The sequence below is a fragment of the Capra hircus genome, chromosome 7, assembly GCF_001704415.2.
Source record: "Capra hircus breed San Clemente chromosome 7, ASM170441v1, whole genome shotgun sequence".
Taxonomy (NCBI): Eukaryota; Metazoa; Chordata; class Mammalia; order Artiodactyla; family Bovidae; genus Capra; species Capra hircus.
Window position 1 is genome coordinate 94,510,582 of NC_030814.1, and position 248,051 is coordinate 94,758,632.

At 51.9% G+C, this 248,051-nt stretch overlaps 15 protein-coding genes across 30 annotated transcripts; 7 read left to right on the forward strand and 8 right to left on the reverse strand.

Moving 5' to 3' along the window:
• On the forward strand, positions 4,002-33,773 carry LOC102179374 (complement C3). Of its 2 annotated transcripts, none has more exons than XR_001918349.1 (41): positions 4,002-4,137; positions 4,250-4,457; positions 6,065-6,239; positions 6,386-6,456; positions 6,545-6,633; positions 6,715-6,797; positions 7,048-7,135; positions 8,167-8,269; positions 8,409-8,529; positions 8,786-8,901; positions 9,576-9,716; positions 9,808-10,017; positions 10,220-10,426; positions 10,726-10,887; positions 11,154-11,283; positions 12,459-12,539; positions 14,570-14,767; positions 14,924-15,035; positions 15,782-15,867; positions 15,981-16,120; positions 16,587-16,793; positions 17,774-17,825; positions 17,999-18,085; positions 18,215-18,418; positions 20,414-20,489; positions 20,724-20,892; positions 23,279-23,374; positions 23,524-23,677; positions 24,657-24,838; positions 25,038-25,196; positions 26,399-26,458; positions 27,594-27,684; positions 29,744-29,789; positions 30,836-30,923; positions 31,209-31,295; positions 31,515-31,592; positions 32,255-32,344; positions 32,618-32,704; positions 32,793-32,882; positions 32,993-33,128; positions 33,548-33,773. XR_001918349.1 is itself a non-coding variant. In XM_005682347.3 (41 exons), the coding sequence occupies exons 1-41, from the start codon at positions 4,067-4,069 to the stop codon at positions 33,678-33,680; spliced, it is 4,992 nt and encodes a 1,663-aa protein (XP_005682404.2). In that variant the 5' UTR covers positions 4,003-4,066; the 3' UTR covers positions 33,681-33,773. The 2 variants fall into 2 exon arrangements, 1 of the variants encoding a protein (XP_005682404.2); XM_005682347.3 differs by having other exon boundaries at positions 4,003-4,137; positions 31,515-31,620.
• On the forward strand, positions 44,866-49,398 carry C7H19orf66 (chromosome 7 C19orf66 homolog). The gene is made up of 8 exons (XM_018051015.1): positions 44,866-45,191; positions 45,651-45,774; positions 45,966-46,015; positions 47,383-47,421; positions 47,564-47,713; positions 48,148-48,251; positions 48,393-48,547; positions 49,095-49,398. Exons 1-8 carry the CDS (start codon positions 45,171-45,173, stop codon positions 49,322-49,324), a joined length of 873 nt encoding a protein of 290 aa, XP_017906504.1. The 5' UTR covers positions 44,866-45,170; the 3' UTR covers positions 49,325-49,398.
• Positions 49,498-58,339, reverse strand: ANGPTL6 (angiopoietin like 6). Of its 3 annotated transcripts, XM_018051012.1 has the most exons (8): positions 57,715-58,339; positions 53,704-53,774; positions 53,467-53,608; positions 52,692-53,274; positions 51,397-51,574; positions 50,658-50,845; positions 50,309-50,579; positions 49,498-49,809 (listed from the first exon to the last, which is right to left on the reverse strand). In XM_018051012.1, exons 4-8 carry the CDS (start codon positions 53,265-53,267, stop codon positions 49,619-49,621), a joined length of 1,404 nt encoding a protein of 467 aa, XP_017906501.1. In that variant the 5' UTR covers positions 53,268-53,274; positions 53,467-53,608; positions 53,704-53,774; positions 57,715-58,339; the 3' UTR covers positions 49,498-49,618. The 3 variants fall into 3 exon arrangements, with proteins under 3 accessions (XP_017906501.1, XP_017906502.1, XP_017906503.1); XM_018051013.1 differs by lacking the exon at positions 53,704-53,774; XM_018051014.1 differs by lacking the exons at positions 53,704-53,774; positions 57,715-58,339 and adding an exon at positions 56,475-57,664.
• LOC102186858 (suppressor of SWI4 1 homolog) lies at positions 58,900-65,760 on the forward strand. 2 transcript variants are annotated; one of them, XM_018051016.1, is made up of 13 exons: positions 58,900-59,005; positions 59,094-59,264; positions 59,782-59,883; positions 60,079-60,129; positions 60,436-60,606; positions 61,199-61,275; positions 61,473-61,580; positions 61,695-61,818; positions 61,907-61,985; positions 62,090-62,219; positions 62,293-62,459; positions 62,550-62,636; positions 64,493-65,760. In XM_018051016.1, exons 1-13 carry the CDS (start codon positions 58,988-58,990, stop codon positions 65,587-65,589), a joined length of 2,382 nt encoding a protein of 793 aa, XP_017906505.1. In that variant the 5' UTR covers positions 58,900-58,987; the 3' UTR covers positions 65,590-65,760. The 2 variants fall into 2 exon arrangements, with proteins under 2 accessions (XP_017906505.1, XP_005682406.3); XM_005682349.3 differs by lacking the exons at positions 58,900-59,005; positions 59,094-59,264; positions 59,782-59,883; ... (7 more) ...; positions 62,293-62,459; positions 62,550-62,636 and adding an exon at positions 63,125-63,313.
• Positions 65,869-70,503, reverse strand: EIF3G (eukaryotic translation initiation factor 3 subunit G). 2 transcript variants are annotated; one of them, XM_005682350.2, is made up of 11 exons: positions 70,418-70,503; positions 70,223-70,269; positions 69,555-69,638; positions 69,358-69,446; positions 69,155-69,214; positions 67,900-68,004; positions 67,606-67,795; positions 66,735-66,842; positions 66,480-66,616; positions 66,286-66,392; positions 65,869-65,993 (listed from the first exon to the last, which is right to left on the reverse strand). In XM_005682350.2, exons 1-11 carry the CDS (start codon positions 70,435-70,437, stop codon positions 65,978-65,980), a joined length of 963 nt encoding a protein of 320 aa, XP_005682407.1. In that variant the 5' UTR covers positions 70,438-70,503; the 3' UTR covers positions 65,869-65,977. The 2 variants fall into 2 exon arrangements, with proteins under 2 accessions (XP_005682407.1, XP_013820603.1); XM_013965149.1 differs by having other exon boundaries at positions 69,358-69,638.
• Positions 82,391-126,708, reverse strand: DNMT1 (DNA methyltransferase 1). Of its 5 annotated transcripts, none has more exons than XM_018051018.1 (41): positions 126,559-126,708; positions 118,397-118,433; positions 117,629-117,736; positions 117,215-117,434; positions 116,351-116,426; positions 114,978-115,053; positions 112,067-112,101; positions 111,587-111,668; positions 110,113-110,147; positions 108,704-108,791; positions 106,990-107,024; positions 106,419-106,500; positions 105,189-105,227; positions 104,393-104,427; positions 104,022-104,067; positions 103,845-103,925; positions 103,661-103,770; positions 100,352-100,470; positions 99,926-100,018; positions 99,349-99,500; positions 98,865-99,052; positions 98,574-98,757; positions 97,267-97,364; positions 96,772-96,919; positions 95,658-95,773; positions 95,044-95,248; positions 94,831-94,964; positions 93,695-93,868; positions 91,793-92,014; positions 90,739-90,931; positions 89,741-89,825; positions 89,417-89,545; positions 88,977-89,259; positions 88,516-88,657; positions 86,181-86,347; positions 85,618-85,795; positions 84,723-84,918; positions 84,256-84,419; positions 84,012-84,128; positions 83,152-83,242; positions 82,391-82,748 (listed from the first exon to the last, which is right to left on the reverse strand). In XM_018051018.1, the coding sequence occupies exons 1-41, from the start codon at positions 126,636-126,638 to the stop codon at positions 82,717-82,719; spliced, it is 4,875 nt and encodes a 1,624-aa protein (XP_017906507.1). In that variant the 5' UTR covers positions 126,639-126,708; the 3' UTR covers positions 82,391-82,716. The 5 variants fall into 5 exon arrangements, with proteins under 5 accessions (XP_017906507.1, XP_017906509.1, XP_017906508.1 ...); XM_018051020.1 differs by lacking the exon at positions 126,559-126,708 and adding an exon at positions 126,005-126,022; XM_018051019.1 differs by lacking the exon at positions 105,189-105,227.
• S1PR2 (sphingosine-1-phosphate receptor 2) lies at positions 144,709-152,502 on the reverse strand. The gene is made up of 2 exons (XM_005682351.3): positions 152,324-152,502; positions 144,709-147,262 (listed from the first exon to the last, which is right to left on the reverse strand). Exon 2 carries the CDS (start codon positions 147,218-147,220, stop codon positions 146,162-146,164), a length of 1,059 nt encoding a protein of 352 aa, XP_005682408.1. The 5' UTR covers positions 147,221-147,262; positions 152,324-152,502; the 3' UTR covers positions 144,709-146,161.
• Positions 167,515-176,664, forward strand: MRPL4 (mitochondrial ribosomal protein L4). Its single transcript, XM_018051023.1, has 9 exons — positions 167,515-167,848; positions 167,935-168,001; positions 168,080-168,230; positions 171,340-171,391; positions 173,275-173,392; positions 174,295-174,401; positions 174,543-174,652; positions 174,733-174,809; positions 175,871-176,664. The coding sequence occupies exons 1-9, from the start codon at positions 167,792-167,794 to the stop codon at positions 176,014-176,016; spliced, it is 885 nt and encodes a 294-aa protein (XP_017906512.1). The 5' UTR covers positions 167,515-167,791; the 3' UTR covers positions 176,017-176,664.
• On the forward strand, positions 186,985-197,710 carry ICAM1 (intercellular adhesion molecule 1). Its single transcript, XM_005682354.3, has 7 exons — positions 186,985-187,106; positions 189,071-189,331; positions 194,394-194,702; positions 195,070-195,351; positions 195,432-195,686; positions 195,819-196,067; positions 196,150-197,710. The coding sequence occupies exons 1-7, from the start codon at positions 187,040-187,042 to the stop codon at positions 196,323-196,325; spliced, it is 1,599 nt and encodes a 532-aa protein (XP_005682411.2). The 5' UTR covers positions 186,985-187,039; the 3' UTR covers positions 196,326-197,710.
• Positions 197,931-199,079, forward strand: ICAM4 (intercellular adhesion molecule 4 (Landsteiner-Wiener blood group)). The gene is made up of 3 exons (XM_018051025.1): positions 197,931-198,306; positions 198,424-198,729; positions 198,869-199,079. The coding sequence occupies exons 1-3, from the start codon at positions 197,931-197,933 to the stop codon at positions 198,985-198,987; spliced, it is 801 nt and encodes a 266-aa protein (XP_017906514.1). The 3' UTR covers positions 198,988-199,079.
• Positions 200,213-207,387, forward strand: ICAM5 (intercellular adhesion molecule 5). Of its 2 annotated transcripts, none has more exons than XM_018051026.1 (11): positions 200,213-200,715; positions 201,663-201,932; positions 202,128-202,448; positions 202,671-202,958; positions 203,410-203,664; positions 203,794-204,042; positions 204,508-204,750; positions 204,831-205,109; positions 205,214-205,453; positions 205,838-206,104; positions 206,967-207,387. In XM_018051026.1, the coding sequence occupies exons 1-11, from the start codon at positions 200,634-200,636 to the stop codon at positions 207,239-207,241; spliced, it is 2,769 nt and encodes a 922-aa protein (XP_017906515.1). In that variant the 5' UTR covers positions 200,213-200,633; the 3' UTR covers positions 207,242-207,387. The 2 variants fall into 2 exon arrangements, with proteins under 2 accessions (XP_017906515.1, XP_017906516.1); XM_018051027.1 differs by having other exon boundaries at positions 200,215-200,715; positions 206,830-207,057.
• On the reverse strand, positions 211,344-214,123 carry ZGLP1 (zinc finger, GATA-like protein 1). Its single transcript, XM_018051673.1, has 5 exons — positions 213,987-214,123; positions 213,378-213,785; positions 212,099-212,187; positions 211,640-211,733; positions 211,344-211,473 (listed from the first exon to the last, which is right to left on the reverse strand). The coding sequence occupies exons 1-5, from the start codon at positions 214,121-214,123 to the stop codon at positions 211,344-211,346; spliced, it is 858 nt and encodes a 285-aa protein (XP_017907162.1).
• FDX1L (ferredoxin 1 like) lies at positions 214,616-220,330 on the reverse strand. Of its 2 annotated transcripts, none has more exons than XM_018051034.1 (5): positions 218,730-220,330; positions 218,588-218,642; positions 218,334-218,376; positions 215,238-215,325; positions 214,616-215,046 (listed from the first exon to the last, which is right to left on the reverse strand). In XM_018051034.1, exons 1-5 carry the CDS (start codon positions 219,128-219,130, stop codon positions 214,890-214,892), a joined length of 744 nt encoding a protein of 247 aa, XP_017906523.1. In that variant the 5' UTR covers positions 219,131-220,330; the 3' UTR covers positions 214,616-214,889. The 2 variants fall into 2 exon arrangements, with proteins under 2 accessions (XP_017906523.1, XP_017906524.1); XM_018051035.1 differs by having other exon boundaries at positions 214,618-215,046; positions 218,270-218,376; positions 218,730-219,004.
• RAVER1 (ribonucleoprotein, PTB binding 1) lies at positions 219,116-233,007 on the reverse strand. 4 transcript variants are annotated; one of them, XM_018051031.1, is made up of 14 exons: positions 232,539-233,007; positions 230,952-231,018; positions 228,887-229,356; positions 225,145-225,336; positions 224,916-225,045; positions 224,493-224,587; positions 223,451-223,538; positions 222,927-223,138; positions 222,736-222,829; positions 222,524-222,660; positions 221,697-221,771; positions 221,087-221,227; positions 220,593-220,676; positions 219,116-220,503 (listed from the first exon to the last, which is right to left on the reverse strand). In XM_018051031.1, exons 1-14 carry the CDS (start codon positions 232,806-232,808, stop codon positions 220,357-220,359), a joined length of 2,202 nt encoding a protein of 733 aa, XP_017906520.1. In that variant the 5' UTR covers positions 232,809-233,007; the 3' UTR covers positions 219,116-220,356. The 4 variants fall into 4 exon arrangements, with proteins under 4 accessions (XP_017906520.1, XP_017906519.1, XP_017906518.1 ...); XM_018051030.1 differs by having other exon boundaries at positions 220,593-220,718; XM_018051029.1 differs by having other exon boundaries at positions 222,524-222,829.
• On the reverse strand, positions 233,008-241,347 carry ICAM3 (intercellular adhesion molecule 3). 2 transcript variants are annotated; one of them, XM_018051033.1, is made up of 8 exons: positions 240,784-241,347; positions 240,539-240,684; positions 239,441-239,707; positions 235,153-235,461; positions 234,548-234,829; positions 233,723-233,977; positions 233,366-233,614; positions 233,008-233,277 (listed from the first exon to the last, which is right to left on the reverse strand). In XM_018051033.1, the coding sequence occupies exons 1-8, from the start codon at positions 240,978-240,980 to the stop codon at positions 233,117-233,119; spliced, it is 1,866 nt and encodes a 621-aa protein (XP_017906522.1). In that variant the 5' UTR covers positions 240,981-241,347; the 3' UTR covers positions 233,008-233,116. The 2 variants fall into 2 exon arrangements, with proteins under 2 accessions (XP_017906522.1, XP_013820610.2); XM_013965156.2 differs by having other exon boundaries at positions 240,539-241,347.

Here is a 248,051-nt window from a genome sequence, read left to right on the forward strand (position 1 = left end):
GCCCCGGCCTCCTTTCTGCAAGCCCGGCGTCCCAGGGAGGGAGGGGGAAGGAGGGCGGAATCAGCAGCGGCAGCAGCAGCTGCTCCGGGCTGGCCGCCAAAGTTCCCTCCCTCCGCCGCTGACATTCCTGAGGGAGGAGGCCGAGCGCTACTCAGCGTCTGGCCGGAGGTTCGCGGGCGCCCTCTCGTGGCCAAGTTCAAGAGGTTGGACTTGATCACTGGTGGCTGCCGAAGACGTGGGTGGAACCCAGGCTACTCTCCCCAGTTCCTACCCTTCTTGGGCTCTCTTTTTGTTTCGTTTTTTAATCGAAGTAGAGTTGATTTACAATGTTGTGTTAGTTTCTGGTGTATAGCAAGGTGATTGAGCCATAGGCTTCTCTGGTGGCTCAGATGGTAGAGAAGCTGCCTGTAATGCTGGAGACCCGGCTTCCATCCCTCGGTCGGGAAGATCCCCTGGGGGAGGAAATGACAACCCCCTCCAGTATTCTTGCCGGGAGAATCCCATGGACAGAGGAGCCTGGCGGGCTACAGTCCACGGGGTCGCCAAGAGTCGGGCACCACTGAGAGACTAACACTTTCACTTTCATATATATAAAAGTATATTCTTTCTCATATTCTTTTTCACTATTTCTAAGCCTTTATTGAATATGTTACAATATTGCTTTCTGTTTTGTTGGATTTTGGCCCCCAGGCATGTGAGATCTTAGCTCCTCGACCAGGAAAGTGAAAGAAAATTAAAGTCACTCAGTAGTGTCCGACTCTGTGCCACTCCATGGACTGGCCAGAATACTGGAGTGGGTAAGCCTTTCCCTTCTCCTCGACCAGGAACGGAACCCAAACCCCCTGAACTGGAAAGCACAGTCTTAAGAATGGACCAACAGGGAAGCCCTCTCCATTATGATTTATCACAGTATATTGACTGCAGTTCCCTATGCTATACATCAGGACCTCATTGTTTATCCATTTTATTGATATATTGATATATATATATAGTTGTTTGCATCTGCTGATTTGGGCTCCCTCTTAAGTCCAGATTTCGAGATGCAGTTCCATCTCTTAACTTGCTGTGTGACCCTGAGTGAGTCACTTAACCTCTCTGTGCTTCAGTTTCCTAGCAGTACAGTTTAGGGCAGGAGACTTCACTCTGAGTTTTTTTCATGTGCAAAATGGGCCAATGATGGATCTTTAGATTGCTGAGAGGATTCCAAGAGTCCAGGTGAATGTGACTCTGGGAAATATCCACTCCAGGAGGGCAGTGGTTTCCATTCTGTTCACTGCTGTGTCCCCAGCACCTACAGCAAGGCTGCACATGCAGTAGATGTTCAAATTTATTTCAATTACTGAGCAAACACTTACCATTTTTCTTTTGGGGGACCTGGATTGGGGTGGGATGGAGGGGTCAGGCGGATGAGATATGAACTCTTGTTATCACTCATTCAGTCAGCACCCATTCTTACCCCCCCCCCCATCCATTAGTTCATTGGATGGCGAGGTTATATCTCAAAGGATCCCCACCCAAGTAGTCTAAGTGCTTCCTGCCTCCTCTGCTGCTCACTGGCACCCTAAGGCAGTTTTTCTTTCCTGGACCCACTTCCAAATCAAAATACTGATAGAAACTCAAGAGACTGCTGCAGGCCTGAGTGTGCTGAAGAGAGGCTTGGAGGCACCCACCTGGCAAAGATTCCCACTCAGGAGGCAGATGCATTGGCATGGAGGAAGGAGCCCAGACTGGAGAGAAAGATGAGATTACACAAGTCTCTGCAGCTGCTCACCATTGGGTATCCCCCATCCTGGACATGTGGGGGCCCCTGGGATGGGTGGGGGGGATGTGAACACCTGGTGTAAGGATGAAGGTGTGAAGTGGGAGAGCTCACTCCAGCCAAGAGGGAGCTGAACAAGACCAACAGAGGTTCCCTGAAATCCTGGGACAGCGGTAGAACATGCCACCCCAAATGGACACCAGTGTTCTAGAACTTTCTAAATTAGGTCTCACCTGCATCCCTAATCCAGGCCGTAATTCCATTCTGTTGATTCTTTGTTTCATAAGACTGTTTACCATAGACTTAAGGTAAGGGCATTAACCAACCCGCAGCGCTCACGGGCCTGATGTGGGGGAAGTTGCCCACCATCTCTGGGCCTCAGTTTCCTCATCCATACAATGGGTGGTAATTCTTACTTCCGCATGACTCTGAGACTTCAGCGAGTGTACATCTGGCACATAGTAGGTGCGCAATAAGTGCCTGAGGAATAAATGACTACCTTCTTTGTGTCTGACAGCTCTCTACAAAGGTAGAATCCACAAAGTGGGTACACAGCGAACCAAGGTCATGGGAAGCCATGAAATCTAAGGAGAAAATAAGTTCTCAGAAAAATATCCACTCCATGAAAGCAGAGACTTTGTCTATTATGGTCACTGCTGTGTCCCCAGCATGTTAAGTAGGGCCAAGCTTGTAGTAAATATTTCGTGAATCTTTGTAGCATAAATGTATATTATCATTGTTTGGGGAGGTCTGGGTCCCTCCTAGGCAAGACTCCCCAAGCTAGCAGTGTTGCCCTCATCGAAGAAGGAGACCTCTTTTTGTTTCTCTTCAGCTGCATTGGGTCTTCACTGCTGCAGGCGGGCTTTCTCTAGTTGCAGCGTGTGGGGACTGCTCTTCAGGTGTGGTGCACGGGCTTCTCATTGCAATAATGTCTCTTGTTGCAGAGCACAGGCTCTAGGGTGTGCGGGCTTCAGTACTTGAGGATCCCAGGCTCAGGAGTTGTGGCTCGCAGGCTTTGTTGCTCTGTGACATGGAGAATCTTCCAGGACCAGGGTTCAAACCTGCGTCCCCTGTATTTGCAGGTGATTCTTACTTATCCACTGTTCCACCAGGGAAGTCCAAATAGAGCATATTAGACAGCCAGTGAGAATGATTTCAGGTCAGAGAAAGCCTTCTTCCAAGAATGCTTCAGTCAGGATGTGTTTCCCTCCATGGTTTAATGGCACCCCAGTCCAGTATTCTTGCCTGGAGAATTTCATGGACAGAAGAACCTGGTGGGCTACAGTCCAAGGGTCACAAAGAGTCAGACACGACTGAGGGACCAACACTTTCACTTTCACTATAATAGCGTATAATTTACCGTCTGGAAAAAAAACCCAGAGAGACTGGTGTAATTTTGGAATAATGGACAGTGGGCGATTTACCAAGTGTAACTGTCTCCTGCTTCCCCGATAGCTCAGATGGTAAAGAATCTGCCTGCAGTACTTGAGACCTGGGTTTAATCCTTGGGTCAGGAAGATCCCCTGGAGAAGGGAATGGCAACCCACTCCAGTATTCTTGCCTGGAGAATCCCATGAATGGAGGACACTGGTGGGCTACAGTCCATGGGGGTCACACATAGTCGGACACGACTCAGAGACTAACACACACAATCGTCTCCTGCAAGGAAGGAGAAAAGCCATGAGGTTCATGCTGAGTGAAAGTTGCTCAGTCGCTCAGAAGCCCAGTAAGAGGATTTGACCTGTGCATTTTCCAGAACCTTCCACTACAGTGGGTCCCAGGGCCAGATAGCTAAATGCCTCATACGGTTGATCACACCTGCGATTGGGAAATAAAAACATAATGCCTGCATTGCCCTTGTTAAAGCAGCTACCCCAGAAATTCTTGCCAATTTCACAAGGGCAGAGGTGGGGACATCCTGTCTCCTCCTACCCCTACCTCCCAATCCCAACTATGTCCCGAGTGTGTGCTGTGCCCAGTGGTCACCTGGCCTGGGAGCTGACCTCCTCCCTGCTGTGGGAGGAGAGGGCTTCAGGATGAGACCCAGTGGCTGATGGGAAAGCCAGCCCTCCGCACACTCTGGCCCCCAAGGTGGGGGTGGGGCTGGAGTAGTCCCGGTGCAACTTTCCCCACCCCTGACCCTGCAGAGCGCTGGTTGAGAAGGGCGGAGCAGCCCCCTCATCTTTCACTGGATTTATGGGAAGTTACTCCCCTTGTTCGTTTAGACATTAACTCAACCAGGACAAGCCAAGGCAAACAGACCAGCGCTAAGGTGGACAAGAGGACAAGCATCTTCCACCCACCGCCATGGATGTGCCCTGGGGCCTGGGGTTGCTTCTTCTCCTCCTGGGGATCCCCGTCGCCCAGGCTGAGCCGCTGTGAGTCAGAACTGAGGGGACCCTGCCGCTGGCATGCTTCCTTGCATTTGACCCCAGTCCGTCGCTTCCCCCGCTTGAGTCCCCCCATGCCCCTGGGCATGTCCACTGGCAGGTACATCCTGGTGACCCCCCGGGTCCTGCGGATCGGCAGCCCAGAGACCATCCATGTGGAGGCTCATTCTGACTCCAGTGAGCCCCTCAGCCATCCCCTTGAGGTGAATCTCAACGTGTGGGATTTCCCCATGAAGAATACTCTGGTGGCCAGGAGAAAGCTCGTTCTCTCACAGGAAAACCACTTTATGGACCAGGCATCTGTGACGGTGGGTGACAGGCCAAGATGAGTGGGCTGGATATATTTGCTGCTCCTCTTATGTCCTATTTTTTAACTTATTGAAGTATAATTGATTCACAATGTTAATTACTGCTGTACAGCAATAGTCTTCCCTGGTGGCTCAATGGTAAAGTACCCAGCAGCAGTGCAGGAGACTGGGATTCTACCCCTGGGTCGGGAAGATCCCCTGGAGAAGGGAATGGCTACCCACTCCAGTATCCTTGCCTGGAGAATTCCATGCATAGAGGAGCCTGGCAGGCTATAGTCCATAGGGTCGCAAACAGTCCCACACAACTGAGCGACTAACACTTCTTCTTCTTCTTTTTTTCCAGAAAATCTCAGAGTAATCAAGTGAAAGGTTAAAGGTGGGAAGGTGAAGATGGCTTTGTTTCAGGGTGAACAGTCTGAGCAAAGACCTGGAAGGGAGATGCAGCATGGTGGTTTGGGAAGCAGAAAAAGATTTTAAGATCTTTCTTACTAGGCCTCAGCTCAGTTGGTAACGAATCAGCCTGCAATGCAGGCTTTGATTCCTTTCCCCGGTTTGATTCCTGGGTCGGAAAGATCCACTGGAGAAGCGATAGTCTATCCACTCCAGTATTCTTGGGTTTCCCTGGTGGCTCAGATGGTAAAGAATCCACCTGCAAGGCAGGAGTCCTGGGTTTGATCCCTGGGTTGGGAAGATCCCCTGGAGAAGGGAATGGCTGCCTGAAGAATTCCATGGACAGAGGAGGCTGGCAGGCTACAGTTCATGGGGCCACAAAGAGTCAGACACAACTGAGTGACTTTCACTTTCGTACACTCTTTTTCGTATTCTATTCTATTATGGTTTATCTCAGGATTTGCAATAGAGTTCCCCGTGCTCTACAGGAGGGCCTTGTTGTTTATCCATTCTATAGATACCGGGTGGCATGCTTTATCCATTTAGAAATTCAAAGTCCCCTAAGTCTGGGCTCCAAGAAAGGCCTTGTTAGCCCACATGACACCTCTGTGTAAATCTGAAAAGAAATAATACCAATCAACTTACAAAACAGAAAGAGACTCACAGTATTAAAGAACGAACTTATTCTTGCCAGGGGGGAAGGATGTGGGGGAGGGATAGTTAGGGAGTTTGGGATGGACATGTACACACTGCTGTATTTAAAACGGGTAACCAACAAGGACCTGGGAACTCTGTTCAATGTCATGTGGCAGACTGCATGGGACGGGAGTTTATGGGAGAGGAGTTTGAGGGAGAATGGATACATGTACATGTATGTCTGAGCCCCTTCACCGTTCACCTGAAACTATCACAACATTGTTAATAGGCTATACCCCAACACAAAATAAAAAGTTAAAACTAAAATAAAATAAATCGTAGCTTGAGATTTGAAAGAATAAAAGGCGCCCTCTGCTGGTGGGAAACAGCCTAAACGGGATTGCATCCGGGCTGAATGCCCTAGCTCGGCAACAACCTGGGCGGTGCACGCGGGAACCTTGCCCCCAACGGCAGAGCCCGAGAGCTCCCATTCAATTGCTTCTCCAACACCTGGTCCAGGGCTTTGCCCGCAAGGATGGAGACCCCAGCAGAACCTAAGGAGTGTGGGCATCTCTCCCCAGATTCCCGAGGACCTGGTCTACCCCCCAAAACCCGGGACACAGTATGTCATCATCAAGGCAACCTGGGCGCCTACCTCAGTCTCCTCATCCATGGAGAAGCTGGTGTTGGTGGCTCCCCACGCTGGATACATCTTCATCCAGACGGACAAGACCATCTACACTCCCGAGCAATCAGGTACAGCCCCCCTGGGCCCCAAGTTCCACCTCCCAAGGGGTCCTTCTGTCCAAGGCCCCCCTCCCTCACCGCCCAGGATCCTCATGACGAAACCCAGCCCCTCTCCAAACGCTAGCCCACGCTCAGAGTCTTCCCTCCTTCTCCAGTTCAATACCGGGTGTACACCGTGAACCACAGGATGGATCCTGTACCAAGGACTTTCACTCTGGACATCAAGGTGACCTCTCCTGAGGGGAGAGTGGATCCCAGGTTCTATCATATGCTGGAAGGCTGGGGAGTGAACCACCTGCTCTCTATTCCTGCAGAACCCGGAGGGGATTGCTGTGATCAGCAAGGATCTCCTGCCCGATAACGGTGTCTACATAAATTCCTTCACCCTCCCAGAGCGTATCAGGTACCCTGCCAGGAGCTCTAGAGATGGAGTGGGGGCAGGTCTTCCTTCTCAGGCTCCAACTCTCCTAACTTTGTGCCTCAGCATTGGGACCTGGACCATTGAAGCCAGTTACCAAACTGCTCCCAAGCAGAAGTTCAAGACAGGCTTTGAAGTGAAGGAGTACGGTGAGAAGGGCGTGCCGGGGAGGACAGGGTGGGTCCCCGCAAGGAGTGGAGCTGGAAATGCAAGGAAGGTCTCGTGGTGCATGTTCCATGTGCCAGGGCCTGAGCTGGGGGCTGGTGAGCAGGACCGTGTGTCCAGCCCACCAGAGCTGCCAGAATCATCGAGGAAGGAGCAAGTGGGGCAGGGAAGGGACGGGAGTAAGGCAGGCACAGTGAAATGCTGAGGGTAAGTAACTCTCTTTACTCCACCCAGTGCTCCCATCTTTTGAGGTCCAGCTGACACCCAACAAGACTTTCTTCTACCTCAGGGATGAGGTTCTGGGTGTGGATATCCAGGCCCGGTGAGTTCCTTTACCCCTAGCCTGGCCAGAATACCAGGGTGGCCAAGAAGCTGAATGGGCAGAGAAATGAGCCCTTCTGTAGCTCTTAGGGTATAAGAGAGACACTCTCTGCCACCCATGAGACATTCTTGTCCTGTGAGTTCGTGCACATCATCCCCTAGGTCTCCAGGGTTGCACAAGCCACCTTGTCTTCATAACGAAGTTACACCGTATCTCACAGTTCGGACCATCTCTAAAGATCCATGAGGTCGCATAGGCAACTTTGCCATCTCCTGAGATTGTCCAGGTCATCTCTGGAGCTCAACGAAGCTGCAAATGCCATTCACTGCCTTTTGGAATTTTACAGGCCAGCTCCACAGCTCTATAAGGCTGTACAGGCCATGTTGTCTGCACAGGGTTGAAGTGGCCGTGTCTGTCACTTCTTGACATTATACAGACCACTTCTTCAACTCTATCATCCCACACAGGTCACATAGACTGCCTGATGAGGCTTCACAGACTGCCTTTGCCGCCCCAGGGGTGTTCAGACTTCCCTGTGGCTCCATATGGCTGTACAGCCTACCTCTGCCATCCTGGGAGGTTGCATAGGCCACATCTGCAACCCAACAAGGCTTCATGGGATTCTTTTGTCACCTCCCAGGCTTGTGTTGGTCAGTAATGGAATCATCTTAGTCACCAGGGGCCCCCTCTGCCCTTCCCAAGTGTTACAGCCTTTCCTCCAGCTCCATGAGGTCCTACAGGCTGTGTCTGCAGACATGTGAGGTCATGTCTGCAGGCAGACACGTGAGGTCATGTCTGCAGGCAGACACGTGAGGTCATGTCTGCAGGCAGACACGTGAGGTCATGTCTGCAGGCAGACACGTGAGGTCATGTCTGCAGGCAGACACGTGAGGTCATGTCTGCAGGCAGACACGTGAGGTCGTGCCGGCAGACACGTGAGGTCGTGCCGGCAGACACGTGAGGTCGTGTCTGCAGACACATGAGGTTGTGAGGGTGCTTCAGAGCTAGTGAGATGGCTATCCATCCTCCAGGTATATATTCAACAAGCCAGTGGATGGACATGCTCTGGCCATCTTCGGGGTGAAGCAGGACTCCCGTCGGATCCCCATCCAAAGCTCCCTGCAGAGGGTGGAGGTGACTGAGGCTTACCCCTCTGCTGTCTCTCCTCCCCCGCCTCCTCTCCCCTCTTTCCCCCTCTCCCACCTCCCTTCCTTCGACCATCCCGCACTTCCCAAGAAACCGTTTCCTCTCCTCTCTCCTACCCTGAGAGCAGATCACTCAAGGCCATGGCCACATCTCCCTCCAGAAGGACGCACTGATGGCTGCCTTCCAAGGCTCAGAAGAGGACTTCACTGGGGCCTCAATCTTCGTCAACGTCACTGTCTTCTCCTCAGGTGCCATCCTCACCTGGGCCCCTGGCTAAGCTCACGACCCTGTGTCCTTTCCCAGCCCAGGCACTCCACCCATGTGACCTCAGGCCAGCTCCTTAGCAGAGAAATTGGGAAATGCCAGAAGGACTGGGAGGAGTCAAAATTGTGTTACCATCTTATCTTGCCTTCACCAAGTGGTGCCTTCCGTACCAGCAGCCCTGCTTCTTCCCCAAGAAACTTAACATCTGCTGCAGATTTCATGGTCCCCTTGCCTCTCCAGGGGGTGAGATGGTCCAGGCCGAGATCTGTGGGGTGAAGATTGTTCGGAGCCCGTACAACATCAAGTTCATCAAGACACCCCAGTATTTCAAGCCGGGGATGCCATTCCGCTTTAGGGTCAGAGTCTGGGTTTACTCCACTGAGGGACTCAGGGCCCCCCTCCCTGAAACAGACCTTCCCAGGAGACAAAATCTCACACTAGATTCAACTGCCTCCCAGAATTCATCTGTCTGAGAGTTGGGTCCATCACGTCTCCAGACCTATTCCAGGGTTCCCTCAAGTCGCAACTCAAATCCCATCAAAGCACAGAGATGGCTCCAGAATTTCTCCAAAGATGGAGGGGGGATGGTTACAGACCACAGTCAGCCTGGAAGGTGGTGCTTAGACGTTTATCTTGAGACTGCATTTGCACAGAAAGTGTGCTATTTTTGTATACGTTCTTTAGGGATGATTTTGAGATGTCTGGTGGGCATTATACAAGCCGGTGACAACCCTACTCCAAGTTTTCCCCAAGCCCTGCATGTCTCCTCCTATGCTTTTCTCCCTCAATTCCCCCCACCCCTACCCACCTGGCACACCAAACCCCAGGGCTGCCACATCTGGCTTTACTCTGCAAAACTCTAAGCGGCGCCATTCACTGGCACTGAATGAGCGGTGCTCCTGGTGTTGTTCAGTGCACAACTTGTACAGCTGTGCAGAGCAGTCTTATCCAGACTGCCTTCACAGTTCCCACCTCTTACCTAAGGCCACTCTCAGGCCTGTCCTTGATCTCACACCAGATTCCACTCCAGGTCTTCGTCTCAAATCCCGATGGGTCCCCAGCCTCCAAAGTCCTCGTCAGCTGCAGGGATGAGAAAGCACAAACCACACTAAGCGGTGAGGCTACTCTGGTCATCAACACAGATGCCAATCTGAAGGAGCTCACTATCCGGGTACCACACTTACGGGGCAGGGATGGTGGGGCTGGGGTTTTGTAAGCTGGAGGCGTTATTGGGGGGTTTACTTGCCCATCACTCTCCTGAGGTGAAAACTGAAGCACCAATCCAGCCAGAGGAGCAGGCTTCAGCCAGTATGACAGCGCGGCCTTACTCAACTCAAGATGAGTCAGGGAACTTCCTGCACATTGAAGTGAAGACATTGAGCACAGAAGTTGGCAGCAACCTCCAGCTGAGCCTCAACACGAATCTTCGAGATTCTTCTGTCAATAAAAAGATCACTCGCTTTACCATCCTGGTGAGGGGCAGGGACCAGGACTTGCACTGAGGAATTCTTTCTCTGGTACAATCCTGGCAAGCTGAGTTGGTGGGAACCATGTGGGATGGACCATCCCACATGGGCTGAAGCAAAGGGACTATGGGCCTCCTTTGTGGGCTGGGATAACCTTGGGGAAGGGCTGGTCCTGTCCTTCTCATCCTTACTCTCCCTTATCTCCAAGGTCTTGAGTAAGGGTCAGATTGTGCACGCCAAAGAAGTAAAAACTCATGGGAGTGTCTTAGCATCCACCATTATTGATGTGACTTCCAAGATGCTGCCCTCCTTCCGCATTCTGGCCTTTTATTTACTGCCCAAGGGGACAGGACAGGACCCTGAACTGGTGGCTGATTCCATTTTGATTGATGTGAATGACAAATGCCAGGAGAAGGTGAGCCTAACTCCTTACAGTTGTACACCGCCATCATAATTCTTGGGAGATAGTCTGTACAAAGTCAAGGGCTCTCAGTCTGGGGCCAAGGGAGAGGAAGAGGAAGTGATGTGGCTTTAAAAACTCAACCTCAGAGGTGAAGAAGATGCAAGTAAGTGTGCAGAGTTGAGACTGGCCTGGTGGGGCTCCCAGATGCACCATCAGAGCTGAAGGGAACATAGGCTTGAAAGTGGACTTCAGGAAGCCCCTTGGTGACCTATGAGCCTCTTTTCCTCACATCTCTCTTTTTCCTTGCTTAGCTGAAGATTGGCTTGAAGCATGAAGCATACGTCCAGCCTATACAACCCAGCAGCCGGGTGGCATTGAAGATTACAGGTGATGCAGAGGCCACAGTGGGGCTAGTAGCTGTAGACAAGGCTGTCCACATCCTGAACAGCAAGCACAAGTTCACACAGAAGAAGGTAAGAGCATGTGGGCTTCGAGCCAAAAGATCTCCTGGAGATTCTAGCTGGAGCCTCAGTTTCTTCACCTATTAAATGGGTAATATTGGTGATTGCAAAGATTCAAGGAGCCTGTGGACAGCAGAGAAGTTGGCAGGTGGTAAGAGCTCAATAAATTGATGATGGTGTGAAAATTATTATTTGAACCAGCAATTACAGTGTACCATCGCACCTTCCCCGGAGGGGTAATACAAGCTCCAAATCCAGGGTCCTCTCTTGACCCTCAGATCTGGGATACGGTAGAGGAACATGACGTTGGCTGCACAGCAGGCAGTGGGAAAGACAGACTTGCCGTGTTCAAGGATGCTGGATTGGACATGAAGATGAGCACAGGGATGGACACTTTGGCGAGCACAGGTACAGATCGGGGACAGGAGGAGGGCAGAGGCAGGGAAAGTGCTGTCCAGTGGTTAGGCACGTGGGCAGATGAGCTAAAATCCAGGACGCTGCTGCTTACCGTAGGTCAGTCATATTTCCTCTCTGATTCTCAATTTATCTGACCATGAAATATACATAGTAATAGAAGTAACTCACTGTGTGCTAATTTAGATGGAACTTTAGCCATGTTTGTTAGAGATACAAATTAACATCATCTTAAACAAGGGAGACATTTATTTCTTGCTCAGTAACAGGCCAGAGTGGAGAAGGCAATGGCACCCCACTCCAGTACTCTTGCCTGGAAACTCCCAGGGATGGAGGAGCCTGGTGGGCTGCAGTCCATGGGGTTGCTAAGAGTCGGACACGACTGAGCGACTTCACTTTCACTTTTCACTTTCATGCCTTGGAGAAGGAAATGGCAACCCACTCCAGTGTTCTTGCCTGGAGAATCCCAGGGACAGGGGAGCCTGGTGGGCTGCCGTCTCTGGGGTCGCACAGAGTCGGACATGACTGAAGCGACTTAGCAGCAGCAGCAGCAGCAACAGGCCAGAGATTATTCTGGGACTCAGGCTCCTTCAAGCTTATTGCTCTGTTGTATCCCAAGATGAAGGCTAATCAGGACCTCCTTCCAGGCACCAGGACAAAGGGACTTGAGTAGAAGACACTTCTCTCTCATCTTATTGGCCAAAATTCAGTCACACGGCCCATCTAGACGCAAGGGAGGCTGGGAAATGTAGTATTCATTTCTGAGTGATACGTTAAAGATGGAGGCTTAATTGCCACAAACCACAGGGGAGAATGGATACATGGGGGACAACTAGGCATATCTTCTTTCAGCTACAAATAGTAAAAACAATAATGATTTCTATTTACTGCAAGATGGAGCCTGCACTAAGTACTTTTTATGCACGATCTCACAGATAGAACTGTGATTATTCCATTTTACGCAGCTGAAGAAATTAAAACCCAGAGAGGTTAAGTGACTTGCTGAAGATTGCACAGCTTTTAAGTGTCAAAACTTGAATATGAAGAGGCCATGAGATAAAATGAGGTGATGCATATAAAGCACTGGGTAGGCAGTAAGCACCAAGGAAGTATCAAGAATGTGGATAATGATCTTGACTTGTCCTTTCATTCTTCCCTCTGACTCCCAGACTGGCACTGCCCCCCAAGCCCCTCTCCCAGCCATCGCCGCCGCCGCTCCTTGAAGAGGTTGGAGACCAAGAGGAAAGCAGGTTAGTACTAAAGCTTGGTTCCCTGCTGCTGCTGCTGCTGCTGCTGCTGCTAATTTGCTCCAGTCGTGTCCGACTCCTTGCGACCCCATAGATGGCAGCCTACCAGGCTCCTCTGTCCCTGAGATTCTTCAGGCAAGAATACTGGATTGGGTTGCCATTTCCTTCTCCAGTGCATGAAAGTGAAAAGTGAAAGTGAAGTCGCTCAGTTGTGTCAGACTCTTCGCACCCCATGGGCTGCAGCCTACCAGGCTCCTCCATCCATGGGAGTTTCCAGGCAAGAGTACTGGAATGGGGTGCCATTGCCCTACCAGGGCTTAGAACAGAAAATTGAAACCACTCTAGATACTCCAGTGAGGAGAGGAGTGAGTTAATGATGGAAGTTTAGTGCTTTGAAATTCATTAGCTGAGCTTTGGGAATGGAAGTGGGAGGGGTGTTTGCTGGGACTCAGTGTCACGCCACTGGAGATCTTGCAATGCACAAAATCTCAGGAAATTGCTGTCAATATCCCTTGGGAAGCTGATGGGTCAATAATGAAACACAGAATTATGCCTGCTACAGAAACAGATGTTAGCCCACCTATCAACTACCAGTGATGGTAGGGAAAATGGTCTCCACCTCTCTTCCACTTTCCAAATCCTATACAAGAGCGTCTGAAAAGTAAAAATGAAATGGAATTCTCCAAGCAAGAATACTGGAGTGAGTAGCCATTACCTTCTCCAGGGGATCTTCCCGACTCAGAGATCAAATCTGGTTCTCTGGCATTGCAGGCAGATCTTTTACCATCCGAACCACCAGGAAAGCCCCCACAAGAGTTTCTAGGTGGCAGAATCTAGTTCCATCCAGAACCCTAGCAGCAAGGGAGTTAGGAAATATAGTTTTTAGATGTCTAGAGTCTGTGATACTGAAAGGGGAGAAGGATAACATGTAGACGAAGACCAGGGTGTGGACAGGATCGAGAAGTCCAGAGCTGAAGGAAGATGGGAGGTAAAACTGGGTGTTTTTAGAAGATGGATTCTATGAATATTAGACTTTTCAGTCTCTTTGAGCAGTGCTAATTACTTTGTGGGTCTAAATAAGGGGGAAATAAGTGAACTCTAGTAAAAATTTAGGTAAACCCTATCGAATTTCAATATCAAAAATTCTGCTAACCTTCATGGAAAAGTACATATTAGAAACTGTTGTTATATTTATGATAACAATCCGTCATATTACTTAACTATAGATATTCTATCGTGTTATATGGTAGGTGGCAAGAGTTTTAAACTGCTGTAATATTTTAATCGTTGAGTGCATTCCTTCAGCTGGATAATTTAGAAGCCTTTCAACTTGGCATCATGCCCTACAGCAAGTTTTGTGTTTTCATTTTTTAAAAATACACAATAGAACCAAGTGTCAAAATTGCATCTTTTTAAGGCTTATTTATTTATTTTTGATTGTGCCGGGTCTTCGTTACTGCAGGCAGCTTTCTCTCGTTGCAGAGAGCAGGGGCCATGCTCTAGTTGCCGTGCGCAGGCTTCTCACTGAGGTGGCTTCTCTTGTTGCGGAGCACAAGCTCCAGGGCACAGGCCGAGTAGTTGTGGTGCCTGGTCGTAGTTGTGGTGCCTGGTCTTAGTTGCCCTGTGGCGTGTGAAATCTTCCCAGATCAGGGATCAAACCTGTGTCCCCTGCGTTGACGGGCAGATCCCTCGTCACTGCACCACCAGGGGAGTCCCACAATAGCATCTTTAATAAATAAACATAGCATTGCCAATCCCCGTCCAAAAGGAAGGAGGAAGAGGAGTGCTTCTGAGCTGTGTGACCCTGGGCCAGTGAACTGATCTCTCTGTGCTCAATTTCCTCATTAGAACACATCACAAGGGAAGGGTTCAATGTGAAGCTTCAGGGGAAAGATAGAGGCAAAGCTCTAGGGACAGCATTGCCAGAGATGCGGCTAAACAGAGGTCGAGTGTCATGGTGCTTAGGTGGATGGGTCCCTGCTTCTTCAGGTCCCTCCCAGCCCCCTCTCTGTCCCTCTAACTCTGGCCTGCAGTGAACAAGTTCAAGACAGAGCTGGAGCAGAAGTGCTGTGAGGCTGGGCTCCGGGAGAACCCAGTGGGACTGTCGTGTGAGGAGAGGATCCCGCATGTCCGCTATGGACCAGTGTGCATCGCTGCCTTCCTGAGCTGCTGCCAGCTGTCTGAGACCCTGACTCGGGAGGCCCGAGAGGAACAGCTGCTTCTGGGGACAAGTGAGGGGGCCATGGCAGGAGGCACAGGGTTGGGAGGGCTCCACTGAAGGGGTGTGGAGTGCGATGGAGGGTTGGAGTGGGAGGACCCCACTGAGAGGTCTGGTGGGTCATGGGAGACGTGCAGAGGAGACCCTCCCCTGCATCTGCCCCCTGCAGCGGATGAAGACGATGACTTAGATGACCTCTTCCTGGAGGACGAGCCTGTCCGGAGCTTGTTCCCTGAAAGTTGGTTCTGGAAGACCATTACTCTGCCAAAAACCACAGCGGGGTAGGATTATGACTCTCATGTCAGCCTCTGGTCCCTGGCCCTTCCATGCATTATCAGGAGATGTGGAATCTTCCCAGACCAGGGATCGAACCTGTGTCCCCTGCTTAGGCAGGCAGATTCCTAACCACTGCACTACCAGGGAAGTCCTAAGATTGCGTCTTTAATAAGTAAACATGGCATTGCCCATCCCTCTCCAAAAGAAAAGAGGAAGAGAAACAGCAGCAGCAGCAGCAGCAGCATAAATCCCACTCCCAGCTCTGCCGCTCGTGAGCTGTGTGACCCTGGGCCAGTGTATTGACCTCTCTGTAGCTCAACTTCTCTGCAAGTTGAATGCTTCTAAATTAGCTAACTGAAGGGATGCACTTAAAGATTTTAAAATATAACAATTTAACCATCTTATTGTCTACCACATAACACGATTAGAACAGCTATAGGTCGGTAATATAACTTGATTGTTGCCGTAAATAAAACAACTGTTCATATTATGTACTTTTTTCAGGGCCAGGGCTCCCGGGGTGATACTGAGCTCTCAGAATCGTCTCATGCTTTCCTGGGTGGAGATAAAGATCCCAGTTGGTTCCCATCCCAAATGATGGCCCTCTAAGGATAATGTCTCTAATTGGGTGACTCACTGACCCCTCCATAGTGATGTTAAGCCCAAGACAGTGACCTTCAAATCAGAGGCTCTGTCTAGGCAGCACAGACTCATCATGTCCCCTCCATCCACCCCCTGGGGCTTCCTGCAGCATCTCCCAGTACACCACGGATGTGACCGTGCCTGATTCCATCACCACATGGCAGTTCGTGGCTGTCAGCATCAAGACTGGAAAAGGTGACCCCACAAGCCCAGTGCTGAGGAAACAGGAGAATGGCCCTGAGCAGCCCCCACCCCCACACCCAGGACAGTTGGCCTTTGCTTGACGGCGAGTGCTCTCCTGGTTCTAGGTCTTTGCGTCTCAGATCCCTTTGAGCTGACAGTTATGAAACCCTTCTTTGTGGATCTTAAGTTGCCCTTCTCCGTGATCAGGAATGAGCAAGTCCAGATCCAAGCTGTGCTGTACAATTTCTTGCAGCAGTCAATCAAGGTGAAGCCCCCAGCCTTCCCCCTGTCCCTTCAAACGTATCTGTTGGTGTGTTTTATGAAAAGGGATGGAGTGTGTCCGTTCACCGAAGGGGCCACTGAAGTGGCAGCCTTTTTGTGAAAGCTTCTAAGACATTTTCTCATTTAAGCCTCACAATAACCCCAGGAGATGGATGCTCTGACCATTCTCAGTTGAGAGATCATTGCTTCCTGAGGTTACACCGCACCCAAGTGACAGAAGCCTGGAATGCTGCAGTCCCTGGGGTCACAGAGTCAAACACTTAGTGACTGCACGTCAACAACAAGTGACAGAAGGGGTTTGAACCCAGGCAGGGTCTTTACTCTCAACCACTATGCGACATTGTCACATACTCAGTATTCTCAGGACGGAGGCAGGGAGGAGACTGTGACTTTAGGGTCCTGGGCCTCCTTAGGCAATCAAGATGCCCTAACCGTGCCCTCTGCCCCAGGTCCGAGTAGAGTTCCCTCACAAGGAGTCATTATGCAGCGCAGCAAAGCCAGATGCCCCTTCCCGCCGGATAGTGGCTGTGCCCCCCTTCTCCTCCAAGGTGGTGCCCTTCGTGCTCCTTCCACTTGAAATAGGCAAAGTAGATGTGGAGGTCAAGGCCAGAGGCTCCATGGTCCAGGACCACGTGCGGAAGACACTCCTGGTCCAGGTAATGGGCACTCCCCAGCCCTTGCTGCCCATGTAGACAGTGGGATGTCTACATTTGGGGCTCCAGGCTATGTGATCAGGGGAGGGGCTGGTGGTTCCAAGATCAACAAACAGGCAGGAGTGAGGGGCATGCCAATGATTTAAAAGTTCAATCACAAAGCCCCCCACTTTGGGACTTTGGATTCTGGCTTGGGTTCAAACCTTGTGTCTGCTGTGTGATCTTGGGCAACTTACTTAACTTCTCTGAGCCTCATTTGCAGGATGAGAATAATCCTCACAGCCATGAGTGATCAGAGAGCTGTGAACATTACACACAACCAGTGCCTGACCCATCAGTAATCATGTTTTATTTACTTGACAAACACGTGTTTAACACTTAGGATATAGCACTTTGAAAATATTAACTCATTGAGCCCTCAGAACAACTCTGTGAGGTAGGAGTTATTATCCGCTCCCTTTTATGGATGGGAAAACTGAGGCACAGGGGGATGAAGTGTTTTGTCCAAAGTCGTGCAGCTAGAAAGCAAAAGAGCTGGGATTTGAACCTGGTTATCTGGGCTCCAGAGTCTCTGGTCTTTTTTTTTTTTTTTTTTTTTTACTTTTTTGTTAGTTTGTTTTTGGCTGTGCTGGATCTTTGTTGCTGCTTGTCAGCATTCTCTAGTTGCAGCAAGTAGAGTTACTCTCTATTTGTGGCGCATGGCCTTCTCTTTGTGGTGGCGTCTCTTGTTGCAGAGCACTGGCTCTAGGGTGCAGTGAGCTCAGTAGTTGTGGTCCATAGACTTAGTTGCTCAAAGCATGTGGAATTGCCCCGGACCAGGGATTGAACCCGTGTCCCCTGCATTAGCAAGAGGAGTCTTAACCATTGGACCACCAGGAAAGACTGAGTCTGCTCTTTATAGCTAAGCAAGACTTCCTCTTACTGTCATCATGAATGTCATTATGACTATTGTTTTTAACCTGCTTCTTCATTGCATCCTACAGGCAGGGGGTCAGACTGAGCAAATATCTCAAAGCTTCCTCCTGAGCCCCCAAGGTTTGTGGGGTTTTCATGGGGCTTGTGGGATCCTGGGGCCATGCTCTGGTGTAGGGAAGGTCTGAAATGAGGGGGTCCGGCTAAGTGGGCAGTCTGAGCTTCTCCCAAAGTCTACACACCCTGACCTCCCCAGTCCCAGAGCCCACTCATCACACAAGGCTGTGCCTGCTCAGGTCAGACCCAGATGCAGCGGGTGCCAAAACAAGAATTCTTGAACAAGATGCCCAACACAGAGGCGGACGTGTTTGTCAGCGTCCAAGGTACCTAGGAAACCGAGCTGGCTCCTGTGGGGGCTGGGGTGGGGGTAGGGTGTGCTGGCTCCTCAAGAGCCCACCTGGGCACAGAGTGATGGGGGAGACCTGGTGGCTTAGACTCTGCCCACCTGACAGGTGACATCCTTGGCGAGACCATCCTGGGGACCCTGACACCCAGTGAAACATGGCGGCTGCTGAGAATCCCGTCTGGCTGCCCCGAGCAGACGCTGAGCTCCCTGACACCCGTGGTCATCCTGACACGTTACCTGGATACCACGGGCCAGTGGAACAAGGTTGGGGTGGAGCTCAGGGAGAAGGTGATGAAGAACCTTGCCAGAGGTGAGAGCGGGTCACCTCCTGGGACCTTGATGAGGATGTCTGAATCTCTCAGGCAGAGTGTTGAGGCACCCTTGGGGCTGAAGGAGGCCCCCCCCCAGCCTCTCCCAGACAATAGCACCCGAATTCTGACTCCCAGGGGGCTTCCCTGGTGAACGAGTCGTTAAGACTCCACACTTGCCCTGCAGGGGATGGGTTGGCTCCTTGATTGCAAGTGTGCGTCTGGTGTGCAAGCTCAGTCGTTCAGTCGTGTCCGACTCTTTGCAACCCTATGGACTATCGTCTGCCAGGCTCCTCTGTCCACGGGATTCTCCAGACGAGAATACCGGAGTGGGTTGCCACGGCCTCCTCCAGGGGGTCTTCCCAACCCGGGGTTCAAAACTGCATCTCTTGCGTCTCCTGCCCTGGCAGGCAGATTCTTTACCACTGAGCCACCTGGGAAGCCCTGGATCCCTGGATAGGGAACTAAGATTCTGCATGCCCTGTGGCACAGCCAAAAAAAAACAATTCTCAAACTCTGACTTCTCTCCCAGTTGACAGCCTAAGACCAAGTTCCCCAGGTGATCTCCAACTATGACTGACCCCTAGGTTATTCCTTCACCCTGACCCCTCTCCCAGGCTACACGTCTCATAACAGACACCCTGGTTTACCCTAAAGCAGCAACTTCCCAGGTTATGTTATGTTTAGACACTGTCCCAGGCTTTAGCCAGTCAGTTCCATGCCCTGGGCTACATTCCCAGGGAACCCCCAGGTAGAAAACTCCAGAATAATCCCAGGTGGTGTCTTCCTGGTTACACCTGAATGACAACACTCTCCCAGGTTACATCCAAACCCCCCAGGTAACAACCAGAGATACACACCCTGCTTACACCCAGACGGAGACCCTCAAGCATGTCAGGATGGCCAAGTGGTCTAAGGTACCGGATTCAAGGTTCTACTTTCCCAGACAGAAACCCTCAAGTTAGTTTGGACACTCACCCCTCCTCTCCCTGGTTACACTCAGACAGCAACCCTCCATCCGCATGCTCTGGATGGTGCTCCATCTGGCTAACACCCAGACACTATCATCCCGTGTTAAGCCCTAACAGTAAACCTGAACTTCCCTGCAGGCCCAGTGGCTAAGACTCTACGCTCCCGATGCAGGGGCCTGGGTTCCATCCCCGGTCAGGGAACTAGATTCTTCATGCCACGATGAAAGATCCTGCTTGCCTACAATGAAGACTGAAGATCCCACGTGCTGAGGCTAAGACCCAGTGCAGCCAAGTAAATAATTTAAAAAAAAAAAACCTCCAGATAACCTTCAGATAATACCCAAGTAGCAATGCTCAGAATCCGACAGAGAGGTGCCCCCTTCAGACTGCACCCAGGAGTAACCCCTTCTGACTACTACTGATACCTTTAGATTATAGCCGAGAAACAGCCCCCAAGAAAACACCTAGGTCATGGCCCCTCAGGGTTTCCTGGTGGCTCAGTGGTAAAGAATCTGCCTGCAACGCAGGATATGCTGGTTCATCCCTGGGTTGGGAAGATCCCCTGGGGAAGGGAATGGCAACCCACTCCAGTATTTTTGCCTGGAGAATCCCATGGACGAGGAGCCTGGCAGGCTGCAGTCCATGGGGTCCCAGAAGAGTCAGACATGACCCCTCAGAATATGCCCTTTCCTGAGTTTTACCTTCCACGACCCTTGGTAGCAGTAATTCCCCATCACACCCTTCCCCGGAGGACCCAACAGCACTTTCCAGTTTATTCCCATATACAACTGTCCCCTGGATCCCACGGTCACACTTGGCCATGACCATCGTTTACACCTGGCCCCTGCAGGCCCCTCCATTCTGCACCTGGACAAGTCACCACCTCCAGGTTCCATCAATATGCAAAGCACCCCTAAGTCTCACCCACACCCTGCTCCCCAGATTCTGCCTGGTAACTGACCCCTCCCTTGACCACACCCAAACACCAACTCTCCCTGTAAATTTCCCATCCACCTATTTCCCCAGGGTACAGCCAGATGTTGACCCACCGGAGTGAAGATGGCAGCTACCACACCAGCAAGGGAAACCCAGGAAGCACCTGGTAAAGATGAGGACACTGGTGGGAGGGGCCAGTCTGGGGCTCAGGGACCCCAGGAGCACCCCCACTGTGGGATCTTGGGGCAGGCAGGCTGAGGGGGCAGGCAGACTGTGGGGCCAGTGGTGTTCCAAGTTGCTATGGTGTCTGGCATAGACCTCTCCACAGAGTAGAAGCCCCTGTCCTAGAATGCCTTGGTTAATGTTGCCAGCCATCACCCACCCATCTCCCTCCCAACAGGCTCACGAGCTACGTATTCAGGGTCTATGCCTTGGCCTACCGTACCATGACGATCAGGGCGCTCAGTCTTGATTCCGTCTGCAACATCGCCAACTGGATCATCACCCACAGACAGCAGACACGTGGGAACTTTATGGAGGAGAGCCCTGTGGTCATGTGGTCTATGCAGGTACCCACCATCTGCCTGGCTGAGCCATTCAAATAAAACCCCAGGGCTCTGCATGTGGGGAGGGGAAATCAGCCCCCTGGCATGTTCACAGGTAGAATGAGAACAGGAAAGGGCTGAGGCCCAGCACCCAGCATCACATCCCCCTGCTCTGGACCATCCTGGACTCTATTACAATGTGGGGGTAAATCCAGGACCCAACCCTACTTCAACGAGTTGCCAGTCCCGGCCCACCTTTCTCTGGGTCTGAGTCCTCCCTGTTCCCCCAGTCAATACACCCATCCCTACCAAGTACTCCTCCACACCAGCCTCCAGAAACAACTTTTAAAGTGGGAGGTGTGAGATTCTGGAAGGCTTCATGAGGGGATGATGGGCTTCCCAGGTGGCTCAGTGATAGAGAATTCACCTGCCAATGCAGCGGACATAAGAAGTGTGGATTTGATCCCTGGTTTGGGAAGATCCCCTGGAGGAGGAAATGGCAACCCACTCCAGTATTCTTGCCTGGAGAATCCCGTGGACAGAAGAGCCTGATGGGCTACAGCGTATGGGGTTGCAAAGAGTCGGACATGGCTGAGTGACCAAGTGCACGCACTCTGATATTTATACAGACCTGGGGAGGAGAGGGAACGAGTCCCAGTGGATAACTAAGGCCAGAGTGTTCCTTGCAGGGGAAGCAGCATGTGCAAAGGTCCTGAGGCTGGAATGTGTCCAACATGTTTGAGAAGCAGTGAGGAGGCCAGTGTGCCTGGAACAGAGTGAGCAAGGGGAGAGGGGGAGAAGGTGAGAGGAGGGAGGTGGTGGAACAGATTGCGCAGGGCCTTCTGGGCCAAAGGGAGGACTTGAGCTTTTCCCCTGAGTCAAGGTGGGAGCCACTGAAGATTCTGAGCAGAGGATGGATGCAAACTGATCCAAGAGTTCACAGGCTTCCCTGGCCACTCCAGGAAGAAGGAGCTGTGGGCTATGTATTAGCTTCCTAAGGCGGCCAGAACAAAGCAGCCCAACTAGGTGACTTAAAGCAACAGAAACATATTTACTTTGTCACAGTTTTGGAGACTTAAAGTCCAAGATTAAAGTTTTGGCAGGGCCATGCTCCTTTGGAAGGCTCTGGAGGGTGGGAATGGGGAGGGGAGAATCTTGCTTTGTCTCTTCAAGCTTAGATGTTCCTGGCAGTCCTTGGCATCCTTTGGTTTGTAGCCACATCACTCCAATCTCTGCATCCAACATCACATGCCTTTCTTCCTTCTGTGTGTGCTTTCTTATATGCACACCAGTTATTGGATATTGGACCCACCCTAACCCAGTAGAACCTGTACTAGTTGCTGAGTCATGTCTGACTCTTTGTGACCCCATGGACCACCAGGCTCCTCTGCCATGAAATTCTCCAGGCAAGAATTCTGGAGTGGGTTGCCACTTCCTCCTCCAGGGGATCTTCCCAACCCAGAAATTGAACCCAAGTCTCTCTCATTGCAGGCAGATTCTTTACCATCTGAGCCACCAAGGAAGCAGTGGAACCTGTTCTTTTCTAAATTTTTTTTAAGTTTTAGATTTTATTTATTTATTTGTGGCTGCACTGGGTCTCCACTGCTGCACATGGACTTTCTCTAGTTGTGGCGAGTGGGGGCTACTCTCTAGTTGCAATGAGTAGACTTCTCATTGCCGTGGCTTCTCCTGTTGCAAAGCACAGGCCCTAGAGCTCTCAGGCTTCCATAATTGCAGCACATGGGTCTGGTAGTTGTGGTTCCTGAACTCTAGAGCACAAGCTCAGTAATTGTGGCACAGGGGCTTAGTTGCTCCACAGCATGTGGGATCTTTCCAGACCAGGGATCGAACACTTGTCTCCTGCATTAGCAAGCAGATTCCTCACCACTGAGTTACCAGGGAAGTCCCAGTATAACCTGTTCTTCACTTAGCGAGTTACATCTACAAAGACCCTATTTCCTAATAAGATCACATTCCAAGGTTCTGGGTGGACAAGAATTGGGGGAGGCAGGGGTGGACATTATTCAACCCAGCACAGGGATTGAGGGTGGAACCCCGGAGACTAGAGAAGAGTTTGAACCTTAAGTGGGTCATTTACTATCAATGGAGACACGTCTCCAACCCTAAGGTTCATTGCCAAGAAAATGGAGCTGCTGCAGGAATGTTTTGAGCTAGCTGAGAGAGTTTAGCACAGCATCCTCCATGGCTGCCAGCTTTTGTTAGTAAGACAGACCCTGCACAGGCAAGTCTCAAGATAGCTCCTCCTCCTCTCCCTGTCTCCACGTCCTGCTTTCAACATCATCCAGCCTAGAGCTGAGCACCCAGGAGCTGTTCAAGGTCAGAGAGGAGAGACTGGGGAAGGTGCCTCCAAGATGGTAAAGGGATCATGGGTCTGGTTCTGCATTTGCAGGGTGGCTACCAAGGCTCTGAGGCAGACATTTCACTCACAGCTCTTGTCCTGATCGCCCTGAATGAGGGGAAGGAGTTGTGCAGCCAGAAGATACCGGTAGGACTCAAAGAGGAGGGCAGGGTCTGCAAGGTGCTGTAACCCCCGCACACAGGATGCTCCCTTGCCATCATGTCCTTCTCAGTCTTCTAACTCCCAGACCCCTTCCCCCCATCACCTCCCTCTAGCCTCCTCTCTTGACTTTCTAGAGTTTGGCTGATAGCATGAAGCGTGCCGGTGACTTCCTGGAGAAAAAGCTCCCCCACATTCGGACAGCTTTTGCCATGGCCATAACCTCCTATGCTCTGGCCCTCATCAGGAGCCCCCGAGCCAATGACCACCTGGACAGCTTTGCCAGCAAGGGTGGGTGTGGGCCACTTTTTAACCAATTATGTGTTCACCATAGCCGCGGAAGCAGAATGAGGGAGATTGCATGATCTCAAATCCAGCAAGGTGTGATTCATCATTTATTGTGCCAACCCTTGAGCTCAAGCCCTGAGAAACCAAAGTGAACAAGACTGATGTGGCCCCTCCCCTCAAAACTACCACTGTCTTTAGGGGAGGCTGGCAGAAGACAAACAGGTCAATAGAGAATTACAAATTGAGACTGGTGCTGAGATAGTAACATACAAGGTGGGTGGGAGCGATGATGATGAGGGGAGGGAAGTATAGACTGGACAGCTGGGAAGGGCCTCTGTGGAAAGGCGACCCTCTCAGCTTAAATGAAAGACGAGAAGGCTCACCTTCATGAAAAGGTTATTCCAAGCAGAGGGGCTGGCTCATACAATTGCCCTGAAGTGAAGCGCTTGGTATGTTTGAGGCTAGAAAGGTCATTAGACACAGGTGATTGAGAGGGGTCTGCTTCCCATGGTCTTGCCCTATCCCATCCCTGAGGGTCTTTATCTCATCCTCTCCAGCCCCCAAGTCAAGAGGAGTGGAGTTAGAGAAACTCACTTGTGGTGGGTCTGGGAAGGATGTGGAGGAGCTCCTTTGAACCTCAGTTTCCTCAACTCTAAATAGTGTCCCTGTCCCCTAGAGTGGTTCTGAAAAGTTCAGGGTCCATATGTCTCCTCAGCAAAGGTTTTCACATAAAGTAGGTGCTCAATAAAGTAGCTATGAGAGAGGATGAGATGGTGGGATGACATCACTGATTCAATGGACATGAACTTGGGCAAACTCCAGGAGATGGTGGGGGACAGGAAAGCCTGGCGTGCTGCAGTCTATGGGGTCGCAAACCGCCAGACATGACTTGGCAGCTGAACCACAACAATGACACAAGGAGAGGACAGGTTTGGGGAGGTGGTTCCAGATCTACATGACCAGGGGGACGCCTATCTTCTAGACAAAACCCATTGGCCAGTGGGTTTGGATGACCTGGACCTAGATGACTCCCTGTACACCATTGAGGCCACGGCCTATGCACTGATGCAGAAATTGGAGCTGGGTCGGCGCAATGAAACGCATGCCATCGCCAACTGGCTATTGAAGAAACGCCAGCTGGGAGGAGGCTTCCGGTCCACCCAGGTGACCAAACGGAAACTAGGGGTGGAGGGGTCGAGGGTGGAGGGTTGGGTTGCTAGCCGAAGTGCTGACACGACTGGCCCTTCGGGGCAGAGCTGTCCATGGTGCTGGTACCCGTGGAGGGTGGGGAGTGGGTCCCAATGTGCTGTCCCTGGTGCTGATCCAACACACACCCATGCACCCACCCTGTCCCAACGCCCAGACCACAGTCGTGGCCATCGAAGCCCTCACCCGCTTTCGCGAGGCTGTCCCCTTCGATGGTGTCCAGGATCTCCACATCCAGATCAAAAGTTTCAAGAAAGCCTTGCATGTGGAATGGGACATTGATGAAAACAATGCCTACCAGCTACGGTCTGCAAAGGTATGGAGCTCAGGGGCAGACAGGAAGTCCACATGGAAGTGGCACTGGAGATGAGGCCAAGAGTCATGTCCCTGACAGTCTCCCTCACCAATAGTATCTAGCCACCATGGGCTATACTGTCAAGGTATTGGTTCATCTATTCTTCCTGAGCACCTACTGTGTGCCAAACATTCTCCTGGGGTACATTATGAAGCATCTGTGGTCCCTGCTCTCAAGGAACTGACAGTCTAGAAAGAAACTAAGACAATAAATTTAATTCTATATTCTGTTTTAAGCTTTCTGAACACAGGGAAAGGAAATGAGTATATAAAGGAAAAAATAACCTGGGTATGGTGGAAAAGGTAATCTCCATGACCTTACCTCATGGAGGAGGTGATACTTACCTTCAATCCCTCAGTTATCTTTCCTGGGCACTTACTGTGTGCCCCGCCCTGTTCTAGGTTCTGGGAATACGGCCATAAATGAGACAGGAAAAAAAAATCCTTGTCCCTGTAGAATTTTATATTTTGGTGAGAACAGACAATAAAGAGATGTGAATAAGTAAGATGTGTAATGTGTTAAGTGATGACAAGTGCTATGGGAAAGAATGAAACAGGGAGAGAGGTAGGAACATCAAGCAGTTGTCATTTTAAGTAGGTTGGGCAGGGAAGGTCTCACCAAGAAGGTTACATTTGAGCAACGATCTTAAGGAAAGGGAGGTGTGATCCTTCTGGAGATCTAGGCAGAAGAAACAGCAAGTGCAAAGGCCCTGAGGCCAGAGTGTTGTAAGAATACCAGTGGGATTTAAGCAGGGGTGGTGTGATCGGATGTGAATGCGTAAGATTTTGCTCAAGCAGATGAGGGAAGACTGTATGAAGGGAACAAGAATAGGTGCAGAGAAGCCAAAGAAAGGAGTCTTGGGGGGGGCTTCACACATTTGGAACTTCAGAGACACTGCAAAGTTAACAGTGCAGACAGATCTACATCAGGACTGAGCCAGCAGCTGTAGTTGGTCTGTGACAGTGTAGACACCACAAATGCTCAGTCAAGAAGGAAAAGTCAAGCCATCTTCATGGAGAGGGACAGGAGAGTCACTAGACCCCCAGTTAGGGAACTAACTGAGTTCCCAGTGCCCATGGACGCTTCCCTCTTCATCCTCACTGCGTGTGGGCCACGTTTTGCTGCTTCCTCTGCCCTCAGATCCTCCTCCCCCTTCATTTCAGTTCTCTGCTGAGGAAGAGCTAGAGATCAGAGCCAGCGGCACTGGAAGAGGCACCATCTCGGTAGGTCTTGCATTCCTTAGCGAGAGCCCAGGGCTCTCCTGTTGATGCGAAGAGAGGCAAATAGAGACTCCAAAACAAGGCTGATATCACCAATAAGCTTAGCTATTATTTAGAGCACAAATATGGGAATCAAGCTAAGGACACCTCAAAAAAAAAAAACCTAAAAATATGGGCTCCATTTGACAGGTGGAGAAATGAGGTTTTCACTTGCAGTAAGAGCTGGGGTAAAAGCCAGAGATACTTGGGGTTTTGGTTTGTTTTGTTTTGTTTAGGCCACACCATGCAGCATGTATGATCTTAGTTCCCCCACCAGGGATGGAACCCACAGCCCTGCAGTGGAAGCACAGAGTCCTAACCACTGGACCCCCAGGGCGGTCTCAAGGCCAAAGATTTTTGGGTATTGAGTCCTTCCTATGTTGAGTCCCTGAAAAGATGTTTCTTTCCTTGCCCCGCCAAAGGAAGATTCTCCCTCCAGGGTGCCTCCCAAGGCCCAGAGAACAACTCCATCCTTCCCCCAATATCTGGGGGCTCCATTACATCATCTGGCCCTATGCCCTGTGATCCCAGGAGGACAGCCCTCTTGGTCACTGAATTCAAGGTAGCCTGCTATCATGTGTCAGGTGATTGAGTCACAGTTGAATCCCTGCCTTTGCTGTGTGACCTCAGGCAAGTCACACTCTGCCTTCCAGCTTCAGTCCATTTTAAAATAAATAAAACAAAAAAATTCAGTTCCTCAGTGGAACTGGCCACATTTCAAGTGCTCGGTTAGCCACACGTGCAGACTTCCCTGGAAATCCAGTGGTTAAGACTCTGCACTTCCACTACAAAGGGCATGGGTTCAATCCCTGGTCAGGGACTAAGATTCTGTATAGCACAACGAAAAATAGCCACATGCGTCCAGTGGCTGCCACATGGAAAGCACAGATAGAGGCCACTTTGCCATCAGTGCGGGAAGTTCTACTGCACAGAGGGGGCGTAGACTCCATAGGCTGTTCTGGCCACTGAGCCCACTGGATTGAGGAGGAAAGACCTCACTGTGAATTCCCTATGGAGCAGAGAGCTGGGCAGGCAAGAATTGAAGCAAGGAGGAAAGGAGTAGGTGTGAATGAGCTCTGGCCTCTCCCCTGCCCAACAGATCCTGACCGTGTACCACAGGTCCCCAGAGTTCCTGGAGGACACATGCAAGCAGTACCACCTGAATGTGACTCTAAACGAGGCCCAGGAAGGTGAGCCTGGACCCAGAGATGCTCTTCTTCTCTTTTTGAATATAATTGTGCTCATTGATTTATCTTTGGCTGTGCTGGGTCTTCACTGCTGTGCCATGGGCTTGCTCTATTTGCAGCAAGCAGGTTGCCGTGCCCGGACTTCTCATTGCAGGGGCTTCTCTTGTTGCAGAGCGCAGGCTCTAGAGCTCAGACTTCAGCAGCTGAAGCTCATGGGTTTAGTTGCTCTGCAACATGTGGAATCTTCCCAGACCAGCGATCGAACTCGCGTCCCCTGCATTGGCAGGCAAATTTTTATCCACTGTCATCACCAGGGAAGTCCCTGTCTCTTCTTGTTTCTTATTTTATTTTAGCTGCCATTCAGTAATCACATCTATTGCTTTATTCAGCCGTTCAGCAAAGAATCTGTGAGCATTTACCACGTGCTTCACTCTGTTTCTTGGCCCTGAGAACACAGGCATGAACAAGAAAAACAGCCCTTCTTCTCTGGGAAATCACACTCTAGCAGAGGGACACAAACAGTATGACAAAAACAGTACGGCATACTTTCACTGTTGTCCATTTATAACCTAAGTGAATCCGCATTGTAAAATGTAATGCGTAGCAGAGCAGCAGGTGATGACTAAGTATCACATAAAATAAAGTGGGAAGAAGTGCTACAGACTAGAAGGAGGTCCAGGGGAAGCTCTCCCCAGCCTGCTGTCAACTGAGATACGGAAGAAGTGAGAGAGTGGGCCGTGGAGGATCTGAGGGAAGAGCACTCCAGGCAGGCAAAACAGCCGGTGCAAAGGCCCTGAGGCAAGAATGAGGTCACCTGGCTTGAGTAAACAGCAGGGAGGCCAGTGCGGCTACAGAGGAGCAAAGGTGAAGGTTGTTCAGTTGTATCCAGCTCTTTGTGACTCCGTGGACTGAAGCCTGCCAGGCTCCTCTGTCCATGGGGTTCTCCAGGCAAGAATACTGGAGTGGGTAGCCATTCCCTTCTCCAGGGGATCTTCCTGACCTAGGGATCAACCCCAGCTCTCTTGCATTACCGGCAGATTCTTAACTGTCTGCACCACCAGAGAAGCCCCCAGAGAAGGAAGGGGTAGTTTTAGGAGGAAGAGTCGGAGAGATGATGAGGCAGGGACGTGCGGACCATGGTGAGGACTTTGGGTTTGGCTTGGAGGGAAGTAGGAGCCAGAGAGGGTTCTGAGCAGAGGAGGGACATGGTCTAGAACAAGCTTGCACAGGCTCCTTCTGGGGGGAACAGACTATAGAGGGCACAGGCGGGAGCTGGGACAACAAGGAGGCGGCAACTGCACTGTTCCTGCAGGAGATGATGGACTGGACCAGGGAAGGGATGTTGGAGATGATCAGAAGTGGACTTGCCTGGTGGTCCAGTGGTTAAGACTCTGCACTTTCAATGCAGGGGGTGTGGGTTCAATCCCTGGTCAGGAAACTAAGATCCCACATGTCATATGGTGTGGCCAAAAAATAAAATTTTTAGAAGAGGAAGAAATGGATTCTAGAATTTCCAGTCCTGAGTACCAAGAAGGAAGAGCCAAGGCACTGCCACTGGGAGCTCACTGTCAGAGTAGTGGGGGAAAACAAGCCTCACCAGTCCCAAGACTTTTGGGGACTAAAAGTGACCAAGAGGGGACTTCCCTGGTGGTCCAGTGGTTAAGACTCCATGCCCAAATGCACAGAGCACTTGTTCAATCCCTGGTCAGGGGACTAAGATCCCACACACTGTGCAGTCAACAAATAAATAAATGAAAATAAAAGTGACCAGGACTTTGGTTGGGGTCATATTTCTCAATAGTAGTAGTAATATGATAGTAATAACTGGCCATTAGAAAGCCCTGATCCAGCACTATATTAAATGTTTCACTTGTATTTACTCACTTAAAAGTAACCAGCTTGGTTGGGAATATCATGATCTCCTTTTCCAGATTAAGAAACCAAAGCACAGAGAGGTTAAACAACTTGCTCAAAGTCACACAGCAGAGCCAGGATTTGAGCCCAGGAAGCCAGCTCCAGAGACTGTGTTACCAGCCTCTAAATTCCCACTTTCTTTCTGCAGAGAATAAAAAGGGGGAAGCAACATTTCAGCTCCGGATGGAGACAAGGTCAGGGCACAGGATCTTCGCCTAGGCAGGAGGAAGGATGCACCTCCTGGAGTCCAGAGTCCTTAGCAGCTCTCCCTGCGTACTGAGTGGAGGCTGGGAACCAGCCAAACCCGCCTCTCCATGCCTGCTCCATCATCGCTACCTCTCATCCTGCCCTCCCCTGCTTGTCTACCATCCCACTGCCCCAATCCTGTCCTTCATCCTGCCATGTCCCAGAATGGCAGGCTCCTGAATGGTGGACAGGCACCATGACCCAGATGCCCAGAGCCTGCTCCAAGCGTGGTGGCTTTCCCCTGGCTTCATCTTCTCCAGACATTCCAGCTCCCATTCTGGTCTGGCTCTGTCTCCCAAATACCCCTGCCCAGGTCTAGATAACAAAACATGTACTGAGTGCCTCCTGGGTGTCAGGCTGTGTTCTAGGAGCTACGGAGACAGTTGTGAGCAAGACAGCTCCTCCCTGCCTGCTGAAGCCCACAGGCTCTCAGGAGAGACAAACAATAACTGAATAGTCACCCAGAATCAATGCAAAATGACCACTGTGATTAAATGTGGTGAAGGAGAGGTCCACAGAGCTGCGGGATGGCAAAATAGAGAATTATCAGTTGTGAGGGCTGAGGAAGGCTTCTGGGCGGGGGTGAGGGGCATGGTTGGTGAAGGGATGCATCAGGTGAGATTGCAAAGATGAAAGGATTTTTCAGGGCAAAGAGGGAGGAAGGAGAATTCTAGGCTGAGAGAACAGCATGTGCCAAGGTCCAGTGGCAGGAGAGAGACCAACACTTCAGAGCAGTCAATTGGAGGCTGGAGTGGGAGGAAGTGAACTGGAAGGATAAGACCAGGAGTTTTGCAAAACAAGGAGGGTAAACCAGGAGGCGATGTATCAGATTTCTTTCTGTTTGCTAAAGCTGTATGCTGTTTGGGGGCAGAAGAGTGACAGGGAGTCACAGGAGGGGGTTACTGCCTTTGTCCAGGTGAGAGGTGACAGCAGTGGGAGTGTGGGGGAGGGGCAAGAGGACAGTGGGAAGAGACTCGCCCTGTGAAATCCCCAGGTTCCGGGGTCGTCGAGATGCCACAATGACCATCATGGAGGTCTCCCTGCTCACTGGCTTCTACCCCAACCAGGATGACCTCAAACAGGTAAAGAGCAGGGCGGGGATGTCCTGGAAACCTCCCACACCCCCCGAGTGGGTGCAGAGCGCCTGTCTGTGGGTCAAGGCCCCCAGGTTAATGCCCCCACGGTCCGTGCCCCAAGGTCAGTGGCCATGGTCAACTTTAGCTTAACCTCTGCCCTGATTGTGCCTCAGTTTCCCCAACACTGGAGCTGATTGGACAAAGGTTGGGAGCTCTAAGAGTGGAGCTCTTAGGGCTGGGTGCCTCTGTGGATCTCTGCTGCCAAGTGGCAGGTCTCATTTTCTGCCCCAGCTCACGAACGAGGTGGAGAGGTACGCCTTCCAATACGAGACCAAGATGAACTCCAGCGACAGCACCGTTGTCCTCTACCTGGAGAAGGTAAGGCAAGCCAGATGTCCTCTGCCAGGGCTGTGCGGGCCGCAGGGTCGGCCAAGAAACGACGCTCAGCACCCTGGTCAGTGATGCTGGTGAGTCACGCCCTGAGCTCGACCCTTCTGTATCCAAGACCACGTGGTCAGTGGTCATGACCAAGGCCCGTGGTCGGTATCCCCATGCTCAGTGGCCCTGCGCGCCTCAGACTGTACGCCCCTCCTCCAGCTCTCCCACAAAGAAGACACGGTGCTCGGCTTCCGGGTCCACAGGATGCTGAAGGCTGAGTTCCTGCAGGCTGCCCAGGTCACAGTCTACGACTACTACGAGCCTTGTGAGCAAGGCCTGGGAACGGAGGGGATCCTCAGAGCGTACAAGGCCTGAGAGGGATGGGGTCAGAAAACAAAACGGAGGGGTGAGGCGCGCGGAGCCAAAAAAGAGAAATGGGGCGTGGCAGAGAGGGTCTTCTTTGGCTCCGTGGGAGGGGTGGCCAGAGGGAAGGGACTTAAGGGGCGTGGTGCTGAGGGGCGTGTCCTTCCCTGGTGGTTAAAGTGGCGGGGAGGTGGGGCGGTAGGTTGCCTGGAAGGGGGCGTGGCCTGCTGGGTCAGGGTGGGCGAAAAGCGGGCAGGGTCTTCAAAGAGGAGGGCCTTGTTAAGGGAGTGGCCGCCAGTGGTAAAGAACCCTCCTGCCACTTCAGGAGACGTTAAGAGGCGCGGGTTCGATCCCTGGGTCGGGAAGATTCCCAACCCACTCCAGTATTCTCACCTGGAGAGTCCCATGGACAGAGGAGACTGGTGGGCTACAGCCCAAGGGGTCGCAAAACGTCGGACAGGGCTGAAGCGTGAAGAATGTTAAAATGATGGGCAGGGCCAGTGGGGCGGGGCCTTCTGGGGGCGGGGCCAGATCGGCACCCAGCCGTCCAGGAGCAGAGGCCCAAGCCAACCCTACTTACTTACCCCCTCCCGCAGCCCGAAGGTGCACTTCCTTCTACAACCTGCCCACAGAGCACGCTTCCCTGCGGAAAATCTGCGACAAAGACGTGTGCAGATGCGCGGAGGGTGAGGCCATGGAGACAGAGGGCTGGCGTTGCCAGGCTAGGGAGTCAAGAGCTTTTTATCACCTCTTGGGTGCCTTCTGGGCTGAGTTTAGACCGCAAGAGGGAGAGAGAGAGAGACAAAAAGAGACAGAGGAGGAGAGAGTACGCTACAGACCAGAAAGGCCAGACCCGTTCCGCCCCCGGGGTTGACCCTGGGGCCGGATGGAGGTCAGAGTGGAGGAAGGCCCCACTCCCAGCGCAGCCAGAGCACCCTCCCCCTCCCCCAACCTTGCAGAGCAGTGCCCATCCCCAAAGAAGGACAGTAACCACCTGAGTCAGGAGGAGCTCCAGACAGCAGCCTGTGAGGCTGGAGTGGACTTTGGTGAGTGTGGGGCTTGGCAGGGGGGTAGGGGGGGCAGACACCTGCAGACTGGACACCAACACGACACACCCCTGGCCCCCTTCCCCAGTGTACAAGACCAGTCTGGAGTCTGTGGAGACCTCTGACTCCAACCCCTACATCTACTACAACATGAAGCTCCAAGCCATCATCAAGAGTGGTATGTCCAGGGAGGCAGAGGAGATGGTGTGGGGGCCTACACCCGGGGTCCTAACATGGGGCAGGCCAGGCCCATGCAAGCGAACACACGCTGGCTCTCATCTCCTCCAGGCACGGACTCTGCCAGACCCCTCACCGTAAAGAAATTCGTCACTCACACCACCTGCCGAGGCTCCCTGGGGCTGCAGGAACGTGAGACATACCTCATAATGGGCCAGATTTCAGACCTGTGGAGAGTCAAATCTGAGTGCGTGGCTGGGGGGCTCCTGCTACCCTGGGGACTCAGGCCTGGGCCCCTTTCCCTACCCCACGCCAGTCCTTTGTGTCAAAATTTCTACTGCACCTGTCAACAGGAGTCTCGAGTTTCAGGGCTACCCTGGATGAAGGCGTAGGCTGTGTACTCCACAGCTCCTGGCACCACTGTTCATTAGAGGATGGTGGTTTTCCAACAGAGGGCAGGAAAGGGTCAGAGAAAAGAGAAACATTTCTAATCTCCAGTAGTATGGGCTGGGGTGGGTCGGGGGACAGCGAGACAGCCCTGTGGAGGATATTATAGGTTGTGGTTCTGGGACTCCATCAAGCAGGTCAGAGGGGCAAATCAGAAAGGTCTCCACACTTCCAAAGCAGCAGGCTCTCCTTACTGTCCTTGCCTCCTCTCGCCCACAGATACATTCATGTCCTGGGCAAGGAGACGTTTCTCATGCACTGGCCAGCGAATGGGACGGTGGGCAAGAAGGAATTGCTGGACCAACTGGCAGGGTTTTCAGACTATATGCACACCCACGGCTGCGAGTCCTGAGACCCTAAGGGTTTCTGCTGCTCACAGGAGAGTGTCTCCAAGCGCGACTGAACCCCTGGGCTTAACCTCAAATAAAAAGCATTGAATATTGTACCCAAACTCCAGACATGTGTTCCTGACCCGGAGAATTAAGCAGGGACCCTGCAGAACCCGCTCTGACATGAACCTGCCTCCTCTTTCTCACTCCTGCTCCATTCCAGTCACACTGGCCTTCTTTGTGACTTTGCAACACCCAAGCTGATTCCCACCACAGGGCCTTTGCACAGGGCCCTGTCCCCTCTGTCAGGTGCACCCTTCCTCCAGATTTCCTTATGGGTTGAACACTTACCTTATTTGCAGTCTGGGGGAGGAAGTTGTTTGCTTTGGTTGTTTCATTTAATTAGTTAATTTATGGCTGTGCTGGGTCTTCATTGCTTCATGCAGGCTGTCTCTAGCTGCAGACAGCAGGGGCTACTCATTGCTGTGGCTTCTGTTGTTGCAGAGCACGGGCTCGTGGGCTTCAATATTTGCGGTGCATGGGTTTAGTTGCTCCATGGCACCTGGGATCTTCCTGGACCTGGGGTTGAACCTGTGTCCCCTGCATTGACAGGCAGATTCTTAACCACTGGACCACCAGGAACATCTCTAGACTCTGTTTTAATGTCACGTCCTCAAAGATATGTGTTTTAATAACATATCTAAAATAGTCCCCCTCCCTTGAGACTTACTTCCCTGGTGGTCCAGTGGTTAAGAATCTGTCTCCCAATTCAGGAGATGTAAGTTCAATCCCTGGTCAGGGAACTAAGAACCCACACGAGAGAGAGTGAGAGTGTTAGTCGCTAAGCCATGTCTGACTCTTTGTGACCCCATGGACTGTAGCTTGTCAGGCTCTGTTGTCCGTGAAATTCTCCAGGCAAGGATACCGGAGTGGGTTGCCATTTCCTCCTCCAGGGGATCTTCCTGACCCAGGGATTGAACTTAGGTCTCCTGCATTGCAGGCAGCTTTCTTACCATCTTGGCCGCCAGTGATCCCACATGCTGCAGAGCAACTAAGCCCACAAGCCACAAGAGACCCCTTGTGCCGTAACTAAGACCCCCATGCAGCCAAAAATAAATAAACAAATATATTTTAATAAACAAGTAAAATAGGCCTCCTCCCATCACTCTCAATAACACTTAAAATACATAGTATGTGACATTGATTGATTTGATTGTTAGCTAATCAGGTATTTCTCCTGCCCCACAGTATCAGCTCCTTGACACCACATGTCTGTCTGGTTCATCATGGAATTCCCAGCTCCAGTAGCAGGAGCTGGTATACAGAAGATGCTCAGGAAATGACTGTTGAATGAATGAGTGAATTTAGCATACACTCTGCACTTGGTCTTGATGGAAGCTTTGACCAGGAATCCTAGGAAACTGGAGAATTGAGAAACATGTCTGTCTGGTTCATCATGGAATTCCCAGCTCCAGTAGCAGGGGCTGGTATACAGAAGATGCTCAGGAAATGACTGTTGAATGAATGAGTGAATTTAGCATACACTCTGCACTTGGTCTTGATGGAAGCTTTGACCAGAAATCCTAGGAAACTGGAGAACTGGACAGGGTAGGATGACTGAGTTTCATCCGTGTGGCCTGGAATGGGAGTAGGGGACTGGCAAGCCAAGGCAGTAGCCCATGGGGGTCAAGGGACCCCCGCCTCAAGGAGTTCTGGAGGCATTGCAAGTCATCCAGGATGGCTTGAACTCAGAGTGTCAAGGAGGGGCTGCAAGTGAGGGAGAAAAAGAAAGATGGAGTTTTGAACACCAGGCTAAAGGGCTTGGTCGTTATGAAGGGCAGTGGGGAGCCACGGAAGGTGTTTGAGCAGGAAGAGGAATTGACCAGCTCTGAGGTGGAATGGCCCAGTTGACTGACGGGCAGAAACTGAGTTGATGGCAAGCAAGCGGAAGAGGAGGCTGGGGTTGTGGGCCCACTGGATGGCATGGCAGCAGCTACCTGAATGCTGTCTAGCTGCACCCCCTCTCCATAGCTGTGTGTGACCTTAACAGTTATTCACCTCTTTGTGCCTTGGTTTCCTCATCTCTAACCTGATTCCCATCAGAGAGTTACTGTGAGTGTCCAGCGTTCTAAGTATTCAATAAACCTTCATCGGCCTTATTATCAGTGAGCCAGATAAGAGGCCTTGGGGAGGGAGTAAAACGGCTGGAATTCACACAGTCAAAGAAAATCAGATCACAGCAACCCCTGCCCAACCCCGCCTACCCAGGTGAGACTTCCCTGGTGGTCCAGTGGCTAAGACTTCACGCTCCCAATTCAGAAGACCCAGGTTTGATCCCTGGTCAGGGAATTAGATACTGAATGCTGCAACTAAAAACTAGCACAGCCAAATAAATACTTTTTTTTTAATTTAATGGGACTTATCCTGGGACCAGGGCAATGAGGAGTTACCCCACCGCTTCTTGTATTCTTCTCCTTCCTCCTCTTGTTATTTTTAATCATACATGAGGACCTTCTAGCAAAAAAGATTCCCCAAAAGGCAGACATAAAGGGAAAAAATGTGAGGGCCCCTGTTCCCTCCCCAAAGGAACCAGCAGTTTGCTTGCATACCCTGACTTCTATTTCCTGCTGTTTGTGGACACTCTGATGACCACAGGCAAAACTATAACTTAAGGTTTTATTTTCCTATGTATATAAAGACCTCCTCTTTCTAAATCAAACATTTCTTAATGTTTAACTGTTTTTTCTTGTTAAGAACAAACACAATTCTTGCAATTAGAAAAAAAAAAGGCAGAGTCTTTGTTTTTTTCAAGGGGGCTTTCCACAGATTTGAAATTTCAAACTGTGACATAGAAAGAGACGAACTCATCTGGCCACCCGAGCTCCCAGAGTTGAGTTACCTCACGCACTTTCCTGAAACTCTTCCTGTGAGATTTCCGGAATGTGGGATCAATGATTAACTGTGAATGCTTCTGCTGCCAGGAGCAGACACAAGGCTACCAGGCCCAGGGCTGGAGCACAGAACTGTTTTCCCACAGTGGACACCTTTAGGAAAAACGATAGAAACCAAGGTGCTTGCATGCTCGGTTGCTCGGTTCTGTCCGACTCTGCAACCCCATGGACTGTAGCCTGCCAGGCTCCTCTGTCCATGGGATTCTCCAGGCAAGAATACTGGAGTGGGGTGCCATTTCCTCCTCCAGGAGATCTTCCTGAACCAGGGACAAACCTGTGCCTCCTGCATGGGCAGGTGCATTCTTTACTGCTGAACCACCCGGGAAGCCCGTAAGCCAAGGTAGTATGATCATAGAAATAGCTACATGGTCCTTGAAGGATTACTATGCTTTGTATCCTCTAAATCAACACAATCCCATAAGAACATAATGAAAGTCACATGTAATTTTTTGTAAAATTTAAAAATTTTTTTGGCTGCACTGTGTCTTCACTGCCGTTGACAGGCTTTCTCTAGGTGTGGCAAGAGGGGGGCTACTCTTTGTTGCATTGCACAGGCTTCTCATTGAGGTGGCTTCTCATCACAGAGTACGGGCTCTAGGCTGCAGGCTTCAGTAGTTGTGGCACACAGGCTTAGTTGCCCCTCTGCATGTGGGCTCTTCCCTGAGCAGGAATCGAATCTGTGTCCCCTGCATTGGCAGGTGGATTCTTAACCACTGGATCACCAGAGGAGCCCCCATACTTATAATTTTAAATATTCTAGTCATTGCATTAAAAAGACAAAACAAAACTAGTGAAATTAATTATAACAATTTTATTTAGCCCAATATATCTAAAATATTATCATTTCAAAATGTAATCAGTACAAAAAGTTTAAAATGTGTTATTTCACATAAATCTTCAAAATCCAACGTGCAGTTGGACACTGATAACACGTCTGAATAAGGAGCTACATATTTCAAGGGCTTAAATGCTACATGTGACCAGTGGCTATCCTATCAGACAGCCCAGTTCTTAATGGTTTATCTATATTAACTCACAGAGTCTTTACAAGAACTCTATTCCCATTTCATAGATGTGGAAATTTAGGCTCCGAAATTTAACAGAAGAAACTGCTCAGAGAGCTAGCAATAGACTCAAACTCAGACTGTCTGCTTCCAAGGTGTACCCCCTTGGCTTCTATACTCATCCTTAATTCCATCTGGAAGGAGCGATGCACTCAGCTGTCCTGGGTCCAAGTCCTGACTGTGCCACTTACAAGCCAGATCACTGCATGATTTGCTTAATCCCTCTGAAATTTCATATTCTTCATCTGAAAAAGGGGCAGTAGTACCTAAGCCAGAAGGTTGAGGGCTCACTGGCTAGTCTAAAGACTGGAGGACACTCCACAGAGAGCTCGGCACCCTGCTGACCCCTGGGTACATTCGGGCTCTTTCCAGCACTTCGATTTCTCCATTCACTGAATTCATTTGGGCCGCCCAACTTTGCACATAACACATTCTTGAAAACGTATCTGAAGCCGATCTTGCACAAGTCGAACAACAGATTGCTGTGCTGTCAAGGGCACTGCATTTACAAAGGACTGCACAAATTATGCAATTCCAAATTACTTCTCACCTCTTAGGTGTCATTGTCAAAGACAGATTCCCAGGGTCTCGTACATGTTATTTTAAAAAGTAATTGGATTTGTCTTATTGCGTATTTTCTCGATTCTCATTACAAAAGTGATGGATGCTTATTGCAAATTAAAAAAAAATTTGATACTTTGAGAAATATGTCATATTGAGAGTAAAGGTAGTGTGGGGATCCACATGCAGAAATGCACACAGATGGGGTGTGTGTGCCAAGGGAGTGTCAGCGAGGCCTCACCTGTCAAAGCATCAGAATACAGAGGTTGCCAAGAGACAATTAAAATAACACACAGTATTCTGAAATTTCACACATACATACACACAAACATATAATGAACTATGTGGATGAAACTTTTTTCTGAGCTACAAATAATAAAAAACAAATACTCATCAATCATGCTAGAGAAAAAATAAATTATCTTTGCAGTCAATCTGAAGAAAATATTACAAATCATTGTCACATGAAGAGTCGGTTAAAGAGTTTGTTGTTGTTTAGCCACTACGTCATGACTGATTCTTTGTGACCCCATGGACTATAGCCTGCCAGGCTCCTCTGTCCATGAGATTTCCCAGGTAAGAATACTGGAGTGGGTAGCCATTTCCTTCTCCAGGGGATCTTCCTGGCCCAGGGATCAAACCTGAGTTCCCTGAATTGCAGGCAGATTCTTTACCACTAAACCACCTGGGAAGTGAAGTGAAGTGAAGTCGCTCAGTCGTGTCCAACTCTTTGCGACCCCAGGGACTGTAGCCTACCAGGCTCCTCCCTCCATGGGATTCTCCAGGCAAGAGTACTGGAGTGGGTTGCCATTTCCTTCTCCAGGGGATCTTCCTGACCCAGGGATCGAACCCAGGTCTCCAGCATTCCAGGCAGATGCTTTAACCTCTGAGCCACCAGGGAAGCCCACACCACCTGGGAAACCCTGGTTAAAGAGGATATACCCATAAAATGTAGGGGGATGTTTGGAGAGGCATGCTTGACAGTTAATTAATAAAAACACTTTATTTAAAAAAAAATAGCACATCACGCTTTAATAGGTGTTGCCGAGTTGCTCTCTCCAATGATTCTACCAAAGGACACTCTTTCCAACCAACAATATGGAGATTTCCCATACCCCAACATCCCCAGTTCTAGGCATTCCCAAATTTCTTCATTTGGTTAAACTGAGGGAGGGACTTAAACCAGCAGTTAAGACTCTGTGTTTCCACTGCAAGGGCACAGGTTCAACCCCTGGTCAGGGAACTAAGATGTTGCATGCTGCTCATCGTGGTCTAATTAATGAAGCTGAGGGAGAAATTGACTAGGTTTTGAAAAGCACACACATCCTCCAATCATGTCCATTTCCTCCACAACTAAGCATACTTTTCACCCAGCATATGCCCCTGAAGGTCCAACTGAAGGTCAAGATTTGGGTGTGAGCTTCCCCTCCGTTCACTCTCCACCCTGCTCACTAAACCCCAGCTGAGGTCTCCTATAGATTCCTGCAATATACCCAGCCCCCTCCCACCTCAGGACCTTTGCACATGCTTCTCTCTCTACCTGCACCTCGTCACCTTCTTGTTGTTATTCAGTAGCTCAGTCGTGTCTGATTCCTTGTGACCCCATGGGCTGCAGCACCCCAGGCCTCCCTGTCCTTCACCATCTCCCACAGTTTGCTCAAACTAATGTCCATTGACTCAGTGATGCCATCCAGCCATCCCCTGTTGCCCCCTTCTCCTCCTGCCTTCAATCTTTCCCAACATCAGGGTCTTTTCCAGTGAATTGGCTTTTCACATCAGGTGGCCAAAGTATTGAAGCTTCAGCTTCAGCGTCAGTCCTTCCAGTGAGTATTCAGGGTTGATTTCCTTTAGGATTGACTGGTTTGGTCTCCTTTCTGCCCAAGGGACTCTCAAGAGTCTTCTCCAGCACCACAGTTCAAAAGCATCAATTCTTCAGCACTCAGCTTTCTTTATTGTCCAACTCTCACATCCATACATGACCACTGGAAAAGGCATAGCTTTGACTGGACAGACCTTTGTCAGCAAAGTGATATCTCTGCTTTTTAATATACTGTCTAGCTTTCTCACAGCTTTTCTTCCAAACAGCGAATTTTAATTTCATGGCTGCAGTCACCATCTTCAGTGATTTTGGAGCCCAAGAAGTAAGGTTTGCCACTGTTTCCATGTTTTCCCTAGGTAGTTCCTATTCCCTATTTATCCTTTGGAGAGACCTCTCCACCCCTGGGAGGTTCTTGTTTTCCCTTTTGTAATAATATTACCCCCTTTATATGATTTCTATCTGGATCAAATGAGATACACAGTTCAAAACCCTTGACACAGTGTTTCAGAAAATGTCAAGACTTCAGTTCAGTGGGGCTTCCCTGGCCTCCAGCGGTTAGGACTCATAGCTTTCACTGTCACGGCCCCAGGTTCCATCCCTGTAAAGGAACTAAGATCCCACAAGCCACAAATGCGGCAAAAAAATAAAAACTTCAGTTCGAGAGACATCTCATCCATGAAGCCCTCCCTGACCACCCTACCCACGTCTGGTTCCCATGTGTTATCCTTTCTTATGGATCTCTCAATTTCTCTTTATGGTACATACCATAAATATAATTAAATAATTCCTTCTGCTATCATCTGCTTCTTGTTTCTCTTTCAGATTAAGACCATGACTCCGGAAGGATAGAAATGGTGCCCAGCACCATACCTGCCAGATAGGAGGTGTTTGATCCATGTCTGCCCAATTAATGAATGGATAGGTCAAATGGGTTCCGTCTTTGACTCAATTACTAAAATGTCAAAGGTTACACTTCTATCACTGTTATCACCACATCCATCCCCCCCTTCACACCTTTCCATAAAGACAAAGAATAAAATGCATTTGTGTTCACATCATGGGACAAGAAAGCTATCTATATGTGTCCAGACAGACCAAGATGGTTACAGAGCTCAAACTAAACTTTAAGGTAGGCAGCGCCTCCATGCGATCGCTGGGAATCTTTGTTTTTCCGTTCATCGTGTTTAGTCGCTAAGTCGTGTCAGAGACTTTTGCGACCCCACGGACAGTGGCCCGCCAGGCTCCTCTGCCCATGGGATTTCCCAGGCACGAATATTGGAGTGGGGTGCCATTCGCTTCTCCAGGGCATCTTTCCAGCTTGGGCACCAAACTGCGTCTTCTGCACTGGCAGACGGAAATTGCCAAGCCACCAGGGAAGCCCTCTGTTCACCTATAAATGCCCAAATTCAATACTCACAGGCTGTATCTCTGCCCCTCCAGAGTGACTCTCACCCTCTCCTCCTGCTCTGTGCCCTGGCAGGCTGACTGCCTGACCGGCTCCCTCTCCTTCCTTGCCTTCTGGCGCTGGAAGCGAGAGACTCCAGCAGGAGATGGGGAGGAAGGAGGGGAGAGAGGGCAGGGTCTTTATCCTCCTCTTCCTAAACACAGGCTGGATCTGGCAACTCAATTTTACCACCCAGGATGTGGCGGCTGAAGTGATGCTCTGGGACTTTCAAGGCTAGGTCACGAAACGCTACAACTTCCACCTGGCTTTCCTTCACTTGTGTTGCCGGCCCTGGCGCGGCCAGCTGCCAGGTTGGGCATATCAAACTCAAGTCAACCTAGGTAGTGCGGAACTGAGGCATCCCGCCAACAACCAGCACTCACCTGCCAGTCACGTGTGAGTGAGCCTCCTTGGAAGCCAGAGCCTTCAGCCCCAGTCAAACCTCCAGAGGAACGCAGCCCCAGTCAACATGTGGACTACAACCTTATGGAGACCCTGAGCCAGAAAGCCTACTAAAGCCGCCCTTGGGTTCCTGACCCACAAAAATTGTGTGAGCTAATAAGTGTTTCTTGTTTTAAGTCGCTACGTGTGTGCATACTAAGTCACTTCAGTCATGTCCAACTCTGTCACCCCACATCACCCCATGTCAGTCCATGAGGATTCTCCAGGCAGGAATACTGGAGTGGGTTGCCATGCCCTCTTCCAGGGGATCTTCCCAACCCAGGGATCGAACCCACATCTCCTGCACTGGCAGGCAGGTTCTTTACCACTAGCGCCACCTGGGAAGCCCTTAAGCCATTACATCTGGGGAGATAATTTGTTACACAGCAACAGAGAACTACAACACCTGGTAAGAAGAGTCCCCAGTTACCATTCTTCCTGGAACCCTCTTCCTCTGCATCCTTCAGGTTTCCACTCAGATGTTACTTCTCACAGCCTTCCCTAAACTCTCTTTACCCATCCCCCTGTCGTAGTTTATTTTTCATCCTGGCACATATTATCTCCTGAAAGTTGTAAGAGTGTTAGTCACTCAGTTGTGTCTGACTACAACTCCACGGAGTGTAGCCCACCAGGCTCCTCTGTCCATGGGATTCTCCAGGCCAGAATACTGGAGTGGTAGCCATTCCCTTCTCCAGGGGATCTTCCTGACCCAGGGATCGAACCCAGGTCTCCCACATTGCGGGCAGATTCTTTACTGTCTGAGCCACCAGGGAAGCTGCCTACCCATCACATATTTGTTTCTTCTATCTCCCCCACTAGAATGCTAGCTCTGTAGGGCAGGGATCTTTGTTTTCTGTGATGCTGTGTCCATGGTGCATGAAACAGTGCCTGGCACAGAGCAAGCTCTCACTATGGTGATCATTAGGATGAGAAGCTAACAGACGTGAGTTGTGTTGGGGCTTGATCAGATTCCCACCTGTTTCCTGCGTGTTCTGTGCTCACCGTGACCAGGGATGGGACATAGCTGTGACCTCCCCCTCCACTGGGTAAGTAGTAGTTGGGAACTATAAGGAGAGAGCCCCTCCATGCCTCCCCGCTTCTCTGGGATAAAATCCCAGGTCCTCTCAGCAGTCTTCAACCTTTTCTGCACCAGAGACCATTTTCCTGGAAGACAATTTTTCCACAGACGGCGTGGGGGGTGGGGGGATGGTTTCGGGATGATTCGAGTGTATTACATTTAGTGTGCAATCTATTTCGATTATTATTGCATCAGCTCCACCTCAAATCATCAGGCATCAGATCCCAGAGGTTAGGGACCACTGCTCTGTGACGCCTACAGCCCCTCATTCCTACCTGAAACCCCACCACTCAGCCACAAAGAACCATGAACTGTTTACACTCGTTAATAGAGTAGGCTCCAGGGAGGAATGCCTAGACCCCACAAACAAAACTTTGGAGTTCGAGTAGAAAACATTAGAACATTTATATTTTTAATCATTGGGGATCTTCCCCACCCAGGAATTGAACCCCGGTCTCTGGAGTCTCCTGCATTGGCAGGCGGATTCTTTACTACTAGCGCCACCTGGGAAGCCCAAGGAATATCATTATGTAATAAATACATTATTATAAAATGATCTACAGAATCTGATCTTTCTCTAGTAGCTCAGTTGGGAAAGAATCTGCCCGCAGTGCAGGAGACCTGGGTTCGATTCCTGGGTCGGGAAGATCCCATGGAGAAGGAAATGGCAACCCACTCCAGTATTCTTGCCTGGAAAATCTCATGGACAGAGGAGCCTGGCAGTCCATGGGGTCGCAAGAGTCGGACACGAATTAGCGACTAAACCACCACCACAGAATCTGAGTATAACTGTATTTGTATATAATTCATAAACAAACACTCTTCGAGGAATTGAGCTTCCACATTTTTACTGATGGAGGTTAAACAATTTGAGGGGTGTCATTTATCCTAACACAATTTTGCCACCTCCAGGGAACATTTGGCAACGTCTGGAGACATTTTCAGTTACCACGACTGGGGCAAGAGTGCCACAGGCATCTAGTGGATTGAAGCCAGGGATGCTGCTAAATATCCTACAAAGCACAGGGCAGGCCCCCAGAATCACCCAGCCCTAAATGCCAATAGTGTTGAGGTTGAGAAGCCCTGGCTTAAAGCGCTAGTCACTTTTTTCTGGGGTCTTTGCACCCAAAGCTGTTCCATCCCGCACTCCGATCTTCTGACTACTGAGACCTCGCTCTTCCGGACTCCTCCAAGAAGCCATTTTTTTCCTTTTTTAAAGAAACCATTTCTGATGCCGCCAGGCAGGGCTCTTCCAGCCCCCTCGCCCACCCCCCATGCTGGGTTAAAATCGTCCTGATCCCTCGGGGTTCTCAATCTTCCGTTTTTCAGCGCAAATTCCCTGGAACCCCTAGACAGACCGATTCTGCAAGACTGCGAGGAACCAGGAATCCGTATTTTTAAGGAGCACCTTCTCCCCACCACAACTGCCTGCTTCTTAATATCTTGCACATAGTAGGTGGCCCAGTGACTAGTTGAATGTCTACAGCATGCCAGGCGCTACTAAATACTCGACCTGGGGATCTCGAATCCTGCACCTGCGCGCGCGCGCACACAGGCAAGAGCGCGCGCGAGCACACACACCCGTCCCCAGGATGTAGCCACTATCATCATCCCCACTTTACAGCGAAGTAAACTGAGGTTCAGAGAGAAGACATAGCCGGGTAAGACACTCAGAGCGAGACAGGGGTCTAGATTCTCATTAGCGCCTGATTCCCGGTGGAGGGAGGGGACCGAGCGATGAACAGGGGAGCGCGAACAGGCGGGGGCACGGAGACTCGCCGCGGCCTTCAGATGCGGCCCCGCCCCCACGAGGGACGTGAAGACGCGGACCCCGCGCAGCGTGGGGACATGTGACCGACTGCAGAGGCCGCGCCGCTCCCCCCGCCCGAGTTCTGCGCGCTCCGCCGCAGGGTGCAGATCCGGGGCGCCCGCCTGGGTTTGGGGCGCAAGAGCAGAGGCGGAGCCAGGGCGGAGCCAGCGCTCCCCGTCCACCCCCCCGTTCCCAAACGAAAGCGAAACGGAGCGCAGGAAAGGAAGGGCGGAGCCGGCCTGGAGGCCCCGCCCCCTGCCCTGCGCGGCCGGACCGACGGGCGCGCCCAGGTAGGGGGCCGCTGAGCGAGCAGTGCGGACCCTCGCGGGGACCTACGCCGCCACCATGTCTCAAGAAGGTGTGGAGGTAGGAGATGGCTACAACTGGGCCGGTGGCCCGCGAGAGATGCTGAGGAGGAGCTAGGGGCACGGAGCGGGCTTCGCAGTTGCTGGGGACTCCATCCAAGCCCAGACCTTACCCCCAAGGCTGGCACTCGTCTCCCTCGGAAAGGAGAGTGACCGCCACATGCCCCGGAGCAAAATGCGGCCTCCTCGAGGAAAAGCGGGGGCTGCTGGGTCAAGGGTCAGAGGCCAGGGGTCATCTGGCCGGCCTCATCCCTTAGCCTGGGACGCTCGCCCTAGTCCGCTCCCTCCCCCAGTACCCTGTGGGGACTTTGGCTTTTTCCAGGAAATGCAGTAGAGGGATGGGGGGGGGGCGGTGCGGAGGCCAAAACCCGGGGTCAAGTTCGGGCCGTGAAAAAAGGAAGCCTAGGGATGGAGGAAGGGCAATTGCGCTTCTCCTTCCCCCACCGATCCCCTACCCCAGCTGGAGAAAAGCGTCCGGCGCCTCCGGGAGAAGTTTCATGGAAAGGTATCCTCCAAGAAGGCAGGGACTCTGATGAGGAAATTTGGCAGCGACCACACTGGAGTGGGGCGCTCCATCGTGTATGGTGAGCAGGTGGGGGTCCTGCCTGGTGAGAGTTAAGCTGGGGAGCAGGGAGGGGGTGTGGTCTGTGCTGGGAGCTGGAAGAGGCGATGAGATCATCTCTTTGGGGGGCGGTCTGGATCGGGGTTCTAGGGGCCGTGAAATTCCCACAAAACCCTTCAAGGGGCCTTCACTTACACTTACTCTCCCCACCAGGGGTAAAGCAGAAGGATGGACAGGAACTGAGTAATGATCTGGATACCCAGGTAAACTGCCCCCCTCCCCTCAAAACACGTGGTAAGGGGAGGAAGAAGGGAAGGGTCAGGCTCATCCTGGCAGAGCTCCTTCTGTGCACTGTCCATCCACAACTCATGGTCTAGCCTCATTCACTTACCTCTCAGTTGTGGATCTGACCAAGGAGCCTGCAAACCATAGGTGCTCATTACATGCTGATTGTATGAAATGGAGGAGAGAGACAAGAAACTAGGCAGTGAAAAGAATCCGGATTATCATCATTACAGAGGAGCCAAAGAGGTCAGGGAAGGCTTCCTGGAGGAGGTGGTACCACATTCTTCAAGCCTAGGGAGGAGTGATCCCTGGGAAGGGGAGGGGTTGGAGATCTTCCTGGAAGAGAGGGTGACCTGAGCAGAGGAACTTGCAGACAGGCTGGGACGAGTAAGAGATAGGGGAGGAAAGAGGGGCAGGGAAGCCCATGTAAATGAATGACTAAAGCAATGAATGAATGAAAGCCTTTGTATGGCCACTTTGCCCCTTAGATGGCCTTGGTAGCTGGTGCACTGGTTTGCCTGTCTGAAAGGGCCCAGCACAGAGTTGTTAAAGAGTATAATAAAGTATGTTTTATACTTGTAACATTTATATATTTACAGTTATAATGAGTATAATAAAACTAGCAAAGAGTATCATTGACTGAGCACTTTCCCTGCAACAGGGCTCCAGGAATTCTGTTGACTTATTGCCACAGGTCCTGTGAGACAAGTCCTATTATTTATCATATCCACTTGACAGATGAGGAAACTGAGACACAGGGTGATGAAGTCACTCACCAGATTCATGCCGAATGCAGGTGGTGACTGGGATTTGAACCCAGGTCACCTAGAGTCAGAACCTGGATTCCTAGATGTCCTTCATTAGGGAGAGTGGCTTGGCCACGACCCCACAGCTGGAAGTGATGAGGCCAGGATTCCAACCTGTGGCTCTCTGAATCCAGAGCTCAAGCACTTAGCCTAAAGCAGCATAGCCTCAAACAGGTGACCTGTCACAATGCCAGCAAGTGTGTGGCATTTGCCAGCATGAAGGGAGCATGGGGCCCAGGCCTGTTGCCCTCACTCACTCAGGGTAATCTCAGGCAAGCCCTCTCAGAGCTCTGGGCCTCAGTTTCCCCATCTGAGCAATGAGGATCACAGGTGTGCCCACCTCTCAGGGTTGCTATGAGGACAACTGAGGTCACACACCCTTGCCCTCAGGAAGTGGAAGCTGCTCAATTAACTCCTCTTGAGTTGGGGACACCTTACTTATATGGGGCCAGAACCCTGCCTCCCCATCCAGAAGCCCTGCCCCCAGAAAAGAGGCATGAGCCACCTCCCCAGTTTCTACCCCTGATGTTTCCACCCAGGACCCCCCAGAGGACATGAAGCAGGACCAGGACATCCAGGTGAGTCCAGGGTGTGGGATGGGGAGGTGGAGCGGTGTGCACACCCCTGGGGGTATCCATACGTGAGAAGGAGGGACACGTTAGGGGTCTGGAAGAGAAGAGGACTGACCACCCTCTTGGCCCCACCCACCCCATTCTGCAGGCGGTGGCGACATCCCTCCTGCCACTGACAGAAGACAACCTACGCATGTTCCAGCGTGCCCAGGAAGACCTCATCCCTGCCGTGGACCGGCAGTTCGCCTGCTCCTCCTGTGACCATGTCTGGTGGCGCCGCGTGCCCCAGCGGAAAGAGGTGATAACCCAATCCCTGACCTTGGTTCTGTCCCGGCTCTGCTCCCAACCCCCATTCTGTGTCCAAACCAACTGACCTAAGAACATCAGCCTCTGAGACCCCAACCCCGGACACCTGCAGCCTCAGAGATCAACCCCAATCTCAGCCCCAACTCTGACCTACTGAGCTGGACTTTCAACATTCAACTGGAGAAGCTCAACTTACCCCTGAACTCTGGACTATGGAGTTTGACCACTACCACAGAAATCAAGCCTGAACCCCAAATCTGGCTTCTGAACCCCCTGACCAGTGGTGTGCTTCTGGTAAACACCTACCAAACAGCCCTTGTAGGAAGTGCTCCCAGATTTACAGTGTTCGCCAATTTCGATGGTGTAAATCCCAACGTGACCACCATCAGGCTATCGGTGCCCATCTGCTCCGCTCTGTACCCCCAGGTGTCCAGATGCAGGAAATGCCGGAAGCGCTATGATCCTGTGCCCAGTGACAAGATGTGGGGCGTGGCTGAATTCCACTGCCCGAAATGTCGACACAACTTCCGGTGAGGGCACAACTTCCCGAGAGGGTGCTGACCCCACCCCCTCACCCTCGGCCCCGCCCCAGCCCCGCCCCGCCCCTCCTTGCCCTGGCCCCATCCTGGCCAAGCTGGCCCTTGGACCCTCACGGCCCTGCCCGCCCCCAGGGGCTGGGCACAGATGGGGTCCCGGTCCCCCTGCTACGGGTGCGGCTTCCCTGTGTATCCGACACGGATCCTCCCTCCGCGCTGGGATCGCGACCCGGATCGCCGCAGTACCCACACCCACTCCTGCTCCGCTGAGGACTGCTACAATCGGAGAGGTGAGCGCCTGCTGCGTCCGCATGGCCTCCCCCGTTCCAGTCTATGTGGCCTGGACTCCTGGGATTTCCACCTCTGGGGCTTTACGTACCAAGGTGTCTGCTTGCTTCTTCCACCTAACTCCTAAGGTTCTCCTAGTTCCTAGAGGCCATTTCATCTCTTACCACATCGGCCCCTCCTTCCACATCTTCCACCGTCCTCCACCTCCTTGCCTCCAGGTCTCTCCTGGAGGGGGGGGTCCCTTCTCACACTCACCTCCCGTGGCATCAGCCACCCTCCATGTTCTCACCCATGAGGCTTTGTGGTTTCACCCTGACAACCCACATCCCAGGGTCCTGTGGACTCAGCCCCTGCAGTCTCTCTGTGTTCTTGGCTCCTGTTTGGTCCTCTGTAGTCTCAGGTGATGCCCATGACCATGGGTCTCCTGTGGCTTCAACGTCTGTGACTTCCACTTCTGCCCTAGAGCCTGTGGCCGCAGCCCCTCCCCTCCCCCAAAGCACCCCGTGGCCTCCAGCCCCAGGAGAGGGCTCAGAACCTGTCCCTCCCCAGAGCCCCATGTGCCTGGGACGTCCTGTGCGCACCCCAAGAGCCGAAAGCAGAACCACCTGCCCAAAGTCCTGCACCCCAGCAACCTCCACATCAGCAGTGGCTCCACTGTGGCTACCTGCCTGAGCCAGGGGGGCCTCCTGGAAGACCTGGACAACCTCATTCTGGAGGACCTGAAGGAGGAGGAGGAAGAGGAGGAGGAGGACGAGGAGGAGGGCGGGCACGGGGAGTGACCCCTGCCAGATGCAGATGAAAACCAGACACGGTCTGTGGCTATTTTGTGTTGTTATAAAATATGAGCTCAAACTGAGATCTCAATGCCCTTGGGGAGCCGTCTGGGTCCAGGATATTGGCAGGGGGATTCCTGGGCACTGTCTGCAAAGCCCTGGGGAAGCCCTGCAGATCCACAACGGGAGGAGGTCTGTGGGGCGTGGTCTGCATGGAGCCACAAAGGAGGGGTGGCCAGGACAACTTGGGCTCCTGCTGACAAACATCCCCTGGGACCTGAGGGACAGATGGACAGAGGGTCACAGCCTCAGGGGCCTGATCAGCATGGCAGCCTTCTTGAGAGAGTAAGCCCCACCACGAAACTCGGCCCAGTAGACCCCGTCCTGGTAGCGGCTACGGTAGTGGCCACCACGATGCCACACACCATTGAGGTTGGAGTGGGCACAGGCATGGTACCACCAGCCTCCCCGCTGGTACAGGGCACAGTTACCTGAGGGGAGAAGGGGAAAAAAAGCCTTATTTTATTCTTCTCACCAGAATAAAAGCCTCTACCAGCACCTCACTAACACAAGGCTTTTGCCAGGCATACTCTGTCCCCCTACTTCAAAGTAATAGCCTTAGTTTCTTCCTTATCCCCTTACCAAAGTACAAGTCACATTTTCCTCCGTCCTTTCTGCAAACAAGGAGCTTTTCCTCTCATTCCTTTACCAGAAAAAACAACCTTCTCTACTTTCTTTCTACAATAGTTAAAAGTCCTAGCTCTCACAGCTCCCCCTTTCCCCCACCTCCTTTCACAAAGGCTGAGGCCCTGACTTATTAACTCATTAGAGAATGAACGTAGACTCCCTCACCAGAATAAAAGTCCTGTCCTCCATTCTCTTGTTTGCCCTGATCCCTACCAGAGGAAAGTCTTACCCCACCCTCTTTCATTTCCTCACTAAGAGTCTTCTATCCTGCCCCCACACACCACCAAAATAAGAGCCCTTTACCAGAATAGGAGTCTCGGTCTCTATCCACGGTGCTGAAAGGCTTGTCATTGTGCCAGGAAAGAGAGTCTCCAGCATCTCCATGGTACTGGCCAAGCCGCAGGCGGTAGTGGTCACTCTCAGGCTCCAGGGAAAAACCATCATAGTGGGCGCGTGCCCCACGGCCTCCCCAGTCTTCAAGGAGCACCAGTAGCTCGTGGTCCCCACGGCTGGTGAGCTGATGCACAGGTTCAAGGCCCAGCCAGTATTCCCCATCAGGCTCCCCGAAGCCCGCCTGGCAGGGCAAGAAAGTCAGAAAGGCAGGCGCTGGGCCCCTTCCCCGCCCAGCCCTGCCCCACCCACCTGTGCCCACCTTGTAGTGCTGCCAGGTAGTGAAGAAGTTGACCGAGCCATCTTGCCGCCTCTGAATCACAGTCCAGCCTCCGCCCTCCAGCTGTTGCTCACACCATGCTGACACCACGTGCCGGCCCACTCGTAACTCATACACTCCACTCTGTCCATGGCCTGCCTGGCGGGCCTCTGCACAATCCCGCCATGGGCCTATGGGCACAGGGATATGGGAGAGGCACAAGCTACACCAGTCAACCCCTTACTGGAGTAAGAGTCTTGATTCTCACTGGTCCCCTCACCAGAACAGAAGTACTGCTTCTCTTATTCCCTCTCCAGGATAAAAGCCCCAAAACCCTTTTTCTTACCTAAATTAGACTCTAAGTCACTCTTCTCTCAGTAGAGCAAATGTGGAGGCTGGGATTCTTAAATCCTCCTTCTATGGTTTCACCAGAAGAGAGGTCCTGAACATGGCTCTCTGAACTTCCTCAAATTCTCACCAAAGTAGCATTCTTAAATCTGCTGCCCTCTCATCAAAATAAGAGTACCTCTCCTAGTTTCACACCATAGTAAGAATTTTGTTGCTTAAGAGCCATATCTCCCTGTTCCATCAACAGAATAAAAATGCATCATTTCCCCCCCCCCAGTCCCCTCACCATAAAAGGAATCTCACATTAAGGTCCTGACTCCTATGTCCCTCTATTCATGCTGCACTGGGAATCCCCTGGCTCCTCACACCCCCAACAGCCATGCCCTTGACTTACCTGCTGGCTTAGGAGGAACAGCAGGGTGCCCTGAGGGCAGAGGAGAGGCCAGGGGTCCTGGCTGTCTCAGGGTCTGATCTCTCTGGGGTTCTGCGGCTGAGTTTAGCCTCCTGCCGCTGTCGTCAGTGCCACCCACCAAACTGACGGGAACCACAGGTACCAGGGGTGGGGGCAGGACCTGGGGTAACCAAGAAAGTCAGATACGTTAGCCCTGGAGGCTCTGGGCTCTTACCTCGCCCAGCACCCAGATGGGAAGGCGGTCAAGCAGGAGCATGGCTTGATCTTCCCCAGCCTAGCTCCAGCAGTCAAGAAGAGACAGAGCTGGACTTCCTGGTGGTGCAGCAGTTGGGACTCTGCTTCTACTGCAAGGGGAGGGGTTCAGTCCCTGGTCGGGGAACTAAGATCCCCCATGCCTCAAGGTGTTGCCAAAAAATTTTAGAAGAGACAGAGCTGGGCTTAAACTCTTGCTCTGGTGTCCAGAGCTTAACCAATCTGTGCCTCCAAACTTTTCTGTAAAGCAGGGATAATATGAGGCAATCCAGCACTTGAGTATTAACTTACTGAAGCCTCCCAAAGCTGTAAGGTAGCTACTGTCAGAGCAACAATCTCTTATTCAAAACCCAAGGCCAGACATAGTCCAGAATTCTGAATAATAGAGCAGGAGTTAGAAACAATTACTGGAGAAGGAAATGGCAACCCACTCCAATATTCTTGCCTGGGAATCCACATGGACAGAGGAGCCTGGCAGGCTACAGTCCATGGGGCTGCAGAGAGTCAGACACGACTTAGACTAAAGGACAACAAGAAACAGTAACACAGGGTCTACATATATTCCCTAGCATCCCCAATGAGGTCTTCATGCACATATTAGTAATATACCTGATTACAGGAATCTGCCTGCAATGCAGGAGAGCTGGGTTCAATTCCTGGGTCAGGAAGAAACCCTGAAGAAGGAAATGGCAACCCACTCCAGTATTCTTGCCTGGAGAATCCCATGGACAGAGGAGCCTGGCAGGCTACAGTCCGTGGGGGTCGCAAGAATCAGACACGACTTAGCGACTAAAGCACCACCACTGAGTATTCATATCAGGTAGATAAGTAAAGACTTTAAGTAGCTACCAGTAGCGTTTTGACCCAAATGAGTTGTTGGTGGAGAGGTAGGGATCCGGTTTATGGAGCTTTTTGTACTTCAGAACTGCGGATAAGAGATCCTGGGGTTTCAAGAGGCCACACCTTACTGACAACGCCCACAAGAAGTGGCTGAGATTTGGGGAGGGTGATAGTTTCGGAGTTACCTGCTGCTGCCCTCCCGCACTCCCCGGGCACAAGCGCTCCAGGCGGGCGATGAGGCCACTCTGCTGGCTGACTAGCTGTGCCAGCTCGCGGAACTTGACGTCCAGCTGGTGGAAGCGGGCGGCAGCGCGCTGAGCCTCGGCCGAGGCGTTCAGCACGCGATCCCCGAGCAGCGCCAGCGCGGAGGCGGGCTCCGCCCCCGGGCTAGGCCCCGCCCCTGGGCCCGCCTCGTGCTGCAGCTGCGCGCGCAGCTGGCCCAGGCGCGCGCTCAAACCACGGCTCTCCTTGCGCAGCGCACGCACTTCGCCAGCTACGGCGCCGTCGGCCGTTGCCAGCCGCTGAAGTTCGCGCAGCAATTCCTCGTGGCGGCTCACGCGCACGCGCAGCGCCGCCACTTCGCTGGCGTTCACGGCCTCCGGCGTCGGGCGCGCGGCCGCTGGCCCGCTCCAGCACACGGCGCCTGTGAACTTCTGCGGGGGCAGCACGAAGGTGTAGGTGCAGCGCGGAGCGGCTGCGCGCGCCCACCACGCGCCCTGCAGGAGCAGCAGCTGCAACGTGAGCAGCTGGGGTGCCGACATGGCGGACCTGCGGGCAGAGAATGAACGGGAAGGAGGGGGGCTGGACCCCCGACTGTCAAGTCGGACCAAACCCTGTCCTCTCCCACACGGGAACGCACATGTCTACACCTGCGTGTATCAGGGGCCGCACACGCCGGATACATCCCCTTCCCAGCCCCAAGGTTGGAGATGCCGCAGTAGAACCCATCCCTGGCCTCACCCCTGAGTTCCAGGCGCCCTGCAGGTCAATATGCCTCGTGCATTCACTCTGCAAGGCTTCACTGAGCTGAGTGTTTCCTGGCCTCAGTTCTAGGCGCTTGGGAATACAGTCGGGGGCAGCACACACACAAAATATCCCTGCCCTGGTGAGCAAGAAACAAAATTAAGTTAGAATTCATAGAGTATTAGACGGCCCTAGTTTGTATTAAAGATAACAGTGAAAGACAGAGGGGAATACCCTGGCCGTCAGTGGTTTAACTGCGCTTTCGCTGCTCGGGACTTGGATTCCGTCCCTGGTCGGTCCAGGAGCTAAGATCCCACAAGTGGCCAAAAGAAAAAAAAAAAAGACACCAGTAAAAAGATGGGGATTTGAGAGGAGGGAAGACCTGGAGGAGGTGACATTTTTATAGAAAAACCTGAGGGAGGAAACCATGGGGTTTCTAGGAGAGAAGAGGTCCCTGGCAGGGGGAACTGAAACTTGAAAAGCCCTGAGGGTGGATCATGCCTGATGTATTAAAGGACCTGGAGGAGGCTGAAGCAGAAGCCCATGGGAAAATGGGGGGAGAGGGGATGAGGGAAAAGTCCCCCTAACTCAGTCTAGTAGCGGACACCACATTTCCCATATACCCAGCCCAAAACCCCACGGTTGTCTGCGTTTCTTTCTCCATGGCAGATGGAACTCATCAGCCAGGCCTGTCAGCTCTGGTGTTTAGACCCTGAATTCCTGCACATCACCCCCCACCACCCCATGCTAACCCCATCCCATGATCCAAGCTCAAGACACCATCTGGCTTTCCTGACAGCAGCTACCTCCCAGTCTCCAGGCTTCTGTCCTCAGGTTCTGTTCTATTTTTCCAACAGCAGCCAGAGAATGCCTGTGAACACCCAAGTCAGGTCATGTCCTCACTTAGAGGAAAAACCCAAGTCCTCCTGCAGTGCAGAAAGTTCTACAAGCTCTGTCCAGTCCCCTCCCTTCCTCACCTCCTCCTGTTCACCCTACTCACTCTGCTCCAGCCACCCTGGCTTCCTGGCTGTTCCTCAAACACACAAGGCATCCTTCACCCTTAAGGCATTTGCACTTGCTGTTTTCTCAGCCTAGAATATGCTTCTCTGAATTTATCATGCCTCCCTCTCCTTATTCAGGTCTCAGCTGTCTCCTTAGAAGCCCTCCTTGACAACCCCATTTAAAGTCGCCCCTCCTGGACACACCCTATACGGACTTTTTCTTTCTTCTTTTCTTTTCTTTTTTTTTTTTTAATATTTATTTATTTGGCTGCACTGGTCTTACTTGCAGCATGTGGGATCTAGTTTCCTGACCAGGGATTTAACCAGGCCCCCTGCACTGAGAGCGTAGAATCTCAGCCAGTGAACCACCTGGGAAGTTCCCGTGGCCTTTGTCATTTTAGCATTTGTCACTCTGCATTTGCCTCATTGATTTGCCATTGTTTATGCTCTGAATTCCTCCACCAAAATAGCAGCTCCCAGAGGCTGAGTCTGGGTTTTGTTCACTGCTCTGTCCTCAGCTCCTAAAACAGTGCTTGGTGCCACACAGGCCCCGCAACACCCACATGCTCCCCCACAGGTGTTCCCTGACTCCCACAGGTGAGCTCATATAGGTGTCTTCGCTCAAGGACGTATACTTGTGGCCACTAACCTGCCCTGCAGGATCCACACCCAGGCCCCCACTGTCTTCATTCCTGGGGCTCACACACTTGCAGCCTCTCAGATGAGGAGACACGTTCCTCCCATGTACATTTGCCCACATTCAGAAAATGGTCTACATGTCAGCCCTGTCTGCACCAACATCCACTTTGTCTAAACTCACACATCCTAGTGGCCACACAAGCGTGTGTCCTGTGGGCTTCATCATCACACACATTACCTCATTCACACACTCAACAAGCATTCCTTGAGTGCCTATTGTGTGCCAGGAGATGGGGACCCAGCTGTGACCAACACAAACAAAACCCCTGGGCTCACAGAGCAGATTGGAAAAAAACGGTAGGTAGGTCTTAGAGTGATAAGTCTTAAGAGAAAAAATATGGAAGGATGTGAGAGACCTGGGCTGGGGGGCACTTTAAATAAAGGAGTCAGAATTTGCTTTCACTACCAGGGGCCTAGGTTCTATCCCTGGTCAGGGAACTAAGATCCCATAAGCCATGTGGCGAGGCCAAAAAAAAATAAATAAATGAATAAGTAAATAAGTAGAGGAGTCAGAGCTCACTGAGAAAATGACACTTGAGTGAAGACCTGAAGGAAGAGCAATAAAGGGAAAATCATTCAGGCAGAGGTAGCAGCAAGTACAAAGGCCCTGAGGTGGAACCTAACTTGATATGCCCAGGGAATAACAGGGAGGCCTGTGAGGCTGGAACAGAATGAGAAAGGGGGAGAGCAGGAGGCACCGAGGACAAGGAGGTGATGGAGGCACAGTGTGCAGGGACCAGAGGAGGGTCTGGAGTTTTACTCCGAGTCCTGTGGGAGCAGTGGAGGGTTCTGAGCTGCAGAAAGGCATATTCACAACGGTACTCAAACACCAAGCACTAGCTCCCCAGGGCAGAGCAGGGTCCTCTCCTTGCCCCCAACCCTGGAAGACCTCAGGCCCTACATAATAGGGATGGACCAAACCCCTTGGAGGCTTTCCCAGGTGGCGCAGTGGCAAGGAATCTGACTGCCAATGCGGGAGACATGGCAGACGCGGTTCAATCCCGGGTCTCAAGATCCCCTGGAGGAGGAAATGGCAACCCATGCCAGTATTCTCGCCTGGGAAATCCTATGGACAGAGGAGCCCGGCGGGCTACAGTCCATGAGGCCGCAAAAGACTTGGACACAACTGAGCATGCACACACACAAACCCCTTGGAACTAGAGTGTGTGTAACATCTGCTGCCTTTTGGAATCTCAGCCTGTGGTAAAGAGGAGGCCTGGGGAGCCCCTCAGCCAAACCGAGGCCCAGGTTTCCCAACAGACAGATTCAGCCTTCACCGACCCTCCCACCCTCCTGTGCTCTCACCTCTCACGACCAAGACCCTGAGTTCCACAAGGCCCAGAGCAGACACAAGAAGTCCAAGAAGGAGCCGAGGGTCCAGCAGGGCCTCTGAACTGGAGAAGGGGAGAGGCTAGTGGGAGAGCAAGGAGGAAGGAGGCGTGGTAACCACCCCCAGCCACCCAGAGCCTGGAACTGGAGCTGTGAAATGCTAAGCCAGGGAGCTCCAATTGTAAATATTTAGCATTTCCCACGTGAGAACAGAGGCAGAATTGCCAGACCCTCCTGCTCAGGCCACCAGAGCCTGATAACGCAGTTCAGTGCCCTGAATGTCCCCCCAACAGCAGAGCACAGAGCGTGGGAGGCTGCAGGCCCAGGAGGCTGGGGTGAATCCCAGCCTCGGACACAGACACAGACACACATCACAGAGAACCACAACGGCGAGTTTCAGCAGCACCTGCTGCCTGACGGGGGTGACTCCAAACTCAACATTTTGTATCTCATTTAATCCTGGCCACCTGAGCTGGTCTCCGTAAGTAGCCACATTTTACAGCAGAGAACTGAGCCTCAGAGAGGGTGAGCAACTGGCCTGTGGGTCACAGCCAAAGAAAAAAGCAGCAGTGGGATTCAGCCAGGTAACATGGCTCCAGAACTTGCACACAGAACCACGACAGTCACACACTCCTGTGTAACAGTGCAGCACAAAGACACATAGAGATACCCCAATAAGATATGCAAACCATTGCACAAAGCAGCAAAGATAGATGGAATCTGTGTGTATGTGTGTGTGTGTCCATGGATTTGCCCGGCACACCCAATTATAAAGACACAACTGGAGGGAATTCCCTGGTGGCCCAATGGGTAGGATTCTGCTCAGGGAACTAGGATCCCACAAGCCTTGTGGAGTGGCAAAAAAAGAAAAAGACAGCTGGAAACACAGCACAGATTTGGGCAGTGACTTTTCAAAGCGTGGTCACATACACACATACATCACGACAAGAGAAAATATCCTGTGGGCTGAGCGTGTCCATATCTGCACGTCAGGCACATACACACCCAAGTATACTCAGTCACACAGCGGCAAGGGCAGAGACACAAACCAACTGGAAAGCATGGAGACAAGCCCCTGATACCCGTCTGCCACCCAGTGCAAGTTTCCATTTATCTCTCACACACTCTCACATCCTCACACAGGGCAAGTCCTGCAAGGACGGAAACAGGCAGCAGTAACCACACACTCATCCCTCAGAGGCACAAAGCGACTCACGTAGAGACCCCACTGGACTAGGGTCTCCTTGTAAGAAGGCCTCCCGGACCAGCAGACACACTCTCCCAGTTGCTACTGTCCTGAGCTCGTAACCCGAGTGGCCTCCGGGGCTGAAGGAGGAAATGGTCGTCCCAGATCTGAGAGAAAAGCTGCCAGGCTGGGCTCTGGGCCTGGGCTGGGGCCCCTCCGCCCCCCACTGGTAGTCTCCTCCGGCTCCCCCTTTTGGCTGCAGAGAAAGAAACCTCAGAAGTCAAGGAAGGAGAGGGGCTAGTAGAAGGGAGTGTCTGGGAGACAGAGGAGAGACGTAGGGAAGGTGGGGAGAAAGGTGGGTGATGAAGAGAGAGATGAGAAGAGAGAAATGGGAAAAGGGGCAGAGAGAGGAGAAAGACGGAAACTTGTAGATGATGAACGAGACGATGGCAGGAGCAAGGCTGGGGAGAGGGAGGCAGACAGGGAGAAGGCAGGGATGGGGAGGGGGAGACAGAAGTGGGGAGAGGAGAAAAAATTAAGAGTGCGGAGACAGGAGAGGGGAAGCAAGTGGTGGGGAGACAAATGAGGGAGGGGAGTAAAGTGGGGAGTGGAGACACGGGAAGGAAACAGATGGAACAGGGAGAGAGATGTTGGGGGAAATCTCTTCCCCCACCCGAAGGTTCTGGGGAAGAAGCCAGAGGCCTGAGGCCAAGACTGGGGCTTTGAGCGGAAACTGGGAGGGGGGGAATTATTGACCAAGCGCCCGCCTGCCTTGCCCTGAATTTCCAGAAGGTGATGTGGAGTTTCCATCCCCCAGCCAGTCCACAGACAGGGCCTCTGCGAGGGACAGCTGATCCTCAGGAGCTGGGCGCCCAAGCGAGTAATTGCCAAGGCGCCACCCTCCTCTCAGGCTCCCAAGTGCCTGGCGCCAGGGTGCCAAGTATTGTGTACACATCATCTCTCTTAATTCGCAGGTCAGAGAGAAAATGATGATCATTTAGGATATTTTAGGAGCCTCAGAGTGGAGAATCTGGCTCTCAGAATCGCACAGCTCGTGGAAATGGCCGAGGCGGGATTCGAACCAGCGGCTCATTTCGAACCATGGCCCCGCCCTGGTTTTCGTAGAAACAGGCCCTCGATGTCTCCATAGCAACCCCTCCGAAGTTTTTCTCGCCACCTGGTGCGCATGCACTGTTGGTGATGTCATCGCGGCGCCGCCCATAGTCGCCTCGCCGGAGCCGGAAGTGAGCTGAGCGGTGCCGGAAGCAGCCGGCAGACGAGGCCTCGTGGAAAGGACGGCGGCATGGGGCAGTCGGGGAGGGTGAGTCGCGGCGGCCAGGACAGCGGGCAGCGCGGGCGGGGTTCTGCCAGCGGCCGCGGGGCTCACCTCTTGCCTCTTGTCCCCGCAGTCCCGGCACCAGAAGCGCGCGCGCGCCCAGGCCCATCTCCGGAACCTCGAAGCCTATGCCGCGCAGCCGCACTCGTTCGTGTTTGCTCGGGGCCGCGTGGGTCGCAGCGTCCAGCAGCTCAGTATGGACTTGAGGCGGGTCATGGAGCCGCTCACCGCCACCCGCCTGCAGGTCTGCATTACCCAGCCCACCTTCACCCACCCTGGGCCTCGTCTTTTTAGCTGCGGGGGTGGCTTCATCCTCGAAATCGCTGGGGGCCTCAGTTTCCCAGGCTGGAGAAAGGGACCTTTATGGGGACCATCATCGTGCCTGCCTCTCAGGTCTTTGAGGGGCAGCAGCGAGGGCGAGCAGATGAACGCACCCAACATGGAGCTTGGCTGAGTGCCTAAGGCTGATGGTTAAGAGGGGAGTCGAGTTAGCAAAGCTGGCTTCTCTCAAAGGCCCGAGCCAAGTTACTTAACCTCGCTGAGCCTCAGATGGGCCCTCTGAAAAATGTGGTGATGCAGTGTCAAGAGACAGAAGCTTCAGTTAAAGTCTGATTGACTCTAGAGGCCAAGAGCATTCCATTCCTCTCTCCCCCTAGTTCTCTAAAGGGTTGTGTAAGAAATGACATAACAGGTTAGGCTTAAAGGCTTTACTTAATAAGAGGTTATCTGTGATTGTCCATTTTTCTTTTTATCGTTTCCAGATACGGAAGAAAAACTCTCTGAAAGATTGTGTAGCAGTGGCTGGGCCCCTTGGGGTCACACATTTCCTGATTGTGAGCAAAACAGAGACCAACGTCTACTTTGTGAGTGGATGCTCTTACTCCCCATACCCTCCTCCACTGCCAGCTCTCATGATGACCCTTGTGCCTCTGAGCTGCCATGATTCTGGCTTCAAAGTAAACGCTCTGAAGAGATAGGCGGTGGTCTCCATTTCCCACCCCCTCCAACCCCGCTCCTGAATTAGACACCTCAACCCTCACAGATCTTTCCTTCTGCAGAAACTGATGCGTCTCCCAGGAGGCCCCACCCTGACCTTCAGGATCAACAAGGTAAGGACTCAAGGTGACATGGGGCTCAGCTGGTAAAGAATCGGCCTGCAAACCCAGGAGACCTAGGTTTGATCCCTGGGTTGGGAAGATCCCCTGGGGAAGGGAACCCACTGCAATGTTTTGGCCTGGAGAATTCCATGGACTGTGTGTATAGTCTATGGGCTCACAAAGAGTCAGACGCGACTGAGTGACTTTGACAACGCAGGAGGTGACGTGAGGCCTCCGAGGGGCAGGAGCTGGGTTTGGGGATTGCACCAGCTGCGTGTGCTGGACGGGTGGTCACCCATTCCTCGCCTCCCCCTGCAGTACACGTTGGTGCGTGATGTGGTCTCCTCCCTACGCCGGCACCGCATGCATGAGCAGCAGTTTGCCCACCCGCCCCTCCTGGTGCTCAACAGCTTTGGCCCTCATGGCATGCATGTGAAGCTCATGGCCACCATGTTCCAGAACCTGTTCCCCTCCATCAACGTGCACAAGGTAAGCCAGGCCGTGCGTGACGGAGGTGAGTGCAGGTGAAGCAGGCAGCAAGGACCACACTCAGGCTCAGTCTTCACCTCCTAGCCCGAAAGCTGAGAGTTCTGGGTCCTGAGTTCTAAACCCATTCGTGCTCTCCCATCTGGCAGGTCATGGTATTTTATTTTTTAAGCGTGTTTTCACTGAATGCTGATCTAAGCTAGGTAGCGTGTTCCATTTTACAGAGAGGGAAACGGAGGCTGCCAGAGGTGAAGACACTAGTCTGAGGTTGGATACGAAGGACAAGAAGGCAGGACTGGATTCTTTAAATCGGTCTGGCTCCTGATCCCTGGCATTAGTGGGTCTCAAATTAGGCTTATTAGATGCCAGTCATCCGGGAGTCCAGTGTGGGTAACCTCAACAGGCCTCGGAAGCTGGATTTCTAACCCCTGGTAGCCCGTGGACTCCAGTTGCAGCCCCATCTATCCCTGCAGTGCTGGCAGCACCCAGGCCGCCCTTCTGGAGTGTGGCCATAGCCAGGGCTCGGCAGGGGCTCTGGCACATAGGGAGGCCCAGGGAACACTCAGCAGGTGCTGTGCCCGCTTTTCTCTCCCAGGTGAACCTGAACACCATCAAGCGCTGCCTTCTCATCAACTACAACCCTGACGCCCAGGAGCTGGATTTCCGTCACTAGTGAGTTCTCAGTGGGGAATTGGCGGGGGTTGCCTGGCCCCATGTGCGGCTGATGACAACACAGCTGCTGAGACTCTGTGATTGCTCAATCTCAAAGTAAACGCACTGACGCACTGTGGAAAGGGCTGGCAGGGTAGAGCTGACCTGTGACCCCATGGCTCCTGACCCCCATCCCCACCTCCCTCTGACCCCTACAGCAGCATCAAGGTGGTCCCTGTGGGTGCCAGTCGTGGGATGAAGAAGCTTCTCCAGGAGAAGTTCCCCAACATGAGTCGCCTGCAGGACATCAGTGAACTGCTGGCCACGTGAGGAGGGCTGGGGCTGGAGGTGGGGGGTTAGGGGCACCACACTCCAGGGGACCCCAAAGCTGTCCTTGGTGCCAGGGAGCCCCTGCTGAGCCCTTTGTGTCCCCCACGCAGGGGCGCAGGGCTGTCGGAGAGTGAGGCAGAGCCAGACGGCGAGCACAACATCACAGAACTGCCGCAGGCTGTGGCAGGGCGTGGTAACATGCGGGCCCAGCAGAGTGCCGTGCGGCTCACAGAGGTGAGGCCCAGTGCAGGGTAGGCCTGGTGGCTCCCCCCATCCCCGAGGAGGCACTGACACCCCATCCTGTCCTCTGCTGTCCCTCCAGATTGGGCCTCGGATGACGCTGGAGCTCATCAAGATCCAAGAGGGGGTCGGAGAGGGCAACGTGCTGTTCCACAGGCTCGGTGAGGGTGGGGCCGGGAGCACAGTGGGGCCTGCGGCCTGGTCATGGGCGGGTTCCCCTGTGTCTTGGGGATGAAGAGCTCAGTGGCCGCCTCTTCCTGCTCAGTGCACAAAACAGAGGAGGAGCTCCAGGCCATCCTGGCTGCCAAGGAGGAGAAGCTGCGGCTCAAGGCCCAGAGACAGGACCAGCAGGCCCAGAATGTTCGGCGCAAGCGGGAGCAGCGAGAGGCTCACAAGTGTGTGGTCACCAGGCAGGTGGGGCGGGGTCCCCGGTGCAGGCTGCCATGTTGACCGATGTCCCTCCTCCAGGAAGAAGAGCCTGGCGGGCATGAAGCGGGCGCAGGCAGAGGCCGATGGGGACAGCGATGCAGAGGACCCCGGGGCCCCGCCAGAGGCAGAGGGGACCAGCCAGCAAGAGGAAGAAGAGGATGAGGCTGAGTATTTCCGCCAGGCTGTGGGCGAGGAGCCTGATGAAGGTGTGTGGCAGACAGGGCTCAGGGCACCTGGGTACCGTGCGCCTGTCTGTCCCTGCGCCCTGGTGGCCCTGACACTGTTTCTTCCTGCAGACATGTTTCCAAAGGCAGCCAAGAGGAGGCGGCCCACTGGGCCCCCAGGCAAGAAGCAGCGGCTGAAGGAACAGAAGCTGGACCGAGGCAGTGATCGGAGGCCTCAAAAGGCCAAGGGCAGGGGCCCAGGCGCCCAGGCCAAGATGGGACACAGGGGGGCTGCCAGGAACCGTGGGCAAGGCCGACCTCGGCCACCCAAGAAAGCAGCCTGAGGCCAAGCCTGGGTGGCAGATAGAATGCCCCAGATTGGGGCCCGAGAGATGCTGTGCTGGGCTCCCCTCCTGGGCCTCCAGGCACAGCCCTCGGTTTCCTTTCATAAAGGAGAGCTGCTGTCCCACTTTCCACTCTAATAAATTCATTTCTCATGAGGCTGAGTCTGCATTTGAAATGGTGGGCCTGCTTTCTGCTCCGTACCTGGGCCTCTGTCTGTGCCTGGGCAGTGGATGTGCAAGGTCTTATTTCATATGCCAGGGTGACACAGGTGTGACCCTTCTGTGGTGCCCTGGGGCCCTGGACCCCTCCCCAGCCTACCCAGTGCCCCCACAGCAGATGAAGGAGCTCTGGAGGTTAGGTGCTGTCAGAAGGAGGGAAGCGGGAAGTAGAAGTGAGGCATGTGTCCAGACTGCTTCGCGGGCTGAAAGTGGTGCTGCCAGGAAGGGGAGGGGCCAGCGGCTTGTGTCTCAGAAGGGAGCACGCTACACGGGGCACAGTGCGGCTGCAGACCCAGAGGCAGGCCATGCGAGCCTCAGCCAGCAACATCTCAGGTGAGGAGCCAGCGAGACCGGGCTAGTGAAACCAGGCACATCCAGGGCCTTGGGGGTGGAGGTGGCCAGCTCCTAGACGGTGGTGGGGAGATGGGTAAAGAATCACTGCTGGACCCACTTCCTCCCAGACTAGCGGGGTGGGATAGGAAGGCAGAAGTGAAAGTGGAGGAGCCATCTGAGTCATGGAAGGGGTATGTGCACAGAGCTAATGGCCCGCCTGCTGGACCAGCCAGGAGTCCAGGCCATTCCTAAGAAAGCTGAGGCTGAGTGGGGTGTATGAAGCATAGGTTACAGAGCTCAGCTCAGCTCCCCTACACTGCCGCATCCCAAGTGCTGGCATGCAGAGGCCAGGAGCAGGGCACTTCTACCCTCGGGAGGGAAAGTTCTGGGGATTTTCTTTACAGTGGTCACATGGATGGGGATAGAGCTGTGGAGGAAAAGTAAGCACGGTAGGGGACCACGGGGAGCAGTTGCCAGGTTAGGGTCACCTTAGGACCCGAGACCAGGAGGAGGAGAGGGGGACTGCCTCCAGGGAAGCCTGGTGCATCAGCCAATGCAAAGGCCCTGAGGTAGGTTTTGCCTTAAAGAACAGCCAGGACACCATGGTTGGTGAGAGTCACAAATGAGTGTGTGGTGGGGGAGCGGTAGCTCCCTCAGGGCACTGTGGGAAGAGATGAGTACTGTTTTTTCTTCCAGGTAGGTAGGGAGAGAGTCTGGGAGTGTATGGCTGTGACCTGACTCAGGTGCCCTTTGGAGGCTGTGAGGACAGATGGATGATGAGGGTGGGAGCAGGGACAGGGAGGTGGACCAGACTCCTGATTCAGGTAGATGGTGACACTTGGGGGTACAGACTCTGACATGTGGGTCTTAGAGTTGTAGAGGGGGGTGGGGGGCTCTTGCTTCACCCCAGGCCCTGGTGGCGCTGGTGGTCGATGCCAGGTTATGTGCCTCCCTGGTTCTTGCCCCAGGACACAGCCTAATGGACCCTGGGCTTCTAACCTCCCTTGGTCTCTGAGTCTCTCTGTACAAAGGTGCTGTGGCTGGCACCCCCCATCCTGGGTGTGGAAAAGCACTCTGGAAACATGCCCACAAGGGGCTCCTGGGACACAATAGGTAAGGGTGCCACAGCGGGAGCCACAGTGAGGGGCAGGGTTGATGTGCCACACCCTCTGCTCACAGGTGCCATGCAGTGCCCAGTCAACTTCTCGGAGGCTGCAGATCGCCTCCTCAGTGGCCTCCAAGAGGGCTTTCTGTGGCCCATGCTGGCAGCCGAGTTCCTGGTGGCCTTGGCCGGCAACAGCCTGGCCCTGTACCGGTTCTGCAGCCGGGAGCAGCACCCTTGGCCCCCAGCTGTGATCTTCTCGGCCCAGCTGGCGGTCAGCGACCTGCTCTACGCCCTGACGCTGCCCCCTCTTGCTGCCTACTTCTACCCGCCCAAGCACTGGCGCTACGGCGAGGCTGCCTGCCGCCTCGAGCGCTTCCTCTTCACCTGCAACCTGCTGGGTAGCGTCATCTTCATCACCTGCATCAGCCTCAACCGCTACATGGGCATCGTCCACCCCTTCTTCACCCACAGCCAACTGCGGCCCAAGCACGCCTGGGCTGTCAGCGCCGCTGGCTGGGCGCTGGCGGTCCTGCTCGCTGCCCCCACGCTCAGCTTCTCTCACCTGAGCAGGTCCCAGGGCCAAGGCCAGTGCTCTGTGACCAGCCCAGGGGCCTGTACCAAGTGCCTGGGGACAGCGGGTGACAGCCAGCTTGAGGCTTACCGGGTCTACAGCCTGGCGCTGGCGGCCCTGGGCTGCGGCCTGCCGCTGCTGCTCACCCTGGCAGCCTATGGTGCCCTGGGGCGGGCCGTGCAGCACAGCCACGGCATGACAGCAGCCCACAAGCTGCAGGTGATGGTGCTGGTGGCCAGCGGCGTGGCCCTCTATGCCAGTTCCTACGTGCCCTACTATATCACGGCAGTGCTCAACGTGTATGCCCGGCTGCGCTGGCAAGCCCTCTGCCCAGGTTTTGCGAATGAGGCCGCGGCTGAGAAGGCACTGGCCCAAAGGACATACTTGGCCCACCAGGTGACACGGGGCCTTGTACCCCTAGCCATCTGCATCCACCCGCTACTCTACATGGCTGTGGTGCCCAGCCTGGACTGCTGCCGCCAACGCTGCGGGCAGGGACAGACCCCAAAGGACACTCCGTGCTCCAGCCAAGCCCTGCCCCTCAACGTCACAGCCACCCCCCAAACCTCAGGGCTCCAGTCCCCCGAGCTGAGCCCGTGACCCGGCCCATCTTCAGCCCCCTCCTCATCACAAGATGCTGGAACCCAGCAGCAGAATGGAGGCAGAGAGCAGGCCCCCAGGAGCCACTTCCTCCCCACAGAAAGGCTGCCAGAGCTGCAGGAGCTTCCACTCATAGCACTAACCCTGGGCAGGGCCACAGAGCAAACCCAAGATGGGGGGGGTGGGGGGTGGGGGTGGGGGGTGGAGGGTTGGCCCCGGCCCCAGCCCCACACACAACAGTGTGATTGACATCAGGGAATAAATGGTATGGCACAAGGCTAGAGACTAGAGACTTTTTATTGCCCTGAAGCCCTCTGCTCCAGGAGGCTGCCTTCTGTCACTGAAGGGTCCCAGGGCCAGGGGCTGAGCAGCAACAGCAGCAGCTGGCTTAATTGGTTGATGGCCTAGAAAGGGAAGCAGGAGGTGGGTGAGGATGGCAAGTGAGGGGGCTCTAGATCCTTTAGGGAGTCCTAGGACCACCACCCATCTTACATACACAACACGAAATCAACGGGGAGGAAGGGGGACAGGGCACGGAGCACACCTGGGGCCAGACAGGCCTAGGGGCGTGGGGCCCTCCATGAGAAGCAAAGGACAGCCAAAGACCCACACCCCGGGACATCCCTGGAGAGGCCCACAGTCAGCCCAAGCATCAGCTACGATGCCATGAGGGGCGGCGGAGGGCAGAGGTCTTACTTGGCCCACTCGACGTTGAGGATGAGGTGGTCGTAGCCAAAGCCGGATACCCCGGCAATGGCACGCGCAGCGTCCTCGCGGCGGTGGAAGCTGATGAAGGCAAAGCCCTGGGGGAGGGAGTGGGGGTCAGGGACAATGCTCAGGGCACCGCTGGGACTCAGGACCCCGCCCCGCCCCCACGGCCACTGGCCCACCTTGGACTGGCCGGTGGTCTTGTCCTTTGCCAGGTAGATGCGGGAGATGGAGCCAAAGGGCCGGAAGAGCTCCTGAAGGTCGGTCTCACGAGTGTCCTCAGACAGGTTGGTGACACGGATGGTGGCATTGTCATCAGCTGGGCAGGCAAGGAGAGGCATCGCTGAGGGGCCGGCCCCACCCACAGGATAATCACAGGGTACAAGGGGTGCCCGCCCGCGCACCAGCCCAGCACTGGGGTGCCCTCCCTGCCTCACCTCTGCGGTTGGGCTGCATGGACTCCCCGCGGCGGCTGGCCCCGTCGCGCAGGCTCGGAGGCACGTACTTCCCAGTCTTGTTTTGAGTGGCCTGCACAGGCTCCAGCTCTGGGGACCAAAAGCAAGGTTAGGTCCAGCTTCCCCTGGCACAGGCCTGGCCCAGGACGCTAGCCGCTCCGGCCATGATCCAGCCCCAAGCACCGTCTCTCTCAAACCACAGGCCATCTGGGGGATTCTTCAAGGGCTAAAGGTCTTAAAAGGACTAAAAGGACTTAAAGGTCACACCCAGGCTGATCCACCCACAAGCCCGGCCTGCCAGCAGCACAGGAAAAGCGAGAGAACCCACGGTGAGAAAACGCCCAGCCTCACACACACACCAGGACGGTGCACAGGGTAGCAACAGCCCCCAGGGTCCCATCCCGGGGACAGGTGACAAGTGGCTGTGCACACGAGTCACAAGTATAGAACTCCAGTGTATGTGTGTGTGTCTGTGTGTGTGCATGCATATGTGTGCAAACACAGCAAGCTCCTGTCAGGACAGACACACTGAGAGAACAGCCATCTTCCCTCACTACGCGCAATGTCCTTACACCTGCAGCCGTGCTCACTACAGGCTCTCACCAGCCCCAACAGGAAGAGACAGCTAACGTCACCAGAAGAGCACCCACCTGCAGCCTTGCACACAAACCAACGTGGGCTGTGGCCACAGCCTTACTGCTGTGTGGGAGGTAATAACCACCAACACTGCTGGTCCTGTCCAGACCCCAGGTGAGGACCCACGACTCCCAGAGATGCACGCAATTCCTGTGTTCCACTCCCACTCCTCACCCCAACCCCCAAGCCTGCCAGCAATATCCCAAGGTCCTGGCACCTCCGGGGAGCTTCTCCTTCTCGCCAGTGGACAGGCCCAGCTGTTCGGCCAGCTCCTTCTGCATGGGCCCCAACGTGTCCTTGTAGGGGCAGCGGGTGGTCCAGTGGTCACCCTTGCAGATTCGGCAGGACACTATCTTCTGGCCCTTGAGCTTGTTCATTGGGTCCTCCTCTTCCTGGCAGTTCAGATCCTGGCAGGGCAGGTGGTGGGAGTTCAGACGGTAGTTCAGCTGCTCCCCTGCTGCCTCCAGTAACACCCTGGCCACTGGCTCCCCCTGCCAGCCACCGCACTTACCTCTTTGCTGGTGATGAATGTCATGGATACATCATCGCTGACTGTGGTGGTGGCTACGTTGGGCCCCGGTGGGTCAAATTCTGAGTTCCCAAACTTCTTCCAGTTCTGAGCTCAAGGCAGGATGGGGGACAGGTCAGGGCAAGGACAAGTGGGACCCCCTCCATTTGCACCCTAGACTTAACAAGAGCCACCTTGAGGGTGAGTGAGTCTTGAACCCTATTCACCGCCCTCAAATGCTCCTTGGAGAAGCGATGATGACAGTTGCTATTCCTTGAGGGCATGCCAGGCCCCAGCTCCATGCTAGCTCCAAGAGTAGGGGCAGCTCTCAGCCTCATGTTACAGATGAGAAAACTGAGGCTCAGGGGTAAACAGGTCCAGAGCCAACAACCCCTGGCAGGGGCTGACCAGCTTCCACCGAGTGATACTCAGGGGTGTGCAGGATCACCCAGATTTCCAGGGGCCTTGAGCTCCTTAAACAACCTGCACCTTGGCATCCTCCCCTATAAGGGACCACAATGCTCCCCACACCTCCCTGGAATGCTAGGGGAATGAATGAGAAAATACTTCCCACGAAGCACCTGGGTCTAACACAGAGTATGTAGGTAACTGTGCAAAACGTATTTACTGCCATCACTTCTGCTGCTACGACCACCTCACAGGAGGGCTTGGCTCTGTTCCTCCCAGGCGACAAGCCAAGAGAAGTAAGAACCAACCCCTCTGCTCCCACTCCTGCACCTGCTGGACTTTTCAGGGCCCCCACGGACTGCACACAGGCCTCAGTTCTGCTCCAACAAAAGAGGTACACCCAGGGGACTTCCCCGGTGGCCCAGTGGTTAAGACTCCGCACTCTCAATGCACAAGGCGTGGTTTCAAGCCTTGCTCGGGGAACTAAGATCCCACATGCTGTGTGGTGCAACCAAAAAATTAGAAAAAAAACAAAAAAGCATTAGTCTCTCAATCATGTCTAACTTTTTGCGACCCTATGGACTATAGCCCACCAGGCTCCTCTGTCCATGGAATTCTCCAGGCAAGAACACTGGAGTGGGTAATCATCCCCTTCTCCAGGGTACCGTCCTGACCCAGGGATGAACCAGCAGATTCTTTACCACTGAGCCACCAGGGAAGCCACCAGGAAACTGTTTAACAAACAGTTAAACACCACTTCTAAAAATGAAGGCAATAGAGAAAAGAACTCCTATTTTTTCTTTGAGTCAGCCCTGGAGGAGCCCCCAAGAAAGGGGGAGAAAGGTCTTACCTTCCTCCTTGCCACAGCCTTTGAGGCCTTCCGGGTCTCAATTCTGAAGGTGCGGACGATCTGTGGATAGGAGGGGAAACGTTTGGGCCTTCTGCTCCTCAAGGTTCCTAGCAGATCTTCCTCATCAAGACATCCAACACACTACTCTCTCCTAGTCCAAGTGCCCCTCAAGCAAAGGGCTCCCACCTCTTCCCCAGCCTCACCTTGAACTTCTTGCCATCCTCATCTATCTTATACTCCGTCACTGTTTTGATGTTTCCATTGATGACCTCCTTGGGAGGTGGCAGTGGAGCTGGGAGAGAGGAAGAGACAAAGGAACTGAGCCCTGGGTAATAGGGACCAGAAGGAAGGAGGCTGGGGAGAGAGACGGCCCAGGGCTGGAGAGAAGTCGGGCACTCACCTCCTGGCAATAGCTCAGGCTCTGGACTGGTATCCCCAGTGGCCAGGGGGATCCCCTTGAGGAGCTCGCTGGTGACACATTTGTCTGTGACAGGGAGTGGAGGGAGCAGGGGTCAGCTGGGGGGTGGGGTGGGGTGGGCAGGGACAGGAACTCCCAAGCTGAAATCAAGGGACCTTTGCGATGATGCCTGCACCAGGAGCTGAGAAAGGTGGGACCAAGGGCAGAGGACTGGCCAGGAAGTGTCTTGGGATAGCCATTCAGGGACACGGAGCTGGCCGGTAGTAACTTCCAGCAGTGAGGAGGGGAAGGGGATCCTTGGCCTGAGGGCCTGAGGGCAGGGGAGGGCTATAGGCATCCGGGCAATAGTATTAATACAAAGGCAGGAGTGTGGCTGTTAAACAATTTCCTGCCAGGAGTAGGGAAGCAGAAGTGCTGGCATCAAGGACTTGGGCGGTGGCACGGCAGAAGATGGGCTGGCTGGTGAACATATGGAGTTGGAGATAGGCTGGCCCAGATGAGAGTGGCGCGGGGCAGGGGCTGGCTGTGAGGGGAGATGCAGGGTCTGACGGCGGTGCCAGGGTGGAGGATCAGAGCAGGCAGCAGTGACGGCCTGGGGGCGGCGGGGGGAGGCCGGGCTGCGGTGATCCGAGGCGACAAGGTAGACTCACCGTCCTCTCCTTCCTCTTCCACCTGGTCCGCCCAACTGGGCTTCGAACTGCGGGGACAAGTTTGTCAAAAGGAGGGATGAGTGAGGCGAGGCCCGGCTCCCGCGGCCTCAACGCACCCAGGCTCCATATTAACTCCTAGGACCGCCCCCCATCCCCGGTCCGCTTCCCAAACCCCCTCCACGACCCCTGACTCACTCAAAGTCTCCGGTCGGCATCGCAAAATCTCCACGCAGCCCAAGCCTGGGCCAAAGACCGGAAGTAAGAGGTGAAAGAGACTTCCGGCTCCGCTGCCTAGAGCAGCCGTAGCACTCCACAGCGCCCCCTACGGACGGAGGTAGAAGCGCCGGCTATGTCAGACGCTGGGCCCTGGTATCTTACTATTAATCGTTGAATAGAGGCTCGGCTCATTTACCTGAAAATCTTATTTATTTATTTATTTATTTATTTATTTATTTGGCTGCGGCAAATATATATAAATTTATTTGGGTCTTAGTTGCGGCATGTGGGATCTAGTTCCTGGACCAGGAGGGCCTGCATTGGGATCACTGAATCTTAACCACCGGACCTTTCCTTTTACTTTTTTTAAAAATTAAAAATAATGACAATAAAGCTCAATTATATAGCTCTGACTGTTTGCAGGAACTGTGAGGAGGAAATTATCGTTTCCATTTTTCAGCTGAAGAAACCAAAACTGGTCTTCCTTGTCTGGAAAGAACTTTCCTGATTCAAATGATCAAGATATCAAGTCACCCCCTAACTATTCTCCCTCCTTGAGTAACTTTTTTCTCCATACCGCCCCCCACCCTCCACCCCCCGCAGGGTGAGGCTTGCAGGATCTTAATTCCCTAACCAGGTATCAGACCTGGGCGCTGCAGTGGAAGTGCAGAGTCTTAACCACTGGACCACCGGGGAATTCCTAGTAACATTCTTGGCTCCCTGATATAATCTTTTCCATTTTCTTTAATTTATTGCTTATTGTCCAGCGTTCCCTCTACTGTATGCATTCTCAGTGGGAGTGATATGACTCCTAAGGGGACCAAAATTAATTGTTCTGTGGCAAAAAAGAAACAAAAAAAAAAAACCAACTTGGAGATGACAATGACTTGTGGCCTCCAAAGCCAACCCTCCCAGACAAAATCTTATTCCTAAACATTTAATTTCTATTGTTAGGGAGAAATTAAATGTAATTAGATTAACACTGATTTAAATGGAAGATAATTCCATTTTTCTCCTTTAGAGGGATGATAATGAAAAAAATGGTAAAAACTGCTGCAGACTTCTGCAGAAACACATTTGCCTGCTTTGTTCACTTCTGGGTCCCCAGCACCCTCAGGGTGTCTACACTTGATAAGTGCTCAATTCGTGGGTATTTGGAACGGATAGGAACCAGATTATAAAGGACTTTAAAAACTAGACTAAAGATCATAGTCTCTTATATATATACATGTATACATATATATATATGTATATGTATATACATATATATATAATATATATAACGTTTTTTTAAATATTTATTTTTATTTATTTGGCTGCATAGAGTCTTAGTTGTGGCACGTGGGAACTAGTTCCCTGACCAAGGATCATACCCAGCCACCCTGTATCTTGAGCACAGAGTTTTAGCCACTCGACCACCAGGGAATTCCCAGCATAGGCTCTTTATCCTGCAGGCTGTGGGGTGTGAGTGAGGCACTGACATGTTCTGAATGGTGACCCAATGTGACCAGATTTTCTTGTGAGAAAGATTATTCTGGAAGCCTATAGAGGATAGGGTGGAAAGGAATAAATTAGCAGGAGACCAGGAAGGAGGCTGGGAAAATAAGTAAATAAAGAGGGTGGTTGGGAATTCCTGGTGGTCCAGAGGGCACCAGAGGATGAGATGGTTAGATAGCATCACTGACTCAGTAGACGTGAATCTGAGCAAACTCTGAGAGATAGTGCAGGACAGGGAAGCTTGGCATGCTGCAGTCCATGGGGTTACAAAGAGTCAGACAAGACAGTAACAATCAGTGGTTAGGACTTCAAACTTCTATCGTAGAGGTCATGGGTTCACTTCCTGGTCAGGAAACTAGGACTGCAAGCTGTGAGGCACTGCCAAAAAAAAAAGAAAGAGGGCAGTCTGGCAACAGATGAAACTATTATAAAGTTTGTACAAAGAATCAATAAATATTTGTGCAAACTCACTCAAGTTTACTTCAAGAAATGCAAAATCCAAACACTGAATGTTGCAGTTGGGCAAAACTGTAAAAATTCAATATTAGTCAATGGTAGAAAAGATACAGAGAAAAAGACACTCCCGTACTTTGTTAGTGAGATTATGCGAACTCTTCAGATGGCATATTGATGATATCTACTAAAACTTAAATACACTTACGTGTTTTCCTTTGAGCCAGTTGACAATTCAACCTGTGAGAAAAACCTGAGAATGTATGTAAAGATGTGAGAACAAGCTATCCGAGCAGTACTGTTCATGATAGCAAAAACTGGAAATTCCTATCTGCCCATTAACAGCGGCTGGTTAAGTAGATTAAGACGTGTTATGCTGCTGGGACTTCCCTGGTGGTCCAGTGGCTAAGACGCAGAGCTCCTGATGCAGGGGGCCTGGGTTTGATCCCTGGTCAGGGAAGATCTGGCATGCTGCAACTAAGACCTGGTGTAGCCAAATAAATAAATATTAAAAGAAAAAAAGGCATGCTATGCTGTAATCTATTAAATGCTATTCAGTCCTTAAGGAAGTAGATCTACTTGAGGTCATGTTAAAAATACATCTAAGAAAAGGAGATGAAGCAAGGTATAAAATGGCATATGCTATAGGAACCAATTTTTGTACATCTTTAATAATAGTAGATAGATATGTAGATACATTCAAGCTATTTTAGGATCAGAATTATCAAACTGTTGCTGAGAGAATGCTTTGAGAGGAAGCCATCAGGAAAGAGCAGCTTATTTCTAAACTTCTGTTTTACTTAAAATTTTTACCATCTGATTTTTTTGGTTTAAATATAAACATATACATAAACTATAGTTATATTTTTTGTATTAATATATAGCACACATCCTATGTTATATATGTAAGATATAATGTATGTATATATATTTTAATATATTTTTTAAATCTCTTCTCTTTTTGTGTTTACTTACTTGGCTGCACTGTGTCTTAGTCGCATGTGGGATCTTTAGTTGCACCATGTGGGGTCTAGTTGCCTGACCAGGGATTGAACCGGGCCCCTTCCCCCACCCCCTGCATTGGTAACTTGAAGTCTTGGTCATGGACCACCAGGAAAGGCCTTTTAACATGTTTTTCATATTCACAAATTTGCATGTCCTCTTCTAGAAGGGACCTAAGGAAATATACATCCAAGTGCACTGAACTGGCTATAAGAAGGCGTCCAGTGCAATGTGGTTTAAAGGGCTGGAACTGAAAACAGCACAACGGTCATGACTAAGGGATTAGCTAAATATTGCCCAACGAGCTTCACCCCTGTTAGAGAAAACTGTGCCCATTTCTGGCTACTCAAAAGGACCTTAACCACTAAACACCGATGCTTCTGGGTGTTTCGACTTGGCCTCATCTTTACAGGCATACTTTGTTTCATTGCACTTTATAGATTTCCTACCAATTGAAGGTTTATGGGAACCCTGCATGGTCAGATGATGTTTATTTAGCATTTTTAGCAGTAAAGTATTATTAAATTAGAAGGTTTTTTTTTTCCTAGACATAATACTATTGTGCCCTTTAAATAGACTACATAGGGCTTCCCAGGTGGCGCTTGTGGTAAAGAATCCAGCTGCCAATGCAGGAGATGTAAGAGATGTGGGTTTGATCCCTGAGTCGGGAAGATTCCCTGGAGAAGAAGAAGAAAACGGCAACCCACTCCAGTATTCTTGCCTACAGAATGCCATGGACAGAGGAGCCTAATGGGCTACAGTCCACAAGGTCACAAAGAGTTGGACGCCACTGAGCACATACACACGTATGTACATAGTGTAAACATGACTTAAAAAAATTATTTTATTTATTTTGGGCTGGGCTGGGTCTTCATTACTGTGAGGGCTTTCTCTAGTTGCAGCCACAGGGGTTTCTCCTGTGGTGGCTTCTGCTGTTGCACAGCAGGATCTTTAGAGCACAGGCTCAGTAGTTGTGGCTCACAGGCTTAGTTGCCCCACAGCATGTGGAATCTTCTTGGACCAGGGATTGAACCCCTGTTCTCTGCACTGGCGGTCTTCCCTTGTGGCTCAGCTGGTGAAGAATCCGTCTGCAATGTGGGAGACCTGGGTTCAGTCACTGGGTTGGGAAGATCCCCTGGAGAAGGGAAAGGCTATCCAGTCCAGTATTCTGGCCTGGAGAATTCCATGGACTGTATTGGAGTCTCAAAGAGCCAGACATGAGTGAGTGACTTTCACTTCACTTTCCTGCACTGGCAGGAAATCACTGGACTTAACCACTGGACTGCCAGGGAAGTCCAAACATGACTCTTATTTGTTTTTAAAATGTATTTATTTTTGACTGTGTTGGGTCTTTGTTGCTGCTTGGGCTCTTCTCTGGTTGTGGGGAGCAGGGATTACTCCCTTGTTGCAGTGCCCAAGCCTCTTATTGCCGTAGCTTCTCCTGTTGCGGAGTACAAGCCCTAGGGCTCCATGGCTTCAGGAGTTGTGGCCCCCAGGCTCTAGGGCACAAACTTAATTGCTGTGGCGCATAGGCTTAGTTGCTCTGCAGCATGTGGGATCTTCCTGGATCAGGGATTGAATCGTGTCTCCTGCATTGGCAGGCAGACTCTTTACCACTAAGCCATCAAGGAATCCCCCAAACCTGAGTTTTACATGCCCTAGAAAGCAAAAAAAAAAAAAAAAAAAGTGACTCATTATATTTTCTTTATCGATTAATTTCAATATTTGCTTTACTGCGGTGGTTTACACGGAGAAGGCGCTGGCACCCCACTCCCGTACTCTTGCCTGGAAAATCCCATGGACGGAGGAACCTGGTAGGCTGCAGTCCATGGGGTCGCTAAGAGTCAGGCACGACTGAGCGACTTCCCTTTCACTTTTCACTTTCGTGCATTGGAGGAGGAAATGGCAACCCGCTCCAGTGTTCTTGCCTAGAGAATCCCAGGGACGGCGGAACCTGGTGGGCTGCTGTCTATGGGGTCACAAAGAGTCGGACACGACTGAAGCGACTTAGCAGCAGCAGCAGCAGCAGCAGTGGTTTACAACTAAACCTGCAACCTCTCTGAGGTTTGCTTGTACTTCCACTGCAGTATTCTTTCTGTATGGAATACAATTTTCTTTTTAGTTCTCTATTTATTTATTTATGTGGTGGCTACCCCACACATCATGTGCAACTTTAGTTCCCTGATTAAGAACTGAACTTGCACCCACTTCTGTGGAAGCACAGAGTTTTAACCACTGGACTGCCAGGGAAGTCCCTGGAAAACTTTTTCTTAAACATTGAACATGTATTTTTGTTTTCAAATCAGGTATTTTCTAAGGGATAATAAAAGGGAGCCAAGGGCAGCATAGGACAGTGGGGAGAAGCCTGAGTTCAAGGTTGGATGGAAAAGAAGTCCCTGAGCCATTCTTTTGGTCCTTTATCACCACACCAACATCCTTTCCACATCCAGAGACTCCACAGGACAGCAGCCAAGATAACAGCAGGACTTCCCTAGTGGTCCAGTGGGAAAGAATCTGCCCAGCAATGCAGGGGACAGGGGTTTGATCCCTGGTCTGGGAAGATCCCACGTGCCGTGGAACACTAAACTCCTGTGCTACTACTGAGCCTGCGCACTTGGAGCTCGGGAGCCGCAACTGCTGAAGCCCTCACATGCCTGGAACCTGTGCACCACGAGAGAAGCCGCTGCGACGGGAGCCCCCTGCTCACAATTAGAGAAAAGCCCGAACGCAGCAGTGAAGACCCAGTGCAGCCCAAAATAAAAATAATTAAAAAAAAAAAAAACAGACAAGACCAGAAGGAACTCTACAGAGGGCGTCAGGAGGGGAGCGTGGACACTCGGGGTGTGGCACGGGTCGGAAACGTGGCAGCAGTTTCAAAGGACTCACTGGTGCTCACAGGTGGAATTCCACTTCTTGGTATTCTTCAAAAACACCAGAAACACACATCCACAAAAGGGCACATATTAGGACATGCACATGAACTTTCCTAGCAGATTTATTCACAATGGCCTAAATTGGGAATCATTTGAATTTGTTTCTGCCATAACAAAATACCACAGACTGAACAGCTTATAAACAATGAAAATTTATTTTCTCACAGTTCTGGAGGCTGGGAGTGTGCGACCAAAATGTCCTTCTGAGTCCTATCTCCCTGGCTTGGCTGTCTTCTCCCTGCCTCTTCACATGGTCCTTATAAGGACACCAGGCCTGTTGGCTTAGGGCCCACCCTAATGACCTTGTTTCATTTATCTTTAAAAAATTTTTTTAAAGATTCTACCCTTAAATATACACTTGTACTTCCACTGCAGTAGTACTTGGGGTTATTCAACATATGAATTTTGTGGGAGACACAATGCAGGCCATAACAGAATTCAAAAATCCATCAGCAGAGGCTTGGACCAACAAACTGTCCCATCTCTACAATGGAGTACCATGTAGACATAAAGGGAAGCACGTGACTGATACAGTGACATGGATGCGTGTCTCAGACACAAACGAATAGACACCATAGGATTCCACTGGTGTGAAATTCTCTAACAGGCGAAACTAATCCATAGTAACAAGTCATCTGTGATCATCTCTTAATGGAGATGGAACCAGCTTGCAGTGCCAGGCAGGTGAAGGGAATTTTCTGCATCTTGATCTGGGCAGTTGATGACATAGGCAAATATACAAGTATAAAGTCCAGCTATCCTTGGGAAAAAAAAAAAAAAGAAGAGCCAGATCTTTAGAAAAACGTCCAGCTGCACATACAACATGTGTGCATTTTAATAATGAAATCTGGAAAGGAACAAATTAAGAATCAGAGTCAGACCATCCCAATTCATTGTTTTTTTAAAAAAATTATGTATTTGGCCAAGTGGAATTTTCTGTCTTTGTTGTGGCATGTGGGATCTTGAGTTGCAGCATGCAAACTCTTAGTTGCAGCATGCAGGAACCAGCTCCCTGACCAGGGATCAAACCCGAGCTCCCTGTATTGGGAGTGTGGAGTCTTAGGTACTGGAGCGCCAGAGAAATCCCCAAGTTCTCTGCTTTATTTTGATTGTAGTATTTCTTGCTCTTTAAAATCCCCTCATTCTTTGTGGAGTTTGTCTGCCTGCCTTGTTCTTGAGACAGTTGGGGATGATGCTGGTCTGTGTGATTGCTGCATGCATGCCCGGCCCTGGAACCAGTGCTGGAACAGTCAGTGGTAGATCAGTGGTTGTGTGACTGTTTGCGTCAGTTTTCAATCAGTAGTTGCAAATGATTGCACGTCAGTGTGGACACATTACATACGCGCGTGATCGTGGTCATTGTGGCAATGATGGGGTGTTAGAAAAGCTTCCTTGTGACACAAAAATGGGAAACAAGTACTGACCATTCGTTTTGGCCATTGTGGGATTCAGTGTCGTCTTTTTTTCTATAGCTTACTTTTGTTTGAAAATTGCAAACGTGCTTGAGAAAAAAAGGTTGCCGATAGATACGTGCAGTAGAATAGATGAACCTAATGTTTTCTGAAGATGCAGAGAATAACTGAGTTTAGGAAAATGTGGTGACGATGGAAAACCCTAGACAGGAAGAAAACGCAGCAACACTTTCATCATGGCTGCGTCTGAGCAACACAGACGCAGAAGGGGAAGACAGCAGGTGGGGAAGACAGAGTGTCCTCTGTGCTTTGAATACTTACTTCATTAAAAACAAAACAATCTGGACTTCCCCAGCGGTCCGGTGGTTAAGACTCCATCTTTCAATGCAGGGGATGTGGGTTCAACCCCTGATCAGGGAATTAGGATCCCACATGCCATGGGGTGAAGTCAAAAAATTAAAAAACAAAAACACAACTTAGCTGCTGTGGAAAACAGCATGATGGGCCCTCAAAAATGTAGAAACAGAATGACTACGGAATAGAACTATGACCCAGCAATCCTGCTCCTGGGCATATACAGAAAGGAGTTGAAAGTGTGGCCTTGAACAGATGTTTGTGCATCCACGTGCACAGCAGCATGATCCACACCAGCCTGAAGGTGGAAGCGACCCTAGTGTCCACCGATGGATGAATGAGTGAACAAAATGTGGTACATCCATACAGTGGAATACTACTCAGTTTTAAAAAGGAAGGAGCTTCTGGGAATTCCCCGGTGGTCCAGTGGTTAGGACTCTGGGCTCTCACTGCCGAGGGCCCAGGTTTATTCAGTACCTGGTCAGGAAACTAAAATTCTGCAAGCTGTCCCAGGCATACACCCAGAGAGAACCGGAACTCAAAAAGATACATGCACCCTAATGTTCAATGCAACACTATTTACAGTAGCCAGGACATGGAAGAAACCTGAATGTCCAACAACAGAGGACTAGATAAAGATATGGTCCATATATGCAGTGGAATGTTACTCAGCCACAAAAAGGAATGAAATAGTGCTATTTGCAGAGACGTGGATGGACCTAGAGGCTGTCATACAGGGGGAAGTAAGTCAAAAAGAGAAAAATAAATATTGTACATAATGCTTCTTTGTGGAATCTGGAAAAATGGTACAGAGAATTTATTTGCTGAGCAGAAACAGAGATACAGATATAGAGGATAACTTACGGATAGCAAGGGAAGAGGGTGGGATGAGATGAGAGGCTGGAATTGCCATATGTACATTACTGTATATAACAGATAACTGAGAGCCTACTGTATAGCACAGGGAACTCTAGTCAGTCTTCTGTGGTGACCTAAGGGCCTCCCAGGTGGTGCTACTGGTAAAGAGCCCGTCTGCCAATGCAGGAGACGTAAGAGACGGGGGTTCAATCCCTGGGTTGGGACGATCTCCTGGAGAAGGGATAGGCTACCTACCCACTTGAGTTTTCTTGGGCTTCTCTGGTGGCTCAGATGGTAAAGAATCTGCCTGCAATGCAGGAGACCTGGGTTCAATCCCTGGTTTGGGAAGATCCCATGGAGAAAGGAACTCACTCCACTATTCTGGCCTGGAGAATCCCATGGACAGAGGGGCCTGGCAGGCTAGAGTCCACGGGGTCGCAAAGAGTCGGACACGACTAAGCAACTTTCACAATACTACAATAAAAATTAAAATTTAAGAAAAGGTTCTGCAAGCCACAGGGCATGGCCAAAAAACCAAAACAAAAAAAAAAAAAGAGGCAAGTACTGCATGATTTCACGCAGCGCTGATTCCATGACTCCAACTCCTATGAGGTCCCTAGAGGAGGCAATCCATAGAGACAGAAGGTAGACGGGGGCTGGGGACAGGTGGGGAGGGATGGGGAGTTAGGGTGTTTTTAAAGTGAAGTGTAGTGGATTTACAGTATTATTAACTTCTGTTGTACAGCAAACTGAGGCAACTATACATGTATATATTCTTTTCCACATTTTTTTCCACTGTGGTTTATCACAGGCTTTTGAATATAGTTCCCTGTGCTACATAGTAGAACCGTGTTTATCCATCCTATATATAACCATTTGCATCTCTGACCCCAGACTCCCAATCCATCCTTCCCCCAGCCTTCAGAATTGGTGTTTAATGGGGACAGAGTTTCAGTTTCACAAGATGAAGAGAGTTCTAGAGATGGATGGTACTGATGTAATTGCAGTGTGAAATTACTTAGTGCCGTTGAACTGCACACTTAAAAATGGTTAAGATGGAAAATTACATCATATGTATTTCACAATTTAAAAAAAATAAAATGAACATGCACGCACACACACACCAGAAACCTGAAACCAGTAAAAAACACAGCGACACTATTTATGAAACAGAAAGTAACACAAGTGTGGGCAAAGATGTAGAGAGATTTGAACATCTGTGTGTTGCTACCACAAATGTAAAATGGTACAGTTGTTTTTTCTGCTGGTTCCTCAAAAAGTTAATAGAAGTACCCTGTGATCCAACAATTCTGTTCCAAGGTATATACTCCAGAAACTTGGAAGCGGGAACTCAGAGAGATACTTGTACATCAGTGTTTACTCCAGCATTACTCACAATAGCCAGAAGGTGGAAGCAATGCAAATATCCACTGACAGACTGAAGGACAAAATGTGTAGACATACAAGGGAATATTATTCATCCTTAAAAAGGAAGTTCCAACCAGTGCTACATGGATGAACCTAGATAGCGTTCTGCCGAGTGAAAGAAGTCAGACGCAGAAGGCTAACTATGATCCCATTTATATGAGATACCTAGACTGGGGAAACTCAGGAAGTATAGGGTAGAGGTTACCAGGGGCTGGGGGGGTAGGTGGGGAATGAGGGGTTATTATTTAGTGGCTATAAAGTTTGTTTGGGATGATAAAAATGTTCTGGAAATACACAGAGTGATTGTATTGAATGCCACTGAATTGTACACAAACACACAAAAAGGCTTAAAACCCCTCAAATCTCAGTCATGATTTTTGACAGAATAAATTAGATTATCAATCGTTACTGTGACCCCATGGATTGCAGCATGCCAGGCTTCCCTGTCCTTCACTGTCTCCTGGAGCTTGCTCAAACACATCCATTGAGTCAGTGATGCCATCCAACCATCTCATCCTCTGTCGTTCCCTTTTCCTCCTGCCCCATCAAGGTCTTTTCTAATGAGTTGGGCTCTTCACATCAAGTGGCCGAAGTATTGGAGCTTCAGCTTCAGCGTCAATCTCTCCAATACATATTCAGGGTTAATTTCCTTTAGGATTGACTGGTTTGATCTCCTTGCAGTCCCAGGGGCTCTCAAGTCTCCAGAACGATAGTTCGAAAGCATCAATTCTTTTGCACTCAGCCTTCTTTATGGTCCAACTCTCACAGCTATATGACTACTGGAAAAAACCATAGCTTTGACTAGACAGACCTTTGGACACAATGGAAGAGTCCATCCAAGGATGCTCAGCATGGTGCTGTTTACAACAGCAGGAACTTGAAACATTTACTTACTTACTATGTGGTAGATTAGTTGCTAAGTCATGAAGTCATGTCTGACTCTTGCAACCCCATGGACTGTAGTCTACCAGGCTCTTCTGTCCTTGGGGATTCTCCATGCAAGAACACCAGAGTGGGTTGCTATTTCCTTCTTGAGGGCATCTTCCTCACCCAGGGATCAAAGCTGAGCCTCCTGCATTGGCAGGCAGATTCTTTACTGACTGAGCCACCAGGGAAGCCAGATTACTTATGAAGGAGCTGAATGGATTTTACATTTGAACACTCTCTAGTCCTTTAGTCTTGGGATTAAGGCACCTGTAACTTGCATGTCATGTTCCAGTGGAGGTGCCACCGAGTGTCCTCCTGAACACACAGAGCTAGGGCAGGTGCTACTTGGCTGACTGGGCATGTCAGCCAAGGCCACATCTTAACAGTGGCCCTCTGGGGCGTTTGTGCTGGTGAGTGACACTTCTTGGTCTGCTTCTGCTTCACTGTCATTTTATACAGGTCTTTCCCAAAGATGAACCAAAGAACAGGTTTGTTCCTCCTAGAATTCAGTACCACTGAGTCAGGCTGAAAACGAGGAAAGTCCACCTAACAGATTCTTAAGCAAATAAAGCGTCTGTCTAGGGGTGGCAGGCCAGGGCTCCAAGTGATGCTTCTCTTCTCGTGCCACCATCCGTTGTGTGGGGCTTCTGGACTCGTGGTCACAAGACAGCTGCTACACTGCCAGGCATCACAGCCCACTCCAGACCAAAGAGATACAAGGCCACAAGGAAGGCCAACTGAGACTTCCTGGGGACTTCCCTAGTGGTCTAGTGGTTAAGACGCCATGCTCCCAATGCAGGTGGCATGGGTTCGATCCCTGGTTGGCGAATTAAGATCCTGCATGCTTCACAGTGTAGCCAAAAAATAATCAAAATAAAAGGCTTTCCTGGAAACACCACCAGCAAGTTCTACTTGCATGTTATTGGCCAGCACTGAGTCACAATCTCTACCCCAAACACACATGGAATGATCTAACTTCAGATGAACACCTCTGTGGGGTCACACTCGGCACTAAGGACCCCACTCGCATCGGCCTCAGTGGAGAGGCACCCAGAAGTTCCTCGTAAATTGTGAGTCGCCACCCAGGGTGATTTATAGGAGAGATTTATTTGAAGAAATATTACAACATATAAAAACTACATAAAGTCTTAATTTCCACTTCATACAGTGGTAAATTTGATATAATGCGTAATAAAAAACTTTTAAAATCCAGAATGGACAAAGTACTGCACAGTTTGATCACTAAGTCAAATTAGCCGATAGGCAAATCTCACTGAAGAGCTTCATGTCAGCCAAGGCCACAAACACCGCATACGACACACCTGAACTGACTGATTGACATGTGAAAATACAACAATATCAGTGCACGCTGGGGATCTCTGGTGGCAGAAACATGGGTGATAGGAGGAGAGAACTAGTCCTTGGCAGCCTCCTCCTTGATTTTAGCTGAAGGGAAATAAAAGGGAGAGTCACTGCAGGGAACGTATGTTACAGTAAGCAACAGACAAGTAAGACAGGTACATTAATCAGGAGCTATGTTAATACCCAGGTGTCGATATTAAAGGATGACCAGGTAAGAACCTGTGGCAGCTCTGTATCAACATTCAGAGACTGAGCCCTGCTCAGGTGTCCCCTAAAGGCTTCTAGATGGCCTGGGTTAGCGTCCACAGTGGGCCCAGACGAGCCAGACTCTGCCACAGGACAGAACCGGGCTCCAGTGCCTGTCCACTTACCCACCCACCTGCCTGCTCAGTCTCAGCAACCCTGAGAGAGACGTGAGGCCACTGGGTGAGCTGCCCCAGTCCCAGAGCCTAATGTCACACCGTTGCCGAGTCCGCCCCCACCATACCTGAGGTGCTCTCGCGCGCTTTGGCCAACATGCAGCGCTTGATCTCCAAGCCGATGGCTTTGGCCAGTGGCGGCGGCACAGCATTACCCACCTGCAGGAGGGAAGGAGGGCGACACCTGGTTTGGCACGGCCGGAGTCAGCACCAGCCTCCACTCAGACCCGGGCACTGGGTCCCTGGCCTCAGGCTCACAGGGGCTTCCAAAGCCCTTCCACTGGACCCTCCTCCCACCCCAAACACTGATGGGTCAAGAATCAGCCAGAGGAAGGGGATTTAAAGCGCTTTAGAAAATCTTAGAATCCAGATACAGAAGCCATCAGGTCTCACTTCTGGCTGAAAGCTGATACTCCGGGAGAACAGCATGTTGGGGGAGGTGAGGGTGGTGTGAAATGGGAAGGTCTCACTGTAACCTCAGCCATGCACCTGCGTTACTTGGATGTACCTTAATTAAGAGCCAAACCTAGTACTCTGAGAAACAGGAGGAAATATTGGTTCATTTCAACGCTTAGTGACAAGACAGTGAATGTGTACCACCACACACTCAGCCTGCTCTGTGTGATGTGCTGGAAGTTTCCTTTGGGCTAAATCTTCTTCCGCTGTCAATAGCAACCACACACTTAGTGATTCCACCTGACCCATGAGGACCCGAGGCCCCAGGGATGGCTGGTTACCCCTTTCTTACCACCACCCTCCTGGGAATACTGAGGCCAGCGAGTTAATCAGCTGTGGGAGTTCAGGGTCCCCTCAGAAGTGACCGTGTGAGCTGAGCTCCCCACAGACCCACCCCACCCTCGTCTCCCTCTTGCCGGGCCTGCTTCGTGGGAGCTGCCAGCCGGCCCTGCCTCAGTGTCCATCCACTGACCTGCCGGTGCTTGTCCAGGATGTTGCCGAACAGCCGATAGGTGTCAGGGAAGCCCTGGGAGCGGGCACACTCCCGCACGCTCACCACTCGGTGCTGCTCGGGGTGGAGCACGCGGCCCTGGGGGCGAGAAGCATGGTGGGGGAGGGTGTGAGAGGCAACCACCTACGACCGTGCCACAGGAAGCCCACGCTGGCCCTGGCCAGTGAGTCCGTCCCCACCAGGCCCGAGGGGCCCGCAGACCTACCTGCTTACCCATGGGCTCAGGGTTGGTGACAGTTGTGCTGAAGAAGCCGTCCCACTCGAGACGCCCGTAGAGGCCAGCCCAGTGGTTGTGCCTGTTCCCAGTGTGGGGCAGGCACCAAGGGATAAGGGTGTTGAACTGTCGGGCCGCAGGCTCACAGGGCTTGCCTGCAGGGAGATAGGGCTGTGATGGGGCCGTGGTGGAGGACAGTCCACCAGGCGGAGCCTCCCCATAAGCCCTGCTTTCAGCAGCCTTTATTTAGAGCAGGGACACCCAGGTCCGGTGGGTCTGCACCCAGCTCAGGGCCACTGGCCTCCTGAGCCCCTGCACCTCCTGCTGAGAAAGCCTGAGACCGTGCCCCTTCCCTTGAGCCCCCCACATGGTTGCAGATCCTAACGGGGCTGGAAGCTTCACACCAAGCAGGAGGAAGCCATACCCAGAGGCCAGGGCACGGGGAGGGGTTGCCCCACCTTCCACACAGGAGCAGACCCCGCGGAGGGCGCCGGCGCTGCTGCAGCCGTTCTTCTTGTCGTGGTAGTTGTACCGCAGCTTCCGGGCCAGGGTGCCGTCAGAGAGCCGCACCTCAATGTTGGGCAGGTCACGCCAGTCCGAGCCCGGGGCCAGGGGGATGTGCCGCATGCGGGCAGCCACCAAGGCGCTCATGTCCTGGAGGAGCACAGAAGGCCCGGCTGTCGCCCAGCTGGGGGAGCACCCAAGCAGGTGCCATGGGGGCTGGGTGCTGTCATGGTGGGCACTGGGCACGCTGGCGGCGACCAGGAGCCCCCAGGCACTTGTATCCCACTGGGGGAGACTGACAGTAACCCCAGTGCACAGCCTGGAGTCATACACGGGCATTGACAACTCCAGAGCGGGGATGTGGGATAAGGGGGGACGGGTGAAGGGGCGGCTTCGGGCAAGTGCAGGCAGGGTTTGGGAGGAGCTGGCGTGGCACAGGTGGAGCCAGAGGTGGGGAGTCCTGGGGTCTCCCAGAGAACAGGGGTGGTGAGAGACGCGGTGGGAAACAGTGGCCATTCCAGAACTATTTAGGAGGAATGTAAACTCTTCTAGGGTATAAGGTCTTCCTAGACCTATTACTTTGGAGTAATAAGCTCTGATGAACACCCCACGACCAAGTACTGCGGTGGGGGAGGGTGGTGGTAGAGAGAGGGTGGCTAAGAGGAGAAGCAGGAGGCGGTGAGGTGGTGAGGCTGGGGGCCGGCTGAGAGAACGCTGGGCTAGGGGTGAGCAATCAAGAGCAGAAGGGGTGGAAGGGGAGGGGCGGACATCAGCTCCTCCAGCCCAGGCTGGGCTCCACCCGCAGCTCTGTCCCCAACAGGCAGCTGCAGGGAGGCCTGCTCTGGTCACCTTGCAAATATGATCCCTGAGGATGGGCTGGTACTGCGAGCCCCGGAGCTGCCTCTGGAACCAGGACTGGGGCTCCCCGTTGTATGAGATCTCCAGTGCCGAGGCCCCGTTCCGGACCTCGGGGAGGTCGGACATGGTGTCCCGCACGGTGATGGTTCGGAAGGGACCTGAGCTCAACCTGCAGCAAAGCATGGAGGGTTGGCACCTCTGGGACACACAGCTACTGTTACCTGAGTCACAGCTGCTATCCCCGACGGCTGGCACTGTCTTCTCCAGAAAAGGGGACCTCGACTCTGGGTCAAAGGGCTACCCGAGGTCACCGGGGCAGCACTCTCCTCAGACTCTGTGTAGAGCGTGGGCTCTGGCTGTGGCCCTGTACTCAGGGTGCTCGGGCAGGATGAGCCCAGAGAGGCAGAGGGTTCTGGGGGCAGGCTGGACCCCACACCACTGCTCCTCGCTAACACTTTCTCCGGGCCCGGGGCCTTGTCATTGAGGTCCCCCGGCACCACCCTGCTCCCCCAAGCCTCACCGGCACCATGACCATGGGCGGGCAGAGCTCCTACCTGGTGATGTTGCTGACAAACTTCTTGTCGTCCACCACGACGCTCAGCTGGCAGGCCCGGGGCGCGAACACATGCAACGGCTCAGGGAACAGAGGGAGTGGCTCCCCAGGGGCTGCAGCCAGGATGATGGCTCGCCTCCGAGTCTGGGCCACGCCGTACTGACCAGCCTGTGCAGGGAGGACCAGAGACTCACAGTCAGCGGGCACCCTGACTCGCTGGTCCGAGGGCTGGGGTCCATGGCATCTGACTTTGGGGAGCATCTGGCCGGTGTGAAGCTCACCCAGAGAGCCCTTAGCTAACCCACAGTGCTAGTGCTAAGTTGCTTCAGTCATGTCCGAATCTTTGCAATCCCATGGACTGCAGCCCACCAGATTCCCATCTATGGGATCCCCCAGGCAAGAATACTGGAGTAGGTTGCCATGTCGTTCTCCAGGAAGTTAACCCACAGGCTTCCACCTAACCAGAGTGAGGCCAGAGGGCAGGACAAGCGATCCCAAGAGGTGGCCAGCAACCACCAGGTGGGAGTGAGCTCAGGAGATGCTCTCAGCCAGTTCTTTGGACACATGGGGGTGCCGTGGTCTTAGCACTGGGGAGGAGAGCAGCCAGGGGAGACACCAGGAGCCGCGCCTCCCGCCTGGCAGCCCAGTCACAGAGATAGAACACGCTGCCAGCGAGGCTTGTTTGGTGAGGCTGAGACACTGTGGAGACCAACAGGGAGGGCTTGGGGCCGAGTGCCACACTCTCCCCTCCACACGCTCACTGTTTTCCAGCCATCTCTCCCTCCTGTTTCAGCACCCGTTTCAGTTTTAGTTATGCCATCAGTTACTGAACAGGCACACACAGAGCAGTCACTCTCCAGAAGAGGCCTTGTCCCCTCTGACCACCGCAAGGCCCTGTCGCTGCAGACACAGCCACTGAGAGGCCCCTGGAGTTTCACCATGCACACCCTCGAGGTGTTCATAAGCACGTCCATTCACCCAGAGACTCGGCCGTTTAGTCTATAAAACAGTGTGGTCTATGTGTGGTTCCTGACCCACCCTGTGTGGGAGTCTAACTGCTACCTGGAGTTCCACAGCTGGGCACCCCTACACCCCATCAGGGGAAACAAGCTGGAAACGACGCAGCAAAGAGGTCTCTTGCACATGGTCCCTCAGGACTTGCTGGGGTCCTGGCTCTGAGTTCCTCCAGAATCTCAATGCCAAAAGCTCCATAGTGCAGTGCAGGCCAGCATCTGCCTCCACCAGGCTATAGGTCATCACCCTACAGCCTGACCCTTTGAGTTTTGTTTTTAATTTTTGGCCACATTCAGCAGCATGTAGGATCTCAGTTCCCCACCAAGGGTAGAATCCACACACCCACCCCCCCACGTGGAAGTGCTGGGGAAGTCCCCTTTGGAGCTCTGTTTTCAGTTAGGGACAGTTTGTTGCAGCCCAGGCATGGCTGCCCCCACCTCTGGCCTCTGCGTGCGCCCGTCTGCCCCTGCCCAGGCATGGCTGCCCCCGCCTCTGGCCTCTGCGTGCACCTGTCTGCCCCTGCCCAGGCATGGCTGCCCCCGCCTCTGGCCTCTGCGTGCGCCCGTCTGCCCCCTGCCCAGGGATGGCTGCCCCCGCCTCTGGCCTCTGCGTGCGCCCGTCTGCCCCCTGCCCAGGGATGGCTGCCCCCACCTCTGGCCTCTGCGTGCGCCCGTCTGCCCCCTGCCCAGGGATGGCTGCCCCCGCCTCTGGCCTCTGCGCGCGCCCATCTGCCCCTGCCCAGGGATGGCTGCCCCCGCCTCTGGCCTCTGCGCGCGCCCGTCTGCCCCTGCCCAGGGATGGCTGCCCCCGCCCGTCTGCCCCTGCCCAGGCATGGCTGCCCCCGCCTCTGGCCTCTGCGTGCGCCCGTCTGCCCCTGCCCAGGCATGGCTGCCCCCGCCTCTGGCCTCTGCGTGCGCCCGTCTGCCCCTGCCCAGGATGGCTGCCCCCGCCTCTGGCCTCTGCGTGCACCTGTCTGCCCCTGCCCAGGCATGGCTGCCCCCGCCTCTGGCCTCTGCGTGCGCCCGTCTGCCCCTGCCCAGGGATGGCTGCCCCCGCCTCTGGCCTCTGCGTGCACCTGTCTGCCCCTGCCCAGGCATGGCTGCCCCTGCCTCTGGCCTCTGCGTGCGCCCGTCTGCCCCTGCCCAGGCAAGGCTGCCCCTGTCTCTGGCCTCTGCGTGCGCCCATCTGCCCCTGCCCAGGCATGGCTGCCCCCGCCTCTGGCCTCTGCGTGTGCCCGTGTGCCCCTGCCCAGGCAAGGCTGCCCCCGCCTCGGGCCTCTGCGTGCGCCCGTGTGCCCCCGCCTGCCCCCGACCTGGGCGCACCTGCAGCACGCCGAAGGTGCACTGGTAGCCCATGCGGACCAGGCAGCGCAGCGTCAGCTTCAGGACCATGGAGCGCTTGAAGGAGACGAAGTTTCGAACGTTCTCCAAGAGGAAGTAGCGGGGCCGGTAGTAGTCACAGTAGCTGTCGGGGACAGGAGTGACTGAGAGTCAGCCCCACGCCTGGAGAGAGCAAGGCGGCCTCCTTGGCCAGAAGTCACTCCCAACTGCTTTGACGCTTGTCAAGACAAACCTGCCGGCTCTCAGGGTCTCTCCCTAGTGGAGAGGGAGCCGTGAACTCCCTGAAGGCTGAGAGCGGCGCCTCGCTCAGCAGCGGCCTTCTGTAGAAGCGAAGGCTAAAGCGGTGACTGCTTGGCCCTGGCACCAGGCGCTGCAGCACGAGGGCAGGCCATCTAGTTGCCCTTGGGTGGCACTGAACGCAGCGGGGCTTTTGCTCTGTTTACCTGAGGAAGGAGACCACCAGGGAGTTCTTGAACTTGGAGTAGGTTCGAGAGTTGAAGCGGTTCATGCCACTGAAGCCCTGGCAGGGTGGCCCACCGCACAGCATCTCCACGTCTCCCTTCTGAGGCAGCTTCTGGCCGCGGGAGTTGGTCACCTCCCCAGCCATGACCAGCTTCAGCAGGACGTTGCAGTCCTCTGTGAACACCGTGGACCCAGGGTTGTTGAGCCGGAACGCCTGGGCTGCAGGGTCCCACATCTCGATGGCCCAAAGTGTCTCCGAGATGCCTGGGTGGGGGATACAAGGACACAGACGTGTCATGAACTCCCCAGAAAGAGACTCTCTAGTCGCAACTGTGGCCAGGGCCACAGAAGTCTTCCAGACACAGCCTGCCTGATCCAGTTTTTAACAGGTTGTGTGGAGAGACCCGACCCCGGAGCGCACCTGCTTGGTGGAAGCCTTCTGACAGTCCCCCACAGCCGGAAAACACGTCCAGGGTCCGCAGCTTCGGCAGTTTGATTTCTGTCTCCAGTTCACTCGGCTCACACGTCTGAGATTTCGTCCTGTTTTTTCCTGCAGGAGATGGACCCCAAGTCAGAGCAGGGTCCTGACGGGCTCTCCTCAGAGCCCCTGGTGACTCAGAGTCCACCTCGTTTTGAGGGAGGTAACATCAGAGGCTGCTCTTCCATACTGATTGACTCATGAGTATCCGAGCTAGAGGACACAGACTTGAAGAGGAACCTGGGGGAATGGCACCCCACGACATACCTTTCCCCTTCCCCTTCCCTTTATTCCCAGGGCTCCGGGCGTGGTTCGGAGGATCTTCAAAGCTTTTGCTCTTGGCGTTATAGGCCTGAGGGGGAAAGAACCACAGCGGTCTGGAAGAGAAACACCGGTTCCCTTCTCTAACAAATAGGATTTAAGTTAATTTAATAAGAATATACTTCATTTCTTCCTAAGTATGGTCAGAAGCCAAGAGGGCTTTCATTCTAATAGAGAAAAGGGGAAAAGTCTATTAATAAAAATGTTTTACCTGGCTGACAGAAATTCCTGCTATTTTAAATACATGGACTACTTCATTCTAAAAATAGGCAAATGTTATAATCAGGCTGTACAGACCAGAACCTGGGGGAGACACGGGTTATCTTAAGACCATACATGCCTGTCACAAAGAAGCTGTGCTCAAACAAGTTAAAAGTGATTAGCTTAAATCAACAGACTCCTGGCTCTTCTCTCTCTCAATAACCAGGCCACAAGCTCAGCTATGAGGCTGAAGGGACTGGGGGCAGGGATTCATCTCCTGGGCCTAGAGGTCCATTTCTCATAGACATAGACTCATAAGACACTGGCCAGACCAGCAGAGGCCACCTAACAGTCTACAAAAATTGTTATTTGTGTGTGTGTATGTTAGTCGCTCAGTTGTGTCTGGCTCTTTGCAATGCCATGGACTGTAGCTCGCCAGACTTCTCTGTCTATGGAATTCTCCAGGCAGGAATACTGGAGTGAGTTGCCATTCCCTTCTTCAGGGACTCTTCCCAACCTAGGGTTTGAACCCAGGTGTTCCACATTCCAGGCAAATTCTTTACCGTCTGAACCACCAGGGAGGTCTGAGTTATTGCATTAGGATGTTAAAATATTTCATTTTGCTGTTAAGTGTTAAATTCCAGATCAACCTGAGTGTCACAGCCTCGTGCTCTGGGTAAGTAAACTTCTCGGGCGCTGTGTCTGACCCAGAGGCCCTCCCTGCAGTGAGCCCAGGGCCCCACCTCGAGAAAGTAGAAGCGATCGGGGCCACCAGCAGAGAAGTCCTGGAGGCACTCAGGCAGGTCCTCTCCGTACTCCACGGTGCAGCGGCCCTGCACGGCCTTGAAGTCCACCACGGCCTCCTCATCGCTCCAGTAGAGCAGGTTGATGTCTGCGTGGTAACTGGCCGGGGTAGACTTGTGTGTGTTCTCCGGCCTGGGAGTGCAAGAGTCTTTGTTAGTTCGTTTGTCGCAAGCTGAAAATGAATTAAATGGCATATTCCTGGGGATGTGCTCACAGGATCAGAGGGTAAAGACTAGGCCCCATGCCTCACTAAGTCACCTTGATTACTGATCCCCTTAGTCGGCACTAAACACCACAAACTAAGTGGGATTTCTTACCGTGATCTCAACTAAGGGTTTGCTTGCTCTTTATGCCTCCAAGAAGACTGGGTGGGCCTGGGTTGAGCCCAGTTGCTGACCTCCTATTGAGAAGCATGTCTAGAGCTGCCTTCTTCCCCCTATGCCTGCCAGATTCCTTGTTCTCTCAGTACCTGTTACTTCAAAGACTTCAGAAAAACTTTCCTGTATGTTAGCTAAGAAGTGGAGCAACTGCAGACTTATCTGTATGGATCAGCTTCAGTTTAAGCTCCTAAATACTATTAGGATCCCAAAAACTCAGTGAAGCCAAGACCTTGGGACAGAGAGAAACCCCAGAAACGGAGAAGAGGGCCTGGAAAGGACAGGAGGACTGGCAGTAGGGAGGGGTGGAACACAAGGGCAGCTTAAACAGATATCAGGGTTTTGATGGCACCTCAGACAGAGCCCAGGATATGCCATGCCTGCCTTGGTCGCACTCTGGACCTCACTCACTGATCTCTTTTGGACAAAGCTCTGCAGCTCTAAGACAGGAATCCAGGGCTGTGTTACACAGTTGTAGTGATCCTCAGCACCCACCAGGTAGTCAGGAACACCTGGGAGGACTACCTCCTCCACCCCTTAGACCACCACTGTGTGTGCGATTCACTACCTCCCATGACTCAGGCAGAGGCCCCTGGAGGGCAGAGCCCTCACCGACCTGTAGAACTTGTTGACCTTGATCTTGATGTCTGTCTCATTGGGCCGGCCGTTGCTCTTCTTGCTGCAGAAGATCTCCTTTATGCGGCCAACACGGTAGGGCTCAGGGGCATCCAGGTTGCTGCCCTTGATGTAGTCGGAGTACTTCCGGTAGTGCTCTGGATACAGAGCTTCGTCCACAGGCTCCTTCCGGGGGCGTTTCACAGGACTGGACAGCTTGATGCTGCAGAGAAGCGACTACTCTGAGTGACTGAACGTCCAACGTTAGAAAGTGGTTCGGCGTGACTGACCAGTGATGATCACTGTTTAAATTCCAGCGCCTGAACTAACGCAGCTCAGTACCCTGAGCACAGATTTAGAGATTCAATCTCATCCACACTTTAACACAGGTATTCCCCATCTGTGCTCTGGGTCTCGCTGCTGAGGTTGTTCACATTCTCCCTGCACCTGGCCTTAGGGCAGGACTTCCTGGCAGGTGGTATGTTCAGCTCCACAGGTGTGAGTAGCTGTGATAAACAAGCCCTGCCCTGGCAGGAGAACTGCCAGTGAGCTTCCCCTTGCCTTGGACAGGCAACTTCTAGAGAAGGCAGAGGCCCTGTCAACCCCGGTCCCTGAGTGACACAACAGTCTTGAGTCCCCTGAACCACAGTGGACACACAGTCCAGGCAAGAGGTAAACTCCTGTGGTCGGAGAGTTGTGGCAGTGGCATAGCCTACATTCTGACTGAGGCACTAACCTCGGGGCACTGCGGGAGAGGCCAGGGGAGAAGATGGGCAGCCTGGGCTAGCCGAACCTGGCCCAGCCATGTACTGGTGCAATCAGGCCATCACATCAGATGCCAAGCTGCCAGGACCACAGGGCCACACTCTGAAGACAGGAAGTTGAGCAGTTCAGGAGGGCAGGCGCCGCCAGGCCCCCCGAAGTCTGTCAGGCCCCAGAGACCCTCTGAGCACCTGTGCTCTCACTTCCAGCTGGGCCAGGAATACCTGGTCAACAGCCCTACAGGCCGGCCTCCCCTTCCAGGCCAAGAACTGGTGTTTCAGGGCACCATGCACACTCACTTCGCAGGGCTGGGAGGACTGAGGCTCTGCAATTCAGTGCATGGGTTGACTGGGTTGAACTCATTCAGTTGAATGGGTTCCAATGAGGACTCGAGGAAAGTAAGTCGGGAAACTGAGCTAAGCTTGCCAAAATGCTGGTTGTAAATCCAACCACACGCTAGTTCTAAGAACCAACAAGGAAGGGATCAAGTGTGGGAAATATCTGTGGCTTTGATTTTTCCCTGAAGGGCCTCAGTCCTTTGATGTGAAGTCTTTTGATGCAGTTCCCAGTTCCCAAGCAGTAATTCACAGTCAGCCTTTACACTAAGCCAGGCACTGTGCTAATAAGCAGCTTTTTTTTTTTTTTTTAAAATTTTAGATTTTTTTTTGCCACACTGCATAGCATGTGGGATCTTAGTTCCCTGACCAGGGACTGAACCTGCTCCCCCTGCACTGGAAGGGCAGAGTCTTAACCACTCAACCACAAGGGAAGTCCCTAATAAGCACTTGTAACTCACTTAATCCTTAGAGGCCTGGCAGGCAAGACAAGATACTCCTCTCCCCATCTGATAACGGGAACTGGGGGCAGGGTCTCTGACATGACCCGCTGGGCAGGAACCCATCACTGACCCCAGCATCCTCCTTTAGCCAGCAGGCTCTGTCTGACTTCTTTCACAGACAGCTTCACTGCCACAGAAGGACAGTGGCTCCACACAGGACTGCTGGATGGCATCTGCTCAACACAGACGCCAGTGCGACGGCTCAGCAGCAGCTGGTAGTGGGCTGAGGTGGGGGGCATGTGGTGCAGCCAGCCTGCTGCTGGCCCAGAGCACCTGGCCCCACTGGCTTCAAGGGGCACTCACTTGAAGGTGAAGGCCTCGGGAGGGAGGTACACGCCATCGCCCACCCGGTACTGGACGCCGTTCTTGGTGGCAAGGCTATAGAGGACACGGCCTTCCAGGTCCTGGAGCTGCTCCATGACCCTGGGGATTTCCTTCTGCCTCATTTCGGCCAGACGTGCACAGCTCACACAGAACCTGAAGGAGCGGTGGACAGAAACCAAAGGCCCTTGAGTGGCTGGTGGTGATTTTAAGCAGCTGCCGCTGGCGTATTTCCAGAGACTCCGGTGACCAAGAGGAAGTACACATGGATGTTAGAAGGCACTGGCTCTCCTGTACTTTTATGTTCACACTTTGATTGGGAACCAAAGCCCAGAGATACGCACATCAGGAAAATGTCAAGTTGACCTCACTTTTGAGTAGCTAACATAAAAACCCAGAGACATTAGCAAATGACCTAGAATCTGGTAAGACTCCAACATGGATGATAATGCAGACCACGGTAAAGCCAGGAACTCAAACCATGTCAAAGGAGGCTCACACTACTATCTCTAAAGGCTACTGGGACTTGGTAAAATGCAACATTCCTGATTAATAAACCCTTCAGAGGAGAGTTGGAGTGCCTTAAAAACAGATCAAGCCCCAAAGCAGCCCAGGCTGACCAGAGAAGTACCAGAGGCAGCTCGGCAAACCCTCCCAGCCTTGCTCCCACACACTGCTCATGATGGAAGACTCCAGTCAACACCGTTAGTTAAAAAAAGTGAGGTATCAAGGTTAGAAAGGAAAACAGGAGCACTAAGCATTTAAGAAGCAAGCCTCTCTAAAAGCATTAGAGTTAAATGGAATCAAAGATCTCACTTATGAGGAAAGACATAGATTTGAGGGAAAGACACAGATTTGTGGGACAGGCACAGAAAGACACATCCTATCCCTGAGTGGGACAGCTTCTCATGGGGGTGACCCCAACCCCCAACCAGGCTGTCCACATACTCAGCCACTGCAACCGAGTCAGGCTGGTCTCTAGTTGGCGGGGAGGGCAATCAGAGGATCCGGGGACAGCAGACCCAGCAGAGAGAAGCAGAGAAGAAGCAGAGAACAAGCAGGGCACAGCATCCTGGAGGACCGACAGGGCAGCCTGGGAGCCCAGGCCCTGCACTCACTTGTACTTGTTGTCCTCTGTTGGCTGAGTTTTCGGAGGGGACTCAAATCTCGCGTAGTCTTGGTCGTACCACAGCTGGTAGAAGTAGGTCTTCCCGTCATCCTCCGACATCAGGGCCTCGGGGTCCACGCCTCCCTGGGGATGGGGCCACCATCAGTCATGATGACCCCGCGCAGCAAGGGGTGGGAACACGTGCAGGGCACCGGGGACTCACCTCCAAGGCCCAGTTCTCCGAGGGGGCCTTATAGATGACCTGCACCTTGCTGTGGATGTACGAGAGCTGCATATCCTCACATTCGTCGACCAGGAACAGTTCCAGGGGGTCCGAAGTGGCCCCGAGGACCGTGTCTGTCCCAGCACAGAACCAGTGGGCGTGGAACATCTGCCCATTGCTGCTGTCCTCCCACAGCGCCGTGACCCTGGAGCCGGAAGACAGGGAGGGAGAAGGTTCTCACTCAGCCGGTGGAGCTGGCGAGGCTCCTCAGGAGCACAGATAACTGTTTGTGGTGTCGCTTGCATATGTACTCAGTCGTGTCTGACTCTTTGTGACTCCATGGACTACAGTCCACCAGGCTCCTCCGTCCACGGGATTTTCCAGGCAAGAATACTGGTGTGGGTTGTCATTTCCTTCTCCAGGGGATCTTCCCAACCCAGGGATCGAACCCAGGCCTCCTACATTGGCAGAACTCTTTTACCACTGAGTTACCAGGGAAGCCCATTTCTTGGCTTTAGTCTAAGGCAAAGAGCTGCTGCTATTTTTGCAAAACAGGCACCTCCTGCTATTACTCAAAGTGTGGGCTGAAGTCAGGCAGAAGGAAGGATACAAACCTTGCTAGATACAGTGGTTTTGAAGAGTCGTCTGGAATTACAGAAACACAGTCCCCCACTTCCAGGGTTTCCGCGTCAATGCATACCTTCTTGTAGTAACTCTTCTTCCCGTCAGTCTGAAAACAAGAGCTTAGTTTCAGGAGAGGATGGATCTGAAGGTCTGTGCAAGGCTTGTCCTGCGAATTCCTGCTGCTTTACAGAAAAGCATAGCTCATGACGATTTCTCTAAACAGCTGTAAGCTCCAGCAGCCTGGCTACTTACAGCAGAGAGCAGCCCCTCCCCTGGCTGGAAGCCTGCAGCCGAGGCACTCACAGCCCTCTGTCGCCAGCTCCGCCCTCCTTTGTCAGCAAGTCAGATCCTAGCCTTCAATTAGAACAGCGCCACATCCCACTCATCACACTCCCCTCAGACTCACGGACCCCCTTCCTTCTCTCCCACAAGGAAAGCTGGTTCCCACCACACAGCCTCTGCCCTAGTTCCTCATAAGGACTTTAAGTGGCCAGCTGCTCTCCAACCCTTCGGGATGCTGTTCCAGCAAGAAGCCTCTGCGGCCCCAGCCCTCTTCCCGTGCCCCACCTGCCGGACAGCACTTGTGTCGCCCAGACCTAGAGCAGCACGCAGAAGGGGCAGGCCTCAGGCTGGCTGAGGGAACTGGCCCGTCTCCAGCTTATGGACGCCAAGGGACCAACACAGAGAACGTATTTACTCTCCAGCTGTGGCAAAGGATTTGACTCTTAGGCAGGTGAGCACAGAAACCCCGGAGGCGGTTTGCTAATGCTCCAAACACCAACTCCTAGCGAGGGGGCAGTGAGGGCTCTCCTCAAAACCAGCTTCACAGGGGAACCAGTCTCGCACACCGGGACTGTATCAAACGCCCGCTTTGGAGGGCGAGGAACATCGCGTCCTTGGGCACATAAGGAAAAACGCATTTCTGGCGCCTGGCCACAGACCCCAGCCTCTCAGCCGGCTCTGCTCTGCTTGCGGCTGTGGGATGCGTGGGCAGGTTTCTCAGCTCCAGGGCTCCGGCTACTCTCAGAACGGCTGGCAGTGAGGCACCTGGCTGCTCAGCAGCGCAGTAGCACGAGGACAGCCGAGGGCCCACTCCTGGATTACCTTGACGGCGTCGCCAACCCAAGAGATCCGATTCTTGTTCTGCTTCTTTTTCTTCCCCTGGTGCATCTTTTTGGGTGATGGCATCTCTGGAATATTGTCATCCACTTCCTCATCGTCATCTGCCTCCTTCATGGCCATGTTGGGACACCTACAAAGTCACTTGTGATAAGCAAGGTCTTCTTTAAAAAATAAGACCAACTGGGAACTGCCTGGTGGTCCAGGGGTTGGGACTCTGTGCTCTCACTGCCAAGGGCACAGGTTCAATCCCTGGTTGGGGAACCAGGATCCCACAAGCCCCCACAGCGCAGCCGGAAAAAAAAAAGTAAAACCAACTGAAGGTGTTTCACTAAGAAAACAGGGACAGGTTTGGCGACAACGCTAGACAAAGGGATCTTGCCTATTCTATACGTGTCAACCCAGCTGTCCCACACGAAGCCTATTTGCCATCAGCTGGCATTTCCCTCCATTCCAAAAACAATCATTGGCCAAACTTACCTCCTCTTTTGGCAAGCCTGCTTGCTCCGTCCACTACCACCAAATTTAACCATATCCTTACAGGCCTTACACTTTCCACACTCGGGCTGCTGACAAATCTAAAACACATTAAAAAAAATTGAATGGCGTTAGTCACAGCTAACAACCAGTTTTTGGTGAATTTTAAAATATGTAAGTTTAACTTCATTAGAACTCAGGGAAGTAAGAGTTAGGAACAAGACGCAAGGTCTGTAGAGGTTAACCCTGAGACACGGTGCTGGCACAGGTGTGGGGAAAGGAGAGCTCAGGTGGCTCAGAGGTAAGCTGGTGACACCACTCTGGAAAACTGTTCTGGACCAAAGTCAAGTATGTAACCTACACCCCAGCAATGCTGCTTCTAAGTAGTGAAGAATCACAGAAGACACATTAGAATATCGCGCTGCCCATCACCGAGGGATAGGCTGGGAGAGTCACAGTGAAATACTATGGAATAAAGTGGTAACTAGGTCTACCCATATCAACACACAGTAGTCGTGAAAGATGCCAGTTTATGTGTATTTTTTAAAAAAGAGAATTTAAAGCTTGGATACACATGTGCTAGATGAAATAAAAACCAAAACAAGAATGGTGAGGACAGGGAGTTTGCTGGTGGTCCAGTTTGCTGGTTAGGTCTCCGTGTTTCCACTGCTTGGGGGACACGGGTTCAACACACAAATCCCTGTTGAGGGCAGCCACTCAATAGGAGGCTGAGGAGACCCTCAGAATCCAGGGACTAGTGTGAATGGAGGATGGGTCTGAAGGCAGCTGCTATATTTTCACTTTCAAGCTTTCATCCAAATTAAGTCAAATAGACACCAAAACAGATCTGATTCTGGGTCAGTGACAGAATTAGGGAGATTAATTCCTCCAGGGTGAAGTAAATATATATTATACTAAAAAATTCAGAGAGAGCTGGACAAAGCCCCCACTTTCTGAGGAAAGTTACACCATGAGACAAGACAGGATCCTGGGAGGACGACCCCGCTTGGAGGAAGCAGTGCTGGCCTCTGTGGGGCAGTCACCCCTCACCCTCACACGGGGCCTGAGGACACAATGGGACATGGCCAGACTCCTTTGTGGCAGCAGCGGCACTGATGGCAAAGTGCCTGCGCGTGCCTCTTTTGACAGCTGTCCCGTAAGATGTGCAAGTCCCCTTGGATAAGTAACTCCTTCTCTGAGCTCTGTTTTTGGGGGTCACATCTACGCAGTAAGACTCTCAAGCCAAAAAGAGAAAACAGTGAGCTCCTCAGAGATCATGAGGGCAGGAGAGCCGGCTTAGGCGAGGTTACCTCACAGACGCCACAGCGCCGGCGCTTGAAGGCATTCTCCTTGTCTTCCTTGTCATCTTTCTCAATTTGCTCCGCAAAGAAAGTGTCGAAGATCTGGTAGACCAGCTTGGTGGTGGTGGCCTTGGTGGGGCCCTTGTCCTTCTCCTTGGCGGGTTGCCGGATGGTCTGCCGCCTTTCGGCTCGCCTGGGAGGGAGATTCCACGGTGTTAGCGGCCCAGGAAGCGCTCCCACAGTGCCCCACCTTCCAGACTCCATCTCAGGTCCTCAGGCTCACTCCTGCTGCACCCTCACCTTTTTCCCAGGGTGACCCCGGCCAGCTTGATGAGGTCTCTCATGCAGGGGCTCAGGAAGATGGGCTGCTCGTCACTGTCCCCAGCCCGATCATAACTCTCTACTTGCTCCACCACGAACTGGGCATGCCGCAGGAGAGAATCCTCTGTGAATCGATTCAAGTTGAGCATACAAGGAGGAACAGTGGTCTTTTGGAAAAAAAAAACAAAAACGGAAGTTTCTCTTAGGCTTAAGCAAAACTGGTTTACGTCAAACAAACATGCTTCTTAGTACATCTGTATCACATGTAAATGGGACTTCCCATGTGGCTTGGTGGTGAAGAACCTGCCTGCCAGTATCCTTTCCCAGGAAATCCCATGGACAGAGGAGCCTGGAGAGCTGCAGCCCATGGGGTCACCAAGAGTTGAACCCAAATCAGTGAATGAACAACATCACATGTAAACAATCTGTGAATCTCAGATAATGAAGGACCTAAGCCTCTTACCTCAATCTTATTGATCAGGTCTTCGTAGGTGGAGTCAGGGTTGCCCTGCAGGAACTCAACCACTATCTTACTTATGTAGATCTTCTCCTGCATCACGCTGAATAGTGGTGCGTACTCTGGGCTGGGATCCATCAAGATATACTCGGCAAATGCTGGAGTAGACAGACGCATAAGAGCAGTGTGAGCCTGACGGCAGCGGCAGTAGCCAAACGGCAGGGATGAGGCTATGAGGCTCACGGAACAGGCAGTCATTCCACACTCAAATGTCAAAACCCATGAGGTACGGTCAGGGTTAGCTCATTCAGAAGGGGCCTGTCGGAGCCAACCAGAGAAGAGACTGGCCAAGTGGCTTTCCCAGCTCGACTCTGGCTTTTGGAATTCGGTCTGGGTTTCAGCTGCAAGGTCAGTTCCAGGGTCAGTTGTAACTAGTAAGAGAGGCCATCCCAATCAAGCCTGACATGCTTCCCACACAGTCACGAGAGCCCGAGACTTTCTAGAGCCCAACCAAGCCCCATGGGAGACAGAAGCATCTTTCATTTCAGATTCCAGAACAGTCCACAGTTGGCAACATACTTACAGGTGCTGAAGCCAAGAAGAGCCTTTTCACCTCCATCAAAACCAGCAATCCACCATTCGTTTATGGGCCCAAAATTTTTGCCATTAATACCACCTAAAAGAGGAGGAAAAGGTTTCTTAAAATGAAGTGGACTAAGAAATGGCAACTCACTCCAGTCTTCTTGCCTGGAAAATCCCATGGACAGAGGAGCCTTGATGGGCTACAGTCCATGGGGTTGCAGAGTTGGACACGACTAAAAGAATATGCCTCAAAAACCCAAGCAGGTTAAGTGGCACTGAGTCCCCACCTGAGCCCACACCTCTGATCAGATGAGCAGGGCAGCCTTACTGGAGCCATCAGAGCGAGACTGCTTGTAGCTGCTCACAGCCCAGACTCTGTTCGGTTTATAAACTGACTGTCCCAGACAATCTGGAACATTCCCCTTACCTTCGGGAGATGGGTCATCCTCGTATATCGGCTTTGCTGAACCAGAAAAGAGGAGCTCAACATCTTTCTCAATGAGGCCGGTGTCAATCGGGCAAAGGTGGCCGCGTTTACAGTACACGCTAGATGGGCGACAGAGGCCGTTTACCAGGAGACCAGAGGCAGGCAGAGGCACAGAGCCAAGCTCAGACACGGGGGGAAGGGGTGTGGCTCCTAGACTCCACTACCTCCCTGGCTGCCAGAGCACTGGGTCAGCACAGTGCTCTCACCCCATAGCCTCTGATTCGCCCACCTGGGCACCCAGAGCAAGAGTATGAGAAGGGAATGTGGAGAGGCCAGCAAGACCGACAGCGGGAAGCCTCACAGGGGAGCCCCTGGCGCGTCCTCCCTTGGGGAGTGGCTTGTGGAGACGCACTGGCTGCTCCAATACATCCTACCCAGACCTGTGCCACCCACCACCCCCAGCTCCAAAACGTTCTTGCTGCTGAAAATGAAACCTCAAACCCACTGCGCTGTCACTCCTTCCCCGCTCCCCACACCACCCCGGCAATTCCTGATCTGTTTTGTTTCTCTGGATTTACTGCTTCACACTATTTTATGTTTGCGTTATGACTTTCACCTCAAAAAGATTAAAATAATGCGTATTACACAGCATCATAAGAGGCGAGGTACACTGAGGACATGAGAAGGAGGGACTTCCACCTCCCTCTGGGGCGGGGGGCGGTGAAGCCTCAAGTTCAAGAGCATCCAACGCCTAGAGATGCTCCGTGACATTTGGAGAATGTGCATCATTGAGCAGGATGCTGAATTTGAGATAACAGGATGGGATTGGGGTGGGTTCTGCTTACGGACCTGCCTGTGCTGGCCTTAAGGCCAGAAGTGCTGTGCAGGTCTGAGAGTATCCCCCGCCACATTCCCACCGCCTAGGCCCCTGGAAGGCCAAGAAATTCTCATCTTGGAATCTTACCAAATTAAGAAAAATGAACACATGAGTACTTTGAGTGGAGCTCTTCTACCAGGCATAGCAGACAGACATGGGGCACAGCACTGCCATTAGGACCTGAAGCCGTGGGAAGGAAAGACACACACCGACGGAGGGCAGGACACGGTGGATGCACAGAAGGGGAGGAGCCAGGGCCCAGCCTGACAGACTGTCCTCGTGCTCCGTCAGGAGAGGTGACATCAGGGAGAAGTGCCAAGTCCCCAGCCGGGGCAGGGCCCATTAGTATGCAGAAGGGGCTAGTTTCCACCTGCCACCTTCAGCCCAAGGACCAGAGGTAAACAGAGTCCCCAGCTAACCCAGGTGGTCTGGCTTCAACGGCCTGATGCTCAAATGCATATGCCATTCCTGGGGCATGTGTTCTTATTTCCCTACCCACAGGAAGGAGTCTGGGGCAGACCTGTTCTTGAGGAGCCACCCAGAGACCCTAAGCCCTGATACTCCTGATTGCAGTGGCTCCAGCCCCTGGTTCTCGTGAGCCTCTGCCCCAGCAGCGCCACAGGGCAGCACAAGGCTGTGAACATCAGCGATGCTAACATCACTCATGCTGTCAGGCAGAGGTTTGAGCCGGGGAGTGGCCGGGGAGTGGACAGCGTCCCAGTGTGGATCAGGCTCCTGCTTGTGGACAGGGAGAGACACACCCAACCGCGGCGAGCATACAGAGCACTGCGAAACACACCGGGGTTTCCTAGAGCACCCAGCCCACTGTGGGGCAGGAATGTCAGAAGACCATCTCGAGATGATTCCACCTGAGGCTTTATAACAGGCGATCCAGCCGCCCCTACTATTCTCTTGTCCAGGGAGAGGAAAAGCATGTGCCGAGCCCTGAAAGGAGACATGAGCTGGAGCCAAGCTATTTTACACAGAGAAGCAAAGGGAAGCACCTCCACTGAGCAGGAGAGAGCAGAACGAAGGAGGCTAGAGAGGAGGGCGACTCTGCCCAATCACAGGCTTGTCTGAACCCCAAGCGCAGTCCAAACTCCACTACCTCCAAGAAGACCCCAGCATCATTGCCTCAGCCTGAAGAGCCCCGCAGGATCCAGCCCCTGCCCTGGGTCCCTGTTCCCGGACCACTCAACCCCCCAGCCCCTCCACTCTAGCCACACAGCCTCTTACCTAGTCTTCCACAGCCCACGCGGCCCCCTCCCAGCCTCCACCTGCTGTTCCCTCCTCCTGGATGTCTTTTCCCTCACTATCTCCTTGGCTTGTTCTTAAGCTGAGGTCTTTGCTCAAGTCCCTTCCCCTCCATTCTGAACAACTTTCTCCCACCTACTCTCTCTGCTCCCAAGGCTTTTCACATCCATCACAATGTCACTACCCACAGGCACAGCTTGTTCTGCTTCCATGAAACCATCAATCTGAAGTGCTGTATCTATAATACCCACTGCACATAGCTGGCCCTCAGTGGAATGAATGAGCTTTAGGATATTTACTGACTCAAGGGCCTTCCCTGGTGGTCCAGTGGCCAAGACTCCACGCTCCCCAATGCAGGGGGCCCAGATTCAATTCTTCAGGTAACTAGATCCCACATGCCATAACCAAAGATTTGCAAGCCACAATTAAGACTTGGCACAGCCAAATAAGTGCTTTTTAAAAGGATGTTCACCTACTCAAGATCTAACAGGAATAACTTTAACAACCAAAGACCTACCAGTCATCTACCAGCTTGGTGGCCCTGAAGTGTTAGCAGCTTAAGAAACGTTGCAGATCAGGTGTTAAAAACTTTACTAAGATATTAAGGATTCAGCTGTCTTAAGAAAATGCTTTGTTACGATAAGAAGCATATTAGTTACCTGTGCTTCCTTGGTGACTTAGTGGTAAAGAATCCCCCTGCCAATGCAGGGGACACGGGTTCAATTCCTGGTCCGGGAAGACCCCACATGCCACAGAGCAACTGGGCCTGTGCACCACAACTACTGAGCCTGTGCTCTAGAGCCCGGGGGCTGCAACTACTGAAGCCCCTGCACCGCAGACCCTGTGCTCCCCAACAAGAGAAGTCCCCGAAACAAGAAGCCTGCCCACTGCCACTAGAGAGGAGCCCCTGCTCGCCACAACTAGAGAAAATCCTGTGTAGTAACAAAGACCCACTTTCATGCATTGGAGAAGGAAATGGCAACCCACTCCAGTGTTCTTGCCTGGAGAATCCCAGGGACGGGGGAGCCTGGTGGGCTGCCGTCTATGGGGTCGCACAGAGTCAGACACGACTGAAGCGACTTAGCAGCAGCAGCAACAAAGACCCAGCATAGCCAAATAAATAAAAAGACTCCAGCAGGATTTAAATAAAAGAAAAACACACAAAACCTGTCAGTTACCTGAAGCAGGTTAGTTTGTGTTGGGGCAAATCCTCATAACTCTCAAAGCCAGACTCGTTAGCATCGAAGATGGACAACCTCTCGTTGGTCAGTATCTGTATCTCTTCCACCTGAGAGACAGTGGACAGTGAGCAGGGACACGGGAGACGGCAACTGTACAGCTGAAGACAGAGCCGGGACTTACCGCATCAGGGGGGTGCTGCTCGTATCTCAGCTCGGGGTCGTCTAGGTACTGCAAGCACTCGGTGCACTTCGGAGGATCGGTCTGTGGGGACGAGAACGCAGACGGCGCTGAGAGAGCCAGCCCTAAGCCAGTCCCTTCGCGTCACACAATGGCTTCTATTCCCAGGTGTACACTTACCTTGGACACCACTGCTATTTTGGTTCGAGTCATTTTCTTCTCAGTTCTGGGAACAAAGCAGAAGGTTTGTTTTAGTCATTACACGACATGTCAGAATCTGTCAAAGTTATACCGGATCCAGACACAGATGAGCGCCAGCTGCTGCATAAGGGGCAAGTGTGTCTCTGCCACGCAGAGGGGACCTTCTGCCACGCAGAGGGGACCTGCCTCACACAGCAGAACCGGCATGTCTCAGTCCTGCGCTCACTGTCCACCACACACAAAGCTAAGGCTGCTCCAGGAGGTCGCTAAACGCCCCTTTTCCTTTCTTTCTCAGACAACTGTTTAGTATTACGATCTGCTTGGTAGAAAGACAAAAAATAAGTTCTTACAGTTCTCTGTATGTAGTTCTGCGTCTCTTCTCCTCCTAAGTAGAGAAAACAGAAGAGTGAAGGGTAAAAATGTCTTTTCCATCCGGACAATGTTGCACAGTTAAAGAATTTTATGTACATGGTTATCACAAAACCTAGCCAGAGGCAAGAAGGCAATCAGAAAACCAGTGAGACCCAAGCCACCTCCAGTGTCTAGTCTTACAAACAAAATTCTTATAACCAGACTTCCTTAAAAGACTCATGAGAGACTAGTTTTAAAAAAAAGACAAAACTTTTGTTGTTTAGTCACCAAGTCATGTCTGATTCTTTTATGACCCCATGGAACTACAGCCCACCAGGCTTCTCTGTCCATGAGATTTCCCAGGCAAGGATACCGGCGTGGGTTGCCATTTCCTCCTCTAGGGGATCTTCCCCACCCAGGTACAGAACCCACGTTAGCAGGCGGATTCTTTATCCCTGAGCCACCAGGGAAGCCTGACAAAAATTAGCTCTCCTGTATTAAGTGATACCTCAATAAGTTTATAATTGATATGGGGCGCTATGGACCGAGTTTTGTCCTTGCTCCCCAACCCAATTCTTATGTTGAAGCCCTAACCTCAAATGTGACTGTATTTAGAGATGAGGCTTTTAAGGAAGTGACTGTGGTTAAGTGAGGTCGTAAGTGGGAGAGACCTAATCCAATAGGACACCAGAGCGCTCTCCTCCCTACGTGCTTGCACAGGGAAAGGTCATGTAAGGACCCAGCAAGAAGGCATCCGTCCACACGTCAGGAAGAAAGACTTCTCCAGAAACTAACCCTGCTCGTACTTTGATATGTGAATTGTATTCTCCAGAACTGTAAGAAAAATAAACGTCTGTTGGTTAAGTCACCCAGACTGCCGTATTTGGTTATGGTACCATCCCCACCCCTGGTGACTAATAAGAGAAAACTTATTTCCAGAATTATTCTGAGTAAATGAAGGAATGACAGAACTATCACTCTGCAACTCCCAGTGAAATAATGGATTGAAACAGTGCTTGTTAAAAACAGGCGAAAAGGTGAAAAGCTGAGGGGAACTTTATAATGGATGGAGCAGGCTGAGGGCACCTGGGTTCAGCGATGAGTCCTAAGCCTTACAAAGATAACCATGCCTCTGGTGTGATGTAACGGGAAGCATACAGCACCACCTTAGAAGTCCTCTGGGAAACAAGAGACACGCCTCTGTTCCAGCCCCTGGACCTAACTAGTGGTCTACAGGGGACAGGGCTATGGGAAGATGTCAAACCTGAGAACCCACTAATGCTACGGGTAAGCCTGCTACTTACACCAACTGCAAGTAAGCGGATGGGGTGACGCTGTAGATGACACAGGGGAGACAAACAGCAACCAAGTGTATCATATACAGACTTAGCTGGGGTCCTGAATCAGACAGCAAAACATGCAATGCAGACCTCACAGATATCTGAACAGAGACTGGACTTTGATAGTATGGTGTTAGGAAAATGGTATTGTGGTGATGTTTATTTAATTTTGATATTTTTTGATGTGGATCTTTTTTACAGTCTTTATTGAATTGGTTACAACATTGCTTCTGTTCCACGTTTTGTTTTTTTTTGGCTACGAGGCGTGTGAGGTCTTAACTCCCCAACCAGGAACTGCACCTGCACCCCCTGCATTGGAGAGTAAAGTCTTAACCACTGGACCACCAGGGAAGTCCCTGTGATGATGTTTAAGAGACTCCTTTCCTTTTTAGAAGGAAGCACCTTATAGAAGCACCTCTGTTAATATTCCAGTAATATGACTGGGATCTGTTTACCAGAGTGAGGGAGGGCAAGGAGAAAAACTGAGGCTTGGGTAAACCATGCCTAGTCATGGGTTGATAACTGATGAAGGCTGATGAGAATACGAGGGTTTGCTACCCTTTTCTGCCCACTCTAGGGTGTGTTTGAAAGTTTCCATGAGGAAAGTTGTTTAAAAATCACTGTAAGATATTCCAGCCAATGCGATGTTATGAAATACAGAAGAATTGAAAAAACAAGAGCGTACCTTTTCATCTTCATCTTTCTCATCAGAGACTTGTGGTTTTACTCTTTCAGGCTCTTTCTCTTCTGGTCTCCGCTTGCTAGCTCTATTGGATAAACAAATAAGCCAAACGTCAGCTTGAAACCTGTATTGCCAATTCACATAAAAAATGACAAACTAATGCTTCCCTATAGAAAAGCAAAATATTCAGAACAGATCTGGTGAACAGACACTTTCTTCCCATCCAAAAGAAAGCCCCCTTGTCACAGTGGCTCCAAAGGTGCGTCACCAACACGTGATCCTGAAAAGAGGCCTTCAGACACCCCGTGTGACCCTGACATGGGGCCTGATGAGATACTGGAAACTAAGACACCTGACAGTGCGGTGATGGGAGTGCTACCCATGTGGCAAAGGGCGACAGGCAAGATGGGGCCCACAGTTTGATTTCTCATCCAGCCCCACCCAAACTGATCCAGTCTTCCAACAGCACCAGCAATTCCCTGTAAACATCTACACCACAGATCTCCAATAGTTATTTTGGTAATTTAAACTACACAAAGCACAGCACAAAAGCAGAAGCATTTTAACCACTTACAGATCTTTGGGTTGACTTCTGTGCCTCTTTTCATCCTGAGAGGGGAAACGTGTGGGTAGAGAAATAAAGGGGGGAAAATTAATTTGAGCAAGAGTGAGACAAAACCCCAAAGTATCAGTTAATGATTGCAGCACCGTGGGACGAGAGAACTGGAAAATCTGGGCAGGTCTACAGGCTAGAGATGAGGCTTCAAAAATTTTAAGTCAGTTCCCTAACGCCTACAAACAAGAGTTGGCAGATTTCCTGTAAAGGGCCATGAAACAGACATTTGTAGGTTTCCACCACAGACTGTGTCACAGCTACTCAACTGTGCCACTGCAGCGCGAGAATAGCCAGAAACAATGCATAAGCAAAATGGCACGGCTGTGGTGCAACAAGACTTCATGAAAACAGGCAGAGGGCCAATTCTGGCCTGTGGACCACAATTTTACACACCCCTGTCCCGGGACAGCTCAAAGCAAAAAGGACTGTTAGAGCCATTTTGCTTATGTCGGCCCAGACGTCTATAGCTCAATCTGTCATTTGGTCAGGAGTGAAGATGTCATATGAACAGGCACTGGGACAGGAGTGGGGAAAGCACGTGGCGACGCTGAACTGTGGAATCCAGTAAGGGAAAGAGTGAGAAGTAGGGATTCCCAACGCGGTCACCAACTCATTCAAGACAGCTGAGCCCACATACAAAGACTACCTTGCTGATATGCTGCTGACCTTTATAAAGAAGTATACACACAGATTAAGTCAATAATTAAAAAAAAAAAACTAGACAATGTCAAACTTGTGGTCCTTTTGTCCTTTTCTGCCATGAGACAAGAGCGCTGGCTGTGGGGTCTGAAGCTCCTGCCAGCTGCTGTCTGAGGAAAACAGATGGTCTGACACCACCGCTCAGATCTCTCTAGACCTGAAGGGATCCCAGGCAAGTGCTGACGATTAAGATCACGAGTAATCAGAAAAGATGAGACAATAAGATGTTAGACAGAACAAGCTGGAGGTGACACCAAAAGGATCACGTGGCCACAGAACAAGCAAGGGTGCGAGAACACTCCGGACCCAGGAAGTCTGACCTCAGGCTCTGCTCCCTGGATCTCACAGAAAACCAGAGACAATCTTGGGACCATCCTAGTTTGGCTTTTCTTAGAGCAAATTGCTAAGGAGCTTAATAAGATCCCTGTGCTGTGGCCCCCAGCAGATGTAGCCCAGTCCCCTGGAGTTTACAGCCCTGTGGATAACCTCACCATCTGAGACTTTTTACAGTCCCAACCCTGGGTCAGTGTACAATATTTCAGGGTTTCAATATGTTAACTAAGCGGAACTGTGGGAGCTGGCGGGGACGCAAGGAGGTAGACTCAGAACTCAGGAGACTGGCTGGTCGATAAAGCAGCACAAGCGTGATGACACGTGTATCTGGGGTGACACGTCAAGCCTTCTCAGGCCAGAGGCTATGAAGAGAAGCTGGTCCACACACATCTTAGTCCAGGCACACACAGGCCCTTGCCACCATTACCATAAACAGACAACTGAACGCTCACTACGTATCAGGCGCTAACATGCAGCGACAGCTGCCGAGCCCCACAAGGGGGGGCAGGTCACCTGCCCAAGACCACCCCAGGGCAGGTAGGGCTGGATTTCAATGCACAGCCCTAACCCATGCCATTTCTCCCAACCAACTGGGAATACAAGGATCGGGTAGGGATAAGTGACACGAGTCAGTCTTTACTTTGTCTTCTCCTTCATTCATTTCAGCCTGAGCTCCTCCAGGCCTCGCATCTCTGTCTGGCTCCTCCTTAGCTTTCTGTTTAGGTGTCCTGTCACAGAAGAAAACACACAGTCAGCTCAGGGAGCCCATCACCGTTTCAAGAAGCCACAGTGAGGGTTTACAGGGTTCCCTTCCCCAAGTTAGAGCATGGATGATTTTTCTCATCTGAAGGGCAAGTTTTCATTGCAAGAAACCCAAGAGGCAATTTGGTACTTCAGAACTTATGATCTCAGAATGCCACCAACACTTCATGTGTCACTGAGACACGCCGCAGTTTAAAAACAAGAGACAAAAGGGCTCCCCTGATCCCTGATAACCTGATGGGAGTCCCCCGGTCCCCGATAACCTGATGGGAGTCCCCCGGTCCCCGATAACCTGATGGGAGTCCCCCGGTCCCCGATAACCTGATGGGAGTCCCCCGGTCCCCGATAACCTGATGGGAGTCCCCCGGTCCCCGATAACCTGATGGGAGTCCCCCGGTCCCCGATAACCTGATGGGAGTCCCCCGGTCCCCGATAACCTGATGGGAGTCCCCCGGTCCCCGATAACCTGATGGGAGTCCCCCGGTCCCCGATAACCTGATGGGAGTCCCCCGGTCCCCGATAACCTGATGGGAGTCCCCCGGTCCCCGATAACCTGATGGGAGTCCCCCCCGATACCTGATCCCCGTCCCCGATAACCTGATGGGAGTCCCCTGGTCCCTGATAACCTGATGGGAGTCCTGCCGGTGGTGGATTCCTGTGCAGGTTTGGTAGCTGGCCTGAGGTGACATCTGCGAAGTCGTCCCCTCCTTTCAAGGGCCCAGGCACTTGGTTCAGGAGTCCTGCCCACTCCAGACTCAGGTCCAGTCAATACTTGCTTCAGTCCATTGCATGTCAGAGACTGCTTTCCACTGCCGCCCTCACACACTGCCAATGCTGACAGCGCACACCCCAGCTGGGCTAGTCCTAGGGCTAAAGCGGGTCTGCCTGGCCAAGACCAGTCAATGGCCACCAAGCCGCAAACATATAAGGTCAAAAAGTGCCTGCTGTCCTAAGCCGCTGAGCTCTAGGGCAATTTGTCACATAGCATCTTCATAGCTGCAGGCAAGAGACAAGAGCTGCTCAACGCTCTTTAAACACCACCTAACAAACTGCTTCCTGTATGAACGTCAGTAAGGACAGACCACTAAGGACAGGCCAGCAGTCAAGGTCAAGTAAATCTCAGTTGACCTCAGCCTACACTATGGTTGCCTGACCTTCCAAGAACAGAAGTTAGCCACATATTACATGTATGACCTTAATGCTCTGTCCAATCCATAATTTTTATAAGAACACTTACTTTTGGAAGTAAATTTCACAAAGTACAAAAGGCATGTTAACTGTACTTACGGTTCTTTGGTTTGACTTCTGAGTCTCTTTTCTTCCTAAGTGGATGGGACAGGGAGGGGAAAAAAAGAAAAAAAGACTAGTTAACTTCCCCCCGTTTGATTCTAATATTTCTATTAAAGAGCTTTATGGAAATAAAATACCTAAACTGATCCTATAGTCTAGCTGGTAAGAAGGATTCTCTTCTTTTCAGATACATTTCTTTTTTTTTGGTGAGGTAGGTAGGCAGGAAGTTAAAGAACTCTTAGATTCTGTTGTTTAAGATGGATTTGCAGGCAAAATTACTGTCACTTGGCAGGATTAGGTGTTGACAATCTCCTTGATAATTTTATCAAATGAGAATCTAAACAAAGGAATGAAGTAGTATATAACCAATTGGAACAAGAGCTCCAGCTCAAACATGGACAACAAATCATTTTGAGTCTGAATTTAGACAGCTAAATGCACCTCTCCAGAATTCAGCCTCAGGAACCCCTCACACTTTGTGAGGAGATCAAAGGTTGGTGACGTAAACAGAAAAAACACGTGGAGTCTGGCCATAGACAAGGGATTTCAATCACGCCCTAAATCCTTCTTTGGAGGATTTGAGCCAGTCTACTGGAACTGCTTATTCTCAAATGATTTAACATATGTCCCAACTGTAACTGCTGCTAACTTTAACTAGGATCAGGGTAGGGAAGTGATCAATTAAAGACTAGCTTCAAGTACCCAATGGTTCAAGAATTATCATGCATCTTGGTTGATTCCCTATTAGGACAAAATAACAGACACCCATTCTTTAACAGGCTCTCAAGAACACATAACACCCATGGGAGTTTCTAAGAAAATTCTAATCAGTGTGGTCATAAAACTTTTGGGGATCTGAGACTGTTCCACCACCTGGGACAGACCAATGCCAGCCTTTTACCGTATGGGGCAGTGCTGTCTTCTGGTAAAGCTCCCACTTTCAGAACCCCAATTCCTTCTTTTACCCTCCCCCAAGCTCCTGGGATGGGATTCGGTGGTACATCTGTATTTCACAGAACCTTAAGCCCACCTTGATTTTACAAGTCTGGGGAAAGAACTGGTCTGATCTCAGTTAAGAATGCAGCTTTAACCCTGGACAATGATATAGCACTTCAGCACCTTGTGTGTCTGAAAGTGAGATCTCCACCAAGACCTCATGAGCAACCAAGATGCGTAGGCGAGGGGAGAGGCTAAAGCTGCGAGACTAACTGATCAGGTAGCAGAGGTCCAGGTGACTTCTAGGCCTATCAGTGGTTTACTGTCACCAGAACCACATAAACACACCTTCCACATAGAGAAGCAGCAGAAAGAGGAGTTTGAAGAGCATTTTTGCTAAAGTCAAGGTCATTGTGATCATTAGTGAAAGTCATTCTGTTCCTACATGCTCTCCACGCCCTGATCCCTCTTCCTAGAACCAATGGGGACTCTGATTCAGGTAGAAGTGACAAACACGGAGGTGACCAGGCTTTACTTTATCATCTCTTCCTTCTTCTTCCATGTGTGTTCCTGGTCTTACTCTTCCTGGTTCTTCTGCAGGGAGCAGCCCAGCAACTCTATCAAGCAAAATAACACACCCTAAGGATGACTTTCAGAGACTCCTCCCCTGGAAGCAGCTTTCAAAAGGGCTTCCTTCCTCCCCGCACCCGACCACCAAAAGCCAATCTTCATTTCAGTAGCCCTGAAAAGTACATATTACTTTAACATTTAAGATTCAATACAACCTTTAGATCTGCTTCTGATAACTGCCAGTTGCCCCCCACCCCAATTCACTCTTTGCAAGAGAATTCAACCTGAATCACAAGGTTAATAATCTGGCTGCAAACTCAGTGTCCTTAAGCTATCTATGATCACCCTGGCAACTTGCTAGTTCTTCCTTTTAAAACATTTCAGAAAAGCAATTTCAGTAGTCAACATTACAAATTACACAGAACAAAAAGGTATAAACTCTTACCGTTCTCTGGATGTAACTCGACGTCTCTTTTCCTCCTATGTGGAGAGAAGGGACGAGAAGAACATTTATTTCAAAAGAAGATCAAAACCAAAAGCACGAGTCAAAGTGTCAATACATTTCATATGGTTAAATACAGGCTTCCCAGGTGTTGCTAGTGGTAAAGAACCTGACTGCCAATGCAGGAGACAAGAGATATGGGTTCGATCCCTGGGTCAGGAAAATCTCCTGCAGGAGGGCATGGCAACCTACTCCAGTATTCTTGCCTGGAGAATCCCATGGACAGAGGAGCCTGGAGGGCTATGGTCCAGAGGGTCACAAAGAGTCGGACACATCTGAAGCAACTTCGCATGTATGCATGCATGGTTATAAACAGGGGTTGGGGGTAATCTGGGTTTGGGGAAGATGTGAACAACTGTCACTCTGGTGTTGAGGTCCCACCAGCCTCAAAACAAAGGAGAGGCCCAGGAGTTGACCCAGCACACATCCGCACAACTAGAGGTTGTCTAGTGATGCTACGTGAAGTTAAAGATCTACCTCATGTCAGGGATTTGTTAGTGTTAGCAAAAAAAAAAAAAATCAACCCAGTAATTTGGGATTCCCATCAGGAAGGGATGATGACAACCTAAACTGGACACCAGCTCTTCTCCGATGAACGGCCGGGACACTGCTTCCCTAAGCTCACAAGACTTGCCATTTCCAGGATTTCTGATTTATGTATTTAAACAGGATTAAAACACTGTGGTGATGAAGCGGAAATCTCGTTTGAGGTGGAGATTACAAGAATCTACACACACATACATCTGACTATGCATGCAGAGTGAACAAAGTCTGCAGATTATACCAGTGTCCACTCCCTGGTTTTACTGTTGTGTTATAGTTGAGATGTTACCATTGGAGAAAGTTGGGTAAATTATACAGAACCCCTCCATAATATATTATATGGAATTAGTCTATGTGTGTGTGTATTGTATATAAAATTCTGACTCCAAGTTGCTTTCAGACTTGAGCTACAACATCAACACTTCCCTGCATCTGCAGCCTATTGGCCCATCCTGCATATTTTGGACCTGCCAGTCTGACATCATGTGAATCAGCTGCTTAAAATAAATCTCATATATACAGATATCACAGACTCTATTTCTCTGGAGAACCCTAATACAGATTATATACTAATATAATACAGTACTATGTATAGACATACTATCCAAAACAATATATTGGAGACCGAGAAATACTCGCCTCTAGCAGGAAGACAGGAGGGAGGCGCGGGAGAGGGATGGACAGAAGGGTGGGAATACCACCCCTTTGTAACCTATAGCCGTTTGTACTGTTTTACCAAGTGTAGGTAATACTTGTTTCAAAAAAAAAAATAGTAAGATTGCAAAACTTTAAACTGGGGGACTTCCCTGGTAAAGAATCTGCCTTTTAAAGCAGGGTTCAATCCTTGGTCAGGGAACTAAGATCCCACACACCGTGGAGCAACTAAGCCCACGGGCTACAACTAAGACCCAATGCAGCCAAATAAACAGATAAATAAATTTTTTTTTTTAAAAGACACTTTAAACTGGTTGAAGTATAAGGTTTTGACCTTATTTGACTTATTCGACCAATACCATCTGATATCACTGGTTTGGTGCACTAGTACTCTAGCATGTTGGAATAAACCCTGTTCCTACAGGGGTTCATCCTCAAAGTCTGCAAGGCCTCACACACACTGCCAGTGAAACAGCTTCCTACTAGGGAAAGAACACCCTGGTTAATTTCTTTAAAAGCAAAAAGAAAAGGCTATGTAAGCCCTCCAAGACGTTAGAAGGGGGGAAAAAAACAACTCAAACTGGTACATGTGTTTGTTTATTTTTTAAAGACTTATCAATATTACAAGAGCCAGCTTGCCCACGACATGTTCTCCTAGGAGGCAAGGGACTTGGCCACATGGCTTAGACGTTTCCCATCTCAGTTTCCCACCGTGAGTGGGTACTCTGACTAAGCCTAACTACAGACACCTAAATAAGGGTCATGAATGGTCGCATATAATTTCCAAGAATAAGACAGGACAATGAGTGTGTCTTATCAAGTCTACCTCAGTGATACCGGGCTCAATGCTTCTCACCCAGGGCAATTTTGCCCCTCTGAGACATCTGGAAGAGACCAAAAGTGATTTTGGTTGTCACAACTGGGAGACAGAAGGAATGTTACTGGCATCTAGTGAGTAGAGGTCAGGACCTTGCTAAACACTCTCCAATGTACAGGACTGACCCCTACAGCAAAGGTTTATTTGCCCCCAAAAGTCAAGGCCTTGGTTGAGACATCCAGCCATAGAACAAACCACAAATATTCATCTTTAGCAGGTAACAAGGCATTTACTACCCACCCGAAAGCCTACAGACTTCCCAAATTACACAGCTAATCCTGTGGCAGAACTGAAATAGACAGCATGTGGCCAGCTGGTATTACCTAGATTTGCCCCTTAAGCCACATGGGACAGCGCCAGAGGCATTGTCTTTACCAGAGGCCTTTGGCAAGCCACCAGTTTTCCAACCTAAAAAGTCTAAGCAGCATTATCACAATGCACATAATAACATGACAATTCTGCTCTTACTGAAAAATTAGATGTGGGAAAGGAGCTTATCTGATGTCAGAAGCAAATGCTTCAAACACGTCACCTCTGCTGGTTTGAACATCTCATCGTGCCAGGTGGAGAGGCAGGAGACAGGAGAGAGCAGACTCAAGCCACAGGCCTGCTAAGCCCACGGGTCTCATCACGATACACTTTGTGCTGCCCAGGGACCAGGGATATGTTCTAACACCTTCTCAGTCACTTCTGGTCCACAGACAGACCAAGAGTAAATTCACAATTACAGAAAACGCACCAAAATAAGGCAGAGTTAAGAAACTTAAACGCAAGCCCCACCTGGTCTTTTTCTTCATCAACAGAATCGTCTGACTTCACTTTTTCAGGTTCTTCCTCGGGTTTTCGTTTGGCAGGGCTGTCACACACAGTAAAGCCAACTGTTAGCTCAGCCCAACCCTAGACCTCCAGTGGGCATGAAGCAACTTACTGCTACATTCCTCCCTCTGTATGGGAAGATTCAGGGCATGGACTCCCCCTTCCCTCCAAGGAGAAGCCCTCATTGTCAGGATGTTCAAGTTTAACGTTTCTTCAAATGACAGGTTTAGAATACCACCATTTTGCAAACCTTATAAAATCATGGATCTAGACTTTGATCAACAGCTGCTAACATCACCAAAAAGACGTGACATGCTTCTGATGGACAGCCCCAGTTCGTCAATGAAGTTTCAGAAAACAAAGCTGGAATCCGAACAAGCCTCTAGACCTAGCTACCAGTTTACAGAAAACCAGAGACAACTGAACACATTAACCACCACTAATGATGAGGTCAGCTAGATCCTTTTGTTTCAGAAGCTAAAACAAAACCTAGTTTCTTTAAATAAATGGCAAGAAAATAAGGAATCTTGAAAGGATTAAGGAAGAAGTCAACCAAACTCTGTTAACACACATGGAAGTGTGAACACTGCTGTATACCTGGTAGTCAGGAGCTATTATACTTCATGAGGCACGAAATTATAGTTCTGTTTTGTCTTCTTAAAAAGACTGTTCGTTGGCTAAATGTTAGCAACTATAGCAAAATATGAAGTAAAACTTGTCGGAGGAAGACTCTGTCATCTAGAAATACAGTATTTATGGATAAGATGACATGTCTGACTTGTTTCAGAGTAACCCAATTGGGGGGATGTGGTATGTATGGAGTTGTAATTCATTTGGAATAATTCAATTGGGGCACATGGGGCTGTAGATGAGACGATCACCAGGAGCTGTTAACTGCTGTCACTGGGCCATATACAAGGGGTTCATTTTACTACTCTTGGTGATTTTGTGTATGCATATTTGAAGCTTCCCAGAAAGACTGAGGGCAGGAGTAGAAGGGGGCGAGAGAATGAGATGGTTGGAGGCATCACCAACTTGACTGTCATGAGTCTGAATAAACTCTGGGAGATAGTGAAGAACAGGGAAGCCTGCTGTGTAGCACTCCATGGGGTCGCAAAGAGTTGGACAGGACTTAGCAACTGAACAACATTAACAGTAAAAATGGATGAGGTCTTCAGAAATGCTGTTCATGAGTATCTAATAACAAAATACCAAAGTGAAAACCCAGGCAATGTGGAAGTCAGAATTACTAAATTACATCCTACTAATTCTATACGTGTTTTACCAAAAAGAGCTGGCCCCTAAAAGAGGGGCTCATCCATTCATTATATACTGACCCCTGTGCAAAATAAGACGTGATGGTGGTCTGCCTGGTAGTCTGCCTTGTAATCCTGGGGCTAGAAGAGACTTCAGCTGTTTAAAGAAAAAGAAACAAAAAAGTCACTAAGAATAAAAACGTTCACAGCAAAGTACAGTTCTTCAGAATTACCAGGCTGCTGCAGAGACCAGCTTCTAAGGGTTAAGAATCCTCCTCTTCTTATTCTCAGCAACCACCATCTTGATAAAACTCACCAAATTAGCACCTGCCAGTTTGCTGAGCCATTTTAACACAACCTCTTATATGACAGGCCCAACCCTGACCCAGACAAGGAAACAGAACCTCTACTTACATCATCAGAAGGTGAAGTGGTCAAGAGCCTGACCTGAGCTCAAGTCTCACGCTCTTATTCTTTTAAACATTTCAGAAGAGTTACTCTGACTACAAACGGGGAAGGAGTCTAAGAATAAATGTTTAGCTTAAACAGGCATATAATTTAGTTCTAAGTATCAGTAGATCCTGTTACTTTATACCTCAAATTCATCCACGTTTGGAGATCTAATGCTCTCAAACTTGGTCAAAGACAAAAATTTCTTTTCTACATCTAAGCTAGTTAGAAGTGTACACAAGGGGGAACTCCCTGGCAGTCCAGTGGTTAAGACTGGGCACTTTCACGGCCATGGGCCCAGGTATGATCCCTGGTCAGGGAACTAAGATCCCACAAGCCGAGTAGTGCAGCCAAAAATATATACATATATGGATACACAAGAAATCAGTGCTACCCAGGGGAGGGGGTGGGATGAACCTATGGCGCCAAGTCTAACTGTCCTCCTCTTTGGTGATACCACACTCCAACAAGGTCAAACGAGTCGAATGCTCTTACACTTTGTTTCTCCATCAGACTTGCTTCTCCTGGGCGTGTAAAGTCTGGAGACAGGTTTGGGGGGCTTGCCTTTCTCTGCCATTACCACTCTGCAATCCTCACCACTTGTCTGGCTCCCGTTCTCTAGACATCCATTCGCTTCCCGACTGAAAGCATGAGCTCCGTTCTCCAAGGACAAATCTTTATTTAAAAGGGATTTGACTTTAGCCAGGTAGCCCTCCTACAGCAGGAAAGGATAATTTGAGTAGCAGTGAATGCAAACAAGTGGCAATGAGAGAATAATAAGAAAACACAAGTGTTCCCTTTATATAACTAACAGGTGACATGGGGAGTTGGGCTTATTCGGCCTCCCTGGTCATAGACCAGTTACCCGGGAGGCCAAGGCTTCCACTTGCCAGGACCCTGAAGACTTACCTCAGATAATTCCTCTTTATGTAATTTGGTTTCCAAATCACATAACTGATTCTTTATTTCTGTCTGCAGAAATTCATGCAAGAGATTCAGTTTCTCCTTCACACATTCCTAAGAGAAGGATATATGTTTAGAAGTCCCCACACTCCGAAACTATGAGTTTCTAACTAATGGACTAAGGCACAGTTACACTGCCTGGCCACATAACAATGACTGAATGGCAGGCAATGCTGAGTCAAGGCATGTTCGTGATATTTCCATTAAGATCATATTACTTATTATTGTTTTTTAAGAGGGACTTCCCTAGTGGTCCAGTGGTTAAGACTCCACACTCCCAATGCAGGGACCCAGGTTTGATCCCTGGCCAGGAAACTAGATTTCATGTGCCACAACTAAGACCTGGTGCAGTCAAATAAATTTTTTTTTTTTTAAGAAAGATCATATCACACCATCTACAGGGTGGTGAAAAATGGGAAGATTAGGAAGTGAAACAGACACATAATGGTATAGTAGGACAAAACTGATTCTGAAAAAACAGTGTGACCAGGGCAAGTTATAATCTAGACCTGATGATAGGCAGCCTAGATTGGGAAACTTGATGAGTGACCAAAAGCTAACTGATAACAGCCTATTAATATAGCACATTAGACAAAAACATCCAAGTTATCCTTAAGAGCTTAAGGAAGAGAGCGCCATTTCCACTTTGAGCCACATAGTCTATCAGATAGTCACATCTGATAACAGATTTTGTTAAGGTGGAGATGACCTTACCTTTTCTGTCAAACTATCTCTTTCCAAATCTTTGAGCCTGGGGGAAGGAAAAAAGGGAAGAAAGAAAATACCTGTTAAGCAACACTGTTCATCTATAATACCACAGTTTAAAGAACTTTGGAAATAACTTCAACACGGATATTAGAAAATACAACGGTTTCCCCCCCACCCCCAAAGTGTAGAATGCCCCACTGCAGTGCCTACATACACATTAGGAGGTCATCTGCGATCTGAATGAGGTTCCCTTTCTGGGGGTGTTTTTCTGATAGTGGAAAGGGATAATACAGGCACTCTATAACAATGTTATTTTAAAGACACTGGCGGTCCAGTGGTTAAGAGCCTGCACTCCCAATGCAGGGGGCACAGGTCTGATCCCTGGTTGCGGAACAGAGATCCCGCATGTTGAACAGTGCAGTCAAAAATTAAGATTAAAAAAAAAAAAAGACACTGGGAAAGAGGAAGCATAGTTGGGGTCCTTCCCAAGTTAAGTGACCAACAGGTGGTCTTCCTCCAGTTGGACCTGACCAAGAGTCCACAGAAGGGCATACGGGGGTTAGAGAGAGTGAACCAGGGCAATAGGAGGCTGCGGGAACAGTCAGCTGACACCCCCAAAGGCCAGGATGGGGAGAGTGGAGTGGCAGCACTCCTGAGCAGGAGATGGAGTCGGGGTCACCTGGGGCAGCAAAGGGTGCCCCACACAAGGAAGAGAGAGGAAGTCAGAGAAGCTGGCTGGCGCCTCCCCCGAGAGCTCATCCTTGTGAACGTTTGCACCTAGTCATTTAGGTGTGCAGAACTGTCATGAGTTTCGCTGGAAAAATCATGGTCTGACTTGATTACTGAAGATGAGTGTCTTGCCTCTTTTCGGGGGAAGGGAGCAAAGAGAATAAAGGAACAAGAAGCAACAGACACAGAGGAAATGGAGAGAATGTTGTTCCTGGCTTGGGCAGTGTTCCTGTGGGCAGCGGGGTAAGAACAGGTCCAACCAGCTAAGCCAGCGTCCGTCAGCAGAGGGGGGTTGCCCTGGGCAGGGAAGGACTGGGCCTCCACCATGCGTGGGTCCTCCCTTTGGGCACCCAGGCAAGGCACTCGGTTACCACCAACCTAAAGGGCAGGAATAGAGCTCTCCCAGACGGACCTTCCCAGAGGGAGGGCAGATGTAAGCAGCACAGACAGGAATGTGAGTGACAGGCTCTGCTGGACTAGTGACAGACAGTGGCTACTCCGAGTGGGTGGGGATCCTGCTTCTAGCTGCAAACATCATCTGTGGGTGCCTCCTCTGCGCCAGACCCTGTTTCAGGCAACGAGCTGAGTGCTGAGATGTAGGCATTGCTAGGCAGGGGCCTCCTGGCTGGCGCTGGATGCTCAGCAGAGGTCTGCCTATAGAAGAGACTGAGCAGGGGCTTTCTGGTGGGCCAACAGCAAAGACAATCACACTTCCACTGCAGGTGGCCTGGATCTGATCCCAGGCCAAGGAACTGAGAACCCACACTGCCACGGAGCACAGCCAAAAAAAAAAAAGATAGCTTATTAACCACTTTGTCAGACTGCTGTGTATCACATGCGTTGTGTAATCTGGACCCAAGATTCAGAATCAGGCTTTTCAGAAGCATGTGGAGGCCCTTCCAGGCAAAAGTCATTCTACCCTCAAAGCAACTCAGGTCCTGGGAGAGCCTTAGTTGAGGACGATTGCAGAATAGGTTGCTCAGAGCCGGAGGCGCACACACTGCTGCCGGAGCACCACAGCCACCCACCTTCAGTCACTGCGCTCACAAAACCCTGGCAGGACACAGCTCCCACCTCGACCGGGTCACCTCGGGCGTCAAGGACAACGCTCAGATGGAAGCCCACCAGTGGGCCCTTTGCCCAACGCTGACAACACCTACATCTGGGCAGGAGACAGATCTGCGGGTGGGAATTTTTTGAATCTTTCCTATTGAAGTGGGATATTTAGCTTGGCAGGGAGAAACAGACCTTGGGGGTAACTCAAAAGTCTCGCCCTGTGAAGACTAGATTTAACCTGCTCAGCCCTGAAGTGGGAGGCGGGAGCCCAGGGCAGACACTGAGGAGCCAGAGGCAGGGCAGGAGGAAGGCTGGCCAGCGTGTCTCCCCTGATGCCCAGGCTTTCACTGGAGAGTTTATCCCCATCCCAGTAAAACTGGTAACACTACCTCCCATCTAGGTTCATAGCCAGGAGGATAAGCAGCAGATATGAAGGACCAAGTAGAGTAGTCATAGAAGATGGCAACATTATATATATAAAACCGTAGCTCCCTTCTGGTCCAAGATCCCATGATTCATTCCTAGCTGCTTCCAACAGAGCAGTTCTTGAGAGGCAAAAAAGAGATACGTCGACCACTGTGAAGGCCAATAGAGTTTAAGTCTGAGGCTTCTGAAGAAAAAGGATATAAATGGCATCAGGAAGGAGGGACACAGGGAAGGTGAGAGCTCAGTGGGAACTGGGCCGAGGAGCTGCCATAGCAGGGGCAAGAAACTCACAGGAGTCAGGCCAACACAGGGAAGAAAGGCAAATCCTGAGAGGAGTTGGGTGCCTGTCTCAAGGAGGTCAGCAATGTCAGGCTAAAAAATCACAGGTTTTCTCCATAGTTAACAAACCATTGGAAGAGTCATGAGGGAGATAAGAACCCAAGAATCAGTCATGTTTTAGTGGGGGAAAAACAAAGTCAAGGTTGCAGAAATATACAATATGTATTAGTTAAAAAGAGGTAAGATGTTAAATCACTCTAACATCCTAAATTGGGCTTCCCTGGTGGGTGGATGGTAAAGAATCTGCCTGCCAATGCAGGAGACCTGTGTTCGATCCCTGGTCAGGAAGATCCTCTGGAGGAGGGAATGACTAGCCACCCCAGTATTGTTGCCTGGAAAATCCGATGGATAGAGCCTGGCGGGCTACAATGCACGGGATCACAGTCAGACATGACTGAGTGGCTAACTCTTGACATCCTAAATCAGAAACGCTGATCTGTAATATGGCTTCACAGCAGCAGCTGAGAACATCCTGGAGAAGTTACAAAGTTCTGTTGATTGTGCCTTCTGTAACTGGCTGCATGGTGGGTGGTACAGGGTGGCCAGAGACAGTATTTGTGGAGGGAAGGGTGACGGACCCTCTCCCCCAATTCCCCAGAACCTGTGAATATGTTGTTACCTTACATGGCAAAAGGGACTTTGCAGATGTGATTAAGGGTACAGCCCTTAAGATGGAGAGGGTATTCTGGATGACTCAGGTGGGCCCTATCAAATCATTTAAATCCTAGGAGCAGAGAAAGTTCCCAGCTGCATTTCAAGTGATGTGACTACAGAATGGTCAAAAAGATGTGACGTGAGAACTGGGTTTGAGGGCTTAAAAGATGAAGGAAGGGGGCCACGAGCCAACAGATGATGTCGCCTCCAGGCGCTGGGAACCGCTCTCACCCTACAGCCATCAAAAGAGGGACCTTAGTCCTACAACCACAAGGAACTGAATTCTGCTGACAACCTGAGAGAGTAAGAAACGAGTTCTCCCCTAGGGCCTCCAGGAAGGAAGGTAGCCTGCTGACGCTTTGATTTTAATCCAGTGAGACCCACACCACATTTCTGACCTACAGAATCAGAGGATAACAAATGTGTTTCATTTAAGCTACTAAGACTGCAGCAGTTTGTTATGACAGCAGTTAAAAACTAATCCAGTACCAAAAATTCAGAACTTTTTGGTAGGGAAGAAGGGAGCAGATCATGAATTTTAGAAGTGAAAGACATTCCAGTGAATCTACATGGCTATTTAACAGCTAGAAATTAGAACTGGCTCTCCAAAGAGGCATCTCTGGCTGGTACTGTTCAACTGCCAAAAGCAGAAATCCTAAGACTGGAGGAAAATAAGGATCCAGGAATTGAAAAGAAATATGGGGGAGATCAGGGAAGAAGCTCCCAGGTAGTAAAAAGCATCACAAAAGTCAAGAATACAAAGAATTAATGAGAGAGGAAACCATCTTAACTGAGGAATGACTGGACACCTGGCGCAAAAGCTAAGCTAAGGTGGCAGCAAAAAGAACAGGTCCAGATGAGTATACAAGAAGCCAGGCAAATAGGAAGGCTGGAATGATAAGCAGGCATGGGCTGCTATATTAGTATCTGCCTTAGTATCAGGTTTGCAAGTTGGTAATTCATTAACAAGGTATGTTCCCCACCCCTCCAATAATGGAAGTGAAACATACAGCTGCCACGTGATAAGCAGGGAAGCAGGTTTCTGGGCAGGTGTTGCTCTGCCACGTTTACCTCTTTCAGCTCAGTCTTCACAGTGCCCTGGTGTGGTGGGCACCTCTGTCCCATTTTATAGATAAAGCATCAGGAGGTTAGGCTACTGGGACATATAGCTGGCAAGTGGGCAGGGTGGGCTTAGAACCTCAGGAGTCTGCACGTCTAGAATCCTACTTCAGGGGAGAACTAGAAAAGTCAGTTATGCCGTCCGTACCTACTCACGAGCCACAGACTAGTTAAGAACTTGAAGACCCAGTCTAATCCAATCAGAGTGGTTAGCAGATAGGAAAGCTGTCATAATTACAAAGGCTGAGTCAGATTTGTGTGAGGAGGTGTCTAGTATTAGTATGTCAATTCAGGCTTCACTGAAGGTGAAAGTCTAGCAAGCAAAAATCTCAGTCTACTGGATTCTAAGCTGCAGATGCAATCAATGAGGCAAATATGCTTGGACGACAAGTGATCATCAACTCCAGACTGCAGAGGCAGCATGAGGGGTACATTGACAGAATTTAACCCCTTCTCATCGCAGGGAAAAGGGGACTGTCTTTCTGAGCAGTCTTGGGACTGAATGGACAGTAGCCACCATGCAGAAGGGGTTAGGTGCAGCCCAGCCTCACACTGGTAGCTCTGCATGGTCTCAGGCCCTAAGAACCTAAAAGATAACCTGAATGGCTTGTAAGGAAAAGAAGGGTACAGGACAAGTCAGGCAAGGGGACGGCAGTCCTGGACTTCAAGTCATCACGTGGCGTATGGGGCAGAAAAACCTCCAGCTCCAATTTATATCTTAAGAGGATAAGTTTCCTTAGAGAAAAAAGACCAAATGGCAACAGAAAGACAAGTGGGAAGACTAATGCTTTTTCTACACAAAAGATGGTGACTTGGAGAGTAAGAAAAATCAAGTGGAAAAATGTGGCTTGTCCTGAAAGGCCTGATTTTTAGAAGACTTAGGACGTGTGCGTGCTAAGTTGCTTCAGTCGTGTCCGACTCTTTATGATCCTATGGACTGTAGCCTGCCAGGCTTCTCTGTCCATGGGATTCTCCAGGCAGGAACACTGGAGTGGGTTGTCATTTCCTTCTCCAGGGGACCGTCCCAATCCAGGGATTGAATCCGTGTCTCTTATGTCTCCTGCATTAGCAGGCATATTCTTTACCACGAGCACCACCTGGGAAGCCCCGAACTTAATTTTTACACTTAGTTATACTTTAAAAACTCAAACACTGGACTTGCCTGGTGGCGCAGTAGATAAGAATCTGCCTGCCAATGCAGGGACACAGGCTCCATCCTTGGTCTGGGAAGACTCTACACGCTGCAGGGCAACTAAGCCCGTGCGCCACAACCACTAAGCGTGTGCTGTGGAGCCTGAGAGCTGCAACTACTGAAGCTCACGCACCTAGAGCCTGTGCTTCAAAAGAAAAGCCACAATGAGAAGCCTGCACACAACAGCAAAGAGTAGCCCCTGCTTGCAGCAACCAGGGAAAGCCCAAGCACAGCAACAAAGACCCAGTGCAGCCATAAATAGATTTACAAATACCTAAGCATTAAAACGGACATGAGTCTGAGTGAACTCCGGGAGTTGGTGATGGACAGGGAGGCCTGGCGTGCTGCGATTCATGGGGTCGCAAAGAGTCAGACATGACTGAGCGACTGGACTGAACTGAACTGAAACATTAAGAACATTTTCTAGTATCATTATATAGCTAATGTAATGGTATGAGTCTTAAAAGAAGCTGCCATATAAACACAAGTTAGCATAAGTGACAAGAATTCCTCAGTGAGGACTAGGCCTAAATTTTGTTCCTATTCTACTAGATTTAGTATAATCCATAACATGAGGTACCTAATTTTCATGAATCAAAAAGTTACATCTCCATCTACAAGGTGGTATAAGGGAACATTTTAAAGGGAATATTGAATGCCATGTTTACATCTGTATTTTAGAAGCTAAAATTCAAAATTTAAGAAAAGCTGTTGAGAGGGTCACATAAAGTGACAATGTCAGTGGTCTGAGGCAGAAACCTAAGCCTACATTGGACTTCCCTGGTGGTTCAGGGGTTAAGATTCCATGTTCCCAATGCAGAGGGCATGGGTTTGAGCCCTGGTCAGGGATGGATCCCACATGCCGTGAGGTGTAGTCAAAAGATAACCCAAAACAAACAAACAAAAAAACCCAAAACCAGACTCTATACCTAATAGTAGGCAATTCTAGTTCAAGGTAATATGGAACCTAGGGTAAATGATGTATTGATGGATTGTAACACTCACCTAAGAACATTCAAATTCAGCTAAACAGAACGCTTGCTCTGGCCCAATAAAACCCCTCACAGAAGGGAAAGGTTTTGCCAAGCAGCAGATCTTAACAGAAATCTTTGCTTCCTTACAGTTAATTACTGGGGCAACCACTCTTGAGAACAGTTGAGGATTAAGTGAGATCATGTAAAGTGTTCTATACAATTAGCAGAACTGGAAAAAAGCAAGTTAGATTAGTCAAGAATGCTAACATGGGGGCCTTTATGTGCCAGGCATATTCTCATTTAATCCAATACCAGTTTAAAGCCCATGTTAACTGTCCAAGTCCACAGACGCGACCTGTTTATGAAACTTGCCCAAGGTCATGGAAGGCTCAGTGGAGTAGCACTCTCACCATCAAGGTAAAGAAGGCTGGGCCCAATATCCCTGTCCTGGGTCTAAAATGAAGCGAGGCACTTTCATAAATCCATTTCCACTTCAAGTCATGTTTTATCTTGGCGGAGATGTATAGGGATTCTTTAGCAAGGGACATCACCCTCTAACTGTGGCTAAGAAGTGGTCTGACACCTGAGAGGAAGATCCAAATACCCTCTATCACCTACTTTCCACCTTTCAAAAGCCCAAATCAGAACTGGTCTGGCACAACTATAGGAAACAAGCAAAGGGAAATAGGAAAATGGCAAAATCAGGTTCACAAATCTGGTTGGAAGCATTCAGGGCTGGCTCCCACATTGTTCTAAGTGAGGTTTGCAAGTTTCCAAGAGTGAAACTGATGCCCTTCACCAGCAAGAAGCCTAGGGTGCACAATGGTCTTGCCTGAAGATCCCTGTGCACAGAGTAGCTGTAGCTGCGTCCCCAATATTAGCTGCTGCCCCCCTCGCTCCCCTCCCCACACATGCACATACACACGCACACATACACAAGGAAACCAGCCAGTTCTCCCTAGCAAGGCTTCCTTGATGCCCACGGCTCAGATTTACTGGAAGAAACCACTCAGTTTTCATGCTGCCCAGCTCTAGCCCTCACTGAAGGATAAGGGGTCCTTCCAGGATGCGACTATCGTATGAGGTGATGGAGGGAGCCCCCCAAGGAAGACAGGGCTCGCAAACCTGAGCCGGCCGCGCCTGGGCCCCGACCGGCGGCGGCATCTGTCTCTGGAGGCTGCCATCGGGATGCTTGGCGTGGGACGCCGAGAGAATCCCCCCAAATACCCCCGGGGACCAGGCCAGCCCAACCCCCTCGAGTGGACCGGGCACCGGAAGTGGAGGCCGAAGTGCCCGGGCCGAGGGGTATCCCGAGGCCGCAGGCTGCCCACTTCCTGCGCGACCAGGCTGGCGGCAGGAGCTGGGCCCGAGGCTGCTCCGGGAAGGGGCTCTCCAAGGAAAACCCAAAGCTTGCTCTACTTTGAGGTCAGAAGAGACCCCAAGTTTCTAGTCACCAGGGAACGGGGAGGGGGGCATTAGCCCATTTTGGCGCCAAACGGCCAGGGGCGCGCGCGACCGGAAGTGCCACCCTGCCCGCGCCAACTGCCGCCGCGCGCCGAGCCAGCCCACGCATGCGCGCCCGTCTGTCAGCGGCGGCCACGGGCTACCCCGAGGGGAAATGACCCCCACCCCCACCGCCGTGCCACCCACCCAGGTTCCCGGTTCCCCGCGGCACCTACCGCCTGCGGACATCGTCAGGCAGTGAGAAGGCCCGGGAGGCCAGCGCAGGCACCCGCGCCGGGGCGGTACGGGCAGGCATCTTGGAAGGTGCAGCAGAGGCGGCAGCAGCACAGGCAACCCTGGCTTTTCGCGCGGAAACCGACGGGGAGGGGCCGCGAGCGGAGGCGGCGCGTACCATCCCGGCCCAGGCGTGGGGGAAGTCGGGCCGTACCACACAGAGAGAGGCTGAACCATGAGTGGGCGGAGGCAGTGGAATTGGCTCCGCACAGGGGTCGCGCATGCGCGAGGGAGGAGCGCACCCCTGCGCGGAGCAGTGGGTTTGTCCGAGCTCCTCCATTTGCTGCCAGCCTTGCCTGAGACATTCATTCATTCATTCTTTACCCGCTTGCTAGGGATAGAACGAGGAACATCCCCAGGGCATTATACCCTGTGGGCTCTAAAGTTCAAGTACCCATTTCCAATCCCACCTACACTATATTTGCTCACTATAACGACCTTGGGCAGGTCACTTGGACCCAGCCTCAGTTTCCTCATCTGTGAAAAGGAGCTAACAGAACTTATTCCAGAAAGTGTTGAGGATGCACGAAGGATCTCACAGTGTAGAGAGACCTGGGCCACTTCCACAGCCTGTGTACTTAAAGAAGCATCAGAACTCGGGCAAGGATAGTCTCTTCAACACATGGTGCTGAGAAGCCATATCTACACGCCAAGGAAGGAAGGAACGTCGCTCAGTCGTGTCCGACTCTTTGCGACCCCGTGGACTGTAGCCTACCAGGTTCCTCTGTCCATGGGATTTTCCAGGCAATAGTACTGGAGTGGATTGCCATTTCCTTCTCCAGTACACGCCAAAGATACCCAGAATGCGAATATCTACCTGCGAAAGGATGAAATTGGACCCTTACCTTACACTACATATAAAAGTTAACTCAAAAGATGGATTAAAGACCTAAACCTGAAACGGTGGCACTTCTAAAAGAAAGTGTGTGTGTGTGGTGGAGGAGGGGGCAGCTTCACAACATTGGGCTTGGTAATAATAGCTTGAAAATGACACCAAAACCACAGGTCACAAAAACTAAGACAAATGGGACTATGTTAAAGTGAACTCATGAAAATTAAAGTGAACCCATGAACAGCAAAGGAATCAAAGTGAAAAAGCAACCAATATAATGAGAGAAAAATGTAGGCAACCCACGTATCTGATAAGGTCTTAATAGGTAGAATATATAAAGAATTCCTACAACTCGAAGATAATTAGAAAACAGACAGGGGACTTGAATAGAAAGTTTCATAAAGTAGATACAGAGGGACAAATGTATATGAAAAGAGGTTCAGTATGACCAATCAGGGAAATGCAAATGAAAACCACCATGAGATCACCTCACATGCTTTAGGATGGCCAGTATCAAAACAAAAAGCATCGATTAGAACATGGAAATTAGAACCCCCCTTGCACTGTCAGTGGGGATTTAGAATACTGCAGCTGCTATAGAAAAGTGTGGAGGCTCCTCAAAAAACTAAACATAGAATTATATGAACAGCAACCCCATTTCTAGATAAATATTCAAAAGAATAGGAAATACGATCTCAGAAAAATTTGCACACCCATCTTCTTAGTAGCAGTATTCACAATAGCCAAGAGGTGGAGGCAACCCAAAGGACAGGATAGACGAATGGATAAAGAGAATGTGGCATATACATTATGGATGTATTAAATGGATTATTCAGCCTAAAAAAAAAAAAAAGGGCAATCCTGCCCTTTTACAACAGCCTGGGTGAAACTTGAGGTCATTATGCTAAGTGAAATAAACTAGTCACAAAAAGACACACTGTGTGATTCCACTTAGAGGTATCTGACTTAGTCACCTCACAGAGAAAGAACAATGGTGGTTGCCAGGGGCTGGGAGGAAGAGGAAAGTTGTTCAATAGGAATAGAGTTTCAGTTTCACAAGATGAAAGTTTGAGATCTGCTGCAGAACAATGTGCATATAGTTAGTAATGTACTATATACTTAAAAGCAATTAAGATGATAAATGCTATGGTTTTTTTATCCCAATAAAGAAATAAATCATCAATAGGATAGGACTACATTTTTTTTAAAGTACTTTATCTGCCACAACGTAAGCATCAGAATGGAGTTCCAGGTTACAGTATACATTTACATTTTTGTATTATGCACTTTACAAGTGAATGTATTTGTAAACATGCACATAAACTAAGTTCCCCCAGCAACTGGTGGAGAGCTTCCAGAAGTGGACCTCAGACCCTCTGGTTGCCATGGGTTACCCACTGCAGGTCAGGATCCAGGAGAACTGAAATATTAGGAATAAAACTAATAGCTATTAATTGAATATTTAATCAGTACTTCCTTACTTACTGTACCAGGATCTTTAGGAGTTATTTAGCCCTTAACAGGCTTCCCTGGTGGCTCAGATGGTAAGAATCCACCTGTTATGCAGGAGACCTGGGTTCGATCCCTGGGTCAGAAAGATCCCCTGGAGAAGGGAATGGCTACCCATTCCAGTATTCTTGCCTGGAGAATCCCATGGACAGAGAAGCCCAGTGGGCTGCAGTCCATGGGGTCTCAACGAGTCAGGCATGACTGACCGATTAACACACACTCAGTCCTTAACCACCACAAAGGGAGGTTTCAAGACCCCTCCCCCCTCCATTTCCCATGGCCTAGGAGATTCATCACAAAGGAGGCTGGCTTACCCAAGATTACAGGCTCAGTAAGCAGGAAGAACTATCAATCCAGGTGTCTTTAACTCCAAAGCCTGATGTGTAGACCTGTCAAAAGCCAGCATCTGGGTCCCTAACCCAGCTTAGGAAAGGGGGCGCTCATGGGATGGGGTAGGGAGGGGAAAGAGATAGATGAGCAGTCCTGCTTTCAAGGGCCTCAGCTCACAGGAGAGCAGCTGCATTTATTGGAACTTCCCTCTCAGGTAGATTCTCTTTGTAATCCCTTTGCCAAGGGATAATTCGACCCATTCTACAGATGGGCCAAGGGCTCAGGGACAAAGACTGGCCGAGGTTCCTGGTGGCTCAGATGGTAAAGAATCTGCCTGCAAGGCAAGAGAGTCGGGTTCAATCCCTGGGTTGGGAAGATCCTCTGGAGAAGGAAATGGCAACCCAATACAGTATTCTTGCCTGGAAATCCCATGGACAGAGGAACCTGGTGGGCTGCAGTCCATGGGTTGCAAAGAGCTGGAAACAACTGAGCAAATAACACTTTCACTTTCACCCAGCAAGTTGGTGTCAAAGCTGCACCTTCAGCCCAGCTGATCTGTTCATGTTGCTCAGAAGAAACCAGCCAGGCGCCATCTCTTAATTCCTCTCCTCCCCTCACCTGCTGGAGGTGAGAAATTTGTTGCTTCTTCCTCTGAAATACACACATGACTTTCTGTGTAACCCAGACTGCCATCATCTCTCACTTGTACTATAATAGCAGCCCCTTCCCCAATCTCTCAGCCCATTGCATCCAGAGGGCATTTCAAACACTTTTAATGCCCTTTTCTTTCCCACTAGAATCTTACAGAACTTTCTACTGCCCATGAAATAAAATGTAAGCATTTAACTACCTTTACAAGGCCCTGGAAAAGGAAATGGCAACCCACTCCCGTATTCTTGCCTGGGAAATCCCATGGACAGAGGAGCCTGGCGGGCTACAGTCCATGGGGTGATAAGAGTCAGACACGACTTAATGACTAAAACACCACCACCACCGCAAAGTCCTGCCATGATGCAACTCATTTCCACCCCCCTCAATGAGCCCCAGCTTCTCTGACCCACTTTTAGTCTTTCAAGCTCTCAAGTGCCAGTGCCCCAGGGCCTTTGCTTTCAATGTCAATGCTGCCTAGGCTACTCTTCTGGAAGATCTACCGCTCAAAAGTTGCTGCTACCCACAGGATCCCCCAACCTGTCCACTCATCTGGAAACAACCCCTCACCCCCGCCTCTCTGTTCTATCTTCCTGTGGCTTCGTGGCACTTAGCACTGTCACTGACTCTTATTTCTGTCTGTCATAGTCTTTCTGTTCCACTAGAGTGGAGGAAAGGTTGACAACTTTACTATGAAGAATCAGATAGTACTTTAGGTTCTGCAGGCCATATGTTCAGTCAACTCAACGCTGCCTTTCTAGCATAGAAGTAGCCATAGACATACACAAATGAATAGCTATGGCTGTACTCCAATAAAACTTTATTTACATTTTAAAAAAACTTAATTTCTAACAACTTGCTGGGCCAGATTTAGCCCATGGGCCTTAGCAAGCCAACCCCTGCAAAAATCATGAGCTCCAGGACTTCCCTTGTGGTCCAGTGGTTAAGAATCCACCTGCCAATGCAGGGGACACCATTTTGATCCCTGGTCTGGGAAGATTCCAGTGCTGTGGGAAAACTAAGCCAGGGCACCACAACTACTGAAGGCTGCATGCCCTAGAGCGCATGCTCTACAAGAGAATCCACTGCAACGAGAAGCCTGAGCAGTGCAACGAGAGAGAACTCCTGGCTTGCTGCAGCTAGAGAAGGCCGACATGCAGCAAGGAAGACCCAGAACAGCCCCAAAGAAACTGAATCAATTTTTTTTTTTTTTTAAGAAAAGACTGATCTCCAGAGGGCAAGGATTTGGTGGTCTGCCTCGTTCACAGCTGGCTCTCCAAGGGCTCGCTCAGTTGGAATCCAAATATCCTTTGAATACATAGGACATGGGGGCTACCACGTGGGAGGTGCCTGATGCAAATATTGGTAGGTATAGAGTGGTTTTCTCCCCTGCCCCCCGCCACAACACTATGATTTCCATTTCACAAACTCAGAAACTGTAGTCCAAATCAGATCAGTTGCAAACCCAGGCTCTGTCTACAGTCCCTGAAGCACCTGCTTTGCTCAACTCACCTGACCGGTGAAATGTTGGCCAAGGTCAGGGGAAAGAGCTACACATGGCTTCCAGAGTGACTGGCTGGGCCACCAGACTCCTTCCCTGCAGAAGATTTTCCCCCAGCAGTGGATAGGAATCTGCCTGCCGACGCACGGGAGGTGGGTTCAGTCCCTGCTCCAGGAAGATTCCACATGCCTCAGAGCAACCAAGCCCATGTGCCACAACTACTGAGCCCATGGGCTGCAACTGCTGAAGCCCATGTGCCTAGAGCCCGTGCTGTGCAGCAAGAGAAGCCACCGCAACGAGAAGCCCGCACTCTCTGATGAAGAGCAGTCCCCACTCTCCACACTCGAGAAAGCCCACGTGTACAAAGACCCAGTGTAACCAAAAAAATTTTTTTTAAGATTTTCCCCACCTCCCCAGTTCCTGGGCCACATTCTTGCCTCCAGCTGGAGGGCCACACTCCAGAGGCCAGGAGAGTCCTGGGGGTCAGCCCAACTGAGGTCTCGGCAGCCCAGAGCACAGGGCTGGTGGAGGGATGGCTACATGTCCTGAGCCATGATCAATCAGAAGGCCAAAGCTGAGTCACACCGCATGCTGGGGAATTAGTCACAGCCACTGAGCTCTTACTTGATGCCAGCCCAGCAAAGGCCCCGGGAGCAGCACTCAAGGCTTGCACAGGGACACTTTGCCACTCCCAGCCCCAGGCAGGTGGTCCAGCAGGAAGACCACCAGGACAGAGCCTCGAAAACTCTCTAGGCTCAAGTGACCGGAAATCGGATCTTGGGAAACCAATGGTGAATAGTGCTGGGCAGACCCGTCTGCTCCTCTGCAAGGCCTTTGAGCAGGCTGAGGGCTTTCTGTTTAGGCTTGCCACCACGCCTGGCCAGGTTTTCCTTCAAACAGCCCCTGAGTCAGTTAGCTGATTTGCCCCTCCAGGGCCAGTGCCCCGACTCAAGTCATTCCTCCCCGCTCCCCTGGACACCTGCCTGGTCTCCTTCCCGGGCTGCCCTTCAGCCCTTCTACCACCTACTCTCCACAAGGAAGTGTGAAGTTTCTAGATCTGAGGGGTTTCCCTGGTAGCTTCGTGGTGAGGAACCTGCCTGCCAATGCAGGAGACACGGGTTCGATCCCTGGTCCGGGAAGATCTCACATGCTAAGGAGCAACTAAGCCACAACTACTGAGCCTATGCTCTAGAGCCCAGGAACCACAACTATTGCGCCCATGAACCAGAATTACTGAAACCTTCATGTCCTAGAGTTCATCCTCCACAATAAGAGAAGCTGCCGCAATGCGAACTCTGTGCACCCCAACTAGAGTAGCCCCCCAGTCGCCACAACAAGAGAAAAACCCACGCAGTAATGAAGACCCAGCACAGCCAAAAATAAATAAAATTATTATTTTTAATCTAGATCTGATCTTATCATGTCCTCTCTACCCTACTGAAGACACCTGAATGGCTTCCCAGGGCTCTTAGGATAAACCCAACCTCTACAGGCCTAGCTCCAACCACATCAGCTTTTGCCACTCATCCCTTGGTTCACCCAGCTGAGCTACATCCTAAAGGCTCCCCACTCCTTCCTGTCTAAAAGCTGTGGAAGCCCACCTCCTACAGGGCCCTCCAACATTCCTTGCCTCTCAGTACTCACACCCTTCTGGAATCCTCTCCAAGAATGAACCGGGGCCAGTCTCTACGGCCAGGAGAGTGTGGTGGAAGTGAAGGTGCAGGACTTCTGAGTTGTTGTCATTTAGTCACTTAGTCCTGCCCGACTCTTTGTGGCCCCATGGACTGCAGCACACCAGGCCTCCCTGTCCTTCACTATCTCTCAGAGTTTGCCCAAGTTCATGTCCATTGAGTCAGTAATGCTTTCCAACCATCTCATCCTCTGCTGCCCCTTTCTCCTTTTGCTCTTAATCTTTCCCAGCATCAGGGTCTTTTCCAATGACTTGGCTCGTCACATCAGGTGGCCAAAGTATTGGAGCTTCAGCTTCAGCATCAGTCCTTCCAATGAGTATTCAGGATTGATTTCCTTTAGGATTGACTGATTTTATCTCCTTGCAGTCCAATGAACTCTCAAGAGTCTTCTCCAGCACCACAGTTTGAAAGCATCACTTCTTTAGCTCTCAGCCTTCTGTATGGTCCAACTCTCACATCCGTACATGACTACTGAAAGGAACACAGCTTTGACTATATGTGAGAACTGCATGAACAGTATAAAAAGGACTTCTGAGTCTAGACCACAAAAGCCACCTTGTTCTCTTGGGGGAAGCCAGCCATCATGTCATGAAGATGCTCAAGCAGCTTTGTGGGGAGGCCATGGGAAGAGGAACCAGTTTGTCAGCCAGGTGAGTGAGCCACTTTGAAAGTGGTTCCTCCAGCCGCAGTCAAGCCTTCAGATGATTGTAACCCCAGCGAATATCTGACTGTATTCTCTGAGACACCTCAAGCTGGAACCGTTCACTTTGCTGCTTTCTGATCCCCAGCCTATTGAAGCCATTGAGTAATCACACATGGCTGGTAATGTTCTAAGCCACTAGACCATGGGCTTTTTTGTTATCCAGCCATAAAAAAATATTGTAAGGTTTCAGAACTTGCTGTTGTTTTAGCCTGCTGCTCCATGTGTTCACTTCTCCTGCTTAGAGAATCATTAGTCATTCTTTCTATTTTGACTCACCCATCACTTCCTTTAAGGAGCCTTTCCTGACCTCCCCCAAGACTATCAGATGTCTTGACAGGCTTTTTTTTTTAAGTTTCATTTCTTTTCTTAAGTCTTTCTTGAATTTGTTACAATACTGCTTCTGTTTTATGTTTTAGTTTTATGGCCGCAAGTCATGTGGGATCTTAGTTCCCCAACCAGGGATCAAACCTGCACTCCCTTGCAATGAAAGGCAAAGTCTTAATCACTGGACCACCAGGGAAGTCCCAATAGGCTTTTTAAAAAATTAATTTATATTGGAGGATAATTGTTTTACAATATTGTATTGGTTTCTGCCATATATCAACATGAATTAGTCATAGGTATATATATGTATCTTTCCTCTTGAATCTCCCTTCCACCTTCCACACCACCCCAACCATCTAGGTTGTTACAGAGCACTGTGTTTGAGCTCCCTCAGACATACAGCAAATTCCCACTGGCTATCTAATTTTACATATGGTAATGTAGTCATTGCTACTCTCTCAGTGCACCCACCCCACCCCCCCCACCCCCCCACCCCCCCCACCTCCGCTATCCTTTCCCATCCTGTGTCCACAAGTCTGTTCTTTATGTCTGTGTCTCCATTAGTGAAAGTGAAGTCACTCAGTCGTGTCTGACTCTTTGCGACCCTGTGGGCTGTAGCCTACCAGGCTCCTCTGTCCATGGGATTTTCCAGGCAAGAATACTGGAGTGGGGTGCCATTGCCTTCTCCAGGGGATCTTCCCCACCCAGGGATTGAAACCGGATCTCCCTCATTGTAGGCAGACGCTTTACTGTCTGAGCCACCAGGGAAGTCCTGTGTCTCCATTTCTGCCCTGCAAATAGATTCAACAGTACCATCTTTCTAGATTAGAGCACTAGGCAGAACGCACATCGTGTCAACACCCACCACAGGCCTTGGAGTTGATAGGCTCTTTCTTTCACAGCCTATGCCTCAGCTGGTGATCACACATTTTGGGGTGATAGCTTTTTGCCATCATCTAACAAAGTGTCCAAGATGCAGTTGGCACAGAACAAAGACTCGAGGAGCCCTGCCTGAGTAAGGCATGCTGGCTCTCCCTCTATATTAAATGCTCAGTCTGCAAATATTCACCGGAACAAAGGCAGACACCCTTTTATTCAGCTATTCTACTTCCAGGAATTTCTCCTAAAATGTACTCACAAACATACACAAAATGAGAAGTGAGAGATTCGCTGGCAGCCAGTTGTTAGGACTTGGCCCTCTCAGTGCCAGTGTCCCAGGTTTGAGCTCTGATCAGAGAACTATGATCTCAAAAACCTTGAGGTGCAGAAAAAAAAAAAAAAGAAGAGAGAGAGAGAGGGAGAGAAGTGGATGCAGCCCCCCACTGAGCCTTGTCTTTAGCAATATACTGGGAAGAATCTAAGTGGGGATTAATTTAAAAGAATGGCTTCCCGTTCATACAGTGACAAACTCCACATTAACAAAAACAACAAAAAAAGGATATTTTTCTACATAATATCCTAAAGACTGTTTTCTTATCTGCAAGTGGAGAGAAAAAAAAAAAAGATATGGAGGACAGAACCCTTAGTGTGCTACCAGTTATGTAAAACAGGAACGAAGGAAGGAATTATGTATATTTACTGGTTTACATGTAAAATCTTGGGAAAGAAATAAGATATGAATAAATGTCTTGAGATAAGGGATGCTATCTCTGGAGATAAGGGATGTTAATCAGCAGAGTGGAAGCTACTGACAGAGGAATTTTTTCTGAATCTTTTAGCCCTTTTGGACTACTGGACCATGTGACTATATTATTTATGTCAAACAAAAACAACTGGCAGAGCGTCAGTGAAAGGATGGTCTTTTTAGTGAATGATGCTGGAATCCCTGGGTGACCCTATGGAAGAAAGTGAACCTTGATTCCTACCTCACACAATATACGAAACTCAGTTCCAGATGTCTTGCAGTTCTAAAGTGTTAGTTGCTCAGTTGTGTCTGACTCTTTTTGACCCCATGGACTGTAGCCTGCCAGGCTCCTCTGTCCATGGAAATCTCCAGGCAAGAATACTAGAGTGGGTTGCCATTCCCTTTTCCCAGGGATTAGATCTGGGTCTCCCACATTGTGGTAGATTCTTTACCACCTGAGCCTCCAGGGAAACCCAAATGGGAAAGCAATGTCAAGATAGACACAGAACATCTTTGTGACTTTGGAGTAGGCAAATATTTCTTTTACATGACACAAATCATAAAGGAAAATATGCTAGGCTGTATTAAGATAACTTTGTTCATCAAATTGTTGTTGTTTAGTTGCTAAGTCATGTCTGATGCTTTTGTGACCCCATGAGCTATATAGCTCACCAGGCTCCTCTGTCCATGGAACTTCGCAGGGAAGAATACTGGAGTGGGTTGCCATTTCCTTCTCCAAGGGATCTTCCCAACCCAGGAATGGAACCCGCATCTCCTGCCTGGCCAGCAGATTCTTTACCACTAAGCCAAACTAAAAGACAAAGCCACAGACATATGTCTGTTAATCAAGGACTTGTGTCTAAAATACAGTCTTCAATAATGAAGAGATTGCTTGTCTTCTTCTTAAGTAAACAAAAGAGTTGAACAGGCACTTCACAAAAGAGGATATCCAAATAGCCAGAATGGGAAGCTACTCAGTTTCATTAGTCATCAGGAAAATGCAAAATGAAACCTCAGGGTGACATCAGCTCCCACATACACCCAGGCATGCTAGGGTGGCTAAAATAGAAAAAGAAAAGCTTTTTAGTTTTAGCAAGACCAGAACTCTCCTCTGTTGCTGGGAGAGCCCCAAAGAGAACAGTCACTTTGGAAAATGATTTGGTGATATCTACTAAGGCTAAGCATATTCCTGCCCTCTGACCTAAGTAATTGCACTCCTAGAATGAGCGCTTTGATCCAGGGTATGTCTTTCCAGTTCTGTCACCCACTTAAAGCTTGGGCCTCCATCCTTTCTTCCTTCCAAGACATACAGGGTCCCATCTTGCCTCTCTCAGCCCACCCCAGCACTCCTCAACTGCTCTGGGTCCCATGGTCATCTCTCATTTGCAGTCACCAGTCCCTAAAGAAAAACAGTGCTCAGACCTCTGGGCATCACTCACCTTCTGGAGCACGAAGTGAAAACACACCACATTTGCCCCTGAGCTGCAAAGAAAATCATCCTCACCACACTGAGCAGGGATGAGAATGGAGCCTGCCCTGGCCATTAAATCACATGAAGGCCCTCCTTCCTGGAAATGACCACTAATTAGCCACAACTGCCTCTCCAAAGGCAATCACCAAGTTATTACAAATACCTGGCAAAGTGAGGCATTCCCCCACTCTCCCAGGTGAACCGGGCTGACCAGGTAGAAGGAGCTGGAGGGGCAGGCACCCTTCTTCCACCTAAGTACCACTGACAGCTGGAGCCGAATAAGCCTTTATCATGGGAGACTGTCCTGTGCATTGCAGTGTGACTAACGACATCACTGACCTCTACCCACTAAATGCCAGCTCCACCCCCAGGTGGATCAACCAAAAATGTCTCAGACATAGCCAAAGTTCCCATGGGGGTGTGGAATCACCCTGGATGAGGAGGACCAATTTAGCCCCATGGAAGTGACAAAGCAATGGTCTTGTCCTTGCCATATTTCCTCTGGGCAATATCTTGGTGCCAGCCCCAAATCAGCATTTTGAAAACTATAAGTCATGAATGGGTCACATTAGGAGGGTTCCAGCATGAAAATGCCGAGACCTGGGCCGTGGAGTTAGATCCTGCAGGCCCTGGTAGGGCCCAGCTAACTGTGCTTTTTTCACATCCTCCCTACTTGAGAAGTTTAAGAACAGCAGGTATGTGTGTGTCCTGAGTCGCTTCAGTCGTGTCTGACTCTTTTTGACCCTATGGACTGTAGCCTGCCAGGCTCCTCTGTCCGTGGGATTTTCCAGGCAAGAATACTGGGGTGGGTTTCCATGCCCTCTACCAGGAGATCTTCCCAACCCAGGGATCGAACCTGTGTCTCCTGCATTGGCAGGCAGGTTCTTTACCACTAGCACCACCTGGGAAGCCCTTAAGAAGCATTTCCCCAGTTTTATTAAAGTATAATTGACAAATAAAAATTGCATATATTTAAGGTGTACAATGCAATGATGATATATGTATCCTTTATGAAATGATTACCACAATCAGGCTGTTAATGCATTCATCACCTCACTTAGTTACCTTATTTATTTACTTTTTGGTTATACTGCATAGCATGTGGGATCTTAGTTCCTCAACCAGGGAGCCAACCCGCACCCCATGCACTGGAAGCTGAGAGTCTCATCCACTGGCCTGCCAAGGACTGCCCTAGTTACCATTCTGTGTGTGTGTGTGCTGAGAACACTACTGGCCAACTACAGGACACAGTGTCATTAACTATAATCACCACTGTGCATTAATTAGAGCCTCAGAATTTACTCATCTAATAACTTAAAGTTTGAATCCTTTGACCAACATTTCCTCATTATCCTCCAGCCCTCAGTAACCACCGTCCTACTCTCTACTTCTGCGAGTTTGAGCTTTTTTAGATTTCACATGTAAATGAAATCATACAATATTTGTCTTTCTGTGTTCGGCTTATTTCACTTAGTATGCTGTCCTACAGGCTCATCCACGTTGTTGCAAATGGCAGGATTTCCTTTGCGGCTGAATCGTATTCCCTGTGTATATATGTGTGTGTGTGTGTGTGTGTGTTTTCTTTTCTTTTTTCATTTCCTTCTTTCTTTCTTTTTGGCTACACTGTGTGGCCTGTGAGATCTTACTTCCCTGTCCAGGGATTGAACCCATGCCCCTTGCAGTGGAGACATGGACTCCCAACCACTGGATCACCAAGGAAAGCCATTTACCACGTTTTCTTTATTCATTCACCCACTGATGAATGCTTAGGTTGTTTCCACATCTCGGCTACTCTGAGTAATGCAGCAGCGAGCATGTTGGAGCAGGTATTTCTTCAAGAGACTGATTTCATTTCCTTTGGATATACCCAGAAGTGAGATTGCTGGATCATATGATAGTTCTATTTTTAATCCTTTGAGGAACCTCCATACTGTTTTCCATAAAGGAAACTTCCTAAATTGTAATATAGATTTGCATTTAGGGCCTGTCTCCCCTACTAGCATGTAAGATCTCTGAGTGTCTGTGTGCTCAGTGGTGTCCGACTTTTTACGACCTCAAGTACTGTAGCCCACCTAGCTCCTCTCTCCCTGGAATTTTCCAGGCAAGAATACTGGCATGGGTTGCCATTGCCCACTCCAGGGGATCTTCGCAACCCAGGGATCGAACCTCTGCCTCCTGCATCTCCTGCATTGGCAGGTGGACTCTTTACCATTGCGCCACCTGGGAAGCCCTAAGATCACTGAGGGTAGGAATAAAAGAGGCTTCAATGTGTATTTGAGACTTCAGAATTCTTTTTGCATAAGCTTATTGAAGTAAAATTTATAGGCCACAAAATGTTCACCCATTTTAAGCACAGGAACCACTGTTTCCTTAGTAAATTTGCCAAGTTGTGCAATCATCGTCACTAATCAGTTTTAGAACATTTCCATCACTCCAAGAAGAATCTTCATGCCCGGTTCTAGTTAACCCCCACTCCTGCCTTCAACCCCACGAAACCAGCAATCTACTTTTTGTCTCCACAGATTTGCCTCTTATGGACATTTCATACAATGGGCCATGTGCTGTGCTGTGCTTAGTTGCTCAGTCCTGACACCATGGGCTGTAGCCCACCAGGCTTCTCTGTCCATGGGAGTTTTCAAGCAAGAATACTGGAGTGGGTGCTGTCTTCTCCTCAAGGGGATCTTCCTCACCCAGGAATTGAACCTGAGTCTCTTGCATCGCCTGCATTACAGGAGAGTTCTTTATCACTGAGCTACCAGGGAAGCCCATAACGGACCATACAATTTATGGTATTTTGTGTCTGACTTCTTTCACTAAGCATAATTATTTAGGGTGCCATTGTATTATTGTGTCAGTATTTTGTTCCATTTTTATTGTTGAGTTATACTCTATCATATGGGTGAACCACATCGTGTTGATCCATTCATCAGCTGATGGACATTTGAGTTGTTTCCACTTTGGAACTATTATGAAAAATGCTGCTGTATGTACGCGCAGACAAGTCTCTGTGGACACACCTGTTCATTTCTCTTGGGTAGATACCTGGAGTGAAATTTCTAGGCTGCATGGTAAGTTTGAAAGTGAAAGTCACTCAGTCGTGTCCAGTTCTTTGTGACCCCATGGACTATATAGTCCATGGGATTCTCCAGGCCAGAATATTGGAGTGGGTAACCTTTCCCTTCTCTGGGGGATCTTCCCAACCGAGGAATCGAACCCAGGTCTCAAGCATTGCAGGCGGGTTCTTTACCAGCTGAGCCACAAGGGAAGCCCATAGTAAGTTTAGGTTTGCCTCTCTAAGAAACTGCCAAACTGTTTTCCAAAATGCCAGGGCCATCTTGGATTCAAGGTTAGGATTTTGAACTACAATTTTACAGACAATGAAACCAGCTAAGACTTGTCAGGTGATTTGCTGAAAGTCTACTTGGGTTGTCAGGTGTTGGAGTTCAGATTCAGATCTGGTTTTTCTTTTTTCTTTTTTTCACTTTAGATAGAGCATGCACTTTTAAAAGTAACACCCAAAATGCCGCCGACAATGAGTCACACCTACCCAACTTCATTTCCCTTTCATACAAATTTCACTATTCTCGGACAAGACACTTAGGGAAAAGTGGTATGTCTGAAAGTGGTACGTCTGATTCAGATGTCTGAATCTGGGGGAGTACATTTGCTTTGTAGACAAAGGAAAAAGATAGCCAGAATGTGAGAATAAGAAGATGGCTAATGAAGTGACAGGTCTAAGCAACAGTCCACAGATTATCAAACCAGTAGGGGACAGTCAAAGGAAAATTTACAAAGGCAGGATCAGGCTGATGGCATGTGAACCCTTGATAGTCCTCAGTAACGGAGAGAGCCAGACTTTATATCCCCCTGGTGAGAGTTTCCAGCACCACTTGGAAAGAATTGAATATCTTTCCATTTTTGAATTTGACTGGGGACAAAGACAAATGTTAAATGACATAATAAGGAGATGCCATCAGCCAATACCAAACTAGGGGAAACTGTAGAGCAAACAGCCTGGTTTTTTTGTTTTTTTTTGCCCCCACCTCGAAGCACGTGTGGTCTTAGATCTCTCATCAGGGATCAAACTCATGCCACTTACAGCAAAAGTATGGAATCTCAAGTTCCAACAACTGGACCACCAGGGAAATCCCAACCTAACTTCTCATGCAAATGAATTACAAAAAACAAACAAACAAACAAGAAAGAGGGAAAGGAAATCTTGTAAAACAGGGTTAAATAGGTTTCAGTTCAGTTCAGTTCAGTCACTCAGTCGTGTCCGACTCTTTGCGACTCCATGAATCACACCATGCCAGGCCTCCCTGTCCATCACCATCTCCCAGAGTTCACTCAAACTCACATCCGTGAGTCGGTGATGCCATCGAGCCATTAAATAGGTTTAACCTGGTTTAAACTTATTGTTTAACCAGGTTAGACAAACTTGCTAAGCAATATTTCAGAGATTCATTAACAAAATGCCATGTGAAGATCTCATTTAGATTGACTCAAACACATCAAAGAAAGAAAGAAGAAAAAAACCCTAACATCTGAAACTGATGCAACATTGTAACTCAATTATACTTCAATTGAAAAAAAAAAACACCTGATGGGGGAATTTTAACAGACTGATACTTCCGATAAACATGTAAGTATGATCACAATATTGTGGTTAAGTTTTTTTTTTTCCAAGTGTTGCTCTTTAAAAAAAAAAAAAGATAAAAAGGAGAATACTTACAAATGAAATGGTGTGATATCATCTAGTTTTTCTGAAGAATACCCAGTGAGTATTAATTGATTCAGACAAGAATGGATGCTAAATTAGTAAGTTTGATGAGTAATAGAATTGTTTGCAGTCTCAAAGGACCTCCCCACAAGATACTTAACTTCAAAGGAGGAAATAGTTACTTTAAGGTGGAGAAACTTTGCCCCTATCTCCAGGTGATCAGTTAACATTGTTAGTGATGGAACTAATTGAGAAAGACCTATCAATTCTTTGATATTTCTGCCAAAAAAAAAAATCCATAACCTGAATCTAATCATGAGAAAACATCAAACTTCTGCTGAAGGACATGCTTCCAGATGACTGACATATATTTTTCCAAAATGTCAGGGTTACAAAAGACACAGCTTCCGAAACTGTTCTGATTGAAGGTAACTAAAAAGACAAGTGAATACCACAAGCTGGGTTTTTCTTCTGCTATTATCAGTCAGCAGTGGGACAACTGGCAAAATGTGATCAAGGTTTGTAGATTTTCTGATTTTGACCATTCTACTGGGTTTTGTAAGAGAATGCCTTGTCCTTAGGAAAAGTGAAATATTTAGGTAGAAGTATGTATGAATCGGAGAAGGCGATGGCACCCCACTCCAGCACTCTTGCCTGGAAAATCCTATGGACGGAGGAGCCTGGTAGGCTGCAGTCCGTGGGGTCACAAAGAGTCGGACATGACTGAGTGACTTCACTTTCATTTTTCACTTTCATGCATTGGAGAAAGAAATGGCCACCCACTCCAGTGTTCTTGCCTGGAGAATCCCAGGGACGGCGGAGCCTGGTGGGCTGCTGTCTACGGGGTCGCACAGAGTTGGACACGACTGAAGCGACTTAGCAGCAGCAGCAGCAGTGTATATGAATAGATAGATACATAGACAGGAGCCTGGACTGAAGTGTAAGTGATCCTTCTTAACCAGGATCAGTTTTCTCTGAAATTCTTGTACATGAGTGAGAAATCAGTTGCTCTTAGTTACTAATGGATTTCCCTGGTGGTTCAGTGGTAAAGAATCTGCCTGCCACTGCAAGAAACGTGGGTTCGATCCCTGGGCTGGGAAAATCCCCTGCAGAAAGAAATAGCAACCCACTCCAGTATCCTTGACTGGAAAATCCCAGGTACAGAGAAGATAGGCAGGCTAACGTCTGTGAGATCCCAAAAGAGTGCAGCATGACCTAGCGACTGAATAAGACTGATGTATATTACTCTGCCAGCTGATAATGCTGGTGAGGGACTAGATAGAGGAAGAAGGTGGTCGGAGCAGGCTTCTCTGAGGAGGTGGCATTTGAGCGGAGGCTGGAAGGAGGAGGTGAAGGAAGCATGTGAGTGTTTGGGGGAAATTTATTGACTCTGGCCTGGTCTGTGCCTCTTCCTCCTCCCAACCCCAACAACCTCCTTCCAACTTCCAAACAGAGGTTGTCTCTGAACTGCTGGAGGAAGGGGAATTCCGATGGGGGCAGGTGTGTGTGTGTGTGTGCACGTGTGGCCACCATCTGTGGCTCACTCTCTGGCCACCATCTGTTCCACTCCTCTCTTCCACTGGCTTCCCTAGCTTTGTGTAGGTGTTGCTGGGCAGAGCTTTGGTTTGAGGGCCTGGGTTCCCCATCAAAACTCCAGATCTATTTTCAAAGGAGCCGCTGGGCCCTGTGCCTGTGGACAAAGAAGGGAGTGTCATCCCAGAGTCCAGTTACGGAGCCACTTTTCAGCTGCATCCCAGCTGGGCATCTCCTGGATCGAGGGGGTGGGGCAGGTGCTGGTCGGGTCTGGCTGCCCACACTCCCCACTCCTTCCATGGCAAAGAGGGGATTGAGGATCCTTTCTCTGGCCCACTGGTGGAACTGGTAGGGTTTGGAGTCAGTCCGTCTGAGTTCAAATCCAGACAGGAACATTTATTACTAAAAAAAAGAAAAAAAATCCAGCCAGGCACTGTCCCAACCAGCTGTGTGACCCTAAGCCGCTCATTTAAATTCTCTGAATCCTCTTCTCCATAAAAGGAGTTTATCAGTAACTCCTGCCTCCTGAGGATTCCGTCTTCCTGCCTGGAAAGTGCTTGCTGGGGACTTCCCTGGTGGTCCAATGGCTAAGACTCCATGTTCCCAATGCAGGGGGCCCAGGATTCTATCCCTGGTCGGGGAACTAGATCCCACATGCTACAACTAAGAGTTCACATGCTGCAACTAAAAATCTTGCATGCCACAACAAAGATAGATCTTGCGTGCCACAACTAATACCTGGCATAGCCAAATAAATAATTCAGAGGGAAAAAAAGAAAGTGAATGATGAGGCTGGCCATTCACTTAGGGAACACTGGGCTTTAGAGGGGTAACTGAGTCTGTGTCTCCCAAGACCATCTCTCCAGCTCCCTGGGAGGAATGTGCACTTGGGATGAAGACGGGGGGCACCCACCATCTGCCAGACTTTCTCTTTGAAGGATGGCACAGAGGTCCTGGGACTAATTTATCATTGGGAGGGGCCAGACAACTGCCCAGGGGTGGGGAGGACGTCAGTATTTACCAGGTTTTCTCAGAAGCCACTGAGATCCTGGCTCTGACAGGGCGAGGGGTAGGGGAACGAATGAGCCGGAAGGCTGGAAGAGGATGAGTGGTCTGGAGAGCAGCCACCCTCCCTGCCGCCACCCACCCCCAGGGTGCTAATGGGGCAACCGCTGCCTTAAGCCTCAAAAGACAACCACCACCAGAAAGAGACACTGAACCGTTTATTGGCCTGGGCCTGAGTCTCTGGCAGGAGGGGCATCCGGGGAGCTGTGTAAGGGGAGACAAGCCCCCAACTGGCTCCTTGCCCCCCCAAAGATCCCCTCCCCCAGCCTTTGCAGTCACAAGAAATCACTTTCAGGCATGAGGGTTCCTTCCCCCCACCCCCAGGTGAGCTGCACCCCAGCTCTCCAGTGGGGAGATAAGCCAGCAACGACACAGGGGTTGGTGCAGGGACCAGACCCCTCTTTGGCAGCTTCAGTACAGACGAGAGGAGACAAAATAGCATGCATCCTGGGAGACATGGCGAGGGGAGGGGACCACAGATATCTCACACACACACACACACACACACAGAGACACTGACAGACGCGCATAAATACATGTTTGTACCGCAATATCCCTTCCCTCCATCCACAGAATTTAGCAAAGTCCTTCTGGAGTGGGTTAAAAGAGGGTATCCCACCATTGTCCTTGGTACCCCCACCCCCTGTGCACCATCTGATGTAGCTGGAAAGCAGGCACAGGAGGCTCAAGGCTGTCCTGCCTTAGATTGGGTACCTTGGCTGGGTCTGGGAGTGGAGCTTGAGGGAGGGTGGTTATTTTACGGGGGGCCGGAGGTCTGGTGTCAACAGCTCCCCTAGAACTTTCTCCTATTCCACCCTGCCCTACTGGGAGAGCCCTCCTCAGGCCCCCAGACCAGTTTTCCCAGCCCTGGGTGACTCCTCTGAGCCCCCAGTAGTGCAATCTGGCCGATGAGGTCTGAGAATGGGGGTTAGTCCCCCCACCCCCCACGTGGTTTCCTGGCATCTCACTTGTAGAATGAGAAGAAAAGACAGGGAAGAAGTTGCCAGAGTGGCAGCTGGTGACATTTGGGGAAGCTGTGGATTTGAGGCAGGAACTGTTAGCCCCAGGGCCGCCCAGAAAGGTCAAAGAGGAGGTCTCCAGCCCCTCAGGACACAGTGGTTACAGGGAGTAGGCTCCGAGGTGGCCAGAAGAAGGTGGCAAGGGGGGATGGTAAATTCAGAGAGGGGAGTCAGAAACAGGGCGGAGGGTCAGGCGCTGTGAAATGCTGACATCCTTCAGACGGGGTTGGAAACGGCCTCTATGCTGTGTTCCTTTTGAGCACCTGCCTGCTGTCACTCGGGCCCTTTCCAGGTTCCCCCACCCCACCCCTGTCCCCGGTCCTCCCCACGATCCAGTTCCAAAGAAGTCACCATGCTGAGCCCCAGGACCCTGCTGCTGCTGTGCCATCTGACTGATCAAAGCCTCAGTCGACCATCCCAAGCATGAAGAATCTTCAGCATCACCCGGGTCTGTGGATTGGGGGCATCTTACTTGGCAACCCCCGCCCCCCTCGGCCCCATTTCTGTCCCGGGTCCCTGGAGCTTCTCCACGGAACTCTCTGCCAGGGTGGCCTGGCTGTCAGCCCACTTGCCCCTCACACCATTGTGTTGCCCTCCAGAAATGTGGGCGAGGTGGGCATGTGCATGCCCTTCTCCAGGGAACTGGAGCTGCGAAGGGGTAGGAGGTGGTGGCCCGGGGTTCTGTCCCGCCGCCCTTGCACCCCTGCCGCCTGCCGCCAGCACTGCAACGGCCGTAACACCTCCCGCCGCAGGTCCCGGCTGCGCCACGTGTAGATGACCGGGTTCAGCAGCGAGTTGAGGGTGGCGAAGGCAAAAAAGTAGTGGGCCTGGTAGAGCACAGGGCAGGCCCGGACTGGACAGGCATAGTCCAAGAGGAGGATGCTAAAGGCAGGCAACCAGCAGAAGATAAAGACACCCAGCACGATGGTGACCGTCTTGAGCAGGGCAAGCGTCTGTGGGGCAGCCACATCAGCCTGGCTGGAACGGACCACACAGTAGATGCGGATGTACAGAGCTACAATGGCCGACAGGATGACTGAGAAGATGGTCACCACGCAGAGCACGTAGGGCTTGGCGTAGAGCGGCAGAACGGTGGAGCAGGCCTCCAGGTCGCCCAGGCAGTTCCAGCCGAGGATGGGCAGGCCACCAAGGACCAGCGAGATGAGCCACGAGGCCGCAATGAGCAGCAGCATGCGGCAGCTCTTGTCGCTGCCGTAGAGCTTGACCTTGGCAATGGCCACGTGCCGCTCAATGGCGATGGCCAGGAGGCTGAAGACGGAGGCGGAGAGCGTGATAAAGGCAGAGCCCTCGCGGGCGAACCACTGCACAGGCGTCAGCCCCAGTGTGACCGAACCCGAGAGCAAGGTATTGGCTATGAAGGCCACGCCCGCCAGCAGGTCTGATGCCGCTAGGTTGCCCAGGAACAGATACATGGCCGAGTGGAATTTGCTGTTGCGGGCAACTGCGATGAGTACCAGCAGGTTCTCTACTACGATGGCACAACACAGGAGGATGATGAGGGCCGAGGCCACCTGACGGGAGGGCGTATCCTTCGTGTCGGGACTCTCCTTGGTGTAATTATAGTGTTCCCTGACCTTGCTGGAGCTTAGGTACTCTGAGTACACGCTGCCCATGGTGGGGCTCAGTAGCCAGCTGGGGCCATGGGGCTGTTGATGCTGCAGAGAGAAAACACAGACAGACAGGTCAGTGCTGTGGCTGCAGCCTGGGCTGACTCTGGACTAGGCTGTGGTTCACGTTCCAGCTCTGTCACATGAAGTCCGAATTATCACCATCTCTGCTTTACAAATGGGGGGCTTCCTAGGTGGCACTAGTGGTAAAGAATCTGCCTGACAATGCAGAAGAGGCAAGAGATGCAGGTTCGATCCCTGGGTGGGGAAGATCCCCTGGAGGAGGGCATAGCAACCCATTCCAGTATTCTTGTCTAGAGAATCCCATGGACAGAGGAGCCTGGCGGGCTTCAGTCCACAGGGTCACAAAGAGTCAGACACGACTGAGCGACTGAGCAAATGAGCACTGCTTTACAAATGGAAAACCCAGAGAGGTCAATTCACTTTCCCAAAGCCTCAAAACTAGTCAGTGGCAGAGCCTCAGAGGCCCACTCCAAAGCATCTAAAACCTCTAGGCTACAGCATCTTGCAAAGGAACAGAAGCTCCCCTAAAGGGCATAAGAGACGTGAAGCGGACTTCTGGAAGCCTTACCCACCCACCCAGAGAGGGAGTCTTAGCCAGAACCTGGAGGCTTGTCTCCTTTCTTGAATGCACTGGAGCCTCGGGCCCCATGCCACCTGCCAACCTGGGTCAGCGAGATGCTGGTCGCTGATAGCACCATCCCCTGCTCATTACCACCCACTGCTCTGGATTTCAGGCTGGGTCTAAGCCTAGAGGCCCTGGGTGTTCCCGAGATAAGGTTCTGGGGAGACACCGGGGCGGCCCCGAGGTTTGAGCATCACAGAGGTCACATCGTCTTCAAGGACATAGACCTTGCAGGCAATCCAGGGTTCAGCCCCACTCCCACATCTGACATGGTGTGGTATGCTGGGCCAAGTCACTCGATGCTTGGTCTCTAGGTCTCAGTGCCCTCATCTGTGCAATGGGGAGAAGAAAGCCCATTTCAGAGGGGTGATGGGAAAATCCTGTTGAATGATACATGCAGCACATTTAGCACATAGCAGGCACAAAATAAATATTAGCTAATAACACTAGCTCCCCTCTTCCTGCCATACCACAGGGAGGGACTAGGTGCCTTCCTCCCAGTCTTTTGGGAGGGGATGTTGAGTGAGCCAGCTTGGCAAGAGTCCACAACAGCCTGTTCTCATCAGCACCATCTAGCCCTGCCCTGGGACACAGGGTCTTCGCTGGGTGGGCAGGGCCCTGTGGCACCCACCCCCCTCCCCAGCCAGGATGAAATCCAGATGTGAGGGCCTTGGAACACACAGGGTGGAGTTCTTGCTCTCCAGTCACATCCGGTGTGGGGAAGGCTGGGAGGGGATGATGGGATGGGGGAGCCACAGGAGACCCATCTGGGAGGTCCTGGCTGGGAGGATGGGGCAGCTGGCCGAAGTCATGTGAGTGGTGAGGGGGCGTGCAGCCCCGCGGGGAAGAGGAGGGGACGGTATTCCCTTCCATGAAAGCCTGAGTCACCCCTCTCCCAAGGAAAACTGAGCTGTGGGGGGAGGGGGCTGGAAGCAGCGCGTAGGCAGAGAGGGTTAGAGGCCAGTACCATGGCCTTCCCCCAGCTTGGGAATTGGGGCGGGGGCCAGGAGGTGGTCTCAGAGGAACTGGTGTAGGGTCTGCCTTTCACGGGGGCCAGGAGGAAGCTCCAGACCAGTAGTTAGTTAATGGGGGGGCGAGGTGCGGGAACAGCCCTCCCCAAGTCCCTGGAAACATGCCTTGCAAGGACCACGGGCATGCCAGGAGCACCAGTTCCAGAAAAGGCTGGTTAGGCCGGTTCTCAGTGAGCCTGGGAAGGATGAGGGGCTTCCGGGGTCGCCCAGCCATCTCAGTCTCGGACACCCCCTCGGAGGGGCGCCCTGGCCCCCGGCCTGATAGAGGCAGCTGCTCCCCCTGGGCAAAAGAACATCCGTCCTAGTTTGGGAACAGAGAAAGGCTTGTGCGCATCCCCAGGGACTGTCGCTCCGCCCAGATCGCCACACAGAGGCCTCTTGTTCCCCTGCCGGACGGGGCCCAGGCGCCCCAATGCCCTCTGCCCATTGTAGCGGGCTTGGTCCAGGTCTTGGGCCTTACCAGACCGACGGACAGGCCAGAAACAGCCCCGCGCTCTGATTGGTTCATTTTCAATCCCAGAGTATTGAGCAACTCAGGCCTATTGGCCTGAGCTTTGCATCCTCGACATTTGATTGGGGGCCCAGGTGGGGGCGCTCTATTGCTTGCACTACTGAGCGGGTCCTTTCCAGGCGGTTGCAGCTCATTTCGTTTCGAGGACATTAAGACTGTGTGGATGTCCCCGGGGAGAGTCTGAACCACAGCCTGACCGCTGGGTCACCCCGACCAGTCACCCTCGGGCTGCCCTGGCCTACTGGCCCCCTCCTGGGGATCATAATTGAGAATTGACGGCCCGTGGCAGGTCTGGGAAGCACCCTTGCTGGTGGGCTAGAAGCCCAGGGTGTGCCCCCTGCACCGCCCCTCAAACCCCTCTCCTGTCTGGCGGCCCAGAGAAAGATTTATGGCCGATTCCTAGATAAATAAGAAGTGGTTTCAGTCCTCATACCCCAGGGACTGACCAAAATGTCGTCTTCTTCCTTGGGAGACTACCCTCACTTCTTATAGCCTCAGAAGGAGGGGTGGTTAGTTAGAGAAGACGAATGCGTCTTTCTTCTCCACTAGGACGATTCCCAGAAAGAGGAACCAGGGTCTGGAGGCTGGAGCTGGCACAGTCACCCTGAGGCAAATACAGGCCTGGCCTGCTTCCCCTCCCTGCATCAGGCTCCCAGGCGTGGCTAGCGCAGGGCCTGACTCCTCTTCACCTTCACCAAGGCAGTCACCTCCCAGATGCTCAGTAAGAGGTCACTAGGCTCAGCACTGGGGAATGGCCAGGCCTGAAGCAAGAGGGACAAGCGATGGGGTTTGGAGGGAAGGAAAGTGAAATACACCAAGACTGTTCAGGGGGAGATTAAGAGAGAGGAAGGCAGGAGGAAGTCTCAGTGGCTTCCAGGAGCCCCTCCCGCAAGTTCTATGGAGGCATGCCCTGTGGTTACTGTTCCTCTGGGCATTCACAGGTCCCATGCCCCTTGCCCTAGGATATCCCCCTGGGCTCAGTTTCCCTCTATTTTCCAGGTGGCTCGGTGGTAAAGAATCTGCCTGCATTTCAATCCCTGGGTCGGGAAGATCCCCTGGAGGGAGAAAAGGCAATCCACTCCAGTATTCTTGCCTAGGAAATCCCAAGGACAGAGGAAATCCCTGGCGGGCTACAGTCCATGGGATCACAGAGTCAGACACGACCAAGCTCACGTGTATGCATCCATACCCCCTATACTGCCATTCTCCAAGCAGCAGCCAGGGGGAGCTTTTAAATTTATAGCTTCAATATGTCACTCCTCACCTCCAAACTTTTCCATGGTTCCCCAGTATCCAAAGTGGCCCCCGCCCACCTCCCCTCCTCCCACTCTCCCCCAGAGCCATTCCACTGAACCACACTGGCCTCTCCTGTTTCAGCCCTATGCTCACCTCAAAGCTTTAACTCTGCTATTTCTTCACCTGGCACCGCCTTCCTATCTTTCAGGTTTCTGTTTTAGTGGCCTCTAATCACTAGGCTATCCTAGTCACCTTCCCTAGGTCCTTCCTATCACAGCATCTTTTATTATATTCACAGCACTTGCCAATTTCAGAAATTATCATTGTATTTCTTGTTTTTTGTCAGCTTCCATGGTTGAATGTGTGTCAGAGGGCAGCAACTAAATCCTTCAGTCCCTGGAAGAATGCCTGGCATACTTAGAAAGCACTCAGAAATTGTGTGGGATGGATGGATGAATGGATAGATGGACGAACTGATGAATGAATGAACAAGGGACCGAGGCCCCAGAGGGTGGAGGCTCCTAAACTCAGCCCAGGCTCAGACAACGGTAAAGGGACGCGGGAGACACCCCTGGTCCGCTGGCAGGCCACCCCCACCAGGCGAAGCCCAGAGTCTCCTTGGAGACACGGCACAGCCCGCCCCCGCCCTCGGGCCGCAGTCTCGGCCTCCTTATCTGGCGGTGGAATGCACGGTATCCACACTGGCTGCCTCTGGGGCCGCGCCTCCTTTCTTCCGCGACAGCCACACGCAGGGGACCCCCAAGTCTCCAAGTGGGGGTGGGGGACGCCTGTGCGTCCAGCCCGGTGCCCCGCCTCGATCTTCCTAGAGGACTGGGGAGACCGGGGAGAGGGTCAGCGACAGCTGCACCGCGAGTGCCGCGCCCCTGTCGCGCCACGCGGGGCACCGTGGGCTCAGCGCGTGGCGCCTGGAGTGTCTGACTAGGGAAGAGTCTGGTGAAGGGATGGAAATCCCCGGTGAGTCAACTCGTGCCAGAAGGAGTGGGTGAGGTTCCCACGTTTGTCTGGGCCCAGAACCGCGCGGGGTCCGCGCCACGCGTGCCCGCGCCCGCGCCCCATCCCCAGGCCCCAGGGGAAAGAAGAGGCGCCGAAGCCACGCAGTCTCAGGTTCACTTTCCTTCCAGAACAAAGCCACGACCCCACGGGGGGCGGGAGGGAGGACTGGAAGAGATGAACTACTCAGGGAAACTGAGGCAGAGGATCAGAAGTGCTGGAGGTGGGCATCTGTCCTCCTCGGGGGCCCCGCCCCTTGGCTTGGCTGTACTGCGACGGCCAGCACCTTTCGCCCGCGTCCAGCCGTTGTCAGCAAAGAGGGGCGTCCTCCCATCCCCCATACACAGTCCCCAAACCCCTGGTCTGGGGTGCACGCCATCCTGCCTCCCAGTCTCCGACCGAAAGCGCTTGGATTCCGCCTTCTCCTCCCGGCCAACTTCCTGCCGCTGGAGAAGGCGGCGAACTCAGTCTGGGGGTTCGCGGCCAAGGCAATGGGGCCTCCTAGGATCTTGGAGAGGGCGCACGATGACCACTCCCTGGGTGCAGCCGGAGGACGGGCAGTGCATGCGCGCCCAGGGAGCCCCCGACCCCTGGCGGGCTTTCCTAGCTCTGATCCGAGACCTCCGGGGCCTGGGGCCCGCCCTTTCTGCCTCCCCCTCGCCACGCACGCTCACCTGGCTAGGCCGACCCGGCTCCTTGCCCGGGCCGGAGGGGCTTTGGCGCCTGTGTCCCCCGGGACGGCCGCGGCAGGGGCTGGGACTGCCCGCCGGGCTCCACTGCGTCCCGGGGCTGGGGACTGGGGACTCAGGGGCACCGAGGAAAGAGCCGCCTTGGCCCCACTCGCCCCGCCCTGTCTCCGCCTCCTTTCCGGCCGGCGGCAGCAGCAATGAATTCCAGATGCGATCAGCTCAGCGGGGCGCGCGCGAGGGCGGGCGTGGGGGAGGCGCGCAGGGTCCCTTTGTCCGCACCCCCACCTCCAGCCCTGCCCTCTCCCGGCCCCTACCCGTGAGAACCGGCCAGCGCATGACGTCACGCAGCCCCGTACTGTCCAGTCGCTCCTGCCCAGGTGGCCTCAACCTGAGATAACTGTCTTGGATTGCAGATATACTCTTGGCCCCTGCCTGGGATCCTGGAATTGCAGGAGGGCAAGGAATTTCCTTACTTATTCAGCAAGGAGCCACGAAGCACCAACTAAGGTCAACACAACAAACAGCGCCCACTATGTGTTCATCCAACAAATAAGCAAGTTCCTATTATGTGCTAGGTGGTGGCGGTGGTTTAGGCGCTAGGTGGTGTCCGACTCTTGCAACCCCAAGGACTGTAGCCCCCGGGCTCCTCCTTGGGATTTTGATTTCCCAAACAAGAATACTGGAGTGGGTAGCGATTTCCTTCTCCAGGGGCTCTTCCCGACCCAGGACCCACTGACGAGTGGATGCTTTACCACTGAGCCGGGGAAGCCTACCATGTGCTAGGTCCTGCCACAAAGAATGGATTGGTTTCTGCCTTGATAAGACCCCAGAATTGAGGCCCTGGCCCCTCTGCCCTAGAAGACTGGGAGCACTCAGCAGCCTCCACTGCCTCCGTCGGTGGAGTACCCTCCTTGTGGTCGACCAGCAGGCCCAAGCTAATTCTTGCTTTTCAAGTTGGGTCCCAATCTTATTTGGCTGAGCCATGAGGGATCTTAATTCCCCAACCAGGGATCAAACCCCATCCCCCCTGCAGTGGAAGCACAGAGTTTTAACCACTGGACCTCCAGGGAAGTCCTAGCCAGTTCTTTAGTTTCCCATTTTTTTCTCATTGAGCTTTTCCTGGGCATCTCTGTGTGCCTGGCTGCAGAGATGAAGCCCACCTGCATTTACTGATGTGTGTGTGTGAAATCAGGGACTAGACGATATGTCCCTCACTCCTTTGGAAATGGCAACCCATTCCCATATTCTTGCCTGGAAAAATTCCATGGACAAGGGAGCCTGGCAGGTTATATTCCATGGGGTTGCAAAGAGTCAAACATGACTGAGTGACCAAGATCCCAAGCACAGGCATAGCAATAAACAGAAAAGGGAAAAAGTCCTTCCCTTCATGGAACTTACGTTCAGAAGGGCGCTATTTGTGGAAATGAATACATCATCTGCTTATGTGTTTACTTACCACAATACAGTAAGCACCTGCATGTGCCAGACACCATTCTAAAAGGCTGGAGATATATCAGGAAACAAAACAGATAAAACTCCCTGTCCCAAGTTGATGTTCTACTATACCTGCTCAGGGCTTCCCTACTGGCTCAGTGGTAAAGAATTTTCGTGCAACGCAGCAGCTGCTGGAGACTTGGGTTCAATCCCTGGGTCAGGAAGTTTCCTCTGGAGGAGGAAATGGCAACCCACACCAGTATTCTTGCCTGGAGAATCCCATGGACAGAGGAGCCTGGTGGGCTACAGTCCATAGGGTCACAAAGAGTTGAACACCACTGAAGCGACTTAGCATGCACACATACTTGCTCAGAATATCTAAAGTATTACAGAGAGAAGAAACTGATAAATTTCCTGGGAGAGGAACTGAAAGATAGGGGACAGGGCATGGGAGGGACATAACTTTCACTCTGTGAGTGCTTTTGTATCTTTTGACTTTTGTAACATGTACATACTTGGCCTATTTCAACAATAAGTTACGCTGAGGGAATTCAAAGGCGGTCCAGTGGTTAGGACTTGGGGCTTTCACTGTCATGGCCCAGGTTCAGTCTCTGCTCAGGAAACTAAGGCTCCAACAAGCCATGCGGTCAAAAAAATTAATTGATCAATTAAACTGGAAGTTAGACTGCTTGTACCCAGACATGTGCTTAGTCACTTCGTAGTGTCTGACTCTTTGTGGATTACTGAATACTGGAGTGGGTTGCCATGCCCTCCTCCAGGGGTTCTTCCCAACCCAAGGAGGGAACCCAGGTCTCCCACACTGCAGGTGGATTCTTTACTGTCTGAACCACCAGGGAAGCCCTGATACCCAGACAGAGTAAGAAAAAAGAGGGAGAAGATAGGTACACTCTTCTGTGTGTATTTGGTTGTGCGGTACAGCATGTGGGATCTTAGTTCCTCAACCAGGGATAGAACCCAGGCTCTTGGTAGTGAAAGTGAGGAGTCTTAACCACTGGACCACCAGGAAATTCCTCGTATGTCTAATACACTTCAGTAAAGAGTGTTGTAAAGCAAAATGACAAAAAAGGGTATCTGCACTCCCATGTGTGTTGCCGTATGATTCTCGGTAGCCAAGGTATGGAAACAACTTGTGTCTGTCAAGAGATGAATGGATAAAGATGTAAGATTCACTTATACATTCGGTTTCCCCCGGGGTAAAGAATCCACCTGCCAACGCAGGAAATGAGGGTTCAATTCGGGGGAGATCCTGGAGTAGAAATGGCAACCCACTCCAGTATCTTGCCTGGAAATCCCCATGGACAGAGGAGCCTGGCAGGCTACAATCCATGGGGTTCCAAATAGTCGAACACGACTGAGTGACTGAGAATACCCACACATATAAATATATGTATATATACGTACACATATACATAATGGAATATCGTTCACCAATGAGAAAAGAAATTCTGTCATTTTCAACAACATGGATGAAATTTGAGGGCTTTATGGTAAGTGAAATGAGCCAGACAAAAACAAATAAATACCACATGCGTGCTAAGTCACTTCAGTTGTGTTCAACTCTTTGCAACTCTATGGACTGTAGCCCGCCAGGCTCCTCTGTCCATGGGGATTCTCCAGGAAAGAATACTGGAGTGGGTTGCCATGCCCTCCTCCAGGGGATCTTCCCAACCTAGGGTCTCCTGCAGCTGCTGTATTGCACGCGAATTCTTTACCACTGAGCCACAGAGGAAGCCCCTAAATACCATATGCTATCACTTATATGTGGAATCTTAAAAAAAAAAAAAACTTATAGAAACAGAGAGTAGGAAAGGTGATTGCCAGATGGGGGGTGGGGGAAACGGGGAGAGATTAGCAAAAGGGTGCAAACTTTCAGTTATAAGATAAATAAGGCTGAGAATCTGATACAGAGCACAGTGACTACAGCTGATAATACTGTATCAAAGAATTGAAATTTGCTGAGAGTAGAACTGAACTGCTGTTACACACACACAAAAGATAAAAACGTGAGGTGAAGGATGTGTTCATTAACTGGATGAGGGGGAATCCTTTCGCAATATATATGTATGTCAAATCACCTGGGTGTACACTTTAACTTACCATTTTACACGTCAATCATGCCTCATAAAAGACGATTTTTTTTTAAATTATGGATGCTTGAATCCCACAAAATTCAACCAATTAAAGAGAGAGAAAGAGAAGTTTAGTGACGCTTCTGTATGCATACCATACGCCATAAATCAGGTTGAAAAGCAAAAGTTTGAAAAAGGAAATTAAAGTTGATCCATTTATGCCTATTAAAAAGGAAAATCGGAGTCGTCTTGATATGAAACTGTTTTCAACGTAAGATGAAAAAAAGCACAATGTAGATGAGTTTGCATTGCTCGCTTGCCTGCGTTTCTGGTTGTATTTATTTATAAGGATTGTATAAATACACACACATTTGCCTGTGGAGAAACAGGCCGTCTTGGGGAGAAGGCACAAGACCTCGTCACAGTGGTTACCCCCGGGGAGGGAGACAGGGGGACAGGTGAAAATACATAAACATTTGCCTGTGGACAACCAGGCCATCTCAGGGGGATGAGGGGGGAGGCACAAGGCCCCGTCACAGTGGTTACCCTCAGGGAGGGACACAGAGGGGCAGGGGGACAGGTGAGAGGGGACCAGACTTTTCATGGGGGAGGGAATGTTTGAAATTTTTAGCTTGTATTACAAATTCAAAAAATTTACAAAGACATGAAAAATCACATTGAAATAACAAATCACCAGGCTTTTTAGCTGTAAAATTGTTTCTATAACAATAATAATAATAACAAATGATATCAATAACATAAACTAACATAACATCATCAATAAACATACCTGTGTTATTTATTCAACATGTCACTATGAAGTGAATTTATATTAAGAATACACATATTTAAGTTATCAATAAGGAAATAAATATTAAGAGTCAATATATTAGTGTTGCATGTCTGTGGCATATATATTTATATAATGCAACAGAGAATGCTCTGAGCTAGCTATAGTGATACCTTGTTGGTTTCTGCCATCCAAAACTGAAAGTCCAATGGAAGAGACAGAGGAAACCAAACAGTTCTAACACACGAGGTAGCAGGGCTTTGATGAGAAGATTTTTAAAAGCCAGAGAGTGACTTTGCTCCTTTTCTTGACTCAGATTTCAGTGTCCATTCAACTTCGGGGCTAGATGGTGGGGTCCACTCAGAACCTCAGCAAAACCTCGCCGAATCCTCTGCCCAGATGAAGTGCAGCCATGCAAAGTCTAGAAACCAGGTGTCCAACCCACAGAGGACAAAACACACACACACACACCAAAAAAAAAAAAGAAAAAAGAAAAACCAGGTCCTCTCTACGCAAGGGAGCTATCAGAGCGGAAATCTTAGCCCTCTGTGAGGACCTGAGACTGGGGAGGAAGTGCCCCCCTCCCCAGCTCGCCTTGGCTGGCTCAGCAGTTTGCCGTCTTCTCAAGGGACCTGCAGGAGGCGGGAGTGTGTGGGTAATATCAAGGCTGCAGATACATCCGGCCGTCTGTTAGGGGTACCGTGGCGCCTAGACAAAGATGATGTCCCCAGGGACACACAGATACACCCGCAAGCAACTTCCACCTCCCCCTCCACCTCCCATTACTGGAGCCATATGAGATCTACACCGGGTCAGCTGAGGGGACAGGCTAGAGAACTGGGAACCACTTGCATAGACACCCAGATCGTCTGGGCGGCAGGGCGGGTTGTCAAGAGGAAAGCTGGAACCTCCCTGTGGCGGGGACTCAGGGAGGGGGGAATCTCTGAGTGAGAGAACAGTGGAAGAGGAAGGAAATGGGGCCCTTTTCTTACCGAGCTCCCAAGCAAGGGAAAAAGAAGAAAAGGAAGAGGCTTGGAGCAGCCTTCACTAATTACAGGGCCACCGACACTAATGGCTAACGCTCGCAGACACAGACAGACTGTGCTGGGTGCGGCTGCAGGAGTCCTCCGCGCCTAGGAGGTGGGTATTGTTGTTATCATCATAATTCCATTGTTTATGTGGACTTTCTTTTTCTTTCATTTTTTGGCTGCAGCAAGTGGCATATGGGATCTTAGTTCCCAGACCAGGGGTCCAACTTGCACCCCTTGCATTGGAAGCACTTAACCGTTGGACCACCAGGGAAGTCCCTAGACTTTAGTCTTTTAGAACAGTCTTAGGTTCACAGGAAAATTGAGCAGAAAGTACAGAGAATGGCCCATCCACCCCCTCTTACATGCATAGCTTCCCCCAGTGTCGACAGCCGCCCCCCAGAGTAGGACATTTGTTTCCACTGATGAACCTACAAACCCACATCGTCATCACCCCCCAAGTCCATGGTGTACATGAGGGTTCACTCTTAGTTTTGTACATTCTATGGGTTTGGTCAAATGTATAATGATACATGGGCTTCCCTGGTGGCTCAGTGGTAAAGAATCCACCTGGGATGCAGGTTCAATCCCTGGGTCGGAAAGATCCCCTGAAGAAGGAAATGGCAACCCACTCCAGTATTCTTGCCTGGAAAATTCCACCAACAGAGGAGCCCGGTGGGCTACAGTCCATGGAGTTGTAAAAGAGTCAGATATGACTTAGTGACTAAACAAAACGGAAAAAAATGGAAGAAAAAATAATGGCACCTATCCACCCTTATAGTATCATACAGAATAGTTTCACTGCCCTAAAAAGCCTCAGTGCTCTGGCCATTCATTCCCCTCCCTCATCCTTAATCACTGACAACCATTAGTTTTTTTCGCTGTCCCCATAGTTTTGCATTTTCCACATCACTTCACTTTAAAGATGAAGAAATTGAGGCACACAGTCATGGTGGGATTTGAACCAGAGCCCTCTCTGCTCTTCTTTTTATCCCAAGCCCCTGTCCTACTCCTGATGCAGTGAACCCCGCCCCCACCCCCACCCCCACCCTATCCCTGCCCTGGTGCCTTGGAATAGGAGGGCTGTGGTTATTGCTCAGAACCACATCACCACCTGGTGAGGTGTAGAATGTTCTTCTCCACAGTCCAGAGGTGAAGGAATCCCTCTGACCTCTGATCCCACTCTTCCCCAATTAAAAAAAAAATTTTTATCTATTTATTTGGGCTGTACGAGGTCTTAGTTGCAGCACGTGGGGTCTTTAGCAGTCACCTGCAGGATTTTTCAGTGGCAGCATGTGGGGGTCTAGTTCCCTGACCAGGGATGGAACCCAGGTCCTCTGCATTAGAAGCTTGGATTCCTAGCCATTTGACCACCAGGGAAGTCTCCACCCCCGATTTTGTGAACTCCCCTATGAGGATGAGGCTTAGAATGTCCCTTGATCCACCCTGGGCCTCCACTGTCCCCCCAACCCCACCCCCCAGCCCTCAGGTTTTGGCAGGAGGAGAATGTCTGAGACAGGTCCCAACTTTCTCATCATCACCCCAGCACGAGGGGGGGAGGGGCCCAGCTGCAGAGAGGCTTTCCAGATGCTGATCTTGGCAGGCAGTGGAGCTGCAGTGGCCTCGTTTCATCCACCCATGGGCTCGAGGCCCACTTTCAGCTTCAGGGATAGGGTAGGGAGGCTGCTGGGGGAGGCCACTCTTGCCACGTCGGCACCAGATGGAGCTGCAGCCCATTGAGCCTGGGAAGGGTCGGCTCTCTCTTCTAAATGAGGGAGACGTGCAGTGAGGGGACGGGAGCCCCCGTGGCCCACTTCAGCCCCGCTCCAGCATAGTAATAACAGCTGAAACATACACCATGCGCCAGTTTACTGTCCTAGGTCCTGTGTAAATATCAACCCATCAGAAGCTCACAGCAGCTCCTTTTACGAATGAGTAGACATGCTACAGTTTGTCTTCACATGGAAGACCACTCAGGAATACAACATCTGAAACATCAAGTTCTCAAAGGAACTAGTGGTGGGACTTCCCTGGAGGTCTGGTGGCTAAGACTCCCAGCTCCCAATGTGGGAGACCTGGATTCGATCCCTGATCAGGGAATTAGATCCCACGTGCTTCAACTAACAATTTGCCTGCCGCAGCTAAAGACCTCACATGTGGTGCCCACTTAGGCAGCACATATACTAAAATTGGAATGATACTGAGATTAGCATGGCCCCTGCGCAATGATGACAGGTAAATTCATGAAGCGTTCCATTAGGAAAAAAAAAAAATAAAAAAGCCCTCAAATCCCGCAACTAAGACGTGGTGCAGCCAAGTAAGTAAAAGAAAGCAATGGTATAGAACAACATGGATGAATCTCAGATGCATTGTGGTGAGAGAAAGAAGGCAGACACAAAAAGCCGCATACTGTACGATTCCCTTTCTGTTATTTCAAAAAAGGCCAAGCTATACGGACAATGAATGAATAATCAGGGATATATAGAGGCTGAGGGTGGAGGGAGGGATTGACAACAAAAAAGCATGGGGGAAATTTTTGGTGATGGAACCTACCTATAGTTTGATTGTGGTGGTGGTAATATGACTACATATGTTTGTGGAAATTTGCAGAACTGTGCACTATAAAAAAAGAATTTGTTTGTTTTTTTTAAATACAGGTCACATTTTAATGTACCTAAAAAAAAAACTTCCAAATATAACTATAAATGTAACCAGGAAGAAGATATGAATCTTAATTAACCATTAGTACATTACTTAAAAGAATTTTTTGAATCCTTGGCTTACTTCACTGGGTTTATAAAGGTATAAACCTACTTATTTTTCCATTTGAGTATTTTGTACTAAATGTAGTTTGTTTAGTCACTAACTTGTGTCCAACTCTCTTAACCCCATGGACTGTAGCTTGACAGGTTCTCTGTCCATGGGATTTCCCAGGCAAGAATACTGGAGTGGGTTGCCATTTCCTTCTCCATCTTTTTTTAAAAATTGTATCTTAAATAAAAATCCTTCACAACTGCATTGCATTAGTTCAGTTCAGTCGCTCAGTCGTGTCTGACTATTTGCGACCCCATGAACTGCAGCATGCCAGGCCTCCCTGTCCATCACCAACTCCTGGAGCCTACCCAAACTCATGTCCATTGAGTTGGTGATGCCATCCAACTATCTCATCCTCTGTCATCCCCTTCTCCTCCTGCCCTCAATCTTTCCCAGCATCAGGGTCTCTTCAAATGAGTCAGAGTCAATTTAGGAAAATAGAAGTATCTCAAACAGACGGTATTTAATACCAGGATTGGTTATGTTGATGAGAAATTGATAAAGAGGGAGGCTCTGTCCAGTGGGAGATGATGTGGGAAGCAAATGGGGAGAACGACTCTGGCTTGTTCCATCCTCCCACCCTCCGATCTACCCTTAGTGCCTGCCATTGACTAAATCTGGGCAAAAAACAGTGGGCAAAAGAGGGGCTATCCTATGCAGGGGTCAGACCTTAACCATGGGGCAGGGACAGAACGGGGAGTGGGTGATCTGAGGATACACAGGCTCAAGGCTGACACAAACCAAATGAGGAAAGGGCGACTATGCTCCCATTCTACAGAAGGGAAAACTGAGGCTGAGAGAACCCATGTGCCCTGCGGGGGCCTGACTCTCTGCCAAAACCTGGGAGGCTGGTTTTGAGCCTTTTTTCTACTCCAAACACCCACTTGAACTGAAGAGAATGGAAACATCTATGCAAATCATGCCCATCCCTAGGGGTTGAGGGGAGTGGAGAAAACCTCCATGGGGACTCCTCCTCCTCACCTGCTTGGCCGTTACCCACAAACTGAGCTGCAAAACAGCAGCTGTGTTGGCAGATGATGGGGGTATACTTTAAACAGCACCCCCCAAGAGGTCAGAGCCCCCAGGCAAGCCTGCACCCATGGTCTTCATCTTCTATCTGAAAGTTGCCCCCCAATATCCCAGTCTTGACCTCCTGCCCTTGTGAAAACCCTGGCACAACGATGGGAGGCTAGAAATGACTAGACCTTGGGGGACCTTCCAGTTTCCAGTATATGCTCCCTAAATTGCCCTGATGCTGGGAAAAATTGAAGCAAATGTAGAAGAGGGCAGCAGAGGATGAGATGGTGAGATGGCATCACTGACTCAATGGACATGAATTTGAGCAGACTCTGGGAGATAGTGGAGGACAGAGGAGACTGGTATGCTGAAGTCCATGAGGTCGCAAGGAGCTGGACAAAACTTTAGTGACTGAACAACAACAATGAAATTGCTATCGTGCCTGGTGCCAGCAGAGACCCTCTCTGGTCTGCAAGGATTGATGCTGGCCCACTGGGGTCAGAGGTCACTACAATTGAGTCTTTGAGCCACGGGGGAGGGCTGGACACCTTGACCTTCAACCTCTACTCAGGCTTGGACCAAAATGGGCAAACTTTGAGCCTATCGGTGTACAGGTCTGAAGGTCATTACCCCCTTTCATTAAGGCTTGCAATCAATATGCCAGTGGGAGAGCCATATGCAAACTGCTTCCTCTACTTCCTATTTGTTCAATGACTATGTACTGAAACCTTCTGGGTGCCTGGCACCCTTCTCCTTCTTAGCAAAGGGATCCAACAGTGAAAGAAACAAAGATCTCTGTTGTCTAGGAGCTGATGTTCTCATGGAGGAGACAGACAAGAGGCAGGACAAATAAGAACATGATGTTGTCTGTTAGGATGTGGTGAAATTTCAGGAAACAATGACACTGGGAAGGTAGATTAGATACATGGGGTAGGAACAGAACCATGATTTTTAGACCTAGTGTCACCTGAGAAGGTGACATTTGAGTAAAGACCTGAAGGAGGTGAGGGCTTCCCCGATGGTGCAGTGGGTAGAGAATCAGCCTGCAAGGCAGGAGACACGGGTTTGAGTCTGGATTGGGAAGATCCCCTGGAGAAGGAAATGACAACCCACTCTAGTATTCTTGCCTGGAAAATTCCATGGACAGAGGAGCCTGGCGGGGTACAGTCCATGGAGTCGCAAAGAGTCAGACACAACTGAGCGACTAAACACACACGAGGAGGTGAGGGAGTGAACCATGCAGATATTTCAGGAAGAGTGGTCCGTGTAGAAGGCATGACTAGTGCAAAAGCCCTGGGGCTGGTGTGAGACTGACAGGTTCTGGTGAGAAAACCAGAGCATCCAGGGGCTGCTGCTAATTGGTCAGGCGTTACCTGGGCACAGGGTCAGCACTTTCAGAGTAGAGTTTCCTAATGGGAGGTGGGACACACACAAACGCTTCCGTGATGAGCTGTATGGTTGATGAGTTCTTTCTTTCCATCCTCAGCCCCCACAGTGTTCCCCCTGCCCCCGCCACGGAGGGAGCCTAGAACAACCAGCACACTGGAAACCAGACAGGGAAAGAGAAGGACAGTGGGGGGTAGTGGGGACAGGTCTTGCAGGGCCTTGTGAGCTCCAGTGAGGACTTTGGCTTTTGCCCTAAGTGAAAAAGGAGGCATAGAGGGTTCTGAACCGAGGAGGGACGTGATCTGAGTTAGGTATTTACAGGCTCTCTCTGTTGTGGGGAGCGGGGAGACACTGTGGGGGCTGAGGATGGAAAGAAAGAGAACTCATCAACCACACAGCTAATCAGGGGAGAGGTTGTGGGTGTCCCATCTCCCAATAAGGAGACTGAACTCTGAAAGTGATAACCACATGCCCAGGGACACCTGACCACTTAGCAGCAGCCCCTAGATTCAAACCTGTGTCTATATGATTCCAGGGTAATTGGGTAAATAATCATTCTTTGGGTACCTTATTTGCCCATGACTTCAGGGGGGATACAGATCCTGAGACCCAAGAGACAGAGACGATTCTGTTTTCGGTAACATATCTGCATCAGGGCTTCCCTGACGATCAGACAGTAAAGAATCTGCCTGCAATGTGGGAGACCTGGGTTTGACCCCTGGGTTGGGAAGATCCCCTGGAGGAGGGCGTAGCAACCCACTCCAGTATTCTTGCCTGGAGAATCCCCATGGACAGAGGAGCCTGGTGGGCTACAGTCCATGGGGTCACCAAGAGTCGGCACGAGTGACTGAGCACTGCATCAGGATGATGAATGAAGGGATTCACTCAGGAAGGGGAAGGATATTTAGGGAGTCTGGATGGACATGTCCACACTGCTATATTTAAAAAGGAAAACCAGACTTCCTGGCGGCACAGTGGATAAGACTCCACCTGCCAATGCTGGGGACACGGGTTCGATCCCTGGTTCGGGTAGATTCCACACGCCATGGAGCATCTAAGCCTGTGCACCACAACTACTGAGCCTGCGCTCTAGAGCCCGCATGCTGCAATTACTGAAGCCCGAATGCTGAAGAGCCCGTGCTCCACCGCTATAAGAACCCCGCACACCACAGAGAACAGTCCCCGGTCTTACAACTAGAGAAAGCCTGTGTTCAGCAACGAAGACCCAGCCCAGGTAAAACTAAAATAAATACGTTAAAAACTCAAATGGATAATCAACATTTATCCATACAGTGCAGGATCTAGTGTGTAACACAGGGAGCTCCGTTCAATGTCATGCAGCAGCCTGGGTGGGAGGAGAGTTTGGGGGAGAATGGATACATGCATACGTGTAGCTGAGTCCCTTTGCTGTCCACCTGAAACTATCACAACATTGTTAATCAGCTCTACTTGAATATAAAATAAAAAATTTAAAAAAAGAAACATGTCTTGAGTCCCTACTGTGTTATAGGCACTATACTGGCTGCAGAACAAAATTTCTGCCAAGGAGGAGACAAAAATTTCTCCTCTAATTGGGGAGACAGACAAAAGACATTAAAAAAAAATCCAGGAAGTTATATAAGATATTAGAAGATAAATACTGATGGAAAAAAATAGGGCAGGATAAGGGCTTCTCTAGTGGCTCAGACAGTTAAGAATCTGCCTGCAATGCAGGAGAAGAAGGAGACACGGGTTCCAGCCTCTCAACCCAGGAGATTGGGTCGAGAAAATCCCCTGGAGGAGGGCATGGCAACCCACTCCAGTATTCTTGCCTGGAGAATCCCATGGACAGAGGAGCCTGGTGAGCTACAGTTCATGGGGTCACAACGAGTCCGACATCACTGAGTGACTAATAAAAAAACAAAAAATAAAACCTGCTATTGTTCACAGTTGCTAATCCGTGCCTGACTGTAACCCCATGGACTGCAGCATGCCAGGCTCCCCTGCCCTTCACTATCTGCTGGAGTCTGCTCAAATTCATAACCATTCAGTTGGTCCAAGTCAAAAAAAAAAAAAAAAAAAAGCCTTTAAAGAGAAAGAAAAGTATGATCCAGGCTGAAGGAACAACAATGCAAAAACCCTGAGGTGGGGTCAACAGAAATGAATGAGTCAATAAACAAAGCCTGTGGCCATTAGGAAGGTCCAGCCACCCCTTCAACCCTCCTCCCTCCCCCTGCCCCCAGCCCCCGCCCCAACTTCTGCCCTTTGCAACTGCTGTTTCCTCAGCCTGGATCACATTTTCTCCTTTGGACAAACTCTTGATGGAACTTTAAGCCTTAGCTCTCAGGTTACAGCTTCAGAGAAGTCGTCTGTGAGACTCCTGCCCCTATGGGTTAGGTGTTCTTCCCCTGGGCTCTCAGAGACTCTATCGACTTCCCTCCCCCATTCCGATCTCTCAGCCTTCTGCACTGAGCTGTATTTCAAGGGTGTCTGTTGGATTTACCCCAGCGGTACACGGTAGGTGCCCACTAAATCATTAAGCAACTAAGTGCCGTTCCATTCTTCACCACATAAAATCTAAATTCTCTCTTGCCCAGGACAGACTTGGAAAAGCTGCCTGTAAAATAATAAACTGGTTCTCAGAGAAGAGACACAGCTGGTTGTGGCGGTGGATTCTGGGAAGGGAAAGGGATGTGGGGCGGGCCCAGCAGGGAACAGAGGTTGGAGGAGACAGATTTTTCATTCACTCTAGTTTTCTTTATGCAGTTTTTGAAATTTTCTTTACTAGGTGTGTGAATTACGCAAACATAAAGTGAATAAACAAGACTGTACAAAATAAAGGATTTAAAAGACCTTTTGAAATTGCAAAGTATGTGAAGCTTAAAACACACATTCACAGTTCTTACAAGAGTAGAGTACACAATGAAATATAACATTGTAAATTTTCATTAATACAAAAATATCCATATGTCATATATCAGATGAAAATTTTAAAAAGAAAAGAAACAATGTCTTACATCTTTAGCACAGCATTCAGGTCCTCCAGTGCCCACCCCTTTCCCTGCCTTGGTTCTTGTCTTGATTTGATGACAAAACTCACCTTCAGTTAATAATAATAATATAATAATGCTCTGCATGTTTCATGCATGACATGCTTTGCCTCAATCATTTCATCGAATCTTGCAACCTTCCCATCTTCCAGATGAGTACACTGAATTTGTCTCTGAAAACATGTTCTCAGCCACTGAACTCGGTCCAAATGGCGCTGGCAGCCAAATGCTCAGGTTCAGCCCAGCAAGGTCCGTCCAGTCAAGGCTATGGTTTTTCCAGTAGTCATGTATGGATGTGAGAGTTGGACTGTGAAGAAAGCTGAGTGCCGAAGAATTGATGCTTTTGAACTGTGGTGTTGGAGAAGACTCTTGAGAGTCCCTTGGACTGCAAGGAGATCCAACCAATCCATTCTGAAGGAGATCAGTTCTGGGATTTCTTTGGAAGGAATGATGCTAAAGCTGAAGCTCCAATTCTTTGGCCACTACATGCGAAGAGTTGACTTATTGGAAAAGACTGATGCTGGGAGGGATTGGGGGCAGGAGGAGAAGGGGACGACAGAGGATGAGATGGCTAGATGGTATCACCGACTCGATGGAAGTGAGTTTGAGTGAACTCCGGGAGGTGGTGATGGATAGGGAGGCCTGGCGTGCTGCAATTCACAGGGTCGCAAAAAGTCGGACATGACTGAGCGACTAAACTGAGGCCGGCAAGAAAGGCTGCTATGTGCTCGTGGCGCCGCCTGGAGGTCCGACGGGGAACGTGGCAAAGAACCTAGAAAAGGAACATTTGGGGCTTCTCTGGTGGCTCAGTAGTGGTAAAGAATCGGCCTGGCGATGCAGGAAACACGAGTTCGATGCCTGGTCACGAAGGATCCCAATGCCCCGGAACAACTAAGCCTGTGAGCCAAAACTATTGAGCCTGTGCTCTAGACCCCAGAGGCCGCAAATACTGAGTCCACGTACCCCAACTACTGAAGCCCACTCGCCTAGAGCTCCGTGCTCGGCAAAAAAGCCACTACATTTAGAAGCCGGTGCCCCACAACTAGAAAAAAGCTCGCGCACCAAGGAAGAACTAGCCTAAATAAACAAATAAATGAATAAAATTATTTTTTAAAATGAGCATTTGGATTTCTATTGTGAGAGAGGATGAGAGAGCAAGCTAGGATCTGTGGACTTTCCATTGTACTTTCTGAGAACTCGGGCTGTATGAGACGCGACATCTTGGCCAAGGATATGAGGGAGACACATCCCTAACCTGAGGCATTGAACGGGGACATACCCTGGGGATCTATCCTCCAGGTCCTATCCTGAGGGCTTTCTGCGGGAGATAACGCCCTGCTTTTAAACAAACAAAAATTCACGTTCCTGTAGAAACCTCAGCTTAGAGTCTTCGGGGCCCCAATTGGGCGGGACCTAGAGGGCGTGGCCGATATAAAACCGTAACAACTATTGGCCATATTCCCTTTAGTGCCCGCCCCAGAACTTTTTTTTTCATACTTAACAGCTCATTGGCTGAATGAGGAGCGTGTCCTTTGAGTAGGGAGGTTTCATTGGCTGGATTCCCTCAGGCTCCCTTTGGGGGCGGGACCGAAGAAGGGGCGGTGTTTCTCACTGTGGGCTCGCACTCCCGGGATTGCAGAGGGTTCTTAGGCCTGCAGAGAAAATTGGGGTTTGGGGGGGGCTAGTCTTGGGGCGGAGGTAGGGGCACGCTGAGGCGAGCCCCGCCGTCCTCGATCTTCCATGCCCCGCTTTCCTAAGCCGAAAACGAGCCGAGGAGGCGGTGTCGCGGGAGTGACGTCATCTCGAGGCGTCGCGAGACTCCAGAGGAAGCCGTGACCTCTCTAAGCGTGGAGAGCTACGCGAAGATGCAGCAGCTAGTCCGGGCCGGGGCCCGGGCCTGGCTTCGGCCCAGGGGCTGCCGGGTGAGGTCGAGGACGGAGGGCGGGGTCGGAGGATAAAAGCTGGAGGGCCCGGGGGGTTCTCTCTCATTCCCGCCCACCGTTTACAGGGCCTGAACGCGCTGGCAGAAGAGGCAGTGCAGTCGGCGGAGAAACCAGAACCCTTGGCGAGCGCAGGTGAGGTTGCTTGGTCACCCCAGGAAGGGTGGCGACTGGGAACTCTGACCCTTACTCCTGACTTTCCAATCATTCCAGGTCCCCAGGCACCCGTACTGCGCAGGTGCGAGCTCCCGGTACCCCTGCACCGGCGTCCGGTGCAGGCCTGGGTTGAATCTCTGCGGGGCTATGAGCAGGAGCGCGTGGGTCTGACCGAGCTGCACCCAGACGTTTTCTCCACGGCGCCCAGGTCAGTGGCAGCTGAAATGGTAAACTGGGTGGCAGAGGGACGAGGATCGGGGGTTTAGGAATCAGGATGACCTGGGCTCAAGCCTCATTTTCTCCAGCTGTCAAAAGGGAATGATGGTTTTTCTTTCTTCAGAGTTGTGTGAAGGTGAGGGTTGAGAGGTAATGTTCTCTGTGGGTTAAGGGCACAGGGCTCTGTATCCCGAGTGACTGGATTGGAATCCTACCTTCCCCCTGTGTTTCGATGTCTCCATTCTGTCAAACCTCAAGAGATTAAATGAGATAATTCTGGCCCATAATATGGTCTATAGAAATGTTGATTATTGTTGCTGTTATTGGTTTTTGCAAAAATGGGCACTAACAGTGGTTAAGTCCTTACTGTGTGCCTGGCTCAGCCTATTTGCATTCTATTTTAACTTTTTTTTTTTTTTTTTTTTTTGCCATGTGGCTTGTGGGCTCTTAGTCCACTGACCAGGGAGTGAACCCGGGCCCTCCATAGTGAAAGTGCAAAGTCCTAACCACTGGGCTGCCAGGGAATTCCTTTTTATGGTTTTTTTATTTTCATTTTGTAGCTAAAGAAACAGCACAGGCAAGTTAAGAAATCTGCTTATGGTCACATAGCTTGTAAACTGTATACTCAACAGTATATGGGCCAACTCCCTGGACTGTTTTCACTTGCAAAGAGTTTGATGTCTCTTATGTCTACTGTGTCTGGCAGATAATAACTGCTGTTAATTTATTACTATAATGTTTGTATGGTTTGTCCCCTGTTTTTACAGAATCCAATCTGCTAAGGGGTGACCAAAGGGAAAAAAAATTAAAAACAATGTATTTTGGGACTTCCCTGGTGGTTAAGACTCTGAGCTACCACTGCAGGGGGCATGAGTTCCATCACTGGTTGGGGAAATAAGATCCCACATGCTGCAAGGTTAAAAAAAAGAGAGAGAGAGAGAAAGCATTTTATTTATTCTGTAAATACTTAGGAAGTGCTTACCAGGTGCCAGATTCCATTCTGGGTGTCAGGGATATAGCAGTGAATGAGCACTGAGGTTGCTGATGTTGCTCCCAGCCTAGAGCTGGGATGGCAAACTTCTGTAAAGAGCCAGGGAGTAAATATTATAAGCTTTGAAGGCTGTAATATCTCCATGGCAACTACTCATCTTTGCTGATGCTGTACAAATGCAGCTGTGCACAATGAGTAAGTGGATGACCGTAGCTGTGTTCTAGTCAAGCATATTTACAAAAACAGGCAGCAGGCCAGACTTGGCCTTTCTAACCATAAAATACGTCATTCGAAATGCCGGGCTGGATGAAGCACAAGCTGGAATCAAGATTGCTGGGAGAAATATCAATAACCACAGATATGCAGATGACATCACCCTTATAGCAGAAAGCAAAGAAGAACTAAAGAGCCTCCTGATGAAAATGAAAGAGGAGAGTGAAAAAGTTGGCTTAAAGCTCAACATTCAGAAAACTAAGATCATGGCATCCAGTCCCATCACTTCATGGCAAATAGATGGGGAAACAAGGAAAACAGTGAGAGACTTTATTTTTGGGAGCTCCAAAATCACTGCAGATGGTGACTGCAGCCATGAAATTAAAAGACCCTTGCTCCTTGGAAGAAAAGCTATGACCAACCTAGACAGCATATTAAAAAGTAGAGACATTACTTTACCAACAAAGGTCCATCTAGTCAAAGCTAGTCAAAGTCTAGTCAAAGCTAGTAGTCATGTATGGATGTGAAAGTTGGACTTAGAAAGCTGAGCACTGAAGAATTGCTGCTTTGGAATTGTGGTGTTGAAGAAGACTCTTGAGAATCCCTTGGACTGCAAGGAGATCCAGCCAGTCTATCCTAAAGGAAATCAGTCCTGAATATTCATTGGAAGGACTGATGCTGAAACTCCAAATACTTTGGCCACCTGTTGGGAAGAACTGACTCATTTGAAAAGACCCTGATGCTGGGAAAGATTGAAGGCAGGAGGAGAAGGGGATGACAGAGGATGAGATGGTTGGATGGCATCACCAATGCAATGGACAAGAGTTGAGTAGGCTCCGGGAGTTGGTGATGGACAGGGAGGCCTGGCATGCTACAGTCCACAGGGTTGCAAAGAGTCAGACATGACTGATCAACTGAAATGAACCAAACCATAGTTTGCCAACCCTTGGCACAGCAGCCTGGCACCCCTGTCCAATGCGAGCCCCATGTGTAATTTCAGTTCTTCCAGTAGCCACATTTTCTTTCAAATGGCAAGAGACAAGTAAGATTGATTTCAGTAATATATTTCATTTGGCCTGATAAGTCTAAAATGTTGGGACCTCCCTGGTCGTCCGGTAGCTAAGCCTATGCACTCCCAGTGCAGGGGTCCCGGGTTGGATCCCTGGGCAGGGAACTAGATCCTTTATGCCACAACTCAGAGTTCACATGCCAGAACTAAAGATCCCACATGCCACAACTAAGACCTGATGCAGTCAATTAAATAAAGATATTTTAAATTTTCATTTGTTTATTTTTGGCTGCTCTGGGTCTTCAATGCCGCACGGACTTTTCTCTAGTTGTGGCGAGCAGGGGCTACTCTGTAGTTGCGGTGCACGGGCTTCTCATTGCAGTGGCTTCTCTTGTTGCAGAGCATGGGCTCTAGGGCACCCAGGCTTCCGTACTTGTGGCCCCTGGGCTCTAGAGCACAGGCTCAATAGTTGTGGCCCACGAACTTAGTTGCTTCTAGGCACGTGGGATCTTCCCGTCTTAAGGATCGAACATACATTGGCTGGCAGATTCTTTACCACTGAACCATCAGGGGAACCCAAAATAAATAAGTATTTTTTAAAAAATATGAAATACTGTCATGTGGCCCTGGCCACTTTTTAGGGCTTCAGTAGCTGTGCATATGGCCATCCACTGTACAGGACAGCATAGGGTTAGAGAGGCAAGCTAGTCTGTAAAGAAGTGACAGAACGGGCATGGAGCAGGCTGGAGGTGGTGCGAGATGGGCCCAGAGAGGGACTAGAGTGGATGCAGGGCCCTGGCAGTGGATGGGAGGAGCCCGGGTTTTCATCTCATGGAGTGGGGAGCATTTTAAGTGCACCCGGCCCTCTTATATCTCCTTCCTTCGCAGGCTGGATATCCTGCACCAGGTTGCCATCTGGCAGAAGAACTTCAAGAGAATTGTGAGTGCCCCGGGCAGGGCAGGCGGGGTGAGGCTGAGGCAGAGGCAGAGGAAGGCTGTGCTGTGTCTTCTCTGGATGGCTCAGGCCCCATTTTCTCTCTCCTGAAACATTCCCCAGTGGGCCATTTTCTTTTTCTTAGATATGAACACTGATAATTTTTTAAGATTTATTTTTATGTATTACTGATTATACTTATACCTTTATTTATTTGTTGGGCTGCTCTGGGTCTTTCCTGTGGCATGTGGGATCCAGTTCCCTGCCCAGGGATTGAACCCAGGCCCCCTGCACTGGAAGCATGGAGGCTTGGCCACTGGACCTCGAGGGGAGTCCTCCAACTGTGCTAACATCTTGATCTTGGACCTCTGGCTTCCAGAAGTGTGAGACAGTACCGTTCTGTTGATGAAGCCCTAGTGTGTGCCTGCGTGCTCAATTGTGTCTGACTCTTTGCGACCCCATGGACTATAGCCCCCCCCCACCCCCCACAGCCCCACCAGGCTTCTAAGGATTCTTAGCCACTGGACCACCTGAGAATTCCCACTAGGCATTTTCTGAACACCCACTGTGTACTGGCCATTGTGCTAGGGGACATGACAGGCAAGGTCCCTGCCTTCATGAAGCTCCCAGTCTAGTCAGAATGGGAGAATGGGAGTCAAACAGTCATGCCTGTAAATGCATCATTAGGGAAGTGTCTCAGAAGAAGGGGGCATTTAACCTCAGCTGTGTGATAGGTAGGAGCTAAGTAGGTCGAGGGGGCAGTGGGGCTGGCATGGAGGGAGTGGGAGCAGCACGGGCGAAGGCCTGTAGGCCTGTGGGATCAGAGAGAGCCCAGGGTGGCCCTGGAGGTCAGCAGGGGCAACGTGAGATGTTTGGATTTGGTGCCAAGAACATGGAAGATGCCGTTCTCAGTCAGGGTCCCTGCCTTTCATGTGCCCACCTCGAGTCTTGTGAGCCCTGCCTGGCTCCCCATGGCCCTGGGAATGAAGTCATCAGCCTGGCATTGGAAGCCTCACAGGATCCCCCATCCCACACCTCTCCCTGATTCTAACCCCCACATCTTTCCCCATATCCCACCTTCCTTTCATTTTTAAAATTTTGTTTTATTCTTATTTTTTTGGCCACTTGGCTTGTAGGATCTTAGTTTCCAAACCAGGGATTGAACCCGGGCCCTCTGCACAGAGTCCTAATCACTGGACTGACAGGGAATTCCCCCACCTTCCTTTTTTAAAAAATCAGGTTGTTTTCTTCTTTTTTTGTTTAAAAAAAAAATTTTTATTTATTTATTTATTTATTTATTTTATTTTTGGCTGTGCTGGGTCTTCATTGTTGCACGCCGGCTTTCACTAGTTTCGGTGAACAGGGGCTATCTTTGTTGTGGTGTACCAGCTTCTCATTGAAGTGGCTTCACTTGTTTTGGAGCATGGACTCTAGCCGGGGGTGGGCTTCAATTGTTGTGGCACACAAGCTTAGTTGTCCCAAGGCATGTGGGATCTTCCAGGACCATGGATTGAACTGGTGTCCCTTGCATTGCAAGACGGATTCTTATCCACTGGCCCACCAGGGAAGCCCTTACCTTCCTTTTAATTACGACACATGGAAATCATTCAAAAAATACGAAGCACCTACTGTGTGCCAGGCAGCAGCACCCCTGTCCTTCTGAGGCTGACGTTCTGGAGTGGAGGAGGGAGCTCTTGACTTCTTTATCCCTCCCTCCCTCCCAAAGCACTCTGCCTGTCCTGATGGAGCCCCAGTCTCGGTGCCTCCTCTCCAGCTCCCCAGCAGTAGCCGGTCCTCCCAGCTCACTGCCCTGTCCGTGGGCCTGGTGCCGTTCGGCTGTGATGGCATCTGCCTGTGAACCTGACTCTCTCCTCACTCTGTGCCCACAGAGCTACGCCAAGACCAAGACCAGGGCCGAGGTGCGGGGAGGTGGCCGGAAGCCCTGGCAGCAAAAAGGCAGTGGGCGCGCCAGACACGGCAGCATCCGCTCCCCAATCTGGCGAGGAGGTGAGCAGGTCTGCCCACGTGTGTGCAGCCAGAGGCTGGCGAGACTGAGCACTTCCCCGCAGGTCCCTGCAGCTCTGGCCTCAACCTCTCATCAGGCCGTGGCCACAGTCCCTTTCTGCCCCATCTCCCAGCTCAGCTCTCCTGGCCCACACTTCACACAGCACCCAGACGGATCTTCCCAAGCCTCCTAGCTCCTGTATGAAGTCTGAGCCCCTCCTCTTGGCCTTCCAGGCCCTGGTGGCTGCAGACCCCCCTCCCCCCTGTCCCTTCCACGCCTTCCTGACCAGATAGAGCTGACTCAGTCATCTTCCATTTGCCTGGCCAATTCCTCTCAACCTTCCCTGGGTTGGAAAGATCCCCTGGAGAAGGGAATGACTACCCACTCCAGTACCCTGGCCTGGAGAACTCCATGGACTATGGAGTCGCAGAGCAGGACGCAACTGAGCAACTTTCCCTTTCCCTTGTGTTTGGGCCATGCCTCCTCCAGGAAGCCCACCATGATCCTCTTTGGGTCCCCTCCACCCCTTGAATCCCCTTGTGCTGCCCCACACAGCCCTGATTCCCTCTGCGATCAAGCCTCTGTCTGAATATGAACGAGGGAGGCATCCTGTCAGGTCCCCTGCCGCCTCCCAGAGCCGAGCAGGGGGAGCAGCCGAGTAGAATTATCCTCACTCAGGGATTGATGGCTGAGGACACCAGGCTCCTCTGAGGCAAAGTTACCTGTCCCAGGTGGTGCCTGATCCATCCTCCGCTCGCACCCCTCCCTGACACCCCCACCCTCTTTGCTGCACTTCAGCCTGGCTGCCAGCAGCCTCCTCTCTGGGCCTGCCACTGGGGCAGATTTCTGACCTCCGAGCCCAGCTGGGGCCTTCACCCATTCACACATCCCTCTGCCCCTGCAGGAGGTATCGCCCATGGCCCCCGGGGCCCCACCAGCTACTACTACATGCTGCCCATGAAAGTGAGAGTGCAAGGCCTCAAGGTGGCGCTGACCGTCAAGCTGGCCCAGGTGACAGCACCGATCCTGCCGGGAGCCACTGTGTGCTGGGATGTGGCCTGTGGGGGTGGGGGAGCCTGAGTAGCTGCAGGGGGGCCCAAGTGGCTCCCAGGGGGGCAGTAGGAGACTCCGCCCGTCCCTTCCTCCCACCAGGATGACCTGCACATCGTGGATTCCCTGGAGTTGCCCACCACAGACCCCCAGTACCTGATGGAGCTGGCCCGCTACCGCCACTGGGGCGACTCCGTCCTTTTTGTAGACTTGTGAGGGGGCCGCCCTGGGCAGGGGCGGTGGGGGGCAGGCTCCGTCCTTGGCAGGGCTCACCTCCTGGCCTGTATTTCAGAGAACACGAGGACATGCCCCAGAATGCCGTAGCAGCCACATCCGGGCTCAAGACCTTCAACCTGATCCCGGCTGTCGGTGAGCAAAAGGCCTCAGGCCAGTTCACATCCTGTATCTATAACTCAATCACCGAGCGGCCCTGGGCAGTGACTGCCCTCCCCTACACAACCCCCAGCTGGCCCAGCCCTGGGAGAATGATGTCTTTCTTAAAGAAATGCTCTGAGGTCGCATCAGTCCAAGCTTGGATTTCAGTGTTGGGGTGGAGTGAGTCCAAGGGCACCCTGGCTGCTCCCACCCGGCTCCTCACTCAGACACACAGGATCAGAGCTGCCCTGAGCAGGACACCCGATCCATTGAGGGGTTGACTAGTCCCCAGAGCCCTCTCTTCGCCTCCTGATTGCAGGCCCAGCTGCCTCCTGGACAGCAGCACATGGGGGTCTCAGTCATTGCAGTGCATAAGACCTCCTTCCTCCACTCCAGTCTGTTAGCGCACCCTGTCAGCTCTGTCTATGAACGTGTCCAGGATCCAGCAACTTCTCACCACCCTGGGCCAGCCCTCAGCATCTCCCACTCTGTTGCCTCTGCCCTGGGAGCAGGCACCTGCTAACTGTCATAATCTGTCCTGATCTCTCATCCCCCTCCCAGTCCCACTTATGGCCGCCAGAGGGCCCCTGAGCACCTGAATAAGATCCCATCCCTTTTCTGCCCACCACCCTCCAGGGCTCCCAGTTCACTCAGGGTAAAAACCTGGCTTATCTGGCGGCCCACAGATCCTGCACTCCCTGCCCTCCTCTCCCCCTTCTCCCCTCCCCTCCCTCCCTCGTCACTCCCTGCAGCCACATGGACCCCCCTCAGTACATTGTGTTTATTCATCTGCTCTGTTTATCATCTGTCTCCCCAACGGGAAGGTGAGGTGGGAACCCTTCCCTGGCACAGGGCAGAGTCGGGGTACCCTGGATGTTTTGGTTGACGTTGACGAGCTGAGGACCACCCCTTGCCCAGGGTCTTGCCAGGGGTGAGCGGCTGAGCCAGGTTGAACCCAGGCTGCTGGGCTCAGGACCCTACTCTAGACTGCGGTGTCTCTGTTGGGGGAGGGGGGGACTGGCCCTAACTGTGCCCCCCTTTCCCTTTGCCCCCAGGCCTGAACGTGCACAGCATGCTCAAACACCAGACCCTGGTCCTGACCCTGCCCACCGTCGCCTTCCTGGAAGAGAAGCTGCTCTGGCATGACTCACGTTACACACCCCTCTACCCCTTCCGCCTGCCCTACCGAGACTTCCCCTGAGCCCCAACCCCGCACCCCCTGGGCACACAGACCACCCTCCTTCCTGCTCGGAACCAGGCCAAGCCCTGAGTGGGCTTGGGAGACGCCTCCCCATCCCAGGCCCCCTGGTCCCAGTGGGAGGCTGAGGCCACACCCAGAGAGCAGCCAAGCAGGCGTCAATACTGGGAAGAAGGCAGCTCGCCAGAGACCACATCTCTGTTTCGTGTCAGACACATTTTGTTTTGTAATCAGAGAGGGGAAGCACAGCAGCTGATGGCCATTTTGTGAATAATTCCATTTGGTGCCTTCCCTGGTGCTGGGCGTCCCTGGGTACCTAGCTGCCTCAAGACCCCGTTTGTAGAAATGACCCAGGATCAACTTTGCCAGGGCAAGTCAGCCTCGGGGAGCACACAGCAGAGAAGCAGCCATCTCTGAGAACCCACTGGTTGCTGCCTCCCAATCCCAGGCACTCTGACCAAGTGCCCATATCCCTGATGGGGCTTATGGTCCCGTTTACTACCATCCTTCCGTCCAGCTGTGGGCCTGATTCTCCAAATGCGTATAACATGGAAACGGGGGCTTCCATCACAGGGATTTTCCCTAAACATGGAGTCAGGATCAGTGTGGTCAATAAATGTGCAAATAAACATTTTTTAAACACCAATCCGACATACTGATTCTTGAGTCTGCTGATGTTATCTGTCCCCCCCCCCCCCAAGTTATTATCTCTTTAATAGTCACAACACAGACTACAGAATAATGTGGTTGGTCTCTTTAAAGTTGGCTGAAACTGCCATCTGGCCTGCAGGCCCACCCAGGTGGCCAAAGAGACCCATCGACTGGGCAGCTCGCCACTGAAAACATCTCTGGAATGCCTCTCGGGAGTCCCTTGAGAGCTCACAGCACATTCTTTGAACGTTCTCAGTGGACAGAAACTGTGATGAAGTTTCAGATTTGACTGAGGGAAAAAGAAAAATCTGAGACTACCCTGGCTGTCCAGTGGTCAAGATTCTGAGGTTCCAATACGGGGGGTGCAAGTTCAACCCCTGGTCGGCGTGCATGTATAGCTGAGTCAGTTTGCTGTACACCTGAAACTAACAGCATTGTAAGTCAACTGTTTCAATTTTAAAAAATAATTTTAAGAAGATAAAGCTATTTGGAGCCAGTAGTAGGAAGGGGTACAGAGGCTGGGTGGGAAATGCTGGGCTAAACCCAAGCCAAGACCAGCTGCTGCCTGTGCCTCTCACTGGCTCTGCAGGGACATCGAGGCCCCAAGAAAGACACATCTGTTGTCCTGACAGCACCCGGCCCCATAGCTATGTTTAATGGGCTCAGTTGTCCACAACGTGGCCATCAGGAAACAGTAAAGAAAGCAGTCAGAACCTGTTACCCCGCACTGGAATCCCTTAGCCAGATCAAGGATGGGAAAAGTAATCAGAAAAAATGACCTGGGGTCTAGAATGTGCTTTCTGATAATCAGGGCATAAAATGTGTGTGCTTCCTGGGCTACCGTAAAGCACGCCAGACTAGGAGGGTCTTCCCAGCTGGCTCTGTGGTGAAGAACCCGCCTGCCAATGCAGGAGATGCAAGAGATGCAGGTTCGATCTCTGGGTCGGGAAATCGCTCAGAGAAGGAAATGGCAACCCACTCCAGTATTCTTGCCTGGACAGAGGAGCCTGGTGGGCTACAGTCCTTGGGGTCACAAAGAATTGGACATGACTGAACACACAAAAACTAGGGCTTCAACAATAGAACTGTGCTATCTCACACTTCTGGAAGCCAGAGGTCCAAGAGCAGGATGTTGGCAAGGTTGGAGGGCTCCTCTGGTGGTCCAGCGTCTAAGCCTTCATTGTCCCAACGCAGGAGGCCTCGGTTCGATCCCTGGTCAGGGAACTAGATCCCATATGCCACAATTAAAGATTTGGTGCCACAAAATAAAAAAGTGTTGAAAAATATGCTGGCAGGATCAGGAATTCCCTTGTGATCCAGCAGTTATGACTCAGTCCACTGCAGGGGAGCATGAGTTCAATCCCTGGTCGGGGAACTAAGATCTCCAAACACCTTACAGAGCATCCCCCCTCCCAAAAGAAAAGTGGGCAGGGGTGATTCCTTCTGAGTCTATGAGGCAAGACCTGTCCCGTCCCTCTCCCCTACCTTCTGGAAATCTGTTGGCATCCTTGGCATTTCTTGGCTTGATCCATCAGCCTGATCTCTGTCCTCATCTTCGAACGGTGGTGTCTGTGTGTGTGTTCAGATTTCCCCTTTTTATAAGAGCACTGGTCAAGATGAGTTAGGGCCCATCCTAATGACCTCAACTGAACTTGGTCATCTGCAAAAGCCCTGTTTCAAAATAAGATCACAATCTGGGGTCAGCACTTTCCCCCCTCTCCCTGGGGAGAGAAGTAGTAGAACCCATGACAGGGAGTAAGCGGAGGGATGGAGCGAGACTGGCCATGAGGAGTGTCAAGTAGGCACTTGTGGCCTCACCACATGTCCTCTTCGCTGTTGCCTATTTTGAAATTCTCTGCAATTAAATTTTTTTTTTTAAATAGAGATGTGTGAAGACATTTCTTCAGGGAAGCTGTTCTTACCTGAAGATGCCTATCACAGGGAGCCACCCCTGGTGGTCTGGTGTCTGAGACTCCATACTTACACTGCTGGAGACCAAATTCAATCCCTGGTCATGGAGCTAAGATCCCACATGCTACGCAGCGGGGCCAAAAAACAAACAAACCTTATCACATCCTCTTACGACATTGGTTAACCCAGAGTCCAGAGAGCAAAGTGCCTTCACAACCTTTGAAAAATGTCCCTGAAGGCAGAATGCCCATGCTGAGGCTGATCAGGCTTCAGAAAACTCAAATGAACTAATAGGGCTGGGAACTGACCCCCAGGAGATCCAGAGGGTGAGAGGCAGGAGGCTGTGATATGCAGTGAAGCTGTCTGCTTATTGATGGTCAGCATGGAAGCCCACTAGGCTTCCCTGGTGGCTCAGATGGTCAAGAGTCCACCTGCAATGCAGAAGACCTGGGGTGCATCCCTGGGTCGGGAAGATCCCCTGGAGAAGGGAATGGATACCCACTCCAGTATTCTTGCATGGAGAATCCCATGGCCAGAGGAGCCTGGCAGGCTTCAGTCCATGGGGTTGCAGAGAGTCAGACGTGACTGAGTGGCACACACACACACAGAAGCCTAATAGGAGACGTGAGAGGATAGGAGGACCCCAAGGCCTGAGAGAAGAGCCACAGCCCCACCAAAGATACCTCCATCTCAGATTTCCTTGGTGATCAGGTGGCTAAGACTCTGCTCTCTCAAGGCAAGTGTGTGGGTTCAAAACCTGGTCAGGGAACTAGATCCCACATGCTGCAGCTAAGACCCGGTGACGTGTGCATACTGTTATGTCCGACTCTTTGTGACCCTTGGACTGTACCCCCACCAGGCTCCTCTGTCCATGGGATTCTTCAGGCAAACTACGCTGGACTGGGTTGCTATACCCTCCTCCAGGGAATCTTCCCAACCCAGGGATCAAACCCCAGGCTCTTATGTCTCCTGCATGGACAGGAGAGTTCTTTACCGCTAGCGTCACCTGGGAAGACCCAGTGCAGTGAAATAATAGTAATAACACATTTAAGAAGAAAGATGCTTCCATCTCAGGACTTCCCTGGGGATCCAGTGGGTAAGACTCTGTGCTTCCACTGCAGGGGGTGCAGGTTCCATGGCTCAGGATGGGGCCACAGAAGAAAAAAAGAAAAGAAAAGACGCCTCCATCTAGCAACGACGTACCCAGGAAAGAAGAAACCTCACAAAGCTGCTCAGAACACGGCCACACTGCTGGGGAACCTAAGGAAGGGGAAGCCGCCAGCCCAGAAGGAACTGCCCTGCGATGCCTCCTTACACCTCGGTAAGAGAGACCCAAAGGCTGGTGAGAGGAGGTGAGGGGGACAGACAGAGGGTCAAGAGCTGGGGTCCAGGCCCTTCTGCTCTAGCAGGGCCTCCAGCCAGGAGAAGCCTGACCTGGGCTCCCATCCAACACCAAGTTCAGAGATTTGAACATGAGGCTAATGTGGACCTGAGTTCCAGGCAGGATTCGCAACCAGTGGCATGGCAGAGTCCGCCACACAATAAACTTTCTGTTTTTCCAGTAGTCATGTATGGATGTGAGAGTTGTACCATAAAGGAAGCTGAGGGCCGAAGAATTGCTGCTTTAGAACTGTGGTGTTGGAGAAGACTCTTGAGAGTCCCTTGGACTGCAAGGAGATCCAACCAGTCCATCCTAAAGGAAATCAGTCTTGAATATTCATTGGAAGGACTGATGCTGAAGCTGAAACTCCAATACTTTGGGCACATGATGCAAAGAGCTGACTCATTTGAAAAGGCCCTGATGTTGGGAAAGATTGAAGGCAGGGGGAGAAGGGGACAACAGAGGCTAAGATGGTTGGATGGCATCACTGACTTGATAGACATAAGTTTGAGTAAGCTCCGGAAGTTGGTAATGGACAGGGAAGCCTGGCGTGCTGCAGTCCATGGGGGTCACAAAGAGTCGGACACGACTGAACAGCTGAACTGAATTGAACTGAACTGAGTGGCTGGAGGAGCTGAGTTCTGTTTCGATCAACATCCACATACCACGCAGCTTTACTTTCCACTCTAGGGCTGTTATGAGGAACCATGATTCGAGAGTGAACTCATCTGTGGGGAAAAAGGAGGAAGTTTGTGGTCCTGACTGAGAAGTTTGAGGTGGGATTCTCAGAGCTCAGTCGTAAGGAAACAGACAACTTGCAACTACTGCTATCTGTTTTCTCCCTGTGCAGGAATGGTCTTTTGAATTTTATTTGTCTATTTATTGACTTATTCATTCTCTTGCTGTGCTGGGTCTTTGTTGGGGCGAGTGGGCTTCTTTTATTGCGGAGCATGGGCTCTAAAGCTCACAAGCTCAGTAGTTTTGAGGGCTTAGTTGCCCTGAGGCATGTGGGATGTTAGTTCCCTGAGCGAAGATTGAACCTGTGTCCCCTGCAGTGGAAGGCAGATTCTTAACCACTGTACCACTAGGGAAGCCCCATGAATGGTCTTTTTTGTTTTAGTTTTTCTTTCTTTATTTGTTTTGTTTTGGCTGCGAGGGACTTCGGTGCTTGCAGGCTTTCTCCGGTTGCAGAGAGGTGGGAGGGGACACTTCTGTAGTTGTGACACACGGGATTCTCACTGCAGTGGCTTCTCTTGTTGCAGAGCAGGGGTTCCAGAGCGTGGGCTCAGCCTTTGTGCTGCACCAGCTAGGTGCCCCGAGGCATGTGGAGTCTTCCTGGACCAGGGATTGAACCTGTGTCCCTTGCATTGGAAGGTGGATTCTTAACCGCTGGACCACCGCAGCAGTCCCTAATGGTCTTATGGAAATCTCACTCCCACCCTTCGCAAGATGCATTACCATCCCTTTCTGCAGCTGAGGCCATCAAGGTATCACCAGGGGAAGTGGCCTGTCAAGGTCACAGCTGGTGGCTGTGCCCTTTGGCCCCATCCTCTCAGCAATTGCTGGTCCCTGAACATCCAAGCTGTACATCACAGCTCTGTTTTGGGCTCCTCCACTGGACGTACCAGAAGTACTGGGGAACCACAGTGAGATACCACTTCCCCCTCTGGGGGCTCTGACAGTAAAGAATCTGTCTGCAATGCAGGAGACCTGGGTTCACTGCCTGCATTAGGAAGATCCCCTAGGGACGGGAATGGCTACCCATATTCTTGCCTGGAGAATTCCGTGGACTGAGGAGCCTGGTGGGCTACAGTACATTGGGTCACACAGTAGGACACGACTGGGCCACTAATACACAGCCATTACGATGACAATCACCATAATAATTGCACAAAATATATGCTGGCAAAGATGCGGAGAAATCGGAACCCTGGAATCTTTGTACCTTGCTGGTGGGAATGTAAAATGGTACAGCTGCCAGGGAAAACAGTCTCACAGTTCCTCAAAACGTTCACCGCGAAATTACCATGTGACTCAACATTTCCACTCCCAGGTAGAAACTCAAAGGAAATGAAAAGATGCTCATACAAACACTTGTACAGGAATGCTGATAGCACCATGATTCAGAATAGCCAAAAGGTGGAAACTACCAAAGTCATTCCATGAATGAAAAACAAACACTGATTTGGCCTATCAATGGAATGTTACTCAGACTAGGGCCTGAGCAGTATGGAGGTTCCTCAGAAAATTAAAAATAGAACTACCCAAAACATTATAAATCAACTCTATTTCAATAAATATATAGAACTAATGTATGCCCCAAGCATTCCTCTCCTGGGTGTTTATCTGAAGGAAACAAAGCTGTTCTTTTGAAAAGATAGCTGAGAATTCCCTGGTGACTCAGTGTTGGGGACTTGGCACCTTCATTGTGAGGGCCGGGTTCAATCCCAGGTCAGGAAACTGAGTTCTTGAAAACTTGCAGCTTTCAAAAAAAAAAAAAAAAGGAAAGAAAGAAAGAGGACTTCCCTGGTGGTCCAGTGGTTAAGAATCCACTGTCCAATGAAGGGGTTGCAGGTTTGATCCCTGGTCAGGGAACTTGCCACAGGGCAATTAAGCCTGAGTGTGGCAACTAGTAACCCTGCTCGGTAAAACGAAGAGCCTGGGAGCCAAAAAAGTAAAAAGATGTCTGGACCTTGTGTTCCTAGCCTTGTTACAACCTGGGGGATGAAATCCTCTAGTACCTTCCATAAAAGCAGTGGGGAAGGGATCCTGGGTTGGAAAAGCAGCATGTACAGAATGCTGAGAATAAGTGAAGTTCATTCATTCAGCCAATACTATTGGCCGTCTGCCTCTAATGACTGGACATTGATTCAGGTGCTGAGGCTGAGATTCCCTGGCCTTCTGGCACTCATGCAAATGGAGGTGATATACTCAAGTCAGTCAAAAGAATTTCAACCAGTGAATGAGTTTCAGTAATGAAATCACTAGAGCAAGTGACAGGGAATGATTAGGCTGTGGCCCAGGATGGAAGGAGCCAGCGAGTAGGTGAGTACGGGGAACGTTTTTTTATTTTAATTGTTGATGTATGTATGTATTTATCTATGGTTGCGCTGGGTCCTCGTTACTGCTTGGACATCTTTCTAGCTGGGGAGAGCCGGCTTCTCGTTGCAGTGGCTCCTCTTGTTGTGCAGCACAGGCTCTAGGTGTGAAGGCTTCAGCAGCTGCAGCACTGGGCTCAGTAGTTGTGGGGCATGGGCTTAAATGCTTCGAGGCATGAGGGATCTTCCTGGACCAGGAAAAGAACCATTGTCCCCTACATTGACAGGCAGATTCTCATTCACTGTACCACCAGGGATGTCCTCAGGAAAGCTTGTAAGTGGAGGCTGAGACACCAAGAAAGGGCTGGCTCCATCAGGGATGAGAGGAAGGGAATTCCAGTTCAAGGGAACAGCAAGGTGGTCACACCTGAGCTCAGGATGAGTTCCGAGCAGGCACAGTGCCCTGGAGTGGGGTTTGGGTACTTCTGCCCTGGCGCACAGCCTCTGGTCTGCACTGGAGCCATCCCTTCCTTCCTCAGACTGCTTGGTACCCTGGAGGAAGCCCTGCCCTTCCTGGTGGCTATGGAAAGGGGATGGGGGAGCATCTGCTTCCCTTTCTTTCAAGAAAGCACAAAGGAGTGTGGATGGAGAGTGCAAGTTTCTTCTGCCAAACTGTCCCTCATTATCATCCCATCCTCATCTCAGGAAATGGCCCTCCACCCTCACAGGATATCAGAGCAGGACCAGGAGCTGACTTTGACTCTGCCCTGCTCCCAAGTCCCAAAAGTGCAATGTGCCCTGCTGCCAAAATGAATGCCCAGTTGGACCACGTCTCTAGTTTCCATGGCCCACTCCAGGCTCCATCATTACTCTCGGTTTCATGAATCCACCCTGTCCTCCACAAAACCTCCCTGCCACACACTGTAGCTCCTCCTGTCTTAGGAGGGTGCCTATAAATGCCCGAGTCAGGGGTGTCTCCCCTCTGCTCAGAACCCTCCACGGCTCCCACTTCACTCAGAGGAAAAGCCAAAGTTCTCCCCAGCCCATGTTCTACCCATTGCCTCCCTGCCTGCCTCTCCCCCAATTCCCTCCCTGCCTGCACTCCAGCAACAGCAGCCTCCTGGCTTTTCCTTAAGTCAATTCCTACCTCAAGGCCTTTGCACATCCAGTGCACTTTGCCTGGTCCATTCCTTCCCTGATATAATCAGGACTCACTCCGCACCTCCCTCTATTCCTGGCTCAATATCACCTTCTCAGTCTCCCAGGATGCTCTATTTAGAGTTTTCAGAACCCTCACATTTCCTATTCCCTTCCCTGCTTTATATTTTTTCTTAGCACCAAGCACAAGCTACGTCTCCATGTTTTATTTTTTAAACATTTATGCATTTATTTATCTGTGTTGAGTCTTAGTTATTGCTTGGGTGATTCTCCGTCTTCTACTTCCACTTGGGGAATCTTTAGTTGAGGCATGTGAACTCTTAGTGATGTCACGTGGGATCTAGTTCCCTGACCAGGGATGGAACCTGGGCTGGGGCCTTTGGACAGTGGAATCTTAGCCAGTGGGCCACCAGGGAAGTCCCTATATGTATTTTATTTTTGTTTCTGTTGCTCCTACTTTTAATAACAACCTCCGCATGATGGCAGGAATTTTGGTCTCTTCTGCTCATTACTGTGCCCCCAGCATGTGGAATGATGCCTGGCACACAGTAGGTTCTTTAAATTTTCTTTTTCTTTTTGGCTGTGCTGGGTCTTCCCTGCTGTGCGGGCTTTTCTCTAGTAGTGGAGAATGAGGGCTACTCTCTAGTGGTACTTCCCTGGCTTCTCCTTGAAGGGGCTTTTCTCCTTGTGGAGCACAGGCTCTAGGGCACTTGGGCTTCTGTAGTTGTAGGACGGGCACTCAGTTAGTTGTGTCTCCCAGGCTCTAGAGCACAGGCTCAGTGGTTGTGGCGCATGGGGTTAGTTGCTCCGAGGCATGTGGGATCTTCTCAAATCAGAGACCTAACCAGTGTCCCCTCCATTGCTTATCACTGAGCAACCCGGGAGTCCACACTCTAGGCTGTCAACACTGTTTAAGCCACTGTGGAGCTAGAGAAGGAAGAACCACGGTTTACGGTTTTTAAACATTGGAAGGACTGATGCTAAAGCTGAACCTCCAATACTTTGGCCACCTGATGCAAAGAGTTGACTCACTGGAAAAGACCCTGATGCTGGGAGGGATTGAGGGCAGGAGGAGAAGGGGACGACAGAGGATGAGATGGCTGGATGACATCACCGACTCGATGGACATGAGTTTGAGTGAACTCCGGGAGTTGGTGACGGACAGGGAGGCCTGGCGTGCTGCGATTCTCAGAGTCGGACACGATTGAGCGACTGAACTGAACTGAACTGAACTGAACCCTCTGTAAAACTTGGGCCGCGCGGGGGAGCTCTCCGCTCGCACACTTGGGGCTGGGGCCAAAATAAACAATGATCTGAACTTGCTAAAAACCCGCCGGAAAGTGACCCCAGCGGAGGATTTTCCCAGACCTTCCGAGGGACGTCCCCGGTCCCCACTCGGCACATTTTCCCAGGTCGTTTGGGGCGGGAATTCAGCACCCTCCACCCTTAAGAAGAAAGATCCCCGTGGAAATTCCTTAGGAACAATCTGGGCGGAGCGAGGAAAGCTTTTCTGGCTGGGCAGCCCCTTCCCTGGCGGAAGGGCTCGAGCGTCCCTGAGTGATCCTCCCTTCCCCGTCTGCCGCGCGACCTTCTTGGCCCTTCTCTGGTCTCCATGGCGACGAGGCGCGCGCCCCACAACAGGAAGCCTTAGGCGGCGGGGCTCCGCGCTTGGAGACTCCAGGATCCCCAGCCTTGAAGGGGTGGTTGCCGAGTTTGTGGATCACCCGCGCAGGCGAGGCCTGAAGCGGGGGGCGATGGCTTGCGAGCAGCTTAAATGCGCAGCGCCGGACCTCCCAGCATCCCGCGCCCCTTCCCTACAAATGCAAATAGAACAAGCCCGAGAGAACACCCGCACAGATTTAGTGCTGGCACCTGGGGTTGGAGTTTCAGAAGCTGCGCGCAGAGGGCGGAGGTTTGAGCGCCCCCTCTACTCCCCCATTCCGGGCCTGAGAGCTGCCTCAGTTTCCCTGCCGAGGTCAAGGGTTCGAGGGCCCCCGCTCCCCGCCCCGCTCAAGGTCTTTGGCCTCAGTTTCCCCGCGGAGCTTGGGAACAGCAACTCGCTGTGTCAGGACCACGAGGCTTCTTTTTTTTTTTCCTGGAAGCTGTAAAGACGCCCCCGTGGCCGAGGTCCAGGCCGAAAGGGGAAGCGATGAGTGGGGGAGTAGGAGCGCCCATTCGTGGGGGACGTAGCGCCCCGGATGTGATGCGCCTTGAGTCTTCCCCTCCAGGGTTCACAGGCGCCTGGAAGTGACTGGGCCTGCTGCTGTCGCTTCTCGAGAAATCTCGGTGTCATCTGGGCGGGTACTTGCCCCTTAGGGCAGGGGCACCCGTAATCGCGCCCAGGAGGATCCTGGGCCCCCACCGAAGCGAGGGACGGTCCACTCAATTAGAGGCCTGCTTGCGCTGGGGTGTTAGACTTGAGTTCGAATACCCTCGAAGCTGGAAGCCTCAGTCTACCCCTCCTTGGAAGGGACACGATAACAGTCCCTACCGTCCAGGGTGGTTGGCAAGATCCAATAAAGCGCTTAGCGCAGTGTAAACGCAAAATCAAGGTTAGCCTGGCCCGGGGACAGGAACCCTAGCTCCAGGAGCCGTCCCCGGGTTATTATTTTCTGGCTGCTGCCGCCAGGCAGCCCTCACGATTTGAATTCGGAAATTCCGGTATTGAGCGGCCGGCGAGGGGGACAACCTGACTTTGGTCAGGCACCTTCTCAATCCGGAAATGCCAGGGCCCTTGTTCCGGAGGGGAAAGCAGGAGGTTTCCGGGAAGCACCGCCCCCTCGGCCCCCCTCGGCCAGCCAGCAATATAAAAGGACCCGCGAAGGCCTGGGCGCCAGTCTTAGCCAAGCGCCTCCGCGCCAGCTAGTCCGCCCCGCCTCCGCCTGCGATGGCTCCCGGCGCCGCCCCTGCCGCGCTGCTTGCGCTCCTGGTCCTGCTCGGGACTCTGCTGCCAGGTGAGTCAGGGGTGAGGGCTGCCGTCTAGTCAGCTTTCGGGATCCGAGGTGCGCCCCGAAGCCGTGGGAGGACCGGCTCCCGACTGGCTGGGAATAAGGCCATTCGTACTTAGGTCAGTGTTCCTGGGAAGTTGGGGTTAGAGGCACCGATTGAAAGTCAGCAGCCGAGGGTTCCCATCCAGACCCTTCATGGCTCTATCCTGTGCTCTCTGACTGCGGATTGCCCCTCCCGACGATCTACAGGTTTTCCGCTGTAAAATGGAGACGTTTAACAGCGGCCACCTCGCAGTGGTTGTGTCCCGGCCCCAGGAGGCGGTCTGACGGTGTAGACACACGCCCCAACCTTTAGGTAGACTGGAACCCCCCCTCCCCCACCCCACCCCCCATGCACATTCTGTTCCTCACCCCGTGCCCCTAGGGGGAAGTCCAGGACTCTGCTCGGGGGAATTCCAGGGCTGACTTGCCCAGGGAGCAGAGGTTAAGAAGTGGGATGCCCCAGCAGCTCTTCCCCACCTCCAGCTAGGAGGAAGGAGAGAAGGGGAACTGGCCTGTGTGCTGTGCTAAGTTGCTTCAGGCGTGTCCAACTCTTTGCCACCCTATGGACTGTAGCCTGCCAGGCTCTTCTGTCCATGGAATTCTCCAGGCATGAATACTGAATTCCCAACCCAGTCTCCTGGGTTGGGAGACTGGAATCCGTGTCTCCTTCAGCTCCTGCATTGCAGGCAGATTCTTTACTGTTGAGCTACCAGGGAAGCCCAGGAGAAGCCAGACAGCTGGTCTCAAATGGTGGCCACTTCGAAAAGCAGGAGTGTGAAAAATCCACACCGTGGTTACCAGCTCAACGAAGAGTTCTAATTCAGACTCTAATCTAGAGTCTACCCCTTTCGAGCTGAATAACCTCCCTTCGTGTGTGGGGCTCACCAGGCTCCTCTGTCCATGGGATTTCCGGGCAAGAATACTGGAGTGGGTTGCCATTTTCTCCTCCAGAGGATCTTCCCAACCCAGGGATCTCTTGCACTGGCAGGCGGATTCTTTACCACTGTGCCACCTGGGAAGGCCCAACATCCCTTCAGATCTCAAAATTTCCTTTTGAAATGAGAAGGATTCCAGAATCACCCTTGGAGAATTCAAAGAGCTGCTGTTTCCCTCCATCCCAGATGGAGTAGACCCAAAGTTGAAGGCAGAAATCTGATGGATGGGCTCAGAGAGACATTTTTTCAGCTTTGAAAGTGCCATGGTCTGAGGGAGCTCATCAGAACAGACCCCCTCTTTCTTATCTGCAGCCGCTGCCTACCTGCCTGTGCTAGGAGTTGGTTGCGTCAGCGGAAGGTGTGGTGACTGTATTTGCCCACTTTATAGATAGAGGAAAGTGAGGCCCAGAGAGGGGAAACCACTTGTCCAAGGGAGTGGGGACCAGCCTGATTGGAGCCCCTTCACTCCTGAAGGGCTAGCTCCCTCTCGTTGACCTCTTGGGATTGAAACATACACTGACTTCATGCCCCTCTTTTGCTAAAATCCTCCACATCTGCTTAGAAGTTCCTCAGAATGAAGACCACGTCCCTGGCATGGCTTAACACTGCCTGCATGATCCTCTTGACCCTGTTTCCCCCCACCTTATCCCCTTACTCTGCTCCAGCCACCCTGCCTCAGGACCTCTGTACTTGCTGTTCCTGGAGATCATTTCCCTTTTCTCTGGAATGGCTTGCTTCTGCTCTTCATCCTAATCTCTGCTCACATATTCCCCAGTCACCAAGGCACGGTCTGTTCTCTCATCCCATTTTGTTTTTGCCAAAACGCTTGTCAGCATCAGTTGTTAATTATGTTGTTTACTCATGAATTTTTCTGTCTCCCACACTGAAGGCAGAGTTTTGTCTTGTTCAATGCTGTGTCCCCAGCACAGGCTGGATGCATTAATATTGATGAGCCCCAGCTGTCATGCCTGACCACCCCCCTTTTGATTCCAGGGTCTGGAGGTGCCGAAATATCAATAGATCCTTCAAAAGCCATCATACCCCGTGGAGGCTCCCTGAGAGTGAACTGCAGTATCTCCTGTGACCGAAAGACAACGTTTGGCCTAGAGACTGTATTAAACAAGGAGGAAGTGAGCCGTGGGCCCAACTGGAAGGTTTTTGAACTGAGTGATGTGCAAGAAGAAATCAACCCGTTGTGCTACTCAAACTGTCACGGGGAACAGATTGTAGCTTCGATGAACCTCACCATATACTGTGAGTGGCTGGGTCCAGGGCCTGGACTAGGCAGACTGGGTGGGGGAAGTGGACAGGGGAGCCCCCAGCAGGTTGGAACAACCTTTATCACTTGGTGGGTGAAGGCAGGGTCTCACTGAAGAGCAGGGGGTCTGTCTTCGGAAAGTCTCATTGTTGTCTGGAACCCTTCCTTGAACTTCCTTGGGTGTGCCTTTGGAGTATGGTCAGAGAATCAGAACATTCAAGAATGCTGGCTCTCTAGGCCTCTTTAAACAGATGACAAGGTCATAGATCTGACTCTTTAGAAAAAGATTCTGGGGGTTTCCCGGCAATGGTTAGGATTCCAGGCTTTCACAACCTTGGACTGGGTTCAATCCCTGAGATCTACAATCCTGCAAGCCTCATAGCTTGGCCAAAGGGGGGGAAAAAAAAAGATGAGAATTAAAATTAGCCCTGAGATGACACTTTTCACATATTGGCAACAATCCAGAGAATTGATAACAGCTGTGCTGGCAAGAGTGTGGGGAAGGAGGTTATCCTAGAACATTGCTGACAGTGTGGGGGCGCAGAAAGCACAACTTCCAGTGGGGGAGGGGGCATCAGTCTTCAAAAATGTCACATAAGGGGGTCCTTTGATAGAGAAACCCACTCCTGGGAATTGGGCCTATAGATGTTCCTACCCATGAGGGAACTGAGAGGGGACGGGGTTATTCACTGTGGCTTGATCTGGAAGCGCAAAAGTTTGCAAGCCACTCAAATGTAGGGAACTGGGGAAAGCAAGCTGTTTGCTCTGGAATAGTATGCAACTGTATAAAAGAAGGAGGAGACCGCGCTCCCCAACCCCTGGCAATGACTAGTCTGCTTTCTGTCTCTGTGTTTCCCGATTCTGGACATTTCCTTTACATGGATCGTGGAATGTGTGGGCTGGTGTATCTGGCTTCTTTCACTTTTCGAACTGTTCAAGGTTTATCCATGTTGCAGCATGTATTAGTACTTAATTCCTTTTAGGGCTAAATAATATTTTATTGTATGGATGTAGAACATTTTATCTACCCATTAGTTGATGGCCATTTGGCTTGTTTCCATCTTTTTAGGTGGGGTAGTGGTCACTCCAGCAGAGAGAGTGTGCTAGTGGTTGATGGGGGGATTTAGGGGACTTCCGGGGTGACTAAAAAAATTCTATCTTGAGTAGTATTTACAAGAGTCCTAACCTTAAAGCAGTATGTTAACCTGCACATTTACTTTTTTATGGTTTTCTGCTTCTTAGTATAACAATTAAAAATATTTTTTAAAAAAGAATGAGATGGAAACTCTCACGTGCACTGTCAAGTTCAAAAGAAGTAAGGTCCTGTCCAGAATCAGTAGTACACCTACCACAGTGTTAGAGAGCCACAGGGGCTAGGTGAGGAAGACTGTGTTTCTGCATTAAAGAGCCCTGAAAGGAAACACAGTAGATGAGAATAATGGCTGGCTGTGAGGAGAGAAGCTGGGGAGGTCTGGGAGAGGGCAGAGGGTCTAGTTTTCTGTGTGTACCTTTTGTTTCCTTTGGGCATTTTGAAGTGTGACAGTGAGTTAACATGAATATAAGTAATAAATCAGTTCAGTTCAGTCTCTCAGTCATGTCCAACTCTTTGCAACCCCATGGACTACAGTACTCCAGGCTTCCCTGTCCATTACCAACTCCCGGAGCTTGCTCAAACTCATGGCCATTGAGTCGGTGATGCCATCCAACCATCTCATCCTCTGTCTTCCCCTTCTCCTCTGCCTTCAATCTTTCCCAGCATCAGGGTCTTTTCCAGTGAGTCAGTTCTTCAAATCAGGTGGCCAAAGTATTGGAGTTTCAGCTTCAGCATCAGTCCTTCCAATGAATATTCAGGACTGATTTCCTTTAGGATTGACTGGTTTGATCTCCTTGCAGTTCAAGGGACTGTCAAGAGTCTTCTCCAGCACCATAGTTCAAAAGCATCAATTCTTCAGCGCTCAGCTTTCTTTATGGTACAACTCTCATGTCCATACATGACTACTGGAAAAACGAATCCACCTGCAATGAGGGAGACCTGGGTTCTATCCCTGGGTTGGGAAGATCCCCTGGAGAAGGGAAAGGCTACCCACTCCAGTATTCTGGCTTGGAGAATTCCATGGATACTATATTATTCATTTGGGCTTCCCTGATAGCTCAGTTGGTAAAGAAATAGAGACATGAATTTCAAATGAAAACAGAAGAAAATAAAAATGGAGGAAAGAAAGAGGACTGGCCTACTGGCCTTGGGATTAGACAGCCTTGGGTTCTAGTCCCAGCGTGTGTGTGTGTGTGTGTGTGTGTGTGTGTGTGTGTGTGTGTGTGTGTGTGTGTGTGTGTGTGTGTGTTCAGTCGTGTCCAACTCTTTGCAGCCCCATAGACTGTAGCCTGCCAGGCTCCTCTGTTCTTGGGATTCTGTTGGCAAGAATACTGGTTGCTGCTTCCTACTCTAGGGGATCTTCCTGACCAGGGTTTGAACAAGCATCCACTGTCTCCTACATTGGCAGATGGATTCTTTACCACTGAGCCACCTGGGAAACCCCTAGTCCCAGTAGGGTCCTCACTAACTGGGTGACCCCAATGTGGGGGAGCAAGAGGGGAACCCATGGCTCCTGATTGATTTTCACTTGAAACCTCCTTGGAAGAGTTTAATGATGCAGTGAGGCCTGAAGGACATTTTGGTTTCACAGTACCTGTGTCAAAGAAGCTTTGGGGTAAATATCAGGTTTGTTTCTGGTTTGAAGGATGTTTGAGCAGCAGCTAGCCAAGTGAGGGAAGTCCCCAAACATTCCCAGTGACCTCTGAAACCACACGCCCACCCAGAAACTTCCTCACAGGACTGTCTGCCTCTCAGCCTGAGAGTTGAGAGCCCCTCCCTCCAGGTTTGAGTCCTTGCACTACTATATTTCTCCTTCTTTGGGTTCCAGACTTTACCTTAGTTTTCACCTCTGTGAAATGGAACAGATGGGCGTACCCAGTAGCAAGGCGTCACCTAGGAGACACTATAGCTTGGTCTTGCCCCACCACCAGTGGAAAGATAAGGGAGCATCTCTGGGTGGCTGAGCTTTCTCTAGAAGGAGTTGTAATTCCTGCAGGAGGGAATCCCTAACTGGGCTTTGTAGGACAGGTAGGAGTTGGTAAAGACAAGCATTCTAGTCAGAAGCAGCAGACTGGGCAAAGGTTTGGAGTGCAGAAACAAACAGCCTGGGATTGGGGAAACCAGAGGGATTGACAATCAAAAGGTCAGTGTCACTGGACCTGAGTCTGACAGGACCTCGAATGCCAGGCTGTGAAGCTAAGACTTCTCCTTTGGGAAATAGGGAGCCGTGGAGGATGTGTGAGCAGGCCAGGGATCTAGAGCAGAGGGCTGAACTTAAGAGGAGGCCAGAGAACAGCTGGCTATGGACCCAGCCCAGGTCACACATCTCATGGGCAGTGACACATACAAGAAGGGAGTGGCCGACAAACATTTGAAGGGTGGAATAACCAGGACTCAGTTTGGGACTAAAGATGGGGAGTCAAGGAGAGATACCGGTGGAACAGACCTCCTGCCCCCATCTGGCTTTCAGGGCAAGGAGCTACGCTTGCAGATGTGAGTCCCATTTGGGGACTGTTGTTTGAGGAGGCCTTCAGCTCTGCAAGCAAGGGTTTGCAACAGATGGTCAGAAGTAAGAGTTGAGTGTCTGGGGGTTTTCTCACCCCCTCTTTTTTAATAGCTTTTAATGAACAATGCAATGAACTTTGGTGTATTTATAGAGGTGAAAAACCACTATCTACTGTAAGAATGTATCTGTCATATCTCTCACCTTAAAATTAACCTCATGCCCATTTACAGTCACTCTCTCGATTTCTGAAGTGGATTAATAACAGTCCTAAAAAAAATAATATTACTCCTACCTTCATTAGTCCCAGCTTACAGCTTAGAAAACTGAGGCTTGGTTTCTATAGCCACAAGGGCTGGGACTGTTCAGTGGCAAAGTCACTCCCCCATAACCCATAGCAAAGAAGCAGAAAAGCTAAGAATCAACTCTCGGTTCCTAACATGTTAAGATCTCTGCTTTTTCTGGTTTTTTTTTTTTTTGGTTGGAAAAGGAAAGTTTGCTTTGTTAGGGGGTTGGCAATCTGGGGAGAAGGTGAACTCATGTCTCAAAACCAACTCCCAACATCACTGCTGTTTAAATGACATTTCAGGGCCACTTGAGAAGGGACTAGGAGTGGGAAGCCTCCTTGGGGAGTCTAGGGTAGAGCAGGGGGCTCTCAATGCTAAGCCACAGCTCATGCTGGCAGTTTCCACTGGCAGGAAGATCCAGGCTTGGAATTCTTACCTCATGCAGAATGGAGACCCTGGCCTGTGAATACCCTGCCCACAGATGGTGGTTTCAGGGGATACTTGGGGGTACTTTTTTTTTGAGCATCTGTGGGTTGTTCTTACATTTTTGACATTTCAGGGGGTCAGTTTATTTGGGAACCTTCAAAAGCAGGCTTCCGAAAGGCCTCGAATAGGTGTGGGTAGTCCAACCCCATTCTTTCTACAAACACAGAGCACCTCCCGTGTGCCAACAGTACAACAGGGAACAACAACAAAAAGATTCCTGCCCTCCTGGACCAACATTCCATGGCAGGGATAATAGAGAAACAAATGAACTCAGTCGATGATTTTGTACCTCAGAGGTGAGAGATGCTATGCAGAAAAATATGGCCAAAGAGAGAAGAACAGAAGTTTCGTTTTGTTTTTTACAGCAAAGTCTAGAGACTGGGCAGCTTAAATATACTGTATTTATTTGCTGGGACTCCTGGCAATAGCCTTTAAGTTCCTTTCCCACTTGTGACTCTCAGATGCTTCTGTGAATAAAGAATTGTTTTGCCTCCTTCACAACCACTTGGGGACGTCTCACCAGGTTATCCTGAAGCTCTTAACATTCCGATCTGGCTTAGGTGGTTTGGGGAGTGTTCTGGGGAGAAAATGGTGAGGTTCCTGGAGCAGGTGTGTCCAGGGCCCCAACACACTCGCTGTGGGCAGGCAGCCAGCCTGTCCTGTTCACACAACACCTCTTTCCCCTGCAGGGTTCCCGGAGCGCGTGGAGCTGGCTCCCCTGCCCCTCTGGCAGCCTGTGGGTGAAGAACTCAACCTGAGCTGCCAGGTGTCCGGTGGGGGCCCCCGGCACCACCTCTCCATGGTGCTGCTCCGAGGGGAGGAGGAGCTGGACCGGCAGCCCGTGGGAAAGGAGGAGCCCGCCGAGGTCACGTTCATGGTGCAGCCGAGAAGAGAGGACCATGGCACCAGTTTCTCTTGCCGCTGGGAGCTGGACCTGCGGTCACAAGGGCTGGAACTCTTCCAGAACACCTCAGCCCCCAGGAAGCTCCAGACCTATGGTGAGGCACTGGGGAGCCAGCAGAGAAGATGGACTGAGGGGGATTTCTTGCTTGGGATGCGGGGTCCCTGAGAAGGAGAGGCCCCTGGCCATGGGACTGCTGAGAAAGTGGCAACCTTGATTGCAAAGGCTTCTGGGAAGAGCATCTTCTTGGCCACTGGGGTGGAATGTTCTGGGCTGGGTGCCTGCACTTCAGGATGATCTGAGAAGGCTGTGACCCAGGGCAAGTGGTACGTGTGTCCTGAGACAAGAATGACCCAGCCAGTTTCCCTGGAAGAGGGCGTTCCAGGCAGGGGGATGGAAATGGCCCAGGAGAGGGCTTCAGGATGTCTGTCTGCCCCCTGTTTACACCGGCTCTGTCTCACCAGTCATGCCATCGACGGACCCGCACCTTGAGGCCCCCCCGATTGTGGAAGTAGGCTCACGGTGGCAGGTGAAGTGCACGCTGGATGGACTGTTCCCAGCCTCGGATGCTGAGGTCTACCTGGTGCTGGGGGACCAGAAACTGGAATCCAATATCACGTACAACAGTGACTCTGTCTTGGCCAAGGCCTGGACAGAGGAAAATGAGGAGGGCACCCGTTCCTTGAGGTGCTCAGTGAGTCTGGGAGAGAAGGTCCGGAGGACACAAGGCAGCGTGACCATGTATAGTAAGTAGAAACCCAAGTGAGCCTTCCGAGGGGGTGGGGCTAATGCCAGGGGCGGGGCTCACTGTGTGTCTCACCTCCAGGCTTCCCACTTCCCACCCTGACCCTGAGCCCTCCTGAGGTCTCAGAATGGACTACTGTGACCGTGGAATGCGTGACCCGTGATGGAGCTGTGGTGAGGCTGAACGGAGTCTCAGCTGAGCCTCCGGGTCCGAGGGCCCAACTGAAGCTGAACGTCAGTGCCGACGACCACGGGAGCAACTTCTCCTGCTCTGCTGCCCTGAAGATAGCTGGGCAGGAAGTCCACAAAATCCAGACCCGGGAGCTCCATGTCCTATGTGAGTGAGGCTGCTGGACAATGACCCCTAAGTTCCAAGCCCCAAACACCAAGACCCTAAGAGCTCCTGCCCTCCAAGGCCCACCCTCACCCCTACCGACCCCCCTCCCACAATCTTGCTGTGTTTCTTCAGACGGCCCCCGACTAGACCAGCGGGATTGCCTGGGAAACTGGACGTGGCAAGAAGGCTCGGAGCAGACCTTGAAGTGTGCCGCCAGGGGGAACCCAATCCCCAAGCTGAACTGTAGCCGGAAAGGGGACGGGGCTTCACTGCCCATTGGGGACCTGAAGCCTGTCACGCGGGAGGTGGCGGGCACCTACCTGTGTTGGGCCACCAGCGCTCGTGGCGGAGTCACCCGTGAAGTGGTCCTGAATGTGCTCTGTGAGTTCGAGTTCTGGGATGGGCAGGGCAGGGGCAATTTGGCCAGCTCAACACTCACCGCTGCCTTGTGTCTTCCCCACAGACGGCCAGAATATCCTGGACATTGTCATTCCGGTGGTAGCTGTGACCCTCATCTTGGGCACTCTGGGCACCGCTGGTTATATCTACAACTACCAGCGGAAGATCCAGAAATACGAGCTGCAGAAGGCCCAAAAAGAGGCTGCCTTGAAACTGAATGCACAATCCACGCCGCCCTGAGCCCACCCCAGGATAGGACCTGTTCAGCTCCCCGAGCCATGACAAATGGGGCTGCATCAACCCATGGTGGACACATGCCGTTAAGCTACACCCACCTTCCCTGGATGCCAGAGGACCAAATAGAGGACTCAGGACAAACAGCATCTGGGGTCATGGCCTTTGCACAGTTATGACCCCCAGGCCTCACACCTGACCTGGAGCCACAGGACTAAGACAAAAGAAGGGGCCAAGACTCAGGGCATGACTCTGAGGGATATCAAAGTCTGACCTGGCCAGAGGCTGTGTGATGGAGACCCTTACCTCCAGCATGGGGACACTCAACTGGGAAACATTGAAACTCACCCTCTGCTGCGTGTGCTGAGGCCCTACAGTCCTAAGAGAGATGTGGCTCTCCTCAGACACATGCAGCATTGAAACACAGATCCCCACACTTCCTGAACAGAAACCAGCTCTGGCATTACTGTCCACAGACTGTTCCCAAATCTTGATGATGACATATTTATTCTGGTTTTTCTACTAGCTATTTATTGAGTGCCTTCTATGGGGGCTAGAACTTATAAACAAGAACATTGATTCTAGCCCCAAGGGAGCTCTTAGTCGAATCTCATTCAGGGTCGTTAGGTACAACTATTCTGGCTATGCACTGCACAAGAGTGCCTGGCAAAAAGATTAAGTGGGGCTAGGATCTTCCACTCTATTGGCCAAGCTGCTTTCTCCTAGAAAGGGATTAGTAATGATGATAGGGTATTGCTGGTGACATGCCCAGAGATGACCCACTAAGCCCTTATACCCCAGAATTAGCACTGACCTCTGTCAACACACCTCTCCACCCATATGCATCTCTGCTAATGCTCACAATGACACTTGGTGGTTGTTTAGTCATTAAGTCGTGTCCAACTCTTGCGACCCATGGACTGTAGCCTCCCAGGCTGCTCTGTCCATGGGATTCTGATACTTGGTGGCAGGCCTAAATGTCGGTGCTCACTCTTTCATAGTTACCCCACAGGGTCGCATGAAACTCTGCCCATCCCCTGTGTGCCCTTGCCTTGCCCTTCCTGTTTCCATCTCAGTGGGACCACACAGTTCCAAATTCCTGCAGCCATGAGGGTCCTGCAGGCAGTGGGGAGGAGAGGCCTGGGAGTAGCCCCTCCCAGCGTGGGAAGCCTCTCCCTTGTGCTAATAAAGCTGTTTCATCTTCCCCAGCCTTGTGTGAGTTGAGGCGAGGTTTCATGTCCAGCTGGAGCCCTTTCTACCAGTTTTCCCACTTCCTGCTCCAAGAAAAGGCTGGGGGTTCAAGGCCCAGCCCTCAGGCTCTAATCCAAATGTGAGGTTTATTAGGGCCTTTGAAGACAGTGAAAATAAAAAATCCCTCTCCAGAAAAAAAACATGACGTTTGGTTTGGAATGGCGTCGAGAGTCCATTTGTTAAGCTGTGGGAGTGGGGTGTATCCTGCAAGGCTCCTGGGCCCCTCACTCTCTGTCTCTCACCCCCCTTTCCCCACTCTCCCCACCGGGTGGGGCCAAGGAGGCGGTGCTACGAGCCTCCTTATCTCCAGAGCCAGACGTGACTCCCTGGCGCCCAGCCCTTCAGTCCGGGCTTTTTGCCATGGGGTCTCTGCTCCTCGTCTTGCTTCTGCTTTTGCTGTCGCCCTCCTACCCGCGAGGCGGGAGCGCGCGGAGGCGTCGGGGTGCGCGGACGCAAAGCCCGGGGGGCAGCTCTCACCCACCGTTCTGGGTGCGCCTAAGCCCCGACTTCAAGGCAGTGCCGCTGGGGGGCTCAGTGTGGCTCAACTGCAGCAGCAGCTGCCCCCTCCCGGAGGGTTCCAGCCTCCGCACCGAGCTGAGGCGGGGTGAGACGCTCAGTGGGCCCCGCTGGGTATCCTACCAGCTGCTGGATGTGAGGGCCTGGAATTCCGATGTGCACTGCTTCGTCACCTGCGCGGGAGAAACGCGGGGGGCCACCGCCAGGATTACAGCCTACAGTGAGGGACAGGGCTCAAGCCGGTCTGGGGTGAGGGGAGGAGGACGGAGTATGGGTAGTTGACAGTCGCGCTAGAAGGAGCCTTCGGACCTTGCCCAGCGGCCCCCTCTTGCTTTAGAACAGCCAACCAGTGTGATCCTGGAGCCTCCGGTCTTAATGGGCAGTGACTACACTCTGCGCTGCCACGTGACGCACGTCTTCCCCGTGGGCTTCTTCGTGGTGACTCTGAGGCGCGGTGGCCGAGTCATCTACTCCGAGAGCCTGGAGCGCTTCACAGGCCTGGATCTGGCCAACGTGACGCTGACTTACCTGTTACCCTCCCGGCCCGGTGACTTTGGGCAGCCCGTTACCTGCCACGCCCGCCTCAATCTCGACGGCCTGGTGGTCCTCAGTAGCTCGGCACCCGCGACGCTGCCAGTCCCCGGTGAGGCACCCTTATAATTCTGGGAGGAGTGGGGAGGTGTTATGACCCCAAAAGGGGGCGCGGGCCAAGCTAGAGCATGTCCCTGGGGGTCGTGACACCTCCAAGCGCTCTGTTTCAAATTCTCCCCTCCTATTCCCAGCTTGGAGTCCTGCGTCCAAAGCCTTGGCCTCTACCTCCATCGCAGCCTTTGTGGGGATCTTTCTTGTCGTGGGGGCCCTCTCTCTGCGAAAGTACCTATTGATGCAGCCTCCGGCATAGAGGCATTGGTCCATGCAGGCTGAACAGGAGGAAAAAGCAATCTGGGACAATTGGTGGAACCTTGCCTGGATCAATAAAGACTTTCTCAGCCAGCTCTGCCCCTGGGCTTAAAGTTCCCCCATTAGGGCACCTCCTTTGACTGAAGTGGTCTTCTTTTTTGGCCTAGCCTCTTTCATTTTTCTCCAAGTTCCTTGTCTCCCTGAGGGCCCTTGAGGCTTCCTCACTCTGGTCTCCCATACGGGAGCCCCAATCCCCCTGCATTGCCAGCTTGTGTAGTAAAAACCTCTCTCCTGGTCATTATCAGTGAGGAGCAGAAGGGCAAAACATGGGCCCTAGGGGGCTTCAAGATCTAAGAAGGCGGCTTCCTGGTGTGGCTTCTTCTGATTGGCCCCAGCGCTGCCACACAGCAGCTCTGATTGGATGTTAAGTTTCCTACCCCGCCCCCTTTAGACCTTGCACTTTACTGAAGGGCAGGGGCGGGGCGAGAAGTAATCCCCAGAGTTCTTCATTAGCTCTAAGAGGGAGGGCACAGGTGGGCGGGGTCATATGTATATTTTGAGGGACATGGATCTGCAGAAAAGATACCCGGGTGGTGACTGAGGAGAAGGAGCAACCATATGGTGTGTGTGTGGGAGGGGGCTGGTGTGTGTCATAGACTCGCAGCCTGGAAACATCCTGAAAGTCACCCGGCCAGGTGGGCACATGGAGAGCGTCCAAATCTGGGGCCCAGAGGTAGGGTCAAAAGTATCACAGCTGGCCTTTTGGCCTCGGGTGGACACAGAATCCAGACCTGCAGCGGATGCCTGGCAAGGCCCGTGTGGTCCAGGGCCCCGCCCGCCGCGCAGAAAGTGGATGGGGACGCTCTTCGGCGGCTCCAGCTCACACACGCCGCGCAGACACGTGCCTGCTGCACGCTGGGTAAATACAAGACCCAGAGCCGAGCCGACCCTAATTTAGACGCCCGGGAACGCAGCGCGCACGCACACGTGTTCCCAACTCGCTGTCACTTTCGTCCCCGCCCCTTCTGTCGCGTGCGGGGGCGGAGCCAGAGAAAGACCTGAGGCGTGGCTGTAACTCTTCGCTCCCAGGGGTTAAAAGGGGAGAAGGCTCTGTGAGCGAGTCATCTCGAAATCTCCTAGAACCTTTCCACCGCCAGCTTCCGCTTCTCAGATCTCTCCTAGCCCCCAACTCAATCCCGGCTTCCAGGGGCTCTGGTGGGAGGGATTAAATATGGAGATGGAGTTCGGAGTCCAGCTTATTATGGAAGCAAGTGGTGGGTGGGGGTTTGCGAAGGACAACCCTGCATCCCCCACAACCTTCGCGTCGCCGCCGGGGATGACGCGGGAGCGCGCAGCCGCCCCCAGAAGGCTCCGGGCGATGGGGCCGGCCTCCACGTAGACCCCGGGGGTCGGTAGCTCCTGCCAGCACGCCTTCACCAAAGCCTGTAGCCTGGTGCAAGCTCGCCTTCCCGCCCCCTACCGCCGCCTCTGCTGCCGCCCCCTCCTTGGAAACCAAGTTACCAACGTTAAACCAATCCCCGAGCGCAACTCAGCCTCCTCCACACCCCACCCGCCGCGCAGCGCCGTCCTCTAGCCCAGCTCAGCGCTCGCGGTCCCCTCGCCTCCTGCGCTTCCCCCGCGGCGGCGATGCCAGGGCCCTCGCCAGGGCTGCACCGGGCGCTGCTCGGCCTCTGGACTGCCCTGGGCCTGGGGCTCCTCAGCCTCTCAGGTAAGCCGGTCTGGCTGAGGGTGGACAGGGTGGGGGCGGAGTTCCTGGACCCGAGAAGCGGCCACAAGCTCCTCCCCTCTCCGCCCTCGCCTCGCTCCCACGCTTCTGCTCCCACCTTGAGCCCAGGGGCCTTCTTTAACCCTCTTCCCCCAAACACACACTGAAGACCCAGCTTCCTGACTTCTCGCTCGCCCAGGTCTCTACCCTACCTTCTTCGAGATCCTGGTTGCTCTTTTGCATCCATCCTCGAGCTCTGGAGACACCACGTCTCCCTTGACCCCTCCCGGGGTACCTCCTTATGTTCTACTATGCACCATAGTCCCTACGGCGTCTTCCCTACTCGAAATCAACGAAGACCCGATCTCACCAACTGCCGTGACTCAAAGGCGCTGTTTCCGCTCCGCTCGGAGCCCTAGCAACCGAGTCCATCGGCTGTCGGCTGTTCCCGCGGTTCTTTTCTCGAGCCCAGCCCCAGACCTCTTTCCGTACTCTTCACCTCTTCACCGGGGTTTGTAATCTTCCCTTACCCTTGCTTGACTCATTCTCATCGCTCTTTCGACACCCCCTCCACTTCAACCACAGTCTCCCCATCTCTTGGCGAGAGGGAGTGAGAACCAGGTGGTTTCCCTTCCTGCGCCCGGGGTCCCCTCCTCCCAGGATTGCTGTGTGCATTGGAGACCCCATCTTTCCTCTCATCTCTCCCCTCCCCGTATGCTTCCCCATCACTCTGCTGGCACCTTGGAGAGCAGGACTCTTCGCTACCACGTACCAGAGACACCCTCGAGGTTTGGGTCGCGGGAGCGCGCTTGTAAACCCGAGACCCCGGCAGGATTTGGAACTCCCGGCTGTGGCCTCTGCTCATTCCCTGGGAATCCCTGACTCGGGCAGAGGGGCACGTAGATCCCAGGGAGGTGGCTCCCAGGCTAAGCTTGCGTTTCTTCGAGCAGCCGTCACGCAGGAACCTTTCTGGGCGGACCTGCAGCCCCGAGTGGCGCTCGTGGAACGCGGGGGATCGCTGTGGTTGAACTGCAGCACCAACTGCCCACGGCCCGAGCGCGGTGGCCTGGAGACCTCGCTGCGCCGGAATGGGACCCAGAGGGGTCTGCGCTGGCTGGCGCGGCAGCTGGTGGACATTCGCGAGCCAGAGACTCAGCCGGTCTGCTTCTTCCGCTGCGCGCGGCGCACACTGCAGGCGCGTGGGCTCATTCGCACTTTTCGTGAGTTCTCAGCGGCCACGCTCTTACTCCACTACTTTCCCTCCCTTCCAGGTCCCGCTCCCTGGGTCAAGGGGTCCTCTCCTCCAGACCCCACTCTCTGAATCCGCACCCCCTCCCCTTCTTGGTCCCCGGAGTTCCAAGCCAAGTCCTTCTGAGCGTGGCATTTCCAACAGCCGTGGTTCCTCCTCCTTGCAGAACGGCCAGATCGTGTGGAGCTGGTGCCGCTGCCAGCCTGGCAGCCAGTGGGCGAGAACTTCACCCTAAGCTGTAGGGTCCCTGGTGCTGGACCTCGTGGGAGTCTCACATTGACCCTGCTGCGGGGACCCCAGGAGCTGATCCGCCGCGGCTTCGCTGGGGAGCCACCCCGAGCGCGGGGCGCAGTGCTCACAGCCACGGTCCTGGCCCGCAGGGAGGACCATGGGGCCAATTTCTCCTGCCGTGCTGAGCTGGACCTTCGGCCGCATGGCCTGGGACTGTTTGAGAACACGTCAGCCCCCAGAGAGCTCCGAACCTTCAGTGAGTAGCTAGGAGGAGAAGGGGCCCAAGAGGGGTCGGGCTGGTGTTTAAGAATTTTGAAGGCAGAGAAATCAGAATTCTGATTCTTGCTCCAACACTCACCAGCCGAAAGTTATTTTCCTTTCTGCGTTGAGGATAATTCCATGTTATAGTACATGTGAAACGCTTAGAACGTACTGAGCGTTCGGTACAAAAGTTCAAGCTCTGTTCTTCTACCACCAGCCCTGCCTCCGGAACCCCCTCGCCTCACTGCCCCCCGGCTCCTGGAAGTGGGTTCAGAAGGACCCGTGAGCTGCGTCCTTGATGGGCTGTTTCCAGTCTCGGAGGCTGGTGTCTACCTGGCGCTGGGGGACCAGAGGCTGAGTCCCAATGTCACCCTCGAAGGGGACGCTCTCATGGTCACTACCACAGCCACAGCCAGCGCAGAGCAGGAGGGCGCCAGGCAACTGGTCTGCAATGTGACCCTGGGGGGCGAGAGCCGAGAGACCCGGGAGAACGTGACTGTCTACAGTAAGAGTGGGACCTCGGGGGTGGAGCCAGAGGAAGGCGAATGCGGGGCCAATAGTGGGTGGGGCCGTGGTATCCGAATAGGCGTTGCCCGAGAGTCCTGAAGGGGCGGGGCAGCTACTACCTGTTGGATAGTCGCTAGAGAGGTGGAGTCTGAGCTGCCCCAAAGGCAGGATCGCAGACCCGACGAGGATACCTAGGTCTGTGGCCTGACCTCCTCAAGGGGGCGGGGCACGAAGGGAGAGAAGCCGGAACAGCCCACCTGTGGGGTGGGCGTGCCCACAGGGGTCTGGGGCGTGGAGTTTGAGCTGAGTCTTGGAAAGATGCGCGTTTCTGAACCTGCACTGTACGAACTGTTCGGCTGCAGGGGGTAAGTTTCGGGTTACTGAGCTGCAGCCTTGAGCGGTGGGAGGGGCGTGGTCAGTGGTCTCCCGGCCAATGCCCCCCGCCCCAGGTTTCCCGGAGCCCCACCTTACTCTGAGCGAGCCCAACGCCCCCGAGGGGACGATCGTGACAGTAACCTGCGCAGCGGAGACCCAAGCCCTAGTCACTCTAGACGGAATTCCAGCTGCGGCCCCGGGACAGCCCGCCCAACTCCAGCTAAACGCCACCGAGAACGACGACAGGCGTGGCTTCTTCTGCGACGCCACCCTCGAAGTTGACGGGGAGACCCTGAGTAAGAACAGGAGCGTAGAACTGCGCGTCTTATGTGAGTTGGCCTTTAACCTCTCGCCTCCCTCCTCGTCATCTCAAGGGCCTACCCGATCTCTGGCCGTATCGTGGAAGTGGAGGCTTTTCTCACGTCTAGGCTCCTGTATATATATGCCCCTGCCCTCAGACGCTCCCCGGCTGGACGATTCAGACTGTCCCAGGAGCTGGACGTGGCCGGAGGGACCAGAGCAGACACTGCGCTGCGACGCCCGCGGAAACCCACAGCCCTCGGTGCACTGCACGCGGCCTGACGGCGGGGCGGTGCTGGCCCTGGGCTTGCTGGGACCGGTCACTCGTGCGCTCGCTGGCACTTACCGCTGCACTGCGACCAACGACCAAGGCCAGGCGGTCAAGGACGTGACCTTGACGGTGGAGTGTGAGTGGGGGTGCATGGGGCACACCTCTGTCTGGTTCTCAGGTCCTAGGGGTGGCCTGACTACACAGGAGGGTGGAAACAGGGTCTAAGGTGTGCTTTTGAGCAGGATTTTGAGAAGGTGGTGAGCGGGTTTATGGGAAGATCTTATGAGAAGGACTGTTCATGGGGTTCTCATGACTACACTGAACTGAACTATGAGAAGGGAGGAGAGGATGAGGTGGGAGTGTGCACAGGGGCCTGGGGCGTGGCGTTTGAGCTGAATATTGGAAAGGTGGGTGCTCCAAAACAACTAACAATTTTTAGGTCAAAATGGGGAGGGTCAAACAGTGATCAGTGCCAAACTCCTTTGCTTCAGTGGCCAGTCCCTGTGCAGAGTGTAGCCTGCCTGCCTAGGATGGGAAAAAAGGGTCCAGGGACTCTAGACTGTCTACTAAACCCCAGACTCAACAATGCTCCCCTCTCTAGATGCACCAGCGCTGGACAGCGTGGGCTGCCCTGAACGCATTACCTGGCTGGAAGGAACAGAGGCCTCCCTGAGTTGTGTGGCTCATGGGGTCCCACCACCCAACGTGAGCTGTGTGCGCTTTGGGGGAGCTGAGGTCATTGAGGGCCTAATGCGTGTGGCCCGGGAGCACGCGGGCACCTACCGCTGCGAAGCCACTAATGCCCGAGGGTCGGCAGCTAAAAATGTGGCTGTGACAGTGGAATGTAAGTGGGCACAACACGGTTCAAGATGGGGCATGTCAGAATAACCTTGGATAACTGACTTCAGTTGCTCTGCTCCCCAGATGGCCCCAGATTTGAGGAGGTGAGCTGCCCCAGCAACTGGACATGGGTAGAAGGATCTGGGCGACTTTTTTCCTGTGAGGTGGCTGGGAAGCCACAGCCAAGCGTGGAGTGTGTTGGCTCCGGAGGCACCAGTGAGGGGATGCTGCTGCCACTGGCACCCCCAGACCCAGGTTCCAGAGCCCCCCGCATCCCTAGTGATCTGGCACCGGGTACCTACATCTGCAATGCCACCAATCGGCACGGTTCCATGGTCAAGATGGTCACCGTGAGCGCGGAGTGTGAGCGAGGCCCAGGCGGGCGGAGGGTAGGGGGCGCTGCGGGTCTCGGCCCTTCCCTGACCCATTCCCCCCACCCCCCGCACAACCCCGTGGCTGTTTTGCAGCGCCACCGCAAATGGATGAATCTACCTGTCCAAGTCACCAGTCTTGGCTGGAAGGCGCGGAGGCTGCTGCCCTGGCCTGCTCCGCCCGGGGTCGCCCCTCCCCGCAAGTAAGCTGCTCCCGGGAAGGCGCGCCTCGGCCGCAGCGGCTGCGCGTGTCCCGAGAGGATGCGGGCACTTATCGCTGCTTGGCCACCAACGCACACGGCACGGACGCCCGGATCATCACCGTGGGCGTGGAATGTGAGTAGGGCAGCACCAGATGGAGGGCACTTGGTCTCCAGGACAGTGAATAGAAGAGGTGGGATTGCCCAGGATTGTTCAAGGGCACCTCTCCTAGTCCCATTCCCAGGGACAAGGAATCCCGGCCTTAACATGAGGGTAAAAGAAAACTCTAGGGAACAAAAGCCGGCTCCCCTCAGTTTCTGGGTCTGAAAGGCACTGGCCTGGGTCCCTACCTCCTTCCACTCAGTGAAGCAGGGTTCAGTTTAATCCCAACAGGCCAGTGGTGGGGGGAGGGGACTCTGATGGAAGGCAGAATCCTTGCCTGTTCATTTCAGGAGGGGTGGTCTCAAAAGGGGGCGCTTGGTCAGCAGCTGGTCCCCTTCCACATCCTGTCCCCTGTAGATCGCCCAGTGGTGGCCGAGCTGGCTGCTTCACCTCCAGGAGGCGTGCGGCCAGGTGGGAACTTCACGTTGACCTGTCGAGCCGAGGCTTGGCCCCCAGCCCAGATCAGCTGGCGCGCGCCCCCAGGGGCGCTCAACATTGGCCTGTCGAGCAATAACAGCACGCTGAGCGTGGCTGGCGCCATGGGCAGCCACGGCGGCGAGTACGAGTGCGCAGCCACCAACGCGCATGGGCGCCACACGCGGCGCATCACAGTGCGAGTGGCTGGTAAGTGGCAATGGGGAGGAGGCGGGGTGAGGGATCTGAAGGCGGCTGTGACCTGCGCCTTGGTATTATTGATCCCACCCCTGCCTCCCTCTCAATCTCCACAGATGAGACTGATGTGAACCAGGGTAGAAATTAGGGGCGCCCTGATGGGTGGGGCTTTGATGGCGGGTTCGAGGTGGCAAGTGGAGGGACAGGGAGCTGGCTGGAATCAAAGTAAGGGAACCTTCGAGGATGTGACTGTTATGAGGAGGGACTTCATATTAACTTTTGAGCGGTGGAGACTTGATACAATTTAGCCTCCACTGTGTGTCTGTGGAGAAGGGGGTTGAAGAGGGACCAAGGGAAGAGGATTGGGGTGAGGCCCCCAAGATTCCCACTCTCATTTCGTGTATCTCTAGGTGGGGTTGGGGTCTTTTTTTTTTTTAACTTTTTTTTTTTGCCGTGTGAGATCTTAGTTCTTTGACCGGGAATGGAAACTGCGCCCCCTGCAGTTGGAACGCGGAGTCTCAACCGCTGGGGAAATCCCTAGGGGCTGGGGTCTTTCTGGGGAGTAGGAATGACCAGGTCACCCTCCCCATCGTTTTGAGGATGAGGAGAGTTGGTTGACTTGGTATCCCTGGGGTTAGGGGCTTTTATCCTCTCTGTGATGGGGTGGTGTGTAAGATGGGTCAAGGGCATCACCCGAGTTGGGGGTGCCCTTACTGGGGTCACTCTTTTCCTCCAAGGCTGAGTTCCCTGATGCTCCCTGCCAGCCGCATGAGGACTGACTTCATGCCTGTGGGGAGGGGAAGAAGTGGCCCGGGCTTGGCGTGTGGACCGAGCCCGGAGCTCGTCATCCTCTTTGAGCGTCTCCACCCCGCAGGTCCGTGGCTCTGGGTCGCTGTGGGCGGCGCGGCGGGGGGCGCGGCACTCCTGGCCGCGGGGGCCGGCCTGGCCTTCTACGTGCAGTCCACCGCCTGCAAGAAGGGCGAGTATAACGTGCAGGAGGCCGAGAGCTCAGGCGAGGCCGTATGTCTCAACGGCGCGGGTGCCGGCGCCGGCAGGGATGCAGGTGCTGAAGGTGGATCAGAAGCTGCGGGCACCTCGGAGGTGCCGGCAGGGGGCGAGGTCTTCGCCATCCAGCTGACGTCAGCGTGAGCCCGCACCCCTCTCCCCGCGGGCCGGGGACGCTCCCCGCAGATTCACACGGGGGCTGATTTATTGTTCTATTTATTTATGTATTCAATTCCAGGGGCGTCACCCCGCATTTTCTACCCCTCCCCCAATAAAATTTTTATAAAGGACTCCGGCTCCATCTGCTTCAGTCTGCGATGGGGAAGCAATCCAGGGTTTGAATCCCAGCCCTGCCGGTTGCTGATTCAAAAAAACCTTTTGGCTTTTGAGGACCTACTACATGTCAGGCACGGTCCAAGCCACCTTCTCATGACTAGACCTGGAGTTTGCTCTCCATGCCATTTCCTGCCCTTCCTAGGCCCTTGGGCCAGGGTGGGGACCTTGCTCCTTCCTCCCTTTCAGCCGCTTATCTCTTCCGCCCAGCGCTGCCTTCTAATCCGGCTGATGTTTGGGGGTGGGAGCTACATGAGCTTTCCCCCAGGCCCGGTTCCGAGCAGAGCTGAGCCTGCCTTCCTTGGATGGGTGGAGGCCCTTCCCAGGGGTCTAGGCACCACCAGTCCCCAATGCCCTGCAGGGATGGGTAAACAAATCTGTGTCTGTGAGTGTCAGCCTCTGGGATGTCCCTCCTATTACAGAGGCCACCCCTGCCCCACCCTCAAGGCCTCCTTCATCCTCTGCCATCCGTAGTGGAGTTTACCCCTAACCTGTCTTTATATTTTATTATTTATTGGCTGCACCCGAAGCAGGTGGGATCTTAGTTCCCTGACAGGAATCAAACCCACACCCTCTGCATTGGAAGGCGGAGTCTTAAGCACTGGACCACTGGGACGTCCCCCAACGTGCCTTTCATCGACTTGGCCATCGTGATTCAGAAGAGACACAAAGGGTACCAGCCGCGTGCCCCATCCCCCACAGCACACCACCAGCCATCCCCCTCACCCTCCGCAGCAGCAGGAGAGAACAGCTGTGCCTCCGCTGCCCCGTTTCCTCCTCCCTCAAAAGCAGGAACACAGAGCTGCCAGAAGGAAGCAGGCCTGGACAGCTCCAGCTCCCCAGGCCAGCCGCTCCACCCCAAAATTTCAGGAGAAAAGGTGAGAGCAGGAAACGGGGGCACCAGAGGCCAAGCCAGTGCTGGGTGCCAGGTACAGAAGGCGACAAGGCCCAAGCGAGGTGCCATCCCTGCTGTACCCCCTCCTTGATTCACCTCTCTCTGCCCTCACCCGAGTCCTCAAGGTTTCCGGAGTCCCACAGAGTCCTCCCTGCCACAGGGCTCATGCTATCGCCTCGGCCTCAGGTGTCCTTACCTCAAATAGTCCCCGTAGCTGGTTCCTTACCATCAGGCCTCTACACAGAGGTCACCTGCTCAGAGAGGCCTTCCCTGCGAACATGGTATCATCCCCAACTCCTCACCTCCTGATGTGCTTTATTTTCTTATTCTTTCTTTCTTTATGGCTGGGCTGGGTCTTTGTTGCTTTGCACTGGCTTTCTCTAGTTGCAGCGAGCATGGCTACTCTTTGTTGCTGTGTGTGACCTTATTTCGGGGTCTTCCCTTGTGACTCAGTGGTAAAGAATCTGCCTGCAATGCAGGAGCCACAGGTTCCATCCCTGGGTCCGGTAGATCCCCTCAAAGAGGGCGTGGCAACCCACTTCAGTATTCTTTACCTGGAGAATCCCGCGAGCAGAGGAGCCTGTCGGGCTATACAGTCCATGGGGTCACAAAGAGTCGGACACAACTGACGTGACTTAGCATGCACGCACCTTCTTATTGCCGAGCACAGGGCAGACTTCTGCTGCTGCGGCTCCTGGACTCTAAAGCACAGGCTCAGTAGTTGTGGCCCGTGGGCTTAATTACTCTGCAGCATGTGGGATTTTCCCATATCAGGGACTGAACCTGTTTCTCCTTCATTAGCAGGTGAATCCTTTACTCCTGAGCCACCAGGGAAGCCCTCTTTTTCTAATTCTGTTAATTTGGCTGTGCCAGATCTTAGTTGCAGCATGTGGGATCTCGTTTCCTGATTAAGGATCAAACTCAGGCCCCCTGCATTGGAAGGGCAGAGTCTTAATCACTGGACCACCAGGAAGTTCCACTTTATTTTTCTCTGTAGCACGATCACTATTTGACATTCTATTAGTCCTCACTGAATATTTGCTTACTACCATTCTAGAATATTGGCTTTGCTAGAGCAGGGATCCTTGTTAAATTCCCAACTGAGTGCCCCCTAGGGCCCTGGCACACATTACTTGCTCCATAAACACTGACTTAGTGGATACGACTTGGTGGATACAAACAGCCAGGGGTTTGGAGACACACAAAATGAGACCCTTGTGTGCTGTATCTATCCCTCAAGAGCTTCTCCGTGCTGGGCACTGGTGGTGGGGTGGGGAACTCATGGTCAAGAACACAGAGGTGGTGAGCTTGGATCTCTGAAGTCATGGTCCAGTAGGGGAGATGAATGTGGACGAAACAACCCTGGACCAGTACAGAAGGGAAACATTTAATTAAAATTTTTAATTATTTTGGGCCACACCACGTGGCTTGTGGGATCTTTGTTCCCCAACCAGGGATTAAACCTGCACCCCCTGTAGTGGAAGCAGAGTCCTAACCACTGGACCAGGGAAGTGCTGAGAGGTGAAGCTTCCGAACCTCTTAGAATCTCCCCAGTTTCTAAGAGGGAGATGCGTTCTAAGAAGCTGAACTAGAGCCTAATGTGGGGTGGGAGGGGTGTCCATTTTAGGCTGGATGCTCAAGGAAGGCTTCTCTGAAGATGTGGTGTCCAAGCAGAGCATCCTCCCCTGCACCCTGCAAAGGATAAGGTGGCAGCTACTGGAGAGGTGCGGGAGGGCATGCTGAGTCGAGGGAAGGCAGGACGGGGTGAGTCAGGGATCTGAGGGCTGAGCAATCTGCCCCAGGCCTCCTCCACAGGCTCAGTCAGGAGAGACAAAGGGGGTCTCAGAGGGGCTTATCTTCCCTCTGAGGCCAAGCAGGCCTCACTCACCCCCCCACAGCAGGGACCATCCCGCCCATCCTTGACACGCCCCTCCCTCCGCCCCTCCCTCCTTTCTTCCCTCCCTCCTCCCTTCCGAGTAGTGGTGGCCTGCACCTCCTAGCGACAGGGGCAGAGCTCCATGTCTCTCCTGTGTGGCTTTTGGCTTCAGGCTAGGGACACCCTTCGGTGGGGTCAGAGAGAACAGGAAAGGGGGAAGGGCCACAGAGGCGTGCGGAAGGAGGCAGGAAGGGGACATTCTGCAGGCAGTGGTGGGGCTGCAAGATGAAGGGCCCACTTGAGTCCATGTGTGTCTGTACTGCGCGTGTGTCCTGCGTCTATCAACATATGTGTGTCGTTCTGTTCTGTGTGTGGTCTGTGTCTGATGAGTGACAGCACACGTGTGTCTGCTGATGTATCTCCGGTGTGTTTTGATGTACCTGCCAGCCTGTGTGTCTGTCTTGGGTGTTTAAAAAAAATTTTTTTTAAGTTTTGGTTGCAGCGCACGGCATGCAGAATCTTAGTTCTCTGGCTGGGGACTGAACCCTTGCCTCCTGCATGGGGACCGCAGCGTTTTCACCACTGGACTGCCAGGGAAGTCCTTGTGTCTGTCTTTCTGAATGTGCTGCCTCTGGGTGTGCTGGCAGTTGCCCTCTATGGGATGTTGTAACAAAGGTGACTGTCTTGTGGAGCAGGAGGCTGATAGCTGTTTAGATGACTGTCTGGGTCCCTTGGAAAACCCGGTGAAAAAACCCCTCCCCCACATTCCCAGGCCAGGGGAGAGGCAGGTGAGGGCGCGCGAGGTGGGGTCCCAAAGTTACAGTGCCCCTTCTGAACAGATCTATTCTTTATTGTCACTTCTATTAACAATATGAGTGTCAGCGCTGACAGCACTTCTGAGGGGGGTGCTCAGCCAAGCCTGATTGAAGCAGGAGCCAAAGAGGGGGCTAGTGACCCCCCCAACCAGGAGCTCTGGGGCCTTGAGGCCTGGGTCTTCCATCTGAGGTCTCTGCATGGGGAGGGGATGGAGAGGAGGTAGGCTGGACCCCTCTAGACTCAGGCTCTTCCCCCTAGGAGGAATTCAGCCCATATTCCCCATGAAGAAACTGAGGCAGGACAGGCTCGGCTGAGTGAGGAAGGGCTTACCCTTCCTGAGCTGAGGCTGGGTGGGGGCCCAGGGACACCCCACATCTGCCACATAGCTTCTTGGGCTGCACATTTTTCCTGGGCACCAGCCAGCAGCTAGAGCACCGGGTGCCATATTTCTTGTACCTGGGATGGGGGTGCAAGAAACCGACATTCAGCAGGCAGGGGGAGCCCAGAAACCGCCACGAGAGAGGCACGTTCCCAGAGGTGGGTGTTTTCCCAATACCCCATGCTGTCTAAGTTCGGACTCAAGTGAGGACCCCACCCCCAACCCCTCGTCCATTTTGAGGACCTGATGCCACAAGCGTTGCAGAGAGGGGTACCATCCTCAGCATCTCTCCACAGAGGGGTCCTCTTGGTCTTACAGGAAGCACAGCAGCGGGGCGCTGAAAGGGCAGAGGCCAAACGGCAGGGGTCAGAGGCCAAGAGCCTGAGCTCCGGAGACCTGTGTGGGATGGGCCTTTTGTGTACATGTGGGTGGGAGGGGGCTCTCTGTGAAAGCCACCCACTCCCAGCCAGCCCCAGATCTAAGACAGACGGAAAGCCAGGAAGGGAGACAGATGGCAAAGCTCAGCAGAGGAGGAAGCCGGGGGTGGGGGTGACTCAGCTTTAGTGGATGGGGGATGCTGCGACTGCTCCTGGATGGGTCTAAATAGGGAAGCGGGATGGGGAGAAAGATAAGGAAGAAAAGAAAATGCTGCCCCCTTCACCTTTCCCCAGTATTTATAGCTCTTAAGTCTCCAGGACTCACCCAGGGCCTCGCTGCCTCCCGGGTTGGCCTCTGGGCCTCTGGAAGGGCCTGGAGTGGGAGACCCTGGAGAGCGGCTGCTGCAGGCCAGGCTGGGGAGTAGACAGGGCATTAGCACAGAGGGTCTGGATCCTGCCCCAGACAGCCCCCAGATTTAAGATTTTTAAATGATATGTATTTATTTAGTTTTGGGCTACACCGTGGCTTGTGGGATCTTAGTTCCCCAACCAGGATAGAACCCATGCCTTCAGCAATGAAAGCGCAGAGTCTCAGCCACAGGACTGCCAGGGAGTTCCCCCAAATGAAGATTTACTATCAAGGCATCTGGCACTGTCCCCTCTCCCCCAACCAAGGGGGCATCTGATGTCTGAAAGGCCTGGCCCTGCCCCTCATGAGTAATCATAAACATAATAATCTGAGGAGACAGTAAGCCTATGGCCAGCTTTGTCAGGTTGAAAACTCAATTCTCCCTGGTCCTTGCTGTGTGACAAGGGATTTCATCCTCTGTGCCTCAGTTTCTGCATCTGTAAAGTGGGCTTCACAAGGCCTCAGCGAGTCCATACACACCAAGTGCTGTTACCTCTGTGGCTAATGTCATGTCTGACAAACGGTAGCTATTATCATTGCAGGAAAAACTAACAGAAGCAGCAGCCCCCAGGTATGGTGAGGCCATTTCACTAGGAGAAGACTCTGGCTCAGTCCTGGATTTGACTGGCTCGTAGCAGAAAGGCCAGGAACAGGCATCAGCCTGAGGTCTCGCTCAGAGATGAGGCTGTTTGGACTTCCCTGGCAGTCCAGTGGTTAAAACTCTGCGCACCCAATGGAGGGGGGTGAGTGTTCCACCCTTGGTCAGGGAACTAAGATCTGACAGGCCAAAAAAAGTTTTTAAAAAATATAAATAAATAAATAAAGGAGAAAGGCAGTTACAGAGATGAGGCCATTTGTAATGCAGGCCTGGGGTGGTAGTCCATAAGCAAATGCCTGGAAGCACCTCCCTACCCCGCAGCACTATTATTATTGTTTAGTTGCTGAGTCCTCTCTCCAACTCTTCTTGACCCCATGGACTATAGCCTGCCAGACTCCTTTATCCATGGAATTTCCCAGGCAAAAGAATACTGAAGCAGGTTGCTATTTCCTTCTCCAGAGGATCTTCCCCACCCAAGGATCAAACCCGCATCTCCTGCATTGGCAGGTGGATTCTTTACCACTGAGCCACTAGGGAAGGCCCACTGCTCTTGTTATTACTTGCATAAAGGGTGCCCTTGCCCAGGCCAGCTCCTACCTGTAACTGGGTATAATCTGTAGGCTGGAATCCGGCTTTATCTGAAACTTCAGGGTCACCCCCTCAAAGAGAGGGTCCACTTTTTCGGCACCCCGCTGGGGGTTTGACTGCTTCCGGGGCCTCCTCTGTGGTTGGGCTGGAGAAGTCGAGGGAGCCCGTGGGGGCCCCAGGTTGGGGCTCTGCTGGCTGACTGGGGTCAGCATGTTCTCGGCATCCTTGGCCAGAGGTAGGGGTCCCAGGGCCTTCGGCTCCCAGTAGGGCCCCAGGGCCTGGGTGTCCCAGGGGGTCTGGGCCAGCTCCTCTGCTGTGTCTTGGAGGAAGCGCAGGGCAGTGACCGAGTCTTGGTGTGCAGGCCAGAAGGACCTGGGGACAATGGCCGGTGTGGTCACCCCCTTCCGTGGGCGGCAACTACGAGGGTCTCAAAGACATGGAGCAAGAACTGCACAGTCTCTGACCCCCATATGACCCCCCAATATCCCTGGGGATCAGGATCTCGTCCTTGCAAGTACCAGTAACTAACATTTTGACCCCTCAGTAACCCTAGGAACCAGAGATCATGACCCATTGACCACTGGGCCAGGTGGGGGGAAGGGCTGCTCGTGTACGCACCTGCCACTGGGTCTGAAGCATCCTGGGGTTCTTGATGCCTGCCGGATCGGGGGTTCCGGGGACGGCTCAGGGTTCAGGCAGGGCGGCGCTAGCAGCTCTCGCAGCATGGCGAAGTCCGGGGCTGCCTCGGCCTCCATTGCGTCCTAGCCCAGCCCCCCTTCCCAAATCTCGCCTGGCCCCGCCCACGCCGGGCCCACTTGATGAGCCCCACCTGCGTGGGGGGGCGCTTCTGGCTGAGGGTGCAAGGGGCTCCACCTGGGGGGGCGGGGGGCGGGGCCAGTAGGATTGGGCGCCTCTAGCGGGTGATGTTGGGCACGGGCTTCCAAGACTCCACCCTCAGGCCCGCCTGGGTCCCTCTCTCCCTTCCGACTCTGCTCAGACTATGTGATTACCCCTTGTGGCCAAGGGCGGCCTGGGGCCCTCCAAATCCCTCCGCGACGGCGGGGCGGGGCCTTGCCATGCTGATCCTCTGGCTCAGGGAACCTCTCCTTCAGACCTCTCTGCCTCAGTTTCCCGCTGGCCCATCACTGCCGTGGTAGGGGAAAGCTGGGGAGGTCTGGAAGATGCAGCTGTAGATCCCAGAGCCTGCACCCACCCCCACCAACCCCAAGGACGCTCAAGATGCCAGATATCTGTGAGACAGTTTTATTATCGCTCCAATTAGATTCCACCCCTATCCACACCCCCATTCTCAGGAGCATGGTTGAGGCGGCCCCATTAGGGGCCCTGGCCCCACCAGAGCTGGGACATGGGATCTCTCTGAAGCAAGGGTTTTGACTTTCTGGGTGCTTCCGCCATCTCTCTCCGATCTGTCCGCGCTCTGGGCTGGGCTGGCATCTTGGCTGTGTTCTTCCAGTCCTGGCCCTGGGGCTGTCAGTGTCTGGGACCGTACAGCTGCCCGTGTCAGTGGGGCTTGGGGATGTGGCCATCCACATAGAAGTTCCTGGTGATCTTGGGCAGGGTGAATTCGGCCCCTTCCAGCTCAGGAGTCAGCACGATCTGGCAGCCCAGCCGGGAGTTCTCTTGGAGGAGAGGGGCCATATCCAGCATGTCGTCCTCCCTGGAGTAAAAGGCGGCAGTAGTTGTTAATGGATCCAGGGTTAGGGGCCAGAAGGGAAGCTCTCCCGCCAGCAGCAGGAGGGGAGAGAAAAGCTGGGGCTGCCCTCTGCTATGGCCTGGGTGGATCCCGAAATGCCGAGGCTCAGCAACCAAGCCTTGCAACTCAGAGCTGGGAGGGGCCACCCTGCTCACCTCTCATCAGGAGGTGGCAGAAGGTCCAGGTGGTCTTCACTCACATACACGTGGCAGGTGGAGCACGCCAAGGAAGCTTCGCAGGCCCCTGGGAGCGGCAAGTGAGGGACCGTTGGTGAGGGACCGTTCTTGGGCAAGTGCCATTCAGAGAAGGGCTTAAAAAAAAAATCCCTTTGTTTCTTTTTTGGGGGGTGGGGTAGGGAGCTACACCCTGAGGCTTCTGGGATCTTAGTTCCCGATCAGTGATCAAACCCAGGTCTATGGCAATGAAAACAACTGGACTACGGAGGAATCCGGTGAATCTTTGTTTCACCGTGTGACTCTCATTTCTTCCTCCCAGGCCTGCAGGCCCACTCTGTGCATCCTCCACCCTGTCACTGACTTGGCTGACTGTTGCTGATCTGCACACAGGTTTTGCAAATGGACTTCAGGGTTCCCCCCAAACTCTCCAGCAGGCTGATGACCAGGCTGGGTACCTGGCACCATTAACGAGGGTGGACTGGACTTCAGTGTAGCTGAGAGGGGACAGGCCAGACAGGTTCCCTGTAGTCTGTGAACCCTTGCTGAGACCCTGCCACTTTGCTGGGCTGCCCTGATGCTCCTGAGGAGGGACTGACTCACTCAGCATCTAGTGATGCAGCAGGAGAAGGGGTCAGGAAATAAAGGGGTGAAAGGTACAGAGTCGAGGGTTTCCTGCTTCCCCCGGACACATTCCCAAGCTTCTGACTGAGCACTGGGCACTGTGCTTCTGGATAATGTCCTCTTCCAAAGGGTTTTCATAGCTAGAATAAAATCCAAACTCGTTACCTCAGTCCTTGAGATTCTCCCACCTCACTGCACTCGCCTACTTCAACCACCCCAGCCCCCTCACTCAATTCCACCATGCCGAGCTCAGCCCCTACCACAGGACCTTTGCACTTGGCATACTCTTGATCTGGGATGCTCTTCTCTCCAGTCTTTCCATAGCTAGGTCCTTTTTGTCTTGGGGCACTACTCAGTTGTCCTCCAAGTTCCCATCTCCTATTTCTTGTCCTTCCCCCAACTCTTGTTATCTCTTTAAAAATTTCTGGACAGCATTTATCACAATCTGAAGTTACCACCATCATTTCTGGGTTTTCCTGTGCTCTGTCAACCTGCCTCTTTTCTCTGCATTCAGCACTGAGCCTGGGAGGTTGTAGATGCCTCGAGAGATACTTGTTCTAAGTAAACAGGACAGAATTCTCCTTCCTCTTCCAGACAGGTCAGACCATGAGGGTGGAGCTGCAAGACAGCTTTCTGACCCAGCAGACCCTCCCTCGTGGGCTGCAGTGACTAACTTGCCCACCTTCCCTGTCTGGAGAAACAGTCTGGGCCTCAAAACTCAAGTCATCCCCAGGTGTCTTTCTCAGTCCTCTCTCCCAGCTCGTTAACATACTTACCACATGAGACACAGATAAACCTAATATAATCATTCCAACTACTCACTGCACACCAACCACGTGCCAGGTATTACACACATGAAATCTGCTTAATCTTCACAGCAACCCGGTGAGGTAGGAACTAAATTATCCTACTTTATAGACGAGGAGGCTGAAAGATGGTAAGTAACTTGCTCAGGGTCACACAGCAGGCAACAGAAAAATCTGAACACAGGCCACGTGCTTCAAAAACCCATGTTCTAATCTTTGTCATGAACTGCCAGCCACTGGATTCCAGAACAGAACTTAAGGTAGGTCTGCTAGGACTGCCCCCAATTCATCCCCTCCCCCAACCATTGTCTAATGATTAAATCAGCTCCTTATTATAAACACCGGGGCTTCTCAGGTGGTGCAGTGGTAAAGAATCCGCCTGCCAATGCAGGAGATGCAAGAGATGTGGGTTTGATCCCTGGGTCAGGAAGATCCTCTGGAGTAGGAAACGGCAACCCACTCCAGTATTCTTGCCTGCAAAATTCCATGGATAGAGGAGTCCATGGGGTTGCAGAGAGTCCAACACAACTGAGCATGTACTCATGCCACACATACGTCCATACACCCAACACTATATACTTTTGAAAAGACCACTCTCCTAGTTGCTCATGATATAATTACATGTTTATGCATGGGATTATTGTCCCTATTAGGCTGAAACTGGTGTGAAATGACAAGGGCCTTATCTGCTTTTTTACATTGCTACCTGGCACACAGTATGTGTTCAATATTCACAGAAGAGTAGCACAGATTAGTGGCTAAGATAGGCTGGGTTTGAATCTAGTTTTGCCACTTACTTGACCTTGGACCAGGTCTGCTCAACCTGAGGCTCAGTTTCCTCACCTATAAAACAGGATAACATTCTCGCCTATTGCATAATGTTGTCATGAAATAGATTCAATCAGTCAAAATGTGGTAAGGAGCTTAAAGTAACGTCTGCTATTATTATCCTTCCTTTAGCAAATACTGATTTAATACCTGTTACATCTAAATACCGTGACAGGCAACAGATGAGTGTGAACAGGCAAACACGGTTTCTGACTTCATTTTGGGGAGAAACGACAAAGAAGGAAACAAAACAATGAGAAGTGCTATGCAGACAATACGGCACACTGATTAAGAACAGAGTTACTGGGGCATGGGGACTGCAGCCGGGCCGAGAGGGACATGATTGTCAGGAGGATGACATCTACAGCAAGACCTGAAGGATGATGAGCCAGAAGATCTGGTGGGAAAGCACTTTCGATGGAACACCAAAGGCGAAGGCCCTGAGGCAGGCATGAACTTGGCTATTTGAGGAACAGCAAGCAAGTCAGTGTGGCTAGAAGAGAGGAAGGGAAAAGGAAGAAAATACAAGCTCCTGGCAGGCAGGAGTTTTAGGAACCTCTACTAAATGCTCAATAAATAACTGCTGAATGAATAAAGATTACGAGAGCAGGGGATGAGATCCTGGTGAGGAGTCTGAAGTTAACCATGCTGGGTGGGAAGCCGTGCAAGATTAAGTAGTGGAGAATCCTATCTCACTTGTGGGTTTTTTAAAGGAATGAATAAAGATATTTCCAATTCCCTATGCCCGGCTCCCACCTTCCAGATCCAACCCATGGCGCTGGGCCAGGTGGAGAACATTGTCCCCGACTCTGCCGCTCACCGGAATCCGTTGGCCTGACCTGTCCACGAACACCACGTTCACCCTGGGGACAGATGAGAGTGCAGATGCCTCAACTGGACGATGGGCGCAGGGGCCAGGTGGAATATAGGCTTAGGAACTCATGTTTGGGGTTTGACGGGACATGGAAATAGGGTGATGCAGAAGGGGGGACACAGGGATGAGGCTGTACGGCAACGTGGGGACCGGAGGAACCCCGTGCTATTATTAACGGGGGACTTGGCTCCCACACTCACACGTCCCCGGGCCGCTCGGGGCCGCCGGCTTCTTCCTCCCCCGCCGGGCGCGAGCCTGGAAAACACGGTTGGGTGAGCTGCCGTGCCCGGCACAGCTGGCGTACGATGGGTTAACGATGCCCACCCGAGGCTCCCCAGGTACCTGTCGCCCGGAATTTCCTGGCTATCGCTGGCGCCGCCGCCTCCCCGGACCCCCAAAAGCCTCCAGGTCGGCTCCACCAGGCACCCCTGGCAGCCCGCAGCAGGAACCCAGCATTCGCACCTCCCCAGGCCACGGAGGCGGCCATGACAGGCATCACGTGACCAGAGACTAAGCATGCGCCTTGGCGCGTTTAGAGGCGACGGCCCTGTAATTACCCGAATACAAGCGCCTTTTCTTTTTTTGGCGTCGCTGCACGGGAAGGAGGCGAGTCCAGGGGAGGCTGCCAAAGTGGGAGGGCAGTGCACTGGCTCGAATGAGCCAAGACCTGCAGGGCTATCCCAGACCTCCCACCCAGGCACATTGTCCCAAGAACCAGCCAGGTCTGCTTTCTTTAAAACCATTTACTTACAAACTTTAATTCAGCAAAGGTTTGTGTGAGATTGGGGAGGAGACAGCCCCCCGGAGTGGATGTGGACCCCGAGTCAGGGGAGGGGAGCTGGGTGGCCCAGCTGGCCAGGGTCACAGCCCAGGGTCACCTCAGGCTAACAGGTCCTGCTGGTGGGAAGGGGCAGAATTTATCTGCACCTTGTCTTATTTTCCAGCACTGGGCCATAGGGAGGCCAGCTCTGGGTGATCTGGCTTGGGGATGACAATGCAGGGCTCATCTTCAACATGGGGGAGAGGACAGAGGCTCAGTGAGATGCACAATGCCCGAGAGACAGTAGGACAGCAGGGAAACTGGGTTAAGCTGGCAGAGAAAGCCCACCCCGCACCTAGGCCTGGGCAGAAAGGGCTGGTGGGACCGGTTTGCCAAGACCAAAACTTTGGCCTTCTACTGTCCCCACAATCGGGGACCTTGGGTAGAAGGGCCCGATCCCCAGGCCAGAGCCATTTGGTCCTGAGTCAAGCTTCCGGAGCTCAGCATCTGAGAGGCTCTGGCCAGCGGGGTCTGGGGCCTGGCTTTTAAGGCATCAGAAGGCAAGGGGACTATGGTAGGGAGCAGGGGACCCGGAGGTGGGGTACAGGCCAGAGAGGGCAGGCCAGGGCAAGAGACAGCCATGCCTGCAACAAGTGTGGGAGAAACAAAAAAGGGCTGAGCCATTTTAAACCGGAAAGTATGGAATGGAGGCCCAGACATGCTGGGCCTTGAAGGAATCAGAGCTGAGGGGGGAGGGAGGGAACATCCTGGACTGTTTAAAAATAATAAAAATTAGAAAAGGAAACTGAAGTCAATTGTCAAAGTTAGAAAAGGGGGGACAGTCTCTGATCCTCACGGGAGGTCAGGGAAACCTCCAAGGCACTCGAAAGGCCAAGATACAGGAGCAACGAGGCAGGAGGGGACTCCCAGAGAGACGGACACAGGCGGACACGGTGGCAGGGGGGAGGGGAGAGAGAGCAGGCTGGTGCCCCTCCCTCTTAAGGCTGCAGGGTTTCCATGCTGGGAGCAGGCCAGAGGTGCAGAGTGCTCCCAGATGCCCCCCGCACTCCTTGGGCTCCTGCTGGTTGGTCAGCAAAGTCTTTCAGAGATTTTTCTATTACCCAAAGGAAAAGAAAACTAACAACAAAACACCAGAAAACCCCAAAGCGATTTGGTGCAGGCCTTTGAGCATCTCCAGCACTTGGCCCTTTAGAAAATCCTCTTGCGCTTCAGGTAGGAATCTGCGTAGTGGCCACCAAGGCCCTGGGAGTGCTGTCCCACATAGCTGCCTTCTGGACTGGGCTCGGGTGAGGGCAGCAGGTGGGCGAAGCTGCGTTTCTGTCCACCCAGTGGGGTCTGGAGACAGAGGGGAAGGGCTGGTGGGTCGGGGGCCACCCAGGGGCCACCACTCCCCAGCCCTGAGGGCCCCCACCCCCTGCCGGTACCTTCAGCAAGTGGCTGTGGCCATTGGGCCCAGGGCCGAGGCCCAGGAGCCCTTCTCCGGAGCCCAGTGGGGAGGAGCCAACCACCTGGGAGAAATGGGAGATGTGGGATGGGAGAGGAAGCAGCCCCTGGAGCAGAGGCGAGGGTTTCATGTTGAAATCCTGCCGCTGCCAGTTATGAGCTCTGAGACTGGGGGCTGATTATGTCATCCTTCTGGGCCTCAGTTTCTTCATCTGTGGGTTGGGGCTATATCACCCACACCCTAGAAGTGCTGGGGTAGGAAGTGAGAGGCCCAGAAGCCTGGGCAGTACTACATGCAAGACATAAGGCTCGAGGAGGACAGCCTGTTTTAGCTCAGCCCTGAGCAAAACTGACCCCTGCCACCCCCCTGGCCATGACACTGAAGGCCCCCGGGGCCCCATGCATGCTGGTTGCCCCGGGGCCTCGTTCTCAGTGGGCGGGGTGGGGTGGGGGGCGGGTGGGGGGGTCGCCTCACCTTGTTAAGGTGGCTCTGCCTGAGGCCAGCCTGCAGGCCGCTGGTGAAGCAGGAGGTGGGGGAGCCCGCATAGAGGTGGGAGAGGGGCCCGGCGCCACCTCCACCGCCCCGATCGCCAAAGCCACCAGGTGGGGGGGACATCTGCAGAAAGGAGGCCGGCTGAGTAAGGCAGGTCACTGCCGTGCCACCCACTTTGGGAGGTCCCCCAAACAAGTCTGGGCTCTGGCGCCTAGGAGAGTGTTTGACAATGCCAGCAGAGGGGCCAGCGGGCCCTTCCTCCTCCAGGGAACCCCGGGACCACTACCACATGCATGAGCACAGGCTGGCTAGCTGCAGGATGAGGCCCAAGTGGAACAGGGAAGTCACTGCAGCCGGGGCTGCATCTCCAGCCTACTGACTGCCAGACACATGAAGGAAGCCACTGCGAACCCCCACGACCCAGCTGAACTGCCTGGTGACTACAAATAACTGCCCCCCCCCCGCCCTGCCCCACGAGAGTGAGAATAATAAAATATTTTCCGGTCCAAGTCACAAAGTACTGGGACTGCTTCTTATGCAGCATGAGCTAACTGATACATCCAGGAGGTGGGATGGACAGGGAGGCTCTTACTCTGTGTCGGCTGGGTCCGTGAGGCCCAAGGGTTGGCTCCCGTGGGTGGGAGAAGAGCCGCCGAGGTCCCACATCCTGAATGAGAGTGGGAGAAGCATGTTGAGTGCGGGGGGCGGGGGTGTGTCTATAACCAACCTCACCTAAATTCAGTTCCACAGCACAGCTGTCACTGGGGAAGTCTGCCTCCTCCAGGAGGGGCCAGACTCTAGTGCCTGGGGCAAACTCAGCAAGCAGGGTGGGGCAGTGACACAGAAGTGGTGCCTGGTCCCAGGGGGTGGCTGCACCTGGACCCCAGAGGGCTGTGAAGGTGTGAGGCAGGAGCTTGGAGTCTTTTAAGGCAAGCAGGGCACCCAGGTGCGAACTCTTGTGGTCTCAGTATTTTGTCACTGGCATTTATCTCTTTTTTTTTTGTTAATCCAGTGTGGGCCAAACACAAAACATATGGCCAGTCTGCAACATCTGGCTTAGAAGTCAGAACCGTAGAAGGAGCAGTTCTCCAGGGACCGAGATGGGGACTGCAGAGGGGAGCAGTGAGAAGGACAGACAGAGAGGAGGCTGAGCCCTCATCTGTTAAGGAGAAGCAGACGTGTGGCCACAGGACTCTTGGGAGAGAAAGACTGACAGGAAGCAGGGTTTGATGATGCGCAGAGACAAACAGACAAGAGACTTGAGCGCAGGGACCACGTCTGGCATGTTCCCTCCTGTCTCCCATGCACTCAGCCCAGCCCAGCGGTCAGTATTAGAAAGATGTCGGACTGGAGAATGACGTGCTCTCAGGACACAGGGCCTTTGGGAGGGCTGCCCCCAGGGAGGCCGCATATACTTACTGAGGGGTATTCGAAGCCATAGCTGTCGGGCAGCCCTGGTTCGGGGGGAAGGCGGGTGCTGGAGAGGGGGCTGAGCAGGCGGGACTTGAGCTGGAAGGCTTTGCTGCTGCTGCCACCTCCACCACCGCCTCCAGGGGCTGGAGGGTGAGGCAGGGGGCCCTCAGCTGGGCGGCGGCTTCTCCCAGCGCCTCCCCAGCCCCGGGCCTCCTTACCCGCCAGGTTGCTGGCTGGGAGCAGGCTGTGTAGGTTCAGGTAGGGATTCAGGGGGATCCGGAAGTCCTTGGGGGGCTCCCCCAGCAGAGAGACCTGTGGTGGGAGGGCTAGATTCATGAGGGCTCCTGGCAGTGGAGAGCCCACAGGGCAGGAGGCTGGGGCAATGGCTGGGCACTGAGTGGGGCCTTACCCCAGGGGGCGTTGGCAGAGGCCCGCTGTCTTTCTGGAGGCCTCTGAGGCCTGCACCTCGGAGCCCCACGGGGGCGGGGGGTGGAGTAAGCTGGGGTGCTGGAGGACCCAGGCCCATGGGTTCCCGGTCACCCCCAGAGGGGCCGAGCAGTGGCGGCAGCAGGGGTGGTGGCTTCCCTCGCCGGGGTGGCAGCTCAGGGGGCAGGCCCCCTCCTACAGAGAGAAGAAGGGTGTCAGCAGCCCAACCACACAGGACCCCTTCTTTTGGGGCCTGCGAGCCTCTGCTTGGACCAGGGCCACTAAGTTTTGGATGCTGAGCAGCATTCTCGAAGTCCATCAACTTCCAGGACATCCGTGGCTCCCCAAGGAGGTGGGCACCATGTGCTCAACTGACAGGCTGGGACTCAGACAGGTTAGGTCACTTGCCCAGAGCTGCACAACTGGGAATGTACCACACCCAGGGAGGAGAAGGAAGGGGAAGTGGGATGAAGCCCAGAGAGATGGGGAAGAGGGAGTTGGCATTACCTGCAGACAGCTCCCCAAGGAGGGGGTTGGCTGGCTGGGCCCCAGGCTGGAGAGTGCCCAGGGGAGAGTCGCCCAAGATCCCAGGTTTCTAGGAACAGAGGATAGCGAGCTGGAGATGAGACGGGGGGTCACAGGCCCAGCCCACAGCCAGACACACAGGGCATCTCCCAATGTCTGCGACACCCTGGCCGTTACCCACTCGCCGACAGTGACCGAGGGCCTCCTGCATGCCAGGGCCTGCCCAGGTGCTGGGGAGACCCCAGGGACATGGGCCACGCTCAGCGGGTCAAAGCCCGCCACCCAGTCAGTTACTGTCAGCAATTCACACAGTGATGGCCACCGGTTCACACCTAGTCCCCTTGCTGATTATCACAGACGCACAGGGTCTAACACACACAACCACCCTGATTGGAGATGCAGTGTGTGACAGCCACACGTAGATTCAGTCATTCTTATTCACACAACAGCTCATGCCCACAGCCTCACCTGTCAGTTACCATCAGACACACCCAAGCCACTGACTTGCTCCCAACTGGACAGGGTGGTGTGTGTTTCTGTGTGTGTGTTTCTGTGTGTGTGCTGTCGTTTCAGTCCTGTCTGACTCTGTGACATTAAGGGCTGCAGCCCGCCAGGCTCCTCTGTCCACGGGCTTCTCCAGGCAAGAATCCTGGAGTGGGCTGCCATGCCCTCCTCCAGGGGCTCTCCCTCGCCCAGGGACTGAACCCGCGTCTCTTCAGTCTCTTGCATTGGCAGCTGGGTTCTTTACCACTAGCGCCACCTGTGTGTGGTATGTCAGTTTTTCCGTGTGCGTGTTGAGGGAGTGGGGACAAGAGGCCCCTCTATTCCCCTGTGGGGCCTCGGCTATCACTGTGTCACTTCCTGAGCACCTGTGAACCAGGCCCCCAGGGACACAGTCCGAGGGCCCACAGCTGGTAGATGGTAAGCTACCGGTTGGCAGAAGAAGCAGTGTTGGAAATGGAATCATGAGGGGCCGCGGGATGTGTGTGAGGAGGGAGCCTGTGGCTCACAGGCCTGAGGTTACCTTCTGACTCTGGGTCTGGAGGGCAAGCTGCAGCAGCGCCGTGGACAGGGCAGGCCCGTTGAGCAGCGGCATGGCTGGGGGCGCGCCCAGGAGGCCTAGGGGGAGACCCAGAAAATGAAGTGGTCCCAGGGTGGAACCCCCCCCCCCCACCTGCTGAGGAAACACAGCGCCAGGCCCATTGAGAACATGAGGACAACTGACATACCCCAAGAAACAGCCTGGGTGATGAGCTCCCCCCTCACCCCCCAGGGAAGGACAGTCCCTCCTCCATGACCCTGCCCTCTTGCAAGGGACTCAGGGCACCAGCTCCCTTGGGGAGTGTCATCCCAGACCCTCTTTGTGGGCTCATGTCACTCGGAGCTGAGACAACAAGAGTCCAGGGAGGTGCCCAGTTCTGAGAATGCTGGGCCTCCCTCGCCTTACCCTGCTTGCCACCTGCACCACCGTGGAGCAGGGGATTGAGCAGCAGCTGGAGGGAAGCAGAGGGCCCCAGGTTGTTGAGCAGCTGCAGGATGTTGGGCTCTGGCAGGAGCCCTTTGCCCCGATTGAGGGCCTGCAGAGAGGATCAGAGGGGCAGTTCAGAGCCCTGCCTAACTCCTTGGCTCCCCCATGCCCCTCCTCTGGGGCACCCACCCCCCCAGCACGCACTCACCGTGGCCTGGGCAGCAATGAGAGCAGCCAGCATGCTGCGGCCAGGGGGCCCGGGGGCGCAGAAGGAGACGCGCAGATGGCTGCCTCCCAGGGCCAGGCCGTCTGCCCGCTGCTGGGCCTCCTCTGCCATCTCTGCCGTCTCATACTCCAGCACAGCAAAGCCCTTCAGCTGCCCGTCCTGGCCATATGCCAGCTGTGGAGGGGAGAGGCAGTCGTGAGCACCAGGGTGGCAGTGACCACCATCAGCTGAAGTGACAGGCATGACCAGATGAGGATTCTGATGACAGTAACCCGCAGAGAGAGAATGGACTCTGGGCCCTGTGCTGCCCAGTGTCCAGTTCCTGTGTTAACTCATCGAACCTGTCAACAGCCCTGGGAGGCTGTATCCTGCCCATTATTCCGAGGGGACAACTGAAGCTCAGAGAGGTCAGCATGTTCAAGGTCACACTGCTGGTGGGAGGGCAGAGCCAGGCTTCCCACTGGTCAGAGGCACCAGGCCTTGTGCCAGTGCCTCTTGGGGACATTGCCTGGGTTTTCCGGAGTACACGCTGCAGAGCCTGGAGAGGATGGGCTGGTGGTAGAAGCAGGTAGCTCTGGAGTTCAGCCCAACTGCACGCCTCAGGCCGAGGATGCTACAGGTGCAGCTGGGAAGGGCACACAGTCTGATGGTGAGGCAGATAGCCACTGAGCTGGGGTTTAAGGCTGGTAGTGCTGGCCAGGAGGGTAGGGTCACACAGCCAGTGTGTGGCAGAAATAGAGATGTAATCAGAGGCCCCTTCACCTGCCTTAACAGCAGTCATTTGGTGCTTCAGGCCCTCAGCCCTCGATCCTAGGGGAGGATATGTTCCAGGCCTTTTTAAAATTTTATTAGCTACGCTGCACAGCATCTGGGATCTTAGTCCTAATGAGGGATCAAACCCACACCCCTCGCACTGGAAGCACAGCATCTTAACCACTGGACCACCAAAGAAGTCCCTATGTTCCAGGATTGAGGCTGTTTTGGAGATGAGAAGAGGGAGCCAAACATACCCTATATTATGTATCAGTCACCTCCACGGGGTTCTGGGGCACCCTGGAAATCAAGCTTGAGAATAGCTTGGCAGCAAGATGTAAAGAGGAAGGCCACAGATGACCTCATGTCAGTTTAGCTCAGATAACAAGACTCTTGGTTTTCAGGGCGTTGTGGCTGCTAGACACTTATCCAGGGCTGTCCCAGGGTGGGCAGGTCCTGGAAGAGCATCTGGCTGGGCCCCACACGCCCATGGGCCAGGGGCCACAGGTGCTGTTTCACTGCACCGCGGATACAGGTGGTCTCGGCACACCCACTTTGCAGGTGAAGTAACTCCCTGCAATTCGGGAGACTCCAGTTCAATCCCTGAGTTGGAAAGATCCCCTGGAGATGGTTACCCCCCAGTATCCTTGCCTGGAGAATTCCATGGACAGAGGAGCCTAGCGGGCTACAGTCCATGGGGTCGCAAAGAGTCGGACATGACTGAGCAACTAACACTACTACATAGCACTCATAGTTTTTTAAGCAACTTTGCAACAAAATGAACCAATTAAGATATGTAGGGACATGGGGAAGGAAGAAGGGGGTTCAGGATGGGGAACACGTGTACACCCACGGCGGATTCATGTTGATGTATGGCAAAACCAATACAATATTGTTAACTAATTAGCTTCCAATTAAAATAGATAAATTTATATTAAAAAAAATATGTAGGGACTTCGCTGGTAGTCAGGGCTCTGAACTTCCACTACAGGGGGGCAAGGGTTTGATCCCTGGTCAGTAGTGAACTAGGATCTCACTAGTTCTGTGCAGCCAAAAAAATTTTTTTTTAATGAATAAATACAAATGACAGGTATATTTGTTTGTTGTTTAGTTGCTGAATTGTGTCCGACTCTTTTGCGACCCTATGGATTATAGCCCGTCAGGCTCCTCTGTCCATGGGATTTCCCAGACAAGAATACTGGAGTGAGTTGCCATTTCCTTCTCCAGGGGATCTTCTCTACCCAGGGATGGAAGTTGCCTCTCTTGCTTGGCATGCAGGTTCTTTACCACTGAGGCACCTGGGAAGCCATATATATATCCATATATGTATATACACACACACATATAAATTGACCTGTCGATAAACGACAGAGTGAGCCAGACTAGGCGGCTATGGGCTTTCCTTCACGTTCTCCTCTTAATCGTGTCGGAAATAAAACGCCCCCGACATGGGCAGCAAACTCCCTTATGGGAGGCGGGGGTGCCCAGTTAAGAGCGTGGGCCCTGGGTCAGCTGCCTGATCCTGACTCCCAGTCCATCTCTTTCTGGCCAGCTTGGGGAGGTCACTGCAAGTGCCCATCCATGGCCCCTGGTTTCCTCATCTGTAAGATGAGACCATCAGCTGGATCCACTGGGTAAGGTGGCTATGGGTGGGGGCCTAGCGCCCACTGGCCTAGGCAGGGCAAGTTGGCCTTCAGCCCACCTCTAGTGAACACTTCACCTTTGCTGCCGGTCAGGCCCTGCACCAAGGCCTGGATGGGCTGCTTCTCACAATCACATCCATCTCATCTGATGAATACAGAAAGGGGTTAAAGGGCAACTGAGGCCGTGTGGCTCCTAAATAGGGGGATGGAGGCTCAGACTTTGACCTGGTTAACTCCCAAACTCAGGCTCTGTTCAACAAGGATGCCCTGTGTGACTGGGCTCCTTGGAGGCGGTCACCTCCTGGCCAGGGATTCAGCAGATAGCGGGGGAATGAGTGAGCAACCATTCACAATAACCCAGTCACAATGGGGACAGCCACACCCAGAGAGAGAACCTGTAACTGGTCATGGCCTTGCCGCCTTCAATCTCTAGTCAGTGGCTGCTGATTGTAAGTATATGTCACCTGTGTCCTGAGTCCCATCCAGGGCCTGGCACACAGTAGGCGTGCGGCAAAAGCAGCAGCAAGCAAGGAGTGGGGTTCCTACCAACACCCACAGCAGCAGACCTGGGCTCTGAGCTCATATCCCAGCCTCCCCCAGGGTGGCCTGGGCTTCCTGGGCTGCCTCTGCCCACCCTGGCTGTCTGTCCTGGGATGTGTCAACTGATCCCCTTTATCTTCAGTGTGTCCCCACCTGAAAGCACAGGTGACTCCTGCCCCTCTGGGCCGTTATGGGCAGGGTGGAGAGAGAGTAGTTAAGCCCAGTGTGTGCTGAAGGCATGTCCACTTTGGGGGCCTGGGGGCTCTCTGAAAGCTGGCCCTGGCCTATTCTCGCCCCACTGCACCTGTCACAGGGCTAGGCACCCTTACAGAAGGGCCTGACAAGTGAGACCGGAATGAACCAGGGATTGTTTTCCTAAACCACTGCATGCGGGCCGAATCTCTACTTACAAGGGTAGGAAGGAAACCAAGACTCAGAGAGTGAGTGACCTGTCTGGGGCCACAGGGCAGGGCTGGGATCTGGCCATGTGTGACTCAAAGCATTTTTTTTTACAAAAGTAGCCTTGTTTGCATTTTTCAGGGGGAGGTTAAGCAAGTCGTCAGAGGGTGCGCAGGGATCTGAACCCCAGCCATCTGGCTCCTAGCTGGGCGGTCACCCACTGTACCACATGGCCTTTCTAACAAGAACACCATTCAAAGTGGCCTCACCGCTGCCTTACTGAAAGGAACCCAAAAGACTGGAGAGAGCAGGTGACCCACGCGGCCCCTCCGAGGTGCTCTGGGCTTCGCATCTGCTCCCCAGGTCCTTGCACCGGGCACTGGGCTTACCTGGCAGAAGGTGGGAGTGTGGACGGCTGACAGCGCCCGGCGCAGGGCATCTACATCACTGAAGCCGGGTGGCAGGCGGTCAACACAGAGGCAGCGCGAGTGGAGCAGGGCAGGTGTCAGCTGCCCGGCATCTGTCCAGTGCACGTAGAGGGTGCGTGGGCCCAGGGGCTTGCCCAACAGGTCTGACTTGGCGCGGGCGGCCGAGTCCTTCTTCATGTACTCGGCGAAGCCGTAGCCCTTGGAGTGACCAGTGCGCTCACTGTAGACCAGGAAGCAGCGCTCCAGGCTGCCGAAGGGCCGCACCAGCTCCTCAAACTGCTGCTGCGTGAGACTGGGGGGCAGGTTGGCCACGCAGAGCAGGGCGTCCGTGGGCTGCAGCTGCACCGAGAGCTCCCGCTCCCGCAGGCGGCTCTGGTGGAAGGTGCTGATGGCAGCCTCCGCCTGCTCCCCATTCAGCAGCGTCACAAAGGCTGCGGCAGGTGGGAGCATGGGGTCAGCGGGGCCCCCCCAGGGCCTGCGCCTCTACCCCATGCCCGCCCACACCCACCTCCCTCTAAACCACACGTTGACCTCAGGAATACTGAACCACCAGGACATCATGGGCACCAGCGGATTGGAATAGTCGCCAGCTATAAGCAACAACAGCCAGTGTTGCCTGGCTCCTCCAGGCTTGCTCCTTACAACCCATGGTGATGCTCACGCACTGGGGGCCTGCCCCATCCTAAGAACTACTGTGTTGGCCAAAAAGTTTGGTTTTTTCTATAAGATATGCCATGTGGTAGTGGTTACCCATGTGGTCCCTGGATCCTGGGTTTCAACGCCAGCCTCTGAGTGGCTCTGAAGTCTGTTTCCTCCTTTGTCAAATGGGAATAACTTCCTCCTCACAACCACTATCTTTCCAGCAAGGAAATGGGCACAGGGCTGTGCCCTGCTCACTGGAGAAGCCTGGACTTGAACCCCGGCAGGCTGCCTCCCAGGCACCCACAGTTTTTAAGATGTTTTAATGCTTTTGGCTTCACAGCCAACTCCAACAGGCCATGTCCAATTTGTTGGTGAGAAAACTGAAGCTCGGGAGGGTAAGTCACTTGCCTGTGGCCAAACAGTGAGGACAGACCAGGACAAGAACCCAGAACTCTCAGCCTCTGGGGCCCAAAATCTTACCCACGACCCTAGTCCACCAGGTAGGCCTCGAGGGGTCGCCTATCCTCAGCTCCTTCTCGTCCATGTTACAGACTGCAGGCAACGGCCCTGACAGGTTTAACACCTGGCACAACGCCTGGTGGACACAGACATCCTCCATGCTGGGGGCCAAGACCAGTCCCTGTTCCCATAGAAATGACGACCGCGTGGAGGCAGGCAAGCGGGTCAGTAGTGACAGCTTAGGGTGGTCAGTGCTATGATGGGGTACGGGGTGTGCTTGGGCACTGGGAGGAGCTGCCCTGAATGGAAGAGACGTTAAAAACACAGGGAACAGCCTGGAACCTTACGCACCTGAAGAGATGGTAAGGCTGAGGTACCTCTTTGCAAGGTAATATCAGGAGGAGCTCAGACAGGTTGTGAGGAGACAGAAGCATGATCAGGATTAGGACCAGGTTTGATCAGATTTGCAATCATATCAGAGCTGGCTGCCTAGGGGAAGGCAGGCAGGGGCATGAAATCGTGGAGGCAGAGAGGCCAGAGGGAGGCCGTCATTTCGGCAGACATGTCTCCTGGACCCAGGGCAGGACAGACTGTCGCCCCATCTCTCCCTCATCTTGGGTGCCCACCGTGGGGCATCCTTGCTGTTTCTCTTCCAGGCTACCCAGCAGATACCTGGGTACTGGGGACCCCATCCCAAACATTCCCTCTGCCGGCCAGTCCCCCAGGCCTGTCTGATCTTCTTCAAGTCCTCCAGAATAACTGGTGCCCTTCCAATCCCTTGGCTCCCATCTGGTTCATGGACCCCCTCTCTCTGCCGAACGTTGGGCCTGAAGTTCAGGAGACACTGGGCCAGGACTCTCCAGCTTCAGGGACTGTCATCACCTGCCACTAGCCCCCCCTCACCCCACCCCAGGGTCCCACAAACCTGTCCCTTTGTACTTGTCCACAAAGCAGTACTTGAGCTCATAGTCTCTGAGCAGGTCGTGCACCTCCTGTGGAGACAAGCCAAAGGACAGGGAATCACGGAGAAATGAAGAGAGCAACCCAGCGGCACATTCATGTGGACCAGCTATGAAGGCAGGTCAATCACCAGCCCCATTTTACAAGTAAGAAAACAGTTTCAGAGCAGTTGCTTGCCCAAAGCCATTGCAGCCATACCTGGCAGGGCTGGGAGGCAGAGCTCAGCTGTAGAACCCATGCTTTTAACCAACACAACACGCTCTTATTAGAGAGTCAGGTCAGTCTGAGTTCAAGACCCAGCTCTGCCCACAGGGAAGTTGTTTAACCCGTCTGAACCTCAGTTTGCAAGACTGACTCTTCCCAACAACCCTGCAAATTGAGCATTAACATGTCCATTTTGTAGATGAGGAAACTGGAGGCTCAGAGAGGTGAAGGAAATTGTCAAAGTTCAAGCAGCTGGTCAGGGCACAGCAGTGGGAATGCCACCCCTGGGTACCTGACTGGGGACCCTGTGTACTTAATAAGCCCACATTGTGTGACTTCACGTGCCTCCCCATTCCCTCCTACTGACAGCTTCCTGCAAGCCAGCTGCGGAGGCGAGGCTCTCGGGCCTTTTAGTGCCAGACACACTGTGCACCCTGCAGGAGATAAGAAACGTTTCCAGCTGGGAGATGGTGGGCAGTAGGAGGATGACTGACTCTATAAACACCTGTCTCAGATCTGTCCCCAAGTCACACCCCTCCCAACACTCCTAGGGTCCCACCACCCATGGGCAGAGAGAGCCAGTGGCAGGTGTGCTGGAGGGGCCAGGGAGCAGGGATTCTCCACAGGAGGGACAAAGAACCCATTCCATTGCTGAAGGGCAGGGCAGACTAGGTTCAATCTTCCTGGGTCCAAAGAGCACTGGGAAGTCCTGCCCCATTTGGCGCCAAGAGAAGGGCACCCCTGGATTACCAAGGATCAGCCAAGGAGGGCTACATGGAACAATGCCCCTTCCTTCTCTGCAGGTCTGTGGCATGGGGACAGGAGACGACTCCATTTTTCCAAATTAATCCTGAGGCTTCTGAGGAAAAAGGACCCCTGGGGCTGCCTTAACTTCCGATCTACCCCTAAAAGGAATTCAAAAACGCTTGCTATGGAAAGGCACATTCTAGTCAATCATGAAGCTTATGGATATGAGATCCCACCACTCCATGCTAGAGCAGGAACCAACTGGCATCCCTGATTCCACTGTCCCAATCTGGCTGTTCATTCACTATCCCCCCAACAAGGCCAAAGCTGCCCGCCCCCTTCCATTCCCCGCCCCCTTCAACCACTTGGCTCCTTCCAAGCCTCTGGTCGCCCCTAGCAACGTCCTCCCTCAGTCCAAAGTTGGTTTCTCCCTCCATCTCCGACCCCCTACGTCCCGCTTTTGGTCTCTCCCGATCCCGCGTGGACTCACCGCCGACGACCCCCACCCCCGGGCACGCCACCGTTGGTGTCGCCCGGTTCCCCCCGCGCACGCGCACGGTGGTATTTCCCGCCACGCTCCCACACGGCGCCCCCCCCATACCTGGTTGGTCACGTCCCCCGGGAGGCCCCGGATCAGTATCTTGCGGCGGTTACGGAACTGGCGCTCGGTGTGTTCCAGGCGTTTCCGGATCTCCTCTGGATCTAGCGGCGGCAGTTCTTCTTCAGGCGCCCGGCGCTCCGCGGCATCACCAGCCTCAACCTCGGCCCCAGCCTCGGGGCTCAGCGGCGGCCGGTGAGTAACGGACACGTCGGCCGCCATCTTGGGAAACCCGGCGCCTTCTGGGACCAGCGAGCCGGGGCGGAGCGGCATAGAGCGGCAACGAGGGCGCGCCCGCCGATTGGCCAAGAGGAGCCCCGCCTCCCCTCGACTCCTTCAGGCCATTGGGTAAGGCCCGGCCCGCCTCTCGGTGTTCAAGCCCTGTCTGGGCACTACAGGCTCCGCCCTTTTCCGCTATCGCGATGTCACTCAATAGACTCGCGAAGCTGCGAGATGGAATCAAGCCACAGAGTAAGGATTTTAAAGCCTTTATTCAGATTCGAAGATAGATACAGCCAAGCCCCCGTCGTCTTTGCTCAGTATCATTGAGCTCAGGATAACTCCTCTGCCACAGTCACGGGCTATATAGACCTGAGGCGCCACCGGCTGCTTCTTGGCTTTAGGTGGTAAATATCACGTTGCCTCTGCACCCAAAAGACGTACACTGAGGCTGTAGCGAGAGTCACCAGGCCCAAGATCGCTAACACTCCCAGGGCGATGTTGATAGTGACCGGGTTCCGACCTGTGCGGAAAAGCGAAGAATAAATACGCTCGTCTCAGCCCCTCCTAAACTTGCCCGTCTAGGATAAATACGCCTTGCCGAGGCTCACCTTGAACGTCCATCATCACTAACATTTTGTCCATGCCCCGTGAACTGGCCGCCTGGCAGCTGTAGGTACCACTATAGTTTAACAAGACGAGGAACGGAATCCCGACGGGCACCTTAAACTTGGAGCCTTCCCGCAGACACTGTAGCTGGGGGTTCGGGTTGCCCCGGGCCTGGCACTGCAGGATATGCATAGTCTTTTCTTTCCACATCAAGCGTTGGGGACATTTAGCTCTGTCAATCGTGGGGCCGTCTGTGGGATCGCCAAATGATCAGAGACACCCGAGGCACAATGGGGCAAGGGAGAGACAAGTCTCAAATCAAGGAAGCAAGGGATTAAAGGTCAGCGTGACCTACTCACACAGGACACGCAACTGGACGCTCCTATTACGGTGCAACGTCACCCCATGCACCTTGAGGGTGGCATTGCAGAAGAAGGTGCGCCTGTCGTCCTTCTCGGTGGCCTTTAGCTGAAGCTGGGCAGGCTGTCCTGGTACCGCGGCTGGAACTCCATCCAGCATGACCTGGACTCGGGGTCCGGCCGCGCAAGTCACAGTCACTGGGGTCCCCTCGGTGGCGTTAGACTCACTCAGGGTCAGGCTGGGTCCCTGGAAGCCTAAAGGCGGGGCATTGCCCAGGAATTTGCTGACCAGACACCTCCCTTGGGTAAAGCCCTGCCCCCACCTGCGTCCTTCCCCTCGGGGTATCCGGACTACACCTTCGTCTACTCTGCAGCCCTCACCCCACCCAGTTTTAGGCACTCAGGCTCCTCTCGGGTTACTTAGGCCCCTCCTGTCTCAGGTTTAGTCTTTGCCTGTGTGCCACGCCCCCTTTGACTAGAGGCCGTCTTGTTCTCTTGGGTCAGCCCCGCCCCTCATTTTCTGAGCTATTTTGTCTCCACCCCCTATTACTACTACTTTTACTGTCGGACTTCCCTGTTAGCTCAGTTGGTAAAGAATCCGCCAGCAATGCAGGAGACCCTGGTTCAATTCCTGGGTTGGGAAGATCCCCTGGCGAAGGGATAGGCTACCCACTCCAGTATTCTGGCCTGGAGAATTCCAAGGACTATACAGTCCATGTCACAAAGAGTTGGACACTTCCACTTTTCCTCTTACTACATGCAGTCACGTTCCGGGTCAGCCCCACCCCTCGCCTCCTGAGCAGTTTTGGCTCTGCCCCCTCTTACTGTAGGCAAACAAGTTCTCCCGGGTCTCTCGCTTCTCGACCCCCAAGGTTACGTTGCAGACAATCTCTTGGGTGCCCTCCTGTTCGGTTTTCGCTGTGGCTGTGGCCGTGAGCGTGTCCGCGTGGCTCACTACTGTGGCATTCAGCATCTGGTTCCCCAGCGCCAGCTGAATATGAGCCTCCGACGCTGGGAACAGCCCATCCAGGCTGCAGTTAACAGGCCAGGAGGTTTCCATCTCCCAGAACTGGGGGAAAACGAGGCGTGGGGCGGTCTTGGGCATGGCTTGAAAGAAGGATAGAAGTGAGCAGGAGGAGGTCTCACAGCTGTGGAGATCCCTTTTCCCCATGACATTCATCCCCCTAAACCAGGGTCCTTCTTTCCCAGGATACCTTGCGGCCTGTGTCACCCCCTTTCCAGGACACACACAGCCTTCAGAAATTCCAAGGCTGTGAGCCTCCCATCTGAGGCTACCCTGCCCAATGGCCAAGGCATGTGTTCCTTAAAGCCCTGAGGGCCAGGCCACCCCATTCTCAGGAATTCCCGTGGCCAGGGAACGCTTACTCTGGCTCCACTCATCACCCACCATCTGCAGTTCTTCCCCTCACCGAAGGTTCGGAGCTTCGTGGGGGCCGAGGTGTTCTGGAAGAGTTCCAGCCCTTGGGACCGCAGGTCCAGTTCGGAGCGACAGGAGAAATTGGTGCCATGGTCCTCTCTTCTCGGCTGCACCATGAACGTGACCTTGGCAGGCTCCTCCTTTCCCACGGGCTTCCGGCCCAGCTCCTCCTCCCGGCGCAGAAGCACCACGGAGAGGTGGCCCCGGGGGGCCCCGCCAAACACCAGACAGCTCAGGTTGAGGTGTTCACCTACCGGCTGCCAGAGGGGCAGGGGTGCCAGCTCCACACGCTCTGGGAACCCTGAATGGAGGCGTGTGAAGGGGAGAGTAGAACTTACCAGCCAGCCTGGCAACCCCCACCGTGGAGGGGAGCCCAGGGTGGCCCAGTGCAGGACTGTGAACTTCAAGTTAATAAACCTGCTGGACTTACAAGTGTGCTAGTATGTGTGTTTGCCATTATCATTAACATCATGATTATTATTTCCTGTTTTGTTGGACACCTTGGCAAGCATTGAAATGAATCAGTTTTTCTGTTCACAGTTAAGGGGGAAAAAAACCGGCAAGGAAGAGGACTAAAGTTTATGGCCATTTATGATGTTAATAGTAATCATAAAACTTCCTGTTTATCTTGAGTTTTCCTTCCTCTTTCCAGATGTCATCTACCTTCATTCACACACCAACCAAGTGAAATCTCCTCTATTACTCTTCCCTTTTATGGACAGAGAAACAGGCCCAGCGAGGTGAGGTGATCTGCCCAAGGAAGCGCAGCCAGGAAGGGGCAGAGCCAGGCTTAGATAGTGGGTTTCCCAAACTCCAGACCTGTGTGCCCACCTACCTCCATGACATCAGATCTAGGAAGTCCCCTGACCCCCTCCTTCAGCTCTGGCCTGGACTCTGATCTTGGCCTTTCCCAGAGCTTGGTCCAGTCCTCCCCAGTCTGTCCCAGGTGCTCAAAGCCTAGGGCAGCCTCTTGAGGGGGCTCTGTACAGTCCTGGGGGTACTCAACAGATCCACGCTGGGTCCAATCCCAGCTGCAGCTGCAGTGGCCCTCAAAGGCACACATTCCAAACCCTGGGCCTCCCCTGGGGGAGCAGCTCTCAAGCTGCTGAAGTTGTCACAGGCCTGTGGACTGGCTTCCATGGAAAAATTTTAACATCTAACCATTTACAGGGCTTCTCTGGTGGCTCAGTGGTAAAGAACCTGCCTGCCAATGCAAGAGATTTGGGTTTGATTCCTGGTCCAGAAAGATCCCCTGGAGAAGGAAATGGCAACCCACTCCAGTATTCTTGCCTGGAGAATCCCCATGGAGAGAGGAGCCTGGTGGGCTACAGTTCACGGAGTCGCAAGGAGTCAGCAACGACTTAGCAACTGAACAACAGCAAATGTACAATTTTAGAGTATTTAACAAGGAGATCCACATTTTAACCTCCACTCGAGGGCTAGTGGTATGGTAGCCCATGATGATTATGCCTGGGCTCTCTATGGTGGATGAGGGGTCCCCCACGTGGCGTATTTGCCAATTTCTGTGGTGTAAATACTCCCACTTTTGGCTGATTTAATGGCACCCCACTCCAGTACTCTTGCTTGGAGAATCCCATGGATGGGGGAGCCTGGTGGACTGCAGTCCATGGGGTCGCCGGGAGTTGGACAAGACTGAGCGACTTCACTTTCATGCACTGGAGAAGGAAATGGCAACCCACTCCAGTGTTCTTGCCTGGAGAATACCAGGGATGGGGAGGCCTAGTGGACTGCCGTCTATGGGGTCGTGCAGAGTCGGACACAACTGAAGTGACTTGGCAAAGCCACTCAATGTTACACAGAGTTGGGAAGAGATGAGCCCACTGGGCTCTTGTGAGCCAGGACAAATAGGCTCCTGCACAGCACTGGACAGAGGCATCTCACAGTCACACAGACGGGGATACCCAGATACACACATAGGCAAATGTGTAGAAATACACACAAAGACACATATAGACACATACTGGCCCAGACATCCACACATGCTCAGAAACAGACGTACTCACATAGATATACACATGGGCACAGATACTGACACACATATGCAGACACACACAGAGATACAAATCCAGGGGCTTCCCTGGTGGCTCTGTGGTAAAGAATCCACCTGCCAATACAGGAGACATGGGTTCGATCCCTGATCCGGGAAGATCCCACATGCCAAGGAGCAGCTAAGCCTGTGCACCGCAACTACTGAGTCTGTGCTCCAGAGCCTGCAAGCTACAACTACGGAAGCCCGTGCACCTAGAGCTTGGGCTCTGCAACAAGAGAAGCCATGAGAAGCCCGAGCACTCCAACCAGAGAATAGGCCTGCTCGCCACAACGAGAGAAAAGCTTTTGAAGCAATGCAGACCAGTCCAGCCAAAAATAAATTAATTAATTAATTAAAGTTATTTTTAAAAGGTACAAATCCAGAGACACACACAGGCACACACAGCATACAAACACATTTGTAGACCTACAAGTACACTCACACAAAGATAAGGACACTCAGATCCACATGCTCACAGACATATAGGTACACAACCATGAATACAGACACTGGTGCACGCACAGGAAGAGCATACACACAGCTACAGATGTACACTACACTTTTCTGAGGCCTCACAAAACCATAGGCACCCTGAGTGATGTACTCAGCTATTTCCTAGTCTATTGGGTTCTTTTGTTTGTTTATTTTTGGCTGCACCACGTGGCTTGTGGGATCTTAGTTCCCTGACCAGGGAGTGAACCTTGGACCTTTAGCAGTGAAAGTGCTGAGTCCTAACCACTGGACAGCCAGGGAACTCCCTGTCTTCTTTTAAATGCAGAGAAACTGGAAGGATTCATAAGAAACTGGTAACAGGGGGATATCAGGTCCAGAGAGGAAGACTTCAGCTGTGAAGAGCAGGGATTTGAGACCTGGACTCCAGGCATCTCTGCTCACGGACCCTGGCAAGTGACTGAGCCTCAGTTTCCTCATCCGTGAAATGAGGCTCATAAGTGTACCTCCCCAGCCCAGGCTTTCATAAGGGCTTTTGGGTGAGCACCTATGCGTCCACACTAAGAACAACAGCCACTCACAGCCCACACTAGGTAAATGGAGACTTGACACTGACCCCCCCCCTTTTATTAAATACTTTAAAATTTGGGAACCACATGAATTTATTACCTGTCATAAAAATAAAAGCAATAAGGGACTTCCCTGGTGGTCCAGTGGCTAAGACTCCATCCTCCCAATGCACAGGGGTTCAATCCCCGGTCAGGGAACTAGGTCCTACCTCCTGCCTGCCACAACTAAGACCCAGTGCAGCCAAATAAATAAGTAAATACACACAAAAAAAAGAAAAAGTAGGGACTTCCTTGGTAGTCCAGTGGTTAAGAATCTGCCTTGCAGTTCAGGGGACACGAGGTCAATCCCTGGTTGGGGAACTAAAATTCCCTATGCTACAGAGCAACGAAGCCCGAGAGCCACATGCACTCCAGAGCCCTCATGTCACAACTGCTGAAGCCCACGTGCCACAGCTAGAGTCTGTGCACCAGGAAGAAAGATCCCGTGGGCTGCAACTAAGACCTAACACAGCCAAACAAGATAAATAAATAACTATATTAAAAGAAATTTTAAAAATTGAGTGAAAGACATGTCCTTTTTTTTTTTTTGGCCATACTGAGAGCATTCCACGGTTTTAGTTCCTTGACTAGAGATTGAACCCAGGCCCTGGGCAGTGAAAGCCTGGAGTCCTAACCACTGGACCACCAAGGAATTCCTGAACTATCATTTTTAAAATGCTTATTGGGCTTCCCAGGTGGCACTAGTGGTAAAGAACCCACCTGCCAATGCCAGAGACTCAAGAAATGCAGGTTGGATCCCTGGGTCAGGAAGATTCCCCTGGAGGAGAGCACAGCAACCCACTCCAGTACTCTTGTCTGGAGAATCCCATGGACAGAGGAGCCTGGCGGGCTATAGTCCATGGGATCACAAAGAGTTGGACACGACTGAGGCAACTTAGCATGCATGCACACACACAAAATGCTTATTGAGAACCAAAGGAGTTGGTTTCACAGCTGCTGCTTTGGCATGCAGTTGAGATGTACCCCTCTATCTCTGACTTTGTCTCTCTCTCTCTCACACACACACATCCCCCCAGGTCTGAGCTCTGACTGAGTGTCCTGGTCCATTTGTGCAAATTCAGGGCCCCAGCCCCACCTTGCTCCTCTGCACCATTGGTCATCTACCCCCACCACTGCCCAAGGCCATCCCACCTCCAGCCACGGCTACTCACCATACACTGTGATTTTAGAGAAACTCACCACCTGGGACCTATTGCAGAGGCCAGAGCAGAGAAGCTCCATGTCACCAGTCACGTTGGTGAGGCGGAAGGCTGCCCAGCCCAGGCCCCTGCTGTGGTGCTCCTTGGAGAGGGCTGTCTCCAGGGAGATTAATCCAGGGCTGGGGCAATCTAAGCTGCAGTTTACCACAAGGGGCTTTCCAAAAGGCACCACTGGGTCCTTCGGTTCCACTCGTAACTGGTACGTTTGTCCCTGGGCACCTGCATGAACAGAGTCTCTGCTGGGGGCTCCAGTGCCCCCCCAGCCCACCCAGCTGCAGGTTCCATCCTTCAACGCCACCCCCCCCCCCACTCCCACCAGCCAAGATAGGAAGGTCTCTGCCTTCGGCGGTGTTTCAGTTTAGTGGGAAAGACAGATGATGGATCAGGAACCAAGGAGAGTTGAGAAGGAGGCCAGGAGGAAGTGAGTCAGGAAAGGGTTCCTGGAGGGAACCACTACGGTCTCTTTTAAAGGGTCAAGGAGGATTTAGCCAAGTGAAAGGCAAGAGTGATCCTGGCAGACTGAAGAACATAGGCAGAGATCACGAGTCCGGATGGAGCAGGGAGCGAATATGTGCAGGCATGAGTGGTGGCTTGGACGGTAAAGCGTCTGCCTACAGTGCGGGAGACCTGGGTTCAATCCCTGGGTTGGGAAGATCTCCTGGAGAAGGAAATGGCAACCCACTCCAGTATTCTTGCTGGAGAATCCCATGGTTGGAGCGACGTGGTAGGCCACAATCCACAGGGTCGCAAAGAGTCGGACACGACTGAGCGACTTCACTTTCACTTTCACTTGAGTGTTTGGGTGGGTAAGTGTCTATGCTGTGAAGGGGGCAGGGAACAAGTGAAAGGCAGGGACCTAGCCTCAGGGAGCCCTGAAGGCTGAGTTAAGGAGCCACCATTTTTCCCCAAGGATACTGGGAAGCCCCCTGACAGATCTGAGTCAAAGAAGTGTTGCTGCAGCCCTGGGCAGCAGGGTGTGAGGTGCACTGTTCTCCTTCCCCTCCCCAGCAACCCCCCATCTCCAGCCCTCCGCAGCTCACTGGGCCTCACCTGTGGGCAACTGACAGCAGGCAAGAAGCAGAAAGATGAGCGAAGTCCAGTAGACCCTGGGCGGTGGCCCTGAGGGCATCATGGTGGTCAGCCTGGAGGCGGAAATTCCCTTAATGAAGCGCTGTGCACCGGTGAACAGGCAGGACCTCCAGGGGAAGGAAGAACCGTCACTGCAGCTAAGAATGCAGCAGTCCAGGGGCCACACCTTGCCCAGGATGAGGGAAGGGTAGGGGAATATTTTATACCACCCCCTGGGAGTCCACAGTGAGGGTCTCAGGAAAATGGAGTGTGCTGGCGAGTCTCCGAGGAGTCTCAGAGGGCAAACCTCGGTTACACTCCTTGTCCCCAGATCAACCCACAGGAAGCGCTTAGTGCAAGCAGCTTCCTTTTTTCTCAGCACTGGAAAGCCTGGAGGGGGGCAGGGGTGAAGGTGGTAAGACATCTCCTTCCTGTTGAACTTAGGTGAAAAAGGCTGTCTTGTTTCCAGAGAGGAAGTTAATGGGGATATCTGCACACTGGCCTTGAAGGAAAAGGGGTGGGATTTCGAGGTGACATTTCAAGGAGGGAACAATGGGCAGACTTCTGGGCAGGGTTTCAAAGAGTTAGCAAGAGATCTCAACGTTCCTGGGAGGCAAATAAACGATTTTGGGGGGGTGACAATGAGGGATCCCCTATGATGAGTAAAACTGTGACAATGAACAGAGCCCACATTTACTGGGGACTTGTGCGAGGCTCTGTGTTGGCTGCCAGAGTGACTTCTATAGGCTCCTTATCTTTCCAGTCGTCAAGTACAGATGTAAGGATTGGACCATAAAGGAGGCTGAGTGCAGAAGAATTGATGCTTTCAAACTGCGGTGTTGGAGAAGACTCTTGAGAGTCCCGTGGACTGCAAGGAGATCAAACCAGTCAATCTAAAGGAAATCAACCCTGAATATTCATTGGAAGGAATGATGCTGAAGCTCCAATACTTTGGCTACCTAATGTGAAGAGCCAACTCATTGGAAAAGACCTTGATGCTGGGCAAGACTGAAGGCAGGAGAAGGGGGCGGCAGAGGATGAGGTGGTTAGATAGCATCACCAACTCAATGAACATGAATTTGAGCCAACTCTGGGAGACAGGGAAGGACAGAGGAGCCTGGCATGCTGCAGTCCAAGGAGTCACAGAGTCAGACACGACTGAGTAACTGAACAACAAGTCTTTGAAGATCTCCGGGTGCTCTCCCATTGCTTGCGTGCAGTGCTGAGGTGGAGCGTTTGAGGGACAACTAAATCTTGAGCCACCGTCTGCCAAGGGGGATACTTTCAACTGAGTTCTTATCCCTGTCTTCATCCCTCTTGCCCTTTTCCTCCAGGTAGCTGGTCTCCTCATCCCAAGAGAAGGGACACGTGTGTGTGTGTGTGTGTGTGTGTGTGTGTGTGTGTGTGTGTGTGTGTGTGTGAGTGAGAAAGAGAGAGAGAGAGGTGGGCAATCCTACTCCATCAGCTCCATCTCTCAGGCCTGTGACCTGCCTCCCGTGCCTCTGATCTGAGCTCCAGAGAGGGATGTTCTTGAGGACCTTGATAGCACTCAGGGTTCATCCACTTGCCCCATCCTTGAGGCCACGCTCCCTTCTCACCTGGAGTTCCTGCCCCAGTTAAATCTCTCCTCCCTTGCCCCGCCTCTGCAAAAGGCCACTTCCTACATGGTGCCAAGAGAGAAACTAAAACCCAAATCAAAAGAATTTGCAAATCATATATCTGATAAGGGATTAATATCTAGATTGTAAGGAATTCCTGCAACTCAACCATGACAAACTCAATTCAAAAATGGGCAAAGGGGACTTCCCTGGTGGTCCAGTAGTTGAGACTCCACGCTCCCAATGCAGGGGCCCAGGTTCTATCGCTGGTCAGGGAACTAGAGCCCACATGCTACAATGAAAAGATCCTGCATGTCACAGCTAAAATCCGGTGCAGTCAAATAAATATTTTTTAAAAAATAAAAAATGGGCAAAGGACTCAAGTAGATCTCCAAAGAAGCTATACACATGGCCAATAGACATGAAAAAAGATGCTCGACATCACGAGCCATTAGGGAAATGCAAATCAACACCACAGTGAGATAGCACTTCCACTTATCACGATGGCAACCGTCAAAAACACAAAACAAAACAGGAAGTAGCAAGCGTTGGTGATGATGTGGAGAAACGGAGCCATTGTATTCTGTTGGCAGGAATATAACACGGTGCGACCACTGTAGGAAAGAGTTTGGTGGTTTCTCAAAAAGTTAAGCATAGAATTGAATGATTTTGCACTTCCACTCTTGGATATATAGACCTTCAAAGAATTGCAAGGGTTTCTCCTACAGCTCAGTTGGTAAAGAATCTGCCTGCAATGCAGGATACTCGGGGTCGATTCTTGGGTCAGGAAGATCCCCTGGAGAAGGCAATGGCAACCCACTCCAGTAATCTTGCCTGGAGAACCCCATGAACAGAGGAGCCCAGAGGGCTACAGTCCATGTGGTCGCAAGAGTTGGACACCACACCAACAATGAATAGAAAACGAGGATTCTAATAGATGCTTGCCCACCAATGTTTATAGCAGCATGACTCAGACTAACCGAAAGGTGGAAGAAACCCAAATTCTGCCCATCGACAGAAGAATGGATAAGTAAATTGAAGCATAGCCAGAAACTGGAATATTATACAGCCTTAAAAACAAGCGTCGCAGAGTCAGACACAACTGAGCGACTAACACACACAAAAACAAGTGAAATTCTGACACATGCTACATGGATGAACCTCAAAACATTACGTTAAGTGAAATAAGCCAGATGCAAAATAAGAAATATTCCACTTATGCGAGGTCCCTAGAATGGGCAAATTCATAGAGAAATTAGAAGGAGGGCTAGAGGGAGAAGGAAATGGGAAGCTAGTATTTAATGAGGACAGTTTCTTTTGGGGGAAGACGAAAAAGTGCTGCAAACAGATTGGGATGATGACTATAGAATATCATGAATGTATTTAAGGCCACAGAATTATATACTTAAACCATTTGTGTGTGCCTAGATGCTCAGTCAGAGAAGGCAATGGCAACCCACTCCAGCACTCTTGCCTGGAAAACCCCATGGATGGAGGAGCCTGGCAGGCTGCAGTCCATGGGGTCGCTAAGAGTCAGACACGACTGAAGCGACTTAGCAGCAGCAGTTGCTCAGTCACATCTGACTCTTTGTGCCCCCATGGACTGTAACCCACCAGGGTCCTCGGTCCATGGGATTCTCCAGGCAAGAATACTGGAGTGGGTTGCCATTGCCTTCTCCAGGGCACCTTCCCAACCCATGTATCAAACCCGCATCTCCTGTGTCTCCTGCAATGCAGGCGCATTCTTTACCCACAGAGCCATCAAGAAAGCCCCTTAAATCATTTTAAAATGGCTAAAATTATAACATTCATAACAAAATAAAGTGACATCCACCTATTTTGGTTTGTGTCCCAAACATGAGATGGACTGACAGATGGAATGGATACCTAGTTGGAGAGACACAGCATGATTAAAGGGAATTTAACACCGTGGTAATTGCGGAACCTACATGGGCTTCCCTGGTGGTTCAGCTGGTAGACTCCACCTGCAATGCGGGAGACCTGGGTTCAACCCCTGGCCTCGGAAGATGCCCTGGAGGAGGGCATGGTAACCTACTCTAGTATTCTTGCCAGGAGAATCCCCATGGACAGAGGAGCCTGGCAGGCTACAGCACATGGGGTCACAAAGAGTGGGACACAACTGAGCGACTAAGCACAGCACATGAATATTCACTGTACTCTTCTTCCAGCTTTTCTGATTGTTTGTAATTGTTCAGATAAAATGTTGGAAAAGAAAGCCTGCCTCTTGATTGATCAGGTGGCGGCTTGTGTCACAAAAGGAGGGACAAACATTCCCTGAGTGTCACCTGCTGAGAGGACTCACTACCCTCTGTGGGAGAGACTTGCCCCCAAACTGGACACGGAACAGGACACTTGGTTGGTCAAACACATTCCTTTGTGTTAAACTACATCACAAGGACACCACCAGACTGGTGAAGTCTACAGTACAAATAGCTTAGTTTCTTCACCAAATATGTTGCAAGGAGGGGAAAGGAAGAAGAACCCAAAACTACAGGAACTTGCCTCCAGCCAGAAGCTGTGCATGACCCTTGTTTGGATTGTTAATTAACATTTACTTATTGATTTTACTTACCTATTGGCTGTGCCTGGAGAAGGCAATGGCACCCCACTCCAGTACTCTTGCCTGGAAAATCCCATGGACAGAGGAGCCTGATAGGCTGTAGTCCATGGGATGGCTAAGAGTCGGACACGACTGAGCGACTTCACTTTCATATTTCACTTTCCTGCATTGGAGAAGGACATGGCAACCCACTCCAGTGTTCTCGCCTGGAGAATCCCAGGGACGATGGAGCCTGGTGGGCTGCCGTCTATGGGGTCGCACAGAGTCGGACACGACTGAAGCGACTTAGCAGCAGCAGCAGCAGCAGCAGCAGCAGTATTGGCTGTGCTGAGACTTAGTCATGACATGTTGGCTCTAATTCCCTGACCAAGGATAGAACGTGAGGCCCCCTGCGTTGGGAGCACAGAGTCTTAGTCACTGAACCACCAGGGAAGTCCTCTGTTTGGATTTTTATTTGAATGAACTATAAACAACCATTCATCAAATATTGAAGAGACAATTGGGAAAATCTAAACACTCTAAACTATATAATGATATTGAGGGATGACTGTTTAAACTTCTCAATTGTGATAATGACATTGTAGTTATTGCTTGTGGTAACATCTCTCAGGATATATACCAGTTTTAACAGATGAAATACCATGATTTCTGGGATTTGCTTCCAAATGATCCAGTGGCAGGGGTCAAGCTGAAACAAGACTGGCCATGGGGAAACTTCCCTGGTGGTCCAGTGGCCAAGACTGTGGGCTCCAAACGCAGGGGGCCCAGGTTTGATCCTGGGTCAGGGAACTAGATCTCACATGATGCAACGAAGCTCCCGAGTGCTGCAACTAAGACCTAGTATAGCCCCCCCCCAAAAAAAGATGGGCCATGAGTATTAGAAGCTGTTGGTGCTGGCTTGGTTAAGTGTTCGTGTGTGCTAAGTCGCTTCAGTCCTGTCCAACTCTTTGCGACCCTATGGATCATAGCCCTCCAGGACTGAACCCACATCTCTTGGGTCTCTTGCACTGGTAGGTGGGTTCTTTACCACTAGCGCCACCTGGGAAGCCCTTCTTGGTTAAACGTAGGTTCATTATATTATTCTTCCTGGTTTCGAATATGCTTTAAGTTGTCCAAAATAGAAGTTTAAAAAAGGTAGCTGCCCAATGCAAACTACTAAATATAGACTGGATAAGCAACAAGGTCCTGAGATCTGACCAAGGAGCTCACCTTCTCCCACACATACATCAAAAATACACGACCTAGAAGGATGGGATGGAGTGGGAGAGGCAAGTGAGGTTCAACAGGGAGGAGACACATGTGTACTTATGGCTGATTCACGTTGATGTATGGCAGACACCAACACAATATTGCAAAGCAATTATCTTTCAATTAAATAGAAATAAAGAAAAAAATACATCTACAAGGAATTCCCTGGCAGTCCAGTGGTTAGGACTCTGTGGTTCCACAGCAGGAGACATGGGTTTAATCCCTGTGCTTAGTCGCTCAGTCATGTCTGACTCTTTGCAATCCCTATGGACTGTAGCCCACAGGCTCCTCTGTCCATGCAGATTCTCCAGACAAGAATACTGGAGTGGGTTGCCATGCCCTCCTCAATCCCTGGGGGAACTAAAAACTCACCTGCTGCCTGGCTGGAAAAAAAAAAAAAAAAGTCTACAGAACACTGGCAGATGTCAGACTTCTAAAAGGGCAAGAAAATCTCCACGTAACTGGGTAGGACAAAAGAAAAAAGAGAGAGAGAAACAACAAGGTCCTACTGTATAACACAGGGAACTCTACCCAACATCCTGTGATAAACCATAAGGGAAAGTAATTTTTTTTAAAAAAGAATGCAAAAAAAAAAAAAAAAAAGCTGCCCAAGAAAAAGCCAAAATAATGTTGAAAAAAGAATGAAGAGAAACCTGCCTTATCAACCATCGAAACATTTTCCGGTGGCAACAACTTTCTAAATTACTGGGTTAGATCATGCAGCTGTTCCTGCTGGGAACCTGTCTTATAGGTGCCCTTGAATGTGGGGGATGCCTTGTGAGCACACACTCACTGTAACGGCAGCATGTGTGCAGCAAAGGATTAGGAATGACTACATGAGCCTCGGCAGGGAACAAACGCTGATATATTTATTTTCTTAAGCGCTTTCTTTTTTAAGATTTGTTCATTTTTGGCTGCACTGGGTCTTCGTTGCAGCGCAGGGCTTTTCTCCAGTTGTGGTGAGCGGGGGGGGGGGGCGGGGGGGGGCGGCCCTTTGTTGTGGTGCCTGGGCTTCTCATTGTTGCAGAGCATGGGCTCAGTAGTTTTAGTCCCCAGGCTCTAAAACACAGGCTCAATAATTGTTTCGTAGCATGTGGGATCTTCCCGGACCAGGGATCAAACCTGTGTCTCCTGCACTGGCAGGCAGATTCTGCATCACTGAGCCGTCGGGAAAGCCCACTGATGCCTTCTGAATGGTGAGTTACAGCACAACCATAAAATAGAAAGCTTGCCTCCGAGACCTGTTATGTGCGGGCTGGGGGTGGGGGAATAGGTTAGAGCTCTAGATAGCAGCGCATATTATTCCTTTTGTGAATGACGGGAAAACACGTGTACAGATTGTCTTACGTCTGGATAAAATGTGTCTGGAAACCAGAACAGGAAACCAGATGACATTAGTTGTCTCCCAGGGAGGTGACAATGGTGGCCGAAGGACAGAGGAGGGAAACGTTTCAGTACTTACGTCAATATTACCCATCCAAAGAAAAGAGGGGGAGAGGATTTAGAATTATACTGAATATTTCATTTAATTATTTTAAAATTAACCTAATCAACCTTTTTCGAGTATTTATTTTAAAAATATTTATTTGGCTGCAGCGGTTCTTAGTTGCTGGCTCATGGGAGCTTCGATCTTCATTGCAGCACATGAGATCTCTCGTTGCTGCCTGTGAACTCTTACTGTGGTATGTAGGATCTAGTTTCCAGACCAGGGAATTGAACCTAGGCTCCCCTGCATTGGGATTGTGGAGGATTAGCCATTGGACCACCAGGGAATTCCCTGATTATTTAATTTTAAAAGCCATTATACAAACTTCCCTGGCGGACCAGTGGTTAGGACTCCATGCTCTCACCACTGTGGGCATGGGTTTGATCCCTGCTCGGAGATCTAAGATCCTGCAAGTTGCACGTATGGCCAAAAAAAGAAAAGAAAAAACTGTTATATAAAGAAAATATTACTAGATTCATGTGAAGTTGTCCAGCCAGGAAAGCTGCAATGCAGAGGGTCTTGAGAAATCCCTGGGGAAAGAAATTTAACTGTCTTCCACAATGTAGCTTCCCAGGTAGCTCA

What these genes read in the sequence shown, in the direction of transcription:
- LOC102179374 (XM_005682347.3), top strand. Translation starts at nt 4,067, where the DNA reads ATGGATGTGCCCTGGGGCCTGGGGTTGCTTCTTCTCCTCCTGGGGATC. An exon ending in GGTGTGGATATCCAGGCCCG is followed by an intron (nt 7,136 to 8,166) that starts GTGAGTTCCTTT and finishes TCCATCCTCCAG; the next exon opens with GTATATATTCAACAAGCCAG. An exon ending in CGTCACTGTCTTCTCCTCAG is followed by an intron (nt 8,530 to 8,785) that starts GTGCCATCCTCA and finishes TTGCCTCTCCAG; the next exon opens with GGGGTGAGATGGTCCAGGCC.
- C7H19orf66 (XM_018051015.1), top strand. Translation starts at nt 45,171, where the DNA reads ATGTCTCAAGAAGGTGTGGAG. An exon ending in GTAATGATCTGGATACCCAG is followed by an intron (nt 46,016 to 47,382) that starts GTAAACTGCCCC and finishes GTTTCCACCCAG; the next exon opens with GACCCCCCAGAGGACATGAA. An exon ending in GGACTGCTACAATCGGAGAG is followed by an intron (nt 48,548 to 49,094) that starts GTGAGCGCCTGC and finishes GTCCCTCCCCAG; the next exon opens with AGCCCCATGTGCCTGGGACG.
- ANGPTL6 (XM_018051013.1), bottom strand. Translation starts at nt 53,267, where the DNA reads ATGTCGGCACCCCAGCTGCTCACGTTGCAGCTGCTGCTCCTGCAGGGC. An exon ending in GTGCGGGAGGGCAGCAGCAG is followed by an intron (nt 51,575 to 52,691) that starts GTAACTCCGAAA and finishes TGGTTACCCCAG; the next exon opens with GTCCTGCCCCCACCCCTGGT. An exon ending in CTACCTGGCAGCACTACAAG is followed by an intron (nt 50,580 to 50,657) that starts GTGGGCACAGGT and finishes TTGCCCTGCCAG; the next exon opens with GCGGGCTTCGGGGAGCCTGA.
- LOC102186858 (XM_018051016.1), top strand. An exon ending in TGACCTTCAGGATCAACAAG is followed by an intron (nt 60,130 to 60,435) that starts GTAAGGACTCAA and finishes CTCCCCCTGCAG; the next exon opens with TACACGTTGGTGCGTGATGT. An exon ending in GTGCCGTGCGGCTCACAGAG is followed by an intron (nt 61,819 to 61,906) that starts GTGAGGCCCAGT and finishes CTGTCCCTCCAG; the next exon opens with ATTGGGCCTCGGATGACGCT.
- EIF3G (XM_013965149.1), bottom strand. Translation starts at nt 70,437, where the DNA reads ATGCCGACCGGAGACTTTGA. An exon ending in AGGCTGTGGCAAGGAGGAAG is followed by an intron (nt 68,005 to 69,154) that starts GTAAGACCTTTC and finishes CCTTGAGCTCAG; the next exon opens with AACTGGAAGAAGTTTGGGAA. An exon ending in CATTCATCACCAGCAAAGAG is followed by an intron (nt 67,796 to 67,899) that starts GTAAGTGCGGTG and finishes CTGCCCTGCCAG; the next exon opens with GATCTGAACTGCCAGGAAGA.
- DNMT1 (XM_018051018.1), bottom strand. Translation starts at nt 126,638, where the DNA reads ATGCCTGCCCGTACCGCCCCGGCGCGGGTGCCTGCGCTGGCCTCCCGG. An exon ending in CGGAGAACTGGGCCTTGGAG is followed by an intron (nt 94,965 to 95,043) that starts GTGAGTCCCCGG and finishes CCCCATCCCCAG; the next exon opens with GGAGGCGTGGACCCCGAGGC. An exon ending in CTGGTGGTCTCCTTCCTCAG is followed by an intron (nt 88,658 to 88,976) that starts GTAAACAGAGCA and finishes TGTCCCCGACAG; the next exon opens with CTACTGTGACTACTACCGGC.
- S1PR2 (XM_005682351.3), bottom strand. Translation starts at nt 147,220, where the DNA reads ATGGGCAGCGTGTACTCAGAGTACCTAAGCTCCAGCAAGGTCAGGGAA.
- MRPL4 (XM_018051023.1), top strand. Translation starts at nt 167,792, where the DNA reads ATGCAGCAGCTAGTCCGGGCCGGGGCCCGGGCCTGGCTTCGGCCCAGG. An exon ending in AGAAGAACTTCAAGAGAATT is followed by an intron (nt 171,392 to 173,274) that starts GTGAGTGCCCCG and finishes CTGTGCCCACAG; the next exon opens with AGCTACGCCAAGACCAAGAC. An exon ending in TCCGTCCTTTTTGTAGACTT is followed by an intron (nt 174,653 to 174,732) that starts GTGAGGGGGCCG and finishes CCTGTATTTCAG; the next exon opens with AGAACACGAGGACATGCCCC.
- ICAM1 (XM_005682354.3), top strand. Translation starts at nt 187,040, where the DNA reads ATGGCTCCCGGCGCCGCCCCTGCCGCGCTGCTTGCGCTCCTGGTCCTG. An exon ending in GCTCGGGACTCTGCTGCCAG is followed by an intron (nt 187,107 to 189,070) that starts GTGAGTCAGGGG and finishes TTTTGATTCCAG; the next exon opens with GGTCTGGAGGTGCCGAAATA. An exon ending in GATGAACCTCACCATATACT is followed by an intron (nt 189,332 to 194,393) that starts GTGAGTGGCTGG and finishes TTTCCCCTGCAG; the next exon opens with GGTTCCCGGAGCGCGTGGAG.
- ICAM4 (XM_018051025.1), top strand. Translation starts at nt 197,931, where the DNA reads ATGGGGTCTCTGCTCCTCGTCTTGCTTCTGCTTTTGCTGTCGCCCTCC. An exon ending in CGCCAGGATTACAGCCTACA is followed by an intron (nt 198,307 to 198,423) that starts GTGAGGGACAGG and finishes CTCTTGCTTTAG; the next exon opens with AACAGCCAACCAGTGTGATC. An exon ending in CGCGACGCTGCCAGTCCCCG is followed by an intron (nt 198,730 to 198,868) that starts GTGAGGCACCCT and finishes TCCTATTCCCAG; the next exon opens with CTTGGAGTCCTGCGTCCAAA.
- ICAM5 (XM_018051026.1), top strand. Translation starts at nt 200,634, where the DNA reads ATGCCAGGGCCCTCGCCAGGGCTGCACCGGGCGCTGCTCGGCCTCTGG. An exon ending in CGTAGAACTGCGCGTCTTAT is followed by an intron (nt 203,665 to 203,793) that starts GTGAGTTGGCCT and finishes CCCTGCCCTCAG; the next exon opens with ACGCTCCCCGGCTGGACGAT. An exon ending in TGTGGCTGTGACAGTGGAAT is followed by an intron (nt 204,751 to 204,830) that starts GTAAGTGGGCAC and finishes TCTGCTCCCCAG; the next exon opens with ATGGCCCCAGATTTGAGGAG.
- ZGLP1 (XM_018051673.1), bottom strand. Translation starts at nt 214,123, where the DNA reads ATGGAGGCCGAGGCAGCCCCGGACTTCGCCATGCTGCGAGAGCTGCTA. An exon ending in TGCTTCAGACCCAGTGGCAG is followed by an intron (nt 213,786 to 213,986) that starts GTGCGTACACGA and finishes AGACCCTCGTAG; the next exon opens with TTGCCGCCCACGGAAGGGGG. An exon ending in CAGATTATACCCAGTTACAG is followed by an intron (nt 212,188 to 213,377) that starts GTAGGAGCTGGC and finishes TCTACTCCCCAG; the next exon opens with CCTGGCCTGCAGCAGCCGCT.
- FDX1L (XM_018051034.1), bottom strand. Translation starts at nt 219,130, where the DNA reads ATGGTTTTAAAGAAAGCAGACCTGGCTGGTTCTTGGGACAATGTGCCT. An exon ending in CAGGAAATTCCGGGCGACAG is followed by an intron (nt 218,643 to 218,729) that starts GTACCTGGGGAG and finishes CGTGTTTTCCAG; the next exon opens with GCTCGCGCCCGGCGGGGGAG. An exon ending in GGTCAGGCCAACGGATTCCG is followed by an intron (nt 215,326 to 218,333) that starts GTGAGCGGCAGA and finishes TGCCGCTCCCAG; the next exon opens with GGGCCTGCGAAGCTTCCTTG.
- RAVER1 (XM_018051028.1), bottom strand. Translation starts at nt 232,808, where the DNA reads ATGCCGCTCCGCCCCGGCTCGCTGGTCCCAGAAGGCGCCGGGTTTCCC. An exon ending in TCATTGCTGCCCAGGCCACG is followed by an intron (nt 225,046 to 225,144) that starts GTGAGTGCGTGC and finishes TCCTCTCTGCAG; the next exon opens with GCCCTCAATCGGGGCAAAGG. An exon ending in TGGTGCAGGTGGCAAGCAGG is followed by an intron (nt 224,588 to 224,915) that starts GTAAGGCGAGGG and finishes GTCTCCCCCTAG; the next exon opens with GCCTCCTGGGCGCGCCCCCA.
- ICAM3 (XM_013965156.2), bottom strand. Translation starts at nt 240,980, where the DNA reads ATGTCTTACCACCTTCACCCCTGCCCCCCTCCAGGCTTTCCAGTGCTG. An exon ending in CGTCCAGTTGCGTGTCCTGT is followed by an intron (nt 233,615 to 233,722) that starts GTGAGTAGGTCA and finishes GCGATCCCACAG; the next exon opens with ACGGCCCCACGATTGACAGA. An exon ending in AGTGATGATGGACGTTCAAG is followed by an intron (nt 233,278 to 233,365) that starts GTGAGCCTCGGC and finishes TTTTCCGCACAG; the next exon opens with GTCGGAACCCGGTCACTATC.